General features: G+C 43.8%; 1 protein-coding gene across 2 annotated transcripts; it reads right to left on the bottom strand.

Annotated features, from left to right (window-relative positions):
* Positions 1–31,040: 31,040 nt before the first annotated feature.
* Positions 31,041–212,797, bottom strand: VSTM2B (V-set and transmembrane domain containing 2B). Of its 2 annotated transcripts, none has more exons than XM_086946449.1 (5): positions 212,178–212,797; positions 211,263–211,447; positions 204,822–204,854; positions 188,033–188,405; positions 31,041–31,308 (listed from the first exon to the last, which is right to left on the bottom strand). In XM_086946449.1, exons 1-5 carry the CDS (start codon positions 212,248–212,250, stop codon positions 31,226–31,228), a joined length of 747 nt encoding a protein of 248 aa, XP_086802575.1. In that variant the 5' UTR covers positions 212,251–212,797; the 3' UTR covers positions 31,041–31,225. The 2 variants fall into 2 exon arrangements, with proteins under 2 accessions (XP_086802575.1, XP_086802574.1); XM_086946448.1 differs by having other exon boundaries at positions 31,081–31,314; positions 212,178–212,377.
* Between the last annotated feature and the right edge of the window lie 75,561 nt (positions 212,798–288,358).

Consider the following 288,358-nt stretch of genomic DNA (forward strand, 5'->3'; position numbering starts at 1 on the left):
CGTTTATCCATGTGTGTATACAGAGTATGCATAAGCGTGTTGCATATGCGTTTACAGATACTGAGATATAGTACTGCTATTTGTAATAAAAAGGATATTCATTCTATTTAAGAAAAACACATTAATATGAGATGAGGTTTGCTTCTCTCTTTAATGTAAGTTGTGGATCTATATGTATGTGTGGAACACGGTTATCGAGATGTGGGCATAATGAATCAATTTTTATAGCAGATTCATATTTGTTTCATTGCCACCTTTCCATCTCTATGGGTATTGTACACTTGTGAACCTTAGTGTGGCCATTTTGTCTAAATAATTTTCTTTGGTTTCAGGGATGGACTATGACGTTCATCTACCTTGATACTTGGAATGATCTTCCCTACCTTGCAATGAATGGGTTCATTCTTCTTGGTTTTAATGGGAATGGGTTCTGGAAACCCTTCTCTTCTGGAGTTATTGGGACAGGTTTCCTTAAGGAATGTCTTTATTGATGTAGAGAATGCGGGGGCATATTACCAACAACTAGCGATATTTATCACTAAATGGGCTTAGCGAGTTTTTTTTTATCGCCAAGCATCGGCGGATATTATCGCAGAGATAACGCGCTATTAGCAACGTTTATCTATAAAGGGATAAAATATCCGTCGATAGCGGCGAAATGAGTGAATATCGCTGAGAATACAGCGATATTCACGCATTAACGCCAATAGGGTCTTAGCCATAATATCCACCTCCCACTGGATATAATGGCTAAGAACTGGTCTGAGCAGGCGTTAGCTTTTGGAGATATTCGCGCTTAGAGTGAATATTTCCATCGCTACGCCTGTGTTGATAATAGGCAATAGCGATGTTAGCGACTGTTTTTAGTCGCTAACAGGTTGGGCAAGCCCACTTTGCATGTCATTAGTGATAAATAATGCTGACATGCAAAGCGAGCCCCAAACCGCTCGCTATCACCTAAAAGCTGTCACTAACTGATGTTAGCAACAGCTTGCTAATAGGGCGATGAAATTATCGCCGCTTAGCGGCCGAAAACGGCTGCTAAAGCGGCAATAATTTCATTTTGATCGCCTTGATAATATGCCCTGCGGGATTCATGGCATTCGCTTTGCCTTTGGCCCTTCTAGTCCAAGGGCTCACTTACCCCCTGAGGGTTAAATACTATTGTCTGACTGTTGTTAGACTTCTGACAAGGTATTATTCTGGACCGCATGAGGCTTAGGTTTTTCTGTGCCTGCTAGGTTTGTTTCTTATTTACGTTGTTTGTGATTATTGCCACTGTTTTTATAAGGAGCCATGCCCTTTTTGATCTAATTCCTACATATGTTTAATCCGTGGTTAATTTTGACCAGATGGTTCTTTTTTGAACTTTTGTAGAGTTAGTTCACAGACCCTCCTTTGGATGGGTATAGCTGTGGTATTTAATTCAAAAGTCAAGGAATATGCATCTAGATGTCTCTATCATGAGGGAATACAGGAGCTGGGGCCGCCGACTCAGAGGTGAGGGCTGGCCGCGCTTCGAACACATTGGCGGCTGTGGAGATTGGGAAAGCTTCGGATCGGGGGAATCGGGAGAACAAAGTGAAGGAAGGTCGGGCACAGTTCGCAAAAATTTAGAGCTGACAGTGGTGGATGGGGGGTGCAGTGCAGATATTTTGGGTCAAACACAAGCACACCGACTCACTGAAGAAGATATCTCCCTTTCACTAATTTATCAATCCATAATGTCTCACCGTACTGAAACAAGGGAAGAAAGTCAGAGAATGCAAAATATTTGTAGAAAGCTACAGAATTCAGTTTGTAGAATGTTGAAGTCTCATGCTGACTTTATTTCTCGAATCAATGAGGCTGAAACCCGAATTTCTAATCTGGAAGATGATTTAGCTCAGCAAAAGACTGTGACTGCCTCCTTTCAAGCAGGATGACAGAGCCTGGAAATTGGTGGACATCGAAATTCGAGCACGGAGGAACAACTTACGTATTCTTCAGATTTCAGAGGGGAAGGAAGGACATGATTCTCGACGCTATATTGTGGAACTATTTAAAAAGGCTTTTCCTGAACTTTCTAAATGGGATTGAGACCGTGAAATTGAAAGGGCGCATCGTTTCCCCTTTACTAGACGTACTTCCTCCAGTGCTGAATCTTCAAATGAAAGACCTAGAGCTTTTCTTATTTCACTCAATAGCTTTTTGGCACGTGAAGAGGTTTTTCAGTTGGCTCGTACTTATAAAAAAAGATCTGGGGGAGATTTTGAATTCTTTGTACAACCTGATTTCTGCAGATTCACAGTTGAACTCCGGTGGCAATTGCGTGAATTGATTGCTCAATTTCAAGTCAAGGGAGCTCAGTGCTATATGCTGAATCCAGCAAAATTGAAAGTAGTTTACAAAGGTCGCACATATTTTTTTACTAATGAGGGTTTCGCTAAAGAGTTCCTGAAATCTATCTAATGGAAGGGTAATGTTGAGCCTGTGGTTGCAACAGAGTTTCATGTTGTGTAACACAGGGGTATGTGTATATTGACATATATCAGTTCTTTTTGTTTTTTTCTTTTTTGCAGTTTGGAAGATGCACATGAATATGAATAAGTTGCAGAGTCGTGGGGGTAGGCAAGAGGGTATACACTTGTCTGCATCTACAGGACAATAAGTCCTAAAGCCTTGTTTCAGAGAGTGTGGAGGGGAGGGATCCCTCAGGGTGGGAGAGGGGGTGAAGGTGGTGGGTCACAAGGGTGGGGAAAAAAGGGTAAAAATTCCACAGTTATTCGAGAAATAAATAAAGTGAATTTTTGGCAAGCACAAGAACATTTGCAAATGTTCAGTGTTAATTTGTATTATAAGACAGAATTGACAGAAAGGTTATTGATGAATTATTATGGCATCTAAGGGGGTAAAAATATGCACTTTAATGTCTCTGGGTTAAATAATTGGAGTAAAAGGAATCACGTTACAGAGAGTTACGTAATACGCAGCCTGATGTGGTCTGTCTTCAAGAGACGCATATACCTTGGGCACAAAGGGCTTTTCTCGAAACTTTGGGATACACACTGGCAGTGGCTTCACAGCAATTGTCTATGATTAGAGGATTGGCAATTCTAATTAAGGATAATAGGGTTACAATGGGCAGGTGTTTAGCGGATAAAAGTGGTAGATGGGTCATTGCAGAATGTAGTTTTGGGGGGGCTAAATATACAGTTTGTGTTATATATAGATCCAATTTGGACGATGCCTCCATTTTCGAAGAGCTAAATATTGAATTAGCATTATGGGAGGCACGGCTGATCTTATGTGGGACATGAATATTAATCTAATAAATTTAGACTTACAGAGAGGACCCGGGGATAATATGGGCGTAAACCAATGGTGTTTAAAGCCTTGTATAATCTTGTAAATGATTATAGATTGATTGACGTGTGGAGTAACTTAAACCCGACAGACCCGTGGTTTACCTATTATTCTTATCCTCACAAAAAGTTTGCATGTCTGGATTATTATTTTGTATCTGCTTTTCTAAGGGGTGATGTCACAATTCAGATTTTACCGAAGATCACGTCTGATCATTCTCCGATTATAATTGACACTAAATGTTACTACTCAGTATTTGCCTATGAGGACATTTTAATGTGATCGGAAACTCTGTCTGAATGAAAATTTTACAGAACATATGTCTAGGTGGATTAGTGAGTTCTTCATTAATAACAGAAATTCGGTTAATTGTGCTACAGTTTGGGACTCATTCAAGGCATGCTTCAGAGGTGAGGTTAAGCTTTGTATTCCGACAAAACTGGAGGAAAAAAGCGGAGATACAGGACCTATACGAAAAGCTTAAGCACGCTGAGGTTAAGTTAATTCAGGGGGTTAGAGCAAGGGCAACTAACATTTCAGCGTTAGAAGAGGACACCGAACAGGTAAAGGCTGAAATACAAGGGATCTAGAACACTGAAAATGCCTGCAAATACTTGGCAAATAAAAAACAAATGCATGAATATGGGGAAGCTGTAGGCCGCTGTTTGGCATGGCGGTTATGCAGAAAGGTAGCTATGAGGCGTATTAAGGCTTTAAAAGATAAGGATGGGTTACTTTGTCAGGAACCTAAAGGGATCTTATCGATCTTGCATCAATTTTACTCAGATTTATGTACTCAACAAGAACAAGATCACAGTCATTTTATTAATCTACTTGATGGAGCCATGACACATTTAGACCCCAGTGATATGGCACTGTTAGATGAGTCTATCTCAATGGAAGAGGTAGAAGTCGCTGTCAATGGCCTGGCTATGGGAAAGGCTGATAGACTGCCCACAGAGATTTATATGTTTTTTTAAATTTAATTAAAACTGACATGTTGAACACATTCAGGGCTGCACAGGAGGGATGTGCCCCGAAATCTTGGGCAGAGGCTACTATTATAGTGTTCAATAAAAAGGGTAAAGACCCGGAACTGGTTGGTTCATACCGGCCAATATCTTATTGAATTGTGATAGTAAAATGTATTCCAAGATATTGGCCACTCGCATGTCTAGAGTTATTGGCTCTCTGGTTTCCTGGTCCCAACACGGGTTTATTACAGGACGTAATACAACTTTACACATTAATAAGGTAGTGACATTGTTCGATATCGCACATGTTGAGAAGCGGGATCTGGGCTTAATCCTATTAGATGCAGAAAAAGTGTTTGATCGTGTGGAGTGGGCATACCTATGGGAATTAATGCGTCACTTGGGTTTTGGTGAACGTTTCCTCAGAGCCCTCCAGGTCTTATACACTTCACTGGTCGCTAAAATTGCTGCTATGGGATTATCATCAGAGACTGTGAACATTACTAGGGGCACTCGACAAGGGTGCCCCTGCTCACCATTGTTGTTCGCATTGTACATCAATCCATTTATTGAGCAATTGGGTAACAATGTTTTGATAAACCCTTTTTGGTATATAATACCCCATATTCGGTATTTGCGTACGCAGATGACGTTGCGATAGCTACCTCGGATCCCTACTTGGCACTTCAAGAGATAGAACGGCTGGCTACAATTTTTAGTCAAGCTTCAGGTTACAAATTAAATGCAGCTAAAACGTAAGTGTTTATTAATTTTAGAAACGGTTATTATGGATGATGTTCGAATCTAAAAAGAAGTGATATACTTGGGCATTAAAATTTGATAATTTATGCAGGAAATAGTAGAGGTCAATTGGGTTACGTTAGTACATAATATTCAGGATTCATTAGCTAAATGGTCACGACTTCAACTTACATTAATTGGTAGAAGGCAAGCAATGTTATTAAGATGAATGTATTAGCTAAGGTATTATATCTGTTTAGAGCGGTTCCATTAGAATTTACCACACCCCAACTACAACATTTACAGTCTATTTGTTCTATATTCTTGTGGGCACCTGGTAAACCGAGAAGGGCTATGCGATTTCTGACTCTTCCAAGTGATCGTGGGAGATTAGCCATTCCTGATTTTGCCTTGTATTTTTACACATGTTTTTTGTTAAGAATGCGGATACTTTTGACTGGAGAAGACATAGGTAATAAGGCGGAGGCCTCTTCAATCTTTCAAATGTTGTTAGGACCAGAAGCCCGACAATGTTTATTTAAAGAAATAGATGGAAGCTATTTTAAACGGACAAGGTTTAAAGTGTTAATAGCGGCTTTCAATGTTTGGAAAAGAATACGAAAGTTATGTCAAATGGAGAAATTATCTTGGTATACCCCGACTAATGCTATAAAACTTCTACCCTCTATTTTTTGGGATGGTGTTGCTGCTGGGTGGCGGGTCAGAGGCATTGTTCAACTGGGAGATTTTGTAGGTACAGATGGTTATTTAATATCTTTTGCAGATATGTCTTGATTGTATAATTTGTCAAAAGTCACAATTCTTTAAATATTTGCAAATTCGTGATTTTGTGTTACGGAAAAAAATTACATTGACTCCACATCTAGTTGTAAAGGCCATTCAACGACAAGCAAAAATTGGCGAGGTATACCAGTTATTATTATCACATAGAAAAGATGACTTAGAGAAATATGCTGGTAAATGGTCTGAAGTTTTGAGGGCTGATAACTTATCTTTGAAAGAAGCTATTTCAATGTCAAGGGAATAATTACTTTCTGCCAATTTGCGGGTGCAATGTTACAAAATGTTTTTTAATTTGTACTATACACCGGCACGTTTGTCTAAATGGAGAACTGGACAAGATGGGAAATATTTTCGATGTGGAGGGGATAACGCTGATATGTTACATATTTTCTTTAGTTGTGGTCATTTGGTGAATTTTATTGTTAATATAGAACAGTTTTTAAGTAGAATCTTTGGGATGCCGATTGTTATAACCGCCACAATTTTGCTTCAGGGCCTGGGGCCGCAATTAGTGATGGGTGCCCCCAGATTCAAACATCGATACCTGGTTTTTATCGCTATGACTGTAGCAAGGTTGTGCTTTCCGGCAGATTGGCTTCAACCCGAAGCTCCATCTTTTGAACGCTGGAGGACAAAGATGTATAACTTATTCAATCTTCAGTTTAGTTTATATTCAGTCAAAGGGGTTAAGAAACGCAAAATTGGTATCGGAATATGGGGATTGTTTGCCGAGCATATGCATGTTTGAAGTGATATAAACGGATATTTTTATTGTTTGTTGTTAATATACTGTGGAGTAAAAAAAATAAAAAATAGATGTCTCTATCAGATGAACAAGTTACTTACCTTTGGAAACGTTTTATCTGGTAAAGACAAAGTCTAGATGCAGAATCCTTAACACCCTGCCCATCCTCCCTGCTCTGCGATTGCCTTGTAGTGTAAGTGTTATACCCTTTTCAGTACTGGCTTTATATACCAGTAATCACTGATTCACTTAATTGTGTAATTCAATGTTCCGTTTGGTCTTACTTCTTAAATCTTGACTTGGTATTGCCATACCTTTCATTTCCATTTGCTTCATCACATTATTGGATCTTTCCTAATGGGCCTTTAATGAGTAATATAATACCATTTATTTTCACTTTCTAATCTTGTTTGAAAGATATATTGATCTTTTTTTTGGTGCACTGTTTTCACAGCCAGCTTCTATGGTGGTTCCATGTTTTAGGACAGAAGGCGTCACAGAAGAAACTGACATCCACACGCCGGAGGGGACTTAAATGACTCCACTAACGTCACAACTGGAGTCAACAACTTCTCAGAGTTGTGAGGCGCCATACACCAGTGTGCAAAGGGACTGCTAAAAAGTTTCCAGATCTAGTCTGGCACTTGGGGAGAATTCTAAAGTTAAGGAATCTGTGGTTCAACTGTCTCTACCAGATAATATGTTACCGAAGGTAAGTCCCTTGTTTTTATTTCATGATATCCCTATTGCTGATCGTAGAGGAAGAAGGAGTACTAAAGAAAATGTATGGGGAAAGTTCTGGTAGCTATCACTACAGATGTTCAATAATATGTAGAGTCAGTCGTGTTGAATCTGTGCTTAGAGTAAGTGAATTGTCAATGTAAGGCCAGCCTACTAATGATCCCAGATGTACCAACTAAAACTCGGAGGGCCTGATTCACAGAATGAACTTAAGACTCAATCCTAAACTTACTACTATTTTGGTATTCACAGAATGCACTTACTACTTTTGGCATTCACAGATGAATTTAAGACTCAATCCAAAACTTACTACTATTTTGGTATTCACAGAATGCACTTACTACTTTTGGTATTCACAGAAGTTAGGATTTTGTCTTAAGTTTGTCTTAAGACAGACTTAAGAAAGACTTAAGTTAAGATTTTTTCTTAAGTCTGTCTTAAGTCTGTCTTAAGTCTGTCTTAAGTTTGTCTTAAGACAAACTTAAGACAAAATCCTAACTTCTGTGAATACCAAAAGTAGTAAGTGCATTCTGTGAATGCCAAAAGTAGTAAGTGCGTTCTGTGAATACCAAAATAGTAGAAAGTTTAGGATTCAGTCTTAAGTTCGTTATGTGAATCGGACCCTGGCTCTTTATGTAATCTGACTTTCTAGTGGACTTTCGGTTCCACTGCTATAATAGTCATTGCAGACTCATTTACTAAGACTGCTAATTTTTCAGCTTTCACCAAAGTTACAAGTGCCATAAAAATGGCACAACCTACCCCCTTAAAACTATTTTGAAGTTACAAGGTGTATCAATTGAAAATATTTTTGTCTGAGGTATGCACTATATAGTAAAGTTCTTGGCCTATTTATGTAAACTATGGGAATACAATGAGCCTTACCTTCAGGATTCCATCCGCGATCTAATGGGCAGATAGATTAAATAGTTATCTCACAGAATATTATGTTTTTATTGCTTATCAAGGTAACCACAAATTTCTTCTTCCTAGATTTGAATTTGCATATGATAATTATAAACACTCTTCTACTATTTAGGTCATTTTTTTCAATTATGGATTCATCTATGTCCTTTACCTAATACTCTATGCTGGAAAGGTGTATGTGGTGCGCTAGGCAGTCTCTTTGCATACCAGTGCATGAGAAGAGAGCAGAAACAGGAATATTTCATAAATATGGCCCTGTGCTGCATCTCCCCTCGTTGCAACACAGCACATTACAGCACCTTTGGTTGCTGTGCTGAATTGCACCATTTGTTTTGTAATCCATCCCCCACTGTTATTGAGCTCTCATGTGCCATGCTATTCATGTACACCCTTTCACTATTCTGACAATTGATCTAAAGTAATATAAAGTAATATCAATTTCTGTATGTAGACACAGCTAATCAGATACTACCTCTTTCCTTACAGACTCAGCCTTCAAGATTTTATGATTTATAGATCAGAATATTTAACACTTATATGGACATTTTTCTTTATAGAAAGCAACACACTACACGACGCACAATCTATTATAATACTGTTCTGACATTTAAAGTGCATACACACTCACTACAGTTCTACTACACTTCTACTACACTACAGCAATTCTAAAGCACATGCTTATTTTGTTCTGTATATTTGTGCATGTTTTTGTTTGCCTTTTTCATTTAGCCTTGAGAAAGCAAACCTGCACATTGTTGGCCAGAGCAAAACACATGCTTGCATTCTTTTGCCATACAACAAAACAAAAATCATATTCCACTCATCTCATTTAGAAGCTCATGGATTATTTTTAATTTACCTAATGAAAAAGAGAAGTGATTAGTCTAATGTGCTTTAGGTTTACAGTTGACCTCTCTAGGACAGGAGGTCATTCCTGGTTGAGGCTACAGGCACCATTCATTACCTTATAACAAGAGGAGGATGGATTTCTGGAATAGATTACTGTTGCAGTTAAACAGTTCAATACGATTTAGCTTCAGGTGACAGAGAGTGAAATCTATTTTAATGTTTTTACCTCACAGTGCTATAAAGCAGCACGGAAAAGGATCTTCATGTCCCAGGATAGTGGTATGATTTATGGATGTATACAATTTCATTAATTAATTACATTACCCCAGTGCATTCTTGCAGACCCAGGCTCAGTTTAGATGCGCAGAAAAAAAACATAAATGGGCATAATTCTGCGTAAGCCATCTAAAAACACTGGACCCACTTCCCATGTCTGTTAGAGACAAATTATGTTGTGCTTTACTATCTTATCCAATCCACATTGTCCTTTTTTAGGTCGAGCCCAGAGTCAGCGCTCATGTGCTGCACTGCAAGACTTGGTGTAGTGGAGTAGGGAATAGAAGCCCCACCCACTCTCTGCCCATATTTTCCATTGGCTTGTGTCATTGTCCTTCCTAAATGCTGGCTTCTGAATCATAAATAGGCTTGTTAGTCCTTCCTTAGTACTGCCTTGTCTTAATTTGTAACCTTCCATGGCGATTGGCGCTTTTACTTCGGTTGTAACAACGAACCTGTTATTTAGTCTGTGAGCACTATTTTCTTTATCAAGTTTCTCTTACTGCAGGCACAACATGTCCTTGGTGCCTTGTTTATAACCAGCCCTCCCTCCCGTTTTCCGTGCCTTCTTTACCCCCTCCCTCCGTTGTCAATGCCTTCTTTACCCACCACCCTTCCTCATGTTGTCCGTGCCTTCTTTACCCCCAGTGTTATCTGATGCACTTGCTGAAGTTTGCATCATCTCACTAGGCACAGCAATGGTGCCACGAAAATGGAAATTCGCTTGTATTAAACCTTTGCTTGAAAAGGCATTAGTGGACCCTACTAATTTACAGAATTTTAGACCAGTCTCTCTGCTCCTTTGTTGTTCAAAAATTATGGAGACACTAGTCAATCGGCACCTTTCCTGCTACTTGGTACAGAATAACATACTGGACATATCCCAGTCGGGCTTCTGTGCATCTTATAGCACGGAGGCCGCTCTGTTGGAGGTTACTGACACAAGGCTATCCCTGTCATGCTAGTGCTGCTTCATCTGTCGGCTGCCTTTGACACCATCTCTCATTGCATCCTGTTGAAAAGGCTCCAAGAGATTGGTGTCAGAGGGATGGCCCTTATATGGATACAGAACTATCTGTCTGACAGAACACAGAGTGTCCAGTTGGACTCTTTTGTGTCACAAAACCACTTTGGTAGATAAGGGAGTTTAACAAGGCTCAATCTTGAGCCCTACCCTCTTCCATATATATGTGGCCCCCTTAGCCGCCATCATTAGGAATTGTGGTTTTGAAACTATATCTTATGCAGACGACACACAGGGGATAGCCCCCTTTAAAGTCAACCCTTCAGTAACCAAACTTAAATGTATAAACTCAATCAATCAAGGCATTTATAGAGTGCACTACTTACCCGGAGGGTCTCAAGGCGCTTGGGGGGGGTAGGGTGCCGCTACTGCTCGAACAGCCAGGTCTTGAGTTTCTTCCTGAAGGAGAGGTGGTCTTGGGTCAGGCGAAGGTCGGTCGGGAGGGTGTTCCAGGTCTTGGCGGCCAGGTAGGAGAAGGACCTTCCTCCTGTTGTCGCTCTTCAGATGCGGGGGACGGCGGCGAGGGCGTGGTTGGTCGATCGGAGGTGGCGTTTGGGAGCGTAGAAGTTGAGGCGGTTGTTGAGGTAGCTCGGGCCTTGGTCGTGTAGGGCTTTGTGCGCGTGGGTGAGGAGACGGAAGGTGATTCTCTTGTTGACGGGGAGCCAGTGCAGGTCTCTCAGATGTCCGGAGATGTGGCTGCGCCGGGGGATGTCGAGGATGAATCTGGCTGAGGCGTTCTGGATCCGCTGGAGTCTCTTCTGGAGCTTGGCGGTGGTACCGGCGTAGGGGGCGTTGCCGTATTCCAGTCGGCTGGTGACGAGGGCCTGGGTGACCGTCTTCCTGGTCTCGGTGGGGATCCACCGGAAGATCTTCCGTAGCATGCGCAGGATGGTAAAACAGGACGCGGAGACGGCGTTGACTTGTCTGGTCATGGAGAGGGAGGAGTCCAGGATGAAGCCCAGGTTGCGTGCGTGGTCTGTCGGTTTGGGTGCGGTGCCCAGGGCGGGGGGCCACCAGGAGTCGTCCCAGGCGGAGGGCGAGGAGCCCAGGATGAGGACTTCCGTCTTGTCTGAGTTCAGTTTCAGGCGGCTGGTCGTCATCCACTCGGCTACGTCTTTCATCCATTCCTGGAGGTTGTTTCTGGTGGCGGTGGGGTCGTTGGTCAGGGAGAGGATCAGCTGGGTGTCATCGGCGTAGGAGATGATGTTGAGGTTGTGTTGGCGTGCGATGGCCGCAAGGGGGCTCATGTAGACGTTGAAGAGGGTGGGGCTGAGCGAGAAGCCCTGAGGAACGCCGCAGATGACTTCCGTGGCTGCAGATCTGAACGGTGGTAGGGGGACTCTCTGTGTCCTTCCAGCGAGGAAGGAGATGATCCACTCCAGTGCCTTCTCCTGGATTCCGATGTTGCTGAGGCGCTGCACTAGGGTGCGGTGGCAGACAGTGTCGAACGCCGCGGAGAGGTCTAGGAGGATGAGGGCCGCTGTTTCACCGTTGTCCAGCAGGGCTCGGATGTCATCGGTGGCAGCGATGAGGGCGGTCTCAGTGCTGTGGTTGGCTCGGAAGCCAGACTGTGAGGGGTCGAGGGATCCATTTGTCTCGAGGAAGGTGGCCAGCTGCTTGTTGACGGTCTTCTCGATGACTTTGGCTGGGAACGGGAGGAGCGAGATGAGGCGGTAATTCTTGAGTTCGGTGGGGTCCGCTGTTGGTTTCTTTAGTAGAGCGCTGAGTTTGGCGTGCTCCCAGCTCTCAGGGAAGGTGGCGGTGTCAAAGGAGGTGTTGATGATGTCCCGCAGGTGGGGTGCGATGACAGCGTCGGCCTTGTTGAAGACGTGGAGGGGGCAGGGGTCGGTCGGAGATCCGGAGTGGATAGAGTTCATCGTGCAGATGGTGTCTTCTGTGTTGATCTGGGTCCAGGCGCTGAGGGTGGTGGTGGGGGGCATTGGTGCGGTCGTTGGGAGCGTTGTTTGTGGGCTGAAGCTGTTGTGTATGTCAGCGATCTTGTTGTGGAAGTAGGAGGCGAGGGTGTTGCATGGGTCTTGCGACTGGGTGATGTCGTTGTTTCCGGCGTTGGGGTTGGAGAGCTCTTTCACGATGTTGAAAAGTTCCTTGCAGTTGTGTGCGTTGTTGTCCAGCCGGTCCTTGAATGCTGTTTTCTTGGTGGTGTGGATCAGTTGATGGTGCTTCCGGGTGGCGAGCTTGAGGGTGGTCATGTTGTCCGGTGTTGGCTCCCTTCTCCAGGCTTTCTCGAGGGCTCGGCAGTTCTTCTTGGAGCTCTTGAGTTCGTCGGTGAACCATGGGGCCTTCTTGCTGCCGGGTCTGCTAGGCGGGGTCCTCAGTGGGGCGAGGTCGTCTGCGCAGTTGCTGATCCACTTCGTGAGGTTGTCGGCGGCCTGGCTGGGGTTCGCTGAGCTGGCGGGAGGGTGCTGGCTCAGGGAAGCGGCGAGCTGGTCTGCTGTGATCTTGTTCCAGCTTCTTCGAGCAACCTGTTGCTGGTGGTGGTGGATCGTGGATCTTCTGAAAGTGAAGTGGACGCAGCTGTGGTCCGTCCAGTGGAGTCCAGTGGCGTGGCTGAAGATGATGTCCTTGCTGGATGAGAAGACAGCGTCGAGTGTGTGTCTGGCGAGGTGGGTGGGGGTGGTCACCAGCTGCTTGAGTCTGAGGTTGGCGACCAGTATAGCAAGCTGGATGAAGAAGAATTTCTTCCAACTCAACTCCCCTAAAACAGGGATTTTACTGTTTGGCAAGGCAAAGGAGCTATGGACCCCTGATTGGTGGCCAGCAGAATTAGGAGAATCTCCTTCTCCTAGAGGATTGGCTAAGAATCTGGGCATCAAAATTGACAACAAATTATCCATGGAAGAGCAGGTGAAGACCGTGTCTGGTACGTGTTTTGGTACCATGAGGATATTCAGAAAGATCTTTCCGCGGTTCCTGTTAAATGCCAGAAAGACTCAATTCAATTCAATTCGTGAAGCTTTATTCAGAGCATATAAAAGACCATAAAAGCACATATTAAAAAATACATAAAACAGCAGTGTATAAAAAGAATATCATGAAATACAGGCCAAGTACATTAAAATATCATGCCTTTTCGCACACTGATAGACTTGTTTAAAAACACAGCAGTATAAAAACAAATATCATCCGATTTCATATTAAAGATAAGACTCATTGCCTCATCAACTGTACGTACCCCATATTTAACAAACATAGGTTTTAAATACGTAATATGAAAGTTCATGTACAGTGTGCATATTAATAGAAAGTGCAAGGTGCTCTGTTTAGATATGCTGTCACACAAACATGGACCTTTGGGATGTTGCTTAAAGTTAGGTAGAGCCACCAGGTGATGTACTATTCCAAACCTTAGTCTGGTTAGGACAAACTTGTGGGTTTGCCTAGTCACCAAGGCTAGGTAAGGTGGAAAACCTTCAGTGAGGGAATATCTACTGAAAAATGTAACAGTTAGCATGGATCCACTGGCAAAAGCTCTCTTCCTTGCCAAATTATCCATACATTTTGCTTTCAGCTCGGCTTTTGGTATCGTCAAAGCAGCCTTAGGGTCAATTAGAACATTAAGATTAAATATTTGCAGAAAACAATCAGCGACATATTTTATCCAGGGGATTTTCCTGTACATGTCCAATGAAAGACAATCCTCAATTATAGATCTATTAAGGGACTTTTCGTTGTGGAGCCATATAGAGTGCCATAGCATAAGTGGTCTTAAAGACAATAGATCAGTCGGAAAATTGATGTCTGATTCCCGATGGATCAGTATAGGGGTGGCAGAGGTGGGTAAACACAGGAGCTTTTTTAAGAAGGAATTTTCCTTCAACTGTAATTTATGGTCATAGCTGTAACCCCAAATAGCCGCCCCATACAGTGCGATAGTGGCACATCTAGCTTGATAAATTTGCAACATGTCCCTGGTTCGCCTGTCCCCAATTTTTGCTGCAAATCTGAAGATACCATGTTCGCTTTTTGCCATTTTATTGCTAATATTGTTAAATTCATTGGTCCATTTTCTATCATTAGAGAAAGTGATTCCGAGGTAACAAAATGAATCAACTGGTTGCACCTTGTTACCTTCGATAAAAAAGGCTTTAGATTTATAGTTGGCCCCATAAGTCAAAGTATGCGTTTTTTCCTCATTGATGAGCAGTTTCCTGTCCTTAATGAACAAAGAAAATCTATCCATCAAGCGTTGGAGACCCAGATGAGTTCTGGAAAGGAGCACGGCGTCGTCAGCATATAATAACACCGGTAAGGATACGCCTTTTAACCTAGGGGCATCAGCTTGGGCACTCTTTAGAATTTCATCAATTTTATTAATGAATAAAATAAACAATAGCGGGGCTAAAACACAGCCTTGTCTAATGCCGCGTCGAACGCTGAATTTGGGGGTACATTCTCCCTTGGTTCCATAGCGCACACAGGTTTGCAGCTTTTGGTACAGCCTGGCAAGGAAGAAGATTATACCCTCAGGGGCTCCCATCCGTAACAAGATAGGCCATAAAATGGCGTGATCAACCATATCAATGGCGCTGCTAAGATCAGCAAAACATAAATATAATGCACCGCCTTTCGCTTCAACGTATTTACCAATTATAAGGTCAAGATTTAGACACTGGTCTAGTGTACCCCGTCCCTTCCTAAATCCATACTGGCTATCGGCCAGGATGCCCTTTTCATCAACCCACTCTTCGAGCCTGGCCAACATGACACGGCTCATGATTTTTATAGAGGAGTCAAGGAGGGAAATGAGCCGATAGTTTTTTACATCTGACCTACTGCCCATCTTGAAGATCGGGATAATAATAGATTCCCCCCAGGTTTTTGGAGCGTCCAGACATGCAGCTGTGTTGAAAACATTAGCAAGGCGAGGGATCCAGATCTCTGGGACAGTTTTATAAACATCAATAGGACCCCCATCGGGTCCCTGGGCTTTCCCCCCCTTGCTAGCACGTATTCCAAGTTCAACCTCGGCAACAGTAATATCCAGAAGGAGTACAGGCCAACTGCATGGGGTAGTAACTGGGCCACATTCAGAGCCAAAAATATTTGAAAAATGTGTAACCCAGGAATCACTAGGGACATTAGAGGTTAATTCCAGTATGTTATCCTCTTTGAGAAAGGGGGAATTAACCGTAGCCCAGAATAATGTATTATTGTGTAACTCTGCAGCTTGGTTAAGAGAGTCCCATGCTTCCTGCTGTAAGTCACCCCTCCTATTTTTCAAGGCATACTTATATTCGGCTCTTAGTTTAGTTATTAAAGTAGTATCTCCAGGTTTTTTGGCAAGTGCATGTTTCAGCTCTGTTAGTAACTTGGTACACGTGTGGTCAAACCAACCTAATGCATTTCTCCACTTGTCTCTTATTGGTCTAGTGAACCTGGCATCAATGGATACATTTATGTTTTTAAAAGCTGTTAAGACCTGTTCACAGTCAGTATTATTTTCAAGGATAAGGGTAATATGTAACAGACATTCAGAGAAAATAGAGCCTATTAATTCATTAGCTCTTTCCACTATCCATCTGACTCTAACACCGTTCGGTCTGTGAGGTTCCACATAAGTGACAGTATGACCCACGGCTACGGGACTCTCACTCCATAGAGAACATTCTAGGATGATATAATTGTGATCGCTCAAAGATGTAACTTCGATCCTAGGGGCTGCACAATAAGAACTAATGCTGGAGGAAACAATTACATGATCGATTACTGAGCTAGTCCTCCAGTTTTTAAAAGTGGGAATGGCCTGCCTGTTTACATCTTTAGCAAAATCCAGGATTTCTAGGTCATTACTGCTAATAAATTTATACAGCATTTCTCCATAGCAGTTATGCCTAAAATGGAGATCTTCACATCCGGCATTATTCACAACCCCAAATGCTTTCTGAGATGACAATTCACATAATGAAATATTAAAATCACCCACCCAGATATAATCAAAGAAAACATTAGATTGGTCAATTAGATTATCAATAGTGCTAGCTAAGTTTTTAACTATAGACGTCTTACTATCATCAAAAATGTTGTTGTAGTAATTGATTAGGAGAACATTTCGGCCTTGGTCATTACGAAGCCATAGAATCTGTACATGTGACCCCACAGTCAGGTATTTTAAAACCTTGATCCGCCTATTGATAGAGACCAAGATCAAAAGGCCCCCTTTGGCTCTCCCCGACGTAGAACTTTGTGCCAGCAAATTGTAGGATACAAACCCCTCAAAATTGAGCTCCTCCCTACTCCATGTTTCCTAGAAACAGAGTATGTCGTGGGTATTAATAAAATCCTTCCAACCCAGGACATCCTGCTTAGATTTTAGTCCGGCGACGTTCCAGCTGACAATCGATATACCCTTATGTGCCCTGACGCTTGAAATATTCAGATGGATAGTACCCACTACATCATCCCCTTTATTTGAATTCCCAGCTATAGTGAAACTAGTGCCACTGGTCAGGTGTTGGCCCTCCACCATGATCATATCAGGGTTAGAAAGCATTTCACTCTGATTGAACACCTGGACAATTGCGGGCACACATAAAGCGGGTTAATCTACCTGGGCGAGTCAGTCATTAGAGTCCAAAGAGCTTAAGGCTTGGAATCTATTTTGCGTGGAGACCCCGTACACCGGGTAGTGGGTGGGTGGGAAATTTCTGTTTCCATTATTATGCGGGGGTATTTTAGCTAAATGGCTATAGAAAAAGCCAAGTGGGCAAACACATATACTATCTTCGCTGGGGATTAAAGAGGCTGCCCTTAACAAAGCTGTTGCCACATGCTGGGGGTGTTTAAAATTAACAATTACACAATCACCCCTGCACGTCTTACTAGATGAACCGATCCAGTCTACCCTTCTGGTAGTTAAAATTTGATCGTAGTAGGTAGTAGGAAATCTGCAGTGATTGTGCAGCCATGAAACAGTTTTATTTTTCAAAGAATCATGAGATTCCTGATGGGGCCGGGTAGAATCTTTCTCGAATGGTGGAACATTAGTTAGAATGACCACATATGGTGCACAATCTGGGGGAAGATTAATAGGGCGTTTTCTCCTTGTTTCTATAGCTCCAGCTGGATTCGCTGGTACCTCTACTGCAGCATCTTGCTTATTCTGACTGGTGGTGGGCGGTGGGAGAGAAGGTGGGGGGGCGGATGTAACAGCATCTTTTACTAATCTTACCCCGTTTGGTTGTTTAGGAACTGCTTTGGTGGGTATTAAACCCTTATCGACAGGCCTATACTTTTCAACCAGAGCAATGTGGGTATCAAGGAGACCTCCTAGTCTGATTACTTCGGTTGACATCTGGTCTAATTTAGCCACAAAGGGTTTGATAATCTTATCAACCTTAGCATCTATAATACTAATTAAAAGATCAAATTGTTCCGTATTCATTATTGTTGTACCATTCCTGGATGTTGATTCCACGTCCCCTACAGTACTTTTGGGTAAAGTGTCCTTTATTTGCGGGTACGATTTCCCCTCCGGTTAGTAGGTGCTTTTCTACATGCTCTCAGCGCTCTAGGTGGTGAAGAGCACTGGGCAGGGGGCACACTTAGGACATCAGGAATATCCTGGGTATCTACTTGGGTATCTACTTGTTGGACATTCGTTTCCGTCGAGATATCAGGGTTATCGGGTTCAGGATAGTCATCTATTTGCAAAACAGCATGTGAATTGGGCAGTGTTGGACATTTGGTTGGGGAGCACTCCTTACCTAACGAAATCGTTCGCTCCTTATTGATTTTACTAACCACTTTCACCAAATAATTGTCCATAGTAGCCAACAACTGGGGGGGTTTTAGTAGCCTTCTGTTTAGACAATATAAAAGTTAATGCAAGTAGAAAACCCACAACACGTGTAAATAGAATTAAAAAACAAAAGCTTTCATGAATTTGAAATTTGAAGTTCTGGTAGGATTAAGCCAGCAAGTAAGTCACCCTTAATTAATTAAAAACAGTCATGGGGCTCAGTATAGTCAAATGTCTCACTTTGGTCCATAGGTCGCCTCTTCTGCAGCAGCCAAGGGGTGAGGCCCAGCCCAGCCTCGTTCAGCCCCGGACTGCCACAGACTGCCCCCCCTTTGCCCGGGCTTAGCCCAGCGACACCCGTGCGCGTCCCGCTACGCGGAAGAAGCCTCCAAAGTTTAAGCGCCTCCGGGCGAGCGAAATTTGTGGCAGTGGGCGGGGTTGGTCCCCCCCCCACTGCGGCCACGGGATGTTACTAGCGGCGGCAGGGAGACCAGCAGCGTCGGGTACCCAGGAACGACTGGAGCAGCGTAGCAGGTAGGTCCGTGGCCCTGCTCCGTTCAAAATCACCGCCCTGCTGTTATAGCAGCCTGGGAGCTGTGGTCTCCCCCACTGCGGCCGCGGGATGTTGCTAGCCGTGGCAGGGAGACCAGCAGCGTCGGGCACCCAGGAACGACTGGAGTAGTGTAGCAGATAGGTCCGGGGCCCAGCTCCGTTCAAAATCACCCCTGCTCCTTAGAAGGAGCCTCCAAAGTTTAAGTGCATCCGGGCGCGCAAAATTAGTGGCAGTGGGCGGGGTTGCCGCACAGCAGCCTGGGAGCTGTGGTCCCCCCCACTGCGGCCGCGGGATGTTACTAGCGGCGGCAGGGAGACCAACAGCATTGGGCACCCAGGAAAGACTGGAGCAGCGTAGCAGGTAGGTCCGTGGCCCTGCTTCAAAAAAACAGGAGCGCCAGACTGGAGCTAATATACTTCTATTTATACCCTTTGTAAACTTTCACAGTTCAGCTGTTTTCTTCAGCCCCCCACAGCGTTATATAAAGAGCTCAAGCAGACAGGATGGCATATTTAAGAGTCCCACGCACCAAATAAGAAGAAAAGGGAACAAAAATGCGCTGCAGTCTCTTGAGTATTTCCTTCTTTCCTTTCCTTTTTCCTCCCTTCTTTTCCCCGGTACCTGGCTGAGCAGAGCACTATTCAGAGCGTAATGGCCATCTGTTTACAGTCAGCTCTGACCTCACCTTTCAGTCGCAAACGGAGTGATTTCCTTGGCGATTTTCTGCTTATGCTGAAGTATTCTTAGCTTCACTTGTCAGCGAGCGCAAGAAGCTGTCAGGAAGCTGCCTAGCCTCATAGCGACTGGCGGGCACTGGCGGGCATTCGCAGGTCGCTTATTCCCGATGCTGCTCGCGTTCTCAGCGTCCTCTACTCTCCGCCATTACCGCTTCGTCTCCACAGCGGGCTTTCCGTCCGGGGGCGGGGTCTCGCACACCTGAGTGCCTTAGTCATTTATTAGAGGACTGGCTGTAGCTGACATAGCATCTTTTGGCCTCTAGAGGGAGACTCTTATCCAGTCACTCTTAGTTAGTCGACTGGATTATGGCAACTCGTTGTTGGTGGGTGTAAAAGAGGACTTGGCGGCTAAACTTCAAGTGGTTCAAAACACGGCAGCCTGCCTTGCCCTCAACAAGCCTGCTCGAACTTCCTCTTTACCTCTCCTGCATCAACTGCACTGGCTCCCCATTAGAAAACGAGCCATATTTATGCTGTTATGTATGGTTTTCAAGGCCCTCCAGGGTATGGAGCCAGCATACCTGACAAAATAAATCGAACTGTATCAATCCGTACGACAGCTTTGATCCAGCAACCGCAACCTGCTCTGTATTCGGAGAATAAGGAAGGCCAAAATGGGTGGGTGTGCTTTTTCTTATCTGGCACCCAGTCATTGGAACTCTCTCCCCGATGAGCTCCGCGCCTGTTCCAATTTCTTTCAATTTGAGAAACTGCTTAAAACCAAGCTTTTTTAATCTGGTCCCTACTGTTAATAGGTTGTTCTCTTCTCAGGCACCGAGAGATCCCCCTGGGGATGATTCGCCGCGCCTTACAAATGACCAAAATAAATAAAATAAATAAACATTCCCACCCATTGTCTGTGCCTTCTTTAAGCCCCCACCCTGTCTCCCTCCCATTGTCCGTGGTGCCTTCATTACCCCTGCCCTCCCTCCTGTTGTCCCTGATGCCTACCATACCCCTGCCTTCACTCCCGTTGTACGTGGTGCACACCTATTGGCTATGCCAATGCTTTTTTATTTATTTATATGCTAAATAAAAGGTGGCTGTGCGTCTTGTTGCGTGCAGCTCAGCCAACTGTTGTTTTTTTATGACATGCAAAATAATGGTGCCACTTGTCTCGTTGCGCGTGGCTCACCCAACTCTTTTTCATTTTATTTTTAATTGCAAGCTAAATAATGGCGGCCACGCGCAATGAGATGCATGGCTCATCCAACTCGAAACAAGCATTTGCAATGCAATAGGTCGCACATTTACGTGAGTTTGAGCAATTGGCATTAGAAATAACAATGCCTTTTATTTATGTTTTAGTTTGTTTTTAGAACATAAATAAAAGGCATTGTCATTTACAATGCCAATAGCTTAAACTTGTGTAAATGCAAGGCAAATTGCATTGCAAATGCTTGTTTTTCTTTAGTAGCTGTATTCTAGGTGGCCATCCTTAGCAAAAACCCATGGCTGCCCCCATTATACTTCTTCAAAGGATCTATCCCAGGCTCCCCAACTACAGCAAGATTTGTATTACTGGGCAGGATAGCGCTTGAGTATCTGCAGCGCCTGGAAGGGCCATCAGTGTACTTTGTCTTGGCCACTTACCTCTGGGCAGCATGGAAACAGAGAAAAGAACTTAGCCTTGTTGAAAAGGAATGAGTGTAGAGAGAAATGGGCTTCTCTTAAGATTATTGGGTAGATGATTTAATAGAGATATATAATTCTATTTGTTGTATGTATCCGATTTTTAAATGTACCGCACATAAAGTATTAACCAGATTACATGGGCCTTTACCAAAGCTGTTATTTTGTATTCTTTTAACAGGATTGATCTGTAAGTATTTTGGAAGTTGCAGTCCGCTACTGTATGAATTCCAAATGAGTCAGACAGAAGTAATTGTTATGAGTATTTGTTTTTAACCTTGAATGTATTTAAATCGTTTTTTTAAGGTAATCGAAAGTACTGTACAACTTTTATATATTGATGATTGTTAGATCTGGGGGTCTCTAGTTGGCAATGGCTATCACCTTTGTCCAAATAGGGACCCTTACTTCTAAGTCAGGATAAGGGGATTACACTCCTTAAACCATCAACGCTTATGGTTTTCCCCTCCTGCGCTGAAGAATGTGTAAATCCCATTATTCATGACGAGCTGAGCTCGTCATGAGTGTACGAGAGGTGTACCTCATGACGAGCTGAGCTCGTCATGAGCATCGAAGGGGTTAATAACGCCTGCTCACCTCCCTTGGTAGCTTGGCACGAGCAGACAGTCTTATCTCAGAGGCAGAGTGTTAAGCATTTATGAATATACACAGTAATACAATGAGAACACTACAGATGGACACAACACATGTTTTATAAAAATAAGTATTCTTTATATAGACTTAAACAAAAGACCACAAACGACAAAAATACACAATACTACACTTAAGATTACTTAAAAGAAGATTAAAGTCTCTTAGTTCAAGTTGTTGGTCAATGCAACAAAGTTCTCAACAAAGTACCTGGATGCGTAACGCAAGGTGAACAAAAGGCTTGCAAAAGGGGAGATGCGTTGGTTCCGTGACCCTGGGGAAAATTTGCGTCCTTCCTCAATGCTTGCGCAGAGTAGGGGACTCGTCGTAAGCCTTACCGGTGCGGAGGTGATGCGTAGATTCTTGGCCTGCAGGCCCGTTGCGGTGCACAAGATGGCGCCTTGATGCGATGCGATGATCCGGTTGCGATGCGAGAAGATGGCGCCCTTGATGTGGCGATGCGATGACAATGCGATGACGCCCGGGCAGCCTTGCGATGACTTTGTACTCTGGAGCCGCGTCAGGCCCTACGACGTGCTTCTCCGGTGATGTGATGGCTCTCTCGATGGTGTCAGGCTTCTCTGGTGATGCGACAGCAGGCAGCTTCGATGAACACACGCTTCCAGAAGATGCGACGAAGGCTCGCTTCTCCGGCGTTGTGATGATTTCAGCTGCGGCAGCGACACGCTCCTTCTCGATGCGTTTCCTGCTCCCAGCGGCACGCAAGTGTGTGGAGTCAGAATTCCCAGCAAGGAAATTCAGGAGGGAGCTGGAGGTGAAGTCTTTTGGCCCTGAGACTTCAGCAGGAGGCAAGCACAGTTCAAGCCCTTGGAGAATATTCTGTAGATGAAAGTCCTTACAAAGTTCCTTCTCCTTTCCCTTGGCAATGAAGCAACCACTGCAGGCCAACCCAGCAAACAGCACACTGGCAGAGGGGAAGTCCAAACTCCTGCAGCTTGCTTGGTTCTTCTCCTTGGCAGAAAGGTTTCTTGTTCCAGAAGTGATCTAATTTCTTGGGATCAGGGTCCCAATATTTATACCCCAAAATCATTTGTTCTCTGAAGGCAGGGAGGCCTCTGCCTAGTCCAACCCAGTTCCTGAGAACTTTGTTTACATGACTCTTTTCTTCCTTTCACTGTGCAGAGCAGAGACATCAGCCGCCTCACAGTAGGTGGAGCCAGCACAGGGGTGGGAAGATACAGCTCTGGAGCACTATGTTGACATGATTCCTCCTCTCCTTTCACTGTGCATGACATCAGACAAGCCACAGGGGGTGGAGCCAGCATTGTTGAGGGAAGGACCAGCCCTAATCAGGTCCCAGGTGCAACTCCTCCATCCTATCTAGATGCAGATCTCTCTATTCACCACTGGGCTGGACCAGCCTGTCTCCTGGAATTCCCCAGCCCTGTCACACACAAACCCAGACAAGGAATACACAACCCAGCAGAGGCAGGCTCAAATGGTTAGGCAAGCAAATACCTGCTTTCTAAAAGTGGTATTTGCAAACACAGAATATTGAAATAAACTTTAATAAAAGGTGTACTTTATTATTCTGAGTTCAGGCATACTAAATACGAATTTCTACCATGTTCCCTGAGTCAGTTAGGATTAGAAGAATGTAATAATCTAACTGCCCATTCTAACCTATGAGAACAGGTAGCCTTCAATAGTGAAAAAAGAAAATGGCTTTAATTCACTATTAGAACATGCTTTACGCATCAGAGCATGTCCTACCTTATACTTACAATGCACCCGCCCTTAGGCCTACCATGGGGGGTCTAGTATGAAGCAAAGGGAAGGTTTAGGGACTGGTAAGTGGGTGCACTTGGCCAAGTCGACATGGCAGTGCTAGACTGCACACAGGCCTTGCAATGCCAGGCCTGAGACACACTTTACAAGCTGCTTCTGTGGGTGGCAACACCAGTGCTGCAAGCCCACCAGCATCATTTGATTTACAAGCCCTGGGCACACATGGTGCACTTTACTAGGGGCTGACAGATAAATCAAATAACCAAATCATGGAATCCAATCAGTATATCAATTTAACATGGGGAGCACTTGCACTGTGGAACTGGTTAGCAGTGGCACAGTGCCCAAAGCATAAATCCAGCAAAAACATATTAAAACAGAGGAGGCAATCCGTCAAAAATGGAAGGGAGACTCACGCCAATGATGTCAGTTCTAACAATGATATATGTATTTATAGAACCTTGTGACACATGCCCTTCCATGCAATGGAAATATTGCAAAATAAAGTCCAAAGAAAGAAAGGGCAAAATTCTGCAATTGTGTCTTATACAAACATGATCTGCGGACATTTACACAAGCAGTTTGAACCTAAGTTTAAGGTTATGGGTAGTAGCAGGTTGCACCAGAGGCAAACACATTTTACCCAGGGATTAAGACATCTTTTTATAGTTTCATGTGCTAAAGTGCGTTCTTGTAGCACCTATTAATGTGGATTTTCTGCTCTACTGACATGCCCCAGCAGTGGTTAGTGCAGATGTAAAGGTATGAAGAAGAAGCAAAGCTATCATTTGTAGATTTCAAGTTTTTTAAAAACTGTATATACAGCAGACACATAGATTCTGTAGACACAGTCATTGACTAAATTATATTGGAGGGACAGGAACTGCTGGATTGCCTCTCTCCCTCCAATTCTCAGCCAGTAGTCTGAGGGCTCAGGCTTAAGTCTTTATTTGTTTTCTTGTAACGATGAATGGCCAAATTGTGATTATTATTTTCTTTTTTACCTCGAAGGCATTGTCAACAGATTTACTGCATATATTTCTATGCCTTTTTGTTGCCACGGATGTCAAAAGAAGATTGAAACTGGATAGTATATGAAATCAAAAGAGGAACATTGCATATCACCAAGGGGCAGATTTTATCACTGGAAATGTACTTCTGTAGAGACACTTTTATGTCTGCCTCAAAGTTTTGAAATATATAAAATTCACATGTAATCTCACATATTCCTGAAAATCTGTACCAGTACTAGTATTCCATGAATACTCACATGCCTAAAAGTTATGAACATAAAATTTAAACCAGGTGTAAATTTGTTTTTCCTCATAGAATACAATGTTCTTTCTGGAGAAGACGCGTTATCGAATACTCCACTGAACATGGGGGCTCCCCACCCCATTCTCACCCTGGAAATGCTCTCCTAAGCTTGGCAAAAATACATTTGCATGTTTCCAAAGTGGAAACTACCACCAAGGGATATTTTTTTTATGTTTACCTATCTTTTCAGATAGACACACCTATGATTACCCAACAATACGGTCATAACATTTAAGTTACGGTGGTGGATTTCCTCTTTCAGAATTGCATTTGATCAGGGTAAAATTCGACTAATTTACCCTTTCAAATAACTTTTTACACACCTGTTTTGAACTTAGGTGGACAAAATGCCCTGTAAATCAAGCCCTGAATACAGAATAGCTTTCTCTGTTAAAGATTCGTGAAAAACTCTAAAGTTGGCCAACAATAAGGTTCATGCTTGTTATGACCTGTAATAAAAAATAGACCCTGTATAGAAAAATTAACCATATTATATGCTCCTTCTAAGAGTAAATCACAGGCAAAGACCAGCATCTTCTCTTAGATTGTACCATTCTAAAGATGCTTCTGAAAGTTTGTTTCTACTGTGACATTGGCCCCAAGTCTATTCAAGGGGTATAATTTTCTGGTTACAGCTCCCCATCGTTGATTGGGTCAGGATAAACTGTGAGTTTTCAGTAAAAGAAACACTGGCAAATGATGGTGAAATGGCCTGTTGCTTCTGCTTTTAACTTAAAACCTTTTTCACATAACTATGGAAAATATATGAAAATCAAGATTTTAAACAATTTGAGATATGGAGCAATATGCGTTTTATGTTAATTGACAAACAAATGCTATTCACAGCCTACTCATAATGATGATCAATTTGTTGGATGGTGCATTTGACCAGAGTCTATCTTGACCACATGGAAACACATAGGAGCCCAGTCAATCTTTGTAGACCACCAAGTTTCTGTCTGAGAAGCAATTCTCCCACAAGGTTCATCGGATCTGTTAACATCCTGCTATTTGGAGACTCTTTCCATTGAAAAGGGTCTTCTCTGGCCTGGCAGGCTGTGCACCTGCATCTCCAGTGTATAGTGGTGTAGCAAGTGGGAGGCGTTCGCCCCGGTCAGTATGAGTTTTGGGGGCGGCGTCCTCTCTCTGCTCTTATCTCAGCCGTTGGGGGCAGGAAACGCAGGACCGCCACAGATGGCCAAAAGTCTAGCTACGCCATTGCCATCATACTAGCAAGTATTGGAAACTGCAAGAATTAACAAAATTTGATCCAAGGTATGACTAGTTCCATTATCATTTCCTCTATGTAAAATTTACTTTGCGGGCCATAACCAGCATTCACACACTAGTGACATCTGTTCTGGCCAAATTTGCACTTACTAGCCATATATATGGTGTTGGTACACTTTATGAAGAAACTTAGGATAACATTATTGTTTGGGACATTTTTCACATTGGGAGATGTAAGCCCCACTTAAAGGAAGGTAAAAAAAAGTAAGTTTATTTGCATAGTTAATAAAAACCATTGCAATACAAAACATCAAGTCAAAACAATTCTGCAATACGATATTAAAAAGATAAAAAAACAAGATTAAGGAAGGTGTAAATATCTGCATACAGAGCACAAAGATCTGCATGCTCAAAACCAATCTGAAAACTTAATGGTCCAGAGTAAGAGCTTATTCTGTGGCATGCCAATTGGTTAGAAACCATGGGGCTAGATGTAGGTAATTTTATTTTACCACTTCTTAAATACCGAATTTTACCGATTCGGTATTTAAGAAGTGCTAAAATAGAGTGGGGGGGGGGTGTAGGTATTACAGAATCGGTAAATACCGAATCTTACCGAATGCCCATTGATTCCTATGGGCTTCAATGCCCATAGGAATCAATGGGCATTACCGAATCGGTCAATACCGAATCTTAACGATTCAGTATTTACCGATTCTATAAATACCGATTCGGTAATGCCCATTGATTCCTATGGGCATTGAAGCCCATAGGAATCAATGGGCATTACCGAATCGGTATTTACCGATTCCAGCAAGGGTGCAGGGGGTGTCACTTTAACACCCTCTAGCACCCCAAATACAGGCATGTGTGCCATATGGCACACAGACATGCCCTAAGGGCATGTCTGTCTGTCACATGGCATGCACACCTGGATTCGGTATTTTACCACCCAATTGGATTGGGTGGTAAAATACAGAATCTGAAAGGCCTTTGGGACTCAGAAGAGTCCCACCTACATCTGGAAGTTACCGAATCGATAAAAATACTGATTCGGTATTTTACGGATTTGGTAAATTTACCGAATCGGTAAAATTTGCCCCCTACATCCCAAAAAACCATTTACCGGTCAGTAACGGCCTAAATCGGCCGTTACCGGCCGGTAAATGGCCACCTACATCAGGCCCCATGTGTTTATACACATTTTAATTTAAAATATGGAACAGCTTTTAGGCATTTTACAGATGAGTGAGTTTTGGGTATCTGTTGCCTCTACCACTACTCCTACTACTAATGTTGAAAAGCTACTTTAATTAGTATCTGTGGGGAGCATGCAATTTCCTTATGAAACTTAATGAGTCTGAAATTAGGAACTCTAAATCTGATGTACTAATGATAATTTGCAAACCGGCCTGTGAAACTTGCACTCCCACTGATTTGCCATCAGTCCTTCATTATAAATTGCGGCTGATATACACTTTGTCAAATGGATACTCTTAGAGTGTAGCAAATACTCCTGCTTGATGAATATTTAGGCTACATTTTGTGACCCTCTATGAATGACTGAGAATGTGGGGATGAAAGCCTGCAAAGTACAGCATAAATCCACCCCAAAATTCACATTCCCTTCATGTCCACAATTTTTTAAAGGAACCTGTGTCCTTTAAAGGGACACTATCTGCCCTAAGAAAACTGGTGACATGTAGGGAGGTTTTCAAGGGAGTATTGAGTGATCCCCTCAACCACTATCTTCTCCTACTGAGGCTGCCAGACATGATTCCCAAAGAAGAACCTGTCCCATGGGAACGGCTTTCCCTTTGCAAATCTTTTACTACTCCAACTTGTGGGTTGGTAACTAGTTTCTGAATGCAATTGCAACTAAAAATTAGAAGGGGACAACCATTTGATAGGTCTTCCTAATTGCGATTTGGAAAGAATCGTAGGACCACTTTTGCTAGTTCTAAAGACTACTCCGACTCACAGAAGGGCCTGAGTACATCACAAAACACTCTCTTGTAGTTTCAAAGTTGGTGATTTTGCAAATTGTGGGGTATGCAACTGCAGAAGTGTTGCACAAATCAGATTTCACGTCCCTTACTTTTGGGCCAGGGGAAATGAAGTGATTTTCAAGGGGGTAGGATGCCAAAACGTATGCTGCAGCGGAAGTTGGTAAGATAGCCTGACAAGTTATGCGCTGGCTATTAACATCTGGGCCTGGGGTGAGATGTCGGCAAGAAGGTTAAACCTGAGCCCTTTTATATTGTTAGAGTAGCACTTACAGCACCTACAAATTGGATTTGTAAAAGAAATAGCATTTACACAGCATTTACTACCCCTGGCGAGGCGTCAAATCGCTTTAACCGCATCCCTGCGGCGGTTATTTTTCCGCTACTCGGCTTTTTTCTAAAAGCCGCGTTAGATGACGAGCTCAGCTCGTCATCCGCACACGCCCCCCGTGGGTGATGACGAGCTGAGCTCGTCATCAGCATCGAAGGGGTTAAACCAGGCTGCATGTGGCAAGAGCTGTGGTATTACACAATAACTTGCAGGGAATAAGGATGGACATTCTGTAACCAATGCAAGAATAGGCTATTTAAATACTCAGGGAGTAGTAAGTCAAGCAGCCTAAATTTGTAACGCTTAAATCAAGGATGAAAAGAGCAAGGGTCAATTAGCATGACCTCAACCATTTAAGTCATGATTGTGGTATTCTGGAGATGGACAAAGAACAAACAAAAGAAGCTTCGGACCTGTGAAGGGCTTCCAACCCAGAAGCAAGGACTTTACATTAAAAAGAGTTTAACTTTCATGACATGTAGTTCTTTTCAGTTCACGTTGTTGTTGTCTTTTTGTCAAGGAAAGATCTATTTCAATGAAGGAGATCATCATTTTTTAGCCTTTCTATCTCGGTGAATTTACTTGTAACATAAAAAATCTAGTTTGGATCTAGAGAGATTACACTTGTTTTAGCTTTTCTATCTCGGTGCATTTAATTAAGACATAACAATTCTGGTGTGGATCTAGAGAGAAGTTAATTCTACTTCTTTGACGTGAATGAGGAATAAGTGAAAAACAACATTTTACAAAGAAAACTGTACCTACTTCCTACTGTTTCCCCCCAGAATGTTGCAAAATGCATTTGAGGTGGATCGAAATCAACACAGTACGTAAAACAAAAAAACACAAAATAGTAGGCAAAGTGTTCCTTTCCCACCTTTTGTCACTTTTTTCGACTACTGTGCCATCTCAATTAGACGTGTTAACCCCAAATTTACACTGCATATTCTCTTGCAAGAAATCTTAAATTTTGTCGTCATATAAAATGTTTGTGAAAAGAAAACATTTGCCATTACATTCAGAGGGCTGTGTTCTTTTACGGATGAAAGAAAAATTCTAATATGCATGAAGCCTACAAGCTTACTAACCTCAAAATGTTATATTATTCTAAACAATACTTTGGAAAATGTTTTATGATCCACGTTGCAAATTAAAAATCATTAGACAGAAAGAGGACTCCACAAACTTGGAATGCACAGGGCAATAGAAAAAAAAAATTAAATGATTTTGTCCATTTATCAAGATTTTATAACATCATGTCAATTTTAAAACTTGCTCCACTGTGGCAAATCCCTGCTTACAAAATGTTAGTAGATCTGGATTTTCATCAAAACCGGAAAGTCGTGGGTGGGTGCATGGGAAAGCCCCTGTACCACTCAGGGTATGCGCCCCCTTGATGCGGAGTACTGCAAACTAGCACATAGCGCTACTTTGCTTTACTTTAGGAAACTTTTGAATGGAAATCATGATTTGTATTGGAAAGTTAATCCCACCACAACACTTTGCACTGGGTTTGTGTCACTTTTTTTTGTCACGCAAACCCAGCGCAAAGTGTTAATAAATCTGGGCCTAAGTGTACAGTGAAAAAGACAGTCAAGTATACCTTCATGCAGTCTTCTGACTACATGGAGACCTGAGTCATTTTTGAAAGATATAGTGCAAGGTTTGAGTATCACTGTTATTCATGTCCGTTTCTTGGCCACACCCCTTCTCGAAACCCCCACAAATTATTATCAAAATGCTTCTTTTTGCGTAATCAACTCATTTAAATATTTAAATTCTCTGAATCTCCATTGCAGCACTACTACAATAGGAGAGACATGCTCCTACATATCGCTAACAATGGTCACCAGTGGTGTAGGCGATACAAGGTAAGTGGTTTTATGTATTTACTTTAATCTTTCCCTTCGTATGTCGCACTTTACTAACCCCCACCATACCCTGCCCCCATCCTCACCGCCCCACAGCGTTAGTTGTGCGAGCCACCACTGGTGGTCAAATGTGGATGAGAGCAACTATCACAGGTGTAATAAATAGCACAATTCGCTCTTTCCTGCCTAACCTTAGAAGCTACACCAGTTTGGATGCACAAGGGTGCCAGCTATCAGCAATGCAGTGAGATTCCTACATAGAAACTTTAAGCCAACATTCTTTGCCCAGAATAGCGTGATGAAGACTCCTAAATACTTCTTTGAAAATGCAAACAAACTTTTTTTCAAAACCTTTTTTATTCAACTGTTATTCGGCAATATACAATACAGTTTATAAACAATTGTCTTACCTTGTTTCCAATCTTTATTTAAAAAATAAATATTATTGACAATGAATTATGGTAAGGTGTGCCTTTTTTAATTAAAAACATGTCTTGAAAAGAAATAATTTAATTAAAAAAAAATTGGGGAGAGGAGATCAAAAAACTGAAACAAAAAAACCTACAAAAAATATTTCTCTTTCATGGAAAGTTTTTGACGCCGTCTCTTTACTTGTGTTCCATAGGTTACTGCTCGACAGTTCGTGCAAAAAATAAAGATAGACAGGACACTCAAATGAGTCTGGAGGGCTTAAAAGGCAAAAAATCATAGTGCGGTACATCCAGCACAGTTTGAATAATATTACTTTGAAAGGAGATGCATTTTAATTATGTTTCTTCGTGAGTCACCTCTGCAAAAATATTGTTTTTTTTCTCCTTGTAGAATTTTTCATGCTGCTGTCAGTCTTTCCCTGTTCACCATCAAAACTGTAGTTTTAGCAAGGTTTACGTTGCAGGTTTTTGTTGGTTTGGTTGGTCGATTGGCGAGTTGCTTGGATAAGGAGATTCGAGATGAAAAAGTCCATCAGTGATTTACTATTAACTGTACAAGATTATGGAGTATTAAAAGCAACAGGTAGAGCAGGCGGTCACTGGCACTGGTCGCTCCTGTACCTAGGACACAAAAGGAGATTATGAGAGGTTGTTTTCCACAAACACTGTACACACTGATTCACTTTTACCATTTTTGCCAATTGTTATTGCTTGGTTTTAGAAATAAAGTGTGAAATATGATTATAGGTAGTCTAGTATAATATTTAAGATGATTTGGTGATGAAAAAAACAAAATCACTCGTAGCGATTCTAACTTTACATTTTCTTGGTCAAAATTGTACTTTCGTTCAGTATCAGACTGTCCCTACTTCAGATAGTAGTGAAGCACTGCAAAGTTACTGCTACTCCATTTTGAAGCTTCAAAAATGAGTTATGTGCAAACTAAAATAACCACAGGATTTTTTTTTCAGTTTTATATAGCACAAACTTTACTTGAAGGTATTGAAGCACTTAACATGAGCACCAGGAATATTACACAAGGACAGAAGCATTTTTTGTTTTGTAGGCATAGTGAGTGTAGTGATTTGCCCAAAATCACAGGATCTTGAGCCTGTGCCGAAACTCAAACCTGATTTTCCATTTCCACAGTCGGCAGCTCTGTCGGTTACGCAACATCTCAACAAGTGTGAGGGACACAGAATGTCCATGGCAGCTCTAGACTAAAAAAACTCTTTATATTCCTGCATAGAAGGGCTCTCAGAAAGCCAAAATTTTGCTATTAGTGTATCCCAGCCTACCCTGCTGAACAACTGGTAGAATGAAACATTGTCCATGTGGGTCTTACTTTCTCCCCACCCACTCATCGACTGAGCACTGGTAGTAAAATTGAAAAATGTACATCGTCTAAAAAGCTTCCAGCCAAAGGACACATTAGGCCAACATATTAGATGTACTATGTGAGGCTAGAAACTCCAATCTTGATAACTTTGTACCTATGTTGAAAAAACATGGCAGAAAATACTTTTTTATAACTTAGGTTGTAATTGCTAAAAAGTATATTGTTACTAGTTAGTGCTGAATTCACTGCAGAATGTACATAAACTCCAAAAATAAGTTTAACATTAACGTGATGCACAAATTTAATTATTTTTGACCTTGTTGGACTTGGCCCTTTTTGCAGGGTCATCCCTAATCTTTTTGCCTTTCTCCAAGCCTTTTTTCTGACATGGTGTTGGTGGTTGTAGGACTCTGGGCACTTTAGCACTGCTGTCCAGTTTAAAGTGTGTGCACTCTCTTTGATCAATGTGGTAAGATTGGTCTATACCTATTTGGTATATTTAAGGTACATCTCAGTCCCTTGTAAAGTGGTATCTCAGATATCCAGGGCTGGTAAATTAAATGCTACTGTTGGGCTTACAGCGCTGATTGCGCCACCCACCAAAGTAGCCTTGCAAGCCTATCTCAGGCCTCTGCCATTGCAGAGCCTGTGCATGTAGTGTGACTGCCGCTGTGACGTGGCACCTAAAGTGTGTGCCATGTCTGTGACCCCCCTTTTACTGCATGTCAGTCAACCCTAAGGTAGGCCCTAGCTAGCCCTATGGGCAGGGTGCATTATAGGTAAAAGATAGGATATGTACCTTAAGTGTGTGACATGTCCTGGTAGTGACAAACAGCCATTTTTGGTTTCTCACTACTGTGGGGCTGCCCTCCATATGAATGCATTGGGTATTCCCTGATAAGTGTTTCAGTGGTAATTCCTGATATGAGAGGCACAGCGTGGTCAAGTTTGGTATATTTGGCAAAGTGATAATAAATGCTGCGCAATGGTGTGCGCAGATTTATTTTAACTATTTTAGAAATGCCACTTTTAAAATTTGGCATTTTTGTGTGCTACGTGTCTGCCTGCCTGATGTGAATTGCATGCCCGGCTTTTGAGTGACTGGGGCTGGTGAGGTGTGTGTGGCTCCAGGAGGGGCAGGGTGAGTCAGCCATAGGCTGAATGGGACATCTGAATTTGGAGTGGTGGGAGGAGAAGTCCTGTGCTCCCTGAATAGGATTGTGCCTGCCCTAGTGAATGCTGCTCCACCCCCCTCTGGTGTGTCTGATGGCAGAGACCCCATCTCCCAAAGAAGGGTGTGAGCACTGTAAACAGAGTGCTCCAGCACCAGTTCTAGCTGGTCCCCCCCAAGTCCTCTGCTCTACAGACAAAGGAAAATGTGGCATGAATGTAGGGGCTATGACCTCATATTTCTTGTGTTGTTTCTGACTTTGCTGGGGGCTAGGAGGAACCGCCACAAGGGCTTGCCTCCCTGCTGAAGGGGCCTGTGCGCTGGCCTCCCTGGGCCCAACTATCTTTTATCTCTGCCTGCTTTCTAGCGCCTCGGGAGCGCTATATTTTAACTGCCCATGAGAAGGAGAATGCTGGGGCCCAGCAGCACGAGGCTGCGACACGCTGCGAGGGATTCACGGTGTGGGGATTCCCCAGTGTTGTGAGGAAAAGCAAGAGCCCACCCCGCATTGCTGGTCATCTGGCGGGAGACCACCCCGCATTTGAATTTATTTTATTGGCGGGAGTCCATCCCGCATTTTGCCGCTTTCTGCGGGAGCCTACCCCGCATTGTGGTTACTTTACAGCGGGAGCCTACCCCATTCTTGTGCGATCGTGCATGCGGGTGCCCACCTCACGTCTGCCTTGAGTCTGGCAGGTGCCCACTCCGCATGGCAAAGAGAGGAGAAGAGAAATCACTGCAGAGAAGAGGAGAAGCCACTCGGAAGCCAGGAGCCCATGCCTGGTTGTGGGCGGGGCTGAGCTTATTACAGCGCGGCCAGAGAGGAAGTCAGGCAACGCGGTGCCAGACGTGTGAGGTTCCGTAATTCTGAACCCGTTACATAAAGGTCGTCGTATCGTGACGATTTTGGTAACAGCGAACTGCAAATGACCAGTGCGGTATGTACGAGTGTTTTCGCCATGTTCGATTGATGGATTCACTGTGTATTCAGGGATTTCGTTCCGAACCTTCGGGTTCCATTTTGTGTACGGCAGTCATTTTGTGGTTGCCCTCACATAGGCCGATGACTACGGCCGAACGAGTCCTTGGGACACGTACACCTTTAGCTGACTTCTGTGTGACCTGAGTGAACTGACTCCATTGCCCGAAGCTAAACTTTTTGAACCAGTTCCTTGTTCGGCAGCTGGTCAAGATAGAGATCAAAGAGTAGGACATTGCTGAGTTTATGGTACACGCACACACCCTTCTATATTGCTTCTCATCTGTTTCTGTTCCTTCTTTTATGGCCTATTTATGGTTTGGGTTGAGGTCTTTTACTATGGGTTTGTCCGGCCTGTCTGAGCAAGAATGTTAGGCCTTCCCGTGTAATTGATGGTGGGCTGGACAACTGAAAAGTGGGTTTGTCGTTATGTGATACCTTTTGCAATGCCATTTGTGATTGGATAGTTTGTAAATAATTGGTGCTAGTCAAGAATGTGATTTTTGGCATAAAAGACGATGTCTCACTCTACTAAATTGTGCAGTCTCTGACGAACCACCCATGTCGTGCTTCGTAGACTTCTGTTCCTGGTTGCAGCCAATAAATTTGATCTTTGACGTGACCGAGAAGTATCCTGTGTCTCTGTATGCCAAGACAGGTGAACTCGAAGACATCAGGCGTTTCCCCTGGCGCCGCTGGGTTCTAAAACCCGGTTCTTCAGTTGGCGCCCATTGTGGGGCGACTTCAGCAGTACCGGTCCAAGCCTGAAGATCGTGAGGAGCTTTGTGTGAAAATTCTGGAGGAAGGCCTACCACTTCATCGACCCCTGTATGTCGTTGTGGTCCGAAAGTCTTTGCTGTGAGGTTCCCCGCTTTCCGACGGCTACAAACGACTGCTGCCCGACTGTCGCCCTGTCTTGGACCCTTTTGATGATTATTAAAGCGAGACGATAGACGGGTCTTCTAGTGACGTCATCGATATTTCAGTTAAGTATGAGTGGAGCGTCTACCAGTCCTTAGTTTTTGGGTATCCCCTTGGGATCTTTGATTTGGAACTTGCAAGCTCCAAAGCCGAGGGACTCGTGTATTGCGAGACTATCGTATACGATATTCCCTTGAAGTTTGAAGCTAGACTAGTGAGCGAAGATGCCTGGTCTTAGCAGACTTGGAAAGATATTTTGTTGTGGTTGTAATAGGGATTCCCGATTGGAGGATTCGTGTCCGGTGCCTCCGATTGGAACTCCAACCTATGAGCTCTATTTAAAGCATGGCGTGGGCCCCATCACGTATAATGAAGTGTGGGTCCGCTACACTAGGAAGGATGGTGTCCTAAAGTGGCCCCAATATGGTAGTTATGACACGGAGATTCTAGATAATCTAGAAGTTAAACTCTTTAAGAAGAAAGCCCGGCCGGCGATGTTTGAATCTTTCCACCTTTGGCAAAAGGTAGCCACACAGAAAGAAATTAAATTAGCGAAGAAAAATAAAAGATAGAAAGGTATCTCGATAATGCAGGCTGCTATACAGTTTAAAGATAACGAAGAAGAACAAGCGAGTGAGCAGTTGCACAGGCAACGTAAAATGGCGATTGATAAATGTTATCCAGCTTTGCCACCTCATCAGCAAGGTGCAACGAAGGAACTTGAGAAAGATCCTTTGATGTCACATTTGTTCAGTTCGCCACCCCCTTATGTGCAGAGTGCTACAGCACCTCCGCAACCTTTAGTTGCGCAACCTCCAGTTGCTTTGCCCCCTGTTATTGCATAGCCGCCAACTCCTCTTCAGTTGGCTCCTATTCCTCTAGTGCAGCCTTCTCAAGGGCCGCCAACTTTGCTACCTGCTCCGTCTCCAATTCCTACAACTTTGTCTCCTGTTCTTGCTACTTCTTCTGCTACTGTTCCTACATTGGTTTCCTCACAGTCTGCTTTGTCTCCTGTCCTTCTGTCAACTTCTCCTTCTGTTCGACAGAGAATGACTGATACTGTCACTGGTCTTTTGTCTCCTTTCCTTGGGTCATTGAGTATGACCCCTGTTTCAGCGCGTAAACAGTTGCGTAGCCAAATGCCGAAGAGCGGGCAGTATTGGATCATTTAGCGCGTAAATGGGTTACTAATTCTTCAAGATATGATTTAGAGTCTGTTATGGATGCCTTCCGTCATTGGGAAGCACCGAAGCAGAGGTATGTTTTTGACATGATGTGTACTTTCCTTCATGAAGAATGGGAAGATGGTGATTTGGGACAGACTCCGTCTGAGTTGTTCCGTGTACAGTCCGAGTTTGCGAAAGGTACGCTTGTGGGTCTCGTTGTTGAAAGAGCAGTTGCAACACTGCTTTCATTTAGGAGCGAGTCTCCTTCTCAGCCGTTGTTTGAGCATGATTCTTCTGTTAGGAGAACAGTGCGGCAATACCCAATGAGAGAGGTTCCTTCCGTATGAAAAGAAGCAGTGCCTGCTGGTACGAATAATAATCCGCCAGGTGTGCCGGCTCATTTTCAGCGTGTTTGGGTACATGTTCCGTGGAAGCGAGCTGAAGTTTTGGCCCTTAAGCAGACTTTGCCTGATCCTTGTAAAAATCCTGCAGGGTACTATAAGGAATTATCACAGACTGCAGACTCATGTGTTATGAATCTAGCTGACATAGACATGTTGTTTGGAAATGTAGTTCCACAGCCTTTATGGGGATTGGTTCGTCATATGGATCATGCGCAAGAGTTAGGTGATACATGGAATAATATTGGTGCCGCGGATGGCCGACAAGTTGGTGGTACTAAACCTGAGCCTTTAGTTGCAGAACTTCCTGGTAGGATCATTACTTACATGAAGACTTTAATGCCTGCTATGCGAGTAAACTGGGACAAGTTGTCTGCATGTAAGCAGAAGAAAGACGAAAGTGTGTCTGATTTCTTCACTAGGTTTGAAGAGACGTTTATAGACCATAGTGGTCAAGACATGAGTACGGAAGGTGGTCAACGGTTGTTTGTTGATAAGTTTGTGCATAACTTGCTTCCCGAGTTGTGTACTAAGTTGAAGGATTCAGAGAGTTCTTGGGCTGTTTCTTCGTCAGCACAGATATTGGCTACTGCACAGTACTATGAAAATAGAGATAAGGATGAGAAAGATAGAGCTGACAAGAAGACTAAAGATTTGAAGACGAAGGTTCTTTTGCAGCAAGCGTATCCCCCTCGCAATAATCAGCGTGATTATCAGCAACCTCAGCAGTTTCAGAGAAACTCGCAATGGTTCGAGTCTTCTCAACCGCGTTTTCCTGTAGGCCCTAATCAGTGTGCATATTGTAAAGAAGAGGGTCATTTCAAGAATAGTTGCCCAGTTCTGTTACAATGCGCGAATGGTGCTTCTGGTGTGAGAGGTTGAGGTGTTCAGCCATCTCCTAGAGGTAGGGGACGTGGTGTGTTCCCCCAGAATGCGCGTTCCTTTCCTCCACAGAATTCGATGATTTGCATTGATCAGCAGAATGGTGCGTCTGGTAGGACGAATCAGTACTATGCTGACGACTACTATGTCGAAGGTGAGAATGTGGACAGTAATGATTGCTAGGACAGCCATAGACAAAGAGAGGGAGTTTTGTCAGTTCCAGTAGATCAGAATGGACCTTATGTTGAAGTGATTACATCAGGTGTGTCAGAGCCTTTTCTGTTGGATACTGGTGCTGCGAAGAGTTCTATTATGCACTCTAAACTCCCTGGCGCACCTTTGTCTGGCTTGACGAATGTTTCCGTAGGGTTTTCTGGCGCCCCAGTTAGTAATCCGATTTCTAGTCCTTTGTCTCTTTCTGTTGGACCTTGTGAATTCGAAGCACCCCTTATTCTGACGACAGGTTGTGGTGAGAATTTGTTGGGATTGGATCTGTTGAAAAGATTGTATGCGATGCTACATTGTTCTCCTTTAGGAGTACAACTTACATTAGGTAAGAGAGTGATCTCTCCGATGTATGCGCGCCGGAGTCGATCGACCGGGGCGCGGGGCAGGACATCCTGGACCTAATGACATAGCTCAGGTAACTAACAGGGCGTACTCTCAACAGAGAATCCAATTTGCTCGCGCAACTCTACTAGAAATTGGTAAGACCCCTATTAAATCATGTTGGCACTCCGCGGACCCTAATGCGCTACCGCCACAATGTACTATATGTAATCATCTTTTTCCTACTGTCCAGAACTGCAATTCCCATGTGCCTAACCTAAAATTGATGTTATTAAACTGTAGATCCATGGTAAAACATAAACTGGAACTACGTGACCTACTGCAGGAACAAGACTTCGATATTCTGTTCCTTACTGAAACTTGGCTAGAGGAATCCTCATCCCCCGATATACTAGAGACAGTTCCTTTGAATTACAGCCTACTGAGAATCGACAGACCCAAACAACGGGGTGGAGGACTTGCACTGATTTTCAAAAAGGAATTGGAATGCACCCTCACTAATAAAGCCATCATTAATAGTGAAAGCGGAACATTCTCTATAAAAGTGAATCCGTCAATGACCATCACTGGTCTTCTCATCTACCGCCCCCCTGGCAATGCTACCCCTTTCTGTAACCAGCTCATAGAAACAGCCACGCAACTAGCCATAAAATATAACAACTTTATGATTTTAGGTGACCTGAATCTTCATTTCGAAGACATTAATGCTAAAGAAGCCCAATTACTTAAGACAGCTCTTAACGCACTGGGAATAACACTGCTCTCTACCTTTCCCACACATCAACATGGTCACCTTCTTAACCCTGTTTTTGCCACCTGGGAAGGTATCGAAATGCATCCCCCGGTCCCAATAATCTGGTCTGACCACCACATAATTACTTTCAACATACCTATTAATAAGACTAAGAATAGTGTGAACAAACCCCTGTACACTAAGCGTCGTAACTGGAAAAATTATACACCTGAACGCTTGATCAGCGAATTAAAAATTCACCCCCCGCCCACAGGACAGTCCCTACAAGACACCTGGAACAATTATGAACTATAGTTGAGTAAGGCATTAGACAAAATCGCCCCATGGACTTCCAAACCCCCAGTCAGGAGAACAAAATCTGAACCTTGGTTCTCAGAAAAATTAAAATTAGCTAAAGCCCGCTGCAAAGCGATCGAAAGAAAATGGAGAAAAAACTATTCTGCTGAACTTAAGGAAACCTACAAACTGGAACTAAAATCATACCAGAGATTAATAAGAGAGGAAAAAAGTCTCTTCTATCAGAGCAGAATCAAAGAAGCCACCAATCCAACGAAAGAACTATTCCGGATTTATAAGGAACTTACAGATACCTCTAGTTTGGATACCCAGGACACATATTCAAACGACTTATGCGAACAAATAGCGGATTTCTTTGTCAATAAAGTTGAGAAAATTCACGCTACTTTTCCCATTCCCTCTACATCAGGAAAGGAAACGCCCCCCATTCAAAAAACCATCCTCACCCAATTTAACACACCTGACAAAGAAACCCTGACCAGCATAATTAATAGTATCCATTCTGGTTCCCCTAATGATGTGTGTCCTCTAGAAAAAAGCAAAGACATCATGGACCATACTCTTATGGATCAAATAAGTCAGATGATAACCCTCTCTTTTAAAGAATGCTATGTTCCGGAGGCTTGGAAAACAGCTCAAGTCATCTCTCTCAAAAAAAAACCAACATCCCGGTTACCCAATTTCAAAATCTTAGGCCGATCTCCCTCTTGCCTCAATGTGCCAAGATAATTGAGAAAGTAGTCAACAAACAACTTATGGCTTTTTTAGAATCAGAAAACGTACTCCACCCTACTCAATCAGGCTTTAGATCTAACTATTCCACGGAATCAGCTGTTTTGTATTCCACGGAATGCATCCGCAAGATGGTGGACGAGGGTGAGACAGCAGCGTTGGTCATGCTAGATTTAAGCGCAGCTTTTGATACTGTGCTTCATGCCACGCTGGTGTCCCGACTTTCAGACATCGGAGTGAAAGACCATGCTTTGGCGTGGATTAAATCTTTTCTTACCAAAAGATCTTTCCAGATACATTGCCCACCCTTTAAATCATCTTCTCGAGACATGAGCTATGGGGTTCCACAGGGCTCTAGTTTGAGCCCCACATTGTTCAATATCTATATGGAGCCCCTGGCTCAGGTCGTAGAGAACTTTGGGGTGGGCATTGTCAGCTACGCCGATGACACCCAGCTCATGTTTAAGATCACTCCAGATACCGAGAAATATGCCTCCAACTTCTCGGATTGCATGGCTGCTGTCGCCATGTGGATGGATAACAACTGCCTCCGGCTAAATGGAGATAAAACAGAGGTGTTGGTGGTAGGGAATAAAACCTCATTATGGTCCCAGGCGTGGTGGCCCACAACACTGGGCGATTTTCCTCGCCCTGTTGAAAAGGTAAAAAATCTAGGGATTATGATCGACTCTGATCTGTCAGGAAAATCCCAAGTCAACAAAATAATAGGCAAATGCATCGGAACGCTAAGAATTCTTAGAAAAATCATCGATCTCATCCCTACTGAAGATAGAAAAACCATCGTACATGCACTTCTAACACCTCATTTGGACTATGGTAATGTTCTCCTATTAGGACTGAACCAAAAACATCTTCACCAGCTTCAATGCTTACAAAATGCGGCCACTCGCATGGTACTGGGCCTTCCCAGAAGAACATCTTCCAAGGCGGCCTTGTCCAAATTGCACTGGCTCCCTGTTAGGGAAAGAATCACATTCAAGAGCCTCTGCTACGCCCACAAGATTGCCCATAACAAAGGTCCCACCTATCTCAGAGATCTTCTGACTATCCACCGCCCAACCAGAGACCTCAGATCCTCTGGAATGTCACAATTCAAACTCCCCCGTGTCCACAGAGCGAAAATAGGCGGCCGCTCTTTTCGCTACCTTGGAGTAAAACATTGGAATGCACTACCTGTTCATTTAAGAATGGAACCCTCAGAGACTCTTTTCAGAGCTAAACTTAAAACCCACCTTTTTCCCCAATAATTCGGTCTGATCTCTGACCGCTCCTTCTCTATCCTCTGTGAGTTCTGTTGGCAGTCAGCGCGGGGATACACAGTTGTGCAGCCATGCGCTTTATAAATGTTCTATTATTATTATTATTATTATTATTTGTCGAAAGATCGACTTCCGGCAGAATTGTCTTCTCTCCCTGATACTCTTTGGGCTACTGGTCCTAATGATGTGGGTCTTTTGGAGATCCCGCCATATGTTGTGACGTTGAAAGCGAATGCTAGACTGCCACGTATTCCCCAATATAGGATTTCTAGTGATGGTGAAAGAGCGTTGCTAGCGATCATCTATGATCTGATTGAGAAAAGTGTGATTGAAGAAACAAGAGGTAATGTGTGCAAAAGTCCGGTTTTGCCTGTTTTGAAACGTACTGATTCTTCGCAACCGCCTGTATATAGGTTTGTGATCGATCTTCGCGAGGTGAATAAGATTGTTGTGCCACAGTTTCCTGTTGTGCCAGATATTACTGCCTTGTTAACTCGGATTCCACTTCTGCTACCTGGTTTTCGGTGATTGATTTGAAGAATGCTTTCTTCAGCATCCCGATTGCCGAGGAGAGTAGAGATATTTTTGGCTTCTCTTTAGGAGGTCGAAGTTTCCAGTTCAAGCGCGCTCCTCAAGGCTATTGTGAGAGTCCATCCATCTATAATCGTCAAAAGAGGAGGGAGAAAGATCAGTTGATCAGACGGGCACCAATTACCACCCAAAGAGAGGGAGGAAGGTCCAGTGTCAGCTTGTGCCCGTGTAAGTTACACGTTAAACAAAGGAGGGTGCTGAACTGTTCCTAAAGAAGATTAAACAGACTGGCTTGACCGAAGGTGTGTATGTTACACCTTTGGGCATCCATTATGTTGGACGTGTTTGCCTCACACACCCGGAAGGGTGTCATGCTTCATCATAGGCGTTGCTCCTCGTCGGGGAGACGGTGCAATCCCCGACGGGCTCACCTCAGAGAGGGGCTCTTTGGCGGAGATCTTTTTGTCCAAAAGCCTATTGGTGAAGTGCGGGTATGTGGGTCAGGGCAATCAGTATCCTGAAGGGAAGAGTGATTTAAAATGTAGCAGGGGGTGCCGGGAACCACTTTATTCTGGGGGTCCCCCTACTGCAGTTAAAAAGTGGAGTTAGCTCGCTGGGTGACGGCAGGTTAGGTAGCGTAACCCTGAACGAGACTAAAGTGAGGGTTGGTCAACATGTTTCTCGCATGGGAAGTTCCCGCGATTCGTCAGGACCTAGTGAAGGTGAAATTTAAAAAAGAAGAAAAGAAACCATGCTAGTGTCATGTAACTCGTGTGATTTACCTCAGGGGATAATCCTATGTCTAAACAATAGAGAAAATAAGGAACATGGTTAAACATATATAACATTCTCTTGTAAAGGTATCAACGGTCACAGCCAAGACAACAACAAAGTGCAGTGAAGTGGCGGTAGTGTGTGGATATTCACACGACCAAAACATGCCAGTGTTGTCGTCGGGTGTAGTGTATGGTGAACACTCTGCCACACATTGTATGTGACTAGTGTGGTGTGGATTAAAACCAGTGTTTAATAAAAATCGCAGCAGCAATCACAAGGAGAGTATCGTGACTATAGAGGAGTGGGTGCCAACAGTGGTAGTGCAAAGATGTTGACTCACCTAAAGGTCTTGGACTAATCGCCACCTGAGTAGTCGGCGGGTCGGTACAACAGGGTTTTGCCTATAGTAATGGCTGAGGGAGGGGAAGGAATTGTTAGGTTGGGATGGTATAAGTAAAGAACCCCCTGGTAGAGGTTATGTTGACTCCGGCATTAAGTGTTGCCTGGTAGAGGATAGGAGGGGATTGTCTTACCTCAAGTTACCCGTGTCCGTGCGAAGTCACCTACCCATCACCGCCGAGCTCGAATAGGTAAAGACGCTCGGGGGCGTGTACTATTTATAGGTGACCTCGTCATAGGGAGGCGCCAGTCGACGCCCACTATGTGGATCACGTGTTATCTGGTGAGGTAATGGCAGCCATTGTTAAGTGGTGGTAAATAGAGTTGAACCATGTAGACCGACTTTGATAGGTCCGTAATATTACGGGTACGTGGTGGAGGCAGGAAAAAATCACAGGAATTGGTATAAGGAATGTAATGTGCAGTATCGACATTAAAGGGTAATGCAGACCAAATGGTAAATGGGACAGACAGTGGCTAGTTTATAGCGAGTGCCAGGGAATATCTTCATTGAGTCCTTGTTTATCTGTGGAGAGGCGGTGGACCCATCTTTGTTCTTTACGGAACAGTGCATTCTTGGGGCAGTTAGGACTGGATTCAAGAACCACCCACCGGATAGAGTCCGCGTTGTGGTTGTTTTCCACATAATGTTTGCACATTTTGGTGTGTGTTTTCTTACACCGGAAATTGCTGCGGTGTTCAGTGATTCGTGTTTTGATTGGGCGAGTTGTCATCCCAATGTATTGGAGACCGCATGGGCATGTTAGCATATATATGCAGTTGGTGGTATTGCAATTAGTGTGGCCTCGGATTTCCCACTTAAAGGTTTCAGAAAGTTGTATTGTTTTTTGGGCTGTGGTGTATTTACATACCCCGCAGGATCCGCATGGGTAGTGGCCGGTGACCGGAGGTAAATTCCAGAGCATATACATGGTTGCCCCCTGATTTCTCGGGCACATGTTATGTCTCGTTCCTGTTGCCTCCTACGTATACAGCTGCGGCAGATTACCACAAGATGAGAGTTGTTAGAGGTGTCTTCAGGTGTCTTCAGTAAGGAAGATACTGCAGGACAAGAATTGGGAGATTTCTTGAAGGGTTTTCTGCCGTTTTGGGGACCTATGTGAAATGCGGAATTAAGCTTGTTTAAAAGATTATTAATGGAATGTTTATAATCATTCATTCACAGTTACCCCTGACGAAGGGCAAAAGAATTGCCCGAAATGCATTGGGTCATGAATAAAGATATACTGCTTCGAACTACTTTTTGCGTTGGATTCGTATATACAAAGAAGCCTGGATGGGCACAAGTTAATACGTCAAGTTTCCTAAAATGCGATATGTTGAATATGTGGATTAAATATAAAGAGAAGAAGACAAAGATGACAAACTTTTGGAAAATAACTGGATGAATATAGAATAAGGACAAATGGATTACAATGAGTTGGATCTAGTATCCTCTAACTGCAGTGCGTCTGGGTGTGGAGCGTGATTTTCACGCTCCCCATTTGTTGATATGTTTATATTTGCAGGAGGGCATTGCGTAACCCAGTTTGCACGCAATTGTTTAAGCATGAAAAGTGATGGACTTCAATGGTATATGCTGACAAATGCAGGTGTGCACTCCACCTCATTCATTGTTAAAATTTACTGCCCTATGTTGGAGTTGCACCCGATGAATTAAACAGTTTATTAAAGATAGTTTTGAGTAAATGTTTGCCGTATGGGAGAGACCACATATCATTTAACAGCAAGTTCGGAACAGTGTGTGATTAAGGAGGCAACGTGAAATAAGATACGCATTTAAGCTTTAGTAACATAAGTAAATAGTTGATGTCATCTTACACAAAAAGATTTTGATCGTTTTACGTATTGCTTGCACAATTCTTGTGAAAATTGCATTATGGATAAAGTAGTTTTTATACTGTGGTAAATGAGGGTTCAAAGGAAGTACACGTGAGAGGGTGGAGTCTAATGAGTTTAATTTGGGTAGAGAACGCGGGAACATCGTAATGAAGTAATCGACAATCTCCGATGAACTCGGCGGAATGAGGAAAAGAAATATGTGAGCAGGTATGCCTGATGGCTAGATTAAGTTTACCTGATAGAACTTGTACTTTGTAGACTATTCAGAATTACGAAGTGTATATATATTTTTTGAAATAAGCTATCGGCGTGTAAAGAGTAAGGAACACGAACATGGAAGGTAGTATAAACGGGAGGCTGTGAAGCGTGAGCCGAATCGGCGTTTCATAAAAAGGAGCACGAACGCGGGAAACTGTGCAACGTGAGAAAGTCGAGATAAAGGGCTAGTGTTCTCCCCATTAGATATGCACTGAACATGATTTAGGGATGAAAGAGGCACGGGTGTTGAGTTGAAATATGACTTTACTTGTACTGTTGGTTTTTATATATATTTTTTAACAGAGAGTGGGTTGAGATAGAAAGGATGGATAGCATACAAATGCACTTGTGTAATTAATTAACGTAACGTGTGTGTAAGAACTATATACAAAATTCATGATTTGTGAAATGCGGAATTAAGCTTGTTTAAAAGATTATTAATGGAATGTTTATAATCATTCATTCACAGTTACCCCTGACGAAGGGCAAAAGAATTGCCCGAAATGCATTGGGTCATGAATAAAGATATACTGCTTCGAACTACTTTTTGCGTTGGATTCGTATATACAAAGAAGCCTGGATAGGCACAAGTTAATACGTCAAGTTTCCAAAAACGCGATATGTTGAATATGTGGATTAAATATAAAGAGAAGAAGACAAAGATGACAAACTTTTGGAAAATAACTGGATGAATATAGAATAAGGACAAATGGATTACAATGAGTTGGATCTAGTATCCTCTAACTGCAGTGCGTCTGGGTGTGGAGCGTGATTTTCACGCTCCCCATTTGTTGATATGTTTATATTTGCAGGAGGGCATTGCGTAACCCAGTTCGCACGCGATTGTTTAAGCATGAAAAGTGATGGACTTCAATGGTATATGCTGACAAATGCAGGTGTGCACTCCACCTCATTCATTGACCTATGGTTAACAGCAGGAACATACGGCAATTGACGAGAGTGGTTGAGTCCACCGTGGTTGAGACTGCCGGTGCCCTTAGTTACTTGACTGCTGAGCTGTAGTCGGATCGCCTTATGACTCTTCAGAACAGAGTTGCGTTAGATGTCATACTTGCAGATAGAGGAGGGGTATTTAAATTGATTCAATCGAGCTGCTGCGTTTTCATTCCAGACAACGCTCCGACGGTGTACCAAGCCATTTCCAAGCTGCATAAGATCTCCGAGTCTATACATGTGGAAGAAGGAGATTGGTTGTTAATGGGATGGTTTAGGGGATTGTTATCCACTTGGGGATGGAAGATTCTGATGATCATTGGGATGGTGTTAGCCATTCTTTTCCTGTTCTGTCTTTGTGTACAGTGTGCTCCTGCTATATGTGGCATTTGTGCTACTTCGTGTGCGAGGAGACCTGTCCAGAGAGAGCTACTAAGTAATAGGATGATGCTACAGCAACATCTTGATGATCTGATGAATATAGACCTGGATTCAGACTGACGTTAGTTTGGGTTATTGCCTATGTAAGGGCAAAAGGAGGGTCTGAGGTTCCATAATTCTGAAACCGTTTCATAAAGGTCGTCGTATCGTGACGATTTTGGTAACAGCGAAACGCAAATGACGAGTGCGGTATGTACGAGTGTTTTCGTCATGTTCGATTGATGGATTCACTGTGTATTCAGGGATTTCGTTCCGAACCTTCGGGCTCCAATTTGTGTACGGCAGCTATTTTGTGGTTGCCCTCACATAGGCCGATGACTACGGCCGAGCGAGTCCTTGGGACACGTACACCTTTAGCTGACTTCTGTGTGACCTGAGTGAACTGACTCCATTGCCCGAAGCTAAACTTGTTGAGCCAGTTCCTTGTTCAGCAGCTGGTCAAGATAGAGATCAAAGAGCAGGACATTGCTGAGTTTATGGTACACGCACACACCCTTCTATCTTGCGTCTCATCTGTTTCTGTTCCTTCTTTTACGGCCTATGTATGGTTTGGGTTGAGGTCTTTTATTATGGGTTTGTCCGGCCTGTCCGAGCAAGAATGTTGGGCCTTCCCGTGTAATTGATGGTGGGCTGGACAACTGAAAATTGGGTTTGTCGTTATGTGATACCTTTTGCAATGTCATTTGTGATTGGATAGTTTGTAAATAATTGATGCTAGTCAGGAATGTGATTTTTGGCATAAAAGACGATGTCTCGCTCTACTAAATTGTGCAGTCTCTGACGAATCACCGTGTCGTGCTTCGTAGACTTCTGTTCCTGGTTACAGCCAATAAATTTGATCTTTGACGTCACCGAGAAGTATCCCGTGTCTCTGTATGCCAAGACAGGTGAACTCGAAGACATCGGGCGTTTCCCCTGGCGCCGCTGGGTTCTAAAACCCGGTTCTTCACGTGGGGCGGGGCTTCACAGAGTCCTGAAGTCACAACGTACCTCAACGGGGCTCCTGCATCAATGGAGAGAGCCCTGCATGCTGCCCAGCCTGCCCGCTGACAAGGAGAAGAACCCGGTGAGCGGAGGCTCTTTGTAGGCATGGCGGGAGTCAGCAGCGGCCCAGAGGAGACCAGCGAGTCCCCAGAAGAAGCTCAGGTGAGTGGTGAAGTTAAGAGAGGTCCCCAGAGCGGACCTATCGCAGCAAATTGTCGGTGCCCAGAGATTGTAATGCAGAATTCCACCAGAGAGCCCGGTGAGTGGGGCTCAGTTGTTACCCTGTTGGGGCGGCGTGTTGGGGCACATTGTTGGTGTCCGCCATCCATGGCCACTCTGTGGGCCCTGTGAGTGCCCGTGTGGCTTTCACAGCTGCACTGATTTACTTATCTGAGCTGATGGTTCTGACGGTGGCCCGATTGGCTGGTCCTGTATATAATCCCCTGCGAATATTGCCTAGTGCCGATCAGCCACATCAAGTTTCCGATCGCGAGCGTGGAAAATAAACATCCCAGCGAGATTCTCAACATGGGGAGGTCAGGTTTCTCATTGCGAGTGGTCGCGTATGCTCGCGACCGCTCGCGATGAGTAACTAGCACTCCACGTTGAGAAAGCTGCCGCTTGAGTACAAATCTACTTGAGCTGCAGAAAACGACCCCTTGCACTGTGCAAGATGCCGTTTGCAATGTTTGCACAGTGCGGACAAGCAGCCAGCACTGTGCAATCAGTGCGAACAGCATTTTCCCTACCACACTACGCAGTTCGTGTAGCTTGCGTAGTGCGAAGTGCCCTTCACGTAGCTACTCGTAGATACATGTAGAGCTACTACGCAAACTATGCCCAGGGTTACATAAAGTCCACGTTTTCTGAGACCAATTGATAATATCCCTACTCCAGATAAAGCAGTGCACTCTCCAAGCGAATCCACTGTATTCAACATTGAAATCACGTCCCACGTAGAGCGTACCTGTTTGACATCAAGTCCGCAGAAACGCAGTCTGAAGTCCTCCATCAAACTTTTTCAATTTCCCAGTAAAACCAGAAAAATATAATCAACAACTGCTAAACTCCAGCATGCAGCCCTTTGTTGGCCCTTTAACACTGAAAACACTTCTTCAATAAACAATGCTAAAAATACACGAATACCTGGAGCTAATGCATTATCATGTAGAGAAGCCAAGGCCAACAGAGGCAAAGTTGAGTATCAATCACAGGACCAACATCGAAAGGAATGCCAATGTATTTCAAGCAGTACAAGTGCAAATCCTTCCAAAATGACAAGACGACCTTGAGGGTGGATAGTCAGGCACTCTGTGGCAGTGCTGGACTGGCTGTAATGGGCATCATGCCTTTGTTTAGTCGGCTGGAAGCGTGGGGGTCGGTGTTGGAGCGTTGGGAGCCGGTTTTGTTACTGGGGGCCGGTTTTGCAGCGATGCTGCAATATTGGCCCGAGCAAAAAAAAGCAGCAGTGCTGTGGGCCAGTTTTATTATGCAACAGTGCTTGACGCATGCCCCCCCACCCCACCCGGATGGGAGCCGGTCCGATAAAATTGCCAGGCCTGCCTTGGGTTCCCAGTCCGGCCTTGCTCTCCAGGAAATGTATTTATTTACTTAGAAATGCTGTACATAGGGGTGTGAGAAGGGGGCGTGGAGACTGGACATAATTCCCTAGGCCCATCCTTTCTCCGGGCCCCACGGCTGTGCTTCAAAATCTGAAAGAGACACGTTAGTGATAGATTCCTTACCTTAGAATATCCCCAGGCGTCAGACTGGATCCGGAAAATTTTGCGTAGCAGTACCCTTGCGCGTCGGTAGGCGTCGTCTGCGGCTCCGCGTCCATCGTCGGTGTCGTGGGCGCCGTGATGACGTTGTCGGAGTACTTAGACGCCGCCTCCGCGTGCTGACGTCAGTTCTTCTTTTTTCCGCGCCAGCAAGCGCAGATCTGGAAAAAGCAGTTCCCTGGTCATTTTTTGGATCTTTTGATCTATTTCGAAGTCTTCACGACTCCGACGGTGCCATTAGGGATGCCCGGCTTCAAGCACTGCGACGAGTGCGACCGCCTCATGTCGATTACGGATCCGCACCGCCTGTGCCTGACGTGTTTGGGCGTCGACCATGACGACGAGGCCTGCACCGACTGTCGGGCCCTCTCGAGGAAGGCCAGGCGGGAGCGGTCCCGCAGGCGACTCGAGATCCGCCAGTTGGCCCCGCGCCGTGTGAGGTCCCGGTCCCGGTCCCACGGGAGGTCGAGGGACAGGTCGCGGGGGCGGAGCCGTCACAGCTCCGGGAGTCGGCGCCACTCCTCCGGGTCCAAGTCGTCAGGTAAGAAGCATAAGAAGTCGAAGAGACATCATCGCTCTTCCGACTCCCCCCGACGCTCGCGCGATGCGGCCGGGGGTTCGGGTGACACCGCCCACGCGGCTCCTCATGAGTCGCGGGCGCCGCGTTCGGCTCCATACCCCCCGGTCCCTGGGCTGAACGCGACGCCGGAGGAGATAGAGCGCTTCCTCATGGCCATGAGGTCCCTTTCTTCTCCGACGGGTTCCACGGCGCCTTCGGGCCCAGCGAACCCGTCTGGGGGCCCTAGTGGGTCGGGGGCTGCGACCCCGACGCCGTCGGGTGCTTCGGCCTCGACGCCTCCGGCGTCTTCGGCGCCGGCGCCGCAGGGCTCCACGATCTCGACGCCGCCGCTGCCCTTGGGCTCGGCGCCGCAGGGTTCTGCGGTCCCGGCGTCGTCGGTGCCTTCGGGCCCGATGCCGCAGGGTGCCGTTCGGCCCTCGTCGGGCGTTGGATCGTCCCCGGTGGACCTTACGACCCCCCCGGGGTCGGTCCGTGTGGTGTCCCCTCTGGCGTCGGCCTCGGCCGGCGCCGTCCCCATTGCCTCCTCTCTATGGGTTCCGGCGTCGGGACGGAGCCTGTCGGCGCCGATCTCGACGCCGGTCGGGGAGTTCCATCCCTATGACCCATCCTCATTCACTTACGACCCTGAGTCTCAGGAGATGGGGGAAGAGGAGGATTGGGAGGGGTCTGAGGACCCTCTGGCACGGGAATGTCAGTCTAACATGGACTGGACAGGAGACCTTGGGGAGGCCAAAGGCCTGGACACCTCTCCAGACCCTGGATTCGTCTCTCCTCCTTCCGTGGCTTCGGAGGAGGGCGCGACATATAGTGTGGTGTTGATGAGGGCTGCTAAGGCGTTGGACCTTGAGCTCCCCGTCGCGGCCGTGAGGACTAACCTCCTCACTGAGGTCCTTAAGCCGCAGTCATGCTCCATGGAGCCTATGCTGCCGTTTAATGAGGCCTTGTCGGACGTTCTTTTGGGCACTTGGTCCAGGCCCGCTACAGGTTCGCCTGTAGATAGGAACGTGGCCAGACGCCACCGCCCGGCTCCGGGTGACCCATGTTTCCTGTCCACCCACCCCACCCCCGAGAGTCTGGTTATCCAGGCCTCTAACTCCCAGACTGCCTTCCCGACGGCTCCCCCTGACCGGGAATCCAAGAGGTACGAGGCCTTTGGCAAAAAGGTATTCTCGTCCCTTAGCTTAGGACTGCGGTCTTCCAACACCGCATGCCTCTTGGGCCGTTACACCCATTCTATATGGGAAACGGTGGTGGAGTTGCTGCCAGAGTGTCCGTTGGAGGTACGGGCCAAACTCGGCCAAGCCCTAGTGGAGGGCCGGGACGCAGCGAAATATTCGATCAGGTGCGGACTGGATACAACTGACTCGCTGGGCAGAGCGATGGCTATGACGGTGGCGATTAGACGCCACGCCTGGCTCAGGTCCGCCAACTTCTCGGCTGATGTCCAGAATACACTCATGGACATGCCGTTCGATGGCCGTCGCCTCTTTGGCGACAAGGCAGACCACGCGCTTGAGCGCTTTAAGGACTCCAGGGCTACGGCCAAGTCCTTGGGCCTCTCGGCCCCGCGCCAGCAAGTGGGTGCCTTTCGCTCCTTTCGTGGCCACGGAAGGGGCGTCCCCACGCGTGCCGCCAGCCACTCGCCGCAAACTGTCGTCCAGCGCGGCGGCGGCCGTGGAAACCGCCGTGGAGGCGGTCGGGGAGGCAAGCGGAACCAGTCCACACCTGCCCCCGCAGCATCCGCCTCTAAACCGTCCTAGTCCGTGCTTTTCGGCCCATGTGACGCCAGTGGGGGGCAGGGTTCGCCATCACCACTCTCACTGGCGCACAGTCACTTCGGACAGGTGGGTGCTGCAGATCGTCCGAAGGGGCTACTCCCTCCCCTTCGAGACGACCCCTCAAGCCATGCCACCGCAACACCGCCGCGTATCGGGGGATCATTTGCGGCTCCTGCAGGAGGAAGTTTCGGCCCTCTTGGCCAAGGGGGCCATCGAGCGCGTTCCTGGGCCAGAAGTAGGTCGTGGTTGCTACTCCCACTACTTCCTGGTACCCAAGAAGGGCAAAGGGGGCCTACGCCCTATCTTGGATCTGAGGAACGTCAACGGCTTCCTCCGGAAGGAGAAGTTCAAAATGCTGACACTGGCTCAGGTCTTGGCTGCCCTAGACCCAGGAGACTGGATGGTAGCGTTGGACTTGCAGGATGCGTATTTCCACATCCCCGTCCTGCCGGCCCACCGGCGTTACCTGCGGTTCACGGTAGGCCTCGAGCACTTTCAGTTTACCGTGCTCCCCTTCGGCCTTACCAGCGCCCCACGGGTGTTCACGAAAGTGATGGCGGTGGTCGCAGCTCACCTGCGCAGGTTGGGGGTTTCAGTCTTCCCCTACCTAGTCGACTGGTTGTTGAAGGCGGGCTCGCCCCAGGCAGTCGTCAGCCACCTCCAGACTACGGCGGATCTCCTGCACAGGCTGGGATTTTCCATCAATGTGCCGAAGTCACACCAGTGCCCCTCTCAGAAGCTCCTTTTCATCGGAGCGGTTCTCGACTCGGCGCAGTTTCGGGTTTACCCGCCCGAACAGCGAGTCCGGGATATTCAGGCCCTGATTCCGATCTTCAGGCCGTTATCCCGGGTTTCGGTCAGGCTGACGCTGCGGCTTCTGGGGCTGATGGCCTCCTGCATCCTTCTGGTGCATCACGCACGGTGGCGGATGCGGGCTCTGCAGTGGGACCTGAAGTTTCAGTGGGCCCAGCACCGGGGCAACCTTTCCGACCATGTCCTGATCTCGGAGGGCACTGTGAGACAGCTGCAGTGGTGGCTCACGGACCGCGATTGGGTCAACGGCAGATCCCTCTCCCTTCCCCAACCGGAGCACGTAGTTGTGACGGACGCGTCCCTCCAGGGCTGGGGAGGCCACTTGAGAGAGGCGGAGATCAGAGGACTCTGGTCTCCGGCGGAGTCCCGGCTCCATATCAACCTGTTGGAGCTGCGGGCGATTCGTCTGGCACTGAAAGCATTCCTCCCGTCTGTCCGAGGGAGTGCAGTGCAGGTGTTCACGGACAACACCACCGCCATGTGGTACTGCAACAAACAGGGCGGGGTGGGGTCGTGGACCCTATGCCAGGAGGCTCTGCGCCTCTGGCAATGGCTGGAACATCAGGGCGTGACTCTGGTGGTTCAACACCTGGCAGGTTCTCTGAACGCCAGGGCGGACGAACTCAGCCGTCGGTGCTCGATGGATCACGAATGGCGTCTGAACTCGGAGGTGGCGCAAGGCCTCTTTCTGCGATGGGGAGTGCCTTGGTTAGATCTATTCGCCACCGAAGAGAACGCGCAATGTCATTGGTTCTGCGGGTTGGAATTTCCAAGGCGGCACTCGCTCGGAGACGCCTTTCGTCGCGAGTGGAGCTGCGGTCTGTTGTACGCCTTTCCGCCTATACCTCTTCTGCCCAGAGTGCTGAAGAAGATCAAGCGCGACCGGGCACAAGTCATCCTTGTGGCTCCGGACTGGGCACGAAGGTACTGGTATCCCGAGCTACTCAGTATGTCAGTCGATCCCCCGGTTTGTCTGCCTCTTCAGGAGGACCTTCTGTCGCAGCAGCAGGGGACGGTCCTCCACCCGAACCTGTCCAGTCTCCACCTCCATGCATGGAGATTGAGCGGCGACAGTTGAGGCCATTTGACTTGCCTCCTGAAGTTTGCAACATCATTCTGGCAGCCAGGCGTCTCTCCACAAAGACGGTATACGCCTGCAGGTGGAACAGATTTGTGGCATGGTGCACAGCAAAGGCTGTGGATCCTCTCAATGCCCCTCTCTCTGAGATTCTTCTCTTCCTTCTTTCTCTTGCCCAGCAGGGCTCTGCTCTGGGCACTATCAAGGGCTATCTTTCGGCTCTTTCAGCCTTTCTGAGGCTGCGTGGCCAACCTTCTTTGTTCAAGTCCCCTATAGTAAACAGATTTCTGAAAGGCATCACTCATACCTTTCCTCCTGTTCCTTTCGTGATGCCTCAATGGGACTTGAACCTGGTTCTAACATTTCTGATGTGCGCTCCCTTTGAGCCACTTCATAACTGTCCACTTCGCCTTCTTTCTTTGAAGACTGCATTCCTGGTAGCCATCACCTCTGCCAGGAGAGTGAGTGAGCTCCAGGCCCTCTCTTGTAAGCCTCCTTTCCTTTCAGTCCATCCGGACAAGGTTGTTTTGAGGACTAGGCCCTCCTTCTTGCCTATGGTGGTCACGGCCTTCCACATGGGGCAGTCCATCACATTGCCCACCTTCTTTCCGCCTCCGCACACCTCGAGAGAGGAGGAGAGGCTCCACCGTCTGGACCCAAAACGTGCGCTCTCGTTCTATCTGGATCGCACACGCCAGTTCCGGGTGGATGATCAACTCTTTGTTGGGTACGCAGGCGCTAAGAAAGGGAAAGCGGTGCACAAGAGGACCATCTCTCGATGGATTATCATGTGCATCCAAGCGTGTTACTCCTTGGCTAAGAAGGAACCACCTGTTGGGCTGCGGGCTCATTCCACTCGAGCCACGGCCACTACAACTGCCTTGGGCCGAGGTGTGCCCTTGCAGGACATTTGCCAGGCAGCTACGTGGGCCTCGTTGCACACGTTTGCTAGGCACTACTGCCTGGACAGTCAAGTCCGGAGAGACGGCTACTTTGGCCGCTCCGTTCTCCAGGACTTTCTGGTGTAAATATTGGTTTGCAGACCCACCACCACGGGGATGGTATTGCTGGGGTATCTATTCTAAGGTAAGGAATCTATCACTAACGTGTCTCTTTCAGATGCACAAGTTACTACTTGTGTAACGATATATCTGTAAGAGACATTAGTTAGTGATAGATTCCTTACCGACCCACCCATCCTCCCCGTTCTGCGAACCGATATCTAGGGTTAAGGTCATCCCCTTTCAGGGCCCTAGTTTCTTGGCACCAGTGTCGGTTTTTGTCATGGCTCTGCGCTTCTGGCGCGGAAAAGCTGTGGCTAAGAACTGACGTCAGCACGCGGAGGCGGCGTCTAAGTACTCCGACGACGTCATCACGGCGCCCACGACGCCGACGACGGACGCGGAGCCGCAGACGACGCCTACCGACGCGCAAGGGTACTGCTACGCAAAATTTTCCGGATCCAGTCTGACGCCTGGGGATATTCTAAGGTAAGGAATCTATCACTAACTAATGTCTCTTACAGATATATCGTTACACAAGTAGTAACTTGTGCATCTAGCATTAGATCTTGGCCCAAGCCTGTCCTGTTTATTCATTACATCCATTACATTCATTACATCTTACATGGCTAAAATCAACAGATGGTATCAGAGGCTGTACCTGCCATCTTTTCTCTTTCCCTAGGTAAAAGTTTTAACTTAGGAAAGAAAGGGTGTCCATGACGTGGTGTTCAGCGTGATCTTTGTTACCAGGGTCCTGCAAAATCGTTTGTCTTGCTTGGCATAGTAGCTGCTACATCTGGCTTAAGCAGCAATCACTTAGGATGGGAGCATAAGAAGGAGGTTATGCCATGGATCAGTGATGGATATTTATAGACATGGCAGCACACATAACAGGCTTGATAAAAGTTAAATTTGGTTTGTTGTTAACAACTATATTTAAAACGCTACCGAATTTCTGCAAAAAGAATGTGGTAAACATAGAATATGAATGCATTCTGCAAGACGGGAATTATTTGAGGAAAAATTCTCTGAGATGTGTGCCAGGCTCAAACCCAGCCGGAATCACCCCCTGACCATTTCGTCTGTCATCACCACCCCTGGCGACGCCGCTGCAGGCGTCGTGCACTGATAGCTTGCTGGCTCCATGCAGAGGTTTGCTGATCAGCCTCTGTGCATTATGCATAAGGAGGGCTTCTAGTGCGTAAACAAAGCAATTAAAAACTACACAAAAAGAGAAGAGATCTATCATTATAGTCGATGCACACACTCCTCATCAGGAAAGGCGCGCGCGGCAGTGAGAAACGCGCCGCGCATGCAGACAGGAGTGTGGGCGGCAACGCGCAATCATTTCCTCACAGAGGCGCCTGATCAGGAACAGCTGCAGCCGAATGACACCAACAAATCATCCGCAGTCAATAATTAATAATTAATTGAAATGTGGCAGAGCTCATCTGCAGATGGAGAAGATTAAGAGAAACTAGGAGGCTAATTGTGTTCAATGCAAGGAAAAAGGAAAATGAGAAAGAAGTTTTCGAGCAGGAAGAACTAATGTTCGAAGTCGCCTTAAACACACAAAAATGACAGATTCTCAGAACAATCCTGCCTCGAGGCTGTCTCTTTTTAAATGTAAAAGTTTTGAAGTTTCTCCTTTTTCCCCCAGAAGAATCTATTAATTTTGAACAACTACACGCCCTCGCTGTAAGTAGGGCTGGAGTTTTCATAGAGTAAGTATTAATGCAGTGTTCATTACTGATACCTCGTATATCAGTCATTTTGCCGCGCAGAAATACTGTGGCATTCCAAGTAGAGCCATGGAAGTCCCCTAATAAAAGTGGAGGTACTCTGGGTGGGAATGATAGATTCTACTCCAGTTTCCCGCCCTGGTTTTAGCGAGTGAAAATGTCTGTAAGTGGCCTTTTCGGCAATTAAGGTCCCGTGTGTTCCTCTATTCATAGATTGTCCTAGTTTTTGGACTTCTGTTCCTGCTGTCAAGTGTGGACCATATACAACAACGTCCAAAAGAGATATCACTTTAGAATAGTATAGTCAATCATAGAATATAGTCAATACATCACAAGGCAATTCATGAAAGAAGAAATGACCATGTGAACAAATGAATAACATGTGAATTTATGTAAATAAAGTTCAACTAGAGTACACAGTTAAAAGATATATAATCATAAGTCACAGAAGGGCTCAGTGTTAAAAGTGAACACATGGTTTCAGTGCTAAAAATATGTACAGCCCAATATGTGATCAGAAAAGATAAAAGGGCGACAGACTAGGCAGAAGGAATTTGAAGAGTGTTCAATTGTTTAAGTCCATGTAGTTCAAATTTTGCACTCTGCATTTATGGACATTCAATAGGTATTTGTTGCCATATATGTCAAAGATTTTCCAAACCAGGTAAAAACTATAGGGTCATTATCAGGACGAGGTAAGGCATAAAGAACGCTGGAGGTGTCTATCAAATTTAGACTCCAAATCAGGACAATACATAGGGCAGTGGAGAAGTGTGGCTCAATGGTTAGAGCGGCAGACCCTGATGCAGAGGTCTAGCCCGGGACCAGGGTTCAATGCCTCGGCGGGTCTTGGGCTCAAAAATTCCACGGACCTGATAATTCTCGCCTCGGTGCTATTCCAATCATGGAGTCCTACTCTGCAACTCTGGGCAATAGCTTTCTTAATCTCCACAACGGCCCCCACAACGCTAAGGATGCCTGGCTTTCACCTTGGGGGTGCCCAGGAGAGGACGCCTCACAGGGAAAGCCAGGACGGGTTCCACAGCGGTATTCGTACAAGCGCCTTGAGACGCTTGCGGGTGAGTAGTGCGCTATACAAGTATCAATTTACAATTTTTTTTTTTACAATTTACATAATGCATATAGGCACAGACTGCAGAGAATTGGAAAACCAAAAACTGTCCCAATTCACAGTGCAAATGGTGCAGGAAAGGAGTAAATCAGTCAGAGGCCCAAATTGCTGGGGTAAGGACAGCCCCACGTGGGAGTAAAGAGTGAACCACTAACACATCCACTGTCAATGGGGAAAAACAAGAAGTGAAAAACGTGGTGGGAAGCAAATCGGAAGCACATCGGTAAGTATACGCTATGCAATGGCACAAGGACTCAAGAATAAATTCAAATGCTGAGGGTGCCTAGATCACCCAAGGTATACGCTGGCAGTAAGTCCAGTGCCAGATGTACACTATTGCAACAGACTAACCTGGGTCACACTTAGGGGCACAGCTATTGTACTTATTAATTTTCTGAATGTAAATTTACAGAGCAATGCGAACCCAAGTAAAGTGTTTCAGAGACAGGAAAAATGTGAAGGAACATGGGTTACAATACCTATCAACATTTTGATAATTGGTTTAGCAAGACAGCATGCCTGCCAAGCCAAAGCTTGTGCAAACTCTCGCTTGGGCTACACATTTTGAGGCTTGCATGGACCAATGCCGTCTCTCACGCTTGATGCTGATGTGAGCAGGCTTGTGCTCGATGCCTTCCCTGCTCAAATTGAGGAGAACATACAACATATGATCCAAACTTGTCCATATATGATGCTATCTACAGAATCAAGACTGTGTCGCTATACGGTCACCCTTTATAAAAGCCACTTCTGTTTTTTTCTCTTGAAAAAACTAACTCTATGTTTTATGAAACGAATGCCAAAGTAACATTGTAAAAATGCCAAATGGAACACACGTGGCTCACTAATTAACTACAGGTTGAAAAATAATACATTTACGATATCCTGGCGTCAATAGAGTACTTATTCAGAGTGGAAGTTGTCTTACTGCAGGAGTCCTCGTTTGAAACACTGTACTCACAAAAAGAGCTTTTTAGTATGTTCCAGGATTTCATGGCACTAGCAGCTTTGACATTTTTAGCAACTCATGTTCAAGAAAGTCTTAACTGTCTAACAGAATGCTTGAATTTAAAAACTGTAAAGATCTAGAACTCTAGCGCAAATGCTACCAGATTTCTTGATACCTGGGTGCATGAGTTAAAGATAATTACCATAATCAGCAAGTTGACAGCTCTGTGTTTCTGTAGGTAATAGTAAACGCTAAAGCTGCTCTTTGGAAATCTGTCTGACCACTATTTTAAAGGAACCCTTTTGAACTTCAGATGTTATTACATAGACTTAATCTTCATCACTATGGCAGGCTTTGTCCTCTGCAACTTAAAAACATCACACAGATCTAATTTCACCCATCCTGCAGAAACTTTCATTGCATTCAAGTGTTCCAGCTAACTACAGGGACATTTCCAATCTGGAGCCCCCTTTGAGTTGGATTCAAATCGAAGAAATGTATATAATCATGATGGTTTCCAGTTTGAATGACCTATGATAAGAGGCTAAGAATGTACAGAATACGCCTTAGTTCATGACCGTTGATACAGTTGAACATGAGATTATGGCCAACCATTTATTAAGTGCTGACATTAGGGCCTCAGCTGTGGGTCATTGTTGATCTTCTTTGACAGATCTTCCCTACAGTCACTGCTCCCTTTCCATTGACCTTTAGGTTAAATTTTAGTATAGTACCATAATGATCTTCTCTAATGCCCTTCATTTTCAAACTGTAACTGTAACCTTTGATTCTTTCTTTGGCATAACTGTTTGGTTGTTTTCTTTTCCAGGACCACCATTTACATTTATTTTTAATCGTTGGTGTGTAAAGTCACATCACTTTCTTAGTTGACAACCAAGTCATGTCTGAGGCAATACTTCATTATTTTCAAGGGTAGTGGTTCAGTAGCATGTAGTGGAGTGAAACGTAGGATATTCTTAAGAGAGATGAAAAGAGATCTTTTCTTAGAGGAATAACAATGATTGGAGCAGTAGGAACAACTTTGTGAATTTTTGATATGTTTCAGCTTCAGCTTTGGTTGTATTGGAAACAGTTGTATATAAGCCCCAATTCTCTGTTCAGATGGGAGAACCATTGCTAAGGCATCAAATTGTGCTCAGTTGTGCCTCTGTGCGTTGTTTGAGTAGTGCCACTTTTAAAACTATCATCCTGTCGCTCCACAGAATACTACTGACCCACTAGCCTTGATAATGGAAAGTGTGCTGTGAAACATGTCTTTGCTGTCAATGAAGAAATTGCTGTGACTTTATACAGAACTGAATAAAAATAGATGAGAATGGTTGTCATGGAAAAGAAAACAAGAATTTTACTCTTTACCATCACTGTTTGGGAACTCCCCTATTTTAATTTTATAACCGCTAGGTATATATTTAACTTTCATATTATGATGGTTGTACTACACACTGCCAGAAAACTGTTTCTGTAACTAATATGTCAAGGAGGTATCTGTTTGAGGTGGGTGCTACCACTTCAGGGACACATTTAAGACAAAAAAACGTATCCTTATGACTTTGTTCTCCACATTGATCTCTACCCTAGGAAAACTGGACAACTATGAGTCGGCCATCAGCCCCTAGATTTGTATCAGTGAATTAAAACTGAATCTGGTGAAAACCAAAATTCTAGTTAATGGTCCTCAACCTCATCTCAAAGACTTATTTAAATAAGTAGGCTGATTTAATCAAGACTCAAAACTGAGGGTGATATGCAGTGTGAGCTTGTCTACAGAATTCGGCATATGGGTTCAAGGGCCCTGGAAATAGTTTCCTGGATTCATTCACCATCATTAATAGTCAATGCTACAACATGTGCATTTATGAATGGTGACACAGATACTAATGAAATAATGCTTTCGTTCTAAGGGAGATCCAATTCCGTAGTCAACAGGAATGTTGAAATTCTGACATACATGTGCCAACAGAATGTTAGGAGGCAAGTCAACCTAGTGAGAACAACTGCTGTGCAATTGTTCATTTTTATTCTGCTGTTCTGTGTAAATGTTGAATTCCTGTATATATAATACAGCATCCAAATACCACACTACTACTGCATGCCTTTTTAGATCTTAAAATTGTCAGGATTTGAATGCCGGTCTGGACAATGTGTAGACTGGAGAGCTTCAGTTTTGACTCTCTTCGTCCGCCAGGGATAAATGTGACCCCTTCTAGTAGCCATGATGCAGCAGACACTAGGTAGTAAATAGCAGATAGCGCCTTTTGAAAGGGGCCCCAGATGGATGAAAATGCACCTAGGGCAAAAAATATCCAGGTGACAGCAAGACTATGTTAACAGGGAGACCAGGGCAAGACAACATGGAAAAGGAAGCAAAAAATCCAGGGTGATGGACTGGAAGCGCAGGAAACCAAAAACTCTTGAAAAGACAATGTCTCCTGGACGGGAATTGGGAGCGAGGAAACACGCCTAACACTAAGAAGCATTGCGATGCAAGGAGGAAAGGACTAGCTCCTTTATTTACCTTGGAAACAGGAAATCGCATCAAAAACAGGTGCCACCATTTTAGATTGGGAGAGACTGGTTAGTGAAGAAAAGCTGTGCATCTTATCTTGGACAGGATGGGTTCTTGTAAAGGAAATTCTGAGTCCAATAATTCCCCATGAATGAAGAGATGCTGATGGCCTGTCCCAGGCAAGGCACCCCCAGAGGAATAAATGCCAATGTTGGACATCATAATGGCAGGCCTCAGCCTAAAGGTAAGGTTAGATAATGAGCGCTGTGGCCCACCAGCTCTCCCTAACTCTGACCTGCTCTTGTTCCACAGTGCGGTTCCGGCCATCTGAGGTGGTCTCAAGAAGCCACGTTGGACTGGATGCCAGCGGCAGAACAAATATTCTCAATTCCAAATATTTTTTTCTTCAGAACTGCCCGTCCGCAAGCTCATGGCTCTCAGAGGATGGGACAACATTTCACCAGGTCAATAATCATAGCACTGGATTCTTGTCCTATTCTAGTCATGCAGAGGATTTACTTTAAGACCCTGGCTATGACCCACTGGATCTTCATTGGCAGGCTCCCATCATTTCTGTTATATAAAACAATGTACATCATCAGTACAGCTTCTTTCGAAAGCCATCACAGACATTTTGCCTTCCTGATCCCAGAACAGCGAAGCACCCTCCCTTTTGCAATAAAATAGGCATTACAAAATTACATTACATAACATGATATGACCTAACAAAAGTTTGGGTTCGGCCCAGATGCTGGGCTTATTCTCTATCCTGTATTCTTTGGTCATTATATTTTGTCAATCAAATAAACCTTACACAGCTCATTTGAATGGTTTGGTCAAATAAAAGCTTCCCTGCGCCCCTGTCGAGCAATAGAATTCCAGATGCTCTGGCCCCATACCCCAATAAACATGCTGCTTTGCCATTTATACTTGAATGTTGACTAGTGAAATTGTATGAATGTTTGCCCACCATTGCTTTCTAAATTATGCTTATTGCTTTTCCTTTGTCTGAATGTTTCAAGAATCCCATCTGCATGATGCAGACTACATCTATTTCAAATCTGAACACATCGAGAGCTACTGGAATCCTTTTAGCAGACTAGTTTTTAAAAAAAAATCCAGACTCACTCTTGAAACACATTCAAACTTGTAGATAAGGAACTTGGCACAAGAGTGTTGATAACGTTACAGTAGTCTAGCCATACAATGACCAGGTCTCTTATAGCTCAATGGTTGCCTTGAAGGAATACTTGAAAACTGCACTTATTCGAAATAAAAGGTTAGATTATTTTTGCACTTGGGTATATCTATATATTTTAGTGACACACAGATAGGCTCACATTTTTGTCTTATGCAAAGATCTCAGCGTTAGTAGTGTTAAGTCAGAGGAAATTCGACTTCTTCAGTCTGAGCTGTGCCCTCACCCCGTGCACCTTGCCTGCTGGCCCGCCGACCTTCGCCTGGTTTCCCCACCTTCCAAACCTGGGATAGCACCACATTCCCACCGTTCTTCTCCCACACCGCACCACCTACCCACCCCCACCCTGAATTCCCCCCCCCCCTTGTTTCTTCCCCCATACAGCACCCCCTCATAAAAAGTGTAATTAAAATGCAGAAGCTTCCACACAGTATCCGTTTTGCAGCTCGGCGAACAAGAGTGCAACAATGTCTCCTCTTTAGCACACCACCTCACTTTCCACCCCGCCACCACATAAAAGCAGTTTTCCAGCGCTTTCTTTGGCCAAACACCCCTGGATGCCCATGTTGCACCATTTATATTCGGTGGCTTCCCAAGAGGATAAGAAATATAGGTAAAAAGAATTCCAGTTATCCATAGAAGTGCAAAAGAAACAGAAGCAAATAGAAAACTATATATATTTCTAGCATGAACATATGTGCCTGGCGCTTCAGTCTATGTTCTGAAACTCCCTCCTCTAGTGTTTACATTAGTCTGCAAATCTCATCTGAAAAAATTACATGAATGGCGATCTTGGGTAGGCTGGGGCAGCATCAGCAACATCTGCTTTGCCCCGGGGTGGCGAAGTGAGCTAAAGAAGGATGATGGATTCAACCCAGATCTGTGACCTAGGGCGAGTGTCTGAAAAGTCTTAGCACTTCGTCCATCACCTCCTTGTGTTTTCTTTGCGCCGAAGTGCTGCAACACTTCTGTTGTTGGTGCATGTGGTCTCATGAAGGCAACGAAAGGAAGCAAATATGGCTCTACTTCCTACAAACAAAGGCTGGTTAGTGGCTCAGAGGTCACCCATGTGATTTTGTTGATTGATTAAAGGGGGTGTGATTTCTAATTTCATTTTTATTCCTCATGACAGCAAAGCCTCAAAAATACAATTCGTATTTTATGGAAATCATCTTCTCTTCGTGGACTGACATCTGGACGTATTGGGGAAAACATGTGGAATTCAATGCTTTCCTTTCCAAAGCTTTGGGGCATCTAGAGTCATTTAACTTGCTAAAAATGCTTGAAACCGTGAGAGACTATTTTCATGTGTGCCTGACAGCTTCACCCCTGCATTACACAATGTCCTATCAGTGTTTAATTATATCCTTTTGCTTAACATCTCATTTCAGTCTGTTACGCAGACATGGTTTCATGTCTGGATAATGTGGAAATCTACCGTTGTATTGAATGTGTATTACTAACATTGAAAAAATCATTAGAAGCTTCTATATTATTCCACAAAGATCAAAGCACAAGACAGGATAGCTTATCTTACTCTTTGGCATCTTTGAAGAGCTACTAGTGAAATACGTAAGGGCTAAGATAGACCTTCGCTATCATATGACAGATAATAGAAAAGGAATATTTAGCTTTGGGTCACAGGAAAAAATTAAAAAGGAAATAATTATGCTTAATCTGCCTTGAGAATATGAAATTCGAGTTATTACTTGCATGGCTGGGGTCAGAGTTATTGACAACCGTGCTAACTATAACTTGGAAATCTCACTGAGTCTCTGGTTTTAATTTGTATCCTTAACAGTACTTTAACTGTGTCTATTTGATTGAATTTATGAGTTTTTACAAGCATATGTTAAGGTGCTATAAGCAAAGCTAACCATTACTTCATCTTAAATTTGTTTTTTAAGTGGATATCTGGGCTATTTTGATCATACACTATACCGGCTTTTATGAAAATACACCCTGCCTACTATGCATGGCCTCACCTAAGGCCATGCCCTGCGCCCAACTATCAACGGGCAACCAAACGCTGGTGCACATGACCTTTCATCCTGCGCAACAGGGGTTGGCAGCAGAGCCTGACCATGGCCAGCCTGTGCATCCAACCTGCTGTTGGCAGCCTGGCCTTCAGACATGTACTCCATCAACCCGTCGGCAAACTCCCACTGTGCGTGGCCTTCATGTAGCCAAGCAGAGGCGAACCTCACACCTATGTTTATTTTTAAAGGTTGGTGGACCACAGTTGACCACAGTTTTTGTTTGCCAATCTGCACACACTTTTAAGCCCTTTTGGACCTCCTGAAGGGACCCTCTGGGTCTTCAAACAAGGGGCCACAAGTCTGTGTTGGATCACAGAACTTGAGCCAGGGTTTGTGGACCTTGTCCGTAAAGCTGTATTTGTGTTGGCGAACAGCATGAACAAATTGACTTAATTGCTCTTTTATTTTAATGTATGCGTGCCCTTTAGCACCCCCTCCTTTTTTTTCTGGACGGTGTGACCAAGCTCTGCATTAGGTAACGGCAACCCCAAAAGATATTTCACTCTGTCTGAAATCCAATCAGAAGCTTATATGTGGACCTGCCTTGAAGTTCACGGCCAGAAATGGATAGCGAGTAAAAAAAGGTCCTTCAGCCATATGATTAAAATATTTTTACATTTGGACAGCAGATGGTTCGCAAATTATTCACTGACAAATGGCCCAGATCTCTCTAACTTTTAACCCTTTCAAGTTTACCCTAGAACATTAAAAAAAATTAACTTCTCAAATAAGACTAAATAGAATTCCACCAAACTAAGCAAAGTAAGCTCCTTGAGTAAAGGTCTACCTTCATGCTAAGGCAGCATTTATAATGTTCTGAGAACAAAGATTTCTTATTTGAGTTAAAATGGAAATGTCACTTTTTGACCCCTCCCCTTCCCACGCCCTGACAGATCCAGACAAAGCTTGCCATGCCAAGGGCCAACTTGTCAAACCACACTAAAGTTATTAAGAAAACAGGAAAGCTGTTTCAATGGAAACTTTGATTTACTATAACTCAAGAGTCATTGTCTCCAACTCAGTAAGAAATAGACATGAGTCTGCAAAAACACATGTAAATGGAGATCTTGGCTCATTGGAATTTAGCACTAAAAATGCTCCCATCAGCATATCAGAGCAAATTTCTCACCTTCCGAAGAATATGCGACATCTGACTACTGATATTGTGATTTTTTATTTTACCATCGCATTCACCATGGTGATTCATGAGTTACACCCCACACAACGAGCCATTCTCAAAATCAGAAGTAAACAGAGAAGATGGATATATGACTTTCTAAATAAGTCTTCTGCTGGTTCGTGGAAATAGAAGACAGACCAAATTCATAAACACCCAGTGATATACAAATATTCACAAACACAAAATTGATTTATACATTCAAAATCTAAGCTTGACCGCCAATGAAAGTAGATATACATGATTATCTATATTCCAAACAAATATATCTACAATCATCTTAACAATTCACGTTGTATATAATGAATTATAAAGTCACTGTATACATGTATAAATGTAAAAGGTTAATTTTCCTTTCAAAAGTTTCAAACATAGCAGCCAGAGTTGTTTTCTTAGCTATTCCTTTGATATAAAAGGTCCAAAAATATAGCAGTCTGACATTTTGTTTTGTGAATACAGGCCATTCTGGCATTTGAAGAAAAATGTGATACTAAACACAAATTTGAAATCCAAACTAGTAGTTTATCAGGGAAAGAGTGAAGTCTATTTTTCATAGGTATACAGCCATTTCTTCCCCTATTTGAAAACATATCAAGTAACAAGAATCAAAAAAGAGGATTATATAATAGAACTTGACCTTTATTAGTTGCATTCCCCTGTCCCTCTGTCACATCATCCATTCTTATATAGTCTAATGTGCACTGGGTGCTGTCTTGGTTTCCACTCACTCTCACTCTTCCAGTGTGGAATGCCTGTCTTCTCTTCCTGATGGACAGTGCCTAGAAGAAGTGGAAGTGATGGGGCAAGGATTTGCAAATAAGCAACTTGCTCGGATATAATCCTCTCATAAAACCTTTTAATAAATTATTATATAATGACGTTTGAAATACTAATTTGACACAATATTTTTACACTTATTAGAAAAGGGGAAAGCTTGCCTATGTGTTTTACTAACAAGTAACCCGAGTGCAACTAAAGATGTCTGCTAACGCGGGAAAAGAACTATGCATGCGTCAACTGCATGACATCTTAACACTTGAAGGGAAAGCTTTGCTTCTGCGCAATGACAGTTAAAATGGCCATTTCAGAACTTACATGCTAAGCATCTGCTCTGCTGAAACGAAATTGTGCTGTATACTAAGTGCTCATGCATAAATAGTCTTTATAATTACATGGGATTAGAGTAGAGATAAGTGGTAAACAGTGAAATCATTTTATTTGAATATGACATCTTTTCTTTTTGACTTCTCCGTTAGTTTGTATTTGGGCCTGAAAGAGAGCTAAGGGCTGACACCCATGTGACACCTATCCGCATGCGCAGTAGAGACAACTCCAGAGTCATGAGCTCAAGTCTTGGAACCCGATCAAGGACACCCTTTCTGCATGTCCTGGGAACCAGCTGGTCATCCTCAAAAGTCAATGGACAACTGTACATACTGTATACATTGTTGATAATGCATTATTAACATGGGTGGGAAATAATGCTTGGGCGAAACAAATTAATGGGCGGGATCATGAGACAAAGGTCTTAAGAAAAAGTATTAAACTTAGCATGTTGCGATGATCACCCCCTCGACTTGTCCAATCAGAATTAGGAGTTTCATAAGGTTGAAACATTTAGGGGTGGTAAATGCCATTAAGAAGGTATAATTTAGAATCAGAGAGGGGTGAGATGCAGGCGTCAAATCCAGAAGAGAATACCTGTCCTGTCCTATTCTTGTCCTGAACCTATCAGCTGAATTTCTTAGGGGTCCACAACTCTCGGCCAGAGGGGTCTGATCTCGCACCATCCTAGGTAAATATAATCTCTGTATTGTGTCAATATGCATTTTCTCTCTATCCTCTCTTCCTGAGGTGCTTGTCATTAAATTAATAGTTTTCATTTGATCGAATTCTATCTCTTCAGAAGGATGGAGTTACCACTGTAATTTGTCTTTGATTCTCATAGTAAAACTTAGATTACATTTTAAAACTTGTCCGAGCCTGTGGTTATTTTAATATCAGAACAGATAAAATGCTTCATTGTCATAATTGCTAAATATAATCAACTAAAATAGATCCATTTGTAAGAAAGGGCTTAGTAGTAAATAAGCTCAAGACTGAGAGGCAAACGGAAATATAGAATTACCCCTAAATTTTATCCCCAGCTGGGTTTCATCGACCAGGTAATGAGTGAGTGTGGTTTATGGGCCTGAATGAGTATTTAGTGAATTTTGTCCGCCGGTTGGTGACCCGCTGGATCAGAAGGAGGGCTTAACATTACAAATGCCAATAGGCTATTTTCCTGCCCCCAAAAACCCAGTAACAGCTTACGAGATTCAACAAGCCTGACCATTTTGCTATCTGTACAACGTGGTTTCCTTGCAATACACGGAGCTTTTTCCAAGAAATCCAAAAAAAACCCAAGACACTCATTAGGCCGCTACCGAGCAGGGCACACTGAATGCCTAGATTGGTGACGTATCCTCTTACATCTCTATAGATAAGGGAGGAGCTAGGCACACTAGTGCATGAAAAAAAGAAATAGGAGGGGGCCTAATTCACAAAAGTAAACTTACATTTTGTCTAAATTTGCAATTTTTTGCACTTCACAAAGCAATTTCACGAGTAGTATTTTACAACTCTCTATCTTTTTATGTGCAGTCTCCACCGCAAGTACGCACACTGTGCACTCATAAAAATACTACCAGTAAAATTCCTTTATGAATCATAAAAAATCACAAACTTACTCAAAAGTGGAAGATCCCCTTTGTGGATTAGGCCCTGGGTGTTTTCTTTGCAAGGTCTGGATATACTTCAGTACTCATAAGTAATTGGATGAGTAAGAGGTGAGAAAAATATTTCTATGTATATTTCCAAGTTAATTTCAACACATAAACGATCATTGCAGTCAGTGTGCAAGCACTTTGGCCAAACCACGACTCATCCTTTTTCATTTAATCACGGTGGCCGTGAAAGAAATGAAAACACGACCAGTTTATTGCTAGAAAAGAAACCATAACCTCTTTAGTAAAGGTTCTTTGTTAGCAAGCAAGCATTCCAGATGCCTACACACAACAGGTCACCTACTCAACTAAATATAGCTCTAATTGCTGTTTTTTCACACTTGTGACCAGAATACCTAAATATTTGGTTCCTGCTACCGCAGGCTGTTATTATACGATGACTTGTTCCACAAAAATAATTTAGATCTCTAAATGGAAAGTATAGCTTTGAATACAAATGTTGAACAATACCACCTGGATTGCAGACTTCTGCAGAAAAAAAGTACAAGTACACAGTGCTAAGTTTAAAGCCAAATGAAACTCAAGGACATAATACATCTAACAAAATAGATCCCTTAATCCATTCACTGAAATAAAAAATGCACCTGAATAAACAACTTTGGTCACAGCTATACCGCTGATGGTATGAACATAGTATTACATATCTGTACATTTTTAAATAAGTAATTTCATCATAAAGAAATGGAAGTCTGGGGCGTCTAAGTGGAATCTGTCACAAAATAAATCTTCTACTAATACCTACAAACAACAGAATGTCCATCACCCGACCAGACCTCAAATCATTGTTCCTAAGACATGGATGGTGTACTGTCAGTTTTAACATGCAGCCCCTGAAATATAATGGCAGTCACAGCCGGTGCTACATAGGATGACAGATGTCATATGAGTTAAATGCTCACTGTTGCAACATACAGCGAGTGACCTGAAGAGCACAAATTCACATCTCAGCAAGACTGACTCAGTATTTTGGGGTTTGTAAACTGAGTACCACTGAATATATTAGCATTTGTTGTATACAGTGCATAGAAACAGGAAAAGTGAGGTATGACATACAAGAAAACACCTTATTATTATTACTACAGGAATACTAACTAGCTGCTGCAAGCAAACGAAGCAATAAATGTCACTAGGGCCTTATTTACAATAGTTTAAAACACAGCAGGTCTTCCTGCTGCGGTGCTGGGCAACAAAAGAAAAGGGCAGGAATATGCTGTATCTACAAGATACATGCAAAAAGAACAGTTGATGGAGAGAATGCAGAACAATGTCATACATTCACCCCAATACAGAGATCTGGGCTTAAATCCATCTTTTTTTGCACTCCACACTACGCCACTGGAGTCAAGCTATCCTGGCTGAAGACGGCTGATAGCCAGAACCGGTCCTAGGATGCTTGATTCCGGTCCAGGAAAGGCATGGCTTGGCAGTTTCGGGCTGGACTGTTCCCATGAGGCACAGGGTCAAGACTGATTTGCATATGGCCATGTCTGAACTGGGGTGGCTTGGTGAGCAAAATAACAATGGATTAAACCCAGATCTGTGACTCGGGGTGAATGTTTTGCCATAGTGCAACATTCCGTCCATCATCTTGTGTGTTTTACTCTTCACCCTACGTGGGAAGGGTATGCCCAGGCGTGGGTCCCATGCTCACTATGCCACTGGAGTCAAGCTATCCTGGCTGAAGATGGCTGATAGCCAGCAACCGGTCCTAGGATGCTTGATTCCGGTCCAGGGATGACATGGCTTGGCAGTTCGGGCTGGACTGTTCCCATGAGGCACAGGGTCAAGACTGATTTGCATATGGCCATGTCTGAACTGGGGTGGCTTGGTGAGCAAAATAACAATGGATTAAACCCAGATCTGTGACAGGGGGTGAATGTTTTGCCATTGTTCAACATTCAGTTCATCAACTTGTGTGTTTTGCTGTTCACCCTATGTGGGAAGTGTATGCCCAGACGTGGGTCCCGTGCTCACTACGCCACTGGAGTCAAGCTATCCTGGCTGAAGATGGCTGATAGCCAGAAACCATCCTAGGATGCTTGATTCCGATCCAGGGAAGACATGGCTTGGCAGTTAGGGCTGGACTGTTCCCATGAGGCACAGGGTCAAGACTGATTTGCATATGGCCATTGTTGAACTGGGGTGGTTTGGTGAGCAAAATAACAATAGATTACACCCAGATCTTTGACTGGGGGTGAATGTTTTGCCATTGTGCAACATTCTGTCCATCATCTTGTGCGTTTTGCTGTTTACCCTATGTGGAAAGGGTATGCCCAGACGTGGGTCCCGTGCTCACTACGCCACTGGAGTCAAGCTATCCTGGCTGAAGACGGCTGATAGCCAGAACCGGTCCTAGGATGCTTGATTACGGTCCAGGAAAGGCATGGCTCGGCAGTTTCGGGCTGGACTGTTCCCATGAGGCACAGGGTCAAGACTGATTTGCATATGGCCATGTCTGAACTGGGGTGGCTTGGTGAGCAAAATACCAATGGATTAAACCCAGATCTGTGACTGGGGGTGAATGTTTTTGCCATTGTGCAACATTCCGTCCATCATCTTGTGTGTTTTGCTGTTTACCCTATGTGGGAAGGGTATGCCCAGACATGGGTCCCGTGCTCACTACGCCACTGGAGTCAAGCTATCCTTGGTGAAGACGGCTGATAGCCAGAAACCGGTCCTAGGATTCTTGATTCCGGTCCAGGGAAGACATGGCTTGGCAGTTCGGGCTGGAATGTTCCCATGAGGCACAGGGTCAAGACTGATTTGCATATGGCCATGTCTGAACTGGGGTGGCTTGGTGAGCAAAATAACAATGGATTAAACCCAGATCTGTGACTGGGGGTGAATGTTTTGCCATTGTGCAACATTCCGTCCATCATCTTGTGTGTTTTGCTGTATCTACAAGATACAGCGCATTCCTGTCCTTTTGCTCTGCACTGGCATACAATGGGCTGCCATGCGCCAACACAGGTATTCTTGAGCTATGGTGCAAGTGTGTCTGCGTTGTAGGGGTGATTATTTTTGTGGAGGAAGGTTTTCCTTCCTGCATAAAAACAATCATTAGAGGTGTTTTCCTCTTTCTATGTGTGCTGCAGAATGCAGCACACATAGAAAAAGGAAAAACAAGTGCCGCCCTTACACTTCCCCTGGGGAGGCGTAGGAATCTGATGCATTCCCAGGTTTACAAAACGCATTAAATCTGGGAATGCAACAGGTTGCATGGCTGTTGCATGGGAACACCAAAGGAACACCCCATGCAGAGTAATGCATGCAAGGGGGCCTTATTTATAAGGCTATGAAAAGCCATGCAGGGTGGCTTTAGGTGGCCTTGTAAATATGGGCAGGCACTCGGCGCCACCGGGGCGTCAAAAAAATTGACGTACCGGCGTGACGCAATGGGCTTGTCAATAAGGCCCTCTGTTTCAAGGAGGGTGTAGAGCTGCAGGCTGTAACTTTTCCAAGGGTGTCACAAATGTCTTCTATCAGCCTTGCTGTCAAATCTGAAGAACTATAACTTGAAAGATTAGAGGGACTATTAATAAATGCAATTTTGAAGTGCATAAATTAGTAATACTTTACGTACTCTAAATTACAACTCACAAACCTTCATCCAGAGACATCCATCTCCTGCTGTCCCATCCATTTGGTAGGAAGATCTCTACACACATAAGTATAGGTTTTAGTAGTAAATGTGAGCGGGACAAGGCGGAGTTGTGGGAAAATGGGTAGTAATTACTATAAAATGGGTCGGGTGTTGAGAAATTAAAGGGAGGATTAGAGAAGGACACGCCCACATAAAAACCCAAAAATGACTGAAACAATTGCATTTCACAAAATACACACCGACATTTACATATATAGTGCTACTGACAAAACAGCATCAAATAACTCCCCTCCCAAGAAAACATAACAAATAAATCAAATTAAATAACGTATTCAATTTTATTTAAATGTATTTTATTTGTATTTCTATACATGTTTTAGATTAAACACATCTTAAATGTTTACTAGACATAATTCATTTTAGAAAAAATATATGGTAAATGTCAATATTTAGATTTACAAATAAATCACAAATCTAACAATACGTAACTTGCAGCAATGCCTGTGACAAATTCAATAGAATTTAAATAAAAATAGGTTTTCATAATATGTTACGTTTTAGTGTGGGTATGTTGTCCTTTGTTAATGTGGTACTTTTAAGTAAATAGGAGTTAAGGAACTGTGTTCAAATTTTTGTTATTTAGGATTATAATATTGAAAAAAATCCTTAAGATTCCCTAATACATTCTATAGGGCAATCTGCAGGGGCAGAGATCTCCACAAACAGGCAGAAAGTTACTAAAAGTAACTTTACTGTCATAAAATTAGTTGTTAGGGTCTCCATTTCCTCATTTTACTCCTAAGTCTAAATCTAGGTACACATTTCCTCAAAGAAATGGTGAAATTTATTCATGAGGATCCCAACACTTAGGTGTAGGTGTAGAGCTACACAATTGGATAGCTCCTCATGCAAACTTAACCTTATAGGTAGGGCCTTATGTATCTAAGTCATTTTGTTTCTCTCTTCTTTTTTTGCCATATGACTTTTTCAAAAGACAAGATATAAACATATTTTTGACAAAGATGTAAAAACACGAATGAAGAAGGCATATAGCATAGAGTTAAGAAAATAAAAGCACAGAACTACTGTGCAATCCACTAACTGTCATTGCTTGTGTAACGGAAAGGGAAGAGAGGAAAATTACCAGCTCAGCTGAGACATTTATTAAGTACGTTTTGCAAATGGACCCCACTTTTCACATCCATCTTCAGGACTTGCACACATCTCAAAGGTACCACTATTTCATGGCAGATGAGCCACCATGTTTTTTGTCTCCCTGAGGCTGTTCTTGTTTTATATTGAGGAGCAGTCCCTGGGATAAAGCCCACTACCATACCCTACATTTGCATGGTCTACTTACTGTATGAAAGACAGTGTGGTCAGTCTTGTCTTAAACTAGTGGTGAACTAATGAAATAAATGGTATATTCCTGTAATAGGAAACATTTTTGTTCATGCTATGTAGACACCCTGTAATTGTAGTTAGACCATGCAAGGTTTGTTACTCTCTATAGTTCTGCCACTCTTTATTCTTTTATCATGCGCCATATCCTTCCAGCATTCATCTACAATAACTTCTTTTGAAGGCATCTCCCCCCATTGGCTTCTCTCTCTCACTTCGATAGCTACATTCTGCTACAAGGCGTAAAGCTGGAGCCTGCTGGGAAATTACCAGTTTGTTTTTTCAAGCTTTTCCCTCTATTCTCCCTATGATGTTTTTAAGATTATTTTTTTAGCACTATAGGCCATTATAGCGTCAGCAGCTGTGCAGTTAACTGAAAAAAGCTGTTCAGAATATTGGACACCCTTGAATTTTTCATTAGTTGCTGGCTTTGCCTCTGTTTCCTTTGTGAGTTTTTTCTTATCTAAGCCCTTCTCTTCATTTCCTTCAGGCTGTTAGAGTTCTTGCTAGACAAAGCTTTGACATGTCTGCTTCCAGAAAGTATTGAGTTCCTAGAACAGTTCTCCATTTGAAGGGAAGTTTCCACTGATCTAAACCTCAGGCACCAAACGTGACTACTTTTGAGTAGGTCTTTCTTTTCATCCAAGTCCCAACTAAAAACCAATATGCACAAGTTTTTCTCAGTCAGTGCTTTCCATGGACTTGCAAACTATCCCACAGGATGCTAGTATAACTGTTGGGCCAACTGGCAGGTAGTCAAAACAGTTATATCAAATTTTATATGGTGTTCTATATTTTATTTTTCTCCTCATTTTAGTAGCATTTAGCTAATACCGTTGTTTACTATTTTTAGGGATGTGGCTTCGACTCATCATTCTTTTTTTCTTAAATGTATTTCATATTTTGTTACCAGTCCTTGCATGCAGCACTTCTCTCATTGTAGATTGAACTCATAGCACTGTACAATAGAGTGAAATCTTTGCCTTTCATATGTGGAGCCTATCTGGCAGGGATGTTGTAGGAGCTCATCTAAAGCATTTATTTAATTCGTTATTCACTCTCTCATTGTAGATTGAACTCATAGCACTGTACAATAGAGTGAAATCTTTGCCTTTCATATGCGGAGTATGTCTGGCCAGGATGTTTTGGGAGTTCATCTGAAGCATTCATTTAACCCCTTGCATGCGGCCGCGATTCTGCGCCTGTGCGGCAAAATCGCGAGTGGGCGGGTTTATGACGGCCCCCAGCCGTCATCAGCACACGAGCGCCGTAGTGCATGACGGCTGAGGGCCATCATCAGCATGCAAGGGGTTAATTCTTTATCCACTCTCTCCGTCAATGTCCTTCTAAACATTGGCCTCAGTGTTTACAAGAAGGAGTGACATCTTAGTTACAGTAGAAGCAGGTATGATTGATTTCATGCCTGGAGCAGTTTACTATACAGTGGTAGGGGATTAGTTGTTCAAATTATTACATTCATTCCTGAAGCACCGGTCTATCTATGCATCCAAACTCTGTATTGGGTAGTGCTACATTTCCGGTTGGTTATATACAAGGCTTAAAGGCATTGACCCACGCACTGTGACAGAAGCAGTGAGTGACCGGAATGAAAGTCTATGTGCGCTTTGTGTCTAGAGGATGTAATCTCTTTTGTCACACTGATGAATTCAAAACTCTGAATTGACCAGTGGGGACAGGGGTCTGCTGCAGATTTGTTTCCTGCATACTAATCAAACAGAAGCCTTTCAATTCTGGAGACAGAACTCAGAGTGGTGTTAGGCCTCCAAACCTCTCAAAAAGCCTGGGGTGCAGTGATTAATTTGAGCCGGTCATTTCCGTTGCTCAGCATCACTGAATCATCATCAACAGTGGCACTTTAATGAGCACCAGTTAAGGACACATTAATTTATAAGGAAATTAAGTGATTTGCCCAGATTCACAGGATGTTGAGCCGACACCGAGGCTTGAATCGTGTTCCTCAGCTCTGCAGTCGGCAGCTCTGGCCATTATGCCACACCCACCCCCCCCTTTTCAAGGTTAGTAGTTGGTTCTGTTTTAAGCAGTGCTAATGGGAGAATTCTGCGGGCGCACGCAGCCTCCTGGCGAGAGCCCCAGCACTTATGTTTTTTTTTTTAATTAACCACCTCTGAGGTGTGGTATGCTGATGAGATTCTATAGGGTCTTGCATATGTTCACAGTTTTGGAATCTCATTTTAAGGGGCAAGACAACAACTTTTTTTAAGTGTGTCTACATTATCAAAAAGGTGTCCTGATGATAGAGCCAGTGACCAAACTTCTCTCTGAAAGCCATCTTAACAGGGTGGTGGAATGCTGTGGAGGGCAAAGAGGAGCTGCACTGCTTGTTTGTGGAAGTTTTGTTAGTACCCTCACTTAAGTTAGCTCTCATTAGTTTTTCTTTTTTTAAAGAGCTCTAGAAGTCTGAACTTGTAAACATTGACATTATTTCTATTAATGATTTATATCAAGTGCAGTCTCTCGTTTGTCTCTAATCCTTCTCTCTCACTTCCCTGACACCTAAGCCTGCCACTCGTTTCCCTCTTTGGCAACTATTTAATTTTTATGACTCCCCTAGGATTAAAGTGAATGTATCAATATGCAATTGTCTTTGGTTAACTCTTTCTAAACTGCACTGACTTTATTATTGCTCATCCTGAAATGTATGAGTCTCTCGGTAGCACAAGGGTAAAAAATCCCAGAATTAAATTTCCCTATGCAACAGATTTTCATTCTCATAATACATGGGTGTTTTTTTTTCCCTGTGAAAAATTACTTTAGCAAAACATGCATCAATCTCTAACTCATTAGTCCATGATTGGATGTGAGGAAATGCAAAATCCAATAATATATGTGCTTCCATATTGTCAAATGAATGTAGATAAACTTCAAAATCTAGTCTGCTCGTCTCGTGTCTCTCGGTGCTCGCGGCTCTTCCGCCTTCAGCACGATTATCGTTTAAGAAAGCTTTGGAATCTCATCTATTCAAAATTGCCTCTCCTTGCCTGATTCTTTTTTGATACCATTTTATTAATGTTATTAATTCTACGGTTCTTTAAATTTCAGTTCATTTTAAATGTAACCGTGGTTTTAATATCTGTCCTTTTTTCCACTCTTGTGCGACTTATTATGTTCCTTTTAATTTCGGTACGACGCACTGCTACCTCTGGTTTGAAGTGCAATTTAACAATCTTTCAAATAAATAGAACAAAATAGTCTTGGCTTTCCACCTTTGCAACCTTGACTGGAAACAACATGCTCATGTTGTGGTTCGGTAATAAACGCAGGTAAAATAACAAATAAAATGCATTTCATGTTCTGTGCAATTGTTTGTTGTAAGAGGTGATCTAATTCTTGGATGAATCAGAAAGATTGTACTTCTGTTTGGTAAGAACTCCCTGGTCTGTACACCTAGGTTGCATTTTCTTAATGTAGATGTGTAACGAATAAATTAAGCATATAAATTATTAATATATGAAAATAATTAAGGGCAAATAAAATAATGCACATATATAAACAGACAATGAACCATTATGTAAAAACATGTATTCAGTCCTTAAATATTTAATTTCTGCAGTGGCCTGTCATCTCGTGTCAGGCTTCTAATTTACATCATTTTCTGAAAACAGCCAGTGGCCAAAGCATGGCTGGCAATTCTATTTTTGCACATAATAATGTCCATGATGAGCAGGTTGCATATTTTGCTTATTCAGTTCTCAGGATTTACATCAATTTTCCATACTCTTATGGGGTTTTTTGCAATCATTAAACTTAGAAATCTTTCAATGCCATTGAAAAATACATATCTTTACCAAGAGCTTTTCTGTCAGAGTAAGACAAATTATACAGACAAAAGGAAAATTCATTACATAAAATTATCTTTTAGCTTAGTTGTGTTTTCAGATCTCCACAATCATACTAGACTGACAACTACCATGGCAGGATCCTTCTTTCCGACCCAAAAATCTAGAATCAACAGAAAACCCAGACACCACTGGTACAACGAAAGATGTTGAAAGGCCAAAACAGCTTTGATCTCTGCTATCAAGTCCAAGGATAGACCATTGATTAAAATCAATAGAGTCGCCTATCGAAACAATATTGGTGAGGCGGAAAAAGGGTGGGAACGCGATAAGTGGGATACTCTGAGAAGCTCCTTGGGCGCCCATGATATGAGGACTTTTTGGAACATGGTAAATACGGGCAGTTCTGAAGGGAAATCGTCGGTAGAACCAAATCTAGAGGCAGATGTGTGGTAGGACCATTTTGAGTCCCTCTATTCAAGGGTAGAGATAGAGGACGGCACAGCAGATAATGAACGTTGCCCCCCACAGGCCAACTGTCCCGAAGCCCATACGATTAGCTATAAGGAGAAAAAAGATATCCCGATGATAACACTCGAAGAGGTTACTGGAGCACTGAGCAAAATAGCACCAGCAAAAGACCCAGGGCTAGACATGATACCCAGGGATCTGTTTTGTAGCGAACCTACCAACTGGGTACCATATTTTTGGACTCTATTTAATGTCGTCTTGCAAGGTATGGCAATCCCCGCTACCTGGGCTGGTGTGGAAATCATACCAGTTTATTCAAAGGGTTCTCTTTTGCTTCCCACAAATTCCAGGCCCATAAGCCTCATTGATATTACTAAAATAAAATGTGCATGTGTGCTGTTGGGTTGCCTACAGAGCTGAATGGAGGAGCACAATGTTCTCAGCCCATTTCAAGCAGGGTTTAGAGAAAAATATTATTCCACATTGGATCAGATTTTTAGGCTACAATTATTACACTGGTAGACCGTGTGTATTGAGGGTGGAAGCCTCTATTTAATATTTGTGGACCTAAAATCTGCATTCGATTTGGTGCCAAAAGATAAGTTGTGGGCAACCCTACTAGAGATGGGGCTCCTGGTGTATTTGTGCCAAATTCCAAGGCAGTTACACAAAGGAAATTTCACACAAATAAGGCTTGGTAAACACGGGGAACTTACCACACCCATCCCTGTAGATAGACGTGTCCGTCAGATATGTGTTCTTGCCCTGACCCTTTTGTGTTTATTTATAAATGGGTTAGGTGAATTTTTAAATGCAGAAAAGGATACATATGCACCTAAGTTGGCGACCCGTAAAATCCTGGCCATGATGTTTGCCGACAATACCCTGTTACTTTCAAAAACTCCTATGGGTATACAGAGGGTTCTCAATAAATTTGATGTCTTCTGTAAGGAAAGGGGGGTTGAGATTCACCTACAAAAAACAAAATTTATGGTGTTTAACTCAGGCAACAGCACCCGACCAAACCCATGTTTGGACTGCAAACCCCTAGAGAGGGTGTTTGTCTTTGAGTAACTTGGCATTATGATTACAGAAAAAATGGACTGGAGGCCACAAATAAAAAAAAACAGTTTGAAGCTAGCCCAGACAACGGGGGCCTGACTAAGGTATTTTGAAATTCTAGCCATAAACCTGTGGGCCTGGTACTAGAAATATACAAGGCTCAAGCAAGAAGTGCTGCTTTATATGGGGCAAAATATGGGGACACTGCCATTCTGACAGTCTTAAAATAGCTGAAAAAACCTTTGGCAGGCAATTATTTAGCCTTCCTCGCAGCTCCCCTCCCTTACCACTTTGATTAGATTTGGGGGTCAGGTCAATTGCAGAAGAAGCTACTCTCAGACCTCTCTTATTTTGGCGGCGTTTGTAGGTCACTCCAGAACTGGTTGAGTATAGGGAAGAACTAAGGGGTCGATTACGATGGCGGACGGACTTTGTCCGCCCGCCATCGCATTGGCAAAAGTGACCGACCGCAATAGGTTTGGCGGTCCCGCAATACCAATCACGATGCACCCGCCACACTGGTGGACGCATTCGGTATTTTTACATTGCGGCGAACAGTGCTGCAAGTAGCATGCGCCGCAATGTAAAAATACATGTTGTGCATTTGAGTGTACAAAGTGACAGGCACCCTGCGGTGCCTGCCACCTTGTACATGGAAATGCAGGGGGGGTACCATAGGTACTCCACGTGCAGCCCCAACCCCCATCCCCCGGGGGCACGCAACGGGCCCCTGAAGGCATTCTTTGCCTGTCTTTTTGCAGCGGGATCTCTGCAGAAAAAGACAGGCATCGTAATGCCCACGGCGGTGCCTGCACGGCACCGCTGTCATTGCCCCATTGTACCGTGTCCCGCAAGGTGGCCGGAAAAAGACCACCTTGCAGGACCACAGCGGACGGTCTTTCCGTCTGCCGTGGTACCATTCCCATTCCCAGTGCCATCCTAATTTGGCGGTTGCAAAATTCAGGTTGATGGCGATCCACCCGCCATCGTAATTGGCCCCTAAGACAGGTGTTGAGTATACCCGGGGCGGGAAGTCTACCATGGCTGGCCCTTATCCGGAAAACCTTTTGACCATGGGATGGGGAAATTTGTGGGATAGTTCGGAAATAACATGCCCTACAGTGTCAAGGAAGGAGCAAAAGGATTGTTACTGGGAGAACAAATTGGCTCAACTACAGGGGAGCCATTCAATAGGAAAGCTTACTGTAGAATTTCTGGAAATCAAAGAGCAGTACAGGTTAGAGTCGGTACTGGATGACATCAAGTCGATTGCCGCAAGGAAGCTATATTTACAATTCGGGCACGGGGCACTGCCACTGCGCGCTTTTGCGAACAAATGGGCGGGCCTACAACCTCTGTGTTGCCCGGCCTGTAACAATGCAGCAGAGACAGAATACCATGTGTTTTTTTCTGCCTTGGGTATAAGAAAGCGAGAAAATGATGGTTGATCCAGAAATGCAGAAACTTGGGAACCATGCATTGCTCAGAGACTTTTAGGATATTGAAATATGTCGCAAGCCTCCCTATAGCATTCTCAGTAGCAGGCTTTTTATTCTCCATGTGGTGCACACGTAGAGTATTCTTGAAGTTGACCCCTAAAGTCACTGGTTAATCCTTGGTACACTCTTTTTCTTTTTTAAGGGCCTTTGGATGTCCTTTTATCTGGAGGTATCTTTTATGAGTTTTTTTATCACCTTGTTGATGTATTTTTAACTTGTGTATAGTGTACTAGTGCGTAGGACTGTCAACAATTAGAATTGTGGTCCATGGGTGTATGATAATGCTTACAGCTTTTTAAATTGACAGATACAAGCACTTTACAAAAAATTGCCAGAATGGCTGACCTGTGAGATAGAGCATGGGCTTATTAAGTCTAACATTGTAATGTGTACACACATACTGCACAAGCACTTTAATGGAGCTAGTGAATTTGGACTGATTGTAATATAGATTGTTTGCAGGTTACACTTGTGTGTTATATATACAATGCCGTATGACAAATGTATTTATTTTTATTGTTTTAACCCTTTGGTGCTCATGACGGCTCCACGCCGTCATGAGTCACGGTAGGCGTGTGCTCATGACGGCGTGGAGCCGTCATGTGGCCCCCGCTCCTCTAACGCAGCACTAATTCCCTGCCTGTGCGTGCATAGTAATGAGTGGACGTGGTTATGACGGAAGCACGCTGTTATGAGCACACGCTGCCCGTGAGGCATGATGGCATGAAGCCGTCATGAGCGCCAAAGCGCCACGCCCACCCCTAACCCCCCCGTGCCGCGGTGGAATTCACGGCACAGGGAAGGGCTTAACCGTGAATCAAATGAAATGTATGTTATCGTGTATATGCTTTTATGGTCCAACTGACCGAAATAAAGTTATAGATGATGATGGTGATAATAGTTAACAATTCTCAGCTATTTCATCCTTAATCCGGAGAAAAGCATCAACAATCCTAAAATTGTAGGATCCTAAATGTTTGAAAAATGATATTGAGTTTATTTTCCTTTATATTGTTATAAGTGCTTGGGTTGTTCTTAGCATCTTATTTGTGAACAAAGTCTTAGCAGAATTTTATGTGATATGCTGTCACCAAAACTTCAGACAAGGCTCATTTTAAAGTATTCTGACTTCAGACTGTCTGTTACTATTTCGCAGCATGTTTCTCTCCTCATTTCATTTGCATCTAAATGTTGAAAAACTCAAACTCTGACAGCTTCAGAGACTGGCAATCTTTGATGTATCCAAGGTTTTTCAGGTCTTAATCAGCTTTACCAGAGTAAAATTGTCAGCATAAAATTGTACTTTCATTTCCGAAGCAGTTTTTATTTAAGCTATTTTATCACTTGCAAACAGTCCTTGAAATTAATTGTTTTATTTATTTATTCATAGGGTTTTGCATAGCACATACCATCCTAAGAAAAACAGCAAAGGCAAAGAATGATTTTTTTCTGCAAAGGGAATTCATTTTAAGAATACATCTACACAAGATGATCTTAAACAGTATATTAGTGAACACAGACCATACTGACAGAACACAGGGCATGCAGAATAGTAAGGCTGACGTAAGGGCATAAGGAATGTATAGAAGGCATAAAGCAGATTGAAAAGCCTGTCAGCAAAATGGGGAAGGATGTGTGAGACAGAAACGTGGAACAAAGCTACTGCAACAAGGAGAGAACAAAAACTAGGGAAAGTAAATGCAACAGGGTTAATATTACGGAGGTGTCCCAGATCTTAACTTTAAATAAAACAAGTGCAATGACCCTAGTTTTGCCTAGGTGCCACTGCATGTGCAATCCCACTTGCTTTCCTCCTCCTCCACCCAAGTTCCTTGATTCTCGCTTTTTAGATTGTATGCTTTCCAATGTCAGGTCTTTGTTGAAGCATGCGACCGAGCTCTGGGATCTGTTTTTTTCGTCTTTATTTGAAGTCGGTGTTCTCACTGGAACCCGGCAGAGCCCTATCTCTCTTCCAGGTATTGCACTGGCTCATCAGGACAACTACCCGATACTCAGACTGGATAGAGGAGATAGAGCAAGGGGTGGTATTGCTCTTGTTTTTGACACGCTTAAACATTCAATTATTGATACACTACATGCGGGCTGGGCAGAGATTTATATCTTGAAGTTTGAATCGTCTTTCCAATAATGTTCGAAAGGAACCCTTTTGTATCGTCCTCCATGGCCCAAACAAAACTTCAATCAGGGCCTCCCAGAATATATTGCAGTGCATATCCTCTCATTCCAACTCTTTCTTGTACTTTGATATTTTAATTTTCAGGAGGAGGATTTCTCTAATGCGGTGGTTGCTCAACTGACTTCAGACCTAACTGCTCTTGGTCTATTTCAGAAAGTTAAGGGCCCTACTCACTCGACAGGACATACTATGGACTTAGTCTACAGAAACTTCAAATTATTGAACTGAAATCCTCTTCAGCCACTCCTATGGATGGACCATTTTCTAATCCGGTGCCATATTCCTAAGGAATTAAGGTCAGGATAAATGTTGCAAGCCATTGAAAGCACATCTAGACCATGGAGCAAACTCACCTCTAAGGCCTTCACTATAGAGTAGAAGGCTTCTGACATGGCAATGGTAGAAGATGTGGACCAAGCGCTATCACAATACCACGGTGATGTTTCTCAGATACTTAAGGTTCACATGATCAATGGTACACGCCCAACTTATGATTGGAGAAAGCCTTGTGGAAAAAGCTGGAGAGACCATGGAGCAGGACACATTCCCCAGTAGACAAGGAGGCCTATAGGGCAGTATGACCAGCTTACCATGGTAACATTAAAAGAGCTCAGAAATATCATATTTCTAGCCAAATTAACCAAGTGGCTAATTCATTGAAAGAGCTTTTTAAACTACTTACCGCCTTTGCACTTGTTTACAAGATAATCTCGTGTCACAAGCTCTCTGTGACTCCCTTGCTAGCCATTTGGAGTATGAAATCAGTGTAATCCACCACAATCTTCCCACCACAAATGACCAGGCCTGTGAGGTGGCCTACTTAATGATTCCTCAGCTGATTTGCACTGCTAATTTCGGCAAGTTTAACAAATTTACATTAGAGGACATTCAGAAAGCACTCATCAGATCTAAATCAAGGTCGCCCTTGGATATCCTGTCCAATCAACTTGCTCCCGACATATGTTCTATATTCAGCCTCTCTGTTAATATAGGCAAGATCCCATTGGCTTGAAAAGAGGCCAGGTTAGCTGATAGAAGAAGGCAAACCTGTTCCCCCTGATTCCCGGCAAAGGTCATCGAGAAAATCGTCAACATGCAACTGGCCCGCCACCTCGAAGACAACAACATCTTGGACCCATCCGAGTCTGGATTCAGACGAAACCACAGCACTGAGACCTCATCGCCACCACAGACGACATCAAGTGCCAACTAGACAACAGCGAAACATCAGCCCTCATCCTCCTGGACCTGTCAGCCGCCTTCGGCATGGTCTACCATTGCACTCTAAAGACATGCCTCCTAGAAGCCGGAATCCAAGAGAAGGCTCTTGACTGGACCACCCCCTTTCTCTCCGGCAGAACCTAGAGCGTCCGCCTCCCACCCTTCCTATCCGAAGCCACCGACATCATCTGTGGCGTCCCCCAGGGCTCATCCCTCAGCCCAATGCTTTTCAACGTCTACATGGCCCCCCTCGCACAAGTCCCCCGCTATCACGACCTCAACATCATCTCCAACACTGACAACGCCCAGCTCATCCTCTCCCTCACCAAGGACCCGCACACCAAAACCAACCTCCACGAGGGAATGAAGGCCGTCGCCGATTAAATGAGGAGCAGCCGTCTGAAGCTGAACTCGGACAAGACGGAGGTCCTCATCCTCGGACCCACCTCCTCAGCCTGGGACGACTCCTGGTGACCAACCACACTGGGAACAGCACTAACAGCACTAACACCAACTGACCATGCACGCAATCTAGGATTCATACTTCACTCCTCCCTCTCCATGTCTAAGCAGGTCAACGCCGTCTCCTCCTCCTGCTACAACACCCTCAGCATGCTCCGCAGGATGTACAAGTGGATCCCAACCGAAACAACAAGAACGGTAACACAGACCTTCGTCAGCAGCAGACTGGACTACGGCAACGCACTCTACGCAGGAATCCCAGCCAAACACCTACGATGACTACACGCATCTAAAACGCCTCCGCCCGACTGATCATCAACATCCCCCACCAAAGTCACATAACCCCCCCACCTGAGAGACCTACACTGGCTCCCCGTTGACAAGAGGATCACCATCAAGCTCCTCACCCACGCACACAAAGCACTCCACAACGCCGGACCAGCCTACCTGAACAGCAGTCTCAGCTTCCACACCACCACCCGCCAGCTCCGCTCCGCCAGCCTCGCCCTCTCCGCTGTCCCCCGCATCCAACGAACGACCTCCGGCAGCAGATCCTTCTCCTACCTCGCCTCCAAGACCTGGAACACCCTCCCTACCCACATACGGCAGACCCAAGACCTACTTGCCTTCAGAAGACTCCTCAAGACCTGGCTCTTCGAGCAGTAGCAGCACCCCCCTCCCCTCAGTGCCTTGGGACCCTCACCGGTAAGTAGCGCACTTTACAAGTACTCTGATTGATTGATTGATTGAATGATCCTTACGAATTATTGCCAAATGTTACTGCTCCCCTTATTGGGTAAGCTGTTAGAAGGTCAAATTAACAGCCAACCCACCGAATACCTTGAGGTCAACAAGATCTTAGACCCATCAAAATTTAGGTTTGCCGCTCTCATAGTATAAAGTCAGCCCTGGTAGCTGTGACTGACTATATCAGATGCTCCCTTGATGCTAACATTCCTTCCATCTTTGTGCTGTTCTATTTACCTCCAGCATTTGATTCTGTCTCTCATCCCAGCCTGATCCATAGGCTGCAGGAGATGAGAGTCCAGGGCTTGGCATTACAGTGGCTTACAGACTTTCTTTCCAATCATACCCAAACTATTTCTATGGGTTCTTATAAATCCTGAATTTGCCATTGGACAAGGCAGTGCCACATGGCTCCTGTATTAGCCCTACCTTATTTACCATTTACCAATGATACACAGTTAATTATCTCCTGGGATGAAAATCTGGGCAAAACTAAAAGAACGTTTTGCAGCCTGGATGATAGCAATTGCTGATTGGATGACCGCTAACTGCTTTTGGTTGAAATGCTGGCAAAACTGTAGCCATGCTGTTTGGTAGGGCCCAGCAGCTTTGATACTCCGATTGGTGGCCTTCGGAACTTGGCATAGCTCCACATCCCAAACGAGTGTGCAAAAATCTGGGTCGCTAATTGGATCAAACTCTCTCCAGGAAGGAGCAGGTTTCAAATATGATTGGCACATGCTTCTGCAGAATGGGCCTGTTGAGGAGAGTTTTTACCCCCTCCCTCCCACTGTGAGGCGAACCCTAGTTCAGGTGTTTGTCAACAGCCGTTTGGACCATGGCAATGCGCTTCGGACCTCAGCAAATGAGAAGTTGCTTTCTAAACTCCATGTTGTGCTAAACATCGCTGCCCATCTCATCTGCAATTCTCCAACTGGGACTGCTTCTTTCTGCTCTTCTGCATGCTCTGCATTGGCTAACAGTCCAAAAAAGGATTATCTTAAAAATCTGTAGTCTGACACATCATTCTTTACTTGGAAAAGGTCCCAGCTATCTATTAACCAGACTCGCTCATTACTGCCCTCCTAGACTGCTGTGATCTACTGACAAAGCGTTGTTGACTGTCCCACGTGTCAGAAGGATCCATATAGGAGGCACAGCCATGTCATATCTTGGCCCTCTGTATTGGAATAGGTTACCTCTGCACATTCATATGTCATCTACAATTTAGAAAACTATTGAAGACAGTGTTTTTTTAGAACAGTAATTCGTTGCTTGGAATGTGCTTCTGGCCAGGTGCCGAGATACCCTTCTCGGCGTGATGTGTGTGCTGTATAAATTATATTAACATAACATAACTGATAAATTCCAGAGTTGCTGAATACCACAACTGCCTAGTCTTAATTCCACCTTATGACTCTTTATTTCACCACCCTCCAGTGCATGCCTCTTTTTTTTACCTATTCCTTCTGTTTTCACTGTCTTTCTGACTCTTCCTCCTTTGTTCTCCCTATTTTGCTATTGACTCAGTTGTTCTGAGTTAAAGTCTGAAGATGAGTCCTGGTCCCCAAAAATAAGTGGCAATGCTTATTACCTATGCCAATTAAGGACCAGGCTGACCTGATTCCCGCTATTCATAGGCAGGAAAAACATAGGAGGTGGCTGTGGATGAGGTCACCAGGGACTCTTTAAATTGAAAATTCTGAATATAGGGTGAGCTTCGTTGTGAAGAAAGAATCTTAAAGATGGAGGACTTCACAATGATTTTCAATCACTTCAATTATACTTGTATCTCAAGATGTACACTTTTAGATACAGAATGTAAAATAAGTGATGATCCTAAAGAGAGTGTTTCTAAAAGGTACTTTGAAAATGCACATGCACCATTATTTTAATGTCCCTTTTGACTGTCATGCATCAACACGTCTCAGGATCATTTTCTACCTGTCAGTGAAGTGACAACAAAAAGAAAGTGAGGTACATTAAACTCACTACTGATGAGCTCCAGACAACGCATCATTTTTATTGCTATTTCTATCCTGTGTTGAAAATAAAGAACAATTCAGCTTTGTTGGAAGCTGAATCGCAGACTGTTGGATTAGTGTCTGAGATATGCATTCCCTACTGGCAGTTTCCCTTTTATGAATAATCGACTGCTGTTCACCTGCCCTTAATAACCATTTCTTGAGCTGAGTAATCACCAGGCAGTCCAATTGAGCTTCCACTGTACACAAGCAGAATGTACAAATACCATCCCCTGTCCTGTTACCAGACATTGAAAGATTGACTTAAAGTATCATACTAACTGTATGGTATAGTATTTGCTGGAAATTATGCCAATGGTTTAAGTAAAGCCATAGCAAACAGGAAGCCCCTATTAACGCTTGTTTTAACCCCCTTTCCCATGCACGACCACGATAATGGAGATAACCTTCTAGATATACACACTCCTATAATATATTGGCATGGTAGTTTATAAAGCTCGCATGACATGAAGTGGTTTCCATTAATCTTCGCTCTAGGTGCGATTTATTTAGCTTTCCTAGAGCTATTACATAGAAGACTATTCCACAAAAAGTGGAATGCACACCAGTGACTGTATTACACTAAATGTCAAAGGGCTGGCTTAGGTGTATAAACTGCTTTCTGTGCCCTTGGGGTGCTTTGGCAGTGCAGAAGGGGCTGCAGACTTCTCCCTGGCCCCTTTTGTAATACCGATTACACCAGCACTACATATGTGCAGGCACAATTTTAAGGGGGTATTCCTTCATTTGAATGGGACATGTCCCACAAAAAAGAGGAAATGCTTTACAATTGTGCCTTCACTGTGTTATAGACATGGGAGCAGAGGCAAAGAGGCCATCAAAGGCATACTGATTGTTCACCACGTTGAGATAGTGCACAGTCAGTGCATCCCCGGAAGGTGTCCCTTGATAAGGGAGTAATTGGGTGTCATGGACCCCTATATATACACCATGGCCGGTGGCTGCAGTCACTCACCAATTCCAAATCCTATGTAATTTGCAGGCCGGTGTTGTAGCTTCCAAAGTGTAAGGCCGGCTGCTTCAAACCGCTGGTGCGCATCCCACTAATGCTGTGCCCCCTGGGGCAGGCACAAGTTTGCATCTTCACTAGAAACAGCAAATTTAATGTACTAAAGTGAAGTATCCAGTTGCTCCGGGGCACAGACTGAGGCAGTGCACCCTATGCATAATACAGCCCCAGCTATACTCATTTTACCTACTCACTATTAAAACCAGATGGCACTGCTGTTTCATTCTCAAAGAGCACGCATGCCTAAGTTGTCAACAACAGTTGTCCATTTTGTTACCAAACTCTGACTTTCCTTCTCCTCAAAGGGTCATTATTGGCCTTCCTAATACAGCATAAAAGGCAGTCACTGGTATGTTTACCAAGAGCTAAGCCACCCACGTTGTAGCGAAATTGCCCTTGCCCATGCTTTTAAGATACACCGCACACAATTCCACCTTAGCCAAATGTATACTGTAGGAGATTTTTATTACTTTGGTGCAAATTTAAATTGCTGGTTTATTAGACTTGGCAATAATATTTTGCCTGCAAACTCACATACCTCCTATCTCATAATGAAAAGGAGTCATATTTCAAAGTATCACAAATTCATGCCTACAATGTAAAGTACCTGATACTAATGCAGTAGCTGGAAGTGGACTGCCTGGAATACCTGGATTTCTATTTATTGGGAAAAGAACAGTGACAGGAACATGAAACATGACTTTTCACCCTCTGTTCCCTAAACCTAGACTACCAGGCCATTGTTTACAATTAGTTGTTCATTGGCCCCATCATAGGAAGTGTCGGTTCACAGGAATGAGAACAGCACACCACAGAAGATGAGCAGCTAGCGAGGTAGAGGATGCTGCAACATCATTCATCTCCTAGAACTCACTGACCGTTGATTATCAGTAATCTGGCTGACTCCGCATTCGGCAAGACAACAGCATTAGTCATCACTTTCACAAAGCCGGATGACTGCTCAGATCTAGGACCATGGGAAGACTTAAGCAGGATTGGAAAATTAATAGAAACAAAAGCGTCAGATAACATACAATTAAATTGACAGCTTTTCTGTAGATAAAGAGCATTCTTAAACTGGAATTTGGAAAGATTTTAAGAGGTACTTTGAAGCTTGATGCCTCATTTTTGTATCCCTATAGATAGGAAGGGTTGAAAGAAATTGTAAAGGTCCATTACTATGATGTTTTATGGCTGAAGTAGATATATGACGTTTTTAAACCCTTTTCTTTTTTTGATTGCTTTGCATTGAGTATTTTGCAATGTTTATTGTTTTAATTGACTAATAAACAATATATAGATAGATAGGATAGAGTAGTCACCACAGGGGTGCACCAATCTTTAAGAGATAGGATCCAAAATGGCAACGGGGTCACCTTTGTCCAGTGGGCTCATTTCGATTATTGATAAAGACTAGTCTGGAATTTTCTAAAGCAAAGCTACAGTCCAACAAGATAATTCATAATCCCATAAAAGAATGCCACATCAAAATGCTGTCATCGCAGAAATATGGTAGTGGCACGTATACATCTGTGCTATAAAAATTGACACCAGAATAATATGCAGCATAGGCTCAGTAAAAGACAAGACAAAAGTGGGTAATAACTACTTTTTCAATCTTGCAAGCCATCATTAGTTTAGGCTGTCCACTGGGCAGTCAGGCTCGCCCTCGAGTCCTGAGGAATGGGGAACATCCTTTACAACGCAACTTTTACCACGCAGTACCTATACGACGCAACTTTTACAACGCAAACCATTACAACGCATTGCGCTGGGGGGCGCTCTAGGATAGGGAATACGTTTAATTTACTATCCAACACCTTCCCTAGTGTCCACGGGTACTGGAGTTGGAATAGTAAATTAAACTATTCACTATCCAGCACCCTTTTACATTATGCGTTGTAAAGGCATGCGTGGTAAAAGCATGCGTTGTAATGTCATACATCCCTGAGAAATCCATAAAAACTCCCTGCTGCTTTAAAAATAAAAAGTAAATGCACATTGTTTAGAATGCATGTGTGAGTAAACGAACTGAATGTAACAGAAAGTGTGATGACTCATTGTAGTTTTGAGATACAAAATAATCCCTCATGCATTGCAAAGAAAGCACTTCCTAGGAGGTGGAATGATGCACCAAAAAGCCACGACCATCAGGTGAGAGATGCTTATTCCTCTGAAACCTATTGCATATATATTTTTTAAAAGAATAGTGACAATGGCTATGGCAGGCAGTACAAGGTCACAAGCCAGACCTAATTACTATATGACTCTAAAGGGATCACTCCCCAATATCTGTGCAAGTAAAAGTATAAACTATTCCTACTTGTACTATAAAGATCTGAACTAAACATATATAATTACTATTCCTATATAAAATGCAACTCCACTATGATGTGATGTGGAGTTAAGTTTAGATAAATGTAGTTCATTGTCATGTAGTGTTCCTTCTATGTCTATGAAGGAACACTACATGACAATGAACTACATTTATCTAACCCAAGGCACCTCAATTTTCTGGCACCTTAAACAAAACCACACTGAAAACCTCAATAGGTTCAAAACAACCTGAAGCAAGAAAAAAGCCAACTCGAAAGCACAAGTATGCATGAATAAACTTTCTCTCAAAATCACCCTACAAAACACTACTTCAAATTATAGCAGTAAGCCAAATAGAATAGTAAAATATCATATTTCAAAATAAAGAGGCCTACAGCTCCAATAGGTCCAGCGGCAGTTCATCCGATAACGTGGCGGAGCGTCGCCCCACTGCTTTTGAACAGTGAAAAATGAAAAAAAATGATAATATCAAAGGTTATTATCATTTTATTTTTCCTCCATTGTCCCTTACTTCCTGCAGCTAAGCGGAGGGTGGAGCGTTCCATTCCGGCACGTTGACACAGCAACAAGAGGAGTGGTGGTGCTGCTTGCTTTAAGTGTGCATAACAGTTTGGCCGGCCATGAAAGGCTGGCCAAACACTCATGCACACTTCGATCTCTCCACCGAGCTGTGCTTTACAGCCAGGTGGAGAACAAGCACAGGGTCATAGACCCTTAGTGAGCGCCTACCTACGGTGCTCACACCAATCAGGGTGCAGCTCTCATGCTGGGGAAAACCAGCATGAGAGCAGCGTCTGGATTGGTGTAGAGGACCCTGTGGCATGCAGGGAGTTGAGGTTGAGGAGCAGAGGCCAGAAGAGCCCTGCCGCTGGAGAATGCAGGCAAGCATTATTATTTTTAATTAATTTCTCTCTGTGCACCAAAGGCAGTGACCCCAGTGCTAACTCTCCTCCCCCACGCTGTCCCATAACTTAAATGCTATAGCAGCCACCACTGCCATGCTCATCATTGGGGTTTTTAGTCCAAAGACAGCAAATCATCTTATAGGCTGAAGGTACTGTGAACCTTTTTAGCTGAAAGATCCTAACATAATGAAAGACAAGTTGTTAATCTTTGGGAAAAGTTTCTGTTGAGATACCTCCTACAGTGTCTAAGAGATAAGCATCTTTGGCCGGCTAGAGTCAAGATTTTGCCAGTGTTCTGCAGCAATGAGAAAAATGTTTCATGGACAGGTAATGCAAAGAGAGACCCATTGTTGCTGTTCTGTGGGCACAGGAGATCTGCATAGTGGAAGAGATGTTCTGTCATGTTGGTTTTGGGCAGAGAGGCCCACTCTGGGATTGTGTGTGGTAAAACACACATCAAGTAGCACAAAAGTGAAAAAAGTCATCCTTGGGAACTTTTATTAAATTGGTTAGGAGTGGCAAAGAGCTTCCCTCACCCACAGGCTGGCACTGGGCATAAAGGCGGCATCCCAAGTACTGTCCTGAGAACACTGCTAGATCCAAGGAAGAGTAGGAAGAGGTCTGCCGTGCTGTCTGAATAACTCAGATGTCTGGGCCTGCTTCATTTGTACTCAAGACCCCAGAAGTAACTCCAAGGCTCGGAAAACTGACCTCATGTTTTAGCTACAGGGACCCAACAAGCTTCAAGAAGCCTTTTATCAACAGTTCCAGCTGACCAGTTCCAATTGGACCTGCCCTGGACCCTTCTGCTAACTTCTTCTGAGCAAGACTCCCAAGTGCTGTCACTAAGGTTCTATACCATTGGATGGTGTCAAAGTGTACTCCTTCTCAAAACCTGAGACTTAAAAACATTCTGTGTACATTTTCCCTGCTAAACTTTGTGCCTGGAGAACCTTCGGGAGTCTGTGTTCAACTGGCACAGCCGATCCAATGAGGGTGCATCATCGCTGACCCTGAATGACATCCTGCTATGTTCTCTGCTTAATGTTAGAATCGATTGAAGCTGAAGCTGCTTTGTCTCCATTGCAAACACAAGGAGATGATCGACGGAGGGCTGAACATTTTCAGACACTCCCAGTCACAGACCAGGGTTGAATCCATCATCGTTCTTTAGCTCACTTCGCCACCCCAGTTCAAATCAGTCTGGACCCTATTCCTCATGGGAACATCCCTGCCTGAACTGCCAAGCCAGGTCTTCTCTGGACCAGAAATAAGCATCCTGGGAATAGTTTTGGGATAACACTCCTTATCAGCCAGGCAAGCTTGAATCCAGTGGCAAAGTGAGCAGGGGACCAAAGTCTAGGCATACCCTGCAAACTTATAGCGAACAAAGCAAACACAAAGAGATGATGGACGGAGCCCTGAAACTTTTCAGACACTCACCCCCCTCACAGATCTGGTTTGAATCCATCATCGTTCTTTAACTCACTTCGCCACCCAGTTCACACCCAGTCATATGCAAATCAGTCTTGACCCTGTTCCTCATGAGAACAGTCTGGCCCTAACTGCCAAGCTAGGTCTTCCCTGGACCAGAAACAAGAATCCTGGGACCTGTTTCGGGGTAACATCTGTTCATTTGGCTTTGACTCAATTGAGCAGTTCCCTTGAGGCCACTGTCGACGAGGACCCGCTCAATGGTGGAGACCGCTAGAGAATGAAATCTTGAACTCTCCAGTTTGAGATTTTCTGCAAAAATCAGTGGTCCTGTTGAGGCTTCATCCCAACACCTGAGTTAGTTGACTTTGAGCCCACTCTCACTGACACCAGATCAGTTCTTTCACCTGCGGCTGTCGATGTTGAGAGGTAACTTTTCCACCAGGATGATCCTGGTCCTTGTAATTGACCCATTCTCCATTGCGGTCAGCCTTAAAAAATACCCTTCTCCTGGTCCCATGCAACCCGATGCTTGCGGTTGGCCCTTATGCTTTTTGGCACCATTTTTGAGTACTCCATAGATACTTTACACATTGTCTCTAAGTTAAGGCTGTCTGCCATCGTAGATAGAAAGGGATTTTTTTGCTTTATAGCAATAAATATCGTAAATTGAAAATGTTTGTTTAAATGTTACCTTTGGCCAATGAACAATTGTGAAGTCTATTTGAATCATAACTACGATTCTTTTTAAATCAATCACACTGCGACATACACTCAGGCAGCGTGATTGATTCCAGTCCCATCTCTACTGAGACTTCATAAACAGGAAGGGGACGGCCTCTCGCAAGTACTGGGGGCAGAGTCAGCACAGGACACAGAGACCTGTACACGCGGGTAAGAATGGCGGCAGCGCGTTATTTTATGTAACATTACAACTCTATACCCGAGCGTGCATACATCGAGTTTGACTCCGCGCTCTTTATTCCCCTTAGCTGGGGCACACTACCCACGCACCCTGAGGAAGCAACCCAACTCTGCTTATCAGGTAACTTTCTCCTGCATGTGAAACCGAGTGCCTCAGAACAGATTCAAATGCGCACCCGATTGACTTTGGGAATAAATGGATTAACCTCTCTATTAATAATACGCTTCTTTACTACCTGTAATGAGGACATAGCTGTACTATTATCATTCCTGTCTCTTACACGAGGCTGGCTTTAGTTCTGTGAGCACATTAAAATGAACCTTGCCCCCTCGACTCAGTGAGACTTTAACAAGAATTTTTACATACTCATGTGCATTCAATCGTGAATTAATACATTTAGCGATTCATAGATAGGGTTTGCATATTTGTTTGCTTGATGTTTATAACTTCTTGCATAACAACATTTCCATAAAAACTCACTCCATTCAGCAAGGACCTACTGTACCTCTGTGACCCTCTGTCCTGAGTGCTAAAAATGTGATGCACGTCTTTCTCTCTTAAAATAGAGAACATTTTCAGTGCTATATAGTACTTACTATCATAATAAGGATGTTTGTACTTTTGTTTTCTTTTGTTTCTTGCAGGAACCTATAATTTGAGTTCAATCAAGTGTTGAGAGTGTACACACTTTTATGAATACTACACAAATGGTGTAAGTACTTACCTGTTATCTTGTTTGTCCTGATGAATGCTCTACAGACCCGGCTGGGCCAGAAAGAGCAGAAACATGTCGACCGTTTTCTTATAGATAAAAGGAGATCTAGTAACTCGATTTACCAAAGTATCCATGCCACTTTTTAACAAACACCAACTCTCCTTTTATATTAAAGTTTCTTCTGGAGAGATTCTGTTTTTTATCTCACAAGAACAATCATTTCACTTTGACTTTTTTCTTGCGCCTTCCCTCTGGGGGTGTCCTTTATTCTCTAGACATTCTACTCAGACCAGAGGTTGCCTCAGGTTGAGGCTGGCATATAGCACGCAATTGGGCGCCCGATGACTATGCCATAACGCTGATAATGGGCGGATAATAGATATACACCGCAAATAATATCAAAGCGTTTATGAGGGTGCACCATCACAACCAATGGTTATGAAGCTACAAGTGTCCATTCTCTTTTCTGATTAAACTGACTACTCGAATGGGGAACTGAATGGACCTCTCTCTCCTCCTCCCTACTGATTGATCACTTGTGTGCTCCATGCCACAGATGCAAGGTGGTTGAGCTCAGGTTAATTTAGTGGTACTTACCGACAAGGATTGTAGTTAAAATTTTTGAGGGGGTACTCACCTCCCTCAACTAATACCCTACATTCCTACATCTAGTGTATGCTTATCTTTCCCCACCATTACATTTAAGTATATTCAAGGCACATTCCAGAGGGTGGGTTTAGTGGAATTTTTAATATTGGCCTATCCATAGCTTCACCTCATCTGTTGCTGCTCCTTTGGCAGCCCTTTTCATTTTACAAGGGAAATTTGTTTATAATAGGGATGGCTAGAATTTATTTGTCGTGGTTTGCATATTTTCGTTTTTTAGATTTTAGTTTAATTAAATTCTTATTTCTATTTACATTATAATTCTCAACATTGCAAAAGTTTTTCGGGGCTGTTTTTTGTATTTTGTTCATTATTTAATTGTGTTGCTCATCTCTTCTGGAATAGAACAGGTAAGGGTGAGTTTATGGAAGACAGACCTTTATCTCCTTCATGTACGACTACCACAACCTTATTTTAGTAAAATCTTTGGACCCCACATGCAACTATTCCCTCTTACCTTGCTGCTGAAGGCTAGGATAAAGCATCACAACAGCATCTGTGATCACTAGTGTCACTTCTGACTATTGTGAGAAAGTAGATATACTGGGCTCCTAAAGATACAGGGCCATATTTATGGCAAGTCACACAGTGCAACACAACAAGTCAACTTGGTACGCTGCACTGTGTGACCAGGAAAGGCTAGGAATGCACTGTATTCCAGTCAATACTGCACATTCCTTCCTGTTTGCTGGCACTTGCGCCCTTTTGGCTGCATAGTGCCAATGCAGGCAACCTTGCACATTAGTGCAGGGGTGTCTGGGTCACAGGCAGGATTGGTTTTGTGACGAACGGGGCACCTTCCTGCACAAAAACAGTCCACTGAGACTTTTTTCTCTTTCTATGTGTGCTGCAGGATGCAGAACACATAGAAAGGGGAAAACATCAAGGAGAAATAAACATTTTTCACATGGTTACACCTCACCTAGGAATCTGTAGGTTTTTGCAACATTCCCAGGTGTACCTCTTCTGGTAAATCTGTGAACGCTTCAAAATTCATGGATGTTGCATGGGAACACCCCCGATTTGCACTGCGTTGCATTGCCTGAGATTTATGAAGCCACTCAGGGCCACGCAAAGTGGCCTTGTATGCCTTCATAAATCTAATTTTTAATTTGTGCCACTCTTGCACCACATTGCTTGGTGCAAGAGCAATGCAAAAGGGCTTCTAAATTTGCCCCTCATGTCTTTGCTGTTGATTTAAAGGGAAATCACAGAAACATACAATGAATCCATGGTGTTATCCATAAATTTGGCATTGATATTCGAACCATGCTAAGCTTATAGATCTCAGGACACAGTCATAAGTGAATGTAACTGTTTTATGCTTTGTGTAGAGATGTTCAGACAGACATAAATAAACAGCTGTATACCCATTTTCTGTCAGAATGTAATTTGTTGTTTTCAGACAAGGGGCCACTCAAGGCTAAAATATACAGCTGAATATATAACAGCCTTTTCTCCCTCACAAAGTCCGTGCTGCATAAAGTGACAGGCTATGTGAGGAACAAAAAATCCGAATCTCAAAGTTTCAGATTGAAATTGCAAGTTACAAATGTGTTTGCAGCTCAAAAGTCAACATTGTAATTCCTTAGGATTTACAAGAATAAGGGAATAACGCAGGGTGTGCTTCTATTTGTTGGGAATTGCAAGGAAATGTATAAATGGCTTGCGACATCTCTGACAAGGTTACAGGCTTACACTGTCACTCAGTTATTTGGTAATTGCAGTGTTTATGAGGGACAATTTCCACTCTGTTTTCTCTTTTTCAGTGTACACGCAATGGTATCGTTTCCTCTGATGGCACAAGGGTTGCAGCACAACATTTTTAGGAATATGAATGTCTAGGTGACTGCCTGTTTCATTCGCAGTCCCCTAATTAATGTATATGCAGCTGGTCGCGAGGATTTGCTGAAGGGATACAGCCTCATGAATATTGATGAGGCAGGATATTTGCAACCAGCCTCTCTGTGAAATTCCAGATTTGACGCATCACATAGAAATGGCAAGTTCACATAATCAACGCTGGACAAACACTGTACTGTGATGCTGCGATGTCAATAAGATAGGGTAAAGGTACCTTCAAGGGATTTTGTTCGTATTATTTATAACTTAAAGCAAATAGCACGAATTTTGAGACTCAAAGTAATTTCGGTCAATCGTGCAAATATGCAACAGTGACTACTTATTGAAATTCAAACAGTCACACTTGGTGATCTAAGCATAAAGAGCAAGAGCAGAACGGGTGTATATGAAATATTTGTATTTAATACGTTTCAAGAGATTAAAAAAGTGTACACAATCAGTATCAACAATGTTACAAGAAGTATATGTTAAAACAATGAATTGAACACTTCTTTGGAACAATTGTCTAAGCTTTTCTCCCTATTCGCAATTACTATATTGAATTCAATAGATGTCAATAATACATTTGGTTCCTGATTTCTGACTGAAGCTCATTCGCAACTGTTGTGTTTTGACTTGCTTTGAGTGTTGGTGTAACAGGCCCTTGCTGAGAAGGTTAGGTTTGCTAACACTGAGCCATTCACATAAAACATATGGTCTATGTATGAGTCAGGGGTCTCTGGGAACACGGGATGATCTCCTGTACTGAGTCTCTCATTCACTGGATATGATTTTTGACACTGACCTTGAGATGAACTCTTGGAGAGGATTGAATCAGTGATAGTAACTCACCCACATTAACATTAACAAGGGGTACCCAGATCTTGCAGCTAAATGAAATGCATGCTACCCTTGCTTGCCGTTTGATACTCCTGGCATTTCCCTTTCTCCCTTTGGGCCTGGGGTTCGTGAAGGAAGAAGCAGGAACTGAAATGTAAGTGTTAACTGTGTAGTTTTGACCTATTCACCCCACTGAGCTCAACAGCAGCAAATAGAAGGGTCTTTAAGGTTTAAGAGTGGAACAAGGTGTAAGCCATGTGATGTACTCAGAGTGTCAAAGAGTGCATGATTTCACTTATGCCACCCTTGGAAGTTTGGTGAGCCAATGTCTATGTTCACATTAAGGATACAATTAGTGACAGATGGGTCATTTGTTTGAAGACTATACTGTGTGGCACTGGGTTTCTCATGTAAGAGTTTGATCTCTGACACAGACTCCCTCATGGGAAGAACATGATATCTGATGCCCAGATTCTTGTCAGAAGGAAGGGCAGATGCACTAAAACCATTTCCCATGTAAAATAAATGGTTTCTGATACTGGGCTTCTGATAGAAAGGTAAGATCTAATAAGGGTCTCTATGCATAGTATATGGTCACATAGGTCGAGTAATCAATTAGAAGTGAAGGAACACTACTTGTAGGCCTCATTAATGCAGTACAGCATATTTAGCAGTGGGCAACAATCAAGTAGATATGTATTTGCTATTTGTAGGTAAGCTCTAGATAGGAAAGTGATTGCAGAAATGAAACCTCAGCAGTGCAGTCCATTCACAGATTGACATCTGCAAAAGTGCTTTTTGAAACAGGATGTATGAAACAGACGTGGAAAGATATGGATAAACAGGATTAGTTTGTGTCATTTGCTTAACCGATGTTGGCACATGACCAGCTAGTTTTAAAATGTTTGAATGCAAATTCTAAGCAAGCACATTAGGGACTGATGTATCGATTGGGGATGGGAAACTTTGTCACAAATGCGATAGCTAACACATCCACCATATTAAAATTGCCATAGGATATAGTGCTTGCAATGCAGTGGATATATTTGTCACATTTTTGATGGTGTATCCTATCTTCCAAACTGTAAATCAGGCCATTAGTGTGAAAGTTATCTTCTAATCTTCCTCAATAGACATAGAATTTCATATGGGAATTTGAAGAGCACATGTGTAGTCTATCTGAGGTGGGAATTGAGAGATTATTGAGGCACTGATGTGCAGCTTTGAACAAAAAGGGAAAGCTTGAATGTAATTGCTCCCTTTTCAAAGTATTGCATTATTATCTTAGTCATGAACTGAAGAAAAGTATATGTAGATTAATGTAGTCAAGTTCAGTGTCTTTTTTTTGGTTATTGACCGTTAGTTTTTTGTATTATTAGAGGACCTATGTATAACTCCACTTTAATCTTTGTTTTTTCCTTTTTTTGAATATTTTTTTTATTGAAGGTAAAGTGCAAAATACAGATTAAACCGTTGAATAGACACAGATAGAGCATTAATACCAAACACATATATAAAATGACATAAATAAATTATTCCAAATAAATAGATGTTCAATTCATGATATGGGACTGAAATTCAATCAAAGCAATTATATACAGATAAAAATACTAAATTCGAGTCATATTCTGATCATATACTGATTCTGGCTTCTCTCCATTTCAAAATAGGCGCCAAAGACGTCTTCCCATCTCTCGTTTTTTAACTCCTTTAACTTCATACAGACAGGACTCAATATTGTGAATACCCAGGAGTCTCGATAGCCACATCTGAAAGGAGAGCGCAATTACATCTTTCCAGCCAGCTGAAATCAGTATTCGCATGACAGCTACTGACATAAAGACCAGGGCTTCCTCATCCTCTTCAAGACCCAATTTTGAGTCTGTGCCAATTAATACCAGTGTCGGGGATAGATCGATCTTGTGACCTAGCAGCCCCTCCCAGAATTTCGTTATCTCATCCTTAAGAGGGCCCAACCTGTCACATGTGACAAACATATGTATTATGTCCGCTTGAGGTGAGCCACATCTAGGGCAACAATCATCCGGTCTAACACCCCACTCGAATTATTTAGCCGGGGTATGATACAGCTTAAATACTGTCTTATAATGCTGAGCCTGTAGATTAGAGGCCCGAAAGAGCTTTTTATTCAATTCAATAGAAAGATCAAGATTGACATCGGGATTGTTCAATTTACTAGCCCAACCCCTCTCCATTTTCTCAATGTCATCCTGAATCTTATGTACCCGTAGGTTATATATTATTTTAATCTTTCTACACCCTCTGTCCAATACCTCAAGAACAGAAATATCTATTTTGGGCTTTAATTTAGGTCTTAGGCCCCGTAGAGTACGGGCTATTTGTTCATATAGGAACAAATGAGTGGCTGGGATGCCATACAGCTTTTGCATATGCTCAAACCCTATGATCTTATCCCCCTCCATTACATTTTCAATAGTCTTAACCCCCATACGCTTCCATTCTGAAGATTCCTATCTGATCTCAGTTGTGGTACCAGACATGAGTTTGCCAGAAGGAGATATGAATTTACTTTTGGGGCTTTAAAATGTTTCAGAATAGCTTTCCATACAGACCAGGCCCCTAATAAAGTCTTAAAGCGTGCCTTTTTATAAAGCCTGCGCTCAACTTCACGGAGCAGGAGACCAGTGGCGTTTCTCCCCAGCAACATTTCGTATAATGGGGGTGGTCCTTGAGTCCCAGAGTTTAAATTCCCCTCAACAGAATTGGCATCGGTTTGAAGCAAAGTGGACATTTGAATTAGAAGGCAAGACCAGTGGTACAATCTGAGATTTGGGAGTGCCATACCACCCCTATCCCTTGGCAGTGACATAAAATTAGTAGAGCGTCTGATCTTGCCATAATGCCAAATAAACTTTATAAAGACTGATTCCAGTTTGTTCATTATTTTATCATCTATAAGAAAGGGAATAGCCCTGAAGAGGTACAAGACTTTGGGGAACATTACCATTTTTATAGCATTAACCCTGCCGACCAGAGAGAGATGCAATACATCAATTATTTTCAATTCTGTCTCTATATTTTTGATCAATGGGAGATAATTCTCTTCTACTATTCTTTCAACCGAGGCATTCATTTTAACCCCTAAATAAACCACGGAGTCCACAAATCTGGAATCAGATTTTACAATGTTTTTTGATCAAATTATTTGAGTTTTGGATTCATTTAAGAGGTACCCAGAGCCCAGTCCAAAAGTCTTCACCATCTGTACCAAGACCGGTAATGTCTGTTGGGGGTTCGTTGTAATTATAGCCAGATCGTCGGCATACGCTAGTAGTTTGTTAGCATGTCCGTTAAAAATCACAGGGGGGATATTTGGGTTCTCTAATATTTTCTGGATGAGGGGATCATTATATAAAGAAAAAAGGATAGGAGAGCAGGGGCAACCCTGACGTGCCCCTCTCTTTATAGAGAATATACTTGACTTTTCCCCCATAGCCATGACTCTCGCAATCGGGTCCACATACATGGCTCTGAGTGCCCTCACCATACACTTTCATTATAAAGGCTTCTCCTAATAGTTATTGTTATTTTCCTCAGGCTTCCTTTTACGGACTTTGCTCTATTTTTTGTGATAGTAAGGTATCATATTTTTACTTGTATAGGTTGTTACAGACATTGCATTTGTTATTTGTTTTCAGAGCATTTTCAATGAGAGGACCTCTCCGTTTATTTAACGGGCGAGGGCAGCTAACAGCTACGCCACCAAACTGGGCATGAGGGAGGGGATCATGAATATAGAGAGAAAAAGATCTGGACGAATGTGAGACATCATGTCATATCGCATGACTACAAGTGCAGTAATGAAATGCATGGAAAGTGAAGAAAGGTTGCAAGCAAGACCTTGCTATCTAACTGCGCTATAATTTAAATGGGGAATGCTGTGTCTCTTTTCAAGCCACTGGAGCTTCGCAGAGTGAGGGATTAGCTGGCGTTATGCAAAGCGAGGCATTCTCTCTTCTATTGCCAGCCCTTAGCGTGACCTTTCAGGAACAATTCGACCTCTTTATATTTAAAATAACGAGTCCATATTTTTACACTGACGTGAACACTCCAGATAATCCCCTGTAACGAAAGCCCAGCAATAATCTTTTTCTTCAAATCCCATTAGGCTGTGACTTTGAGTTTAATATTCATTTAAATGTTACAGATAATCCTCCATCTGGGCAGACAATATTTATCGAGCATGCTGTGTTACAGGAGGATAACGCTGGATTGGTTTTCGGGTGAAAGCTCAGATCTTTCCGGTGATACGTGGAGCCATTTTGTTGATGTTCATTAAATGTCGACGCAAACTGTTATTTGATGACATGCTCCACCTTACATTCAATTTCACTCCGAGATTGGATCAGTGGCACAGAGCTATGGGCAACGCTGGAACTGAATATGTGAATATCAGTAAGAAATAGCATATTTACAAACCGTGGAACGGTATTTTTTCATTACAGCACAAAACTGTCCTTTAGCACTGGTTTCACCTGAACTGCGGTCTACCATCATACATCATGTTGGGGTTGGTTATGAACAGCAGGCAGAACCACCTCAATACGCCTAAAGGATTGTGGGGGTGGAAGCCATTCGCATTCCCCTCAAAGCCTTCCTGAGGTTAGTTTGTGAAGGAACCCACCCACTCAAAGGCGGCTGCTGCCAATCCAAACTGGGGGGGATGGGGGGTGCAGCAAAGGAAAAAATAATTTTCAAAATATGTACACTTACTTTTCGCTGCAGGCCGCTGCTTTTCGCTGCAGGCCGCTGCCTCCGCGCCTCTCTGCTCCTCTGCTCCCGGCACTGCAATCCCCATGAGCATAGGCTCCCAGACTCCCCACGCAATCCCAAAGCTGCTCTCATGCTATTTCCCAGCATGAGAAAAGCCCTGGGAATAAGCAGCGTGGGCCTGTTTCATGCTCCAGCAGGGACTGGGAGCCTGTGCTCTTGAGCACTGCTGATATCTCCAAGGAACAGCCTGGAGATATCCAAGTGTGCATGTCGGTTTGGCCGTCCTAAGACGGCCCCCCAAAACAACATGCGCACTTTCAGTGCCTACCACTCCTCGTCCCCCTGCAGCTGCAACATTGCCTCACCGTGCCCTAGACTCTGTGGACCGGAAGTGAAAAATAAAATGGTAATAAAATTGTTTTATTGACATTCTATTTTTCTTCTGTCTGCTGCCTTTCAGCAGTGGGGCGATGCTCCTCCGTCATTGCGGAAGAGCAGCCCTTGAACCCATTAGTGTTTTTCAGAAACACCTCAGACTGCACAGTATTTTTACACACTGCAAAATTAGGCACAATTGCAGTAGGGAGGGCAGGAGGCATAAAGCCAAGGCGGGGAGGCACATATATGCTAGTTAAATGAGATGAAGCCTGAGTGATGAAAGTGAAAATAAAGGAAAAAGGCTTCGAAAGGGAAAGGAAAAGCAATAGATTAGAGAGTGACAAGATACTGGACAGGCAGAGGAGCAGAGTCAAAACAGGCATGGGCGAGGTAGGAGGTCCCAATAGAGCTGTAGTTTAAAAACAATAACGTTGGAGTGGGCCCATACTGAATCAGCAGCACTGCTATGGAAGACACTGTTCCTGCCAGAACAGGATCCCCTACATCTAAATGGGAATATCTGTGGGTTGAACAAAAGACAGGGTATGACCTTTATGACATTTTTATCAGAACCCCGTCTCAATGGTAAAACGGACACTTTTGTAACAGAACTAGTAACAAAAGTATAGATTACTATACCAGTACAATGGGTAAATTTAAACCGGGGAGAATGTAAAGTCTACCTGTATAGTGTCGTCAATGAAGTTAAAATCAACGTACATTAGTAAGGATATGTTGGAAAATCATGAAGGGACCAGAGGGATGAGTGAAATGTAACAAAAACACCTGATTACAAAAACAAACGATACACTGTGAAATCAAGCTCCCAGGACATTGCCAACATTTGAGGCCACAAACAATAAAATTGCAGACAAAAAGAAAACACATTTTGAGATATTTGTGCAACAGACACACAATGTGCCTTTCACAATAATACTGTGGCCCTGTCAGAAACTCAGCACCGTACTGTAGGGTAGCTGGAAAGAGGGATGTCTGATGCCAGAAAAAGGGCTGATTTCAATTTAAAATTTGCACTCTCCCTGGCGGCACCATCCTCATGTCTCTTCCCAGCGTGAAATATATTCTGCTGGTCGGAGCTGTTATTGTTGCGCCATTCACCCACCTCACATTTTAATGTAGGGTGGGTGGTACTACTACCTAATTACTCCCTGCGGCAGTATGTATTTCACGCAGCTCTGTCTATGGGGATAGACAGTAGCGAGCAAGAAAAGGTGACAGGTGTTCGGGAAGAGCACACGGCATGGAAGGAGGCTGGAAAAAAGGTGACTGGAGGGGAGGAAAAGAGTTAGAAAGCAAATGAGGGGCTGAGGTAAGTACCACAAATGGCACATGTGCAGAAAGAGAAGCACCAGGGGTGGGTGGCGAGACCAAAACAAGCGATGGAGGGCGGAGCATATGAGTGTGGGGGGCGGGGGTAGTAGAAAGGACTTCCAAAGGAAGCCGGGACGACCACATGCCTGCTGTGTTCCGGTCTCCAGAAGTCATTTTCTCCTAGTTGTAACGGGCAGGTAGTTAAATTGGTTTGAGTTTTGTGTAGGCCGGCTATTCCTCCAGCAAACTCATAGTGGCTTCATGCGCTGCACAGAGCAGTAGAGAGAGTGGCACCACCTCTTTCGTGCCCACTCCTTTTACTGACACATGTCCAAGTGAGAACATGTGTTCAGGAGCATTACCTGTAACTTTAAACATCCATTCTAATGAATGAATGAATACTTTATTGTTCAGTTAATCAAAACTTACAATATAGCACCATTAAATCACCATATAACACAGCAACAATAAATAGCATTTAAAGAAATCTTTAAATAGTTAAAAAAAAACCTTCAGAATACATTCAAAGCTTCAATGTAAGAGCTAATTAAAAGGGCACCGATCTACAGGTATTTCATTTCATCGATCTTATTGCACTTATTTAGCCCCATTATGCCTGGGGTATCCTACTAACACTATTGTTGGTTAAACCACAAATTGATTTGTGCAAAATAGTCAATGAAGTGCAGCGTGCCTTTGATGGAACCCTGCATCATCCTGATACTAAATAATAATCATAGTGAAAACCATCACATTTAGTGCCATCAATCGTACGCCAAAGCTAATTATAAGGTCACCAATCTACAGCTTTTACATATCATAAGCCTTACTGCCCTTGTTTACTTCTAGTCAGTCTAGAGTATGCTTCTGACACTGTTGATGGTTACTCAACAATTTAACTTGTGTAAGATAATCAATAAAGCGTGACGTGCCTTTGATGTAATCATTTCTCATCGTAATACTATATATTGATCATAGTTAAAACCCTCATATTTAATCACACATCAAGAAAATCTATTGTGTTGCGCCTCATACAGCCTACATGTGCCCCTATCAAAGGTTATTACGCCTTGCACTTTGCAAGTTTACCATCAGCAATGGACATGTAAATGTATTGCGATTTATATAGCGCACGTATCACCCGAAGGCATCAAGGCGCTTGCTTAGGGAACCCGTCCTGGTATTCCCTTGTGAGATACCCCGGCAGGGTATCCGCAAGGTGAAAGCCAGGCATCCCGCCGCGAGGGGCCGTTGTGGAGATTAAGCAAGCTATTGCCCAGAGTCGCAGAGTGTGAACCTGTGAATCGAGTAGGCACCGGAGCGAGAATAGCCGAGTCCATGGACATTTTAGGACTCAAGACCCTGCCGAGCCAGGAATTGAACCCTGGTCCCGGGCTGACCTCTGCTTCCAGGTCTGCCTCCTCTAACCAGTGAGCCACACTTCTCCACAATGTATTTTAAACATTTTCTGCAGAATATCAGGTCTTACCCTTGAAGACAAGCTCTAGGGCCACATGCATCAAGGTATTTAGGAGTCGCAAACAATGCGATTCGGTAAAATCGGCCGTTTGCGATTCCTAAATATCTTTTTAGTACGCATCAAACATTTTTGGAAAAATTGCTATTTTTTGCGAATTCCAAAAGTGCGATTGCTTTTAAGGAATCGCAAATTTGCGATTCCTTAAAAGCAATGTATGATTGCTTTTGAAATTGCGAATTCGCAATTAGGGGGTGCAAATTACCACGAGGGTGAACCTCGTGGTAATTTGCGAAAAAGCTTTAAAATGCACAAAATTGCATTTTAAACACTGTAATGTTACAGACACACATGTCCTTAGGACATGTGTGTGTGTAACATGCACTTAAAAATGCATTTCAGGGGTGCAGGGGGGGGTCATTTGGATCCCCCCTGCACCCATGGAATGCATTAACATTTTGCGAATCGCTAATAGAAATTCGCAAAATGTCAATGCCTTCCCATTGATTCCAATGGGCCTTTTGGCCCATAGGAATCAATGGGAATTGCGAAATCGCAATTTAGAATTCGTATAATATTTGCGATTCGGTAAAAATTGCGATTTTTACAGAATCGCAAATATTATGCGATTTTAATCTTGCTTCCCATTTTGCGATTCCTTATTTGCGATTCCCTAAAATTTGCAAATAAGGAATCGCAAAACCTTACAATGATGCAGGTGGCCCTAACTGCTTGCCAACATGTGTGTATGATGTTCCGGTTAAAAAACGTTCTCAACAATCTGTTACGCTGTTCCGTTAGGGCTGGGCAGCAGCAGACAATATGACAAATGTCTTCTCTATAACAATTACAGGCACGGCATGACATTTCTTTAGTCTGCCTCTTCCAAGCTGGTGAATTAAAGCGAACTAGAAAGTTTCCAAGCCAGAATAACAGAAGCTTTAATTTTGGATTTAATCCATTAAAGCCTCCTAGGTATGTCTAAAATTTTAAGGGGCCATACCTAGGGATGACCATCCATGCATAGGGTCTATTTGTTAACACATCTCTATTCCTTTCTCAGATTGCATTTAATAGAGTCATTAATGGAATTCGCAAAAAGGTTTAATCTTTGATGGATAAATTCCAGAGTTCCTCTGTCGTAAAAGTGGATAACGGCAATTTATAATATTCATGTGCTGGGGAATTAATTTCTAGGGTCACCTATTGCCTCCCACACAATTGCACTAAGCATACATCTTGTATAATGTTTTACTTTATAACAAATTTTTAAATATGCTCCAAGGCGACTTATATTTTGTCTCCTGAGGCCAAACTCTAAACGGAATGCTTGGCAGCAGTGAATTGATTCTTTGTCCTGTGCTAAAGCCCTGAAATTTGCAATTATCTTCTTAAAATTGTTTCTTTTAGTTGGTTATCTGGAGAATATGGGGCAGTTGGAATAAGGATTTGATAGAATTTTCATTAGAAGCCTCGTGTTTTTGACTTTGCTCTAATACTTGAAAGAAACCATTTCTCCATAGAAACAATAGTGCATCTCATATTTGGCACCTAAAGGGCAAATGTAAGTGGCTGCTCAAATCGAGGCTCATACCTACTAGCACACTATATTTCACCAACTCTGGCCAACTTTTGCTACTGTTGTAGATTCGACCCACCCCTCTTTAACCTTTCTCCATTCTATATAATCTGTTCAACTGACCAGCTATAGAGGGTGACACTTGCCTTGCGGGAGGTCACCCACTCATCTGCCAGCAATCTTTTTCACCCACCTTGCTGCAACAGACTCTAGACAAAGTTCAGGCACTGAACAAAAACACCTTTGAACAATCTGCCTGTTAATAACAGTATATTTTTATATACCGCGCTTCATGCACTGTTTACCCACTTTGTTTAAATGTAGTAATCCCAAAAGATGAGGAGTAAAATAATGGCATAGTATGGTGAGCAAAAGAAAGACAGGAGTCTTCCACCAAAGTCAACAGTGCCACCTGCCATACTTCTTCATAAGGTTGAGATGTCTTTGTCTCTCTAAGAGTATTTATTGACCGCAGGCATATACCCAACTGTTAGAACTGGGGGTCTCTAGTTGGCAGAGGTGGGTACCACTGTCCAAATAGGGACCCTTGCTTCTAGTCAGGACAAGGAGATAACCCTCTCAGATAACCCCTGCTCGCCCTCAAGGTAGCTTGGCCTGAGCAGTCTAGGCTAACCAGAGGCAATGCGTTAAGTATTTGTACCAACACTCACAGTAACACAGTGAAAACACCACAGACTGATTCCACAACAGTTTAGGAAAATAAAGATATTTATTCTAAACTACACAAGACCAAAACGGCAAAAATCCAACATACACAGTTCAAGGATATGGTTTCAAAAGAGTTCTTCAGGTTGTAATCAAAGTTCTTTAAGTTGCGTTAAAATAATCCACAGATGCGTGAAAAGTTCACAGTTGCGTCACGTTTACTCACAGTACCTTTTAGATGCAACAAAGTTCCACAAGCAGGAAGCTGGTGCGGTGGAAACAAGCGATGCGTTACTCCTGAGACCCTGGGGAGGCGATGCGACAGCCCCGCTGCAGCAGCGGGCGTGTTGCGACGAATCCGGTCTGTATGGGGAGGAAGGCCGCTTGCGTGGATTCCGGTGCGTAGGTTCCGTAGGAAGTCTGTTCTCGCAAAGGCACGATGCAATGATCTCGTAGGGGCTGCGACGATCTCCGGGGCGACGATGCGCGATCCAGCGGTGATCCTCTCTCTCGCAGCTCCTCGATGCGATGGTTCTGCGACGGTGCTCGCAGCGACGTGATGCGGTCCGCAAGCAAGCGGTGCGGCGATCTCACCCAGCGACGACAGGCTCTGCGACGACACTCGCAGCGATGTTCGATTCTCCCGCACCGGTCTGGTGCGTCCCGCAAACGAAGGATGCGACGGCTCCGGCAGCGGCGTCAGGCACTGCGCCGATCTCGACCTTCGTAGCGGCGGGAAACTTCTCGCACTGTCGGGGATGCGCTCCGCAAGCGAGCGATGCGACACTTTTCAGCTTCACAAGTTCTCAGCTTAGTCTCAAGCTTCCCAGCTCAGATTCAACCTCCAGAGGCCCCACAACTGGATCAAGCACTCTAGGAAGGACAGAACTCTCTCAGCAGAGTTCAGGGAGACTGGGGGTGAAGTCCTTTTGTTCCTGGGACTTCAAAACAGGGAGCCAGCTCTTCTCAGGCCCTTGGAGATTCCTTCAAGACAGGGGACACAGCTCACAGCAAAGTCCTTCCCCTCTCCTTGGCAGCAAAGCAACAGCAGGTCAGTCCAGCAGAGCAACAGCAGGACAGTCTTCCTTCTTCAGAGTCAGCTTTCTCCTTGGCAGAGGTTCCTTCTTGATTTCCAGGATGATCTAATTTTCTGTTGTCAGGGGTCCTGTACTTATACCCCTAAAGTCTTTGTTCTCTCTGTGCATGTGGGCCCTGAGCCCGGTCTGAACCAGTTCTGGGTGGATCCTGAGCACTTTGTTTTGCTGGCTGCATCTTTCCTTTCAGAGTGAGGGGCAGGGTCCTCAGCCGCCCAGCAGGAGGTGGAGCCAGCATTGTGGCAGGCAGGCACAGCCCTATTCAGCCCAGGTGCTAACTCCTCCCACCACTCAGGTTGCAATTGCTTCATTCAGCCTAGTGCTGACTCATCCAGCCTCTGGGGGAATTCCCCAGCCCCTGTCACTCACAAACCAGACAGTCAATACACAAACAGGCCCAGGCACACAGAAGGGTCAGACAAGAGAACAGCAACTTTCTAAAAGTGCTGTTCTCAAACACAGGATTTAAAAACCACCTTTTCTAAAAGATGTATTATTAAATTCTGAGTTCAGGGATACTAGATACTTATGTCCTATCTTGTTCCTATGGGAAGAAATGCTGTTAACCACTGTAGCCAGCATCCCCCATGTTAACCTATGGAGCAAGATAGCCTTACAATAGTGAAAAACGAAAATGGCTGTGATTCACTACCAGAGCATGGTACCTGCACTAGTACATGCTCTACCTTTCACATACACTGCACCCTGCCCAGGGGGGTACCTTGGGCCTTCCATAGGGGTGACTGATGTGCACGAAAAGGGAAGGGTTAGGCCTGGTCAGTGGGGACACTGACCAGGAGGACATGGCAGTTCTAAACTGCCCATAGGCGCTGCAGAGGCAGGCCTGAGACACCATTTTAGAGCTACTCCTGTGGGTGGCACAATCAGTGCTGCAGGCCCACTAGAGCATTTGTCATCACCAGCCCTGGCACACCCAGTGCACTTTACTAGGGACTTCATGGTAATACAAATATGCCAAACATGTATATCCAATCAGAATAACAATTTACATAGGGAGCACTTACACTCTGGCACTGGTCAGCAGTGGCAGAGTGTCCAAAGCATCTAAACCAGCAAAAACGAAATCCAGCACAGCATCAAAAATACAGGAGGCAGAGGCAAAAAGATGGGGGTAATCACGCCAAAGATGCCAGGTCTAACACGTGTCCCCTCCAGCTGAAAGTGGGGAGAACTACCCACCCTCTTGGGAGTTCTCTTCACTAAGGCGGAAAAACCTGGACAGACCATCAGCGTTGGCGTGTTCTGTACCAGGGCGGTGTTCCACCGTAAAGTCCATTCCCTGTAGGGAGATGGACCACCTCAACAGTTTTGGATTTTCACCCCTCATGTGCATTAACCACCTGAGGGGCCTGTGGTCGGTCTGAACACGAAAGTGAGTCCCAAACAGGTAGGGCCTCAACTTTTTCAGAGCCCAGACCACAGCAAAAGCCTCCCTTTCAATCGCACTCCACTTCTGTTCCCTGGGGAGTAGCCTCCGACTAATGAAAGCTACTGGCTGGTCTCCATTCTCCTCAGTGGCTTGTGAGAGTACTGCTCCCACACCATGCTCTGAAGCGTCCGTCTGAACTATGAACTCACTGGAAAAGTCAGGTGCCTTGAGCACCGGTGCTGTGCACATCGCAGTCTTCAGGGCCTCAAAAGCAGTTTGGCAGGCGTCGGTCCAGTCAACTCTTTTGGGCAACTTCTTGGAAGTGAGTTCTGTCAAGGGGGCGACAATGGTGCCATATCCCTTGACAAACCGTCTGTAATACCCGGTGAGTCCTAAAAAGGCTCTCACCTCTGTCTGGGTCTTGGGGGGCTCCCAAGCCAGAATGGTATCAATCTTTGCCTGTAGGGGCGCCACCTGGCCGCTCCCCACCTGGTGTCCCAAATACACCACAGATCCCTGCCCTATCTGGCACTTACTGGCCTTGATAGTGAGGCCTGCCTTCTGCAGAGCCTTCAACACTTCGCAGAGGTGTTGCAAGTGTTCTTCCCACGTGGAGCTGAACACAGCAATGTCATCCAGGTATGCGGCGCTGAATTCCTCCAGCCCGGACAGTACCTGGTTAACCAGTCTCTGGAACGTGGCAGGGGCATTCTTCAACCCAAAGGGCATGACACGGAACTGGAAGTGCCCCTCTGGCGTTGAGAATGCTGACCTCTCTTTGGCCCCCTCAGTTAAGGCAATCTGCCAGTACCCCGAAGTCAAATCGAACGTACTGAGGTACTTGGCAGCTCCCAACCGATCCACGAGCTCATCAGCTCTGGGGATAGGGTGTGCGTCAGTCTTCGTGACCGCATTGAGCCCACGGTAGTCCACGCAGAACCGGAGTTCTGGCGGGCCACCGGGGGTAGCAGCTTTCTTGGGGACCAAGACCACTGGGCTAGCCCAGGGGCTGCTGGAGGGCTCAATCACCCCTAGCGCCAACATCTTGGAAACCTCTTCCTTGATGCTGGCCCTGACCTTGTCAGCTACCCTGTAAAATTTTTGCTTCACAGGCAGACTGTCTCCAGTGTCCACGTCATGGACGCACCAGTTGGTGACTCCTGGGGTCAGGGAGAACAGAGAGGAGAACTGACCCAACACTTGGCGACAGTCGCTCTGCTGTTCTGGGGTCAGGGTGGGCGAGAGGACCACACCATCCACTGACCCATCGTGCTCCTTAACTGCCAGGAGGTCAGGGAGAGGATCACTATCCTCTTCCATTCCTGCATCTGTAGCCATGAGCATGGTTACTTCAGACCTCTCAAAGTGTGGTTTGAGGCGGTTCACGTGCAAAACTCTCAGGGGCTGCCTGGGAGTCTTCAGGTTAACCAGGTAGGTTACCTCACTCTTCCTTTCCACCACCTCGTATGGCCCAGACCACTTGTCCTGGAGCGCGCAAGGCTCCACTGGCGCCATTACCCACACCTTCTGCCCAGGTTGAAATTCGACCAGAGTGGTATTCTGGTCGTACCATCTCTTCATTTCTTCCTGGCTTGCTTCCAGGTTCGCCTGAGCGAGTTTCCTGAAGCGTTGTGTCTGGTTGCGGATGGCCAGCACATAGCTGAATACATCCTGGGGGGTTTTCCCACGGGACTTTTCCCAACCCTCCTTCACCAGCGAGAGAGGTCCTCTGACAGGGTGGCCATACAGGAGTTCAAAGGGACTGAACCCTAAGGACTTCTGAGGCACCTCCCTGTAGGCAAACAAAAGGCATGGTAACAAGACGTCCCACTTACGTCTCATGGGCTCCGCTAGGCCCATAATCATACCTTTCAGGGTCCGGTTGAACCTTTCAACCAACCCGTTTCCTTGAGGGTGGTAAGGAGTGGTGAACTTATAAGTTACCCCACACTCCTCCCACAGAGACTTCATGTACCTAGAGATGAAGTTGGTACCCCGGTCGGAGACCACCTCTCTGGGGAACCCCACACGGGAAAAGATCCCCATCAATGCACGGCCCACCACGGGTGCTGTGATTGTCCTGAGAGGGACTGCTTCCGGGTACCGGGTGGCATGGTCCACCAAGACCAGGATGAACCTGTTGCCTAAGGCTGTCTTGGGGTCCAGGGGCCCTACGATATCTATGCCCACCCGCTCGAAAGGGGTGCTCACCACTGGGAAGGGTTGAAGGGGAGCCTTCAACTTCATTCCAGTCTTGCCACTAGCTTGACAGGTTTGGCAAGATCTGCAAAAGGAACCGACGTGCTTCCTCATCTGGGGCCAGTGGAAGTGGGTGACAAGCCGGTTCAGGGTCTTGTCTTGCCCCAGATGTCCTGCGAGAGGCACGTCATGAGCCAGACCCATTAGGAAGTTTCTGAAGCGCTCGGGTACCACCAGCACACGGGCTGCACCGGGCTCAGCAAACTTAGGCTCGCTATAAAGTAGGTCACCTTCCCAGTAAACATAGTGATCTTTGACTGCTCCACCTGCTGCCTGATCTACAGCCTGTTGCCGCAGACCAATGAGGGAAGGGCATTCCTTCTGCTCCCTGCAGAACTCCTCCCTGGAGGGACCACCTTCTTGCTGCCAATGGGTCAGCTCAGGTAGGTCTCCCAGTTCGGCCACCTGTTCCCCTGTAGGTTCCAGGGCATCCCCCTCAGGTTCTGCTTCCTCCTGGACCGTGGGAACGGCTGGGGCTGGTTTCCCGCGCCCTCTGCCTCTTCCTCTCCTGGCAGGTCTCTGGGCCACTGTTTCAGGCTCCAGTTCTGCTGATTCACCCTTACTGGCTGCCATAGCACGCGTGGTCACACAGATCCACGCAGGCAGACCCAACATCTCCAAGTGAGTTCTGCGTTCTATGTCTTTCCATGGAGAACTCTCCAGGTCGTTGCCTAACAGACAGTCCACAGGCAAGGCATCACTGACAACTACCTCCAAAAGACCAGAGACTCCTCCCCATTCAAAGGAAACCTTTGCTAACTTGCAGAGGCGCACTGAGCTGTCAGCGGCGACTACAGGGCGGAGTACACCAGGGATGATTTGCTCGTCAGACACCCACTGACACCTCACGGATGTCACACTGGCTCCGGTGTCTCTCAGAGCCTCAACCTCCCTCCCATTGATGGTCACCTTCTGCCCATATTTCTTAGTGTTAGAGGGCAGTAAGGTTTCCTGGACCACCTCTTGGTCTCCTAGCGAGACAAGGGTCATAACTGCTAGCTCTCCCCAGTCACTAGAAACCAAATCCCCACCCAAAGCTACACTAGCTAACGCGGGGGCGGGAGCACCAGTGGGTGCGGGCTTCTTTTTGGGACATTTCGGAGCAATATGGCCCACCTCGTTGCAGTGATAGCAGGTAGGGGGACCCTGGTTATTTCTCTTGTCCCGCCTACCCTTAGAGGGCCATGGCTGTTTAGGCTTGGGGGTTTGGGAATCCTTTTCCGGGGAACTACTTTGGGGCCCTTGCGAGAACTCCTTTTGGTTACCCTTGTCCCCCCCACTCTTCTGCTGGGGACCCTGCCCACCTTTGGCTGTGGTACCCACAATTCCTTTGTGGACCCTGGTACTGGTCCAGCGGTCCGCCTCCTTAGCAAGCTCAATGGGGTCGGTCAGCTTGCTGTCTAAAAGATGCTGGCGCAGCTCTGGAACACAAAGACTACTCAAGTGCTCCCAACTGATTAAATGCAACAACCCCTTCAAATCAGTTACTTTACTGCCCTTCATCCAACCGTCCAGTGCACGCGAGTACCCATTCACACACTCCATCCAAGTCTCAGACTCTTTCTTCTTGGAGTTTCTAAACTGCAGTCTGTACTGCTCTGGAGTAAGGCCATACCTGAGACATAAGGCCTCCTTCATATTGGGGTAGGTCATGGCACCTGTCAACTCTAAAGGCTCTAGAGCACTCCTCCCAGACGCCTCAAAATGTTTCCACAGGCCCGCCCCCCAATACTTGTCAGGCACATCATTCATCTTCAATGCAATTTCATACGAAGTGAACCAGGCATAAATATCCTCACTCCTATGGTAATTCTGTACCAGGTCTTTGGGAATATATACTTTACCCCCATGCACTGGCTGCGCGCTGCCACCATTAGAACTGGCATCCACCTCCTTATTTTTCAGATCCAGCTCTTTTATTCTCAATTCATGAGCCAAAAGCAATTTCTTTTCCTCTAAGGCGCGGGCCTCTCTCTTGTCTTCCGCTGCCCTTTCTTTCTCCAATTCCAATTGCCTCAGTTTCATTTTCATGACTTCCAAGTCATATTCTCTTATTCTTTGATTTTCCTGTAACTCTTCTGGGGTGAGGCCCCTACCGGAGTGGTTGCTGCCAGCTCCTGAGCCTACTCTGCCCACTGGCAGATCTGTGCTTTGAAAAGCATTTTCTACATCCACATCATCTTCCTCTCGTGCCTCCCAATGGGCTCTCAAGATTCTCTGTAGCTCCTCCTTTCTGTAGGTGCTTTTTATGGGGCACTCAAACTCAAGGCAGAATTTCTTCAGTTGCTCAACTCTGTATGAACACAAATCTTCAATGCAAAACTCTAATTCTGCTTCTGCCTTCTCACTGGGTGCCTTCCCATTCTGAGACATGATGCTTTTCGAAGAGTTACTCAACAACAGAATTCAAAAACTCAAAAACCAGTAGTATGCGGTGGCGTAATGGTCTGCACTCACTAGTGATGTACACCAATTACTGTGGGTCAAGTACAAATACAAGTTCAAATCCCACCGCCTGACCACCAATGTTAGAACTGGGGGTCTCTAGTTGGCAGAGGTGGGTACCACTGTCCAAATAGGGACCCTTGCTTCTAGTCAGGACAAGGAGATAACCCTCTCAGATAACCCCTGCTCGCCCTCAAGGTAGCTTGGCCTGAGCAGTCTAGGCTAACCAGAGGCAATGCGTTAAGTATTTGTACCAACACTCACAGTAACACAGTGAAAACACCACAGACTGATTCCACAACAGTTTAGGAAAATAAAGATATTTATTCTAAACTACACAAGACCAAAACGGCAAAAATCCAACATACACAGTTCAAGGATATGGTTTCAAAAGAGTTCTTCAGGTTGTAATCAAAGTTCTTTAAGTTGCGTTAAAATAATCCACAGATGCGTGAAAAGTTCACAGTTGCGTCACGTTTACTCACAGTACCTTTTAGATGCAACAAAGTTCCACAAGCAGGAAGCTGGTGCGGTGGAAACAAGCGATGCGTCACTCCTGAGACCCTGGGGAGGCGATGCGACAGCCCCGCTGCAGCAGCGGGCGTGTTGCGACGAATCCGGTCTGTATGGGGAGGAAGGCCGCTTGCGTGGATTCCGGTGCGTAGGTTCCGTAGGAAGTCTGTTCTCGCAAAGGCACGATGCGATGATCTCGTAGGGGCTGCGACGATCTCCGGGGCGACGATGCGCGATCCAGCGGTGATCCTCTCTCTCGCAGCTCCTCGATGCGATGGTTCTGCGACGGTGCTCGCAGCGACGTGATGCGGTCCGCAAGCAAGCGGTGCGGCGATCTCACCCAGCGACGACAGGCTCTGCGACGACACTCGCAGCGATGTTCGATTCTCCCGCACCGGTCTGGTGCGTCCCGCAAACGAAGGATGCGACGGCTCCGGCAGCGGCGTCAGGCACTGCGCCGATCTCGACCTTCGTAGCGGCGGGAAACTTCTCGCACTGTCGGGGATGCGCTCCGCAAGCGAGCGATGCGACACTTTTCAGCTTCACAAGTTCTCAGCTTAGTCTCAAGCTTCCCAGCTCAGATTCAACCTCCAGAGGCCCCACAACTGGATCAAGCACTCTAGGAAGGACAGAACTCTCTCAGCAGAGTTCAGGGAGACTGGGGGTGAAGTCCTTTTGTTCCTGGGACTTCAAAACAGGGAGCCAGCTCTTCTCAGGCCCTTGGAGATTCCTTCAAGACAGGGGACACAGCTCACAGCAAAGTCCTTCCCCTCTCCTTGGCAGCAAAGCAACAGCAGGTCAGTCCAGCAGAGCAACAGCAGGACAGTCTTCCTTCTTCAGAGTCAGCTTTCTCCTTGGCAGAGGTTCCTTCTTGATTTCCAGGATGATCTAATTTTCTGTTGTCAGGGGTCCTGTACTTATACCCCTAAAGTCTTTGTTCTCTCTGTGCATGTGGGCCCTGAGCCCGGTCTGAACCAGTTCTGGGTGGATCCTGAGCACTTTGTTTTGCTGGCTGCATCTTTCCTTTCAGAGTGAGGGGCAGGGTCCTCAGCCGCCCAGCAGGAGGTGGAGCCAGCATTGTGGCAGGCAGGCACAGCCCTATTCAGCCCAGGTGCTAACTCCTCCCACCACTCAGGTTGCAATTGCTTCATTCAGCCTAGTGCTGACTCATCCAGCCTCTGGGGGAATTCCCCAGCCCCTGTCACTCACAAACCAGACAGTCAATACACAAACAGGCCCAGGCACACAGAAGGGTCAGACAAGAGAACAGCAACTTTCTAAAAGTGCTGTTCTCAAACACAGGATTTAAAAACCACCTTTTCTAAAAGATGTATTATTAAATTCTGAGTTCAGGGATACTAGATACTTATGTCCTATCTTGTTCCTATGGGAAGAAATGCTGTTAACCACTGTAGCCAGCATCCCCCATGTTAACCTATGGAGCAAGATAGCCTTACAATAGTGAAAAACGAAAATGGCTGTGATTCACTACCAGAGCATGGTACCTGCACTAGTACATGCTCTACCTTTCACATACACTGCACCCTGCCCAGGGGGGTACCTTGGGCCTTCCATAGGGGTGACTGATGTGCACGAAAAGGGAAGGGTTAGGCCTGGTCAGTGGGGACACTGACCAGGAGGACATGGCAGTTCTAAACTGCCCATAGGCGCTGCAGTGGCAGGCCTGAGACACCATTTTAGAGCTACTCCTGTGGGTGGCACAATCAGTGCTGCAGGCCCACTAGAGCATTTGTCATCACCAGCCCTGGCACACCCAGTGCACTTTACTAGGGACTTCATGGTAATACAAATATGCCAAACATGTATATCCAATCAGAATAACAATTTACATAGGGAGCACTTACACTCTGGCACTGGTCAGCAGTGGCAGAGTGTCCAAAGCATCTAAACCAGCAAAAACGAAATCCAGCACAGCATCAAAAATACAGGAGGCAGAGGCAAAAAGATGGGGGTAATCACGCCAAAGATGCCAGGTCTAACACCAACGAATGAGGTTTCTTGGCGCAATTAATAAATCAACACATATATATATGTTGGGGCTGGTGCAGACATTTCCAGTGCACTTTAAAAAGGTTTTATGAGCAAGGGACTTGTGACCAAGGGAAGATTTACGGTTATTCTTTTACAAGTAATGCTTCTGTGGTCTCTACATATAGAAGACAGGGACATAACTATTTTAGAAAAACACTTTGGGGTCCGACCAAAAGTACTTCCTCCTTCAGGTGGCTGAAGAGGGTCTGAAAATAGGATCCATAAGGCATTTAAAGAGGCGCATGTTGGCTTCAATGCTGTCCTGCCATGCCTGGGCATTGGATCACTGGACCTGAGTCACTACCGAGGTCATTTTAGATTCAGAGGCGTCAAGGACCAGAATATGATTTTCCATTTCAATGAAAAACACCAGGATTTAGCCAGATAAATGCATTGTTGCAATGTAAACAATGAAGATTACAAGAGGACTAATGTAACGCATTAGCTCAAGGTCCCACAACATTTGCTTTAGTTGGACGTCAGTGCAGGTCTGAGCCCATTAAATATCAAAATATTGATAGCGCATTGTCATCAATGAAAGGTAGTCAGGGGTGGAAGCTGCCATACTGACTTGCCCTTGTTAAAGGCATGGATACCAATGAGAAGTAGCAAGCCTCTGGCTTGCCTTTCGACACCCGTGTCACTGTCCCTTCTACCTTTGGTCTCAGGGGTCATGATGGCTCTGACAGGAACAAAATGTCAACAGGTGTTACGAGGGGGGGTCGGAACGGGATGAAGAAGGGGCAATGGTGGACTGGTGGAACCAGACACCACTATCTTCACCTCTTGTTTCCCTGCAGTCGGATGACTGGACCTCATCATCCTGCGGTATGACGTCCATCAGGCAGTAGGATACAGTGACCCCTTTAACTGGGATTGCCCGGAGGAGGTGGACACTCCCCAACCCAGTGATGTCATCCCACTCAGGCCAATAAGGGGTTGGAGTTCCCCACCGGTGGTGTGTGGCTACACCGGTGAGGAGAAAGTGGAAGTTTTGGAAGATACCAAGAACGAGGAGAGAGGACGCGTACCTAGAGAGGATTGGAGCCGTGTTGTCGTACCATCCGTTCGGAGAGAAGATTTGAGCCATGCTGTTATACCACCGGATACCCCGGAAGAGCCAGAAGGCCAACAGCACCGTTCTTCGCCCAGTCACGCTCCAGGAGGAGCATGGCTCACCCAGGTATGAGCGCATCTTGCGGGTTGGGTCGGGAGGAGGGAGAACCCTGCGAAATAGCCTGGGCTCCCTTTTAACGTTAAAACCTGTGTGTGCCCTTCCCCTTGCACTCTCAATCCAGTCCTATCGCCATGTACCCACACTATTATAATAGAAGTGACTGACGAGTGTTCTCCTCACACCCTTTCCCCTTAAGGACTACGCTATTACCCAGCACTAACAACCCCTCTTTCCTTCCTTTCATGAGACAGAGCTGAAGTAATTCCCCATCAGACAACTTCAGGACGGGAGATCGACGAAGAGCCTGAAGAAGAGAGTCTTCCTTAACAAAGGAATAAAGAGCTTTGAGTGGACTATTGACCTGTAATCCTGGCTTTCTATAGAAGGCGCGTATTAGGGAAAATAAAACCTTTGCTACCTCGAGTTAGTGTACGTGTTCCTTATTCCGTCCCGCAACAACTTGACTGTTAGAGCTGAGTTTATCTTCTGTAGTTTCTGCGCCTTGCCTTTTCCCCTACTTTATTAGCAGGTGGCGGGTGACTATAACATGCACAATATAATGCATGACAATAATGTTACCTCGAGTACATTGACCTATAATTTTATTGTAACATAAGTATATATTTACTATATTCTAAATTCCACTTCTACCCATCTCCCAAGCAAATAATGGGTTGAGTTCAGAATATTAAATATTTCTCCACCATACAATGTAGTGGTAGGTCGATGTAGTGGATGCAGTATTTAAGTAAGTAGATGTTAACAACCTCAATATAGTGTAACGCAACCTATCAGCAGTAAATAGGAGGTTATTGGCAAATTAAGTGGGGCGAAGGGTCAGCTCTGCCACGTCCTATCCGTTCAAAAGGTGCTTGATGTCACTTTTCATTAAACTTTGTATTTTGGTGTATGACTGGCATGGTCACAATGGTAATTAGTCAGTACCGTAAAGGTTACAATGCCTTAGCCTACATTTTTAGCACTATATATAAATTGACGGATGATGATTTTATTAGACAACATTGGTTTGCATGGAGGCTTCTGTACATTGATTCATACAGATGTCTGCTGATTGCAGCTGGATTGAACACGCGCCTGCACGCGCATGATGTGGAAGTAATCTGGTGGAGACTTGGGGACACAGACAAGCTAGGAGCATGATTAATTGCTTACACAGTCTAGTAAATTATTATAATTTCGCTTTAGGAAAATATTATTGCAGATAAAACAGAGTACTTAGAGCTGGCCGGTCTGTCAGAATGGCTGAGCACTAGTGCGAGAAACAGTAATAAAAAACACAGAACATTTGTCAGTTATTGGATCACACGTGGCCATAAGGTAGCTCGTTAATTTTTGGGGATCACAACAAGTCAAGAATGAGGCCGGCAAATGATGGATACTATGTAAATATTATACTGAAAAACTAGTAATCTGATTTAACCCCTCCCCTGCTGGTGACGGAACCACTCCGTCATCAGCCGCGGTCGCGCTGTGCTGATGACGGAGCGGTTCCGTCACGGCCCGCTCGGCACGCCTGCACGGCGCGGATTCCGCGCCTGCGCTGAGCGTTCCATTGAGCGGGCAGGGCCGAGACGGAACCGCTCCATCATGAGCACAGCGCAACCGCGGCTGGTGATGGAGCGGTTCCGTCACCAGCATTGGCGCGCCGCGTTGCCCATCGCCCCCTTAGCACTGCGGCGGAATAGCCGCCGCAGTGAAGGGGTTAAATGTATGCTTCAGTGAGCTGGGTTCAATCTGCAGTGTACAAATTTGGACATTGTCATGGTGGATATTCCCATTCCCAGATTTCGTAGGGAAAAAAACTGAGTTCTATTTAGTAGATTAATAATAGCAAATGTATATGCATGTGTAAAGATACTTTTGTGTTTGCAGGATGAAATCCAAAATAACAGCATTATTAATAAGTATAATAATAAATAATGATAACTTGTTATGCGCTGCATTTTTTGCCCATGTCTGCCATTTCTTCAAACCGTAAATAACATTTGTTCCAAGTTCACAGTTTACTGGTTGTCAATGTACTGACCTCAAATAGGAGGGCTGAGTTTCTGAGAATAAAACTTAATGCAAATCATAAAAAATGCCACTATTGAGTGTTAGCATATTTAACAGTCTTGACAGTGGCAACTAAGTTTGTCTGAGGTTTAAAATACTTTCCTCGCTTTTCCCTACATAGTATGTGCATTAACATGCATAGAGTGAGAAATTGAGTTGTTGGTTGAGTGGGGGTGGCCCCTGCTCAAGGAACAGCTAGAATCCTGGTCAAGGGCAAACCACAAAAGTCACTAAATTAACATATGCTTAACCCTCCGGTAGCTTGACACAAAAGCAGTCATGCTTAACTTAAAGGCAATGTGTAAAGTATTTATGTAGCACAAAAACAGTAATTTAGTCAAAAACACAACACAAGAAAAATCCCACACCAATTTTGAAAAATTGATGAAGATTTAATAAATTATTTGAGACCCAAACGACAAACATCCAATAAGTAGAACGGGAGATATGCAATTTCATAGTTTTAAGTAAAAATAAAGCCTGGAAGCACAAAACACCAACTGTGGGTATCTGGTCCTGCCAGATCGAGACAAAGTCACAAGTTCAGGCTGACCATGATGGAGCACGGACCTCATATAGAGACCATGTTAAACCCCCTGAACAAAGTACCTTAAATCCTTGTTACGGAGCATTGCCAGATGCTGTGTTGAGGATGTGTCACACAGCGCTGGTTCCAAAGAGCTGCAAGGCTGTGATGCGGAGTCCTGTGTCATCGTCAAGGATGCTGTCGATAAGGGGCTTGCAAAGCGAAGTTTTGGAGCGAAGATGCATTGCACACCAGCGGTTCTGTAGAAGCTGTGGGAATGCAATGGGGAGTCCTGCTTTGTCGACAAGGATGCTGATGGTAAGGAGCTTGCGTTGTGAAGGTCTGCATCGAGGATACATCATTTTGCAGCAATGGTTCCACGGAGTATGCGGGCTGCTATGCGAGGTCTGGTGTCGAGGATGTATCACAACGAGGCGCTCCAGAAGTAGAGATGCAAGGAGATGCATCATGCTGCATAGGTTCTGCCCACAGGACCACAGCTGGACTAACATAGGACCTTCAGGCCCACTTCCAACGGTGCAGGAATTAAATGGCACCACTTTGATGGGGGGCAAAACTCACAGCAGACTGAGTCCAGGTGCTGGATTCAAGGTGGTTGGAGTATTTCCTTTCCCTGCGGCTCTGATCAGGAGGCTAGCCAACTAGGCCCTGGAGTCACTCCGGTGGTCCAATACTTTCACTCAAACAGCAGGGCAACAGAGTAGCCGTCCATTTTGCAAAGTCGCACAGCAGCCCTTCTGTGTCTTCCACAGGTCCAGAGGTGTACCAAAGAGTTGGGTCTGAGGGTTTATTATTTAAACAAACTATCCACTTTGAAGGAGGGGAAGTTTCTAGAGAATTCCATTTGAAGTCCTGGAAGTTTGCTGCCTGCCCTGACTCCAAACTGGCGCATGAAAAATTCAGTGGTGAAAATTCCTTTGTGTGAAGGCAGGACACAACCTATTCAGTTGCAAGTGGATCTGTGCCCAGCCCTCTCCCCCCCTCCCCCAATATGCCAGTTGGTAACCCTTTAAGGCACAACTAATCTTTGTATTGAATGGCTGCTTGGGAGGAATACACAAAGGCCAACTGACAGCTACACCCACTCATGTGGCACAGGAACAGGCTCTGGGCACTAAATAGTTAGGGCAGGGGATGGGCAATTTTCTAATTATAGAAAGGGAGCAAACCCTGCCTCAAGATATAAAGGCCCTAGCTATGGGGTCCAAACTGATATATATGGAGGGGTGATTAACCAAGGGGTTGACGGCACATAGCAGAATCACATGGTCGAATCAAGAGAACTCAACACCTTCATTTTATGAAAATATATTTTTTTTAATTTTTATTATTGTTTTATAGTACAAAAATTACTCTTATAGTGGGGCAAAATAGATATTAGGCATGATGTATCACAGGTGCATATAAAAACAGATAAATTTGAAGACAAAACTTTCACAACAGTTCATCCTACCCAGTAACAGCCTCAATTCACAAGCACATACTCATTCATTTCAACCCTACTTACACTCTCACTCTTAGTTACATACACCAATCACTCTCTCATTCATTCTACTTTCCCTTGCATTTATAACACATAGGTGATCATGTCGGGATGTTCATCCGGGTAGTTGATTTTTAGCTACAGGTCCTGGTGTTATGCGGGCAATAGCTGTGTTCCAGGGGACATACGCCGACGCGCGTTTCGGTGACCGGCCAATGAGGCCGCACCTTCGTCAGGGCAAGGGGCAGTATACTGGGGCGGGCACAAGGGTAAAAAACTCTGGTTCTTTATTCGGTTCTGCTGTTTAGGGGAGGCGAGCGTCAAAGGACCCCGTCAAGTACATCAGCGTCTCCGCTGTGATAGTTTCGTGGAACTGAATGTTTGCTGAAAATTTATAGTTAGGTTCCTATTCATATAATGTGGTCTTCAACCTGGTCACTGAAAGGTAGCTCACGACAGCAGTTTGATCGCCGAAGGGCCTTTCAAACTTTTTGGCGGAGTAGGAACTCTTGGAAATCACAGATATTCAGAGGGGGCGTAAGGGTATATGGATCCAATAGGTGCCTATATGCCTCTATATAGGCGGGAGGACGTCTTGATGCCGGGCTCGTTCTAGTTCAATTTCCCTGCTGTTTACACGGCCGTTTTCAACAGGCGCCGACTGCTAACGCGCCTTGTTTCCGGACATCTGTCTCCTCACAGAGGGGTTCCGCCGACTTAGTCCGTCGACCAATTTGAGAGAAGCCAAATTTTCTAACAGTGGTATTTAGAAAATTGTAACTTAAAATCTAACTTTACCATTAAAGAGGATTTTTAAATCAAGTTTATCAGAAACCGAACCTGCTCCCAAGTACGTTTTCACTTATTAAATGTAATATGGGAACCCAATTTTATCCTATGGAGACGTAGGCCCTCTAGTAGTGAAAAACAAATGTAAGCATTTTTCACTACCAGGACATGTAAAATAAAAAAGTACATGTCAAATTTTTTAAATACACCAAACCCTACCCTATGGCCTGTTTAGGGCTTACTCTAGAAGTGACATATGTATCGAAAAGGAAGGTTTAGGCCTAGCAAAATGTTTATCTTTCCCAGTTGAATTGGCAGTTTAAAACTTCACAGACATGCTGCAAAGTTTAAAAGGCTACTTAAGTGGGCAGCACAATCCGTGCTGCATGCTCACTACTAGCATTTAATTTACAGGTCCTGTTACATGCAGTAACACTTTTCTAGGCACTTACAAGTACATGAAATGTTCCAATTGGATGCAAGCCAGTTTAACCATATTTAAAAGAGAGCACACAAACACTTTAGCATTAGTTATCAGGAGTAAAGTGTGCGGAGTCCTAAAAGCAAAAAAAAACTGGTTCTGAAAACTGGAGGGTGAAGGCAAATGTTTGGGGATGACCCTGCAGAAAGAGCCAAGTCCAACACATACCAACAAAATATAGTCATTTTTGTGTATCAGTAAGAATTTGAACTTTATAAGCAGTCTGAATTTAGGCAGGTTGTAGACATTATTTGAATCTATGTATAAAAGGGGAAACTGCATATCGCAAGAAACTTAGATGGCACACACAAAACATCTGTAACTTCAGATGAGGCACCAATAGAAGTCATAAAGATGCCCAATAATCAACTGGATTGAGCTATACCGATAGAGATTCATATTAATCAAAAGCTGGTTAACCAAACACTAAAGACAATTAGAAGTGACCAGTCCAGGACCAAATGACCTTCCAGGATATTCATTTTAGTCAGAAACTAGTTTCTGGAGTAAATACCTAGCACCTTTGTATCAGGCCTCTTTTACACATGCTCAGATGACAGATTCATGGTGCGGATTCATTCTGCATCCAATACACAAGCAGAGGGTCCATGAAGGTCACGACAAACTATCAGCTGATAGCTTTACTTGATATAGATGCAAAGGCATATGCAATTAGACTCTGAAGAGATCGAGAAACCTGGACAGAGAAAATAAAGCTGATTCGCCACTATCAAACTGATTTGAGGCATAAAGCCTCAACTGTAGACAACATTGTTGCCATATCATGCTTGGCCAACCGCATGAAGAAACCTTTTCAACCACTGCTCTAAATCTGTTTTGTAGACTACTCAGCAGCATTAGATGGGGTGCATTGTAGAATTTTATGGAAGAAACTGGCTGAGTGGGAAATTCCCCATAATCTATTTGATGCAATGATAGCACTTTGCACACACATGTGCCTTTTTCTCTGCGCTGGTGACCTTTTGGTAGCCTTGCGCAAACGCAGGCACTCTTGCACTATGGTGCAAGGATGCCTGCACTCCATGCAGGATTATTTTTTGTGCAGGAAGGTACACAGACGCATTTTCCTCTTTCTTTGTGTGCTGCAGAAAGAGAAAGTACCAAGGATAAATAAGGGTATTTCTCCTTGTTACACCTGTCCTGGGAAGGTGCATCTTTTTGGTGCATTTCGAAGTTTACCAGCTCTGGTAATTCTAGGAATGTATCTAACATCCAACACCCACACAATGCCAATGGAATGTCTTCCATAGGCAGAGTAAGGCAACACATCAATTTGTGCTTGCCTTGCATTTTTAATTTTTTATTAATTTATGCATTTTTATATAGTGCGTACTTTACCCAAAGGTGTCAGGACGCTTTACAATAGAACCAGTTACATTACATAAGGACTTCAGAGAACATGAATTGCATATAAGATACAAAACAGATACATGCGTCTAAACACAAAAAGAAAAATATTAGAATGGTGTGTACGAGAGATGTGCAATTTAAACTAACAATGTAGATATATTCTGCCAGCATTGGTGGAAAGTGAGCACAAAAAATATTGGCGGGAACGGAGCGCAAAGAATATGGAACTAGCATAATGATATTATATAGCATAGCATTATGATATACACAGGCAAAAGTGGAATGATAGTATACGATGGAAGTACGATGATCCATTTTCAGACAGACAGTGGACCTAAACACATGGCAGTACCTTTGTCTGCTGCCATCAGGGACTGTGCCTGGAGCACCTAAATTACTCGGATTGTGTCCTGGCTCGGACCCAGGAGCCTCAGGTGGTTGAGTGCAAGATGCCCCAGCAGGCTCAAGTCACGTTGCTGCAGTCCCTTCGCACTCTACCACATGAGAACCATAGCCTCCCCACCTCCCCAACAACAGGTTGCATGGTTTAATAAATCTAACGAGGTTTATGGCTCTCTTGCACCATGTTGCGTGGTGCAAGAGCAATGTAAACCACCTCGTAAATAGTCTCCTCAGTCACTCCCATGTTCTTAGTATATGTGAGTACAGTAGAGTGACTAAAATGGAAATAAAGGGTGTAAAGAAAGACGGAAAGAACAAAAGATCAGTGATTATTTTGAAACCCTTTGACATATATTAAAAAAAACTTCTGACAGTACACATGAAGCCGGCAAACCCCTGTGGATGAGCATGAAATGTGCAATTATTATTAATAAGGAAATGAATACCACCTAGTCAAAATGAGCTATATTAATGCATGCTCACTACTAGCATTTAATTTACAGGTCCTGTTACATGCAGTAACACTTTTCTAGGCACTTACAAGTACATGAAATGTTCCAATTGGATGCAAGCCAGTTTAACCATATTTAAAAGAGAGCACACAAACACTTTAGCATTAGTTATCAGGAGTAAAGTGTGCGGAGTCCTAAAAGCAAAAAAAAACTGGTTCTGAAAACTGGAGGGTGAAGGCAAATGTTTGGGGATGACCCTGCAGAAAGAGCCAAGTCCAACACATACCAACAAAATATAGTCATTTTTGTGTATCAGTAAGAATTTGAACTTTATAAGCAGTCTGAATTTAGGCAGGTTGTAGACATTATTTGAATCTATGTATAAAAGGGGAAACTGCATATCGCAAGAAACTTAGATGGCACACACAAAACATCTGTAACTTCAGATGAGGCACCAATAGAAGTCATAAAGATGCCCAATAATCAACTGGATTGAGCTATACCGATAGAGATTCATATTAATCAAAAGCTGGTTAACCAAACACTAAAGACAATTAGAAGTGACCAGTCCAGGACCAAATGACCTTCCAGGATATTCATTTTAGTCAGAAACTAGTTTCTGGAGTAAATACCTAGCACCTTTGTATCAGGCCTCTTTTACACATGCTCAGATGACAGATTCATGGTGCGGATTCATTCATCCCCACCTCCCCAACAACAGGTTGCATGGTTTAATAAATCTAACGAGGTTTATGGCTCTCTTGCACCATGTTGCGTGGTGCAAGAGCAATGTAAACCACCTCGTAAATAGTCTCCTCAGTCACTCCCATGTTCTTAGTATATGTGAGTACAGTAGAGTGACTAAAATGGAAATAAAGGGTGTAAAGAAAGACGGAAAGAACAAAAGATCAGTGATTATTTTGAAACCCTTTGACATATATTAAAAAAAACTTCTGACAGTACACATGAAGCCGGCAAACCCCTGTGGATGAGCATGAAATGTGCAATTATTATTAATAAGGAAATGAATACCACCTAGTCAAAATGAGCTATATTAATGATTTCCTTAATTATACAAACTGGCATCTATAACTCAACAATAGATTAACATATATTACCAAAACACACCTATCTTCAGTATATACTGGATTTTCCGGCGTATAGGACGACTTTTTAACCCCTTAAAATGTTCTGGAAAGTCAGGGGTCGTCTTATACGCCGGGTGCCAAATTTGACGGTATGTTTTTATGCATTTTTACATAGCGCGGACTTCACCCGAAGGTGTCAGACCGCTTCTCAATAGGAAATGGTGCAGTTTAGGGAACTCAAACACAAGAACAAACGTGCGGACTTCACCCGAAGGTGTCAGACCGCTTCTCAATAGGAAATGGTGCAGCTTAGGGAACTTAAACACAAGAACGAACGTGCAGACTTCACTCGAAGGTGTCAGACCGCTTCTCAATAGGAAATGGTGCAGCTTAGGGAAATCAAACACAAGAACGAACGTTACGTAGGCGATGGTGGCACTGTGGAAGTATCGAAACAGAACAACACGATATCAGCCCCTCGCCAGGCACTGTGGAAGTATCAAAAGCAAACCCACTGAAAGCGGTCTTGAAAGAGGGAAATAAATTACAGTTACAGTTACAGTTCGTTTTTTGGCATCTACAGAGAAATTACTATCTCCTCTCGCTTAGATACCAAAGATACCTACTCCACGGAGATATGCGACCAGATAGCTGATTTCTTCGTGGAGAACGTAGAAAAAATTCATGCCACCTTCTCTAGCAGTACCAGGACAGATAAAAACAAGGTAGATAAACCAGATCCCCTCTCCCACAAATCTCTTTTTACCAACTTCAGGACCCCCAATAAACAAGAATTAATGAAAATCATAAACAGCATCTGCTCAGGCTCCCCCATGGACGCTTGTCCACCAGAACAGTATAAAGCAGTCATGGAAAACCTACTACTGGATCAAATACGCAACATGATTACTCTATCATTCCAAGAAGGTCATGTTCCGAAAAACTGGAAATCTGCCCAGGTAATACCATTGAAAAAGAAACCTAACATTCCCATTACTCAACTTCAAAACTTAAGGCCAATCTCGCTTCTCCCTTTCTGTGCCAAAATCATAGAAAAAGTTGCCAATCTCCAACTTATGGAGTTTTTAGAGAAAGAATCGCTCCTCCACCCTTCTCAGTCAGGGTTCCGATCGGGACATTCAACCGAATCAGCGGTTCTATATTCTACCGAACAGATTCGGAAGATAGTGGATGAGGGAGAGACAGCAGCGTTGGTCCTCTTGGACTTGAGTGCAGCGTTTGACACAGTGCTGCACTCAACGCTGCTGTCTCGACTCTCAGACATGGGAGTAAAAGGCCCAGCTCTTACCTGGTTCCAGTCCTACCTCACTGACAGAACTTTCCAACTTCACTGCCCACCCTTTAAGTCATCTCCTCGCAATGTGAGCCATGGGGTTCCACAGGGCTCTAGCCTGAGCCCTACTCTATTCAATATATACATGGAGCCCCTGGCACACATTGCGGAGGAATTTGGGGTGGGCATTGTCAGTTATGCCGACGACACCCAGTTGGTGTTCAAAATAACGCCAGACAATAGAGACTCAGCTGCCAACTTCTCTAACTGTATGCTATCAATAGCGACATGGATGAACACCAACTGCCTCTGTCTAAACGGAGATAAAACTGAGGTATTGATAGTACGGAAAAATACCTCTGTTTGGTCACAAGCTTGGTGGCCGAACGAACTAGGAGAACTACCACTGCCTGTGGAGACAGTAAAAAATCTCGGAGTCATGCTTGACGCCGACCTCTCTGGCAAAGCCCAGGTGAACAAAATTACAAGCAAATGCTATGGCACCTTAAAGGTACTTCGTAAAGTACTCGATCTTCTGCCGACCGAAGCGAGAAAAACCATTGTCCATGCATTAATATCCCCTCACTTGGACTATGGCAATGTTCTCCTACTCGGTGTAAATCAAAAGGGGCTGCACCAGCTGCAATGCATTCAGAACTCTGCAGCACGTCTGGTGCTCGGTCTCCCTCGAAGATCATCTACTAAACATGCGCTAGCCAAGCTTCACTGGCTCCCTATCAAAGAGAGAATAATATTCAAGACTCTTTGCTATGCACACCGCATTGCTCAAAACAAAGGCCCTGGCTATCTGAGAGATCTTATTACCATTCATAGGCCGATCAGAGACCTAAGATCGTCGGGCAGGAAGCTATTTAAAATCCCCCGCATTACAAAAGCCAAGATGGGTGGAAAGTCTTTCCGCTACCTGGCCAGCAAATTCTGGAATGCTCTGCCTATCCACCTGCGGATGGAGCCATCTGAAGTGAGTTTTAGAGCTAAACTTAAAACTCACTTATTTCCCAGATACTAAACCTTAGCTCCCTGGGTTCGTGCTCTTTTGATGGGTTAGCATTTGTAGTCAGCGCGGGGACACACAGTCTTGTGCAGCCAGGCGCTTAATAAATGCTTATTATTATTATTATTATTACGGTACCGGTAATCTGCCAAAAACATCGAATTTTCCTTAATGCATCCAGCAGCATATCCACCCTTTTTATTGTTCTCGAGACACAGGGGAAATCATCTGGCTCCATCACAGGCTATGCTAATGAACAGAAGTACGGTAATTTGACCAGAACTGATGGCAATCAACTACGGGCTACGGTAGCCAACGCAGAACAGCTTAGGGAACTCAAACACAAGAACAAACGTTACGTAGGCGATGGTGGCACTGTGCAAGTATTGAAACAGAACAACACGATATCAGCCCCTCTCCAGCCAGAGGCAACAGTGCGGCCAATACTGCACGATTGCTCTAAAGACAGGGCACTCAAACACTGTGCCAGTATCGAAAGCAAACAAATGACGCCGTGAGTCCTAACTAGACTGCAGATGCACACGCGCCTCCAACTGCTTGCACATCCCCAGGCAGACGAGGCAGCAGGACGAGGCAGCAGGACGTCCGAAAATATAACGGGCAGCGCTGAAGCACCTAAGATGGCGGCCCCCACTGTGTTGTACGTCTGACACGCGCTCCTCCACATGTGCTGATCTCTCTCTCCTTCCATAAATCTCACGCTCATCGGAAGGAGAGGAGCGTTGGACTGCGCTGGAAGTGGGGGTAGTCTTATACGGCGAGTATAGCACGAAACCTACATTTTATCAAGAAAAGTAGGGGGTCGTCTTATACGCCGGGTCGTCTTATACCCCGGAAAATATGGTATTCAGGAATAGAAGTAAAGCTGTTACATTCATGGTACAAATATAAAAATAAAGAGTTTGTGGTACTACCATCAGGGCTGGCTTCGGGCGGTGCAACTGGTGCAGCAGCACCTGTCACTGAACTATATTTTGAAAAAACATATGGGTTTAAAAGAACCTGCTGCAGTGTTTCTTGTATGTCCAGTACTTTTCAGACAACAATCCAAATGTCAAGAAAACTCTGGTGATTAATGTTTCTGCTGGAGAGAGATAGAGATTTGTCTAGTGTCAGTTCTATCTCTCACAAAGTAGTGCAGAGGGTTAGTATGCCTGCTACAAAGAACATGTACCATGCAGATCACAGAACTGTCTTTTATGTGGATCGCTCAATGGGTTACTGCTCTCGTCACAGACATTGTTTTGTTACGTACAGTTCATAAGTTACAATGCTAATATAGCACAGTGACCTATGAACTGTCATCAAAGAGCTGCATGCAAACTGCATGGTACATGTTAGAATGTTATGATTGTTTCTTCAAGTCTTTCACTTTCGTAAAGCTGCTAAAAAGATGTAGTTTGGGGAGAAATATTTTCTTATTAGGAAAGCCAACCCAAACCACTGTGGTACAATTTAACCCCTTGCATGCGGCGTAAATTTTCGAGCTGTGCGGGCATTTTAATTAGTGGGCGGAATTCGGACAGCCGGGCGCCGTCCTCCGCAAACGCAGACTGTGACACGTGATGGCTGCCGGATGTCATGAGCATGCAAGGGGTTAAATCTTGAGTCTGTGCTTTTCCAGACCAAACATTTTTAAAATATACTTCCTCCAACTATGGATGGCGTGTTATACCTGCACTGTGTAATCCTAAATGTTTTATTGAACATTTCCTATTGACTAATTTACCATTGATTATATTTGATTCATTGTCTCCGTATAATTGTGTGATGTAAAGTGTCCTGACAGTCTACACACTTATGAGTAGGGCTATAAAACAAATGACGTACATGTGAGAGGGGTTATGGAATGATAAGGGGCACTGTTGGAGAATGGTAGTGAGGCAATCTGTGGGGAAGGAGGTCCCTAGGTGCCAAAAAAGATTATCACACAGGGCGCCATAAGGTTTAAAGCCAACACTGTAAAGCAATGCTCCTAAAATTGCACACTACGGGTACCTCACACCAGCCAAAATGAGTGCATGAGCTTTTAGACTGGCTACACAAATGTTAGGACACAGTAGGGATCGAGAAGCTAACGGCAGTGGCAATGCAGTGTCTTCTCCTTTTTGACAAAATGTGGCAACCCTGCCTTACATACCTGTCTGCCAAGTTTCGGGAGCTGTCATGCTCCAGCTACCTAGGAGTCCTGTGAATATTACCAGCAGTTGCGCCCAAAAAATACCACATTACCTGACTGCACCTCCTAGCCTTCACTGCCCCATCTCTCCCACCTTTCTCTGTCCTTTCTAGATCTTTCTCTCTTGTTAACATTCTTTAAATGACTCCACTATGTCTATGCCTACAATGTTCCCATATCCTAATACTTACCCCACCACCGGCCACCGGACGTAGGTGGGAAGTATTGTATTGAGTTTAATTTGAAATAATAAGAACAGATCCAAATCCTAAAGCCAACCCTCACTACAATCATTCCTAAGACCAAAGAGAGACAGAAATTGAATAATCAAGTCATAAAAGGGTGAAAGTTTACGCACTTATTTTTGCAAAAGAAATGGAATAATTGCACTCAAGTTGAGGGATTTGATTACGCATGTACAAGTGGAATAGGAGACATGACAAACAAAAAATAGAAAGATTTCATAGAAAAACAATAATTGGATTATGGAAGATCTGATCACTGCTCTAGTGGTCTACTCAGGGAATAAGTACACATTCTGCTCAAATCCCAAAATGCTCTAAAAACCTCACCCAGCACCAGATGCACCATATAGAAGCACAATATAACTTATCAAAAAGAGAGAACACAAATGATTGGGTAGATAAATACTTTGTTTTCGGGATTCATAGAAAAGTGCGTATTCACCAAAGGAAAATGTAACTAAAGGTAGAAAAATATCTGGGATTCATCAGCAAAGTTAATGAACTTGAAATCAGTGCTTATTTGAGCCTGTGGTTTCCGCAGCGAGCACCGGTACATAATCATCAACATTGGCGATGATAAACACCAATTTTTTTTATGGTAGGCACGGGTAGATTAAGAGATTTGCCCAGAATCACAGGTTGTTGAGCTGGTGCCGAGACTCAAACCTGGTTTCCCAACACCGAAGTCGACAGCTCTGGCCATTAGGCCATATCATCTCCCCACTATCATGTTGGTGGGATGTAGTTGGTTCGGTTTTAGGCAGCGCCAACAGGAAAAAAGGGCTGGTGGAAGCTGTCTCCTGATGAGAGCCCCAGCACTTTTTTTCTTTTAAAAATTAACCACTGCTTCAAATCAAATGAGCCAAAAAGTACACTGATGCAAGAAGGGAAGAGAGACAGAATACATGACTACCATGCATTGAACAGGGGGACGCACCTGTGAAGGGATGAAGGAATATAAGACAACTATTAATGAAACTATTTTAGAAAGGAATGAGACCAAATAAACATAATTGTGGCATTTGTCAGTCTTATTTGGAGGGAACAACTGGACCAGCCTTAAAGAAAGTAAGAAAAAAATTTCATTTGATGTAAGTGTTAAAGAAGATAAAAATATATGAGAGAAAATAAGAATATTTAGAGGATAAGGAAAGGAATTAGGAGGAAAGAAAGAATGATAAGAGTGTCAAATAGAAGAAATCTCACACAAACAAAACCAACCAAAGGTAAAAAAAAAAAAAAAAAATTAGAGAATTAGACAGTTAAAAAACCCTCTGTCTTTACACAGATAAAGGTCAATTACGATTGTGCTCTCCCCAGTCAGAAAGGGGTTGCATATTCGTAATGTACTTTTTTCTGTGTCATCTCATAATATTTTCTCTCAAGTTCTTAATCACAAAGGAGATACATCTGCTCTTTTATATTAAAATGTCTTGCTTTACATTTTACATTGTGTATGCTTTTGATTTCAGTCACTCATTTACTCTCACAGTCCAAAAATATAGCCAAGCTACTGCATATATATGGGTATATCTCACAAAAACCCATTAATACAATTCTGCAGATACATATCTATTCAGCCACAAGACTGTTCTACATAACTAATCAAACTGTTGTAATTAAAAATATACCTTCTTTGAAGGAAGGGGTCAGGTAGCCAGTTCATGTAGATTAACAAGCTGTAGGCTTATTGAAGAAGTTATAGCTTAGGTTACATAGTAAATACCCCCACCCGTACCAGCATCCTTACTGCTCAGCCACTCTCTCAGAGTATCTATGGAGAGGATGCATTACAACTAACACCAGGTTATAGCAGATCTGATCTCCTTCCCTTAGAAAATAAAAAGAATGTAATAGAACTGATGGAAACACAACTGAGCCGTAAAAGACTCTGGCTTAGTTAACCCTTTAAGTGCTGCCGTCGGCCAACGGTCGTCACGAGCACTACCTTGCCAGTGCTGCGCACGACCGTTGGCCGACGGGTCCGCGCCCGTTATTCAAACGTTCAGAACTGGGCGCTGAACGTTCAACGCTCCTAAGGTGTTAAATCCCAAACATTATTGAGACAGTGGTCAAATCAGACCCTGTCAACACACGAACCAAAAGCACTCCTGTACACAGGTGTCACACATTCCATCCAGCCATACCCTTTATCACTCGCCCTCTGCTGTGCAGCACTCTCGCCACACCAGGGACATACAGTCAACTCACCCTCTGCTGCACACAATTTGGCAGGACCAGGTAAATGCATAGCAGGACCAGTGGAATACAAACACAGTCTACTGCACACAAATGACACTATATGTCTACACTCATCCCCTACTGCACACTCTTGCAGGACCAGGTAAACACATGGCAGACCTCTACTGCCCACACTATTTAAAAACAAACTACATGCCCCCCTTATACTGCATGCTCTTGTATGCTTGAGGACTAGCACTACACGTTCACTCCCTACTCCATTCTTATTGCTAGACAGGGAACTAAACACTCACCATCTACTGCATAAACTTGCAGGACCAGGGATAATTGCACAGTAACATGCCTTTTACTGTGCACCTTTGCAGCAGTAAGGTTACATTTCCCCCCAAAGTAATTTGCTATTGTGCCTGCAAACAGAACATGACACATGCTACACTCGATGCCAAGACCCCTCAGCATCCGTGCACTCTATAAAGACTTTACTTACTTACTTACATTTCATACACTTACCTTCTAAAGCATACTCTTGTAGGACCAGGAACTTTCATGACACACACCCTTTACTGCATACTCCTGCAGGACCAGGGTCATAAATGGCACAACACAATGCATGCTCACACATGTAAAAAAAGAAATTCTGACTATAATTCCAAATCAGAGGAAAATGAGCAAAAAGGCATAAACCAACAGAAATTTCATGTAAAGAACTCAGCACGCTGCACATGTTATCTGGCAGCAACACTCCTCTCCGGTGAGCGACATCTCACCTGAACATCCATATAGTACGCTCTCTATAGATACAAAATCACAGAGTATTGGCATGAAACCAGTGTGTTAGTCTCTCCACTACTTCACTGTTTACTTAAATGGTCACTGGCACTGCCAAGGCCTAATCTTCTTCAATTAGGAATCACATCCACTCTAAATCAACTTCAAAAGCCCCAGGATGCGCCACTCAACTCTACATAATGTTTCCGTACATTGTCCTCACATCAAACAGCTCTTTTTACATTTCCCCACATCAATCTGCACCTCAAGTGCACTTTACACTGAATACCTTGTGGGCGAGCCAGAATGCTGAAGGATGATAAAAAAGGCTCTTATGTCCAGTTAGATACTTAGTGACTGCATGTTACTCAGCAGCAAACTTGCGTCTCACAACGTGGCTCCAATATCCCATAATTCGCCCCTCTAATACCCTGTTATGACTGCCCTTAAGAATGTAACTCGCAGTGCAGTCTTTTCGACCAGTACGCCTTAACCACTTCCTGGTGTCTCAAACAATGATGTATTCAAGCAGTGTTCTAACAATGCTGCTGACATGCTGCACAAGCATTCCCCAAATGGTTCCAAAGGAACTGCTGGTCAAATTCTAGACCTTAAGTGATGTGGGTTGTCACGACTGCACAGCGCATGCTCGCGGCCTTCCAGAATGGCATGCAACATCCTTGCACTTGGAAACCTTGGTAGCAGTGCGTGATAGAGTAACAGCATGGCTCAGCTCTTAGCAACGCTTTTCTTCATAACATGTTTGTAACATGCATGCACCTCCTTTGACAACGTGCTTCACATGCCAATACCGATGAACCTGGCGTGGCTCGATAGGAGCAGTTGACCCGCGCATCTGAATGCTCATGTCCCCAATTATTTAGTATGAGGTGGGGGCTCAATCAGGCATTCAATGTTAATCACAGTGGGAGCAGGCGCTCAATCATCTATATCTTGGCCCTTCAAGAGCATTAACTCATTCACTGCAAGCACACACCTGTCTTCACTTGTTGCTGTTCCACTCCCCACATTATGTCTTGCCAGAATGATAAAATGTTGTATAAACCAACTCCCACACTGTTGGCACAGGTTACATGATCATCAGGCACGCTCCAGATGCGTACTTTGGTCAACCACCCTTTCACTTCCATTGACCGCAAGCTCTCTGGTGGAAAAGACACTGGTGGAGGTTTTAGGGCATTTCTCTTTTCTTCTCAAGACTGCAATCTCTCTTCCTTTTTGTTTCCATGTGTAGGCTCCCCAATCTGCCTCTTCTTCTTTTTCCACACCAGCATCTACTACACGTGGGTTTGTATCCCATCCTCAAAGCCAATTCTGTAATTAAAGGATACCCTATTCGAAGGCAGAAGTCACGTGCCCAGGTGTAGGTTTATTGAAGAAGTTATAGCTTAGGTTACAAGTTACGTAGTACATACCTCCACCAGGAGCAGCATCCTCACTACTCATCCCACTCTCTCTAACAGACTCTCCACCAGGCACTCATCAACATTGCATGACATTACACACCGGCTGAGCAGCAGGGAACAGAGAATCTATGGAGGGGATGGATTACATCTTCGAGCATGTTATAACACAAACACTTTTAATATGGCAAAGATATCATTTAGTTTGTGACACTCCACCCCATAAACTAAAAATGATATTTACACTCATTAATGGTAACTGAAGAATTGTTGGGTCAAATGATCCCCAAAATTACATAGATCCATTAACCAAACTTTGAGATTGCACTGCTTGCTTGGTAAAAGAAACTATGAAGGCAGTACAAATGGCACTTATGGCCACAGTGATAGTGAACCCCGAGGAAGAGAAAAGATATTCCTAATAGTACGAGTGCGTACCTGGTCTTAAAGGAGAGTGTTCATAAATAACCAGTTGATTTGGGGATCAATTTAGGCGGAAGATACGTTATTTAGGATTTTGTCTTGTTATGTTTTTGCATTGTAGCCTGCTGCAGAATTGAGGCAATGAGCGACGAATAAAAAGAAAAGAAAGCTCATGCTGTGGTATTGGAGAGTGTGAGGAATGTTGATGCTTGCTGTTGGTTTGAGACTGTGGAGTAACTTGCAGGAAGGACCTGATCCACTTGTTGATGTGTACATATTAATTTGAATCTGGTATTCACCATATTTTAACACACAATTTTATCAGATGAGCAATTAGTAAATGCTATTTAATAATAAAAAAAATTATAGCTGGACAAATGGCTGTGGATAAGGAATTTGAATAATTCACACTAATCTCTTTGTATATTTCTTTGTCTTTCATTGATCTGGTTTTTGACTGGCTTATAAGCCGGTCCAGACTGGTCGTAGTGGGCATTGGTCGTTTTCCTGGTAGGCTGGAAGGGTGGGGGCTAGTTTTGCAGCAGTGGGAGTCCTTTTATTTTATTACTGGGGATCCGGTTTTGCAGCGGTGCTGCAATATCGGACACAAGTACCATAAGCAGCAGTGCTTCGCCCTTGCACTCCGCCCCCACACCCGGGGCACGTCCTATCAATGGCTGGGCTGCTTTGGCTTCCCTGTGCGGCCGTGCTTATACATTTAATAGAACTGCACCCATGACCTTGAACTCTTGTGCACAAAGCATTGAGAATAAAACAAATTAATTGCAGTTTTTAGAACATTGGTCTATGGTTCACAGAGAAGATCTCACGCATTACATTTTCTGATTCGTACTAATATACAAAAAATTCCCCACATGTTAATCAGTTCCTATGAAATTTGACACACACATTATAAATCTAACAGTCAAATGAAAAGCTAGTGCATATTTTTACTGGATGTACACATCCTCACATACATGATTTCCACCATAACCTTTTAATTGCTAACTTAAAAGAAGTGTTGTAATAATATAGGGGCATATTATGAAGGACCAGTGATAAAATTATCGCCGTTTTATTGGCAGGAAACTGCCGATAAAACAGCAATAATGGGCTTGTAATATGCCCTTGTTAATTCCCATAGAAGCTCATGTTCTTGTGTTAACATGGGCTTCTATGGGAATTAACAAGGGCGTATTATCAAGCCCATTATCGCCATTTTATCGGCAGTTTCCTGGCGATAATTTTAACACCGGTCTTTGATAATATGCCCCATAATACTTATTACACTGCCTTTTGACTTATCTTATGACTTATTGGCTCCTTATTCCGACGCTCGCTGTCTTGCTTCCCCTCAGTGTTAGTTCGAATTCAGCCTCCCTGGGCACTGGAAAGAGTGAGGTGGAGGATTTCGTTTATTAGGCTAGTTTACAATAATGTCAATCACCCATCAGGCATATGGGAAAGGATTTCCAAAAAGCGCCGGTAAAAAGAATGGGAGGCAATGCTCATTCATTTAGATAGAGTTTCCAGTTCATGATGATATTGACTTGCATGGTTGGCAGCAAAGAAATCCAGAACGGGTTGCTCAATATAAAATGATAAACAAGGTCACCCAACAAACGTAGTCTAATGCATTATGCTCATTTGGCACCTCATTTTCTGACTGAAGTGCTACATATTATAGAGAAAAGTTAACCACCCTCATCATGCCTTGTCCTCTACAACCCAGGCCCGTCACTGCTTTGAATAATTAAGAGGATGTCGAGATAAATTATTTGGTTAAGAAGCTACCTTGAATGATCTAGATGTGAACCAACCTAACAGTGTCTGCAGTTGCAGGGAAGACGTGTTTTAGAAGATTAATCTTTAAGAAGCAGTTCTTGAACACTGAGTCAATTTTAGGTGCAATGACATATCTAAATCTGTCATGGATGTGAGACATTTTAATCATTACTCTCAAGGTAGTGTTAATTTAGGTATTTGTATGGGACTTGTACACCTGATAGGCTTCTTGATGGATGCAACACAGAAGCCAGACATAAAAAAACAGAAGTTATACTTCGGGAACAACTATGTCTTCCAATCCTGCCTGAAAGTTGGCTGTTTTTTCTGAAAAGTAAAAAGATAACAGGAATATCACTGAAGAGAGCAGGAGCATAAGGGAAGGCACTACTGAATTTCATTTGGATTTTGGCTGGTCTGTTCCAGTTGGCACAGTGGAGCCTAATAGGTCAGATGAGAAATAGAAAAACATTGCTTTTTCAGGAGTCAAATGAACTCCCGAAGGTTGGGGGAGATGTACGATATGTCTTGCGTTATGATGCAAGACCGATTGTCGCCTTGTCAGTCAAGTTAGTGCTGCGAGATCAAGCATGATGGCACCCCACCATAAATGGTATTGTTGTAGTCTAGTGATGCTAAAAAAGTGTGGGTGAGAACATACACCTGATTGGTCTACAACAGAAAAGACAGAAATTCAAAGTATTTTTAACGATTGAAGAAGCCAATGCTTATTACCACACACCTTCCCTCCCCACACCCAACCAAAGGTGAGGCTAAATAGGAACAATAGGGAAGTGAAGACCAAGACTCTCAGGGATAGGACACAAAATACAGGGTACAGAAAAAAACAACAACATTAACTACTGTAACACCGAAGGAGAAAAGGTCCTGCTTGAGGCCAAGGAAAAATGTTTGTATTGCCACTAACTATGATTAATACTATCTTTCAGATATTGAAGCTTCTTTAGTTCTCTGATATATGCTTGTTTACCCAAAACAACAGCATCTCTGGACTCACATCGAGAGGTGCAAGGATTACATGTACTCATCGCTGGCAGACTAGAGTACAGTTCACCCTTGTTCTTGGTGCCTTCTTCCTCTTCCACTCTGACATGCTTCTAGGCTCTGCACAAATTTCATATCCTTCTGTCGTCAGTCTTTATACCAACATTGAACAACTTCACCTGCTGCTGTCGCTTCATAAATATAGACAATTCTTGTCCAAAGAAGTGAAAGCTCACCTCCCTCTCATGCAACATGGGAGGTGTTGGTGCCCATTCCAGTTTTCAGCTCCTTTCCAGTGAGAGAAAGCACACCACACCACTAAGCCAGATCCTTACAATTGCCCCTCCACAGAACTACCTTTCGATAAAGCCCCCCAAGATTCCATTTCATTACACATCCCTTCACATGGAATGCTGCTTAGAGCAAACACAAATGCCAGAAGTTCATTGCATGTGGTCGGGAACTCGGGCTTTAAATTTGATGTGGACCATTCTCTTATTCCAGAGACAAAATCAATAGTGATCTTTTCTCCAGGGAGTTTTCCATGTGAAGGTTCTATAAATGAATGGAATCAATTGAGACTTCATGGGAAGGGGAGGTCTATGGGTGGCAGTCACAAGGCTTTGGCCGGGAGTTTTTATTTAACTAGAGTTGCTCTCTTTTTCTCCCCTGAATTGTCATGCTGTCCCACAGATCCCTCACCGGCGCACAATTGGTCAGGCTAGGGTGTGGTATTTCAAATTTAAAGGCTGCCACTAATCATCACACGCACCGTGTTACCTGCAGGACCGGCTTTAGGGCAGTGTGACTGGTGCATCTGCACTGGGAACTGACCTGGTTGGGGGGCAATGACCTGGGGGGGGGGGGGCTGTGTTTTGCAATAACCTACGATTTAATAGCATCTGCCGCAGTGTTCCTTGTGCGACCAGCTTTCAGGCAGCAATAAAGATTTCATGATAACTTTTGTGATTGATGTTCACACAGAGGGTTAATATGCCTCCTGTAAAGAACAGTTCTGTATTTTATGTGGATAGCTGAGTGGATTAGTAAAGCTAGTCTTCACCAGCTCATCAAAACAAATTAAATGCATGTGAGATAGGGGCTATGGAAAGATGAGAGGCACGTTTGCTGGGTGGCAGTGAGAGAATGCCCAAGAAGGAGGTCATGGGGAGGGGGCGCTAAAAAAGATTGTTGCACCAGACATCACCCGGGCTACAGCCAGCCCTGGTTACCAGTGCTCACATTGTACCAGTGCACACTATTGCAGACCAGAGCTATCATGACCTTTACAACTGCGCTGTATCTATCATGAAAGGCTGGAGTCAGCACAGTGCTATGACTCAAACTCTGACCTCTAAAAATTAAAATTGTTTTTGGGGGAAGTGTCTGTATGAGAAGAATCCAGAGCTTTGCTCCAAATTAAAAGAACATTCATTTTGGCAGTGCTCATGTGAAGCGGGTTCCCGTGCAATCAGCTGCACACAACACGAAATTGGGTATTGCCAGTAGTAAGCAGATATGTGTGCATGTCATCTGCATAACTTCTAGGTGTTTATGATGTACAGCTGGGGAAATGAGGTCATTGTAACTTTTTATCTTAGGAACTCTGCATAAAACGGGTGTGCATTTTGGCTAGAAAAAGAAGGCTGAACACACAAAAATACAACAGATAGCTATAAGATAGAAAACATATTGGTCCTCTGAGGAATGTAAAGGTTTACAAAATGGCTGCTCCTTTTACAAATGCGTAGATACAATGGGCACACATGCACGAGTGCCATCACGTACTAACAGTATCAGTCCTCGTGCTTGCTCTGCAGTTAACAAAACATAAAAGCTTCAGTATTAACAACTCCTATCTATGTCCTAAAGCATGTCACAAAGAGGTCTCCTCCAAACTTCATACGCACTTGTATTTACAAACGTTTATTGCATCATTTCTTCTATGAAAGCGGCATTTGCACTGGTGAGATGCCTTCAAAAGAAAGGGTGACCCATTTTCATGGACGATGGTTAAAGATGTACACCTTTATTTCATCATAGTTTTGCATTTCAGTACTGGAATGTAATGTAGACTGAGCAGGATGTGGAAAATAGACAGTTGTTGGATAGAAGTGGTACATATTCTCCAATTAATTAATGTACGTAGACTTTGATAACACATGCAAATGTGATCCAAAGAAATGTTGAAGTAAGTGCCTTCCCAGGATTGGTAAGGAGGCAGGGCTTTCAATTGAGGAGATATATTCGACACGAAGAAAGAAGATTGAAAGCAATGGCTTGTGTACCTTTCTGTCAGACATACTTCAGTTAAAATTCAGATAAATGGCAAATCCACTTAAGTATGAATGTTGAAAATGGATTACGCCTGAACATATAGAATTTTCCGAGATTTCCATCTATATTCCTGTTGGATTTTGTGAATGACAAACATGTGTGACCCTAGTCAAATCATAAAAGAAAATCTATGATTCGCAGATTTATGCATTTTTTGTTCTGTTTTGGCTCCAAATAGATGTTTAAAGACCTGTAGACTTTTTTGGGAAAGTGCCAAGTTCGTTTTAGATCCTAGGACTGGCATACCCAATATGGAAACCTAGACACTAGACTGTGTCTCTTCCCAAGAAGTGATATGCCGAACCCAGAGCAGCTTATACACAAGCTGTTGGATTGCCAAAAGTACTTGAAGCGGAGCACTTCTACTACAGCATCTGTTACATTGAGGATTGGAAAGTTGAGGAGTGCTAATTTCTGATAAACTCACTTAGGGCATGGGCTGAACTCACTTAGGGCATGGGCTGATGAAAACTCTATAATTCCTCCGAATCAAACAGGTTTCACAATAAACACCGGTACCTCAGTCAATCTCATGACCCTTTCATGCTTGATTGACCAAGCGAAATTCTGCTCTTGTTCAATTTATATGGGGTTTATTGACTACCAAGCGGCTTTTGACAATGTCAACAGAAGTAAACTCTGGCAGAAGTTGTCCAGACTTAACATCCCAGAGGCCCTCCTAAGAGCCATACAACTCCTACACCAGGACACATGGGTTAGAATTAAGATCGGCGACGGCTCAAGACTGTCTCGCCCGATTCCGACGGAAAAAGGCCTCAAACAGGGTTGTGTCTTGGCCCCGACACTTTTTAACCTATTCTTAGCTGACCTCCCTGAAGCTCTGAAGGTCAACTCCCACACTCCCAAACTATCAGGCTTGCCTCTGACAAATCTATTATATGCTGATGATGTGGTACTGTTAAGTAAAACAAAGATCGGAATGCAAAGACTTCTGGATGCTATTTCCGACTATTCAAACGACAATGAGCTTCGCATCAACAACAGGAAGACGAAAATTTTAGCGGTGCACTCAAGGAAAGTTAAGAAACTGTCTTGGGCTTTGAACAATGAAAGCATTGTCGAATCAAATTGCCAAAGGTACCTTGGAGTCACTTTCAACAACAATGGATAATACAAATCCCACCTAGAAGAGCAAAAAAGGAAGGGTACGGCACTCGCTTTTGCAATCGGACTAATTCAAAAGAAACTACAAGGCCCTACTCTTGCACCCACACTACAGGTGGCTCAGGCAAAAATCATTCCTACCTTAACTTACGGCAGCGAAGCTTTAAAAGGATTGGACAGTGACCATCTGGATAAAATAATTACTAAGATCTACAGGTCTGTGTTCAAATTACCAAACCATACATCACCGGCACAAATTAAGTTGGAACTTGGCATCTGCAAACAACGATTGGCCAGAGCCATGTCTTTCCTTGTGTGCTGTCACAAACTGAGGTTATCAAAGGAGGGAAGTTTAGGATACCATTTGTGGGCCAGCATTGATAACAACTCATGGCGAGCAGGACATGAATACTGGTCAAAAGGCTTAAAAACCCTGTGCCTAAATGACCTCTGGAACTTGCACGCTAGTCAGATGGAATTTTAAAGGCTAGCGAAAATCAGCACCAAACAATTATCAATAGTGGAAGACAAAGCCAGCCTTGCAAAATGAAGTCATGGGTGGATGACCCTTCAATCCTATGCCTTGCTAATTCCACAGCCGTACCTTACTATATCGTTTAGTGCTCGGATGAAACTAAGTTTTTTAAAACTGAGACTGGATCTTCTCTACTGGACAATACCGTAAAAACTAAAGAGGTCTCCCATTTCTATAATTTAATCCTAGAGGAAATAGATGGAGTATTCCATCTTCCAGATCAACTTTGGGGTTCTCTTCTGCCGACATTAAATATAAACGAACTATGGGAGATATCCTGTACTGTGCTATGGGATATTGTCAAACCAGCTTGGCTGCGAAGAAACCACTTTTCTACCCTTCACAGGGCGTACTATTCCCCTCAAAGGCTGTCAAAATTTACATCTGGTATACCAGTAGCTTGCCCACGGTGTGGTCTAGTTGCTGCTTCTGACGCTCATATGTTTTATGATTGCCCTCATCTATCGTCTTACTGGCAATCAATTAGTAACAAATTAACATCTTCTATAGGCATCACTGTGAATATAGACTTAGGACTGGCAATTTTTGGAATACAGGATAAAAAACGCACCGCAAATAGCAATCTTGTGTTCTATTCAATGTTGGTAGCCCGACGTGAGATTTGTAAGCGTTGGAAAGAGGCCTCCCCCCGACACTACAAGATTGGAGCTCATCTATGCTCTCTATATCAAAACTAGATCTCTCAAGAGGAGGAAATCCAGAAAGAAGAGCCATGTCGTACTCCTTTTTGCTTATTCATATCTGACCTCTATAATTAAGGTCAATCTTTGGTTTAAGCAGTGGTGTAATTTGGCTAATGGCAAGCTCCGTCCTAAGAGTATATAAAGGTCTGTGACTAAGGATGAAATTAACTTGTCTGTAGGGTCTTGGCACTCCTTCATAATCATTGACCCCTACCAGTCCTGCACTGTGACAGCAAGTCTTTCTCCAGGTCACACCTTTTTTGAGCCCAAGGTACTTATGGGCCAGCCATGGTTGAGATGAGGAACAAAAAAAAAAAAAACTGAGACTGGGAGTTATTAACCTGTTGACTCATTGGCCAAAATGGAAAAGAGAACATGGAAAAGTTCAATGCCGACTTTGTGGGACCCACAAAGAAGATATCATACACATCATATGCCTGTGCCCTGTACTATTGACAGAGAGACGGGCCCTACTCAAGCATCATTGGAATAGAAACATGATTAGAAGCTGTAGAGCAGCAGTTTTGGCCTGTTTCGACCATAGGAACCCTAAATTAAATGGTGCCCTAGTAAGATTCATGGAGCGCGCTGCAAAAAAACTTACTGAGCTGCCCAGAGTTTGCGACCCCCATTGGAATAATGCTGCCAAATTTTACTTGCTGTTGCTGGCTTTTTATGAATATGACTTTTTAAATGGAAATATCATTTGTTATCATCTATACATACTGACTTTTAATGAATTTAATATTCTAAATGCAACCTTGAACCTTTTAAATGTATTGTACTTGCAATGGTTTATTTTTAAATCAGGCAATAAAGATTATTATTATTGAACTGATAAATCAGGGCCGGCCTTAGGCATGTGCAAGCTGTGCACCTGCACAGGGCCACCAAACCCCAGGGGCCACCACACCAATATATATCCTTAGTATAATAATCCTCAGAGGATGGATACATATTTGCGTGGTGGCCCCTGGCCGGGATTTGGCGGCCTCCGGCTCTGTTCCACTTCCAAACACCTTCCTGAGCTCCGGGGGGAGGGGGTTGGGCTCCGCATGGACCCCCTCTTCCGGGGCCCCCTACCTACGCTCCCTGCCCAGGGCCACCATGAGCCTAGAGCCGCCCCTGGATAAATGTTGGCATAATCTACAGTATAACTGTACAACTGGTGCATAACGGTTGATGATGCACCATACAAGAATTCCTGCTTTTGTGTTCCTTTGTTTCCGACGGCGCTTCCCCTCTCTTTTGCTTAAATGAGATGCAGATGGTATTGAGACCACTATCATATAGCTAAGTGCTATAGATCATTGTAATTGTGTTTCTGACACCTGATGCTGAAGCATGCACACATAGGAGGAGGAAGAGCTATGGCTCATGGTCCGAGGTCGAACAGACAGACAATCCTGCGACCCCTGTTCTGGATCCTCACCTCAGGGACACAGCAACGAGCCCATTAGCCTGCAAAGCCTCTGCTCAGCCTGATCCCGCCCGATTCAAGCGAACTTCTGGTTTGCCCCCGGTCTGCCCTGGGTCACAAGGGGTGGCTGAGAGGCAGAAGGCAGCCCATCAAGGCCTCAGGAGCGGCCGGGTAATGGCCTTTGGGAAGCCTGGAGCGTAGTGCAGCAAGAGTGGTGACAGAGGTGAGAAAGCAGGAGCGAGGTGGCAGTGTGCAGCAGTGTGTAAGGATTAAGCGGGGCAGGAGAGAAGCAACGCCAGCTAGGCCCATTGAACTTCTTGGACCAACAATTCCATTATGCCTAGCCTGGTGTTGTGGGAAAAATAACTTTTCCAGCACTCCCTCAGCACCAATTCAGAAGGCACAGTAGGCCCCTAATGTCCACCAAGCACAGCCCTTACTTAGCCCCCGCTGCTCCTCGTTTGAGGTGACCGTGCTTCAAATTCCACTCAAGCTTGCCCAACACTGACTGTAAGTCAAGGTATTATCAGGAAACCCGCCCCACTTCAACCCAATCTCAAACTGTAATTTATTCCAGAATACCACACACAGGACCCTCATGACAGCATGAACAAGGGTAGCAGCCTGCGTTTAATGACAGCCATTCTGGAGCTCAGCTATACAGCATCATCAGGTGCCTCATCCGAGGGGCGCACAAGATTCTGAGCCTACATTGGCAATGTGTGTCTCTCCGGGCCATACACAAAAGCTCATGTCAAATGAAAAAGTTTTTAACTGATGGGGTATTAAACTTAGTGTCTTCAAAGAAACAGGCTACCATGCAGTTCTTATAAAGCAGCAGCCCGTGCCAATTGTGCCTGAACAAGAAACATATTCCATCCTAGGTCGCACCTTTTCAGGACCAGAGGGCAGCAGATGGAGTCACATGACATATCTAGGGCAGACTGGAGCTGGCTGCCCTCAATCTTGTACCATAGATGCCTTCTCTTCTCTCTCTATAGTCCTGTAATATTTGTGGCATTGCTCAGAAAGAGAGGTTCATGGATCTCCTTGATTTTTGGAGTGAATTTGAAATCATTGCCCTACAGGAAACTTGGTCCATCACAGAGCACCTCATCACTGGCTTCTTTGAATTCAATAAATCGGCCTCTAAAGAACATAAGAACGTCAGTTCGAGAGTAAGCCTCTCCCTGTACAGAGTTTTGTCTGAATCCAAAAAGATGCAAGAACACTGGCTATAACAGTTAAACTGCGAAATTGGAGATCTAACCACTCACTCTGGCTAGTTAATAGATACATCAAACCTTCTTTGAGGGAAAAAAGGTCAAAATTGATCCACCTCATGTCAGTTAAATGCGGACTGTTAAGGGATCATTCCTTAACGGACTGTATCATAAAGAGTGATATGAATCTTTTCCAAGATAACCACGAGGAAGCCTCAGAGTTGCCCTTTGAATGTGTGTGGAACTTCATAGAACAAATTAGGCTTAAAGGAAAGTCACAAAATATGTTGGGAGAACTGGTCGTTAACCAGCTCATTACCCCGTGTATTGAAGTCTTAAAGGGAAGGTTTCCGCAGGACGCTACACCAAGTTGGACCAGGTCAGGTGGAAAAAACACAGTGCTACCCTGTTAACACCATTTGAAATGTGGAAATGATCCATTTAGTGGACAGTTACTGCAAAGCTCCATCCACTGAGAGCGACCATAACCCCCAAGTTATAAAAGTAAACACTTACTTTGTAGAATACACGACGGCCAGCGTAATCAGTAAGGGTGCTTTGACTGATAACCTTAGATGACTAAAGTGGAGGGACGACTTGCAAGGCAAAATTTTGGCTGAATGTGTTAAAATTGCAAGTGGAGTCACCACTGAAAATACATCTTCAATTTCTTGAGTGGAACAATTTAACTCCTGTTCTGCTAGTGACATTTCCAAATGCAAGGACAGTTAACACACATCCTCCTATGTGTTCCGAACTGTTCCCCCAATGCCATGATCGTAAGCTCAAAGAAGGCCCTGAACACCGCTTTGAGCGCAGCTCGCAACGATCCAGGCAATAAAGAGTGAGTGACATAGCTCAAGTTGGTGCAGAAACCCCTCAAGCAAGCATTTTGGGGTGAGAAAACAAGACACAATGATCAGTTATGGATGAGAGTCTTGCAAAAGAGTAAAAATAGCAACTCAAAGAAATTTTGAGTCTTAATAAACCTGCAAGTGAATGGTCCAGGACGAACTGGCATTGCTAATGTCTTCGAATCAGACTGGTCAATCTTTGTGGCAACACATTTCATGTCTAATAACCCTGTATAAAGCTCAGACTGTCACGCCATTCAACAAGGAAAAATGCTCTGCCCGAAAAGCATCCCGGAGGCTGTCAGTCCTGCTAGTCAAGGTGCCACTGATTGCTTTACTCCTTCTACTGAAGACCTGCCTTCCCTGACAAGCCAGTTGAATTTGATCTTGGCAAAGGCCTGATCTGAAGGGGATCCCAGGCCAAATGGTTTTCCCCAGGTCCTTTCAAAGCATGACATTCCCTTCTGGCCTGGCAATCTCATGCCGCTATTTGATTACAGTCTAAGAACACTCTGATACAGATAAAATACTCTAAGTGTGGCACCATTATTCAACCAATTTTCAAGAGTGGTTCTAAATCTGACCCTTGCAATTACAGGCTGATAGTGCTTCTGGGCAATGAAGCAAACCGCTTTGCTAGCCTACTCCTGGAGGACTTACATCAATGGGCCAAGTTGATGGGCTTAATCCAGATGTACCAAACAGAGTTTGTTGGGGAGTCTGGCACCTCAACAAATCTGTAAGCAATCTCTATATTACAAGAAAGGGCGATAATATTTTGGACCGCGCTGCACTGCCACTTTGTGGACTTCAGGGCAGTGTTGGACTATATCCCAAGGAGGGGGGCCTGTAGTCAAAGTTAAAGCGTTGAGGCATCCAGCTGATACTTCTCAAGGCCATTATACAATTGCACACTGATTCATTGGTTCATGTCAAATTGGGTGATTGTACATATGTGTCAAGGAAAATTGATACCTCACGGTGGTAAGGCATGGGTGCTGCTGGCCCCTCTGCTCTTTAACTTGTACATTTCTGGATTGTCCAGCGTTCTTGACAACAAACCTCCCACAAGATCGAAGGTAAACAAATCATTCATTTATTGTACTTGGATGACTTAGTGCTGTTTAGTTATATGAGAATGGATTGCTGCGCTTAAAAAATATATTGCACTTTTATTCCAGTGACAAACACCTGGAAGTGAATCTATGGGAAACCAAGATTCTAACTCTTGGCAGGAAAATCAACAAGGTGGGCTACTGGTTCCTCAATGGCAATAGGGTTTCGAAGGAGCAGACAAATACTTAGGTGTCACAACTGAAGCAAGGTGCTCTTTTGTCTGGTATATGGAGACTGTGGAAACCATGGCCTTGGCCTTCCTGTTATCTTTTTCAAAACTGTCAAGACCACTGTGGAGGATGAGCCTTGTCCCACTTCTAAAGGTTATGAGTGCAAAAACCAGTCCATCCCTGGTTTATGGCTGTGAAATTCTGTGGGGGAGAGACGGCAGGCGGGAACAACCTTTACAACGCAACTTTTACAACGTACTACCATTACAACAAAACTTTTACAACGCAACATCCATTACAACGCATGCATTTACAACGCATCCATTACAACGCATGACACTACAACGCACACCACTACAACGCATGCCATTACAACGCAGTCTTTACAACGCATACCATTACAACGCATAGCATTAAAACACATAGTACCCTTACACTATCCAACGCTTACCCTACTGTTGCACCCCCTGGAGTTAGAATAGTAATTTTTACCCCTACAATATCCAACACTTACCCTACTGTTGCACCCCCTGGAGTTAGAATAGTAATTTTAACCCCTACACTACCCAACACTTACCCTACTGTTGCACCCCCTGGAGTTAGAATAGTAATTTTTACCCCTACACTATCCAATACTTACCTTACATGCAATGTAATGTTATGCGTTGTAATGGTATGCATTGTAAATGTAATATGCGTTGTAGTGGAATGCGTTGTAAAGGTAGTTTCAAAGTATTTGTTGTAATGGTATGCGTTGTAATGGTGTGCGTTGTAATGGATGTTGCGGTGTAAAAAATGCGTTGTAAAGGTAGGTGTTGTAAAAGTATGCGTTGTAGCGTCATACATCCCTGGTAGGCTACTAAAAAAGCTGGTTACTAAGATCTACAAGGTCGCTCTCCTACTCCCTGGATCTTCATCGGCCAATCAAGTCCTACTGGAATTTGGCCTTCTTGACCAGTGGCTAGCAAGGGCAGGAGCAATTTTAAACCTTTGTCGCAAACCGGTTTGCTAGGAGAGAAAGTTTGGAAGCCCTACTGTGGGGTGAGATTCAAGCAGGTGGTTCCAATCAACCTCACTCTGTGAACTTTGAGGCCTGTTGTAGCCTCCTGAATGCCAGAGAGCTGTGGGCCACACATGTAAGTCAAAACGGCTTTAAGAAAATTATCAAAAGGCAAGTACATGTTCTCTCACGTCAGGCTGACATGTATGATCTAGTGAAGTGCAATCATGCTTGGACTGTCATTAATACCTATCAGCTAGTGCATTACCAAGCCTATCTCGCCTATACATATTCAAAATACAGCAAAAACGAAGTTCATGGCCCTCAGGCTTGGTGAATGGCCATTTCAGAAACACCTGGCCAGGTGGTGACGACCTTCAGAATCCACATTGTGCAGGGGCTGCACTTTTTATGAAGAATCTCTTCATCACATTGTGTGCAGCTGCCCTGCCATGGTAGAGGAGCGAAAAGCACTCCTAAGACTGGAATGGAATAAACTAGGAATGACAAGGTGACGGCAGGCAATTATTCATGCCGTCAACCCCAACAATACCCTTCCTGAAGATTCGGCTGGTTACATTTGCAGCCCTAGAGGCCAAGAAGTTAAGCTGGGGACAACATCTGGTGTAGCTCCAGCCATCCGTTCAACCACACACCTAGCCCTCCCGCCAGCACAACATTATGTCTTGGCAAACCACTCCAGTCAGCTGTCTTAAGGCTAAGGACTTGCTTTTCTTGAGCTTTGCTCACAATAGAGCTCGACTATAAAAACCTGTGCTGCGAATGCACTTAATGCTCCATATAATTAATGAACCCTCTTAAGCAGCTTGAGAAGCAAAGACTTAGCCCCCTTAGGGAACATCAAGCTTTGCTGCTTTTCTACATATTGCAGTTTGCCAGTTTTTTGGCGTAATTGTTGGTACCAGCACATCAACAGTAGCATTATGTAACACTGATGCCAGGTCCTGGTAGGACATATTAGGCTTTGTGCCCAATTCCTGCTGATAAAAGATTGCTGCCTTTTTTCAAACTGTACCTTGCACATTCTTTCTTAGTCATCAGAGCAGCTGTCAGTTCCAGTGGCTCTGACAAAATGCAAAATGTTAGTAAGTCATGTTACGTGTATTTTTTTTAATCTTGTTTTTATGACAATTGTCTATTATGGTTTATCATCAAATGTATTAATGCCTTGTACATCATTTAATATGTAATTATTTTTAATATTGATTATGCTTTTCAGATTGTAATGGTTTTAAGTAACCTAACAATAGGCATGAGGTGTCCAAACAATGCACTGCATCCTTGCTATATGATTGTAGGTTCAGGTGTGCTGCCAGCACTCAAACCACCAAGGGCAGCCCACCATCACTGGGCATGGCTAAAGGTTGTACTGGGCATGGCTAAAGGTTGTACACAATGAGGATTGGCTGTGGGGCCGCTTATTTAATTTTTAAGGGTATCTAAACTCTATGGGAGAGCCAAAAAAGAATACAAGACCTCTTGCCTCTTGCCATGGGTTAGCATGAACCCTGAACTGGGTTCTGGACCTTGGGAGTTGCACTCTGGGTCTAAAACACAGCCATGGGATCCAACTTACTTGTTGTAAAACATGCAATCTTTTAACAACCAGGGAGTCCCATTCAATCCCCTGATCTGCTTCCTTATGGCTTCTTCATTTTTATTTTGTATTATGCAGGAGTTGAATAATGGTGGCTGTAACATCTCAAGTTCTGGCCTGCCAATCACACAGCCTTGGGTTCACAGACCAGGTTTGATTCTGTGGACTCAAAATGAACAATAAGAGAAAAAGACTTCAGATCTAGGTACTTTGGGCCTGGTTACAAGTTCCATAGGATATAATCAGGCTATCTTGTTTTAGGTTTAAACCTATAATAATTGATAAAACCCCACTGACAGGAAAATAGCCCTAACCAGTGTAAACATATAAACATTGAAAAAAACATGCACAACCACAAATTACAGACCATTCAAAGAAAGGAGAGTGAAAGAGCCTTTTTTATTTCTTCCTGAAGGGGCCAATACAATGTAACTTTTCTATAGAAGGTAGCAGCAAGAAAGACTGGGCTAACATTATTCTGCTTGAATTTTATTTTTTAGGGATGTCACTAAAATATTGTTTCTTCTTCCTTTTGCTTTTTCAGTTTTGTGGTCTTTGTCTAAAGATGCAGGGTTTAGAGGCATGTTTTAGGTCTTGTTTAATTATTTAATACACTGTAGAGAATAAGGAAATATCAAACTCATATTTGATATTATGGCTACATTTGATTCTTTCACTGATAGTTAAAATGGTTGGTTTCATTAGAATCTTTCACAATATGTATCATCACATTTACCCACAGAGAATGAATAAACCCCCTTGATACATCAGCCCCCTTTTCAAGTGAGTCAGTATTGACAGTAGGTGAATTGCCAAACACCCCGGGCTTTAAACATTCAGTGCAAGGTGTAGTGACAGGTATATGTGAAAAGAGTGCAGTCACCAAGCATCTGGGATAGTGGTGAAAACATGACACCAGACATTTGGAAAACATGGACCACAGTGTCACTTGGAATACTGCTGCAAATAGTTCTTACCAAGTTCAACAAAGATTGGATTGATATTGTCTGTATTTGTGAACGCCCAAAATATATAATCCAAAATATAGACAGGCCTGAATATCGACTCCAAAATATAGATAGGACAGAATATTGAATCACCAAAAAATAGTTAGTCAGAATATCGAAATTGGGGTAGGCAATATCGATTTCCATATTATCGAATTTAAAATATCGATTTCCATAATATCGAAACAAAAATTGTGTTATGTATGGTAGTATATGTGTTACAATTATGTATTATTTTTGTAATGTATGTTTAACTTTTTTAAAGTAATGAATGTTATATAATTTAATTTTTTCTCAATTTAATTCCGTAGCGGGTTGTGGATTTATAGGGGAATAGGGTGGGAAGTACTTTAATTATAGTAAATTAAATATTAATTTGTATTTATATGTATTGATAAATAATTGATTGATAAGTTAGTATTACTTGGTAATTAATTTTTATTAATTGGTAATTAATTTCTATTAATTGATAATTAAATGTTATTAATTGATTAATTGATAAATATGTTAATTGTAATATGTATTATTTGGAGTGGGTTTTGGGTTTATAGGGAAATAGGGTGGAAAGTAATTTAATTGTAATAAAGTAAATATTTGTTTTTATGTATATGAATTGATAACTAATTGCTTGATAATTAATTATTAATTGGTAATTAATTGTTATTAATTGGTAATACATTTGTATTAATTGGTAATTAATTTTTATTACTTGATTAATTTATAATAATGTTACTTGTATTTTTTATTATTTGGAGTGGGTTGTGGATTTATAGGGGAATAGGGTGGGAAGTAATTGAATTGTAATAAAGTAAATATTCATTTTTATTTATTTGTATTGATAATTAATTGATCAATAATTATTAATTGGTAATTAATTGGTAATTAATTTTTTAATTTGTAATTACTTTTTATTAATTGGTAAATCTTTTTAATTATTTTTTATTGGTATTGATAATGAATGTAATCTTATTTTAATATTAAATCATTACTTTCCCTACTGTTGCACTCACTGGAGTGGGAATAGTAATGTTTACCCTCCCACTATTCAACACTTTCCCTACTGTTGCACTCACCTGAGTGGGAATAGTAATTTTTACCCTCCCGCTATCCAACGCTTTCCCTACTGTTGCACTTTTTGGAGTGGGAATAATAATTTTTACCCCTATGCTATCCAATGTTTTCCCTACTGTTGCACTCACTGGAGTGGGAATAGTAATTTGTACCCCTACGCTATCCAATGCTTTCCCTACTGTTGCACTCACTGGAGTGGGAATAGTAATTTTTACCCTCCGCTATCCAACACTTTCCCTACTGTTGCACTCTTTGGAGTGGGAATAGTAATTTTTACCTCTACGCTATCCAACGCTTTCCCTACTGTTGCATTCACTGGAGTGGGAATAGTAATGTTTACCCTCTCACTATTCAACACAATCTCTACTGTTTTTTACATTACATTTAATATTTTTACATTGTAAGCTTTTTTTACAATATTGTAAGTATGTTTTATTTTATTGTTTTTAATATGTAATTACTTTTATGTTATTTTTAATACATTAAAAAAATTCGATATTTTAGCTAACTATATTTTGACAATCTATATTTTGTAGATAGGGATTCTATATTCTGTACTTTGATATTTTGGAGTCGATATTTTGGGCATTCTATATTGTGTCCCTTGATATTTAGTCACTGAACCGTTTGTATTTGCCATGATGCAACTTATTTAAATGAAAGAGTGAGTGATGACCTGTCAAAATCGATACCTGAGCTGAAGGGTTTCCCAGTAAGAGATCCTTGCCACTTGCAAGAAGGTTTGCTGAAAACATCTTTACAATCCTCAGAGTTAATAACGAATGCTACTGACTTTTTAGTCCATTCTGTTGCACTGTTTTGTTATTATTTCTCATTTTGTGCTTCGGTGGCATCAAAGAAAGAGTCATCCCAACTGTTCCATTTAGCTGATGGTTCTCATTCCTAGAGGTTGTGTATGCTATATTATCCATGTGGCAACCGTTTAAAAAATGTTGCTGAGTGATGATGCCAAAAGTAAGAAATGTGAGGATCTTTGGTTGCATATTGATAGTGATGCCAAAAAAGTACACTCTACTGCATTCTTAGATTTTTGCAGGAAAACATGACTGCTGCAGTGGACAAAATAAAACATCTAGAGTCTGAAAACATGCTTGTCTATCACGTGTTCAGCATAATTGGTGTAGATGTGAAACATCTCCTTGAGAGTAGGCTGGGTGACACATTTAGTGACTTTGGCACTGTAACATGTTACATGGTAGAGTGTTTACCCTTTGGTAAGCAAAGAAATGTTTTGGGGCAAGTCAGGATATTTTATTTACAATGTATGAGAAATGGCTTGCAATGATGCATAGAGATGTCCCTTCCCCAACCATGGCATTTGAAGTCAATGAAGCCTCACTGTGGTACTCTGTACAAGTTCTAGATCCCTTCCATAATAGGGCATTTTCTCTGGACCTTCAAACCACTTCAATAATCTGAGGGCATATGCGCCCATTTCAATGCATTTGTTGCAGAACCTGTCACAGAGAGTCACAATCTTCAGGTGCACCAGTATTGGCATGGAAAGCTATGTCAGTGGTCAGACTTTGCAAATTGTGTACTGGCTTTTGGGCATTGCCCATCTCAAGTGCCAATGTTGGAAGGGCCTTTTCACAGATAAGAGTTTACATGGGTACAAAAAAGTGAGCAAGCATGACCAAAGACTCACTGAAGAAGTATTGTATGATGTACTACAATAAATTTGATTTGTAAAAATGTATTTGGACCTTATATGCACTGTGTGGACACTGTCTATATACCACGCACTATCAGTGCATAAAGCAAGCAATAATAAAAGCAAAACGATTCATAAACACTGTAAAACCACTGTTTCTGCTGTTTTTAATGTCGCACAAATGTGCATAAAGGTATTGAAATCACTTGAAAATACTGAAAAAACCCCACCAGAATATACCAAAAATCGAAACTGAAAACAAGAAAGCCTAGACATAATGAAATTGTGATACGGTTAAGGTGGAGGGTATATAAGTCATGTTTGTGATGGAGTAACCCAGTCTACCAAACTCGTAATCAGGACTTTTGTTTTTACCTTAGGGTCAGTAAAACCAGATTCCTGGACTTTGGGCTAACTGTCCAAATATCTCTGAACTGATTGACAGGTCACATGAATTTCAGGCCCTTCTGAGACACTGTTTTAAAACTAATTTCTCAAAAACTACTTGAGTGAAGTTCTAATTTGACCTAATTCCAGTAAGCTGCTTTTTCTGAAGTTGAGAGCAATGATTCACACTGGAGTTAAAAAGGGAATTTTCCTCCCTTCTTTTCGTCTATTTTTTGCACTCGGCTTAATAGATATGCATGAAACTTGCAATGCCAAACTCAAATCGGTTGAGTTTTTCTTGTAAAGTTACGTACAGAGTTGTCAAACGGCAACAATGTTTTTTAATGAAACCATACATTTACTCTAAATTTACCTTGCTAGGTGCTTTGAGCATGTATTCCAGTGTGTATTGTTCATGGAAGGCCATGTGGTCATGAAGCCTGCATTCATGCTAGTCAGGGTTCACTAGCCTCCAAATCCTGATTAAGTGACTCACACCCAGCATATGACTGGTAAAACCAGGGACTATATCTCCAGTTTCTTCCCCAGGAGCAAGGATCTGCCCAAGAAAGGAGTGAGAAATACAACTAGGGGGGTATGCCCAAATGCCCCTCCTATACCTTGGCAGGAAACATCACAGATGTGCAAAAAAAAGTATGGAGGGATCAATCTCTCTTTTATTTTCATATAAGGCACCATCAATTACCCTGACATTTTCAATATTTTACGATTATAAATATTAATGATTCCGTTAGATACACATATCATTCAGCGGGACTCTGGTACTAAAATCAAATGCTCATGGCAAAAACATCAAACATAATATCTATAAGACAAACACAAATACATAATAATCAGACACAAATCATTTTCACAACATCAATACAATACATATACACAATATATACAACCTATACAAACCCCTAATTTATACATATACTAATGTACACTCCTTACTCTGAGTGATACATTCTGAGGTAGTCCTCTTAGCGCCAGAGGTATCACATCTCTCTATTATTTACTTGTGTGCGCTATACTCTAAAGCCAAATTCATAATTCATTTGACTCCTCATTTATCTGTTGACGCGGTCGCGTTTCAGTCCACAGTTTCTTTTGGCTTTTTCAGGACAAGGGTACAAAATATCTGTAGTCTTATCCAAACTCTCAGCCACAAGGAGAGTCCTATTCACCAGGGGTATACGCTCCCCATATTGTACAGATCCATACTTCAAATCATCACCTTAAATAGTTAAGTTTGCCGTGTTAGAAGACAGTAGTAGCCCTCCGGTCACCGGCCTTTTCTTCACTTGTTCTTTTCTACCTACCGTAAGGGTCCACTCACAGAGAGAACAATCCTCACTTGTTCCGCCATGCTGTGTGAGAAGGGAGTGAGATCAGTGGTACCACAAGCAGAAATGTGTACATGTATGAGTTAAGTGTTACTGTGAAACACAGTGGAGAGTGGGCGGCGGGTTTTGTCATTTCAAAACCTGGGAAATCCAGGTTTGTGCCAATGAATTCAGCATTTCTTCTAAATACACAAGCTGGATGTAGTTGCAGTAGCATACAGATCATCAACTACTTTAGAGTATTAATCTTAGATTCGAAAGAAAATTATGAAGAAGCAATAGCCATCACAAAATATGAATGTTTCCGAGGCATGATGGTATCTCGATAATTGACTATACCTTCCATTTGAGCAGGGGCTTTGGAGAAAACATTTTTTGAATAGGGGTCTACCAACTTCCTACTAGGATTTGTATTGTATTGTATTGTATTGTATGTTGGATTTATATAGCGCTTCTCACCCAGGGGTCTCTAAGCGCTTGCCTTGGGAACCCGTCCTGGCTTTTCACTGTGAGATAGCCCCTACAGGGCATCCCCAAGGTGAAAGCCAGGCATCAAGCCGCGAGGGGCTGTTGTGGAGATTAAGCAAGCTTAATGCCCAGAGTTGCAGAGTGTGAACCCCTGATTAGGTCAGGCACCGAAGCGAGAATTATCGAGTCCGTGGACATTTGAGCTCAAGACCCTGCCGCGTCGGGAATTGAACCCTGGTCCCGGGTCTGACCTCTGCTTCAGGGTCTGCCTGCTCTAACCAGTGAGCCACACTTCTCCACATTTCTGAAACAGTGGTGCCAATCATGAATTTATTGCCATCTTCTGTGATACTTATTAAAGTCATTAATCAATAGTATATGCATCTTCCTTTATGTGATGCTTTCACCCTGGACCTCTCTATGATATCACTTTTGCCCCAAAATATTTGTAGCTATTTGTAGCTAACTCCTTCTTTCACCAGGGAATGTTTTCTTGCAAACTTCAATGCCCACCCTTGTCAAATAATTATTTTGTAGTGTGTTCATGCTGCTCTTTTTTTAGAAACATGTAGTACATTCCTTAGGTAATATCATAGTAAACACAAATAAATAAGGGAAAGAAGTAATAATTATACAGAGTTCTATCCTTTTAAGTCACCAGTTTAGAGAAGAAGTAAGTTCAACAGTGAGCCTCTGATTTTAGCTATCTGACAGTCCAGTTCATGGGCTGCAGTGACTTCAGTCCACCATTCATTGTGCTCAGACGCGTTTGCAGATTTTTGGTTGTTTTGTAATCATTAGACTATGAATAACCATTCCATAAAAATAAATAAATCTTCTGTATTGCTCTCTAATAAAATCATGTTGGAGGTGAGATTGAATGCAGAGGACTGTATAAGTTCGATCCTACGTGATATTAAGGTCCAAACTTCGTTCAATTTGGGAAACTTAACAAACATGCGTACGCTATCTGAGGTCTCATTCGAACAATGTGGGCAATGGTACATTGATTTAAACCACTTACTAAGTTTAAATGGTGTAACATAACATTTGAACAGAGTGAAATATACTTGGCTACATAGCCAAGCTGGACTGATAATTTTACAAAAATGTATAAGAATATGAGTAAAACCCTGACTTGTTATTTCTTCTAATTCTAAGGACCGTTCGTTTGCCCTGAGTAAAAAGCTATCACTTTGAAATTTCATTTGGCAAGCATATAATTCAGAGCTAGATAACTGATTGGGGCTAAAGAACATCTTCATAAAATCATGTTGAATTAAAGGCAGTGCAGGCTTGTAATCACTGTAAGAGAAGCAGGTTCTCTTTAGTATATATTTAAAGAATGCATTACCATGCAAGGAAATCTCATTTTGTAGGTCTAAAAGGGATTTTGGCCTGTTATTATCTAACAAATCCTTCAAATTAGTAATTCGAGATGAATGCCATGTCGCAAAACATTGGGATATGAAACCTTCTGGAAGTCCAGGTTATTTAATTGAGCACATGCATGCACATCTGTGACTGATAAAGATTTTTTCTATTGTGCTAAATCTTATTAAAATTCCTTATAGTTGTTAATCTAACCTTCCTAAAAAATGTAATATTGCCCATATGTGTTACTACATTGCATGGGCTACTGTTCTTAACCCCTTCGACGCTCGTGACGAGCTCAGCTCGTCATGAGTTACGGTTCTTGTACGCTCATGACGAGCTGAGCTCGTCATGCAACGCGGGTTTTTTGGGGGATTATATCCGCTCTCTTCCAAGAGTCGGGGATCAGAGCTCCCAAAAGCTATTGCATTCCTCAAGCTGTTAACCTATGGGTCCCAAACTGACAAATTGTGGCGTAAATGTTCTTCAGGAATTTTGTCTGGATACAGTGCCTTCTCCAGTTTAATTACGGCAATAGCTGCCTCAGCTTCCTTGAGTAAAAAGTGTATATTTAGGGAGGTGGGATCTAGGACAGGGTATGGGAGCACGTTGTGGTTGTCAGGAGCGTAGTCATACAATTTGGTGAAATGATCCACCCAGACTCCCGGGTTCAAGTAGCAGTCAATCTGTGTCTCAGAATTCATGCTCCCATGAGCAATGATATTCCAGAAGAGCCTGTTATTATAAGTCCTTGAAGCTACAACTAAGTCGGTCCGACTATAATCATTCCACTTGGGCCGTGCTGATCTTAGTGTCTTATACAGGTCTCTTGCTGCACAGACCTCAAAAGGGGTTTTGGTTTTCAGTGCAACTACCAGAGCTTTGCCGGACTATAGTCCTTTGTGCACCATGGGTTGGTATCATTGCTGAGGGCCCTGGGAGTAGGGTGTTTCCTTGTGGTGGATTTTGTCAAAATCATTTTTAAAGAATCCACCAGCTTGGTGTGGATATTGATTATTGGGAGCTCAGAGGTCGTGGGAAGGGTAGGTGTGGGAAAAGTAATTACAAATAGAATATAGATCTATATCATGGTCTGCAGTTTCCCCAGGATTGAAGGCCGTTTAATGGACCGACGGTAATTCCATAGTGTTGGCATTATGGTTGATGTAGCAGGGGCACCATGGGTATTTATTCGACATCCTGAGAGTTTGATATGTAAACTGCTTCTTATTATTTTTCAATTCCCACTATGCCATTCATTCTTAGATCAGTTAATGTATCTTGTATAAAAATATTTGTGCTGTTTGAAGATAAATAAAAGTTAACGAGGGAACCCTGCAAATTAATTCTGAGTGAGGCTCCAGCTGCAAAAAATACCAGGATGGATATAGCTTTAAATTTCAGTATCAAGGTCCTCATTTAACTTTGTCTAGAAGCAGTTTCCCACGCAAGGACTTTTAAAATAGAGAATGAATATTCTTCCTGGATAGTGAATCTTCGATGTTCCTTAGCGATTGTAAGGATTCTTTCCTTCATATTGAAATTCTAAAAGTTGACAATTATAGTGTGAGTCTTACTCCCTAGCATTGAGGGATCTGGTGGTACTCTAAACGCTCTTGAAATGGACAAGAAGGAATATGTTCCTTGTTTAGCAGCTACCTTATCTCAAGTACATGAACAGAGATTAGCCTGGCAGCCCAGTCAATTATGTTTGCATTTTTGTCCTCTGTGCCAACAGATACTCCAACAATCCTAAGGTTGGATTGTCATGTTCAGTTTTCCAAATCTTCACCTTTACATGCAAGAGATTTTATTTCATTTTCAAAAGATTCATGTTTCTCTTGAAACTGTATAAATGTGCTCTCTAGGAACAACATTTTTATTGCTGTAGCTTTCCTTCTTTCCATAAATGCAGACAGTTGTTCCTCTATAAAGAGAATCTTCTAAGTTAAGCTTACAAATTTCACAGACTGGGACACTTGATTGGTTTTGATCTGATGGGCCTCTTTTAAAACAGCTCTAAACATACTTTTTGTGGTGGAAAAAGTAGGGGAGCCAGTGGAATTCTCTTCTGATTCCTCTGCACTTAAAGTGTATCCAGGCTCATTAAAGTAAGAGCCCTGGAAAGTGCTGACACTATAAACCTTGTGCCAGGCCAAAACCTTCCTTTTTGAGACTTATAAGTCACCCTTAAGGTAGTCTGTAAAACGTCCATAGCATAGGGGTAATTGTATTTGAAAGGTAGGACATGTGACTTTAAGTTTTACATGTCCTTATAGTGAAAAACACTTCAATTCATTTTCCACTACTGTAAGACATGCCTCTCCCACTGGCTAACACTGGGTTACCTTTTTGTAATTTAATAAGTGCTAATTTTTGTTTGGGAGCAGATAGAAATATGTTAATTTAATATGTGCTAACTTTGGATTGGGAGCAGATAGAAAGATGCTGAGTTGACTCAAATTAATTGTCATTTAAAATCCTTCTTAATGTTACAATTGGATTTTAAATCAAAATTCTGAAAATGCCACTTTTGAGAAAGTTAGAATTTTCGTGTACCAACCATTTGAGCTTTCTGCCAGTACCCTGGATTTAATGACTGTGAACGCTTCTGCTGTTGTGGTTTGTGTATTCTTCCCAGACAGTGACAAAAAGGGGACTAAATGTTGACAAGATAGGTGAGGTGAAGCTGCGCCCTTTGTCACCTACACTAAAAAGGGCTTGCCTCTAGCACACATGAAGGACCCAGACACCAGCCCAATGTTACCTCAGACTTCTTGGAGCCTTGACAAGGGAAGACCTTTCTAGAACAAGATGTGGAAGTAGACCAGGGTGTTTCCCCACACACAAAGGCTGGAACCAGGTATAAATATTGTACTTCCTGAGCCACTCATCACTACACTCCTGGACATTACAGATGAAGGACTGCCCTGCCACCTGAGGACTTCCCTGCTGCTACCAGAGGGCTGCCTTGCTGTCTAAGAAGGAAGATTGGACCTGCTTACCTTCATCCTAGGCTAACCTAAGTGACTCCAAGGATCAGCTGGCTGACTTGTTCAAGCTACAATGACAGAACAAACTCCAGAGGCCTCCTTGCAACTGCCCAACTGACCAATGGCAATTAGACCTGCAACTGGACGTGCCTGAGCTCTTCTCCTGGCCTCTGCCTAGAGTGAGTCCTGATTCCCAGGAAGTGCCACCCGGACCCTGGACCCTTGGCTGACTTCAAGGTACTCCTCCCTGAATAACTGTGGGTTCAACCAGAACTTCCACAATGCAACACGACCAGGCCTGGGTGTAGTTTGCATAGTCTTGCTACGCGGAACTCCGCAAAGTGACAAAAAAACTCTGCAGAGTTCCGCAAGTGGCAGAGTGCAGTGCGAACTGCCGTTCACGCTGGTCTTCCTGCCACTTGGGTAGAAATTCTTCCCAAGCGGCTGCTAGCACTCGCGAACTTACCATTCACGAGCGTGAGCAGGGAAAAATCTCTGCTGCACTACACGGAGTGAAGTTTTCTGCACTCTGTGAGCTCTGCGGAGCGCAGAGTGCAGAAAACTCCACAAATCCCACCGACAGAGCAGAGTTCACCACCCAGGTCTAAACACAACTTGATGCAGGACCCTCCGTAGTGGCCACGCGCAGCTCCTGATTGGCAGCATCATCAGAACCAACGCAGTGCAAAGAAACTCAACACTGAATGCTGCATCACAGCCCCTCACATGTCCTGATTGACAGCCTCATCGAACTGACGCAACATGACACAACTGGACACAGGACATTGCATTGCAGCCCTTGCACCTCCTTATCAGAACCAATGCTCTGGTACAACTCACATCTAGGACATATGTTTTTTGTGTGTTATGTTTTCCCTATATTACTTTGTTGTGCTGCATAAATTCTTTCCATTTTGCCTCTAAGCTAAGCTTCAATGCTTTTGTGCCAAGCTAATGAGGGTTGACTACGGGTTAATTTAGTGAGTTTTGTGGTTCACCCTGACAATGGTTGTAGTTGTTGCCTGAATGCGGCTTTCTCCACCCTCAATCAATAACCTGATTTCTTATATTTATTAACTTATTACATTTGAATTGTGACATCATATTGCCTGCTGCCAGCAGCCAAGGGGAAAGACAGGACACAATACATAACTGAAGCTGTCATTTAAGCAGCAAAAACAAAACCTTCCCTTTCCTTCTTCTCTGTTTTTCTAGATCAACAGTAATCAGCAGAATGAAGATGTTATTGACAGCATGTAGATTTCGCACATTTTAGATAATTGAAGGAAAAATAGAATTTTTCTGCATGTCTCTACACATTCTAAGCTACAGCTTTTTTAAATTTAATTGTATTTATATTTAACTGATTCTAATATCTTTTTGCAACAAATATCTAGCAGCTTTCGGGTGTTTAATTTTACACTACAGATTCTGCTTTTATTTTTCATGTCTGTAAACATCCTATCACTTTCATACTGAAGAGAAAGACACCAAGGATTTAAGCTACTTGCTGGAACAGTAATGGTGAGACCATGAATAAGGAATAAAGCACCCCCTGATGTGCATTATAATGATAATGCAAACCATCTCCGAGTTCCATGATTATATAAAGGGACTTAGCCTTCGACCTCGTTCCTCCTCATAGTCACAAAACTCTGTGTAGACTTGCAACACTCTTATAGCATACATCGAGGGCACTTTATCTCAGAGATAATAAATGAGAGCCTGCAATCCCCATATAAAAGTCGTTTAATTATTACAGGTGACTTGTGATTTCTCTAATCACCTGTAATGAACAAATGATCTAGCTGCTCTACTTCAATAATAAGTTAATAAGCTATTACAGTTGAATTCTGATGTCACAATGCCTGCTGCTACGGTAAAAGGCAGGTCAGAGAGCACAATTAAAGCTACAATTTAAACAGTTAAAATTAATCCTGGCCTTTCCTTCTTCTGATCTGTTTTCCAAATGAAGAATGATGAGCAGAAAGCAAATATTTATAGCAACATGTTCAATTTTTTGCTGCTTTTGGTAATTATAGGAAATGTTAAATGCATGTTTACACACATTCTGAGCTAGAACTATTTTTTTTAAAACATCTGACTTACATTAAACTGATTCTAATATATTTTTGCAACAAATATCTAACTGAGTTCACTTTTTCGTACTAGATTGCTTGTGTTTCCAAGCATCCTAAATATTTCATAAGAAAGAACAACACACTAACAAATGAAGTAATTTGTGGGAGGGTAATGTTGCAGCCATGTATTATGAGGAATAAACTACCCCAACCATATTTAAGGATTTAGCAAGACACCTTGGAGTTCCAATACCTTGCTAAGGAAATAGTCCTTTAGGTTTATTCTTCTATATGGTTGCGAAACTCCTCCTTGACTTGCAATAACCGTTTAATGTATGGCTGGGGCAACTTTATCCCATATGTCACTTATGTCCTAGTCATCATAAAGTTTAGTTTCTTTTGGTTTTAAAAGAAGTAAGAGTACAATAGACATACATTGAAAATCCTACTATGAAACCTAGTACAAGTTGTTTAATAATTGCCAAAATATTGAAAAGACGGAAGCAAAGACCCCAGTAAAAACTCAGTCCTGATTCTTTAAGAATTACTCTAAAAAAAAGCAAGCTGCCCAAAATTAGGAATTGATCCAGGGTTGCATACTTTACGACACCCCATAATTACCAGGAATGGTCAAATTCGCACAGCTCGTAATGCCTATGCGAACGTGTTTCCGCATACACTGTAGAAATTAGAAACCCTCATAAACGATAATTTAACGATGTTAAGAAAAAATGGTAAGAAAAAAAGAAAGATATTCTTTCACTGTTGCCTCCCATTCTTCTGGTGTGTGCAATAAATTAATGCAGTTAATTCTCAAACATATCTTAGAGGAACATAAAATTATAGTGCTCATTAAAAGAGTGGAATTAAACTATTTATTAAAAATGTATAAAACAGAGGATTGATTGCCTACTAATCCTTTGCTTTCTCTAATGTTTATACTTCATGTAGTCTTATGCACATCCATTTTGCCTAGGGGCTCATATTCTCAACAGAAAGTTTAAAGTTCTTAGAAAAACAAACAAGGCTCATCCTCCTACAAAAAAAACACACTAAGAACTAAACACACGTGTGTATGCTCCGTGTGTTTAATTTAATTCATGCCAGTAACCACTGCAGTAATTATAAACAGGTAACAAAGCAAGAAAGAAAATGTTAGTACATTGAACTCTCAGCATGCTCAGTAGAGACTCTTGTGCTGTGTATCATCAGGTTTGGGCGATTTCCAAATATTTGAGATGAGAATTCCAAAAACAGCTCTGACATGCTGTGAACAAAATTAAACTGATGCCAAAATCTTGCAAATTAAGGCACGAAAGGAAAACAACATCGACTACTGGCTATTAATTCAGACTGAATCACGAGGGCATAAAGAACTTGTCAGAATCAGGATTTAACCTGCCACAGCCACAGTTTCCAACAAAAATGACCCTGAAATTCGTCCCTGAGAGGGTGCTCTAACAGACATTTGCTCAGAACAGCACCTCTCGAAATAATGGTTTAATAGAAACTGATATATATTGTTTGTTTGACGCGTGCACACCTAGATTTCAATTAAGTTCAATGCTCCAATAGTTAATTCGAAGGGTGCTCCTCTGGTATCGCCCTCCACCCGTTAGGCGAATGAGAACAAATGTGATCTGTGTAATGAACAGAGGAGGATTATTTCCTAAACATTGGTGTGCCCTATGGGATGATATCAGTTCTTAACTGACCACGCTTATCTCACAATAATAGAAACTGAGCCACAGCAAACTATACAGTGGGCTTTCCAGCATGACTGGACTGAGCCGGACTGGGCAGACTGGGCATGGGCGTTTCTCCTGGAGGCTGTAAGGGAAGGGGCAGTTTTTTAGCGGTGGAGGACGGTTTCCTTACTGTAGGCCAGTTTTGCAGTGGTGCTACAATATCAGCCCCCAGTAACCAAAAGTATCAAGCAAGCGTTTCCATCCTCCCGGGGCCAGGCAGTGCTTCTCCAGGGGCTGGTCGTAGAAAATTGCAAGGGCTGCTTTGTGTTCCTAGTCCGACCCTGGACTGGAAACATTGGTCTTCAGTCTAAAAAGGCTGTAACTGATGATACAACATTTCAAATACATCTATTGTTAACAATAGAGAGAAAGGAAGACATATTTGAGTAAATCCTAGAGCGTTCCTGAAGTTCAATTACATTGATTACCTGTTTAGAAGAGATACTTCATTAGTTAAAAGATTAGTTAAACAAACATAACATATATCTAAATACCGTGTTATTTTCATGAACATAAGCATGTTATTTTCATGTAGAAAACCAGTTTCATGTTATTTTCAGGTAGAAACACCATTCTCAGAAACATGCAATACTTTATAATAACTACAGAAAGTCACTCACTTCACCCGACTGGGGGGGGGGGGGGGTTATACCCTCTTTAAACTGTAGACAGCAATCATAGAGGGTCTTAAAAGCAGCCCCTCTGTATTTCACTGAATGCCTGCCCTGGGGGCAACACATGTTTGTGACTGCCCTGGTGGCAGCGCATTCATTGTAATAGGGTGCAGCGCCCCCATTTGCAAAATGGCGCACCTTTGAACAGATGCACCTGACAGAAACAGATCAGTACAGGCTTTCCATAATAAATCCTTGTTGTGACATCACTAATTCACGGTCAGAATGATCTTCGTTTTGCCGCCCTTTGCCTCGTCTGAACCTGTCCTAGCTATGAAGCTCAGTTCCATTAATTCCCTTGACATACTGCCAACCAAGATATTTCCACAATACAAATCTCTCACGCTGATATGAATGCCCTTCTCGGTGCCCCTTGCATGAACCAGGGTTTAAGTCTTGCATCAGTTTTTCTAATATCCTCTTCTTCAATTTCTTTCCTTACCTCCCATTCCACTGCATCTCCAAGAACAGAACTGACATTGTTTCACACTGTCAGTCAGATACTGGGAGGGATAAAGTATTAATAGCCAGTGCACTGTATGCAATCTGTATTGTATTCGGGCACCAGTGAATGGAATTCAATTTAATTTATGTATTAACTGTTCAATTAATTAATATTATTACAGTAAAAAAAATCTATTAAAATAAAAAAAAAACATACAACAATTTCACCTCAGACCCCTGCCCATGCCCCAGTCCTTTAGTGCCATTGTCGTTGTGGGGGCTTACGTTCCTCAATTCATTAGTGCACTTTCTCAAATTTTTATTTTAGAAATAGTTTAAATCTAGGGCAGAAGAAAAATTATAAAAATAGACTTTGGGTAAGGGTATTAATCCTTCGGGCACCACTGCGGGCCCTAATGCACTCAGGTAATGGGTCCTGGGGAAGGACATCGTCCCACAAATCATGCACTGTCCTACATGGCCAGTGTTACAAGTCCACGAAAGGAACACACCTTGATCCCATCAAGCTGCACAGCCAAACATCATTTGAATCAAAAACATCAAGTTTATGAATATACTTTTTGTATTTTACTCCTTTTTCCTTTTTTGCCTTTTCATCCATTATTCTTGTCTGTTTTTTTTATTCATTTTACTACATCTCTGTTCAACATTCAAAGCAGGAGTGAACAATGGGTTCCACATGCCATGTTTTATTTTCAACGACCCAATGCATTTCGCGAAACCTTTTTCCCTTCATCAGGGGCATCTATAAGTACAAACATATGTATGTGTTTGGCCAGTGTGCCATGCATGCAGCAGGCAGGCTCTATCTCCAGCTGAAACCTCTCCTGATATCAATGAATAAATGTAGTTCTCTACACTCGTGGTAGATAAATAGATGGAATGTGAGAGGGTTGTGCAATTTGTGTGGTAACATCCCAATTTGAAATTTGATTTTAATTATCTTAGTTATAATTATCCAAGTTGCTTCAACCATTGCTACAGGTTAACCATGTTAAACCTTAGCTGCTCAGGAATGTGTAATCATACTATTGTGCTATGTTGAAAAACCTGATAATGATATAAAGAGAGACTGCATGTGAAACTAGTCAATCTATTTCCACACTATGTGAGAGGCTCCTACTTCTTGTTATTTCAATGGTGTAAGGTATGCATTTGAAGAGGATGTTGATGGAGAAATACCCCAAACTGGGCCCACTGTTTAATCAGAGCTTTGATCCACCGTACGATTATCTGAGTCATATGTAAGTCTCATAGATCTAAAATTACACCACACTGCCTAGTAAGGCAAATAGTAGACATGTGGGACACCTAGTGGTTGAGTTACCTGCTGCCTAGTTGGGAGGTACCTCTTACAGCTATCCTGAAGTGGGATGGTCTGAATCAAATTCCAAAACACAGACAGAATGAAAAACTACTTGAAAACGGATTTTACCAGCTGACATACACTCCTGTGAAATCCAAGGTGGAATGGAGTCAGCCTCTGCGCAAAGATTTGCCAACCCTGCAGAGTCTAAAGGCCACAATGTTGACTGAGTCAAGACGAATCATCTAGGCAGCCAGGTACACTTGCCAGTGTAGCTTTGGTTTTTAACACGGCCCAGCTGCACATTTCTGAGTTGAATTTTACATTTTGAAAGGTTAGTGAATATTTCTCCTAATTTCTGTCAAAACGTCATTTCCCCATGTTACCTAAGGTATAGTGACATTTTTTATGCTTCACTCAGTAAGCACTGAAACTGAATCGTGTTCTCCTTAGCCATTTTCAAGCAGGCTTTCGCACTAGGGTATCAATTATCAACCAGGCTTTTTGAATCGTGTCCTCTTTTCGCAAACAAAATTGAGACTATTCCTAGTGCAATAAACCTTAAAAATTAAAGTCCTTATCTTGAAATATGGTCTTTTACACACAGTGCCTAAGCTGTCTATCCCAGGGAAGAAGCCATATTTGTTTGTCTTGACCCTGTCTCGCTTGAACAATTTGATGAGTTCATATTCAATGTTCCAGCTCATCACAGGATATCTGACTTGTATTTTTAAGATCCAAGCACTAACTATGAAACTCTAGAATGGTATGAATCTCTCCTTGCAGTTGGAGTGGTTGCCAGTGAACTACAGATCTCAAGTGTTACCCGCTCTTTAAAAAACTATCCACAGACTCTGGAGATTTAGCACCTGAATTACCATCGGCCCTTCGCCAACAAGTTGTTGGAAAGGGGTGCAATAACTCAACTCCAACCATGCATCAAAGGAATTGATATCATGGGTCCTGTCCATGCCGAGTTGAAGCAGCTCAAGAATACAGTGCCTCTGGTCGCAACCATAGGGAAGATTACATTAGAAGATTGATTGTGATGTTGGTGGAGCATATTGTAATAGGTTTTTTGGCTGCTTGTGACGCCGTTCGCTGTGCAGCACTCCTTACATGACTTCACCTGGCTGTGATCTGTGAGCAGGCACTGGTCTCGATTTGCTCCTTTCTGTTGGAGAGAACTAGGACAGTAGCACTGCCCTTATTTAAATCACTAGAGCAGAGACTGATGTGCAAATTCCCACACAAGAGAGAATCTCTGTCAGCATTTATGTGGTGACACTACTAAATACATTTTTACTGGGATATCATTCAATATTTTTTAGATTGACGTCTAACGCAGTAGAGAGCTGCAATTTACAGCATGCCTATCAGACATTGATAAATGAAAGTGTAAGAACCCTTTAAAGATGTCTCCAACTAAAACCCAAGTCATAGGCACCTGAATACCCTCAGGGGTGATAAGCTGTGCCATACAAATCTACATAACATAACATAACATAACATAACATAACATAACATAACATAGGTGCCTTGACTATGCCAAAGTGAATAGTTTTCTGGAACTGAGGGTGTCTGTCCTACATCAATTTTATAGTTAGGAACATAAGAGTGAAAACTGCTGGTGAGCTGTCACTGGAGTCACACATCGACAGTGTGGTAAGAGCTATGTGGGCCAGATGTACAATCATTCAGAATGCCGATTATCTCTGAATCGCAATTAGGAAATTGATATTCTTACTGTATGAAGTACTTTTATTCCCAAATTGCAATTTCTAGAGGGTTGCAAATCAACATACCTCATGAATAATAATTGGTTGTATGTCGGAACAACGAGTTCCCCAACCTTGACTTCCCTAACAACGAGGTCGCAACCACAACCTTGTCTAAACCACAATATCTTTTTACCACACATTCCTTTACCACGATCTTTCATGGTAAAGGAATGTGTGTTAAAAAAAGGCTTTCCAACTAGTACCCCGATCCTCCACTTCTTAAAAACAAATCTCCCCACTCTAAAAGTGAACACGATCAACCACACACCCTGCAAACGAATCTCAAAGCCTCCCAACCCCTGTATATTAACCCCAAACACACCACCTTCTAAAAACTAATTCCCCCACTCTAAAAATAAACATGATTACCCTCAAACCCTAATAACTAAAACCCAAACCCTAAAATCTAACCCAAAACCTCCCACCGCCTAAAAATAAACCTCTCTTACCTTTTCCGCTGTGATGCTCCTCCAGACTCGAGATGGGAGGAAAGGTCAGTAGACAAAATTGCGCAGCGGCTGTCGGTTTCTGCTTTGTACAGTATTAGGACCAGCCATGGAGGTCGGATGTAGCAGGGTGATCTGTTTCCTACATGCCAGAGTGAGTAGCTTGGGACCGGCCCAAAGGACACTATGTGGGGTGAGGTTCTTTTGTACTGACTGCTTTGAGAAGGTGACCGCAGCTTGGGACTAAGATGAGACGATGGTCCTCGGTCGAGGGTGACACAGTGACGGAAACAATAGGTGGGGCTCACATGGTGACAGTGTAGTGGGAGTCAAACAGGGTCAGTGCAGTGAAGTTGAGATTTGGTTAGTGCAGGAGGGTCACAAGGAGACTGTGATGTGGTACTCACGTGGGTCAGTATAAATGGGGGTCGGTGCAAGGGAGCTCTCAATTGACGGCACAGTGGGGCTCAACGGTGGGCAAAGCCGGACGCTTCACATGAGGCAGAGTAGTCGGGGCAGTGCGGAGGTTTACACAAAACAGGAAAGTTCACCAGAGACAGCAGGGAGGGCTCAAACGAGATCATTGCTGATAAGTTCACATGACGGAGCATCCTGAACAACGACGCAAGCCGAACTCCGCGCTGCCCGAACACTAGACCGAACCAGCCTTAACAACGCTCATGCATGGTTAAGGCTGAGTTGTTGTTCAGGAAAGTCGTTGTTCGGCTTGCGTGACTCCGGAACTCGTTGTTCCAGAGTCGTTGTTCAGGATGTCTCCCATATTAATGAGGTTGTTTGCAATTTGAGACCCATTAGGAATCGCAGCCATAAAGGGATGTGGCCTACTTCGGTCTTCATACCACCATGCTTTTTAGTAAACCAATTTTTTTTTTAAGCAACCTGCTTTCCTTAAAGAAAAATGGGATGAGTTTAAAAAGAAAAAAAAATACTTTGAAGTGGGACCACTGCTTGCTCTTAAAAAACATTTTTACTAACATTCTCAACTGAAGGGGATCCACAGGGGACCCCTTTTCCACAATGGGTTACCACCACTTTTAAACTGGTGGTAAAGTATTGCTGTTTTGCAACCGGAATTCACTCGCAAAATAGTAATACATACCAACCAATTCGGTATCTGGAAGGGACGCCGAAAACACGCTCATTCCAAATTCCAAATCATAAATACAAATTACTGAATCGCATTTTGTACACTTGAGAAAGCATTTTTACGGTTGCAAATGGTCCGAATCGGACAGTTTGCGACATTAACAAGCAACGGGAAAATGGGAAATAGGTAATGAAGCAGGGGAGACAAAAGTATAATGCTGCTTTAAAAAAAAAAATAACAAAATCCTGGAAAAAGCAAACACTCATAGGGAATGCAAGTTTAAGTAAAGCATGTGAAATTAATCCAGGAACCAAAACGCGTAATTTCTTATTATTCGGAAATCAATGATTGTTTTTGCTCAAAAGGTTAAGGACATGACTACAGAGCCCAGAAGGGACCTGTTTCAATGTCCATTGCTTATATCCTTCCAAAAACATAAGCAGTATGGTTTAAAAAGACAACATCCTTGAACACACAGCAGCGGTACACATTTTATAAATTAAATAAGGAAAACAGCTGACAAGGATCACATGAAACATTTTCCACTCTATGTATCAACCAGGTATTGCAGTACCTCCAGGAATGGTGCACTTCCTCACCCAGGGAAAACAATGTTGCTCAAAGAAAGATGAGAAATGAAAGTAGCGCTTCATTGGCAAATTCTGTAAAGTGGTGCTAATGTGTTTGGGTGTGAATAAAACCAATCTGACCATTTTGCGACCACCCTGTCTTGATTTATTTATATTTGTATTTATTTTTCGTATTTTGAACCTTTTTTCCCTCTCTCTGTCCCGAGGCTGTACTTTGAAATAGAAAACTGTCAGAAAAAGACTACATTTACAGCTAAAGTGTTTCTTTCTTTTTTGGATCCATTTCACAGGGGAACAAATAAAGGAAAGGAGAGGAAAGAGAGAGGAAAAGCTGTTTGTTAAAGTCACGGTTTTCAGCAAGTGTGGCGGAGCAGGACAGACACAAAAAGAGAGGGAATAAGAGGAAGAAAGAGAGACGGGGGCAGCTGTCAGTGGTAGAGCAGGAGGAGTGAACACTGTAGGGAGATGTGTGGTGTGAGATGAGTGTGGTGAATGGGAGGGAGGCGGGTTCATTATATTTAGAAGGGGGCCCTACATCGTGGTGAGGCAGATAAATACATGCAACTGGTTGGATTTATTGTGAGTGGACCAAAGATGTGCATTGTGACCAAGCATATACAAATAAATAAAACATTCTTGCTCGTCCAAAACTTGAAGCGTGACATCCATAAAGTGGGTGCCATGCTGATACACAAGCTGGGGCAAAGCAAAAAAAAAGAGTGTGAAAAAAGGAACATACATAAAAGAAGATTAAGACCACACATAACAGGGACAGTCAGTTGGAAGGATCTGAAACACCAAAAGACGGGACTAGTTAAGCATATCCACCAAATAAAACCAGCCATTTAGGAAGGGCACTAACAGGAGCCAATAGAAAACATGGGAGGTGGATGAAGCACATATTCTGGATACAGCATGCCTTGCAGTACAGTACGTTCGCAACCTAGGCTAGATCAAAAATGCTTTGTACATCTGTTTCCATATACTCCTACTTGATAACAATGGAGAAAGCACTTCACCTCTTGAGCTGTGTGCAGAGAGCACAGACCATTTCACCTTTTATTCTAAGAACGCTAAACTGTTTCACCTACTGAGGCTTGTATAAATGCCATCCTTTTCAACTGCAGCATTTGCAGAATGCCTTAGCATGGTTGCTGAAATGGCACAAGTGATTGACTCTCTTGTCTTTGCCAAGCCACACTTGCCCTGCTACACATTCAAGGAAAAGTTGATATTAAAAACTTCAACCAAGTGCCCTGGACCATTAATGTAAAGGTTCCGCTGTCCCTTTAAACAAACATCTCTAGTGTACCTTCCAGCGCCCTGTGTTCCACACATGCCTATAAAAGTTAATATGAATACGCGATGATGGTCTGATGATGTATTGACAAAGTTCCCTTTCACTTGATCTCTGGAGAACAGAGGCCTATTAGAAATCCAGATTACTCAAAGTTCCTATATTCCCAATCCCTGCTTGATTCTAGCTTTTACTGTCAACCTGAAGCATGCATTGCATTGAAGTCTCTTCGGACCAATTATTTGTACTGAATGCACTGTATAAAACCCTAATAATACAACATTACACAACTAACACAACATAACATAAAATAGAATGACATCACATAATATATATATATATTCCGCAGTGCCGTTTTGCTTTTTTGAGGAGGTTGGGAGGGATGTAATCTTTATGTGAGCTAAAGTAAAATTATCTTCTTATCCCCTCTCTCTTCCTCCAAGTGTCCTGCTTTGTATGCAGCACTCTTACTCAATGCCCTCCCACCCATCCATTACCCACTTTACATTTCACTTCACTTACTCCTCGCTATCCTCCCACCTACACCAGGCAAAATAGCCCAAATCTTTGATTTCCCTGCAGAGCAACAACCTCTGAACTTGACAGAAATACTTTTGCAGTTGGTCCCCTGTGTCATTTTCCTGTTGCCATGGAGCAGAAATGTTGTCCTTCAAAAATAACAGATGGATTTAATAACTATCAGACTCCTTATGTTTTATTAGTAACATTGTGAACAATTCCGAGGCTGGGAGACGCAACCCAACAGCAGTATCGAACCACAAAAGTGAACGATGGGTGAACTGGGATCTGGATGCCACCAGACCTCCACGCAAGACTTGTAGCCAAAGCTGCCTCTTACACTTTACGACAAATAAATATCCTTTTTGTACCACTTCTCACCCCACCATCTTAGTTTGCTTTCACGTCCTTCCTGTTTCTTTGCTTGTAATTCCACGCCATGCATTGTCATCATCTTTTTTACAGGTAACTCTAACTACTACCTACTAATTCTAAATAACCAAAGTCAATGCCCTGCAATGAATGTTAATGTAAAACTGCATAGACAGCTCAAACACGCCCTATACTTTATGTTAGGTGATGATTGAATGACTAGCACTGTGCACCACTCAGGTTTTTCAAAGCATTATCTCTGTAGGCTATGAGGACATGTCCAGCTCTTATCACATAACTCACCAAGTGCCACAGAACAGGCAAATCTCACAAATATGAACAATCCAGCGCCATTGTCACACATGCACCAATGACTGAATCTGAATCTGAACTCCATAGGCGCCACACACAAAGGTCAGGGGTGCTGTGGGGGTCCTTACCCAGACAAACAAACAGACGTGCCTGCAACAGAGTAGAGGCTGCGTACTTTAGTACGCGTTTTTCTATGCTCCCTTCTGTTTGGTGGCTTGTTTTACTGGTGTGTTGTATTTGTTTATGTCAATCGTTTAGATTTGTATTACATCAAGTTCCCCCTTATACGTGTATAAAGAGAGGTTGGGTTTCCTTGTGGTACTGAGTCCATGTCCTATAATCTCTCCATCTGTGTCTATGACATCATCATAATGTCTATTATTGCATAAATGTATATCATATTTAAACAGTTTAAAAACAAATCAGAAAAACAAAAAAATCCAATGCTCGATAAACACAGTTTGTTTAAAATTATTTTTAAAAAACTGAAAAAGAGAAATAGATCAGTGCTTGTCCTTCCAGGCTTCTTTTTGACACTGTATGCCCATTGTTTCCATGCCCTGGTAAAGAAGTGTGGCAAAGCACAAACTACAGCAGGGAACCTTATGACCACAATATCAGCACTATAACTGGCACCCTGGACACCCTCTGCCCATCAAGATAGGTAGAGTCAAGCCTGTTGTAAGCTCTCAAAGGTCACAATAGAATAAAATGGGTCACTGTCTCCATGGGCGTATGTGGGGGGAAAAAGAGGGGGGGGCTCTTGCCCCCTCCCCCCCTGGATTTTTCACTTGCCCATTAAAAAGAATTCAAGAATATGCTGCCGGTATAATACCAGCAGTGCAATCTTGAAATGTTTTTAATTATGCCCCCTCCTGCAAAAATGTCTGCTGATGCCCATGACTGACTCCTCACTGGTTCAATCGAAGAAGCATCTATGAGATATGTGATCAACACACTCACCTTCTAAAATCCCACTAAAGACCTCAGGGGATATTAAGCAAGTTACAATCTCACCGAGAGACTGTAGATTTCAGACAAAGGAATTCATACCTCCTAAGTGTTTATTTCCGTCAGTCAACTGCTTATTTACTCAATCCAGCGGTGTCAATCTTTCATATTTCTATTCTTTATAGGCTCCTTTCACCCTTGTAACATCAGACATCCTTCTTACGTCAATAATTTACAAAGGGTGTGACCTTTCAACATGTACTGAGAGTGGCTCCCGAAGATACTTCAGCAAGAGCAGCCTGGCACCATTTTCCATTTGACTTACCTCACTCACTGCTACCAGAATGAGGAGTGCTCAAACTTAGCCCTCAACATTATTTTAAAAGGAGTTGTTTAATGTCCCCTTTTCTTACTGGTAATCTTCATTACCCGGATTAAGGCCCTCCTTGTCCCAGTCATGTCTCCTCTTTTCTTCCCTCTTTTGTTGTGTCTGGTCTTGTTACTGGCAGGCATTGAGGCGGTGAGAGGGGCCTTTATTATATGACTTTTTTTTAAATGCCAGCATCTTAGAGTGCATGTTGGAAGGGGGTCCCAACTTAAATTGTAATGACTGGGATGAGGAGGACCTATGAGGGGGTAAGGGATGCATGGTCCATCAAAGGAGTGATCCCGAGCTTGGCACTCTAAGCAGCCAGTAAAGTGTCTGTAGATAATCCTATGTGTCTGTCTAAAAACGTATTCTCTGTGGAGAGATGGATACCTGTAGCCCAACAGCTCCACTGCCTGTATACAAGTAGCAACAAACAAGGGTTGATCAGCTTCCCATGCCCCTTTTACAACCACCCCTACAAATGTGCTGCTTCCAAAGAAGAACCCTCCCATTTCTTGTAGTAATTGACTACCACCCTTTACAAACGCCCAGGCTCTGCAAACATGACCCTTTCTTAACCATAAATAGCAACAGACTTCTGATGAGCGACCACCAGAAAATTTTCACCAAACATCTTCTTTTCCCCAGACTGCCATTGTTGTCTTAGTAACACTGATCTGAATATGTTTCACAGGGCAGTAGCTCTTTGCAGTGCCTGAAGGCTACTTAAAGGCCGTAGGTCCCCTTAATTTGCAAACTTTGTCATCCACAAAAAGGAGCATGGGACCGCCACTACCACTATATTTCGAGTGTCCTTTGCAGATACTTGCAGTATTCTTAAATTATCAATCAAACATACGATGAAGATCAAGAGAGAGAAAATGACCCCTTGCTAGGGCTGCTTGTGCAATTGGACATCCAGCATTGCCTGACCCTTTAAACCAAATATTATCTTTGCTAGTCTTTACAATTATAGGGTTCTTGCTACCTCAAACCATCTGTGCACCAAGCAGTACCACAACAACCCATCATCAATTGAGTCAAATGACTGGCAGACTGCCATAAAAGCCAAATATTGTGAGACTTTTTCAAGATTACATTTTTGCAATCAAGTACAACATGAAAGAATGCTCTATTATCCTAATAACTTCTCTAAAATATGCTTAACGGTGTGTTGAGCTTTCCCTCTCATCAACCCACTCCTCCATTTTGGCTATGACCTTAGCACGTAACTTGGAATGAGAATTCAACATCGATATAACCCTAGAGTATGCTGGATCTTACCTTTTTCACTTCTTGAAAATGTGGATAATTAAGGTCTCACTTCAATAGGGGGGATTGTACATTTGTCAGGGAATATCTTGTTCCAGTTTCAGGAGAATCCATGAATATTCTGACACTGACCATTAACACAGGCCCATTAATAACATAATATTATTTAACTGCTCTCATCCCATGTCAAAGATAACATGTAAACTTCACATACTCAGCTTCATCCCAACCCTCTTGGTTTTAGGGTTAAAATGATCTTTCATTAAAGTCTCCGATTTTAATGGTGTCAAATACACACTTCTTGGGTCCTATGCTAATCTCTCCCAGAAGAGCCTCCTGCTTGCTGATGGGCTGTAAAGTACCTTTTAGATTAAGTCCAAATTTTACAGACTTTAACAACATTGATGTACCTTCTTAGTATTTATTAGTCTAACACACAGATTAAAGTCCCTCAGGAGCTGTTCCTTTTTGGAAGGCAATAAAATTGATACTGGGTTTTGCAACCCAGCCCCAGCATGGCCTCTACCTTCTCTTGACAACATGTATACAAAAAGTCTGGAAACCATCCACCCTTAAAGGCACCGAAGTTATATCTCATTCAACTAGAGTACATCATAGATGGTGATGAATTGGAATTTGTTGAGCATGTGGCTACACAAAAGAATGTCCTGGCACTTTGCAGTGTGTAAGGGAGAGAAGAGAAAGCAGTGTAGGCTATTAAGGAAAAAGTCAGGTTTTAAGTTTTTTTCCTAAAACATCTCTCAGCTTCCATTTGGTGAAGTTCCAAGGAGAGTTTATTTCAGCCTACCGGCACCAGTAGGAAAAAAAGGACCACTCTCAGGATTTAATGAGATGGACCCTTTGGAACCGTGCCCATGTAATTATTTGTGAAACACAGGTTTCTCTAAGGATTATAGAACCACTGTAATCCTAACTGGAACTTCGAGGAAGTGCAAACATTTATGTGCCATATGCAGAATCCCAAAACACATGCCTATTACTGTATTGAGTAGGTTATGAAGACATGTTTGTCAAATTGGAACCACAAGTTTCTTGTCTATTTGAGCTCGCATATTGGGTGGGGAAACTCCTTTCAGTCAGTGAACTCCCAGGTTAAGATTAAAATTGTGTTCGAACCTGAGAATCTCAGTCTTTTCAGAATTGCGCTTAAATTGCTTCAGATTCATCCAACAACAGACGGCAGATATTCAGGGTTCGATAGCATCCAACTTCATTGGCTCACATTTCCTAAAGGAAAAGACACTCTGAGTGTCATCAGCGTATAAGATTATCTTAGCCCCAAAAGACTCACCCAAGTCAGCAAAGCGAGTCATATAAATATTGAACTTTGTGAGGCTAAGGACCGAGCCATGAGGTACCCCTTCTTAGACACTTCTGCTGCCCGAAGAATAAGGAGGTAGCTAAACGTCTTGAACCGTGTCTTCAAGGAAGGATTCCAGCCACTTCAGGACTGTGCCAAATGCTGCTGACAAGTCCAACAATACCAGCACAGCTTTTCTGCCTGCGTTTATGTGCAACACGCAAATTGGGCAACATCCAAAAGGGCAGTCTCCGTACTGTACTTTGGCCAACAACCGGACCGACTGCAGTGCAATAGCTTATTTGTCTCAATATAATTAGAAAGCGGTCAATTTACAAACTTTTCCAACAATTTAAATGGCACAGGCAATAAGGAGATAGGCATATAATTGGGCCTCAATCGGAAGAGGTAGAATTTTAGCCTGCTTCCAGCAGGATGGAACTGTAGGCGTAGACAAGGACTTCTTTATCAGGGAGTTCATGATAGGGTTAATGGCGTCTACTCCCAGAGCTAGAAGAGAGGGAGGGCAGGGATCAGAAAGGGGATCCTGAGTTAAGATTTAAAATAGCCACACTAGAATCTTCCAGCGGGATAGAATTAAACTCCGAAAACCAGCAGGACGCGGTGTTAGAGTGCAGAGTTGGAGCATCCACTTCCAGTGTCTGAGTTGTAGTTCAACTATTCTGGATTTTCTGTATTTTGTTGCAAATGAAAGAGGTCAGTTGTTCACACCACTTAGCCGAAGTGTCCTTGTTTCTATTGCATTCTTTATAATGATATAGTCCTGATAAGTTCTATGAAGAAAGAATTTTATGAAGGAAGAGTCTAGCTGCCTGTCTATGTTGCAATTTGTTCATATATTTTATGCGAAATATCACTGCATAGCAATACATGAAATATAAATGGGCTATACCTCAATAGCAGTAGTTAATGCTATGAACAGGCTTAAATTCACAAGCCAGATATGCTTGATGTGGAAATAAAAAAAGAATGGGTGCTCTGAAAACTACAATTTGAACTAACGTGGCTTTGTTACCTGATCAGAAAACTGTGTGAACCTACTGCTTTGTTCAAAATGCTTTAGTTGGCCGTTTAGTTGGTCCTTTTACAACCAGTGAAGTCAAAAGTACATCAAGAAAATGGCAGATCAGAGATGAAACCCAGGAAGAACAAAGTGTGGAGGGAGCTCAGTATGGAGTTTTCTCTGGAACCTTCGGGATCTGCTATGTGGGTTTGTGTAATGGCACCACTCGTGTTTGACCCAATTGTATGACATATGTCTGGTGTTCATCATCAACCCATGGGGGGAAGGAGCCATTGGAAGGGATGTAAGAAGAGTGTGGTCCTTTGGAGTGTGAGTACCTTTCAGGTGCGGACGGCATTCATCGCTGGCAGGGTTTAATTTAATAATAAATAAAAAACGTACCTGTCCGCCGGCCGAGTCCCGCGTTTTTCTGCTGCCTGCTCTTGCTCTCCTGCCTCCTGCAGAAACAGGAAACAGGCAGCCTCCCTCCCCTCCCCTAAGCCAATCACAACGCTGCCATGACAGTGTGATGATTGGTGGCGACACCCAGCCAGGGGCATACGGGGAGGCAATGTTGTCCATGTAGGCTGCAGAGCAGCCTAAATGGAGAAAGGGCAGAGTGTGCATGACTGGTTTGGGCGGTCCCAGAGGGCCAACCAAACAATCATCGCGCCCTGAGGAGTGGGCACCCCACTCATCCCTTGCTCGCAGAGCAACCCCGCCCACCAGCAAATAAACATAAAATGCTAATAATGGGATGTTATTACCATTTTATGTTTCTGCTTCTCACACTGCGAGAAAGCAGTGGGGCGACGCTCCTCCACCCTGGTGGAGTAGCCGCCCCTGGACTACCTTTGTCTGTGAATGTGCCCCCAGTACTTCATAGCGCTGTTGTAATCATTAATACCTATAACGGATTCGTTCTGGGGAGTGAACCTTCTGTTGCATGCTTCATCACTTTTCACCCTACTCCCTAACTAACATAGACAACTAATTTGATTTCTTTTTTGTGTGGTTTTTCGACCCAAACCCCGTTGACGAGTGGGAAGATGAGATGTTATGAATAGGGCTCCCGGTTTTCCATTTTTACGGATTTTTACATATAAATACAGACTGAAATGCATATTTCCTTTGTCTGTATTTATATTTAGAACGTCAAAATACTAGAAAATGTTGCCACGCTGCCGTCGGGTATTTTGCTACCATTTTTCCAAATAAACAATTCTGCTGTCCGTGTAAAATTCAGCTCTTTAAGTTTTGTTTTGGTGTTTAAGCCACTGAGCACAGGGGGGTCCTGAAGACACTGCCCTCAGTCTGGTAAGAAGGGGTGAAAAAAACAACAAAGCCTCAATCCCTAGTGAATTGTCCTTTTAAAGACCTGTTAAGTACTCGTGTGCGGCTGGCGGTCAGTCACACTTTGAGATCTGTTTATCGGCATGTGGCTAAATGTGTGTCTTTTTGGCTGAAAGTGCTCCTGAAGCTATATTGTACACGACCCCGCACGCGTAGATCCCCACAGGCACAATATACATCTAGTGAAGGGCTAAAAGAGAGATATGTGCTTGTCCAGTGACTGTGAAATGGTTAAGAGGGACATGGAACCAAAATGAAAGACGACGGTCGTACCACAGCACCTTTGGGCTGGCAACGGGACAGGAGCCACTTTTGAAAATCAAGCCCTCAAAATGCGGACTGTTTTTCACTACTCACCTCCCTGGTATGCTATACCTCCACTGGCGATGTTTTGTTGTTATGGTTACCACCCATTAGCAGCATTCATCTACTTGTAACTCCGAGGCCCTTCGCTCCTGTAAGGAGCGCGAGAGATAGCTAACAGATGCATCAGCTTCGCCCGCCTGTCTCTTCTGTACTTCATATGCTGAAAGGATGGACTGATGATTCCAGTAAGTTACATGTATGCTTTTCAAATACACATTCCTTGATTGCCCACCTCGCTGGAATGTTACCTCATGTTGGTCATGTATTTAGTCGGATAATGGTATTTATTCAATCGGCAGTATGGGATGTGAAACTACGTACTATGTACGCTCTGCTCAATAAAAAGATGGAGATCATTTCTGAGGTCATTGAGTTCGCAAACTTGTTTTGCGATACGGGTTGTGACCCAGCAACGGCGCCACATCTTTTATAGTGGCTGGAATAAGTGAAGCAAACCTTTTCTAAAAACGGTGGTTAAAATTTAGTGTCTGCACAGGCTTTTCAGTTTTCTTTTTTTCATGCGATGATGGTCACTGCAGAAGTCAACATGTTGTACTTAAGAAATTGAAAATGTAAGTAAAATCCAAGAAAGGTGGTGGTAACTATGTGACTTCAGTAAGCAAAGTTTTAGGACTTGCAAATTTGTAGTGGTTAGAACTTCCAGTGTCGCACTGTTCCCAACTTGAGCACTGTGCCACCTAGTGACGACACTGCTTCAAATGGCTATTTAACCAAAGTGTACCTGTAACGATAAATGCATGCACATTACTGATGTGTTCCTTTCCGTGTCAGCAGCTTCTCTTAGATAGTCTGTGTGCTTACATTGGCGCTAGACCTTTCTGAAACGGTGACGGAGTAAGTATGATCCTAATTCACAGATGCGTTGGAATGCAATGTGTGATCAAGCAAGTCTTCTTTTTAGGTGCTCAAGCTTCAGCTGCCATGTACGTACTAGCTTACTTCTGTTGGGTTGGTGGCAACAAGGACTAGAACCTAAATACTTATGTTGGCTGTCTTGGTTATAGCTAGCCAAGACAAATCAATGTTCTACTTCCTTATAGGCAAGACTGGCTCTTCCTTGGTTGAGAAGAAGGCTGCCAAGGGTCTAAGTGAAGTGTCCCATTGTCTCACTGTAGTGCATAGGCAGATTGAGGCAATGCTCTTATGCAGATCTTCTCCTTAACAACACTCAAACACTTGAAGCATTAGATGGCACCGGCCTAGCCAATTTGTTTCCTTGTCAGGCAGTGGCGTCACTGGGGTTGGTGTCACCCGGTGCGGGTAACTCATGGTGTCACCCCCTCACGACTTACCGCATGGACTACCTCTGTCGGAAATGTACGGTGCTAGGTACTGTCTTACTCCCTCTAGCTCCCTCTTTCTGTCTAGCTCCCTCTCTCTGTCTTACTCCCTCTAGCTCCCTCTCTCTCTGTCTTACTCCCTCTAGCTCCCTCCCTCTCTGCCTTACGCCCTCTAGCTCCCTCTCTCTCTGTCTTACTCCCTCTAGCTCCCTCTCTCTGTCTTGCTCCCTCTAGCTCCCTCTCTCCCTCTCTTACTCCTTCTAGCTCCCTCTCTCTGTCTTACTCCCTCTTGCTCCCTCTCTCTCTGTCTTACTCCCTCTAGCTCCCTCTCTCTGTCTTACTCTCTCTAGCTCCCACTCTCTCTCTTACTCCCTCTAGCTCCCGCTCTCTCTCTTACTCCCTCTAGCTCCCTCTCTCTCTCTTACTCCCTCTAGCTCCCTCTCTCTCTGTCTTGCTCCCTCTAGCTCCCTCTCTCTGCCTTACTCCCTCTAGCTTCCTCTCTCTCTGTCTTACTCCCTCTAGCCCCCTCTTTCTTACTCCCTCTAGCTCCCTCTCTCTCTCTCTTACTCCCTCTAGCCCCTCCTCTCTCTGTCTTGCTCCCTATAGCTCCCTCTCTCTCTGTCTTATTCCCTCTAGCTCCCTCTCTCTTACTCCCTGTAGCTCCCTCTCTGTCTTGCTCCCTCTAGCTCCCTCTCTATCTGTCTTGCTCCGCCTAGCTCCCTCTCTCTCTGTCTTACTCCCTCTAGCTCCCTCTCTCTCCGGTTTGGTCCCTCTAGCTCCCTCTCGCTGTCTTGCTCCCTCTAGCTCCCTCTCTCTCTCTTACTCCCTCTAGCTCCCTCTCTCTCTGTCTTGCTCGCTCTAGCTCCCTGTAGCTCCCTCTCTCTCTATCTTACTCCCTCTAGCTCCCTCTCTCTGTCTAGCTCCCTCTCTCGCTGTCTTATTCTCTCTAGCTCCCTCTCTCTCTCTGTCTTACTCCCTCTAGCTCCCTCTCTCTGTCTAGCTCCCTCTAGCTCCCTCTCTCTTGCTCCCTCTAGCTCCCTCTGTCTCCCTCTCTCTCGGCCTTACTCCCTCTAGCTCCCTCTCTCTCTGTCTTACTCCCTCTAGCTCCCTCTCTCTCTGTCGTACTCCCTCTAGCTCCCTCTCTCTCTGTCGTACTCCCTCTAGCTCCTCGCTCTGTCTTCCACCCTCTAGCTCCCTCTCTCTCTCTTACTCTCTCTAGCTCCCTCTCTCTCTGTCTTACTCCCTTTCGCTCCCTCTCTCTCTCTCTCTCTTACTCCCTCTAGCTCCCTCTCTCTGTCTAGCTCCCTCTCTCTGTCTTGCTCCCTCTAGCCCCCTCTGACTCCCTCTCTCTCTGTCTTACTCCCTCTAGCTCCCTCTCTCTGTCTAGCTCCCTCTAGCTCCCTCTCTCTCTGTCTTACTCCCTCTAGCTCCCTCTCTCTCTCTTACTCCCTCTAGCTCCCTCTCTCTCTGTCTTGCTCGCTCTAGCTCCCTGTAGCTCCCTCTCTCTCTATCTTACTCCCTCTAGCTCCCTCTCTCTGTCTAGCTCCCTCTCTCGCTGTCTTATTCTCTCTAGCTCCCTCTCTCTCTCTGTCTTACTCCCTCTAGCTCACTCTCTCTGTCTAGCTCCCTCTAGCTCCCTCTCTCTTGCTCCCTCTAGCTCCCTCTGTCTCCCTCTCTCTCGGTCTTACTCCCTCTAGCTCCCCCTCTCTCTCTCTTACTCCCTCTAGCTCCCTCTCTCTCTGTCTTACTCCCTTTTGCTCCCTCTCTCTCTCTCTCTTACTCCCTCTAGCTCCCTCTCTCTGTCTAGCTCCCTCTCTCTGTCTTGCTCGTTCTAGCCCTCTCTGACTCCCTCTCTCTCTGTCTTAATCCCTCTAGCTCCCTCTCTCTGTCTAGCTCCCTCTAGCTCCCTCTCTCTCTGTCTTACTCCCTCTAGCTCCCTCTCTCTGTCTAGCTCCCTCGAGCTCCCTCTCTCTCTGTCTTACTCCCTCTAGCTCCCTCTGTCTCTGTCTAGCTCCCTCTCTCTCTCTTTCTTACTCCCTCTAGCTCCCTCTGTCTCCCTCTCTCTCTGTCTTACTCCCTCTAGCTCCCTCTCTCTCTGTCTTACTCCCTCTAGCGCCCTCTCTCTCTGTCTTGCTCCCTCTACCTCCATCTCTCTTATTCCCTCTAGCTCCCTCTCTCTCTGTCTTGCTCCCTCTCTCTCTGTCTTGCTCCCTCTAGCTCCCTCTCTCTCTATCATACTCCCTTTAGCTCCCTCTCTCTGTCTAGCTCCCTCTCTCTCTCTGTCTTTCCCACTCTAGCTCCCTCTCTCTCTGTCTTTCTCACTCTAACTCTCTCTCTCGCTGTCTTCTTACCCCCTCTAGCTCCCTCTCTCTCGCACATTAAATCCCAGGGGGGGGGGGGGGGGAGGAAGGGGGCTGGACCCCCCGCCCCCCTCCTTTTACACTCTCTGCCGCTTTCATGTGGTTTCTCTTTTAAAGCTTTTCAAGATGCAAAAAGAAATCTGTGTACAAGGCACCAGCGAGTTTGTAGACGTGAGAATGTTACGATATGTAACAGCTAAAGTAAAAGCTAATTTCCAAGCGGTTAATACCCCGCCCCCCCCCCCTCTTTAGCGCTGTGTCTTTTTCCATATAAATGGCGGGGGCCCCTCATTACTACAATTTTCAAACTTTATCTAATGAGAACATTTTAATTCGAATAGGTGAGAAAATATCTCGGTTCGCTTTTGTTTTTAAAGTGGATCGAGTCTCTCCGAGGCCTTCGGGTGCGGTGCAGGGGGTGCCATGTACAGAGGCCTGCTGGGGGGGGCGGGGGGCGCAACCAGATGGTGTCACCCCCATGTGAGGGTGTCACCCGGTGCGGTCCGCACCCCCCGCACCCCCCTAGTGACGCCACTGTTGTCAGGTTCTACAGGGCAGGCAGTGGTACTGGAGACTCTGGTTCCAGACTTCTTTGACTGCCAACTATTTCTAACAGTCCACTCTAGTGCTGCGCACTCTCTGTTGGTAGACCATGATCACAGAGACCTATGTGGTGCATGAAATGTAATAGCAAGGGCTGTTGCAGCGCGGGTAGGGGTTGGTGCAGCCCGGGGTAAGGGTCGCATTATATAGGCCCAGCATTTTTTGTTAGAAGCCCCCGGGTTACCAAACAACAAAGGCTCTACTGTTATGCTTCCACCTCACGCGTCTCTCTCCACCATACACTTCCTGACCTTTTTTTTAAAACCAATTTTTTATTCGTGTTCTGGTACAATATAGCCTATATTGTACTAGAAAAAAAATAAAATTGTCAATTTAAATAAATGTGGAAAAATACTAGCTGTAGCGTCGTCTTTTGCTTGTTGGAAAAAAAATGTGCATAAATACAGAAAAAATGCCCAAAAAATAAATATGGATAAATACAGACAGAAACGACAAAAAAGTGTATACCTTAAAACCGGGAACCTTAATTATGAATAAATAACTCTCCACATATATGTTTCGAATATTTAATTTGTTCTGCGCTTCTGCTCCCGATGTGACCATATGGTACACCGGCTCAGTTATTTTTTCTTCTTTTCCGAAACACAATGATGGCACTACGATCAAATAATATTTTCATATTTTCTAAAGGTATATTTTCCGGTTTGTGGAAAAACTTAAAAAGTTTGGAACACACATTTTTCCAAATGCTAGTTCAAAGGGAGATTAGATGTCACATAATATATTTGCTGACCAACATTACACAATTTCTCTCTCTCACACTTTAGAAAAAGATTTTAAGGTTCAAGGGGCAGATTCTTCACTGGTGGGTGGTACTACAAACATTGTCTCAGGCTTGTTCTGGCCACCAAGTACTGCACAGTAGTTCCTAAAATTAAACTAGCATGACATGCTAATGAGTTAGGGTTCATGTCTGAAGTTACACTTTCTTGTCTTTACTTCAGTTTAAAAAAATATATAACCTACATAAGGTTCTTCAATGCTGTTAAATTAGGGCTCGTTGTAAGCGACCCCACGAGCACCCCTTTACGTATAACATACATGCCTCATTGGAACACTTGAATTGGTTGCTGCCTTTTGGAAGAAGGACTACAGCATCCTGTTAACTTCCAGCAGAATACCGTCTGCTTCCGGGTTACTTAGACCTCTTACAAGCATTTCCAAATTAGCAGAATGGCTCGAGTGAGGGACAAGGAGGACATTTTAAATAGGGTTTCTCCTAAGGTCTTCAGTATGTCTGAAGATAAAAAGTGGATAATTACAGGTTTCAGGTTCAAGAGTACACAGCTTGTATAATAATACAGGACTGAAAATTCCCTGCCATACACCTATAAAACAGAACAAGGAATTTGTGTCCAATCAATGTGATTTATATTTTCTGTGCTCTTGTACGCTGGTGGCAGGTCTGGATTCAAGGGGCCGACAAGACCTCAACCACCATATTGCAGTGCGGGTGCAAGGACACCTCTCTGCAACTGAGCATGATGTCTCCTTGACTGCAATTTTGATGGCTCTCTTCTTGAGGCATGTTGAAGCCTGTCTCTAAATGTGACAAGCTGTGCGAAGCTGGAGATCTCATGTGGCTCTGGTTCACCAGAGACGTGGACACCTATTTCTCTCGGTGTGTACTTTTTCTGATGCGCAAAATGTAGCACTATATCCCAAAGTGCATTCATGTCCAAATCGAGAAGAATCGCTACCACGCAAGTAACTGACCCAGATTTAGAATTGTATCTTCACATATTTGATTGAAACGAGTAAAAATTGCCTTTCACACAAAGCAACAATGGGCTGTGTCATGATTTGATGCGTAGAAACAAAGCCGGGCGCCTGTTTTTAATCCACAGGACTGTGTACAGCTCAGCGCTTAATTTGTGCTGGTGTTTCTGGCGCTCAGCACCAGACCTTAATTGTCAACACTGGCTCTAGTGGCAGTCCACCACACGGTGGCACTGTCTTTTTAAAATTTTGAGATGAGTACAACAGCCCTGTTTAGTAACTCATCACATTGGAAATTAATAATACTAGCCTCTTATGCCATTACTATAGCTGGGTGTGGCCTTAAATAGTCTGATTTGTCACACTTGTGGGAGTGTGACGGGTAGGTGCTTTGATGGTACAGTCATTGGCAGCGCTGGCGGGGTGTGGGGTGGTACATTCTACAATGACCTTCCAAAAATAACCCTTGCACTGTATTTTTTACAAATTAGACACTCGTACAGCTAATTCTGAGCGTTTCCGACCAATGCTGTCTGCAGTTCAAACACTAAACTAGGAGCATACGTCATAATTTACAGCGACAGCACCCAGTGGAAGTAAGGCGTCAATTAATCAGTTGCAATGTTTAGAAATTGGCTACATGTTACGAAATAAAGAAACAACACAGTGTTAAACTAAGAAGAGTGCTTGTCAATTTGTTGCAAATTTCGATATTCGTGGACTCAAATATTTGGTCTTTTCACCACGCCTTGATTAGAGGAGAGGAGATACATTTCTGAAATAGGCAAGGCAAAGATGCTATGCGGAAAAAACGACACATTGGTGCTCCCAGAATCTGTGCTGCCTCTGCATTACCCAAATGTTGCCAGCAGATGGCGATGCAACACTGCGTTCTGAACTCACCTGATCCTTGCTGATGCCGCAGGATGGCTGACTTTCCTGGTGCAGGGGAAGCGGAGGAGGCGGCGGCAGCCGTGCCAGAGGCGTCTCTCGGAGGAGCGGGTCGCTTCCCGTCCCTCCCAGGCTCCGGGGTGGCTCTAGCGCCTCCGCTGGCTCGGCGTGGCCCGCTGCTCTGGATGTGCGAGACGGCCTCGGCGGCCTGCATGTCCGGCGGGGAGAAGCGGCCGAGCACCCGCAGCATGGCCTGCGCCTTGTGCTCCTGCGTCTCGTCGTCGCTGTAGTCCGCCACCCGGCACTCGTACACTCCCTCATCCTGCCGCCGCACCCCCGAGAGCCGCAGCCGGTGGGAGATGTCATTGCCCTGGACGCGCACCGTCTGCAGAGACATGGGTTGTGTTATTTCTTCGTTCATGTTGTTACAGCCAAGCGCGAAAACTTATCACAGACCTTCATGCCACAGGCCTTGTTACCATGTGCTTCAGTCACACTCACTGCTCTATTTAGGGCCACTGGAATTATGCGGCAGGTGAGGCCCAGAATATGCGGCAGGGTTGAGTAAATTATGCGGCGTAAGGCGGAATATTTTGTGATTGTATCACCACTTTACTTACTCATTTTTGTACGTTAACACTTTATGGACATGGGTTGCAACTCATTAATATCAGGTGAATATCCGCATATAGCCATAAGCTACAGAAAGGTGACCAGTCAACCTTCGCAAAGGGCATTCAACTGCGCTGCAACACGCATTGCTGCATTTTTAGTAACTTTTGAGCGGTTTGAGCAAGAAGCATTTTTTTTTAAATCTGCGGATTGTGCAGCAGGTGAGGGATTATGTGGCAAATCCATAATTAAGGAGAAAATGTTTCAGCCGCACCATCGCATAATTCCAGGCCCTGGCTTTACTGCTAGTACTGGATTCATCAAAATGTCAACCTCTATCACCCCATTCAAGATGCAAAAAACTAAGATATTTCCGCACTGGGACACTCACAACATTTAATACCACACTCACACAGCGTTGTTCCTAGGCACACTCCTCCAACTGCCGCCTTCCAACTTCTCAGAAGACTTGTTTATTTTTTTTAGAACACTCCAATCTCACAAGGAAGCCCTAGAGGCCTCATGTCTCACTCCTCACGCGTGAGAGTCACTGTCAAATGGTGGGCTAACCTCTCACAGCAGCCTAAATGTATCTATCACCTGGTGTGAACGGCTTGAACCTGCCCTCGAAGTGCGGCTCTGTTCAGAGCCTGGAAGCTGGGGAGGATCAGGAACAGATCCCACCACAGGGATGAGCTGCTTTGGCTATATCAGGCGCTTCTACTACTTTTGAGTCACTAATACTTTTAAGCCCTCTGAAAGGACTGATCCTATAGTGTTATGATCCTCGAATAAAGCATGATCCAGCTATATTATAGAAAGTTCAAGCAAACCTTAAGGTAATAACCATAACTGCCGACCAGTGCTTCTCCCAAGACTAGATTTCAACCAAAACATTGTTCCATATCACATACAGTGCACCACTGCGGCCGATCCGGTTTAAAGCGGTCTCAAATCAACATTCATGCACACAGACAGGCACAAACTGAGAATTTTGCACTACCATTGAAATTGCATTTATATCTCGATTACTGCTTCTGATGAAGTGTTGAGTCTTTGTAAATGGCGCTTTGCAACGGCCGTCTGTGCAAATGTCCAATTGCCGTGCAGTATTGAGAAATTGCATGTAACAAGGGCAAATCAGACCCCTTCAACGAGTGCAGCTTATGTGACATAAGCTCTTAAAAGCAAACACGGTCCCTGCACTTCATGGATGTGAAAGCTACCCTTAACATGAGAAGCAAGGTCTGGGAAACTCGGTGGACCATTCAAAACAATGAAGGGTGCCTAACCACCTAACCATTTACATGAAAATCTCAGCAGATAGTGCTTCGAGAGTCTGCTATAACCAGGTGGGAGAGGTAGCCAAGTAGTGGCCTTAGGCAAGCAAGGGAAATGGGTCCACTTGCCCCTTGTTCAGCAGTAAAATACAGCCAGAATTGGGTTACAGTGCACATTTACACTCCTGGGCATCAGTGCCACTACACCTGCTGCACTGTTGACAGCTAAGGCCCCGCATCCATGAACTCCAACCTGAAGGTCTATAGCGGTTTGAGACAAATGTGTGGTCCCTGTTCACTGAAGTTTCTCTGTGCGGATGTGTGACTTTGGCCTGACTTTCCAGGATTAAGACAAGCCTAGTCATTGAAAAAAGCTTTGTGAATTGTGCCAGGTGTGGCTGGGATCTCCCAATGCAGCCTGCCCATCACCACCGTGAATGATGCATCCCTTAAGCAACACACAGGAGCCATAAAGGTTTTTCCATTGAGCGTTTGCCTAATTTTTTTCAATACGGTACAGTTAATCGCCACCATAGGAAACGCCTGTTCCAGATTGATCTTAGTATGTTATCAGTGTAGTGAGCAGAAGGGCCTCACAGTTGACGTGGAGAAATTTAGCATCCTAGTAATCAGGAAAAAAATCCCTGATACAACCAGCATATGGAAAAGTCACCTTGTGGAGCAGGCTAGCACGTAAGACTACTTGGGATTCAGGAGAGCAAATCAGTAGAGTCGATGAATCACAATGCAAATGTGGTGACGAATTGACACAGCTAGCCAGAGGCAAAGTGAGATTCACCGTATGTAAAGGCCATGTGGGCACTGAAAGTAATTACTTTTATAGCCGCCTTAGCGGGCTATACTGGCTATCAAAAGCCAGTCCCATCGTTAAAGGTCCGAGCGAAGGCCTTTAATGGCCAGTATAGCCCAGCTACTGTGGACTATAAGGCTATTAAAACATTCCAAAACCAAAGGCGAATATGGACGGAGTGTTGAATATTGCAAGCACTCACCTCCAGTCAACTGATCTGGGTTTAATCCATCATCTTTCTTTAGCTCACTCTGCCACCCCAGTCCAGACCTGGCCATACGCAAATCAGTCTGACCCTGTGCCTCATGGGAACAGTCCAGCCCGAACTGCCAAGCCAAGTCTTCCCTGGACCGGAAACAAGCATCCTGGGACCTGTTTCTGGCTAACTGCTAGCCATAATGCTATCATGAACTATAAAGGCCAGGAAATGCACCCCCCATATTCGTGTTACTCCGCCATCTTTGTGCAAGGCGCCAGGAAGTGGCTCCGCTAAACACTTAACCCAAGTATGAAGACAACAAGCTAAATCCCTTGACTTAGGAATCCATCACCCAACCTGCCAGTACGCAGTTGCAGATTCCAGTGAAAGGACTGCTGACCATGATCTGTAAACCCATGTGACCTTAAACCAAAGAGAGGTCAACATGTAGACATGCAATGAAGGTGGATTATGGTTCTTCCACTACAACAAACACAAAATGGCATCTCATAGACTTTTCCATTTCCCCATATTAATGCAGCATTCGAGTATGTAGAAAAGGAGAATTGTTTTCTCACCATATATGACCCATCAGAAAAGACATTCTCCGTAACACTAACCGTGCCGGAGGCTGCAGAAAAGGTGCAAACAATATTAACACCATCGAGAAGGCCCCAGAAAAGACCAGCACTCTATTTGTACCAATCTCACCTGAACACCACGAAAGGACTAATATTATTAACATATATAAGTAATGGGGTCCTGCAATGCTTGTTTATAAAAGTCTCTAATTTCCTTATTCCAGGTGACTTGTGACGTCTCTAGTAACCTCTAATAAAGAAATGACTTAGCCTCTCAACTGTAATAACTTATTATAGCTGCGTTCTGAGTGACAATGCTTGCTACCGAAGCCAGCAGCCAACTAGAAAGGCAGGCCAAGTAGCAGAATTAAAACTGCTGTTTAAATTGCAAAAGCGAAAACTGTCGTTTCCTTCTGCTCTGTTTTTCTGGTGAGCAGTGATCAGCAGAATAAAGACATTTATGGCAACACATTTATTTTGTGCATGCCATAGGCAATTCTAGAAAAGATAGCATCGCTCTGCCTGTTTCTACACATTCTGCACTACAGCATTTTTAATCTGACTTGTATTAAATTGATCCTAATATCTATCTGCTTTTTGTTGTGTTTAATTTTGCACTACATGTTCTACTTGTATTCTTTACTTTTACAAACATCTTGCCTCTTTCATATGAAAGAACTGCACATCTAGGATGTATGCGTCTTGTGGGAAGTGTAATGGAGTGACCATACATTATAATGAATAAAGTCTCCACTGCCATACATTATAAGAATTTTGCAAATCATCTCAGGGTGCTAGGACCTTATTCAGGAACATGGGTATCAATTTTCACCATGTCTTTTCACAGCATAACCATTCAATTGCTGGACCCACCTGGTAATACCTGACCTATCCTCCCAAGTCGTTCACGCCCTTGCAGCCCACTCTGTCCCGTCTTCGACTTTATCCATCTTACTTCTGTGCATAACACATCCATGAACTGCAATCCCCACCACATGCCGTTAAATTGTAATTACAGCTCCTGATCAATTTCTAACATAGGAATCCCCCGCTAATTTCTCCAAATCTACATTCGCCCCCGCTGCAGCCTCCACATACCGTCACCATATTGTAATTATGCATAATTTTTCTGAAATTTTGACCACTTAAAAGAGGGTAAATGATGTGAACTTCACACACCCCTACCTAAAGTAATTGTCACCTTTGTGGCTGCCTTCACCCCCTACTTTTCAGACTCATTGTAGTATCTCACTCTGTTGCCTTGCAGCCTAGATCGTGCTTGCAAATATTGTACGTGCTTGGGTAGGATGACAGGCTGCAAGTACTGTATAATGCAGACATCTGGGCCACAAATGCAGTTGAAGAACAGGTTTTTGTTTTTGATCATGGCGGCTTCCATCTTTTTTACACAGTTTCATGTACTGTGCATTAGAAATGTCAAGACCTTTGCAGTGTGCGAACACTGTTATTACAGTCATCAAATCATGAGTACGATAAAGATACAGTCAGTCGAAATTGACGTCCACATGAAGTTGTTGTTGTTATTTTAATTGTTTTGTAAAGCTCCACTGTTAGCCACAAAGATGTCTTTGTGCTGTGTGTGGACAAGCTTTGAGGTAAGGTGCCTTGGACAAGTGGCTCGAGCAGGTGTGGGCTTACTGCAGCGATCTGCTTGCTGGGCGCAGGCAACGGATATATGTGAAAATGAGAATTGATCTCTTTTGGTATTCAGAGCATGCTGAGGAAATGGTCCCAGAGTGAAATCTCCATTCAAAGGGGCTTCCTGTTTTTTTGTAAACTCTGATGTTTTCCACCAGCTGCTCTGGTGGCACTGTCAACATGGTTTACAAAGGAATGGTATAGCTTAAAGGGCTGAAAAACACAAAATTGGGGAGGGTCAAGGGGACTATATTTATAGACTATCCAAACTCAATACCCCTAATCAAACTACAGTGAACAAAAAGAGTTGGAGGGTCTGTAAGCTAGGTCGCTGAGTCTAATAGGTCCTTATTCAAGCATCCCTTTTGGATTGCACTAAATCAGACCTAGTGGTCACATGACACGGGTATATAGTAGATATCCTATCAGCCCACCCATTTGGCGGAGCATCGTCATGTAGGACGTCTGACCAGGGTGGTAAATCTAGGCCCAGGTGAATCCACGTCACTGCAACTCCACCGCAGCCTACCTGAAAATAAAAGACGTCCTTGCCTTTGAGCCCTACCTGGACCTAATTACAATTTCTGCTGACCGGGCACTCTATATTAAATTTAGAGTAGGCACCCTACCCTTTGGAGACCTGCTCTCAAGATGGAACACGCCCGCGCAGGCATCACCACATTGCGCCCTATGCACAACTAGGCCCGAAACTGTGGCTCATTTCTTTTTTGAGTGCCCTGACTACATCCGCCCAAGAAGACATTGGCTCAAACCTCTCTGTAGACAATTGGGAACTCGCCGGTATATGGTGGCTTTACGGATTTTATTAACTGACACATCCTCCCCCATAGTTTGTGGCGTGTCTAAATTTTTTAAATGGGCATGGTTGATCCGCTTAAAAAGACTGTATTTAATTCATTTTTAATTAACTTATTTGTTGTACAATTAGAAATATTTTATCCGACCTGTTCTTAATTTGTGCAGTATTTTATGATGTGCTGTTTTATATATTTTTGTTATGCTTTTATGATATTTGCATATCGAAATAAAGCTATCAACCAACCAACCAACTACAATATTTCTTTCAAAAAACCCTTTTAGTCTAATACAAGTCACTAGTCCGTGGGAATTTGTCTGTTTCCCTTTCAAATATTGGTAGGTTTGCATAAATTCTCACACACCTCAACACTGAATAAATAGTAAATATTTGTTTGTTAATCAATAGGAACCATAAACATTAAACATACGCAGTTGAAGGCACAATACTAAATACAAATTGGGAGAAGAATAGTCAATCATAAACAATCAATATGCAAAAATGCAAATTGGCTAGTTCTAATGTTACCAGCATGTGCAAAATAGTGTGCAAAGTGCAACCATGCAGATCTTCTTTCTTCTTTGGTCAGTAGCCAGAAAGCGAAGCCAAATGGCCCTAATTCTGTCTAGCATCCCATAGAGGACTATGCAAGTGTAAAATTATGTAAAAAGTGCAGAAATGCTAATATTTGATATTTGACGCTGGCGGCAGAAGCCTATGCTGTGTGCAAAATTGCACAACACTTGTGACAATGCTAACATTTGATCAAAAGAACAGTTGGAAAAAGTCGGGCTGATAGCCAACCTGGCGGGATAGGAACCTGAAAGGTTACATTGTCCCTAGCAGCTCACCATAATGTAAGTGAATTTCAAGGGTTCTTATCAGGGGCCTTTTTCAATGTCCATTTTGACCCCTCCTGAATCTGAGGATCTGCTAAGGAAAGGATTTGAAGATGTCCAAGAACTATACCACTCGAACGTTAAGCATTGTATTCCTTGGATCTAATGACTCAATTAGAGCAGATCTACAAGGCCTGATCCCTAATGCATTAAATTCTTTTTTCAACATGCTTCTCCACTGTTAGCCCAGAGCAGGGCAGATACAGATATACCGATGACATGCTGTAGTGTTTCAACTGCCTGATGGCATAAACGGCCTTTCTGATACCCCTTTGACCATCTTTCCTCCACTTTGGGAAAAGTCTAGGGTTGGAATGTTACCAAATCTCAATGACGGTGATTTCTGTTTAATCTTCAGGGGGTTGGTGGCTTCCAGGAGGGGTGGTTCTCTTTGGACATCGTAAGATTTCAATACCAGGCACCCATGGAACTGCTTAGCCACTTTGTTTTGATAGTCCACCCAACTTTGCAATTTGATGGATTTATTTACTACACTTCTGAAAGCTTGGCCGGTTCTCTTAAGGTTCCATAGGTCACCCACCTGGACCTTTTCGATTCTTTTTGAAGTACTTTTTATATTCACCATTCCTTCTTTGAAGGATAACTTCAGAACAGGCTAGATTAGCCAGTGAACGCTGGGCGACTGACCGGATTTGTGGCTGCACTTAAACACTTGGGGGGCGGGGGGGGCAATGCTGCTGTCATTAGTCCATGCGCATATGATCCACGGCAGTTTAGTAATCTCTGCTATAGTAGTAGCAGGTCTTCTACATACAAGATATTTGGCAGTAGTTGTCCACCAAGCCTCAGGGCATTAGATACATGGCCATCTAATTCCTAGGAGAGGTCTGCAATATATAAGTTAAATAGAAGGGGTGTTATAACACAAACTTGTTTTAGTCCAGTTGATGTTTTCACTTCCTTGGACAGATGGGTACCAACCCCGCTCTTAGCCTTATCCCTTGTGTCCCAATATAGCAGCCGGATGGCCCTGAAGATGTTGGGCGGGGTTCTCCACTGTTGGAGTTTTGCCCATAACCTGCTGCGCATGACACAGTCGATGCTGCCTTAAAGTCAACAAAGCACATGTAAAAGAGGGTCTTTGCTCTACGGAGGATCAGCCCCAGTGCTTAAATATTTGTTATTGTGCCTTGGCTTTTTGTAAACCCGGTTTGGTTGAATGGGAGTGTGCTAGTGTCTGATGCCCAAGCTTCCAGGTCATGGAGTAGCAATATAGAGTAATATTTAAGGTATGTGTCCAATAGTGCGTTTAAGCGGTAGTTGCTGGTGAGGATGCAGCACCTTCCTTAAAGATGGGGTAAATGGTCCCGCGTTTCCAACTTCCGGTGGTGACTCCTTTTGTCAAAGTAGAGTTAAACATTGTGGCTAGAAAGATGGCCCGTATCGAAGTCAAGACATTGAAAAACAATTGTGGTATCTCATTTGGACCTGGGGCGCATCAGACTGAGATGTTTTATTGATCTTGGTTATCTCCGCGGGTGTATATGATGCAGATTCCAAGGACCCCGCTGTCCCCCTGTAGCCGATGTAGAGCAGTTTGCATCATAGGTAACTTCTTTGAAGTGTAGCTTCAAATGTTCGCCCCACTCACTCTCGCTTATATCTGCATTGTGGGCTACCCTTGAGCCTTTTTCATTGTTGGTGATGAGTTTCCAGAATTTTTGGGAGTCAGTTGACTTTGAGGCATATAATAGTTGGGCACACAGCACTTCCTGTTTGGATCTTTTGAAGGCCCATACCTCCCATGTCAATAATCTTCTCTCATTAGGCAGACTCTTTAGTAGGTTCTCTTCTAAAGGGGTTTGTCTGTCAGAGTTGCCTTATCAGTCTTCCTACCAAGGCTCTTCTCAGGTAAACCGATTGTGGCATGTCTATACTTTTACAGCGCCTGAGTTGTGCTCCCTTATTCACTCCACTGGCACGATGTTTATTTGTCAGTTACCCTACAAATGCCTCCTATACTGATATCAGGTTGGTAGCCCTCTGCTGCCAAATTCTCAAAGATGAACATCGCCTCCCCTCCCTGATCCTTGACAGAGCTTGAGTTCCACTTTGGGCGTTTCAGGTTTTCTGTATCCGTGTCTCCCAGTAGAGCTGTTGCAACCTTGTGCTTACGCAAAAAGGTTCCTATCATGATTACCTGCAGATGATGCTCACGCTCCTCCTAGTGGTGTATATTCTAAAATCCCGCAATTGGTTGTATAATGGAAGGTTCACCAATGTGTAGCCTTAAAAGGAGAGCGACTTGCCCGATGCTCTCTAGTCTATGCTGGAGGGATATAGACTGGCTTGTGACCATTCAAGGCAGACAGGCCAGTTAGCTCACACACCTTGACTGTTTTTTCTCCAATCTTGACTTTTCGATTATCATGTGGTCTACTCTGGACTGGCAGGGGCCCAACTACCTCTGTGTGCTCCTCATTTGGATAGTGAAATAGATTGAGTTTAAAATCTCCTGAGACTAGACAGTATGGTGGATGACACATATTTTTTAGATGAAGAATGTGTGTGGCAAGCTTATCTGCAGTTGCAGTCTTCCTCTTAGGGTTAACATACACATTAATGAAGACCAGGGATTCTTCTGAGTACTTGGCCTAACCATCCATACACAGGACCAGGGGCATGGTTTGTCCGTATTGAGTTCTGTGATCTCTGCAGACAGGTCGGTGTTAATGTACATTGAAAGGCGCCTTTTGCCCTCCCAAAGAAGCTGCTTTTCTCAGACAGCTTTTTGAATTCTACATATTCAATGGGTGGGATACTAGCTTGGGCCCAGATCTGCTGAATCATTATTATATCGAATGTGCCTAGGTAGTGTACGATGGCAGGGTCTTCAATCCTATGTTCCAGGAGTAAAATAATTAGGTGTCCCAGTCAGAGACGAGCTGCTGGGCTGCTGTTCAATCTTTGCGGGTTGCTGCTTGGGATAGAGGGCTGTGGGCAACCACCTCCTGCTGTACTGGAGTTTGTGCTTTGTTGAGATTCTTCACAGCACACCCCAACTGGAGAAATATGAACTCTGAGCAGACCTGCTAATCTGACACAGCTCAAGTGAAACCCATTTGTAGTCTCAAAATAGGATTTCTTTGTAGTTACAGTTCCCTCCCCTCATTGTAAAAGGTCCTCTGTGTCCGTGGAGTTCCAATTCAGAACATACATTACTGACTCACAACAAGAAAGTTAAATCAGTTATCGAAAACTATTGGAGATTGGTTGGGCACTTATGTTTTTTTTTTAAATAAAACTACCTTTATTTCTCAAATTAAGAACTGTGGCTTCCTCAGTCAGATAAGCTTTGGTTTTTGGGCGTGTTTTGTTTTAGTTTCTCGTGCCTTTCTACAAAACCCTGTTGTGCACATGCTACTACAGAGAATGCCACAGTTTGGAAGTATTTTAAAGTTATGCAATTACAGTGTTTATTTACATAATCCATAATAAATACAGGATATTATTAATGTATATTGTTTATAACTATCTACATAGTTGTGTGCCTGTACATTAAGAGGCTGGTATGGAATACATGACTACCACACACGTTCGAGTTAAATAATTCCTTTGTGGCTATTGTTACGTATTTCCTATAATAAAGGTGTGTAAATGTGTCCAGAGGGAGACCAGAAGTAGGATTTTAAACTGGCCTGTCATTAGTGTTTTATTAGACAGAGGAGTAATCCGTGTTTGGAGAGGCTAAACAGAAGACACTTTATAGTGCTGAAAAAAATTCGAAGTGGTGTCTATCACACCTGTGGGTCACACATACCCTATAGGGGACTTGATAGCATGTGCCCCGGTCCCAACACCTTTTATTCAGACAAACAATGGTTATCAGCTACAATGGAGTCTCTTTTGTGTAAATTCTGGACAAGCATTTCACTTGGAGGCCCTGACTTTGTATGAAGATGTGCTCGTTGTTTCCTATTGGTATTCAAATATTTTGATTAATTTTGTCTGGTGGGTACTTTTTTCCAGTGGGCATTGCCCCATAGGTTGGTGCGGTTCCTAACAAAGTTGTACATTGCTGTATACAGGTGACCTGTGCAGTATAGATAACTAGTTAGCTGGTTCTGGGTTAGCTAAAGCAGAAGGGGCCCTAAGGCGTCCCTCTCTTGGTCACCATATATTTTCCCCTCTCTTGGTCACCACTGAGTCACTCCTCCAAAGATCGCCACTCTACCCCTCTCTCTAGTCACTCATCCATTGTTCACTACAAAGTTCTTCCTTCAGGGGTCACCACTTAGCCTCTTCTCGATATGATGCCTCAGTCTCTGCTCCACGTCATCACAAAGTCCCTCCTCCTGGGCCACCTCCCAGTTCCTCCTCCATGGTAGATGATGTGACTTACTAACAGATGTACACAGGTGTTGCGCTAATTAGTCCAGCCCTGTACGCAAGCACTGCCCTTCTGAGGAGGATTCTCTAGAGCAGGGGTCTTCAAACTAGGGTGATCCCAAGGGGGGCGCCAAGCTGTTGCCAAGAAAACACACAGTGCTGATAACAGTGCTTTGTTTTCTGCAGGAAAAGATGTGCGGCAGTGAGCCGCTCTGTAATGGGCGATCACAGACATCTTTTGTCATTTTTATCCTGGCTGAGAAAAGGTGTGGAAATGGAAGGGGCTCCAAAATATTCTTCAAAACCTCCTCCCACATTTCTAATAATCACACTGTGGATATGTTTACACGTTAGCAAGGCCTGTTTGACCAGAATGGTATGTTTGGCAACCTTGTATTTATTTGATTGCATTTTTAAAAGGTTAACAGATCTTAACTGCATTGTATAAATAAGTCTAGACATATTCAAACATTGCCAGTATGATAGAATAATTGTGAAAAAAAGTTGAGGGGGGGGAGCCCCAGTGATTTTATTTTCTTCTAGGGGGGGGGGGGCACAGCATTGAAACTTTTGAAGATCACTGCTCTAGAGGCATGCTATTTTTAGTTTAGACAGACTGTCCAACAAATGGTCTGTTTTTAGTATTGCTGGGAACATATTGCATTTTTTCTCTTGTAGCATCATGCTAGCGTTCGTGTGCGGCGTCCTAAGTTGACCTGAGTGGGATACATGAATGTTGCATTGAAAGAGTGGAAGCAATAATCAACATTTAAACATGTGTAACAAATGCATTTCGTAGGGGCGTACTTTTTCTAAACCCTCTTCTCTTTCTCTTTTAAAGCAATGCTCCACAAATGGGCGGTTGAGTTGTATACAGTTGCATTGGAATTTGGAGGCGAGTGCTTGCGCTTATCACTCTATTTTACTAGGTGAGGGGTAGGCTGAGGGCTAACTTCTGGGTCAGAGGAACCTTCCGCCTTTGGTAATGTGGCAGAGGAGCCCTGGCCCTGAGCTAGTCTAACGTGGTGGTTTTGATGCATTTAAAGAGGCCTCTACAGTTCTGTGAAGACCACAGCGATGAACTCTGACCTCCAGCATGGATGGGCTTCATACCACCAGTGCAGTCTCTGCGGCTCGGGGTTTTTATGTCACTCTCTCATGATGTGCTGTGCTCATTTGGACAGAATGAGAGAACACGAGCACCCCCATCGCAGCGTGGGCCGTGCGGCATCCTTATACCAGTCCACAACAATCACCTCTAAGATGTCCTTTCATAACAGAGCTCAGAACGAAAGCCCAAGCCGCTTTGTTCTGTTGCTTCCACCATTATCAACATGGCTTCAGTTCATAAATAGACAGGTGCAGAGCGCCCTCTTGCTTTTGCCTGTACACATAAACACTCACTGTAAACATGCCTGCACTAATGCTTATTTGATCCAGGACCCTAACGCAAAATGGTGGACCACCCTGCAGAATGCAACGAGGGCCCCCTGACTCTCGCATATCCCACAGATAATCATTAATCTTGACCTCGTTAGCGTCCCGTGAAAGATTAGGGGCCCCTGAAGGTATGGGGGCCCCACGTGTCACAGAAGCTTTAGTTAAACCCCTGGTTTGATCTGCTCCTGGTTGCCACGCTCTACGGTAATAGTTGCGTATGACGAATGAGACACGTAGATGACGTCAGCAGGCGTGTACACCTCTTCAGCAAAAGAGCGACTGTTCATTTCCTCTGCTCTGCTTCTGTCTGTGATGAATATGTCGGGGCCTTTCCTCTATTAATCGATTTTTGTCTTTTTCATTTTTACTTTGCTTTTAAAGGCACGTTTCCATCGCGAGTGAATGTATGTTATTGACAGGTAAACAATTATGTCATTTTTCTTGTTCTAGAAAAATACTTCTTCCCTGCGGCTTTCGCGTGGGTTTATTTTATTATTTATGTACCGTTTTAGTGCAAACATTTTGCCAGAGGGCTGTGCATAGGTCTGACGTCATCGAATGTGTCTGCAGGATTTGAAAGTGTGCGGGCCTACAAGCAAGAATCTAGTCGGTTAATGCCGTTCACCACCAAGCTGCAGTAATTATATTCGGTGTTATAACCTCAATACGGGCAGATTCTATAAAAGACTCCATCCTTTGATAATCGCATTACCTTCCCGCGATCTGTAAAAATGTCAGTACTTTGATTAATTCTGCAGAGATTTAAACCCTTGTGCTCAAGTTCTTGACAAATACCTTTGTTTAGTGTGTGCACACAGGAAAAAAACACCGTGGCATGAGGCATACACGTGCGCTTCCATATATATATTTGCATAATGTGGAGGCGACAGCATGGCTCGCTCCAGACTTCGCCTCTCCAGAGTCATGGCGCGCCACGCAATCAGAAAGGGTCATAAAGAGAATATTGCACTCTGTATATCTGCAGATGTAAAATATAAGTAGGGGGGCGCACAAAAATCCACCCATTCTCTTCTAAGAAACATCCGTCGTGCACGTTCAGTGTGAGTCGGAATGTTCCGCAGAGAGAGCCATAAAAATCCTGCGTTTTCTCTCCTGGCCAGAAACCTACCTCCGCCCATTAATTTGCCTATCCTGACAAGGAACCCGGCCTGGCTCCTGCTGCAGCGCCGTGAATTAGTGCGGGATATTAACCAGGGCCGTAAATCCCCGGATGCTGGCGGGATTTCTATGCGCGGGTGGGATTTATATTAGGTCAAGCCACAAATGGAATTCAAAAGCGACCAATCGTGAATTGCTTTAATAGACAGAGGAGTGTTCCTTGTTCGCACAATCATGCGAACCATGTTTGTTCCCTTAGGCGGGGGTGAACGGGGGCTCCCCCTCCGTGAAATAAGGCCCAGGACTCGGGGTGAAGAGCTGGCCAGCTGCGGCGCTCGGTATTGTTTTCCCCGGGTCCTTCTCCTCGTCTTAGTCCTTACTCTAAACCACGTATACCACATTTTCTTTTAAACACGTTCAGTCTGTTTAAAGCAGATGAGATAAAACCGAGGCAGTTCCGTTCTCGCTATAAACAGCACCCCTGGCACTGTGTATGTGTGTGTGTGTCGGGGGGGGGGGGGGGGGGGCAGTACCTTCTTGATGTTTATTTGTCATGTGAATGGGAAACATAAACCACAATTAAATGATGTGGTTGCACGTACCCACAGCTAAGATATTTCACTGCACAACAAACAGCGCCTAGATCTGCCGTCTGCCACCTGCGCCTGTCGATTAGTTTATGTCTCCAGATAGGACCAATAGCGTGACGTAAAAGGATGCCCCCCCCCCTTCGGAATGGGAAGGAGGGCCCTTTAGCTTTCCCTAGCGCCCATATATGCATTAGTCTTGAGCTAAATGGGATCGGAAGGGATGAGGGGGCTCTGAAGGGTTGGGGGTGGGGTGGGGGGGGGGGGGGCTCTGAAGGGTTGAGGGGCCCCGAAGCGTTGGTGGCGCCTGAGGGGTTGAGGGGGCCCTGAAGGGTTAAGGCGCCTGAGGGTTGGTGGTTCCGTTGCACCGCATATGGCCGCATTAAACCCTTGGGATTCATCTAATTATTTAACCAGCTAACTTTCCCTGCTGCCCACCCGCCCAAAACATATATAGGATACCCATCCGATCATCCTGTCCCTACTCCGACACAGTACAACCCCAAAACATACAAACACAGTTGCCGCCGCTGTCTCAATAGGCACTATTCTAGCAATGTGCAGCCAATGGGTCATGGACCCTAGTGTAAGAGAGAAAATTGACCCCCCCTCCCCCCCAACACCCGGCGTCTGTTTGAATTATAAAGCACAGCAATAAGCAGGATTTACTGAGCCCCCGGTGCCACTGCACCCGCTGCACCACCGGGAGCTGCGCCCCTGCTCCCGGCGTACCTGATGTTGTTGTTGTTGTTTTTTACTTCCGTTGCCCCTCTGGAGGAACTGGCATAGGCATCTGCCTGCGTGGCCTATGCTGTATTTATCCATCACCCGTCTATCCAACCACAGCCTGACACCCCCCTACATCCCCCTCCCTACTTCTTCCCGGCTGCTGCAGAGGCAGATTATTTCGAGACAGATGGCTTCAGAAGGCCATGTTCAACCCGCCAAAATGAGGCTATGACCCTAACGTGGAACCGCCGAGGGGGGCTTTTACTTTCTGTGTATGATACCGCATTGAACCGGACAGCCCTAATGCAGAGAGAATTTCAACGACATATGTGTGTCAGTCAGTCAATCGGTGTGGATGAGGGCAGGAGATCATTCTTGATCCCTCGGAGCTCTCTCTTGAGGACACAAGGGCTCCGTGACCTGCCCTGAGTGAAGCTGTTCAACAGAAAGTGGTCTTGTGGGGCATACTGTGGCTTGCAGGCACCTGCTCTGAGGTTCGACGGTAAAAGGGCGGGAAAATCGGAGAGATGCCAGGCCTCGACAGAGACCTTATGTACGACACGTCACGCTGTCTCTGTGGCCATGGGAGCTGCGAAGTAACCGTGATACTGCACTCTCTACTGGTGCATGGAACAGCGACCTCTGTTTGTTCTACTTCCTCAACAGAGCTCATTGTTGTTCGGTTTCCTTAGCCCGTTTCCCACACAGGTATGCGGCCGTGCGCATGGCTTGCTCGGCCTCAGTACATAAAGAATGTTCCCAGCGCAGGCTCGGGGACCTGTATTTTTCAAGTCGCTGCACGTAGCGAGACAAACAAGGTTCATACACACATTTTCAAAGTGAAAATCCCCTCTACAAGTGGATGAATCTCCGTGACTGCTGTACACGAGTGACCCCTCGAGACTGGCCTGATAACCCCCTTCCCTCGGATTTATTCCCTCGAATTGTATTTTTCTTAAGGTCATTACACCTCGTATTAGAAATATACGTAAAAATACGTGGAGCTGCGCCATGCCTGTTTAGATGTTGACCCTTAGATGCCCTCTGAAAGCTACGGCCCTGTAGTGGCCTCTCAGACACGAGCCCTGCCCTGCTGTAAACTCCTCCGTTTCATACCGATGCCAAGCATACTGCCCACACACAAACAGGGCCGGCTTTAGCGCTGGTGGTGCCCGTTGCGACCATTTTTTTGCCCCCCACCCCATAGAACCTCCTCGTCAGATTCCCTCACTACTACCCCCATAAAAGCCTCCCTCATCTCTCCATAGCCTCCCCTCTCACTTACATTTCATTTGTTATAAAGCGCTGATAAAAAATGGCTTCACCAATCCACTCAGCTATCCACATACAATAAAGATCTGTTCTTTGCAGCAGGCATATTAACCCCCTGAGCTGCTTTATGGTGAGTCAAAACTGCCACTAGACAAAACTCCGTTCCCTCTCTCTCCAACAGGAACATTAATTACACGAGCGATCACGACATTTTTATTGCAGCCTGAAAGCTGGAAGCACAAGGAGCTCTGCAACAGGTGCTTTTAAATCCTACCGTACTGCTACGCCCGCCCACCAGAGGTCGGTGCCCCCCTACGGATCAGCGCCCAGCGCAGCCGCACTGGTCACACCACCCTAAAGCCGGCCCTACACACAAGAACACCCCGCTGCGCCGCCGCTGATGCCAACATTTTGCATGCACATGACGAACACTGTGCAAAACTTACACTGATTTTCGTTGCATCCTTACTTCCTGTTGCCTGAAAAACAATGTACAGACTTGATTAGACTCACAAGAAAAGGCTGCCTGGCGGGGGCTGGGGACACGGGGGACAGTCGTGTCGTCGTGTGACTGCCCGTCACGTTAGCGTTCGTCCTGGGGGAGAGGGGGTGGGGGGGATGGTTAGTATACTAGGGGTTAATGCACAAGATTGGCGGGTATGTCCTTTTTTGAGTCGTAACACCCAACGACACGGACTGAAGTGTTGTGTGTTTTTTTTGGGGGGAGGGGGTTGGGGTCAAAGTGTTGGGGGGTATAGCAGTTCAGGCTGTGAAGAAAGCTGTAGCTGAAAATGCTGCTAAAATGTCTGTGTTGAGGCCAAGGGAAGTCCGTGGGAATTCATAACGCAAATGTACCACCACCTTGCGGAGGGTTCATTGCGGCCATTGATTGGTAACACACGTGTCTGTTTCAAGGTACCCGTAGGGATCACAGCGATCCACGCCAAACTTGTGGCACGTGCGTGTCCGTGGCCGGCAGTGCCCACCGGCCACCAGCAGGGAGGAGTTATGGCTGCCAGGGTTACTACCGCTGCAGCCTGGCTGGGGTTTTTGCCGTCTCCACTGCGGAGCTCTCACCCGCTGTAAGGATTTGGCAGAGATAGTCTGAGAGACAATCCCCACCCCAATTTTTCTTGAGTCAGAGATGGTCTGAGGGATCCCTACGTCAGAATGTGAGGAGTCCCTTGTCCCCGAGGCTCTAAAAAGATGGACTGGGGAATCCCCTCCTACAGAGAGTCGTTAAGGGGGGGGGGCTCTCTGAGTGCTACATCTGAGATAAACTGAGGAGACCCCTCTCTCTCTCAGGGTCTGCCAGTGATGGCCCGAGAAGCCCCCTCTCACGAAGGGTCTCTTGAAGACGGCCTGGTGGGCCCCCTCTCTCTGAGGGGCTGTCGGTAATGCACCGAGGAGCCCCCTTTATAGGAGGCTGCACCACTGATTGCATGCGGAGACCCCGCTGTCTCTATCACAGATGGTCTTAGAAGCCCCCTCTCTCGGAGACTAGGGGAGGTGCGGTCCAATGAGGCCCCCTCTTTGATGCTAATTAAGAGGCAATCCGAGGAGCCCTGCTCGCTAGAGCTCTGTCACAAATGCAACTATGGCCCCGCCTCCCTCCCCGGGAGCTGCGTCACCGATGGAGTGGGGAGCAGGCCCCTCTTACCGAGGCTCTGAGAGAGATGGTCTGAGGACCCCCCCCCCCCCCCCCCCCCATGAGCTGCGTCACAGATAGAGTGGGGAGCAGGCCCCTCTTCCTGAGGCTCTGTCACATTTAAATACACTTCGGACCCCCTCCCCGTGAGCTGCGTCACAGATGGAGCAGGCCCCTCTGCCTGAGGCTCTGTCACAGATGGTCTCCGGGGCCCTGTCACTAAGGCTCTGGTGATGAGTGGGCCTTCTTCGGGCCATTCCGAAGTCTCAGTCACAGATGGACTGAGGAGCCTCTACTTTACAAGGCTGTCCACAGAAGGACTGGGGAGACCACTGTCAGCTGTTCTGAGGCACCACCACTCAGCGAGGCTCTGTCAGGGATTGTTTGAGGAGACCCCCTCTTTGTGAGATGGTGGCAGAGATAATCTGAGGAGCTCGATTTGTGATCGTCTGTCAGTCATGACCTAAGGAGCACCTTGCACTGAGGCGCTGTCACAGGCGGTCTGAGGCACCCCCTCTCCCCGAGGCTCTGTCACAGATGATCTGAGACCCCCTTCTCTTTGAGGCGCTGTCACAGATGGCCATAGGCGCTCCCTCTCCCTGAGTCTCTGTCACTGATGGTCTGAGGCATTTCCTCTCCCTGAGTCTCTGTCACTGATGGCCTGAGGCAGTTCCTCTCCCTGAGGCTCTGTCACTGATGGTCTGAGGCGCCCCATCTCCCTGAGTCTCTGTCTCTGATGGTCTGAGGCACTCCCTCTCCCTGAGGCTCGGTCACCGATGGTCAGAGATGCGCCCTGAGGCTCTGTCACATATGATTTGAGGCGCTCCCTCTCCCCGAGGCTCTTTCACCGATGGTCAGAGATGCGCCCTGAGGCTCTGTCACAGATGGTTTGAGGCAGAGGCGCAACTAGAGCCAAATCTCGGGGGGGGGGGGGGGGGGGGGGGGGGGGGGGGCTACGAAAAAATTTCGAGTGGGGGCTGAACCTTTAATCAGTAGGCAGAGTGGAGCTGCAGGGGCTCTTAGAAGGGGTGAAAACAACTGCAAGGCCTAATTAACATTCAAATGGTCTTTTAAAGACCTGTGAAACGTTCGGGTGCTGCTCTGTGTGTGCCCGGGATCTGTCTCATCCCGGGCTGCCACACACGACGGGGGGGGGGGGGGGCGAAGCCCGGTGAGTCCAATGGGTGTTGCGCGCCTTGTCTGAGGCACCCCCTCTTCCTGAGGCTCTGTCAAAGATGGTCTGAGGCTCTCCCTCTCCCTGAGGACTGTCACAGATGGTCTGAGGCTCACCCTCTACCTAGAGCCTGTCACAGATGGTCTGAGACACCCCTTCTCTCTGATGCTCTGTCACAGATGGTCTGAGACACCCCTTCTCTCTGATGCTCTGTCACAGATGGTCTGAGACACCCCTTCTCTCTGATGCTCTGTCACAGATGGTCTGAGGCGCTCCCCTCCATGAGGACTGTCACAGATGGTCTGAGGGCCCCTTCTCTAAGAGGCTGCGCCACTGATGGTCTAAGGCTCTCCCCAGGCACGGCCCGCGCAGGGCGTTATACCAGGGTGGTGACGTCAGGCAGGGGAGGGTCAGGGTGGGTGGTTGTAAAATGCGGGATATGGACCATTAGAGGTAAGTACCGTTAAAAATAAATAAAACTAATTTTGTTGCCCACGCTGCATCGCCAAATGTGATGCAGCGTGGGCAACAAAATTCATTTTTTTTTTCTGTACTTACCTCTAAGGGTCCATATCCCGCATTTTACAACCCCCCCCACCCTGGCCCTCCCCTGCCTGATGTTACCGCCCCAGTATAACGCCCGGCACGAGCCGTGCCTGGCTCTCCCTCTACCTGAGTCTCTGGTACTGATGGTCTGAGGCATCCCCTCTCCCTCAGGGCTCGAGTAAGGGGACCACGCGGGTGGACGGCGTCCCCCCACTTATTTTACTGGTGGAACGCCAACCCCCCTGCCAAACAGCTGGACTAAACTCTTTGGCCTCTTTGGGACGAGGAGCTCGGCACCTTTCGTGACGTCACTTCCTGTTGTGACGTCACTTCCGTTGACAGCGTCCCCCCACTTCTTTTTTTACGACTTGTCCCCTGCTCTCCCTGAGGCCCTAACTCTGATGGTCTGAGGTGCTCCCTCTCCCTGAGGAATGTCACAGTCACAGATGGTCTGAGCTCTCCCTCTTCCTGAGGACTGTCACAGATGGTCTTAGGCCCCCCCCTGTTTCCCGGAAGCTCCGTCACAGACGGATGGTCTGAGGCACTCCCTCTCCCCGAGGCTCTGTCACAGGTGGTCAGAGATGCTCCCTGAGGCTCTGTTACAGATGGTCTGAGGGGCTCCCTCTCCCTGAGGAATGTCACAGATGGTCCGAGCTCTCCCTCTCCCCGAGGCTCTGTCACAGATGGGCTGAGGGGCTGCCTTTCCCGGAGGCTCTGTTACAGATGGGCTGAGGCTTTCCCTCTCCCCGAGGGTATGTCACAGATGGCCAGAGGAGCTCCTTCTCCCTGAGTCTATGTCACTGATGGTCTGAGGGGCCCCCTCTCCCTGTTAATCTGTCACAGATGGTTTTAGGCGTCCCCTCTCCCCGAAGGTCTGTCACAGATGGTCTGATGCACCCCCTCTTGCTGACGATCTGTCACAGATGGTCTGAGGCATTCCCTCTCCCTCAGGGCTCGAGTCAGGGTACCACGCGGGTGAACGGTGTCCCCCCACTTATTTTACCAGGGGGACGCCGCCCCCCCTGCCAAACAGCTGGACTTAACTTTTGGCCTCTCCGGGACGAGGAGCTCGGCACCTTTCGTGACGTCACTTCCTGTTGTGATGTCACTTCCGGTGACAGCGTCCCCCCACTTCTTTTTTTACGACTTGTGCCCTGCTCTCCCTAAGGCTTTGTCACAGATGGTCTGAGGCACTCCCTCTCCCCCAGGCTCTGTCACCTGTGGTCAGAGATGCTCCCTGAGGCTCTGTCACAGATGGTCTGAGGTCCCCCCTTCTCTATGAGGCTGTGTCACAGATGGTCTGAGGTGCTCACTCTCCCTTAGGCTCTGTCACATATAGTCTGAAGCTCTCCCTCTCCATGAGGACTGTCACAGATGGCTTGAGGCGTTCCCTCTCCTGAGGCTCTGTCACAGATGGTCTCAGGCGCCCCGTTTCCCGGAAGCTCTGTCAAAGACGGATATAAACTGCGGAACCCTCTCACCTGGAGGCTGTCTGACCTTGACTCAGCCCCCACTTGAGGCCCTGCCACCGATGGCCAGGTGCACATCGGAGTTGTAGTTTCCGAAGGATCCTGTCCCAGAGGCTTGGTGGCTCCTGCGAGAGCCCACTTGGGCCAAATGCGCCCCCGTCCTCTCTGCATCTGCTCTCAGGGTTCTCTTGGGCACTTGGGGTTTGGGGTAAATGAGTCTGCCAAGGATGCATTAAAGGGGGTGCTTGGGTCTGCCTGGCGAGCACCCGGCCTCCTCTGCTGCAAAGAACCATATTCATATCTTGCAAACCTCGGACACCACACCCATCGCAGGTCTGAGTCTTCTCACCCGGCCAACAGTTGCATAATTAACTGAAAAGAAGTATAGTGTCCTGTTATTTTGAAATATTCTCTGTTTTCTTGGTGCCTCCAGGTCTATGGGATGTCCACAGGCGACAGAAGTGCTGCTGGCAATTTATGTGCTCAAAAACATGTTTTTGTCGCTCTTACTTGGGTTTCAGTGCCAGTTTCGGACTGCGAACACGATCTTCGTGTTGGCTCTTAATTCTGAAGCATCGGATGAGAGCGGGCGGGTTCTTTTCTCCCTCGCCCTGTCTCTCTGTGGAAGGTGGGCCTCCAGTGTGAGAAGCCCACGGGACTGGGCTAGGACTGTGCGCGCCAGTGGCTGTCACTCCTTTGCTGCCAGGGCGCGTGGCAGGATTGTGCGTGGGGTGGTCATGCCCTTGGGCTATTATCCTGAGCTTGATCTTGGGGGCGCTCAGTATAAAACGTGTATTCTTTTTCGGGGTGCTGGTGGTGTGGAAGGCGGAGGATACCTTCTATCTCTGTTAATAGTGTGTCAGGTATTACCTTTTTTCGAGCTGCGTGGCGAGGGGCGTGGCCAGTGGGTCAAGGGCCCCCTGGTCATTGTTCGAACTGTGAAATACAGCAATATCCAAGGTTCAGTGAGCCCCGGTGCCACTGCGCCTGCTGCGCCACTGCCTGGGTCGCCATTAAGGGCGCGCGTTGGTCTTCCTGTTAGGGTGCTCCCTGCCACACAAGGCAGCGCGTGGAGAGTGGTAGGTGAAGCACTTACACCGGAGGAGCGTGCGTGCGCGTATGTGTGTGTTGGGGAGGGGCTTGGTTTTTGCCATTGACAGTCAGTGCCGCTCCAATGTGCCAGAGACAATGTTGCCCTTGCCCTATTCGTGCTGGCAAAGCCGTTTAGAGCCCGACCCGGGCGCGTCTGTTTGTTGGAAGCTGCACGTCCCTCCTGCAATTAAGGACCTGTCTGCATCAATAGTGTGTTTGGGTGGAGGCTCGTTGCCAACAAGTGTACGTGAGGTTTTTTTTGTTGGGGGGGGGGTACCATGTTCCGGCTGCCAGGGCTGTTCACTGGGTATAGGGGCGTTCTCATGCTTCCTGTGTCCCACTGATAGGTAGAGAGGCAAGTGTAAAGGGTCGCTGCCAGGGGCACTGAATGCCATGAGCCTGCGGGACAAGGGATATAACGGTCTTTACGCGCGTATGGGCCCTGTGGTATCTATGTGTGTAGGCGCCTTGTTCCCGCTCAGTGGCTGAGTGTCAGGTGCGTGTGTTGGAGGTGTATTTTATGACGGTACCTAGTTCCCGCTGCCACGGGGCAGAGGTGCGTCCGGAGGCGTGGCGCGTGACACCCTCCCTTCTCCCGGCCCCTGCGTGGGGCTGAGGCCATGAACGTTGCTCCGCTGTCCGGGGACTGAGTGCCAGTGTGTGTGGTTGAAGGGGGAGGGGGGGTACATTGGCAGGGGTACACGGGGTGAGGGACGTGCTGTGGCAGGGCGTGGGGCTATAGTACTTTTCCCCTGATCCAAGACCGTGTTTAGTGCCAGGTGTTAGGGGGCACATTACCTCCTTTCTGCTACCAAGGGCCAGAGTTGGGGTGCCAGGTGTGTGTGTATTTTGTTCTCTTCCCTGGGTTGACTTGGAGTTGTGGGGCCACATTACGTCGTTCCCGATAGTGTGGGGGGGGGGGGGGGAGGGTTTGTGTTGGGGGTGGGGAAGGAGTTACCTTGTTCCTGCTGCCTGGGGCGCTTAGCGCCAGCTCGTGCGCCAGCTCCCGGGCTGGCTCCTTCAGGTACCACCACTGGATCTCCAGGGAGTACGAGCTGGATGCGCTGGCTCGGAAGGCGCAGGGCATCTCAATGTCATCCCCCTCCCTGACGGTCACATCTCTGGGCACCTCGGTGAAGGTGGCTGGGGAGAAGACACAAGGACAGGAGGTTAGCGGGGGCTATAAACACGAGGGCCTCCTACCTAGGGCTAAAGCGTCTCCTCAGAAAAGACGCCGTGTCGAGCAAGGCTCTACGTGCGCTGTGTTCTAACAGCCTCTCTCCCAGGCCCCAACAATACCCCTCTTATGTACCACAGATCGCCGCCCTTCTTTCCACAGACCCGTCCCTTTGCTCCAAGTTCTGCGAACATTGAAGCGGAAACAGGACCATTAAGGTGGGACGTGGACCACGAATGCCACTAAATGTGTATCCCGCCCCGTGCCCTCCACGAGCCAGTGACCAGATGAACATACCAGGGGCAAGGAGTCCACCCAAGACCCTGGCTGGAGGCTGCAGACCCTTCGTGGCTTGTGTGGCGGCCCACGCCACGGTATACATCGTCTCCACACTCCCTCTGGCTTTTCTCTTGGTCAACACACCTGCTCTGGGGGCACCACTCACTCGGGGGTCACTGTGGCACTAGGGTGTTGTGCATTAACCTGGCAGTGTTTATACTGGGTAGTTTTTGATCTCTTCACCCTCTTCCTTGCCCCCCTCCTCCTAAGCAAGGCGTGTGTTTCTTTTGGCTGTTCGCACCTGTTGCGCCCTGGCAATGCCCTCCAACCCTGCGCCCACAGTCCAATCTTTGGGGTGACCCTTGCTCTCTCCAGCCCTCGATGGGTCCCCTATGCCGCCGTGTGACGCGTACTCACCGTGTGCAGGGAAGAGCAGGGGCGCGTGCAGCATCAGGTAACACACGGCGCGGAGCACTCCGCGCCTTTCCATCTCATACGTGGGGCAGCGCAGGTGTGCGGGGCGCAGGAAGATTTCAGCTGGCAAACTCACATCCCGTGGCAGGTGAAAGCAGGGCCGCCCCCCTCAAAAATAACAGCTATCCAGGCGCCGATCCTAACGTTTGTCCACCCAGTGGGAAATCCACAGCTCTCCGACCATGGCAGGAGCCGCTGGTCCTCGAAAAGAATCGCGCACTTGTTCCTCCGGTGAAAGCCGACCCCCGCCACTCACGATTCAACTTCCCCGGGTGGAGTGGGGCGTCTCGCTGCCCGGAAGCTGCAGGTGGGGGAGGTGGCCAAACCCCATTCCCCTGGCGCGCCGGGTCACTTTGGGCTGCTGGTTTGGAGAGACCGCCGGGTCCAGGAATGGACTCCCTTCCTTCACTCCTGACCTGGGTGTGGGTGCTCCCGGCACGGCGCGCTGTGCAGGGCGTCCCCCCTGCAGCCTGGTCCTTCGGTCGGTGGGGAGAGCGCTGCGAAGCAGGTCCTGTGCTCACTGGTGCCTCCAGCCGTCCTCTCTGAGCACCTCCTCAGACTGGGCAGAGAGACTCGCGCGCTTCACATCAGCACAGGCTGCCCCCTCCCTCCTGCGCCGAGGGGTCTGGGCAGCGCACTGTTGAGACTGGCAGTGTGGGAGAAGCGCGGGGAGGGAGCGCAGCGCGCCGTGTGAGGGGGCAGCAGTGCACTGTAAAGCCACACCGACTTTTTGCTATATAATACACATTTCTACTTGAGTGCCCTTACGGGGCATGCAGTGGCAGATATTCCCTTGCAGGACATGCTAGATAACAAATACGCACAGACATCTCCGCCTGCATTACTTTATTTAATGCTGAACCGAGGACGCTCAGGTGGCAGGGCTGCGCTCCGAGAGCTGGCGGTCCTTAAGCCTGGTTCAGTGGCTGCCACAGCTGGTCAGCGCCAGAGAAGCGATGACGACCAGACGGGGTTGAGGCTGGCATGGGCACGCGTGTGGGCACCAGCCTCTGGCGCAGCGGGCGTCGCAAGGGCTTGAGCCTTGGCTGGCTCGCCGCTTCTATTGGCTCGGAGTGAGCTCAGCCACAGAGGGGCCAAAGGATGCCCCCCCCCCTCTCTTACCCAGCGGGGCCGGCCCAGAGCGAGCCGTGCGGGTTAAACCTCAGAAGTGCCTTCGGACGTGCTGAGCATGGCGAGCAGTGGAGGGGGCCGAGGCCAGGCACAGCGGGCACTGCTGGAAGGGGGGAACAGCCGAGGGAGCGGTGCCTTGTGGGGGAGGCCTCGAGGAACGGGGCAGGCACATGGAAAAGGAAGGGCACCCTTGAGGCTGGGGTTTGGGGGACGCAGGTTGGAGAAGCACAGAGGAGGGAAACAGAGCCCACCGGTAGAGGGCAGTCGGCGAATGAAGGAACGAAGGACAGCGCTGGAATGGGGGCGGGGGCTGCTTCAACTCCCCCCCCCCCCTCCCCCCAAGTATGAACGATGGCTGGTGGTTACACGAGCACGTCACTTGTGAGCACTACACTGGACGCTCCTGGATCCGTGAGAAATGTAACCGCCAGCCTTTGCCCGAGCACAAGGGAGGGCGAAGACCAAACCAGACTGACTACCTAGACCTGGTAGAGTGAGAAGGGAGCGGCGACGGCACCAGGCGAAGAGAGGCAGGGCGGGGTGCTCAGGGAAGGAAAAAGCCCATTTGAGTGGACGCCCCCTCTGGGCAGCTCCTTACGCGGGAGCCGAGGGGGCAGTGGTTATTGCGGACGGGGCATCTACACGTCTGGCAGTGGCTTCGGCTGCTTCCTGTATTCACCAGTGAATATTCGCGCCCCCACTGTTTTCCTTGTTGTTTTATATAGCGCGAACTCGACCCGAAGGATTCGGAGCTCTTTTAATGAGCACCAGTTGCATTCCAGAGGGACTCAATCTTTTTTAGGCACTGGAAGACTAAGAGAGTTTCCCAGAATCACAGGATGTTTGAACCTCCTGGTTCCCTAGCTTCAAGGTCGTCCGTCTAGCCGTTAAGCAACACCCCCTCGCTGTTGCTGCATCTTCCTCCAGCAGGATGTGAATGTTCTTTTCGATTTGCCATCTTTGCCCCTTATATCCGACCCGTCAATTTCTCGGTGCTTTAGTCCACCTTTTCTTACCACCCTCCGCTCAATTTAATGTTTGTGTGTCCCTACCCCTCACTTCTCCCCTGCCTCCTTTCTATTTACGTGCCACCTCCTCTCTCCCTTCAGTCCAACGTTCAGTTCGTGTCTCTCTGCCCACCCCATTCAGCCTCGCCTTACCGACCCTCACGCACCTTCTTCACACTATTCATTTCTTTTTCACTTCTCAACATTTCTCTAATTTTCTCCCCTAATTTTTAACGTGCCATCCCCCAATTCTCTTTCCTTCCCCTCCCTTCTTCCCCCCTCTCTGTCGGTACCCGCTGGACTATTGAGACCCGCTGATACTCTGCAATCGGCACGGCTCATGAATATATTGATTGTCGTTTGCGTCTAAATAATGCACATGTAATTCCCTTAAAAATATAAATACTGCACATTTTTTCCTCTAACCATTCGCATGCACAAACAATACTGACATTCACAGTCCGCCTTGTTCCTCTGTATGGTGGTGGAACGCCCCATTGACTTGTGAAGCACTTTGCACCCACGGGTATAGTGGCCTGAATAACAGATGTTTATTGTTACTCAACTCAATAGTGTTCATTTTATCGACCTCAGAAGGATGAAACCGTAAGTGTACCCCCCAGATATGAACCTGTGATCATGAGGTCAACACAAGTCCCTATAGTGGAGCCATTAGACAATAAGCTAAGATCTGGCTTGTAATGCACACCAAGGGGTACTTTCTTCCTTATAACACATGATCATTTAATCACCTTTCCAACAAGCCATTTAAATACTTGGTGTCTTGTTCTTTCATGTTCATTGCAGACCAGAAGAACAAAAGCAGAACTCACTCTGTGAAATTAAATACACCAGAAAGCATTTAGTAATTTTTCCATAAAATAGAATCAGTTTAATGTACATCAGGTTAAATCATGCTGTGGCCCAGATTGTGGTGACTTATGCATAGATTATATATTTTCTGTAGTGACCTATAGCCAGGGCCACTGGAAATATGTGATACTGCGGATGCAGCGTTTTTTGCAAAAATATGGATTTGTAGCATTTAGCACGTTATCCATCATCTGCTGCATAGTCTGCGGATGTAAATATTAAAAAATCGTTTTTAGTTTAAATGGATCAAAAGTTATTGAAATTAATCGCAACAATAGTCTCTACAAACCGGAAGGCCCTTCACAATGGTTGACTGGACATCTTTAAATTGCTTTAGTGTATTCACAACATGCAAGTCGCTACCCCCACTGAGAAGACTCGCAAGGAGAGAGACAATTTAGATTGATTATTGTTTAGCCAAGGCGTAGCCCTTTACTTTTATTCACAGAGCATCAGTGAGAAAAGAGAATCATAGTTAAGCAGTCTTTAAAGATACAAGAATACAGTACATGAGATCAGCAAAAACGATTAAAGAAACCCAGAATGTACAAGCAATAATTACAAGCAATACAACAACTGTCTCCACTTTCCATTAGAGTGTTACACTTCAGAATGCACAGTGCCAGACAGCACCTATTTTTTATCCATCACCCCTGCCCCCAACCAAAGGCATCCTGGGGATTATTGGCAAGCATACTGTAGTGGCAACTTCCCCTCCGTCTAACATAGGAATGGTCAATACCCGCAGTTCCATGCAAACACATACACCACCTAGTGCTCTGTTCCTGTCAGAGTATCCGTCCCTAGGCAAATTCCCCCCAAAAATTAAACTCCAGGCATCCCGGGGTAGGGCAGCATGTTCTGGACCACTAGCAGGTCAGCCCCCACCTCCTGCCAGCCCAGTGCCCACACAAATCAACACCCCTCCATGGGGGTCATCACTGAAAATCAGTCCAACTTTTTGGGTCGCCCCCTTTTTCTGCTGCTAGCAATTCAGCCACACGGTGAAGAGGTCACTAGTGAACACGAACTCCCCCAAGACACCGCTGGAAGGCTTCAGGAATGACCTGAACATTGTGCGAAAGTCAAATGAAGACGCTGAGGGTCTCAGAAGACATCTGTACCCTCAAACTATGGGTGAGTCCTCAATCCCCTAGATACCTCTCCCCATCCACCTGGACGCCTCTCTAAGAGGCTTCAGGTCATATCCCCATCCTTGGGCCCCAAGGGAAGGCAACCGATCATAGCAGGGAACTAGAGTGTAACCATAATTCCTGAGACACTCTGTTGGGCATGGCCGGCCCTTAAAAGCTGCTGCATACTCACCTCCTTGCTCCTTAGCCAGAAATGGCTACTTCGAACGGTCAAGTGTGGCCCCATATGCTTCCATGCAAGGAACCCCCCATCCGAGTTTGCATGTCACCCTGGCCTTGGCTTGATATTACAGTAACGTTATCAGGTGGGGCAAGTTCAAGTTCGGGCATTTATATAGCGCACTACTCAATCAGAGGGTCTCAAGGCGCTTGGGGAAGGGGTTCATTATTTGTCGAATAGCCAGGTTTTAAGTTCTTTTCTGAAGGAGATGTGGTTTTGAGTAAGGCGGAGGTGAGTGGGGAGCATGCATAAGACTTGGGCTAACAACAGCTTGCAACAACAGAACCTCTTAAACTACCGAATAGGGGTACTTACCCGACTGTACCAGATGAATCAGCCGGAGCCCGGATACCCTGTGTTACCCTCTGAAAATCGCTTGGGAGCCCGCGCTCTCACCTTGCTGTTCAGCAGTCCCCAACTTTCACTGTGGTGATAGGCACCCCTTATTGTGCCTGCTTTGAGCCATAGGCTATCACCTGAAAGGCAGCGAATGGAAATGTTAATTGTACTTGGCGCAGATGAAAACAAGCTCTGACTATGAAGAGCGACATACTCACTGACAGGGGATGCCCATCATGTGGGTGATAGCGCTTGGTCTGTTCATAGTTGAGATTCCTGGTTATCGGTCTTGTAGGGGTATAAAAAGGGGGTGATCTCACCACGGTAATGTAACCTATGTTACATAAGTATCCATCAACTAAAATTCCACCCCACTATGCCTCCCCCACAACCCAAGGTGTGGCCTTTTATGCCCATCAACACCCTCAAAACAAGTTCATTGGTAAAGTCAGTCGAGAGGGCAGGTATTCATTGAGCACATAGCAGATGCCCATAGGTAGTACCACCACTGGGTCATGAATATCGATTAAAGCATGAAATGTGCGCCCTGACAAAGGAATTTTTATCATACCTTTGTGGTACTTTCCGAAACGCGCGTCAGCGCTTTTCTCTTGTTTGTGTTTTTGTATGGTATATCTGTGAACTGTTTATTCTTGTTCTTTGTAATGTCTGATGTTCTCTACTGTTTTGTAATTGAAAGTGTTTTGGATTTATTGTATGTGTTTTATGTATTTGTTTTTTGGTTGCTGGATATATAGTGTGTATGTCTATTTTTGAATACTGTGAACTGTGGGCTGGATTTGTTGTGTTTCATGAATATTTGTGCAAAGTTTATATGATTATAATGAAATGTGATGCATTATGTGCATTTTCATGAATTAATTTATCTATTTGTTCTGTCTGACTCTTTTTAAAGAAAGTAATAAAATATTGATGATAATAAATAAATAAATAAATAAAAAGTCAGTTGAGCTTTTCTGTGGGTGAACTTTTCAATATACTGGAGCTTTTGCCCTTTGCTTAATTAAGTTGGGGACATTTTCTGATGTTCTTTAGTTATCTTCTCCACTTTCTCCTCAACCTAGAGGGATACAAAGCGATCAAACTAAAATTCCAGGGCACCACATAGCGCACCATTCCTGCCAGGGTAACTGAACACAGGGGCCATACCCAAAGTTCCAAACCAGACATTGTGGGACCATCAGCAGGTCAGCCCCCCTCCCGCTTACCCGGTGCTTACACAAATGCCAACGTGTAACCCCTCCCCAGGGCTTCACCTAGGGGAATCCATGCAACATTACAAAAAGGCACTTGATGGGCAGGTTGTTCCAACTGCTCCACATCTCTCCAATCCAGAGGGATACCAATTGCAAACCCAGGGACCGCATAGTGCACTGGCCCTGTCAGGGTACCTGAACACGGGTGCAGCCCCAAAAGTTGTAAACCAGACATTGCAGGGTAGGACAGGAGAGTCCAGGAACACCAGAAGGTCAGCCCCGCCAACCCGGTCCCCACACAAATACCACTGTGCAAGATCACCCCAGGCTTCACCCAGAGCAGTCCATGCACCATTACAAAAAGGCCCTTGATAGGCAGCTTGTGCTAACTGTTTCACGTCTCTCCATCCCAGAGGGATACCAATCGAAAATCCTGGGATCGCATAGTGCACTGGCCTTGTTGGGATACCTGACCACAGTTGTAAACTAGAAATAGAAGGGTAGGGCAAGACAATCCTGAACCACCAGCAGGTCAGCACCCCGTCAACCCGGTGCCCACACCAATACCATGGTGCAACATCACCCAGGCTTCACCCAGGGGAGTTTATGCATGATTGCAAGCAGGCTTTTGATAGGCAGCTTGTGCCCAATTCTTCTCATCCAAATCATCTCAAATATCGAGTAAAAAATATCGTTTACTAAAATATAGTTTGTAAAAATATCGACTTTAGTAAAAACAATGATAAATTAAAATAATATGAAACATTATTTACTAAAATATACTTAAAAATACTTAAATTAACTTATAATAATTAAATAATTAATGAAAGATATAAAAACATTTTTTACAATCATATTTCTTAAAACATATATATATAGTAACATAATATAATTAAAAAAATGTTCAATATTATTACCATAGGATAGCGGAAGTGTAAAATTACTATTCCCACTCCAGAGAGTGCAACAGTAGGGAAAGCGTTGAATACCGTAGGAGTAAAAATTACTATTCCCACTCCAGAGAGTGCAACAGTAAGGAAAGCGTTGGATAGCGTAGGAGTAAAAATTACTATTCCCACTCCAGAGAGTGCAACAGTAAGGAAAGCGTTGGATAGCGTAGGGGTAAAAATTACTATTCCCACTCCAGACAGTGCAACAGTAGAGAAAGCGTTGGATAGCGTAGGGTTAAAATAACTATTCCCACTCCAAAGAGTGCAACATTAGGGAAAGCGTTGCATAGCGTAGGGGTAAAAATTACTATTCCCACTCCAAAGAGTGCAACAAATACCAATAAATAAATTTACATATTTAATTAATTATAAATACATTACTTCCCACCCTACTCCCTTATAAACCCACAACCGCCACAAAAATAAAATAAATTAAATTAACATAATTATCAATTAATCAATTAAATAAAATTAATTGGCAATTAAAATGTAATTAATTACAAAATAAACATTATTTAACAATTTATTATAAACAAATAGCAATAAATAAATTTACATATTTAATTAATTATAATTAAATTACTTCCCACCCTATTGCCCTATAAACCCACAACCCGCTACAAAAATTACATGAATTTAATTAACATAATTATCAATTAATCAATTAAATAATATTAATTGGTAATTAAAATGTAGTTACAAAATAAAAATGAATGAACAATTATTTATAAACAAATACCAATAAATAAATTTACATATTTATTTAATTATAATTAAATTACTTCCCACCCTATTCCCCTATAAACCCACAACCCGCTACAAAAATTACATCAATTAAATTAAAATATTTATCAATTAATCAATTAAATAAAATTAATTGGCAATTAAAATGTAATTAATTACAAAATAAAAATTAATTAACAATTAATTATAAACAAATACCAATAAATACATTTACACATTTAATTAGATATAATTAAATTACTTCCCACCCTATTCCCCTATAAACCCACAACCTGCTACAGAATTAAATTACGCAAAATTTAAATAACATTAAATTCATTAATTTAAATACATTATAACATAAATAAACACTTTTAACACATAAAATACACTATAAAAAATTCGATATTATTAAATTTTCGATATTTTTAATAACCTTTATCATGTACTTCGATATTTTGACTATCTATATTTTAAATTTCGATATTAAATTACTTACCTTCAAAACAATATTTTTGATGTCTGTATTCTGTCCATTCGATATTCTGTCCAGCCTATATTTTGAACGCAATATTATGTCCATTCGATATTTTGTAGTCGATATTTTGTCTGTTTGCCACCACGGGGCCAGTTAGATGCATATAAGCCAACTGAAGCCCTCACTGGCCCTCTTGGAACATTAAAATTATGTATGCAGTGCAATAGGCCCCTAGACTAACTCAAACTGTTTGAAAAATTAGCCTTATGGAGAATGTGGGCATCGATCCTGTTATCCCTCGCACGCCACCATCGAGCTAATTGCCGGCCCCTGCGAGAAAAGTTAATTTCCAGATTTAAACGCTGCTGGGCCTAAATCAATAACATTTGGCATTTGTCAGGCTGAACCTTGCACAAAGAGCAGGCGTTAGGCACTGCCTTTAATATTTGGGATTGATGCCCATGACCCCCCTGCATCAGGGGAGAACTGAGATTCCAGCCTTAGCTCACCAGAGTTCTGAGCACACGTTATAACATGTCAGCATGTATGGTCCACCATAAGATGCAATGCATGAGTGTGGATATATGGAGAGTATTGGAGTGGCCAAACAACAATCCAAGGTTTGGCCCACTAAAATGTCAATATGACACAACAGAGGAAATAGCGAGGTGAAAATTGATTTGAAATGTTCTCCCCATAAAAATAAAATGGTGAGCGATGAATTTGTATTCATCCCCCTGCATATCATATGTTAAAGGCACTAATTTGGGTGGAGTGTGGGTAGTAAACTTGAATGTTCCGCTCATCATGCAGCCATGGGGACCTGAAACCTAGAGAGTATTTGCATATGTTGACAGTAGGGTATAGCTATGCTCGAATTAACCAGGATTCCAGTGACTGCAGAATAGGCTGTAACACCTCCATGTTGCGGTATTAGTCAACTGCACGATGCATTCTGGGACTTGAAGCTTTAAACTTGGGGCCCCATTACGATGGCGGGCAGACTTTGTCCACCCGCCACGTAACGGAAAACAGGACTGACCGCCAGAGGTGCGGCGGTACCGCGGTGCCAATTAAGATGTAACCGCCACCCTGGCAGTCGCATCCCGCATCATTAACACTGCGGCGGGCGGTGCTGTAAGCAGCACCCGCCGTAATGTAAATGTTTCATGTTGTGCATTGGCATGCACAACGTGACAGGCCCCGCGTGGTGTGCATGCCAATGAAGGGAGGTACCATGGGTAACCCCAAGTGCACCCCCCACACCCCCAACACCCCGGGGGCCCGCAATGGGCCTCCAAAGCCAAATACTGTGCATGGAAAGGCATTGAGCCGCCTACATTACAATGTGGCGGGTGGTGCGTGCCAGGCACCGCCACCATATTATAGCCCAGATCCGCACGGCAGGCAATCGTAACGATTGCCTGCCTGCGGAGAAGTGCCAGGCGGTCTTTCCGTCCGCCGCTGTACCCCCGCCATTGTAATATGGCAGAGGGTAAATGGCTGGCGGGCAGGGAACGATTTCAGGTGGACCGCCTGACATCATAATGACCCCCTATGTTTGGATTAACCAGGTTAGACATCGTAATTGACTCGATTGAATATGAGAATCTAATGTCCTCTTTTATGAAGTCCATTTAATATGGCAATATCATATTTTAACCAGTGACATATTTTATGGTAGAGCTAGGTGCAATGTATTTTCAAGACACGTAGTCCATTAAAGTGTCCGATTGAAACATGTTGTGGCTGATGATGCAGGCTGTGTGGGTAGCAACTGAAAGTGCTAAATCATTCAACAGTGTATGCACACCAACTGTATGGATCTCACAAGCCAGCTGTCATTTGTATTGATAATAGCACGCCTGACAGTAGCAGCACTGTATAAGTCAAATAAGATGGGAGAGGCTTCTCCAAAATGATTATGATGACCGTGAGGCCTAAGTAGGGCTATTGAATTATGTGATTCTGCAGCCAAGGCACTTCCAGGTAAACCTGAGTTTGCTGCACTTGCAACCATAATGTTCAGTATAAGGCTAGCTGTCTTAAATCTCCAGGTCCAAAATGTTTTCCAATGTGACAATTTTTGTCAATTTAATCCTTCCTTACCCCTGTGACTATGCCTTGGTAGACCAAAGACAGGATGGGCTGTATACTGGCCTGTTTGACATAAAAATGGCCTCTCCCAAAATTAGCTTAAGGAACTCTCCTGGCGTGTATCAGCCAGACTTGCATCTTGAGATCTACTGGGTTCCTTTGGTGTCAATCTCTGGATATTAAGGACTGAAAAGGGCATCCTTTATACATCAAAACAACAATTGAAACTACAGTTCTGCACAGAATGGACACCCTGCCCCCTTTTTTCTGACAGAAAGTACCCTGTGATAAGGAGGCAATTGCCCTGTAATTCTGGGAATAAGACTAAAAGTGAAGGACGGCGAACAAGATTAATCTGCAAAGCAGCAAGACTCTCGCCTAAAACCATTCCTTGTCCCTGAAGTGCAACTGCGAGACTGTAGAGCGGCCTGAACGCAGAGCAGTTCTGTGCAGCGCTATTACCTCACCTCCCGTTTCAAAGTACTGGAAAATCAACACTTTCCTGAAAATTATTTTAGAGAGTACAGCCTGCTTCCAGACCCATTTGAGGAAGAGCCTTGGGACATGGAACACAAATATACCAACCTAGGGAGCATATTACCAACAACTAGCGATATTTATCGCTAAATGTGCTTTGCAAATATTTTTTTATCGCCAAGCATCCCCGGATATTATCGCAGAGATAACGTGCTATTAGCAACGTTTATCTCTAAAGAGATATAATATCCAGCGTTAGCGGCGAAATACGTGAATATTGCTGGTAATCCAGCGATATTCACGCATTATCGCTAATGAGAACTTAGCCATAATATCCAACTCCCTTCGGATATAATGGCTAAGAACTGGTCTGAGCAGGCGTTCGTTTTTGGAGATATTCGCGATTAGCAGGAATATTTCCATCGCTATGCCTGCCTTGCTAATAGGGGATAGCGACGTTAGCGACTGCTTTCAGTCGCTAACAGGTTGGGTACGCCCACTGTGCATGTCATTAGTGATAAATATCGCTGGCATGCAAAGCGGGCCCCAAACTGCTCGCTATCGCCTACAAGCTGTCGCTAACTGCTGTTAGCCAGAGCTTGCTAATAGGGCGATAGAATTATCGCCGCTTAGCGGCCGAAAACGGCCGCTAAAGCGGCGATAATCACATATCGCCCGCCTTGGTAATATGCCCCCAGGTTTATACAGTGCACCCAAATTGAGAGTGCTGGTCACATCCTTGCATGAACCGATCGCACCAAAACTAGTGATTTACCAACACAAATGTTTAATCGTTTGCCTGTAAGTTTCAACAACCTTTCTTTTCCAAAACATAGTAAAATACAATAGAAATTAGAGATCACTATTATGCTGTGTTTTTTGTTTTTTTTAGGCTGAAGGAAAGTTTTAATAGCTTCTTTTTCACATATAATTGATAAACACAAGCTGTAAATGAGTCACTATCAGCTTTCCTTGGCCTCCATTTTTTCCGTGAGATAGTTGTAAGGGAAGGCAGGCGTCCATGAAGCAAATTAAATAATAATCTTCATACAATTAACAACATAAAAAGTAACCCAGTGCCATCTTCCATAAAAGAACATCACGTTCAATTAAAATTGTAAATATTCAGAAAGAATAAGTATCAGTTCAAGGAAAAAATGAGTCTGCCAGTGAACAAAAGCGAGAGTTGTGCAGCTCTTTCTTTTGCACGTATATACAGCTTAGAATACGTTTGTGGAACTTGGGATTTTTATTTCTTTTTTTATATTAGTTGGCCAGGCACCCCTCCCCTACAAACTAGCAGAGCGACGCCCAATGCACCAGAAGCATGCAGCCCCCAGAAGCATGCACTCTGAGAGGCATGCCACACTAGGGATACCCACCAACTCCAGGTAACGTGGCAAAAAAACAGAGCAGTACACATGCAGGAAGCAGCTTAATTTAAACAAGCAAAACTGTCCCTTACACATGAAGAACCACAGGAACATGCACTAATAACAAGGAATGCCGCACCAGGTGGGCTCACCAACTCCTGGTAGCGCGGTAAAGCAGCAACTAGCAAAGCACCAAATGACTACATTTTTGAACATGAGTACGTCTCTTACCAACAGACCTGCGAAGCAGTACCTGCACTACCAAAGCAACGCTGAGACGCGAACCTGCTTCAGTAGAATGAAAACCAGCGGATCTGACCTCAGCATACTCTCCACAGCTACGCAAAGGCAGTCTCCTCCACCGTGCCCTACCTACATAGCAAGCTCACTTCTACTAATGCGCCTGAAAGCATGCAAGAACCTTCGGGACCTGTCTGATCCTGGACGCTGGATGCTGGTGCGCAGTGGAAGGGAAAAGAGGCCAAAACCTTGCCTCTTGATGTTTTAAGGGCACCATGCTGGTCGCCTCCCAATGATGTCACCAAGACGCTCTTTGTAGCGAAGCAGAGGAAGGAATCTTTATCTTGGCTCCTGTTCGTGGAGTGACTAATGGCGCTCCTCTGCTCTTTGCAGGGGGTGCCTTTTCTAGACAGTGTTTACTAAGGTCTGATTAGGAGTTTGGCAATCCTGGAGTGGACCGCCAAGCCGCCGCTCATCTCTAGGACCGCCAAACAAGGTCACTGGCCACCCGCCAGATTTCGAGTATTTTTGTAGTCTGACATGCAGTCTTTTGGCGTTCCCATGGCGGTGCCTTGCACAAAAGCACTGCAATGGGAGAGTAAAAGCCCGTTCCTGGCTGCATGGACTGTCAAGTCAATGAACTGCAGAAAATCGGGTGCATGCACACAGGCGGGCACACCATGTGCCATCCTGCAGGGCCCCCTTTGATTCCTCTCAGCCAGAATATTTTAATCTGCTGGTGGTGAGGAAACTCATAATATGCTTGGTGGTGCCGCAGCGACATCGCCCAACATGTTGCAGTCTCAAGACCACCAGGTCATGGTTCTCCAGTGGTTGGAGCGGTTTTACAATGGTCCGACAACCATAATCGTAATATGGCAGTTCGACAACTGCTGGGCATTCCCTGACCGCCACAGTGCCTCCACTACAGGTTAGACGGTCCCATGTACCACTGAACTCCTAGTCAGGCCCTACGTGTAAAAGTGATAAAATAATGAAGTAATACACTCACAAAATCATCTGCTACATTAGGCTGCATAATTTGGCTTTTTATGCTGCATAAGTTAGTCAACCCTGTTGCATCATTTGGTCCTCCCCTGCCTCATAAATCCAGTGGCTCTGCCTATAGCCTTTTGAAAAAAATAACATGTTCCATAAATAATACCTTTTTGTGATCAATTTTCTTTTTAGAAAAAGATATCAGAAAAACAAAAAAAAAGTATTTTTTTCTTGTATAGACTGCACTGTAATTATGCTCTGTGACATGCCGTTCACCCTGGCTGCTGGCTTTGGCAGTAGGCATTGTGACATCAGTACTCAACTACAATAAATAATTATAGTTGAGCAGCTTTATCATTTCTTACATCACGTCACCTGTAATAAGGAGTGCAGGCTTCCATATATTTTATATAGCCATATAATATAGGGATATTTCACGTCACTGAGGAGTTCCATGACCATATAGACAAATGACACGGAAGACAGAGTTCTTTTATAACATTATGGATGTCTGTGATGACTTGCAATATCCTTTTGGAGTATGACAGGAGTACTTTATTCTTTTGTAATACATGGTTACCCAATCACTTTTCCAGAAACCACTTAAATGCTTGGTGCGTAGCTCTTTCATATGAATAAGAGAGCATGTTTGCAAAGATGAAGTATAAAACTAGAACCACTAGTGCAAAATTAAACACATCAAAAAGCGGTTAGATATTTGTTGCCTATAGATATTCATTTTTTTAATACAAGTCAGTGTTTTATAAATAGATAGAGTAAAAACATGCAGAAAGATTCAAACTTTTCTAGAATCACCTAGAGAGTTCAAAAATAAACATGCTGCCTAAATATCTACTTTCTGCTTGTCACTGTAAGCTAGAAAACCAGAGCACCATCTTCAATGTCTTCAGAGATAATGCGTGGGAAAAGTGTTGTGGTATAGTTTCACCTGGGTCTTACCTGTTTGGAGTTTTCAGACAAAATGGAAAGTAAAATATATCACCATACCAGAATATCGAGTCTAAAATATCGTGATATGGAAATATCGTCAGCAAAGAATTTCGATGTCAAGGTAAGTAATATCGATTAAAAAAAATATTGAAGTCATTAATATAATTTGCAAAAATATATTTGTTTAAAATATCGTTTAAAATCATTGTTATGTATTTTAGTATATATTTTAAATGTATATGATGTACTTGTTTTGTAAAATTATTGTTTACGTTTTTTAATGTATTTGATAAATTCTTAGTAGTTACTAAATCTAATTTATTACATTTTGTGTTTTTTAGTTACCTAGCATCTTATGGGGTTATAGGGGTATAGAGTGGGAAGTAATGTAATCATAATAAATTAATGAATATTTGTTATTAAATATTATTTATTTTATTGATATTTCATTATGTTAATTGTGCTATTAATTTTTTTAACTAAATGTTATAAGCAGGTTGTCATGGTTTACAGGGTAAAGGTTGGAAAGTAGTTTATTTTTAATTAGTTAATTATTAGTTGTTAATTAACACCTTGGCTGCTAAGGGTTTTCCCCATCCATGCTGGATCCTCATCCAACCCATTGTTCATGATGAGCTCAGCTCGTCATAAGCACAGCTCCACTGTGCCTCATGACGAGCTCAGCTCGTCATGAGCATGGAAGGGGTTAATTGATAATTGTTAGAACTGGCTATTTCTGGTAGGCTAAGGCTGGCACCAAAGCCAGGCAGAAACCAGCATTCTAGTCAGGGCAAGGGAGTCACACGTACTAAAAAGAACAACCACCTAAGTATCACACAGCACCTAGGGGTATAAACAAGAACACATTACCCATGATGCATGAAACACATTCAGAGGAGGAGTAAAGGAAAACACATGATGCCTAAAAACATTCAGAGGTGTACGGACAACCACCTAAGTATCACACAGCGTTTAGGGGTCTAGGAAAGAACACATTACCCATGATGCATAAATATACATTCAGAGGAGTAGTAAAGGGAAACACATGATGCATAAACCTACACATTCAGCGGTGTTAAGAACAAGGCACATGATGCATCTCAAACACATTCAGAGGTGCAGCGCTAGGAGACACATAACGTCTAAAACATTCAGAGGTGCAGCGCAGGGAAAGAAAGACACATGATGCATAAAAACATTCAGATGTGCCCCAACACAACTCAATAGCTCAAAAACACACAGTAGGCAATTACCATCCTAAACATAGCAGGTAACCACATTGCGCAAAACTTACATAAGCCACCACCTGTGGCAGTCCCTAGGCCAACTGGCCTTGTTGGGGCTAAGACACCCTGTGTCCAAATGTCAGGGCGCGCTGCCATGCAGCACCAGTCCAAGCACAAGCCTAAACGTAGCAGGTGCCCACTACTTGCTGGGCACCTGGGAACACTCACAAGACCTAAACGGTGCAGCTGCCCACTAATTGCTGGGCAGCTGGGAACTTCAAACTGCGACAGGGTCCTCACTGACCCTTAGGCGCAAACTGCGCCCACGCTGGAGCCACACAGGCTCTGAAAGCACTTGTGTTTACGTTGGAGCCACACAGGCTCTGTCACAACATATGCCCCCAACAGTTGGAGTCCCCCCTTTGGGGACTCAAAATCATTAACTGTCCAGGAGGCTCTCTGGGCCCTAAAACAAAGAACTGGCCCCTCGAGTCTCTCGGGACTCGTGCACAAAATGCGGCCGTCGTTGGAGTCCCTCCTGGACTCAAACACAGAAATGCCCCCGGAGTCCTCTCAGGACTCGCGCACACAGATGTGGGCATTGGAGCCTCAGGCTCCGTTGAAACGTCGGGGCGGCCCACTGCCAGCTGGGGCCGCCCTACCTCTACTCTCGCCCCATGTGCCGCTCTCCGCCACCAACAGCAGCCGCACTGAGCCCCCCCCTGTGCACTTCCGAATCACCGGGCTGTCTCCTGGGCGGGGCTCCTCTGGGCGGCGGCCTCTCCGCTGGGCGGCGGCTCTCCTTCGTTTCCCGGGGCTCCCTCAGCACACGGGAGCCCCGCAAGCACCACCAGCCTTCCTTCCTCGTGCCGCGTCCAGCCTTTCCGGTCTCCCTCTCCACACGGGAGACCGGCAACGAACACCAAAGCAGCCCTGCCGTAGGTAGTGAAAGTTAAAAAGTGGCACTATGTGTAAAAATTGGTGCGTTAAAAATACAAACCAAAAGGCTAGGGGATTTACCTCTATTGCGAGGAGCCCAGAAATTTGTATTCAATGTGAACCACGCCCCATAGATTCAGGGGGGGGGGGGTGGGAGCGACAATGGCACACTGTCCGCAACGCTCAGCACCCTCTCGGCACCTAGCTGTCCCCCGCTGGATCCCTAGCCTTTTGGTTTATATTTTTAACGCACCAATTTTTACACATAGTGCCACTTTTTAACTTTCACTACCTACGGCAGGGTAGGCCTTAGCGCGCCTATACCTGTTGAGGTAACACTCGCTTGCTGGCCCTGACGAAAGCCCTGTAAATTCATACACTTAAAGGGCAGAAACATGTTGACCTTCCCCTAACAGGGAAACACCAGTATTTCTTTTGGATAGTTTCCCTGCACATAGTTCTTAATTTTAATATGTCAAGTTGACCAGCGAATAAATGGTTTTTTGGGACAACCGCTGACATTTTTAACCACACCTTTTTCACTCTTCACTCTCATAAAACCTGCTCCGCAGTCTCCTGGCGTCGTAGCACACTGGGGAGGTACTCGATCTCCCTAGTGGACCCGATGATGAAGCATGTCACCACTAGGGTGAGTGAGGGTTTCCTGAAAAAATCACGAATTTTTTCTTGAAAGTTGGTCCAGTCTTTTGACCAACCACAGCTGGCCTCATATTTTTACGTGCTATCTCGATTATATTAACGCCATACTGCCGGACACTCTTCCTTTGTTGATATATCTACTGATTGGGGACTAAGAGTGCCCTTGAACCCTGTCTCTCCCTTTGTTGACTGGGAGCCAGCATTGTGGCAGGCAGGCACAACCCTCTTCACTCCCAGGTGCTATCTCCTCCTACTTCCCTGGCAGCAGATGCAGCCTTTCATCCACGGGCTGACTCAGACAACCTCCTGGGGCTCCCCAGGCCCTGTCACCCTCAAACCAGACAGTCAATCCACAAGCAGGCCCAGGCACTCCTAGACCAGGCTCACCAGCCAATCACATGCCAGACACAAATTACACAAATATGCTAACTTCTAAAAGTGGCATTTCTACACTAGACACAGTCATGCCGCATATATCATTACGCAGCATTCAATCTCACGACTTCGTACATATCAAACTCGACCCTGCACTCCCCACATATCAGGAACTACCATGGGCATACAAATTCCCCATTCATTCCTATGGGAGGGCAGGTCACTCACCACACATACACAGAGAGCTCAAGCACTTTACACTGTACCACAGTGAAAAAGTGCGCAGAGGCCTAAAATCACCAACACCAGGTCACAGAAACAGGCTAGGAAAAAGCAAAAAGTCTCGGGGTGAACCTGCCAAAAGGGCCGGGTCCAACAATAATTATGTTAATTGTTTAATTATATTTTTTAGGTGTGGGTGGTGGAGTTTAGCGGGATAAAGGGTGGGGAGTAAATTAATTTTAATAATTAATAACTAGTTGTTATATACTATTAATTATTTAATTTACAACTAATTATTTTAATTGTGTAATTGATTATTTTTAAGTTTAAACTTAGGTGCGCGTTCTAGGGTTTATAGGGGTACAGAATGGCAAGGTAATTAATTTTAATGAATTTGAATATTGAGGGGCTCATTACGATGTCAGTCTGAGTTGCCTCTGACCGACATCGCCACAGTCTCGCGACCGACCGACCTCTGGTCGGTGGTACCCACACTGCATTTATGATGCGATTACACAAGGAGCGGTAGCAAGCTGCCATTTCTTTGGTGGGAGCTTGTGCTGCAGTCGGAAACCGGTTTCCGACTGCAGCACAAGCTTCCATGAAGAAATGGGAGATTATGTCAATCCCTGCACTCAGGTGCCTGCTTCACAGTGCAGAGATTAAGAGGGGGCACATTAGGTGCCCCCCCCAGACGCCCAGCCAGAGGCAGTGGAGACATGGAGGCCCACCTAAGGGCCCCCAAAGTTGCTTTCCAACTGACTTTTCGTGTCAGAAAGCTTGACATGAAAAGCCGGTCAAAAACCAACATCATAATACCAAAGGCTGAAACGCCGTCTTTAAGGGATTACGTTGTGGTTCCGACTGGCAAATGGGATTCTTGAGTCTGTCAAAAGCTAGCCGAAATGACCGTCCGGTTTACCCTCGGACTGCCTTCATTATAATAACATGCTGTCTAATAACCTGCGGAAGGAGGCTTTCCCACAGACATCATAGTAGGGCCCTTAGTCTTTGATTAATAATATTTATTTAATTGATGATTAATTATGTTAATTGTGAAATTATACTTTGTTTTAGATTTTAGATGTGGGTTTCAGGTTTTGTAATGGTATGAGGCGTGAAGTAAATGAATCTTAAGCAATGAATAATTTTTTATAATTAATATTAATTATGAATTTTATAAATAATAATGGTAATTGGGTAAATAATTTTCTGTTTAATGTTATGAGTGTTTTGGGTGTTTTGTGGGGGTATATTGCGGAAAGTGCATGAATCAAAGTTAATGAATAACTAATATTTAATTAATTAAATTATTTTGTTGATAACTATTTATAATAATAGTGTAAAAAAAAATTTAAAAAATAAAATATATATATATATATATATATATATATATATATATATATATATATATATACCTATGATTTAGGTGCAGGTTGTGAGTTTTGTGGGTTTGTAGGGTGGGAAGTAACAAAATTAAATTAATGTAATAAATAGTTGTTTGTTAATAAATCATTTAATCATTTCTAAATAAAAATATCTATTTGTATGAAAAATATTTTTGTACTTTATTTATAATAATATCCGTAGGTATTTGTGATATGTGTTTAACATTGTAATATATTTTATTCGTCAAATGTTTTAACATTAAATATTTTTGTATTTTATTTTTTAATATTTTTTTAATTTAGTTTGCTTTTGAAATAATTATATTTTGTTCAAGGAATTTTGTTTGTTTTTAATGTTGCACTGACTGGAGTGGGCATAGTGAATTTTACCCCTCTACAACTCAACACCTCCCCTTCTGTTGTACTGACTGGAGTGGGAATAGTACATTTTACCCCTATGGCATCGAACACTTTCCCTACTGTTGCATTCATAGGAGTGAGAATAGTACATTTTATACTTCCTCAATCCAACACTTTCCCTACTGTTGCACTGGAGTGGGAGTTGTAAATTTTAGCCCTCCACTATCCAACAGTTTCCTTACTGTTGTACTGGTTGGGATGAGTATAGTAAATATTACCTATCCGAAATCCAACACTTTTACTTCTGTTGCATTTATTGGAGGGAGATTTGTACATTACATTTTACCCAGTTGTATTATTTTTGCATTGCATGAAGTATGAGTAGTACATGTGTTTATATATTTACTATATAATAGTTTGGGTAGTTTTGTATACATTATAGTGGGACTAGTATATGATTTAAATTTTAGATTTTATAATGTATTTTATATTTTTATATTTTATATTATGTTTTTGTTTATTTAACATGATCTTTTTTAATTATCAATGTTTTTAATGTATAACTGTTTTTTACTACATTTAAAGATGTTTTTTATTTTGTTAATTTAATTAGAACAGTTAGTTTTTCAAAGTTTCTATGTTAAAGGTGTATGTATATATATATATTTTTATTTGTTATCTTTTAGTATTAATTATTATATATGTGTGTTTAACTTTTTTAAATTGTTTGTTATATTGTTAACATTTATATTAAACCTATTTAAAAATAATAAAATTACTATTTAATATACCTAATAGATACTATTCTATTATATATATATATATATATATATATATATATATATATATATATATTACCTACTGGCGATAGCCAGTAGGTATATATAGTTAGGATTTTTTTCCTATGGGACTTTTGAAAATTCTATGTCTAATAACTTTGGCGTTTGTGGACGGAATCGGCTGAAATTTTCAGGAAAATGGCACATTTTGTTTCTGAGCAGCTCCTGAAAATTTGGGGGGGGTTCGTCAAGGGGGGGCCGAGAAAAAAGGGGGGTCCCAAAACGCGTTTTTCCCATGTTAATTTTCATAGGGCGGTTGGACTCACTTTTAGCCCGAACGGCTGAATGGATTTCCACGAAACTTGGCAAAATTGTAGGGACTGTTAGCCCGATGTGCCTTTGCTAGGTCTCAATATATGTGCTTCAGTGGATTTTGAGAAATTAACGTTTAAATCAAGATATATATCTGTAACAGCGCTCCGGGCAGCGCTCCGGTTCGCGAACTTTTCGCGTATCGGAACTTTGCGAAGCGAAGCTGATTGGCTCTCCGGTGTCTGTCAACATTCTAAACAGTCCGGTGCGGCCGCCATCTTGTCTCTCGGTAGGATCGAGAGACAAGAGGAGGCCAAAACAAAGGGGGAAATGAAGGAAAGGGGGCAAGGTAGACCCCTTCTGACCCCCTAGGATTGATGAGGGGGATATTATAGAGCCACGCCGGGCCCAAAAAAAAAAAAGAAAAAATCAGATTTTTTCGCCGTAGAGACGCGTCTTGGTTCGCGAACCGGGCAGCTAACCGGGCAGCTAACCGGGAAGCTAACCGTCAGTGTAACCCAAAAAAAAAAAAAATCCGATTTTTTCGCCGTAGAGACGCGTCTTGGTTCGCGAACCGGGCAGCTAACCGGGCAGCTAACCGGGAAGCTAACCGTCAGTGTAACCCAAAAAAAAAAAAAAAAATCCGATTTTTTCGCCGTAGAGACGCGTCTTGGTACGCGAACCGGGCAGCTAACCGGGCAGCTAACCGGGAAGCTAACCGGCAGTGTAACGGGAGTCTGAGGAGTAGCTGATTGGCTGTCAATATTGTAAACAGTCCGGAGCGGCCGCCATCTTGTCTCTCGGTAGGATCGAGAGACAAGAGGAGGCCAAAACAAAGGGGGAAATGAAGGAAAGAGGGCAAGGTAGACCCCTTCTGACCCCCTAGGATTTATGAGGGGGATATTATAAAGCCACGTGGGGCCAAAAAAAAACAAACAAAAAAATCCGATTTTTTCGCCGTAGAGACGCGTCTTGGTACGCGAACTGGGCAGCTAACCGGGCAGCTACCGGGAAGCTAATCGGCAGTGTAACGGGAGTCTGAGGAGAAGCTGATTGGCTGTTATCATTGTAAACAGTCTGGAGCGGCCGCCATCTTGTCTCTCTGTGGGATCGAGAGACAAGAGGTGGAAAAAAAAAAGGTGTAAATGAATGAAAGGGGTAAGGCAGACCCCTCCTGAACCCCTAGGATTGATGAGGGGGCTATTAAAGTTCCCTGGGGGGTGAAAAAAAAAAATTGCGATTTTTCGCGGTAAAGGTGCTTCCTGGTACGTTAACCGGGCAGCTAACCGGCAGCGTAACGGGAGTCCGACATATTGTGTTTTTTGAACGTTTGTGATATGTGCACGTGTGGATTTTGTCTAATTAAGGTTAAAAAAATATATATATATCTTTAAGCGTGTTCTGGCGCGCTTACGTTTTGGGTTTGGTTTGCGCTGCAGAGACGATACGTCACGGTTATGCGATGCATCATGAGGCGTCTCACGGGCTACGTGATACGTCACTTAATAAAGAATATATTTTACAGCTATAGATATTAGCTTTTAAAAAACCAATGAAATTCACAGAAAAAACCATAGGTTATAGACCATATATAGTTAGGAATTTGCATTTACAAAACCTTGAAAATTCACTGAAAAAACCATAGGTTATAGACCATATATAGTTAGGGATTAGCATTTAAAAAACCTTATTTTATTTGCACAAAACCATTGAAATTCCATATATAGTTAGTTGCACTAACTATATATCGCGGACCCGCAATCCACTGCTAATGATGTCACATATTACATCATTCATGACATGGTCAGTGACATCACTGATGACATCACTGATGACATCTCAAATGACATCACTGATGACATCACTGATGACAACACCCAGTGACTGTATGTTTCTGTAAAGTTAAAATATGTCTTACATATTGAAGAATGAGTGGATGTATAAGTGTCTGGATGAAGGATTTAGTAGGTGCATGACTGACTGTATGAGAGAATGATTAAATGTGTCTCACTGAGTGCATGGGTTAGTGATTAAAGTGTCTTAATTTGGCAATCAATATTTATGTTCTTCTGTAAACTGCTGCATGTTTAAATCAGTAGCTATATCAGTAACTATATGGGTTATTGAATGGTTGCCCAAGTATTTGTATGGGAGACTGAGTGTGTGTGTGGGTGGCTGGGAGGTGTATAACTCTGTGCATAGATGTGTGAGCGGTTGATTCCCTAGGTGTATGGGTTCAAAAGTGCATGTAGAAACAGCTGTATGGACAGTTGACTGTGTGCATGAGTATATTGGTGAGTGAATGGATATCTCAGTTCTACATGTCAAAGTAAGTACATATGTAAAACACACTCCATGTGAGAGTTGACATATATAAATAACGGAACATAAGAGTCAGTGAATGTGAGAGTGGCTGTATGAATCATTGTGAACTTGTATCAAGGATTGTATAAGAGAGTAAATATGTGTTAGTATATGTTTGAATAAGTAAGGTGTGTATAACTGTATAGTTAAGGAAATGGAGATGTGATTGATTCTTTGCATGACTGAATAGGTGTGTGAGTAACTCCATGGATGTGTGACAGTCTGTGAGTGCCTGTTTACACTGAGTGTATCAAAGGTTATATTAGAGTCTGAAGATGTATTATCACATAAATGATATCATCAGTGATGTAATCAGTAATGTCAAATGAGATGTCAGTGATGTCATCAGTGATGTCATTTGAGATGTCATCAGTGATGTCATCAGTGATGTCATTTGAGATGTCATCAGTGATGTCATCAGTGATGTCACTGACCATGTCATGAATGATGTAATATGTGACATCATTAGCAGTGGATTGCGGGTCCGCGATATATAGTTAGTGCAACTAACTATATATGGAATTTCAATGGTTTTGTGCAAATAAAATAAGGTTTTTTAAATGCTAATCCCTAACTATATATGGTCTATAACCTATGGTTTTTTCAGTGAATTTTCAAGGTTTTGTAAATGCAAATTCCTAACTATATATGGTCTATAACCTATGGTTTTTTCTGTGAATATATATATATATACAATGCTATTTAATACAACAATATTAATGACATCAATATTTTTCTCACCACATTTAGATGCTAGCGAGATAGCAATGTTGGAGAGTACAATTATGATGGAAGAACTAGAAGCAGCGGTTAGCGGCTTAGCGCTAGGGAAGGCCGCAGGACCCGACAAACTCCCTGCTGAGATCTGTAAGCTTTTTTTTAGTTTAACCCTTTCGATGCTGATGACGAGCTCAGCTCGTCATCACCCACGGGTGTCGTGTGCTGATGACGAGCTGAGCTCGTCATGACAACAGCAAAATGGTAATTTGCAGCACAGCGCAAAAATCACCGCAGCAGCGATGCGGTTAATAAAAGAAGACATGTTGAGCACATTTAGAGCTGCACGGGAGGGATATTCCCCTAAATCTTGGGCATAAGCCGCTATTGTGGTTTGTAGCAAAAAGGGTAAAGACTCAGAATTGGTGGGATCTTATAGGCCAATTTCACCATTAAACTGTGATGTTAAATTTACTCGAAGATTTTGGTTACCCGCCTGTCTAAGATTATTAGTTCCCTAGTCTCGCAGAGTCAACATGGCTTTATTCCAGAGCGAGGCACAGTTACGCACGTAAATAAGGTGGTGACGATTTTTGATGTCGTTCATATAGAAAAACGGGAATTAGGTTCAATTTTATTGGACGCAGAAGAGGCGTTTGACCGCGTGGAGTGGGAGTACCTGTGGGAATTGATGTATCACCTAGGTTTTGGGAAACGTTTTGTTACTGCCCTACTGGTTCTCTGGTTGCTAAGATCCTCAATGGGCTTATTATTGGAGACAGTGAACATTACCAGGGGTACAAGGCAAGGGTGCCCCTGCTCACCATTGCTTTTCGTGCTGTACATTAATCCGTTTATTGAGCAGTTAGGTAACAACTCCTTGATTGAACCCTTTGTGGTACATAACATTCCCCATTCGGGGTTTGCATATGCGGACAACATAGCAGTAACCACAACGGATCCTAATTCAGAACTCCAAGAGATTGAGAGGGTCAGATATCATTTTTGGGCAGGTATCTGGTTATAAATTAAATGTCACTAAGACTCAAGTGTTATTTACTGATAAGGTGGTATTGGATGATACTCGAGTTGTAAAAGAAGTAACTTATCTGGCATTAAAATTAGATCATCCATGCTGGGAATAGTTGAGGCTAATTGATCTGTGTTATTACGCAACATTCAGGAATCATTAGATAAGTGGACACGACTATACTTTACATTAATTGGTAGAAGTAATATTATCAAAATTAAAGTTTTACCTAAGGTTTTATATGTGTTTAGAGCCGTACCTTTAGAAGTGACAGAGAATCAACTTTAACATTTGCAGTCCATCTGCTCTAAGTTTCTTTGAGCACCCGGTAAACCCAGGCAGGCAATTAGATTCTTAACGCTGCCATTTGAACGGGGGGATTAGCCATGCCTGATTTTGCTTTGTACTTTTACGCATTTTTTATGTTAAAGATGCGGATCCTATTGACCAGGGAGGATATAGGCAATACTGCAGAGGCTCCTTCCATTTTTCAGATTTTGTTAGGACCAGAGGTACGACAATGTTTATTTAAAGAAATTGATGGCAGCTACTTTAAGCGGACAAGGTTCAAGGTGTTGGAATCCACTTTTAACGTATGGAAAAGAATACATAAATTATATTTATTGGAGAAATTGTCTCAATATACCCCTACGAATGCTGTAAAGCTTCTTCCTCCTATTTTTTGGGATAGAGTTGTACTGGGATGGAGGGCAAAAGGTATTTTGCAATTGGGGGATTTTTTGGGCACAGGTGGTTCCCTTATATCTTATGAAGAGTTGTGTAGCCAGTATAATTTGTCTAAATCCCAATTTTTTTTAATTTCTTCAAGTTCGAGATTTTATTAGTCGGAAAAAAATCACACTGGCACCCAATATAGTTGTTGAGGCCATTAAGCTACAGGTTAAAAATGGGGTGGTTTATACGCTATTATTGTTGCATAGAAGTGATGATCTAGCTAAACATAATGCTAAATGGTCTATGATATTGGGGGTAGACAATATATTTATAAAAGATGCTATTATAAGATCTAGGGAAGTTTTGCTCCCCGCCAATTTGAAAGTGCAATGCTTTAAAACGGTTTTTAATTCGTATTATACGCCGGCTCATATGCTTAAATGGGGGACAGGGCAAGATGGTAAATGTTTGAGGTGTGGGGGGGTTAATGCAGATATTTAGCACATTTTTTTTAGTTGTGGCCAATTGTATAGTCAGTATATAGAAATTTTTGTCTAGGATTATTGGGATCCCGATGGGTATAACACCTGCAATTATGCTTTTGGGTTTGGTGCCTGAACTTGAGATGGGTATCCCTCTGTGTAAACATCGACATTTGATTTTTATAGCTATGACGGTTGCTGCCCGGATCTGCATTGCTGCTGAATGGTTACAAGCTGACCCTCCTCCTTTTGAACGTTGGAGAGCAAATATGTATCATTTATTTAATTTAGAATTAAGTTTGTACTCAGTTAAAGGGGCGAAGAAACTCAAAATGGGTTTAGGTATTTGGGGGTTGTTCGCTGATCATATGAATATATGAATTATTGACAAATGTATGTTTATGTTATTTGAGTTACTATGGAATAAATAAAAAATAAAATAAAAAAAATAAAGTTGGTTTTTATTTTGTTATTTAATTAGAACAGTTTGTTTTTCAAAGATTTTATTTTATAGGTATATGTATATATATGTTTTTTTTATTTGTTATCTTTTAGTATTCATTATTAAATATGTGTGTTTAACTTTTTTAAATTGTTTGTTATATTTGTTAACATTTATTTTAAACCTATTTAAAAAAAATAATTTTACTATTTATATATAATAAACTTTATTCGGATTTTTTTACAAAGATCCATAAAAGCAGTACATAGTAAAAATAAATCTGCAGTGCAAAATAATTACAGATAACTTTAAAAATAGCAAAAGGAATTTCGGTAGTTTATCCAGTACTATTATATTTTAAAGGTTTTTCCTGTGTCCGTATATACATTTCAGAAAATTAAGAACATGATAACATGTGGCTTCAGTATCCAAAAGCTGCAAACTCAACCTGGCTACTCGACATTGTCTAAGACCCCAAGATTTTAAAAGAGTCAGTAACCAAAGTTTGCGATGTTCCTGATAAAATTTACAGAACAGAACAGTATGAAGGGTGGTTTGTCTTGATTTCCCATCGCATGGACATGGGAGTGGATTTGGGTCCCAAACGTTTGGCGTTGGAAAAGCTACCAATTTGTGGAATATGTTCAGTCTGAATCTTATCAGGAGAAATCGGTCAAAGGTGCCAATGTCGAGATTTAAATAGGGCTGCATTAAAAGAGTAGATTGGACCATTATTGCGTGCTGTACCGACTGTTTCCCGGCTTCTGTTTGTAATCTCAGATTACCCAGGTGGTCCAAGGCTCGTGTTTTTAAGTTGTTCTGTGAGAGTTCTCCAATTTTTTCGGGGTTTAAATAGTATTTTTCTATTCCAAGGTCAAAGAGGAAGTTCCGGATATAGGCCAGCCATTTGATTTTTAAAGCGTAGTCCAGGGACATTGCATCTGCCAGTATTGTTTTTGTAAGGTCGTTTTTTTCTGACGCCCAGATACGTCGCCATAAAAGAAGTGGTTGGATTTTCGCAAGATCTTCGATATATGGAACACCCAATTCTAAATGGCAGGCGTAGGTCGAAGAACTTTTGGGGGCTGATAAAAGGAATCTGAAAAAATTGTTTTCTGCAGTTTGCAGAGAGGTAACATCCGTATGGCCCCATAGTCCTGCTCCATATAAAGCTGTAGATTGGCATTTGGCTTTATATATGGTCATCAATTCTCTGGGCGGACGTTTTCCTAATTTTTGTGTAAACGACACCAATGCGGCTAGTGCTCTTTTAAAACAATGTTTTCTGGCTTCTACTGCTGGTTTCCAGGAGAGTTTATTATCTATCATGACTCCCAGATAGCAGTATTCGTTTGTAGAGTCTATTCTTTGGGTGTCAAGATAGATAGATTTTTGCTGTTTTCTCCCAACCCCAGCCTTCATTACGAAAGTCTTTTTTACATTTATATGAAGGTCAAGGGTTCTCATGAACTGCGAATATCTGCTGAGGGATCTTTGGAGTTCACGAGGGGTTTGTGCAAGGAGGACGGCGTCGTCCGCGTAGAGCAGAGCGGGGATCGGGCGATGTTTGGCCAGTGGAAGATCTCGGGCACCCTTCAGGAGCTCTACCTCCAGGTTGTTAGTGTAGAGGGAGAAAAGGAAGGGTGCCAGGACACATCCTTGTCTAACCCCACGCTCTACTCTGAAGGACGCCGTCAGTTCCCCCTTTGTGCCGTAGCGGACTCTTGCGGATGGATTGGAATAGAGTTCCCTTAAAAAGTTCAGGAGTGATGGATCTACCCCCATTTCTGCTAAAAGGGACCATAATTTTGTATGGGAGACACAGTCGAAAGCCGCGGACAAGTCTACGTAGGTCATATAGAGTTTTGCTTTCTTTGCATGCACATATTTTCCAAAAATTACTGATAGATTTAGGGCTTGTTCCACGGTTCCTAGTCCTTTTCTAAATCCGAATTGTAGGTCGGATAGGATGCCTCTCTCTTCCGCCCAATCCTGAAGTCTTTCTAGGATCGCTCTACCTGCTATTTTCCCTAGTGAATCCAGCAAGGAAATTGGGCGGTAGCAGGCAGGGTCCATGCGGTTACCTTTTTTGAATATCGGCACCATGATGGACCTTGTCCATGACTCCAAAATTCCTTTTTTTGCCGTTGCGGTGCAGACCCTTGTTAAGATCGGTGCCCAAAGTTCTGTTTGGTATTTAAAAAAGTCTGCCGGGACTCCATCCGGGCCTGGAGCTTTTCCTTTTTTGGTTGAGTTCAGTGCCAAAAGAATCTCGGGGATTTCGAAATTTATGTCTATAGGGTATGGTAGGAATGTTTTTTCCTCCTCTTCCGTCTCTTGATCAGAGGATGGTTTTTGAAAGATGCTGGTAAAATGTGATACCCAAGCTGCAGCATCTATGGCGGCTTCGATTTTTGGGCACGTGTCGTCTACCAAGAAGGGAGTTCTTATGATTCTCCAGAAGGCTTGAGGGTTTTTTTCTTGTGCACTGGTGTGGAGTTCATGCCAAAGCGCTTGCTTGAGTTCCTCTTTCCTCTTTTTCCTTGTTTTGTAATATTCACTTCTAAGGGTGGCTATAGTGCGAGGGTCCCTTTCATCTTTGTTTAAGGCTAGCTTCAGCTTTGTGTGAGCCTTGGTACACTCTTGGTTGAACCAGCCTTTGAGTCGGGATAGACCGGGTTTTTGTTTTGCTGTAAGTAAAACCTTTAATTTGTCCATAATTTGGGCGAAGTTGTTAAGAAGCTCCTCGTCTTTTGTTGCTATGTCCAAACAAATTTTGATTTGGGGATAGACTGATCTTATTAGCTCTTTAGTAAGTTCTTCTGGGTTGATCCTTCCCCATCTTATTGAATACCCATTTAGTTTATCCATATTGATATTTTCTTGGGTCAGTGCATTGGCTATTGTTACTGGAGAACATTGTTGGTAGTTTAGTAAGACTTCCAGATTTAGTATTGCATGGTCACTTTGGGGATTCGGCTTGACTTCAAAGTTTTTTACTCTTGATTGTAAGGATGTTGATATTAGTATGAAGTCTACCGTGGTTTTATAGCCTCTTCCTAAGTAAGTAGGTGCTAGTGAATTATCTCCATGGTCCAAGGTGTTTACTATCTGGAGATCCAGGTCGGATAGGAGATCATTCATTTGTCTGCCCATTGTTATGCGAAAAATGGGTGAGTGAGAGGCCTTCTTCTGTCACCATGCCAGGACATTTTCTTTTTGGTTGGGTACAGGCGTGAAGGTTGAAGTCACCTGCCCATATTATTGTTGCCGGGCCTCTTTCTCCTTGTTTCATTCTGAGGGTGGTTAGTTTTTCGTGGAGATGGGTCAGGACTCCCTGAAAGTCTAGTTCATCCAGGTTGTTATAAAAATTAATGATAACCATTGACTCTTTTTTCGGGAAGAAGAGACCAAGGATCTGCAAATTAGAGTCCAGTTCTGTGACCTTTATTTTGGTGTTTTGGATAGTATTGGCTACGTAGATACACAGGCCTCCTTTTGGTCTACCTATCTGTCCCGGCTTTGCGAGAGAGGAGTACGTCTTGTAACCCTGTAGGTGGTGTTCTTGTAATGACCATGTCTCCTGTATGCATATTATTTGGTGGTTATGCGTGTGATGCATAATTGTCCCATCCTCTATTTTTGTCCTTAATCCTGCGATGTTCCACGAGATCAGGCTCAGGATTGTTGGACTATCCCTTGAGCTTTTTACTATTTTTGGTTCGTTAAAGATCGCTGGGGCTGGAGGGATCTCTGGGTCTAGAGGGACTAATGGAGAGACCGTGGGTTCCGATGGGTCTGTGTGAATTTGGGGGTGTTCTTGTAGCTGTGGTAGTCAGTCAACGCACTCTAAGGCGCTATACCTATTTGCTAAATGAAGGTCGTTCCAGCCATCCCAACATGTGGGATCCCTGTGCTTTCTCCAGTGATCCTGGCCACTCCATTCGTCTCTTTCTCTGCCTCGATGATTAAGGCCTAGTGGGTTGAATGGGGGGAGCCGTCCTTGCCGCGGCTGCTGCCATTGGTGAATATTGTGTTGCGTGGATTGATGGGGTTGCCACCACTGTTGGGAAGTGTGGTGTAAGTATTGAGGAGGGTGAGCAGGTGGTTGGGTAACGAGATGTAGAGGTTGAGGAAATTGGGGAGGTGGTTGCCACTGGAAGATTGATTGTTGTGGTACTTGTGGAAACCGTGGCGTGTGTGGGGGCTGCTGGTATTGATACGTATTGTATTCTGAGGGATTTATGGGCCCGGTGTTTAATGGGAAGGCGGGACAGGGAAAATTTTTCCTTGAGGATGGGGGTAGGAAATAGGACAAGGGGAGGGGATTTATTTGGGTGGCGGGTCCACTGTTGGGTGAGTTACAGATATAGTTAGATGCCCCTATCTCCCTAAATTTGATGCTGATGACGTCCCCCGCTATGGACTTTGTGCTTCTGCCGACCCAATCTCCTCTACGTACGGAGAAGATATCGCCCCTGATGTGAGCGGGTAACGGTTTATGGAGTTGGAGCCACTGGGCACATTTATTCCTCAACTCTGCGAAAGTTTCTCTTACACCCTCCTTCAGTGGGGGTACAGCTGTTAGCACCACCACGAAGGGAGAAGCTTCCGGGGGTAAATTGATTATTTTGGGCCGAGACTGCTTGGTCTTAGGTTCTAGTGATTTTTCTCGGAGAGGGGTCTCTACTGGAATGGTGGTGTTTCCATTATTACCTTTTACTTGTCGGTTGTTTGTTTTAGTTTGGCCTACTGGGTCTATTTGTATTGCGGGGGGGAGATCTACCGCGACCGGGGTGTCAGGGGGAGCATCTGAGTTGCTCCCTTTTTTGGCTGGAAGTTGTGTTGCTGACGCCTTTCTAGCTGGTAAAGTATTAGGCTTGGTCGTTATGCCTGTTGTTTGTTTAATACAAGGTGTGTTTTTTTTTGGGAGTATTTCCTTTGCCCCATGCGTTTGTGCGGGGCCATTACCGCTTATCTTACAGCTACATTTCGTGTTGATTAGTGAGGTGAGTCTGTCCAACTTTGATATTAGAGGTTTAATTTGTGCTGAAATTGTGGCTTCGAGGTCTGATTTAAGGTCCATTACCATATTTTCCACCCAGCAGGGGATACCTGCCGAGGAATTTGAGGTGGGCGTGATCAGGTTGTGATTCTTTATTTTTATTTTAGGTTTTTCCTTAATATTTGGCATAGCCTTGGTGAAAGTGGAGGTGTTTTTCCTTGTTTTTGTCGGTTCTAAGGTCGTTACTGGATCAGGTAGTATGGAATTACTAGTGACACTCTGGTCTAATTTTTCAGTTGGTGATTGGCAGGCTTCTAAGTCTGGGGTCGCCTCAAGGTCGACATATGATTGATCGGAATCTGTTTGGGTTACGGATAAATCTACAGAGTTTGGGACAGTCATCGTGGGAACAATAGTTAGTGGTATTGGTAAAGAGCAGTTGTTAGCGACCTGGTGTGCAGGGGAGTTTACGGTGGCAAGTGAACCTAACGAAGAGCGTTTAGCCTGCATGAGGTCCAAGGAGACTCTTTTCTCCAGTAGAATTATGCTCTTATCAATGGTGTCGTTTACCCTGGATATGAAGAGGTCTATGGGACCGGTCACTTGTGTCACCAGTGTAGCTTTCTTAGATGCGCTTCTGGTTTTGGGACGCATCGTGATCGTCAGTGGTATAAGTCAGAAATCGTGGGGAGCTGAGGGAACAAAGTGAAATGCAGGGTGACAGGGCCGGGGCCGTCCTCTGCCGTCCTCGAACGGCCTCAAACGGCCCTGTCTTTGCCCAGTCTTCGCCCTTGCTGCGTCCCGCGCTGCGGGAGTAAGATATTGTTAAGTAGGGGGCGTAAAGGGCAGGGGGCGGGGCCAGCAGGGAGAGCGGACCGGAAGCTATACGTCGGTCTTGCAGGGACTTCTGGGAAATGAAGTCCCCGCACGCTCGCAGCCCCGCTGGTGCCTCGCGCCTCTCACCGCCTTTCCGCTGTTCTCCGGTGTTGCTGCTCCTCCTAGCTGTTGCTTTGCTTCCTGCGCCCAGTGACGAGGCGGCACCCGCGGAGCGGGTGCGGCGAGAAATGGGCTTGGAGAGGAGGGCTGGAGGTCTGCTGCGCTGTTGAGCCTCTGTAATTTGCCCAGGTACGTCCGTTTGGTTAGTAAGCGTCCCGCTCGCTAAAGGGCAGGAACGCTTTTAAATATCTTTGATGGGCGGGGGGCGGGGCCAGCAGGGAGAGCGGACCGGAAGCTATACGTCGGTCTTGCAGGGACTTCTGGGAAATGAAGTCCCCGCACGCTCGCAGCCCCGCTGGTGCCTCGCGCCTCTCACCGCCTTTCCGCTGTTCTCCGGTGTTGCTGCTCCTCCCAGCTGTTGCTTTGCTTCCTGCGCCCAGTGACGAGGCGGCACCCGCGGAGCGGGTGCGGCGAGAAATGGGCTTGGAGAGGAGGGCTGGAGGTCTGCTGCGCTGTTGAGCCTCTGTAATTTGCCCAGGTACGTCCGTTTGGTTAGTAAGCGTCCCGCTCGCTAAAGGGCAGGAACGCTTTTAAATATCTTTGATGGGCGGGGGGCGGGGCCAGCAGGGAGAGCGGACCGGAAGCTATACGTCGGTCTTGCAGGGACTTCTGGGAAATGAAGTCCCCGCACGCTCGCAGCCCCGCTGGTGCCTCGCGCCTCTCACCGCCTTTCCGCTGTTCTCCGGTGTTGCTGCTCCTCCCAGCTGTTGCTTTGCTTCCTGCGCCCAGTGACGAGGCGGCACCCGCGGAGCGGGTGCGGCGAGAAATGGGCTTGGAGAGGAGGGCTGGAGGTCTGCTGCGCTGTTGAGCCTCTGTAATTTGCCCAGGTACGTCCGTTTGGTTAGTAAGCGTCCCGCTCGCTAAAGGGCAGGAACGCTTTTAAATATCTTTGATGGGCGGGGGGCGGGGCCAGCAGGGAGAGCGGACCGGAAGCTATACGTCGGTCTTGCAGGGACTTCTGGGAAATGAAGTCCCCGCACGCTCGCAGCCCCGCTGGTGCCTCGCGCCTCTCACCGCCTTTCCGCTGTTCTCCGGTGTTGCTGCTCCTCCCAGCTGTTGCTTTGCTTCCTGCGCCCAGTGACGAGGCGGCACCCGCGGAGCGGGTGCGGCGAGAAATGGGCTTGGAGAGGAGGGCTGGAGGTCTGCTGCGCTGTTGAGCCTCTGTAATTTGCCCAGGTACGTCCGTTTGGTTAGTAAGCGTCCCGCTCGCTAAAGGGCAGGAACGCTTTTAAATATCTTTGATGGGCGGGGGGCGGGGCCAGCAGGGAGAGCGGACCGGAAGCTATACGTCGGTCTTGCAGGGACTTCTGGGAAATGAAGTCCCCGCACGCTCGCAGCCCCGCTGGTGCCTCGCGCCTCTCACCGCCTTTCCGCTGTTCTCCGGTGTTGCTGCTCCTCCCAGCTGTTGCTTTGCTTCCTGCGCCCAGTGACGAGGCGGCACCCGCGGAGCGGGTGCGGCGAGAAATGGGCTTGGAGAGGAGGGCTGGAGGTCTGCTGCGCTGTTGAGCCTCTGTAATTTGCCCAGGTACGTCCGTTTGGTTAGTAAGCGTCCCGCTCGCTAAAGGGCAGGAACGCTTTTAAATATCTTTGATGGGCGGGGGGCGGGGCCAGCAGGGAGAGCGGACCGGAAGCTATACGTCGGTCTTGCAGGGACTTCTGGGAAATGAAGTCCCCGCACGCTCGCAGCCCCGCTGGTGCCTCGCGCCTCTCACCGCCTTTCCGCTGTTCTCCGGTGTTGCTGCTCCTCCCAGCTGTTGCTTTGCTTCCTGCGCCCAGTGACAAGGCGGCACCCGCGGAGCGGGTGCGGCGAGAAATGGGCTTGGAGAGGAGGGCTGGAGGTCTGCTGCGCTGTTGAGCCTCTGTAATTTGCCCAGGTACGTCCGTTTGGTTAGTAAGCGTCCCCTTTACTATTTAAAATACTTAATAGCTACTATTTTATTTTATATATATATATATATATGGACGCTCGCGTGTAGAGACACAGCCACACTCGCGGGGAGAAACTTGAACTCGCCTATCTTGCCACAGCATGCTTGAATAGCTGAGGAGCTCAAGAGAAAGTGATTCAGTCCCATTTCGCCGTGGAATTCCTGACGCGTTTCGAAGGCTCCCGCCTTCTCTTCAGAGGATTTGGCGAACTGATGATGGGAATGCAGGTACCAGCCCTGGTAATAATCATGGCACGCCCCTAGTGGGCAGTCCAAATGTCCCAGTGCCTGATGGGACTGGTAGTCCTGTTTAGTCTTGGCGCCCCATCTGTGGATCAAGGCGGACGAGTGGTCTCCCCTCGCCAACCAGGCAACCTCACGGTAGTGGAGTAGCAGACGGATATATGCCCGTCAGACTAGCAAGCTGGATGCTTACCCTAGTCGGCTCCTACCCTGAGGCTGCTTGGCGGTGCTCAGCGTGTGTGCAGGGACACTGCTCGCTCGTTTTCCATCATGGCGCTGCTGCACTCTTCTGGCGGGTGCGGTAAAGGATGGTGATGGTTCCATCCACATATGGACGCTCGCGTGTAGAGACACAGCCACACTCGCGGGGAGAAACTTGAACTCGCCTATCTTGCCACAGCATGCTTGAATAGCTGAGGAGCTCAAGAGAAAGTGATTCAGTCCCATTTCGCCGTGGAATTCCTGACGCGTTTCGAAGGCTCCCGCCTTCTCTTCAGAGGATTTGGCGAACTGATGATGGGAATGCAGGTACCAGCCCTGGTAATAATCATGGCACGCCCCTAGTGGGCAGTCCAAATGTCCCAGTGCCTGATGGGACTGGTAGTCCTGTTTAGTCTTGGCGCCCCATCTGTGGATCAAGGCGGACGAGTGGTCTCCCCTCGCCAACCAGGCAACCTCACGGTAGTGGAGTAGCAGACGGATATATGCCCGTCAGACTAGCAAGCTGGATGCTTACCCTAGTCGGCTCCTACCCTGAGGCTGCTTGGCAGTGCTCAGCGTGTGTGCAGGGACACTGCTCGCTCGTTTTCCATCATGGCGCTGCTGCACTCTTCTGGCGGGTGCGGTAAAGGATGGTGATGGTTCCATCCACATATGGACGCTCGCGTGTAGAGACACAGCCACACTCGCGGGGAGAAACTTGAACTCGCCTATCTTGCCACAGCATGCTTGAATAGCTGAGGAGCTCAAGAGAAAGTGATTCAGTCCCATTTCGCCGTGGAATTCCTGACGCGTTTCGAAGGCTCCCGCCTTCTCTTCAGAGGATTTGGCGAACTGATGATGGGAATGCAGGTACCAGCCCTGGTAATAATCATGGCACGCCCCTAGTGGGCAGTCCAATTTGCCCAGGTACGTCCGTTTGGTTAGTAAGCGTCCCGCTCGCTAAAGGGCAGGAACGCTTTTAAATATCTTTGATGGGCGGGGGGCGGGGCCAGCAGGGAGAGCGGACCGGAAGCTATACGTCGGTCTTGCAGGGACTTCTGGGAAATGAAGTCCCCGCACGCTCGCAGCCCCGCTGGTGCCTCGCGCCTCTCACCGCCTTTCCGCTGTTCTCCGGTGTTGCTGCTCCTCCCAGCTGTTGCTTTGCTTCCTGCGCCCAGTGACGAGGCGGCACCCGCGGAGCGGGTGCGGCGAGAAATGGGCTTGGAGAGGAGGGCTGGAGGTCTGCTGCGCTGTTGAGCCTCTGTAATTTGCCCAGGTACGTCCGTTTGGTTAGTAAGTGTCCCCTTTACTATTTAAAATACTTAATAGCTACTATTTTATTTTATATATATATATATATATATATATATATATATATATATATATATATATATATATATAAACAACGCTATTTAATACAACAATATTAATGACATCAATATTTTGTCTCTCAATATTTTTGTACTTACCATTATAAGTATAGGATGAAGATGTTTTTGACATCGATATTTTGGGCACAATATTTTTATATGCTAATATTTTGAGGGTCAATACTGTGTCAGTGAACCCCTGTTTGTAGAATCCTATAACTGAGAATCATCACAGGGCCATTAAGATGTCAGAGTACAGCCATGTCACTTGGCTTCACTTAATTGTTACTTCTTTAAAGACTTGCCATTTCTTTCTGCTTTTGAGTGTGGTGATATTGCACCGCCTTAGAGTATGTGGCTGATGCTCCTTTGTGACCCAGTGGGGAGGTCTGCCCTAATGTAAATTTTGTCCAGTGTTTGTTCAAATTTCATTAGTGTTTGAGGGTGGAGACATGTTTTGGAAGAATGGGGAGGACAACATTTAACAGTCAGTCAGGGAGGACTGGTGGATGGGCTGGATGTGAGGAAATGGTGGCAAGACTTTGAAAGTGGCGTAATACATTGTATGTGTGTGTGTGTGTGAAGGCGAAGCTGTCTCTTGTAAATGTGACGGGGTTAGCCGGTGACCTGACAATAAATGTGCACAAGCAGTTCTGTCTCTAGACACTTGCTTTTAATTTATTGTTAATGTTACCTTTAGTGTGGCTGTCTGGGAAATTTTGACTGTGGTGAAGGGGAAAGTGTCTACTGACTTAGGTTTCAGGATAGGGGCCCTGGAGCCATCCAGGAGAATACAGGGGTGTTGTGTGAGTGTGATGGGAAAGAGATGTGCTGGCAGCCCCATTCTAGGGGGAGATGGAAGACCCTGCAGCATCTTGGTTTCAGATTGGGGAGGGTTGCGAAAAATGTGGGCCTGCTTGAGTATTTCCATGTGGTTCAAGGTTAGAGAACATTGCAACTTTTGCATTCCTTCATGTTATCTTATAGGATATTTATACAACGCACACTCACCATAAGGTCTCTTGGCTCTAAGGTAACCAGAGGCATGTTGGAATAGCCAGGTTTTTAGAAGTTTACTAAAGCTTGCATAGTTAGAAGATGATCTAATATCGGGAGGGAGAGAATTCCAGGTATAAGCAGCCTGGAAAAACAAACTGGCCCCCGAGTCTTTTCTTCTTAAATCTTGGCACCAAAAGTAAGTTGTGGTGGGTCGATCTTAAGCAGCGATTGGGAGTGTAGCGCTGGATTCTGGAGGACACAAAAGCAGGACTTTTGCCACGGAGAGCCTTGAAAACAGTACTAGCTGTTTTTAAATGGTTCTCTGAGCTACTGTGAGCCAATGAAGCTTTTTAATTAGAGGCTTAATGTGGCAGTATCGGGGCTGACGGAAGACCAACCGAGCTGCCTGATTTTGGACTAATTGCATCTTTTTGTGGAGGCCAGTGGGAAGTCCCAGGAAAAGTGCATTGGCATAGTCCATCTGAGAGATCACCATGGCAATAAGGATTTGGGTGACAGCTTCCTCCGTGAAGTATCTCCTAATTTTCCTGATAGCACATTCCTTGCAATACTGGTACATTTTGTAGCATGCTGAACAAAACGGATTATGCGACGGCCCAGAGTTGCTTTTCCTGCCAACACATCCTCAGTGACAGGCATTATATATTGTTGCTGCCTTTTAAAGATTTTGGTCACCGCTAAAAATAACCCCTGGCTCCAATTCGCCCAATGGCTGTAAATTAACCTTTGGCCGTGGTGGTATAAAGTCAGAGCCCTTTTCCTGCTGCTGCTCGGTGCTGGCTGCCCATTTCTCATCACTGACCTTTCCAAATGTAATTTATTTGCCCCGTCTTTGTTAATGTGTTTTTCAGATAATGTGTTTTCAGGTCACAATAAAGTTATTGCATCTTGAGTTAAGGCAGAACATTTTTTGACAAATCCGACTTATGTGTTATGTGCATGTCATATTTCAGTAGATATTTTAATTTACTGTCTCAGATGTTCCCCTTTCTTTTTTTCTGTGAATTTTTCTTTCTTATAGAAGAGGGCGAGCTGAGCCAATTTATAACAATAAAAGGTCGGTTGCTCGAGCACAGATCTCTTCTCAGTGACCCCGTTAATGTAGTGCTCGGAGCAAATTGAACTTGTTCTAGGCGCTCTTGTGAGCTTAAGGTGTGAAATGGCATTCATGAAAAGCTCATAATTTGCGTCTGGCCTCATATCTTCATGGTGACCTTCAGCAAGTTTTAGTTTTTTTTGTTAACAGAACACTGGACTATGGGATATTTGCAATTTTCATTCTCCCTTGTTGTTTAGACCTACACGGCCAGCATGCAGAGTGCAAAAGCAGAAAATACTCATGAATAGGGCGAGTGTGCAAATGCAAAGGTTCATCATTGAGAGATTTGTGCTCTGCTGCACCTGTACAGCTATGGGATAAGGTGGTCTGGCCTCCTTTAGTCAATGTGGTGCTGTTACAACTGCTGACAAATTTCCCCATGCATGGCAATTATATTAAATATGGTTGTATGAGATAACAACACAGAAAAATTCTCCACATGCCATTACCACACATTTGCTCCCCGGCATTTTTTTATAACAGATATGATTTTACAATGTATGCCTTTACCGTGCATTGTTTAAATATACACACACACACACACACAACACATATATATATATATATATAAATAAATATATATATATATATATATAAATATATATATATATATATATATATATATATATATATATATATATATATATATATATATATATAATAAATCCACAGTGTGCTTCAAAGCAACACGCGCACTCGGTAGTAAAGATGCTTAGGTTTCTTTATTCTCAGACAACGTTACGCGTTTCGACACCAAAGTGTGTCTTGGTCACACGTTGTGCCCAAGGCACACTTTGGTGTCGAAACGCGTAACGAAGCAAACCACATTCACTGGATGATGTCATCAGTGATGTCATCAGTGATGTCATTTGAGATGTCATCAGTGATGTCACTGACCATGTCATGAATGATGTAATATGTGACATCATCATCAGTGGATTGCGGGTGCGCGAAATATAGTTAGTACATCTAACTATATAGGAGCAATTTCATTGGTTTTGTATGAGTGAAATGTCCAGCTAACTATAACACCCCTAAAACTTATAGTTTTTTGAGTAAATTTTTAAGGTTTTTAAAATGCTAATTCCTAACTATATAAGGCCTGAAACCTATGTTTTTTTCAGTGAATTTCAAAGGTTTTTTAAATATTAATTCCTAACTATATAAGGCCTGCAACCTATGTTTTCTTCAGTGAATTTGCAAGGTTTTTAAAATGCTAGTTCCTAACTATATAAGGCCTGAAACCTGTGTTTTTTTCAGTGAATTTCAAAGGTTTTTTTAATGCTAATTCCTAACTATATAAGACCTGAAAGCCCACCAGGAATCTCCAGTATGCGCCAGGGGACTGCATTGCAGAGAGGTGTAATGAAGCCACGCCCCTTTTTACACCTCTCTGCAATGCAGCCCCGGGGCGTGTTTGCAGAGGGGGGACTAATTCTCCTTGCATACTGGGGGTCCCTGGGGCCAACTAGCCCACCTTGAACCTGCAGTATGCGCCAGGGGGCTGCATTGCAGAGAGGTGTAATGAGGCCACACCCTTTTATACACCTCTCTGCAACGCAGCCCGTGCATGTTTGAAGAGGAGGAACTAATTCCCCTTGCATACTGGGGGCCCCTGGGGGCAAACTAGCCCACCTGGAACCTGCAGTATGCGCCAGGGGGCCGCATTGCAGAGAGGTGTAATGGGGCCACACCCTTTTTTACACCTCTCTGCAACGCAGCCCCCTGGCGCGTTTGCAGAGGGGGAACTAATCCCCTTGCATACTGGGGGTCCCTGGGGGCCAACTAGCCCACCAGGAGCCTCCAGTATGCGCCAGGGGGCTGCATTGCAGAGAGGTGTAATGAGGCCACACCCTTTTTTACACCTCTCTGCAACGCAGCCCCCGTGCAGGTTTGAAGAGGGGGAGCTAATTCCCCTTGCATACTGGGGGTCCCTGGGGGCCAAATAGCCCACCAGGAGCCTCCAGTATGCGCCAGGGGTCTGTGTTGCTTTGCCCCGGAGGGTGGCGGTCCCCGGGGCAGTGTGGGGGGGACTGGGCACCACCCATACTTCTTTATCACTATGCCCCGTGATTTGGTCCCCCTGGGGGGTAATTAAAAAAAAACATACTGGGTTTAAAAAAAATAAAAAAATTGGCTTTGGGGGTCTTTGTGGGACCACCTTAACAGGCCTAGGGGGTCAGGGTGTTTCTACCCTGTCCCCTTTTTGTGTTCTACACATTTATTTTTCTGCTTTCTTGTGCCTCAGTCTAATGAGCACAAGATGGCTGCCAACACTTCCTGCTTTGGAGTGTTGACAGCCAATAAGCATGCAGCTTTCTCGGTACGCGCACCCCGCGATTTTTTGATTTTTTTTTTTGCCTTGGGGGGTCCTAGTGGGACCCCCTGAGCAGGCCTAGGGGGTCAGGGTGCTTCTACCCTGCCCCCTTTTTGAGTTCTACACATTTGTTTTTCTGCTTTCTTCTGCCTCAGTCTACCGAGGCACAAGATGGCTGCCAACAATTTCTGTTTTGGAGTGTTGACAGACATTGGCAGCCAATCAGCATGCAGCTTGCGCACGCGAAGGTCCACGCACGTATAAATAAATATATATATATATATTATAGTTAGCTGGACATTTTACTCATACAAAACCATTGAACTTTCCCCGTTATAGTTAGTTGTACTATATTACATCATTCATGACATGGTCAGTGACATCACTGATGACATCACTGATGACATCATCCAGTGAATGTGGTTTGCTTTGATATTTAACCCCTTCGGTGCTCATGACGAGCTCAGCTCGTCATGAGGTACACCTCTTGTGTACTCATGACGAGCTGAGCTCGTCATGACCACACCCATTAACATTATGGCCCAGCACAGGAGAGGGATATCTCAAAGCAGCCAAGGTGTTAAATATGTATTATAAATACATTACTTTGCATTGAAGAATGAGTGGATATATAAATATAAATGAGTGGATGGTGGATTTAGTAACAGTGTAATTGATTGTTTCCTTGACTAATTTGTAGAGTCTCACTATATATAATGTGTAGTTACTAAACTGTGTGAAAGTCTTTATTGCTTTGTCTTAATTGCTATGTTAAAGACTATATTTGTTATTGGTTTCCTAACTGAGTATTTATATGGGTAAATGAATGTCTATGTGGTTTGGTGGGGGGGGGGGTGTGATTGCCAAAAAATGTGTGAATAGTTCATTCAGTAGGTATATGAGGTTAAGACTACAGGTTATAACAGTTGCTTCAGTGAGTGTATATGTTTATGGGTGTGGTGGTGATGAAATATTTCTCTCAATGGTACATCTCCATTAAACTTGAAAAAAGTTGAAAAAAGGCAGTGTATGTGACAGTTATATCTAATTAAGTGTGCCTAAGACTTAGTGATTGTTTGAGTCACTATATGGATAACTGTGTACTTGTAATAGTGATTTTATAACACACTAAGTGTGAGTTACTATCTATATAAATAGATGAAGTGGTGTTTTTATAAGTGTGTAGGTGAGTAAATGTAAGTATAATCAATTGTTTGCATACGTCAGAAGGATGTATTTATAAGTGAATACAATGTGTGCTGGTGTGTAATGTTGAAATAGGCGTATAAGTATATTTGATAGTGTTCTGTTGATTATTCACTGCATATAACACTGAATCTATAAGTAAGTGATTAGATGTGTGTATAGTTCTATGAATAACTGAGTGGGTGTTTAGAAATTTCTATTGGTGTGTCAATAGTTTCAAATATGGCACTTTCTATTTTACAGTGAGTGATGAAAGATTATACTAGTGTGTGATGAGGTGTATTTGATTGTCACATGGATGATGTCATCAGTGATGACATTTGAGATGTCATCAGTGATGCCATCAGTGATGTCACTGACCATGTCATGAATGATGCACTTTTTGTGACGTTCCGGTGGCGCAGAAGACTGAGTGATATTATCAGGCAGGATAAGCCCCTTTTGTGGAGTAATCTTGCCTGATAAATATCAGTCCCTTTAACGCAGTGTCCTGCGTTAAAGGGGTGTGCAATGGGTGTTGCTGGGGGCGTTCCCAGCAGCATCCATGGTCTTGAGTAATTTATAGCATCCTCAAAGTCAGTCTTTCAATAACTCCAAAGTATAGGACATGATAATCCAAATCCAAATGTTTCTCAAGAAAAGTCATAAATCGTATCCGTGGGTCATATCTGCCCAAACGCCGATATTCCGAACGATTGAAAATGACTTTTCTTGAGAAACATTTGGATTTGGATTATCATGTCCTATACTTTGGAATTTTTGAAAGACTAACTTTGAGGATGCTATAAATTACTCAAGTCTGCCCGAATTGTGTGGGTAAAATTGATACCTAGTCACTTTGAATAAGAATGTACTTACATCTCGTCTAACATTTGGAAGAAATATCTAGTTATATAACAACAGGATACCGACATAACTTGAAGGAAATAAGAACGCACTGAAGAAGTTCTGTTGTACAGATCGAAACGCGTCGGCTGGCTGTGGTACATAAACTTAAGGAAAATAAAAGCATTTGAATATACACCAAGATTCAGCGCTTCAATAAGGACTCTAAGTGATATGATTTGATTAGACTTGTTGTGCAAGTGGTGCTGTGCCAAACTTTGGAATATTCTCCACTTCTCTGTACTACTCACTCTCTACTACTCCACTACTCTCTAATACTCACTCTCTACTACTCATTCTCTACTACTCATTCTCTACTACTCTCTACTACTCACTCCCTACTACTCACTATCTACTACTCACTATCTACTACTCTCTACTACTCACTCTCTACTACTCTCTACTCTCTACTACTCACTCTCTACTACTCTCTCTCAACTACTCTCTCTCTACTACTCACTCTTTACTACTCACTCTCTACTACTCTACTACTCATTCTCTACTACTCTCTCTCTCTACTACTCACTACTACTCACTCTCTACTACTCACTCTACTACTCAGTCTCTACTACTCTCTACTACTCACTCTCTAATATTCTCTCTCTTCTACTCTCTACTACTTGCTCTCTACTACTCACTCTCTACTACTCTCTACTACTCACTCTCTACTACTCTCTCTACTACTCACTCTACTACTCACGCTCTACTACTCTCTACTATTCTCTCTCTCTGCTACTCACTCTCTACTACTCACTCTCTACTACTCTCTACTACTCACTCTCTACTACTCTACTACTCACTCTTTACTACTCTCTACTACTCACTCTCTACTGCTCTCTACTACTCACTCTACTACTTACTCTCTACTACTCTCTACTACTCACTCTCTACTACTCACTCTCTACTACTCTCTACTACTCACTCTCTGCTACTCTCTCTACTGCTCTCTACTACTCTCTACTACTCACTCTCTACTCTCTATTACTCACTCTCTACTCTCTACCTCTCTCTACTAGTCTCTACCTCTCTACCTCTACCTCTCTACCTCTCCCTACACGCACACATATACAAATATATATATGCATATATATGCATATGCATTTATATATATGTATGTGTGTATATATATATATGCATACATATATAAACATATAATCTGCAGATCTATATAAATACAAATATAAATACATGCATATATATACATATAGGCATACATATGCATGTTATTTACATGAAAGTTTGAAAAACACTAATAAAAGTAAAGCTAAAAAGCTACCTCATTACAAACAGAATGGCTTTAACTTAAACGAGGGCGAGATCTATTGCATTTTCAATGCTTGTTTACTTTGGTTCCACCAAGAAGGCATTCAGATGTGTCACACAAATTCTGAATGTTAGCACTCTAGTTGCTCATTAGATCACTGTAGTAAAGCTACTGCTCACAAGGGAAGTCTGCTGCTGGTATTTAAAGTGCATGTTTCAGTCTGCATGTCCGAATTTTTTCATGAAAGAGAAGAGGATTTGAGAAGTCACTCAAAATGTGCCCTAATTTTTCTTTCTGCAGCACTAATCATACTTTCTATGCCAAAATGAACCCCCTCATTTTGTTCCTTTTTAAATTAAATGTTTTCAGACTAACCACTTCATTCCAATCAAGATGGCTTCTGGTGTGCCATACTTTTGTCATAAGTAAGACTGTTAGCGCTCTAGTTGTTCTTTAGAACACTCTGGGACATTCTGTCATTGGGCTATACTTGGGCTACATCTGGGCGATATTTGGGCTATATTTGGGCTCCTTTGTCTCTGGTGGCCATCTTGGTAGACTGCATGTAAGAATTTTTTAATGAAATAGAAGAGGATTTGAAAAGTCACTCAAAATGTGCCCTAATTTTTCTTTCTGCAGCACTAATCATACTTTCTATGGCAAAACATACCCCCTCATTTTGTTCCTTTTTAAATTAAATGTTTTAAGAGTTACCACTTTAATCCAATCAAGATGGCTTCAGGTGTGCCATACCTTTGTAATAAGTAGGACTGTTAGCGCTCTAGTTGTTCTTTAGAACACTCTAGGAGGCTGCAGTAGAACACAAAGGAATCAACTGACAGTCTCTGCCCTTGTTGGATGTACATGTTTTACTGAGAATGTCAGACTTCATTCTCACATGACTGAGAAAGATAATGTGAATTTACAGAAAATATGCTTTCAGTTTAGCTTATAGATCCCCTTCCAAACCACTGTGGGAAAAGCATTAGATAATAGTTTTCTTTCAAACATGATTCATAATATCCCAGCAGAAGGCTTTTTCACATGGTAAAATCACCTTAGAACACACCACAATTCCTAAAATGAGTATGGTACCATCAACAAATGATTTATAATGTAACTAAAGTCTTAAAACCTTCTATTAACTGCAATGCTTTTTATTGAGGTGCTATCATGTATATTGGTCCCAAGATGGCTGCAAACACTTCTTGGATGAAGTGCTGACAGCCAATCAATTCTCACGATGAGATGTGTGGTTAGGCTTCGCCCAGATATATATATATTTTTCAAATTCGATTTTCTCAAAAACTACTGGAGGGATTTACACCATTTAAACAAAAGGCACTTCTGCGTACCAGTCCCTACAATTTTGCCTAGTTTGGTGTAATTCCATTCAGCGGTTCAGGCTGTAGCCGTGTCTAAACGTCCTATGGAAATTAACATGGGGAAAACACGTTTTGGGACCCCCCTTTTTTCTCAGCTCCCGCTTGACGAATCCCCCCAAAACTTTCAGGGAAGGAGCAAACCTGAGCTGGCCAAAATTTTGGAAAATTGCACGCAAATTCTTCAATCGACGGTAAAGTTATTCCAAATAGAATGTTGCAGATTTCCTATGGAATCAAGGTCCTAACTCTATATAACTACTGGCGACCGCCAGTAGGTAATATATATATATATATATATATATACCAAGTTTATTTATTTATGTTTTGGAACTCGTGAGAGGTCCACATAAAATTTACATACACAATAACACTCCAATATTATACAAAAAGAGAAATTTACACACATGATTAATACAAATCTAAAAAGCATTTAAAAAAGTTAAAGATTCTAGAACAAAATATTTCATTAGGGGGTGAAAGAATGGCATCAGAAAAGGCACCAGCAGATAAGATTCTGAGTTCTAAACAAATTGGTCTCACCCATTTGCGGCGGGATTTTGTCAAAGCCGGACATATAAATAAGACATGGGTGAGATCTTGAATCGAACCATTGCACAAGGTACATTTGTTAGAGGAACCATTCCACTTAGCTAAAAGATTATTCAGTGGTAACATATCTTGCCTTAATAAGAACCAAAAACGGCGAATGCCATGTGGGAGATTCCAGGTAGTGTAGAGTTGCATAGTTTTAAGACTAAGGGAATTAATAACGGGCAAATCGCCTTTCTTTGTCCTTAACTGATCTCTATCCAACGAGAAACTTAGCTTCCATGTTGCAAATTTTAAGGAAGCTTTTAACTGATAAAGGGAAAGAGAAAAAAGGGTAGATTCCTCCAATTGCAATAACATGACCGCCTTTCTGAAGTTTTTTACAATTGGAGAAAACTCCTTTAAAGGACCTAGTAATTCCTTTTGGATAAGATGTCTTAATGAGGATGGATCACATTTGGCTAGATGAAAGATCCATCTCACAATTCCGGCTAACCCCTGAACCCAACTACTTCTCATGCCATACTCAAGCCTGAGAGAGGCTACAGGGCAGGCGGTATTAACAGAGGTTAGTTGACGCAGGAGTCTACCTTCAACAGAGTGAAGAAAACCCCAGCTACTCACTTCGATAAGTTCAGTGCCGTAAAGCAGGGAAGCAGGAATTTTTGCACGAAAAGCTTCAAGCAAATAGGGAAAATGCCGTTTTCCTGTGGCTTTCTAAAGTGCATTTAGGCCCTTACCCTGCATCAGAGCCTTACGCCTGTTATTCTCAATATGAGCCTTGTTGCTCATGTTACCACATATTATTTTCCCTAAAAACATATAGGATTTCACAGTTTCTAACTTTTGGCCGCCTATTGACCACGTGAAATTCCCATGAGAATATCTTTTCTTACCAGTCAAACACATAACCTTGCTTTTGGAAATATTAATCTGTAAAAAATGCAACTCTGAAAACACCTGTAATGCATGCAGACGATTTTGTAAGCCTTTCGGAGTCAGATCTAATAACAAAATATCGTCTGCATACATTAAACATGCAATGGCTTTATCTCCCAAAACAGGGGTAATACCACTACTCAGAGACAAAGCTTGAGGAAGATCATACACATATACGCAAAACAATAAGTGGGCCAGTAGGCATCCTTGCTTAAGACCATTGGCAGAGGGGATGGGATGCGACAATCCTCTTTCCCCTCCCATCATTATACGGCACCATGTATCTGTATGGAGATCCTGTATTAAATCCCACAGTATAGGTGGCATGCCTAAGGCTGATAGTTTCCTCCACAGCAGAGGGCGGTCAACTTTATCGAATGCTGTGGAGAAGTCTATGAAGGCTGCATATACTTTTCCCCCCCGGACCGTGATATATTTATCCATAATCACCTGAAGAGCTGTTAGGTTATCCAGGGTACCGTGGCCTTTACGGAAGCCCGTTTGCTCAAGAGGTAATAAGCCGCATTGATCTACCCATTCATTCAATAATCTTAGCAGGCATTTAGCAAAAACTTTGCCAACGGCGTCGATGAGAGCAATCTGGCGATAATTTTGGGGAGAAAGTCGATCGCCCTTCTTAAAAAGGGGGATCAAGATACTCCCTTTCCATGAAGGAAGGACTGACCTGCTTAAAAAGCAGTATGCAAATATGGGATGGAGAATTTTACTCCATTTTAAACTACTCTGCTTTATAACAGAAATAGGCAGCTCGTCTGGGCCCATAGCTCCAGAAGCGCGCATTTCCATTATTGCCTGTTCTATAGACTTTTCAGATGGAGATTCCTCTACGGTCGAGACAGCCGTCTTGAAACTTCCAACGGGAACAGAAACGCCATTACTTGCATAAAGATTTTTTATATGATCAACCCAGGCACATTCCTCAATGGAGATGGGAGTGGGCGTCATCCTTGCGCCACAGCCCCTACCTATTATGGACCAAAATGCTCTCGCTCGGCCATGAAAGGCTGCCTCCCTCAACTGTATCCAAAATTGGTCCTCTCTATCTTTGCGTAATCTGAGTTTCAACCTTTTCCTTCTCCTTTTCAACAGGGCTATATATCGAGCTCTTTCTGGAAGAATATTCAAATATTGATCTCTTACCAATTTATTTATTTCTTTGTTTAACAAACAAAGGGAACTAAAAGAAGGGATTGGGGGCCTATCTCTTTTGGGATATCTAGCTAAAGAGGTCACTTTCATCAATAGATCTGAAAAATGTACAGTTACAGCCCCCTCCCAATTGACCAAATCGGAGATTGCTTCATCAAGGATGCTCTCCAGTCCACTAAGAGCCTTTCTATCCCAATGACATCTCCCTGATGTGCTGCTAAAACTGACCAAATCCTTATTCAGCGACCAACGGTCAGCCAAGGGGGAAGAATGTTTAAAGAGATGACCAACGTAGAATGGTCACTGAAACATGTTTTAGAGATTACCAGATCATTCAATATGACAAAGGAAGAATTAACGGTTATAACATAATCTAATATAGATTCTCCCTGGTATGACTCATGAGTGAAATTTGCCGGGGAGTCAGACGGAAGACGTCCGTTAACCACAATCCCATCCAGATCGAGTACCTCCTCTAAAAGGATTTTCCCTCTTTTATTAGTTTTAATATTCCCGGGCCAGACAGATTGGGGAATGTGCAAGGATTCTTCCCTATATTTATTTCCAAATAAAGACAAACTTGAGTTAGAAACCTTGCAATTGAAATCTCCAACCAAGATTATATGGGCTGAAGGGGTATTCTCACGCACTTTCTTAGCATAGGAAAAAACTTTCTTCAAAATTGGATTGAAATACTCATCAGGAGGAATATACACATTAATCAAAACTAGTGGGGACGGAATTTCCATATAATCAAGGCAAATTAAAGTAACAGCCTGAAACAGGTTACTGGGATCCAAAAAATGTGAAAAATTCCATTTTATCTGATTTGTTAAGCAACAGGCAAAACCCCCTCTTGCGTGGCCTCTTATGGAAGCAGAGGCTTTACCCTCCAGGATAATGTAGTCACTTCCCAACATAAGATTTTCAGTGCGCCATGTCTCTTGGAGACAGATCACACTGGCCCCTGAAGAGAGGAGGAACTCAATTTTTTCAGAGTTGTTCTTTACCCCAGCTACATTCCAAGACAGGATTTTTAAATTACTGCTAAAGATCAGATCGCCTTTCCTGATTCAAAATGGGTTTCTTCGCAAGAACACCAGGCAGCCAATTCCAACGGGAGCTCTCATCTTCGTTTCTGTTATGCACAGAGAGAAGAGGAGGATTGATTTCGGATACACAGCGAATATCCTTAGAGAGGAAGATTTTTATGTCGCTGTAAGCATCAAAACGTTCTTTCCTACCCAGAGCTGATGGAAAAAGGGAGGTGGAAGAGCATAATCCCCTTGGGGAGATCGATAATCCATCCTTTAAGCTGTTCCCCCAAAAAGGGATGACATCAATCCCCTTACTCTGTAATCTCTCAGAACACTGAAGAATTAAATTTACAATGAGTATGGAATGAAATTTAGCCCTCGTTAGAAATCTGCCATCCGTTTTACAAATATAAATCAGATCTATATCCGAAGATTGGATTAATTCCAATTTTTCGGATTCATGGAAACATTTAAGAAGAGCAGCTCTATTCAAAATGCAATCAGCCTCGAACAAGGGGGAAAACTCGAGGATAAATGCATTTATATTTTCCTCTTTTCTAAATACGGAGGTTCTGCTTGTCGTTCTGCTTGTGTCCTCTACATCGACCTTAAAGCCGGAAAATGGCCTAGCCAAGGGGTTAAGAACTGACAGACCCATATCCATGGACCTATCAGTGGCTGCCCCTAGCTGACCTGGCCTAAGTAACTCACTTTTACTCTTGACAACTTGGCATCCATCCTTTGTAACATTAGAACCCGTGGGAACAGAGTTAGAAGAAGGATTAAAGGGCATTTTGGGCGGGGATGGCATTTTTTAATTAGAAATAATAATAATGGGTTCTAGGGATGAAGACTGGGGAGGGTCATGAGATACTTTTGAGACCAATGCCATATCTTTGACACCACTTAGAGGCTCCTCAACCACATCATCTTTGATAGAGGTTTCCTGCTGGATTTCAAAGAAGATTTTCCTCCGTCTATTTTTTTCAAACCTACGAATTAACTTCCTTTTGTTTCTTCCCTTCTTATTTAATTTCCCCATTTTTTCTTTCCCCCCACAAACAGTCGTTCCCAAAACTGCTCTATTTTCCTTGACCTTCTGTTGGTTGAAAATAGCAAAACATTCCTTATCCTGTTTCGCGCTCTGAGTGGACGGGACTTCAACTAAAGAGCAATCATGTTCCACTACACAATTGGAAGCAAGGATATGTATAGGGGAGATCAGCTTTTTATCAACTCTGGGTGATTGGGAAACCTCCAAGGGGACAGGTACACTTTCTAAGAATGTATTATTCAGCCCTTTGTCTTCCGGTAAACAGACATCAGAATTGGAGAGAGGAGCCTTCTCCTTGCAATTGTTTAATAGTACTTTTAAAATTTGAGTTACCGTTTCCAAGACACAATCCGAGCCCCCTACGAATTTCTCTAATAAAGATAAAATAGATGACAACAAGCACTCCAATGAGATCAAAGACTCGGAAATAGGTTTATCAGAACTAACAGGGTTGGAGTCGTCAAGGCCTGTTAAATTTAAAACGGGACTCATTGAAGTACTATTGGCAATAGATTTGTTAGAAGGTGTACTGCTGTAAAGTTGGAGACCAGAAGGAACGAATGTTACCGGAGTCTTTGCCAAAGTGGACAGCCTACTAGGCTTATCGGAAACATACCGTTTATACAGCTCCAAGTCTGTTTCAGAGGGTATGGAATTATTAATCTTATCTTCTCTCTGAGGAGACAAGCTTAATTTGTGATTAGACCCACTGGGGCCAGGTTTGGGAGAAAGCATAGGGGGATTGGAGGGAGTGTCATATACTAAGGCCTGCACACAGTTAATGTTAGGATTATTCACAAGAGTACAGGAGGAATTTGAGGGCAATGAAGCAATGACAGCTACATCATTTGTACAAAGTTTAACCTCTTCATTAGTAATTGACTTAGATGATCTCTCAGGAACATAAAGGACCTTTGCGTGTTGTGTAACTATCCTATCCTGGCAGTTTTCAGCCTTATCAGCCAGGGGCGGGGTTGCCCGAGGCACTTTATTCGAACCCCGTTCCCACAAACTGAATAGTTGACAATTTCCCTTTAAGAGATTTGAGAGACTACCCTTATTTTTAAGAGGGTTAGATTTAGTTTTAGAGCATACTCTGCCCATTAGAATTTTCCCCGACCTTAGTTTCTTTGCAGTCATTGTTAAAATAAGAGCTTTGGAGATCTTAAATACAATAGCACCTCAAAAAGGATTCCAACAAATTAAGTATAATATAACTGCCCTCACGAATAAATCACGAAATCACAAGGTTTAGGGAATAGGCCCAGCTCCAGCCTTCCTCGGCCTCTGAGGAACTCAGAGGGACCGCCCTTTGACCGGGCTTCGTCCGGGTCTCGTCCCGCTCGCGTTCCGCTTCGCGTAAGTCCTTGGCTGCTTATGAGGATTTCTACTCATAAGGGGGCGGAGTCGCTGCGGGAAGAGGCAACAGCTGATTCGAATGCCTCGCAGTCCCGCAGCGGAGATGTGACTAACAAGAGCACTCTGGTCCAGCGAGTGCGGCGCTACTCTCAGCGCTCACCAGCCCCAGCTACAGCACAGCCTGCACTCGCCTCAGTCAATCCTCGAAGAGCTGAGAGCAGCAGGTCAAGTTCCAAACAAAGCGCTAGTCCGTGAGTGGCACCCGCGAAGCGGGTGCCGCGAAAAGTTATGCGCTCAGCTGGTGGGGGGGCGGGGCCGCTGCGGGAAGAGGCAACAGCTGATTCGAATGCCTCGCAGTCCCGCAGCGGAGATGTGACTAACAAGAGCACTCTGGTCCAGCGAGTACGGCGCTACTCTCAGCGCTCACCAGCCCCAGCTACAGCACAGCCTGCACTCGCCTCAGTCAATCCTCGAAGAGCTGAGAGCAGCAGGTCAAGTTCCAAACAAAGCGCTAGTCCGTGAGTGGCACCCGCGAAGCGGGTGCCGCGAAAAGTTATGCGCTCAGCTGGTAGGGGGGCGGGGCCGCTGCGGGAAGAGGCAACAGCTGATTCGAATGCCTCGCAGTCCCGCAGCGGAGATGTGACTAACAAGAGCACTCTGGTCCAGCGAGTGCGGCGCTACTCTCAGCGCTCACCAGCCCCAGCTACAGCACAGCCTGCACTCGCCTCAGTCAATCCTCGAAGAGCTGAGAGCAGCAGGTCAAGTTCCAAACAAAGCGCTAGTCCGTGAGTGGCACCCGCGAAGCGGGTGCCGCGAAAAGTTATGCGCTCAGCTGGTGGGGGGGCGGGGCCGCTGCGGGAAGAGGCAACAGCTGATTCGAATGCCTCGCAGTCCCGCAGCGGAGATGTGACTAACAAGAGCACTCTGGTCCAGCGAGTGCGGCGCTACTCTCAGCGCTCACCAGCCCCAGCTACAGCACAGCCTGCACTCGCCTCAGTCAATCCTCGAAGAGCTGAGAGCAGCAGGTCAAGTTCCAAGCAAAGCGCTAGTCCGTGGCAGTCGCCAGTAGGTATATATAGTTAGGATTTTTTCTGTATGGGATTTTTGAAAATTCTATGTCTAATAACTTTGGCGTTTGTGGACGGAATTGGCTGAAATTTTCAGGAAAATGGAACATTTTGTTTCTGAGCAGCCCCAGACAATTTGGGGGGGGGTTTCATCAAGGGGGGGCCGAGAAAAAAGGGGGGTCCCAAAACGCGTTTTTCCCATGTTAATTTCCATAGGGCGGTTGGCCTCACTTTTAGCTCGAACGGCTGAATGGATTTGCACGAAACTTGGCAAAATTGTAGGGACTGTTAGCCCGATGTGCCTTTGCTAGGTCTCAATATATGTGCTCCAGTGGATTTTGAGTAATTTAGGTTCAAAAAAAGATATATATTTGGGCGGAGCCTAACCACACTTCTGATCTGATTGGCTGTCAGCACTTCATCCAAGAAGTGTTGGCAGCCATCTTGGGACCAATATACATGATAGCACCTCATTAAAAAGCATTGTAGTTAATAGAGGGTTTTAGGACTTTAGTTACATTATAAATCATTTGTTGATGGTACCATACTCGTTTTAGGAATTGTGGTGGGTTCTAAGGTGATTTTACCATGTGAAAAAACCTTCTGCTGTGATATCATGAATATTGTTTGAAAGAAAACTAATATCTCATGATTTTCCCACAGTGGTTTGGAAGGGGATCTATAAGCTAAACTGAAAGCATATTTTCTGTAAATTCACATTATCTTTCTCAGTCATGTGAAAATGAAGTCTGACATTCTCAGTAAAACATGTACATCCAACAAGGACAGAGACTGTCAGTTGATTCCTTTGTGTTCTACTGCAGCCTCCTAGAGTGTTCTAAAGAACAACTAGAGCGCTAACAGTCCTACTTATTACAAAGGTATGGCACACCTGAAGCCATCTTGATTGGAATAAAGTGGTAACTCTTAAAACATTTAATTTAAAAAGAAACAACATGAGGGGGTATATTTTGCCATAGAAAGTATGATTAGTGCTGCAGAATGAAAAATTAGGGCACATTTTGAGTAACTTCTCAAATCCTTTTCTATTTCATTAAAACATTCTGACATGCAGTCTCCCAAAATGGCCACCAGAGACAAAAGAGCCCAAATGTAGCCCAAATATCACCCAGATGTAGCCCAAGTATAGCTCAATGACAGAATGTCCCAGAGTGTTCTAAAGAACAACTAGAGCGCTAACAGTCCTACTTATTACAAATGTATGGCACACCTGAAGCCATCTTGATTGGAATAAAGTGGTAACTCTTAAAACATTTAATTTAAAAAGAAACAACATGAGGGGGTATATTTTGCCATAGAAAGTATGATTAGTGCTGCAGAATGAAAAATTAGGGCACATTTTGAGTGACTTCTCAGATCCTTTTCTATTTCATTAAAACATTCTGACATGCAGTCTCCCAAAATGGCCACCAGAGACAACAGAGCCCAAATGTAGCCCAAATATCACCCAGATGTAGCCCAAGTATAGCCCAATTACAGAATGTCCCAGAGTGTTCTAAAGAACAACTAGAGCGCTAACAGTCCTACTTATTACAAAGGTATAGCACACCTGGAGCCATCGTGATGGGAATAAAGTGGTAACTCTTAAAACATTTAATTTAAAAAGGAACAAAATGAGGGGGTATATTATGCAATAGAAGGTATTATTAGTGCTGCAGAAAGAAAAATTAGGGCACATTTTGAGTGACTTTTCAAATCCTCTTCTATTTCATTAAAAGATTCTGACATGCAGTCTCCCAAAATGGCCACCAGAGACAAAAGAGCCCAAATGTAGCCCAAATATCACCCAGATGTAGCCCAAGTATAGCCCAATGACAGAATGTCCCAGAGTGTTCTAAAGAACAACTAGAGCGCTAACAGTCCTACTTATTACAAAGGTATGGCACACCTGAAGCCATCTTGATTGGAATAAAGTGGTAAGTCTGAAAACACTCAATTAAAAAGGAACAAAATGAGGGGGTTAATTTTGCCATAGAAAGTATGATTAGTGCTTCAGAAAGAAAAATTAGGGATCATTTTGAGTGACTTCTCAAATCCTCTTCTATTTCATTAAAAAACATTCTGACATGCAGACTGAAACATGCACTTTGAATACCAGCAGCAGACGTCCCTGGTGAGCAGTAGCTTTACTACATTGATCTAATGTGCAACTAGAGTGCTAACATTCAGAATTTATGGCAAATGTGTGACACATCTGAATGCCTTCTTGATGGAACCAAAGTAAACAAGCATTGAAAATGCAATAGATCTTGCCCTCGTTTAAGTTAAAGCCATTCTGTTTGTAATGAGGTGGCTTTTTAGCTTTGCTTTTATTAGTGTTTTTCAACTTTCATGTAAATAACATGCATCTGTATGCATATAAGTATATGTATGCATGCATTTATGTTTGTATTTATATAGATATACAGATGATATATGTTTATATATGTATGTATATATATATATATATATTCACTGAAAAAAACATAGGTTATAGACCATATATAGTTAGGAATTAGCATTTATAAAACCTTGAAAATTCACTGAAAAAACCATAGGTTATAGACCATATATAGTTAGGAATTAGCATTTACGAAACCTTGAAAATTCACTGAAAAAACCATAGGTTATAGACCATATATAGTTAGGAATTCGCATTTACAAAACCTTATTTTACTCACACAAAACCATTGAAATTCCATATATAGTTAGTTGCACTAACTATATATCGCGCACCCGCAATCCACTGCTGATGATGTCACATATTACATCATTCATGACATGGTCAGTGACATCACTGATGACATCACTGATGACATCTCAAATGACATCACTGATGACATCACTGATGACAACATCCAGTGACTGTATGTTTCTGTAAAGTTAAAATATGTCTTACATATTGAAGAATGAGTGGATGTATAAGTGTCTGGATGAAGGATTTAGTAGGTGCATGACTGACTGTATGAGTGAGTGATTAAATGTGTCTCACTGAGTGCATGGGTTAGTGACTAAACTGTCTTAATTTGTGCATCATTATGTCTGTTGTTCTGTAAACTGTTGCATGTGTTGATAAGTAGATATATGAGTAACTATATGGGTTATTGATTGGTTGCCCAAGTATTTGTATGGGAGACTGAGTGTGTGTGTGGGTGGCTGGGAGGTGTATGACTCTGTGCATAGATGTGTGAGCAGTTGATTCACTAGATGTATGGTTTCAAAAGTGCATGTGGAAACAGCTGTATGGGCGGTTGACTGTGTGCATGAGTGTATTGGTGAGTGAATGGATATCTCAGTGCTACATGTCAAAGTAAGTACATATGTAAAACATAGTACATGTGAGAGTTGACATATATAAATAACTGTGCATAAGAGCCAGTGAATGTGTGAGTGGCTGTATGGATCATTGTGAACTTGTATCAGGGATTGTATAAGAGAGTAAATATGTGTTAGTATATGTTTGAATAAGTAAAGTTTGTATAACTGTATAGTTGAGGAAATGGAGGTGTGATTGATTCTTTGCATGACTGACTAGGTGTGTGAGTAACTCCATGGATGAGTGACAGTCTGTGAGTGTCTGTTTACACTGATTGTATCTAAGGTTATATTAGAGTCTGAAGAGGTTCATCGTATTATCACATGAATGATATCATCAGTGATGTGATCAGTAATGTCAAATGAGATGTCATCAGTGATGTCATCAGTGATGTCATTTGAGATGTCATCAGTGATGTCATTTGAGATGTCATCAGTGATGTCATCAGTGATGTCACTGACCATGTCATGAATGATGTAATATGTGACATCATCAGCAGTGGATTGCGGGTGCGCGATATATAGTTAGTGCAACTAACTATATATGGAATTTCAATGGTTTTGTGTGAGTAAAATAAGGTTTTGTAAATGCGAATTCCTAACTATATATGGTCTATAACCTATGGTTTTTTCAGTGAATATATATATATATATAATGTATTTGTGGGTGCAAACCCCCCAAGAACCCTGAACATACCTTAAATGCATGGTAAAGCATACGTTGTAAAAGCATATGCATTCTAAAACATACCTTGTAAAAGTACAACGTGGTAAAAACCTAATTGTAAAGGCTGCTTCACATTAAATATATCGTACAGCATGAGGCTATTGAGTGGCTAATTTGAAACATTTATATATCTGTTAATGTGGCTACCAGTTGCCTGGACTTAAAAGCCCCAGTACTTAGACCCTCTTGGGTGAGTGCCCATGCAATATAAAACCCCACTTTTCAGTGGGAACAGACAAATAGAGGAAAGTGAGTAAAGGAGACCCACATCTGCAGGAAGGAAGCCAAGAGCCCTTCACAAAACGTTCCATGAGCCGAGGACACTTTAGGCCTTATTTTGATATTGGTCAGAAAGCCCCTGACCGCTGGTTGGATGCTTTCCGAACGACATGGGAGGTTTATATTCCAACTGCCGAATTAAAATGTTGGCAGTTAGAGTGTAAGCTGGCCGGGGACACCTACTCAGTTCTGAATGGCTCAAGGAGCCCGTCGGATAGTCGGAAACTGCTCCAAATCCCTAATGGGTGGTGCTTCCGCTGTCGGGATTATGATGTCAGTTTCAGACAGCCTTTCCATGTTGGCCTTTTCGACATGGAAAGCCTGTTGGAAAGTGACTTTGGGGGCCCCCAGCTGGGCCCCCTTCCCCCGGCTCTCCAGTTGGGGAGTGAGGTTCCTGCCAAATGGTGCCGGGATTTACACAAACTCCCATTTCTCTATATGAGCTTGTGCTGCTGGCAGTTTCCCCCCACAGCACAAGCTCCCATAGAGAGATGGGAGTTTGCGACCGCACCATGTGCGGTTGTATCCTAATTTGGTGTGCGTAACCACCAACCTATGTTCTGGTGGTTCACACATCAAGATGGTGTCGATCGGAGGCAACTCCGACCACCAGCGTAATGAGCCCTTGTGTGTTTGACCTGTGCCGTAGACTACCTCCCTGCCTGCGTAGTTGCTGTGGTAACGGAATCTTTACAATTAAAATGATTATATATGTCTTTTTCATGTAAACTGATATACATGTGTGAGGGGGCATGATAGCTGGAAGAGCTCTGTTTAGCTCCCTTTTTGAGTGCAGCACATTAATCCATGACCAGAAGCTTTATCTTTCACTTATTCAAATATGGGGTTTGAGAGCATTTTACTAGTCAGAATATAAATATCTGTGTAGGAAAAAAGAAGTGTTTCTTGAAGACTGAGTGCTTGACTTGCAACGACCTCCACCTATAATTGGGAACTACCCATAATCCAGTTCTCTCTTTTGTATATTATATGCATCTCTCCGAGTGGTTTGATTCCAGGTATGATGTATTCTGCAAAAAACTCTCTCTCCTCTGAAGCATCTGGTATAATCATTTCAGTAATTCTTGATGCTGTTTGAAGAAGTTTATTCCTAGAGAAATTGATCTCATCCATCAGCAAGCAGATAATGTCACAACTGACAAGATTATTAATCACAACAAGCCTAGAACCAAATACATACCTAACATTCCATTGTAAGAACAGGTAAAGTCTGAAAGCAACAGTATATAAAAATACCACACATCTCCCTTCCTTAACAATACAACAAAATTGTGAGGATAAACACAAGTTAGTAAAAATTACATTCACTGTATGAATATTTTCCTTTTAAATAAAATCTGAAAGATGCGAAGGACGCTTGGTTATTCTTGAAGATCTTCTAACAATGTTTGAACCACTTCCAGGATTGGATTCACATCTCATGTGGGTAGATCCAGACTTCATGTGAGTAAAAGGAGGAATGTCATTTACTAGATTCTTATTTAGATCATTTTCCAATTTCCCTTTTACCACCACAACTCTATTCAAGTTCCACATGCGATGACCTTGAGTTTGTATGGCATTATTGAACAACTTGATTACCTTGATCGGTTTCATGAATGTTGACACTGAGCTTCCCACTAAACCAGGACGCTTAATCATAACCCAATCTCCAACCTTTACTTCCATTTTCTTTACCACATTCTTAGCATCAAAGTACACTTTCCTTTGTTCAGCATCTTTTTTTGGCACCTCCTCATCATCACATGAGTACAACTTGCATTTAAAAGGATGATTTTCAACGAATTCCACACAGCAAGGAATTGAATTGGCTGATAACAACTAGTTCATTTACTAGATAAAAGTCACTCCATATGTTTTATTTTCCTTTCCTAATGGAATTTTGAGAAATTTTCAAAAGATAATCCTCCACGAATGTTTAAGAAAATGTTGCTATCTACTGAAGATCTCAATATATAAATTTTGAATTCTTTAGTTGTAGATAATGTAAATCCAATGTGTAAATGCAGCATTAAAGTCTCTGCTTGCCAGTTAGTGAGAATATCCAATATAGTTGCAAATAAAGTTAAGAAAGATTAATTCTCGCCAAAACTTGATGTTGAGATCTTCTCTTCATATTGTCTCTGCCGACTACGCAGGTGAAGCATCTGGTATAATAATTACAGTAATTGTTGATGCTGTTTGAAGAAGTTTATTCCAAGAGAAATTGATCTCATCCATCAGCAAGCGGATAATGTCACAACTGACAAAATTAAGAATCACAACAAGCCTAGAACCAAATACATACCTAACATTCCATTGTAAGAATACGTAAAGTCTTAAAGCAACAGTATATACAAATACCACATCCTCCCAATTATGCCGCCTCCACCGGACCACCATTTATATGTAGCTTCATCTAATTTTGGGTGGCCTGGACTGCAGTATGTAGAGTCTTTTGTTTCTTAAGTGATTCTATCAAGCTCTAGGGACATTATTACATGATGAAGTGCTAATGCCACACATTTGAGGTCTTATCTGCAACCTTCAAGTGTTTTGATCAACTTTCCAGCACCAAAATGGGCAAATGGATATCCTGTTTAAGAGCAAGGGTGGGACTTCACACATTGTGCGATCCTGGGGAAATTACTTAATCTTCCTGTGCCTCAAATCCCTTACCACCTGAAACCTGGAATAGATAGAAACCGACTGACCACTTGCTTTATGCATGATAAACATAGTGGGCATTCATATTGTCATGAAAGCATAGATGTGAAGGACGTACAATCACTATAAGTAGCTCAGCAGTAATTCAGAACTCCTGGGAGGTAGCTTTCCTTTGGATTATGTCTTAATTTATGTTTGATACTTTCTTTCCTTGTCTAACATGTTCTCCTCTCCTGCCTCCCTCATCTTTCACTCTCTCTCCATATTTCTCTCCTCCTCGCTTTCTCTCTCTCTCTCTCTTGAAGGCCCCTTCCCTTTGTCTGCTGCAGTTAATCTGGGGGAGCTGAAGAAAGTGACAAATGCACCAGCAGTAGTCCCAGGTTTTCAAAATCAGACCCCAGGGCCTCCAGCCCACCGGGAAATGCCCACAGGAATAACATCTGGTACATCGGTTTTGATAACTCATACAAACTGGGTCAGCTGAGCTGCATACAGGTCTCGGGTTGTTGGTAGTTTCACAATACTCACTTTACATATCTCTTTCAGTTCTTTCACTTGGAGTGCAAATCCTAACAGATTTTCATGTATTTCATTGACTGTTAATAATATTGGTCATCTTCAGTCACGGGTTTTTAATATTGCGTTGTAGGTCCACGAGAAGACTATGAAGATTTGAATATTTGGTTTCTCATGAAAGTACTACATTTTCCCTGAAGAAGTGTTCAGAGGAACTCGAAATGCATTGGAAGTGTCTTTAACAATTGAATGTGTATATTTATGTTAAAACATACATATCTCTTTTAGATGGAATTTGTTATGGTGATGTTTTGTTGAAATGCGAATGAACTGCAATTCGGTATTTTGACATATATTTTGATTCATAATTTTTTGTGATGTTGATTCGAACAATGACGAAATAATCAGAAATATATGATTCACAGACAGCAAAGAGTGTTGAATTTTGCTGAAGACACTTAGGGGCCTATTCGGATGACGGGCGGACAAATCCTAGCGGGGATTGGGACCGCCCGCCATAAGGGTGGGGGTCCCGTGGGGGGTATTAGGATGTGCCCGCCACAGTAGCGGACACATCCTGCATTTTTAGCATTGTGGCGGGCGGTGCTCTCAGCACCGCCCGCCACAATGCTAAAAATGCGTTCAAGCATTTGCATAGACAAAGCGGCAGGCACCGCGCGGTGCCTGCCGCTTTGTCTATACAGATGCAGGGGGGTACCACAGGTACCCCCCATGTGCACCCCCCACCTCTCCTTCACTCTGGGGGCCCACAGGGGGCCCCCAGAGTGAAGACCGCATGCCTTTCGGTGGCGGCATCGCCACCGCGGAAAGGCATCTAAAGCAGACCATCATAATATGGCTGGCGGTGTCTGTTAGACACCGCCATCATATTAAACCTTTTCCGCCCTTTGTCGCAAGGTGACTGGGGCGGAAAAGGGGCGGACGGTCTTTCTGTCCGCCGCGGTCCCCCCGCCATCCTAATATGGTGGGGGGAATTTAGGTGCGGGTCAATCCACCCGCCATCCTAATGGGCCCCTTGGTGTCCAAAGCAGTGCATCACGAAGGCATTGGTCTCTATTGCCTCTCATTGTCTTTTGGGCTAAACCCCTCACACGTGATAGCATGCAAATTTAGTTTTAAGATATACTTCAAATAGTTACACAATAGAGTCAAAGGATTACACTGGTGTGCTGGCCCACCACAATTCTTGTAAAGGAATAACATGCCAGCGAGCCTAGGCCTTTCCTGCCCTCTAACCAGCGTGCCTTTGTTGAATCCCGTGTCATCATGCGAAAGTGATAACATATGCAATTATTTTCTGTGGGGTAATTCAAGCCTACACAAAGAAAACCCAGTCCCTTTAATAGATCTAAAGTATATAAGACAATTGAAAATATGAAGAAACCTGATCAGCCATACACACCTCCAGCATAATTGTAATACCTTATATATGATGACAGAAACATTACTAGACAAACTAGCTTTGCAAAGCCATATGGTTGGACATTTACACGTTCACAAAAACCATAAAAAACATGCCTGCTACAGTGCACTTATAAAAAGGATTGATGGATGAGATAATAGATCAAAATTGGGACAACAGAGACATTTTCTGATGTAAAATAGCCCCTAATTCAATTATGTTATATCAGAATGATGGACCCAAACGATCAATAGAAAGTAGATGAGACTAAAATACTCTTGGTGGTTGATACAATATATGACTGACAATGTCTCAAGCCAGTGACTGAAGGTCTCTGAAGCCAACGAAGCTGAACCAAAGCCTCTTACAGCTTCTATGGAATTTAATATGCTCACTGTGAATGGCACAAGCACTGTAACACGTTAAACCCAATCTCAACAGAGTCACAAGGGAAAGCCCTTTCCTAGGGAAACATGGTTTGTCTCTCATCTAACCCTATAGGTTTAAGCCAAATTTGACGGATGTATGACGGATACAACGCGTACCGTCACAACGCATCCCTTTAGCACGCATCCCTTACAACGCAAGTCGTTACCACGACTTGCGTTGGGGGTGCGGATTTCGAATAGTATAATTTACTATTCTAACACCAGTCCCTGTGGACCCTAGGGAAGGTTTTGGGATAGTAAATTAACTAGTTTTAAACCTTTAGCGCCCTCCAGCGCAAGTCGTGGTAACGACTTGCGTTGTAAGGGATGCGTGCTAAAGGTACTGCTTTGTGAAAACTTCGTGGTAAACGATGTTTACCAAATTTGACAGGCGTCTGCCATGTTTGTTTTGGAAAGCTTCTCACCTTGGATATAGCTACAATGAGTGGAGAATCCTATCAGAGTTTCAGTGCTGAGACCATGTTGGGCTGATCATTGATGCCCTTCTACAAATGTGTCATTGCCTGTATTGATCAATGCCTGTTTGGAAACTGTGGGGACATTCTTTGGGAATATGGCACCTGTGCATTTCCTCTTCAAAGGTACACCTTGTGAACATATGTGAAAAAGTTGCACAGCCATCAATGAATAAGAAATGTAAACTTGCTGCTACAGTTGACTTTTAATCAGTTCATTGTTAAATAGGTAATCTCTGAAATGGCAAACATAAGCCATTACAATTAAAAAAAAGTGGGGGATTGAAGTCCCCTAACATCTTTTGTGTAAAATGTCATGAAATTGCATGACAATGTAAGGAAATTATGGTAAATGATACTTTTATAGTGAAACGGGGGTCGCTGGTATTTCGTCTGACTGTTCAGGCAGGGGTTTAGTTTAACACGTGTAAACAAAAGACACATGAAACACATGCAGGAAACTGGTTTGAGCAGAAAATGGCCCACAGTAAGGCATTTTCTCTGCAACACAGCCTCCCACTTCTTTCTCCCAGGGCTTGTTATTACGACTTGTGTGATCACATAGAAATAGTTATGCAAAAATGTGTAATGTGAAATTTTTGCTAATTGAATGTAACAAGAAATTTAGAAATTTTGCAAATGTCATTTGTATTATCAAAATGTTACCTAAAAATGAAGCCATATAGATTGTTAATTCTCTTCAAGGACTTAAGCAGTGGAATCCATTATGAAGACTGCCTTTGTTCTTAGTCTTCAAGTGAAATCATTCTTCATTTAGTGCTGCCTTTAAGCCTTCAGCATATCCTTATTCCATCTCCTGATTAGGCGGTGGCTATCCTCATTGTCTTGGTAGGCTAGAAGTCTAGCATATTTTCCAGACTAGAAATATCTGGAAAAGTCAACGCTGTGATAGTTGGTATCCTTAGGTAGACATTGTAGCTTCAGATTGACTAAGAAGGGCAGAGAGAATTCAGTCTGTAGTTTGTTTATCTGTATGCATTGTGCCAAGAAGTAGTACATTTTAATCAATGATGGATCTTTGCTAGAGGAAAAAAGGTAAGTAATTGTTAAAGGCTTATTAAATAATTTAACCTGTCCAATATCGCCTTGCTAGTGACAAACAGATTTTCTATGAAGAAAGAGACATGACGATGAACCCCATAACCTGAAAGGAAGCTAGCCATGGTCAAGGGGGTCCAAGAGGATACATTTGAAAATCAGATGCTCAAAAATGAAAGGAGGAAGTCCCAGAAACTCCCCCTATGACACTGGCCTTGGGAGTTCCTAAAACACCTTCCATGGAGTTGAGTGTAGTTAGGAAGAATATAAGTAAATGATATAGGAAATGGGAGCGTTGAGGTAAGCCCTGAAATACCAAAGGCAGACTGACCTCCAAGCCCAAAGAGAAATTGAGTATAAGATGGCCTGAGAGAAGTAGTCCAAGCAGAAGGGGTCAAGCAGCATTTTCATCTGTACTTCTGTAATTACTTGAGGGGAATTGTGAGTCACCTGGCGAGTTGTGGGATTTGAACTCTGGACTTCAGATGTGTTTACTAAACCTGCATGGGGTACTAAGTTCCTCCCATCGCCTGCTATAACCACTTGTCATGAGCAGTGTTTCAAGAGTGTGAATGTTGAGGCCAGTCCTTCTACCTCGCCCTAGAGATCAACTTAACCCCTTGCGCTGGACCAACATTGCTAAAGAAGACCCAGGTGAAAGGGAAAAGGGGGAAGGAGGAAGGAGAGAGAGAGAGAGAGAGAGAGAGAGAAAGAGAGAGAGAGAGAAACATGTATACAGTCTGGTATTCAAAAACCCAGAATGAATTTCTGAAGCACAGTGTCTCAGGCCAAGTTCAAGATATCAAGGTCTCCAGCTAAGGGCGAGCGAAAGTGTTTAATAAAGGGACAATGACATGGAAAAAACATTAGGCATTAGAGTAATAGATGTGGAACTTACCCGGTGCAAGTAGATAGGACACTTAAATTATCCACTGGCGTGTCACATACCCTGCACACAAGCCGAAGATGGAAACTCATGCTGTACTGGGAGAGAAGAGAGAGGCCTAGACAATGAAAAGATTGACTAGAGTTTAATGAAGCAGGAATCCTCAACAAAGGATAAGGGAACTAGAGACTGAAGCTAACTGAATACGGGTTAAAACAAAACAAGTGAAGGATCGTCCAAAGCAAGTGCGAACTATAGCTAAAAAGAGTAACAACAACCATTGTTGCCAGCAAGTGAACTCTGCACATGGCTTAAAATACTTGGTTTGCCACTATTGACCCCAAAGTGCACCTGGATACACTGGTACTCTTGTGGCTGGGGCTGTCCATTTGAGTCTGGTAATAGTAGTCTTTCAAGTGTAAGTGTGTGCCATCTCTTCCTAGCGCCCAGTCTCTTGTGCCTTAGGTGTGTCTTGCAACCTGAGAGTACCCCAGACAACTTCCTCCCACATCTTAGATCTTGACAACAATTTGTGTGGAATTCTTAATATAGTTGAGAGGCATGGACAAATTAAGCTGATGCTAAAAAAGATTCTGATACCTCATACCCCTTTCATGGTACCAAATACTGCAGTTGACCACAGCACTGGAGGAGAGGAGCTTGGACCCTTTTTTGAATTTACATTAGGAGTGCATTATAATCACGCTTAGTCTGAAATCGCATGTATTCTGTGTGACTAATATATAAAAATGGAGAAAGACGAATACACGGTGTTTGAGTATCCACATGATTAATGCAAATCTCATGTGTACTTCAGAGATGTAACTGACAAAACATGTGCATTAATACTTGGTGGGAATAACAATTAAATGTGTTATGCTAGTTTTGTTTAATATTATACTCAAGACACTAATGTTTTACAGGTTTGCAAAATATAACTATTGAAGTATGCTCTGAAAGGATAACTTACTTTATTGTAGCAGGGTGCACAGAGTGTAACCTGAGCATTGTTAATTTAGCCTAACTGTAGGCCTGAAATGCATTCCCACTGTATTTTTCAACTAACATTTGACTTTTTTCCAGCACTTTGGAAAGTTCCATGCATCTTGTGCTCACATTGCAGGTGTACAGGACTTCATTAGTTGAGAAAAGTGTTAGTGTCCTGGTAGATAGAGAGGCAGGGGAAGAAAAAATGCAATAATGAATGTGGGGCGTGTTCTTGTGGGAGAAGGAGGTGGCACCAAGGACGAGCGAAACAATGTCTGAACATTTGGGCAGAGAATGGAAGCAGGAGGATGATGGAATAATGGAAAAACACTTGTAACGTTGTTGAGGTGCCTTAATTCAGCAATTGCTAATGTTGTACTGTAGTTAGGGACAGCTGAAACTTATGCTTTAGGAGGCCTTGAGGTACAGACCTCATCTTTGGCTTTGTGGCTTCATGCTACGTGACCCAGGTTGGAGTACTAATTAGGAAGGCTCCAACGGCTGACACCTTTTTCCCCATCTCTGCCAAAATTTGCTTTAGATTAGGATTTTCACTTGAAGGTAGTGTAGGTACATTTTGGGATTTGTAGGCTTATGCATGGAATTTTAAGGCTTTCCAACATGCATTTATGTCTCCTGATAATGCATGTTGTAGTGATAGTTAGTTGTTTTCTTTTTGTTTTATAGAGTGAATCAGTTCCGGAGATTTGGTTTCATCATGTTTACTCTGTATTTTTGCACCATAATGCTGAGATTAGTGTACATTCATCTATTTCAGAAGTTGAAATACATATACTAATCTGAATGTAGCTGTTGACCTGAGTTCTTACTTAAGTAGTTTGGATTTTGAAATTTAGATATTGTGAAATAAGTTTCCTCTTTATCCCTCATACTGCATAACAAGAACCATGGACCATATTGCTGAGGAGGATGGGTTCCAGCTTTTTTAGCACCAATGGCAGTCCAACATATTCTCTACCTAATATTCAGGTGTTGCATCAATCAAAGTGGAGTAGAGAAATAGCAGAAGTAGCTGAATGGGCTTCCTTGAGTTGAGGCACTTGAAAAACTTGGTTAATCTTCCAGTGACAATGAATTGGTTATCTTAGTGCTGCAGTTGCACTTAACTTAGTTATGGGAAAGCGACCCACAAACTTGGGAACAAATGTGGAGTGTATCCCTGCAATTGATCTGTAATCTATGGATAATAGAGCCTTTTCCCCAATCTTGTATTCAGAACAAGGGGTGTGATGCATATCATCAAAATATTTATCTTACTTAGCCTTCCTTAAATGTTGGAGAGCAATCCTTTGTACCCTACTTATCTCATGTTAGAGAGCATGCACTGATGAAACTATAAAATATTGGTGGCCAAAAATGAGGATTAAACAAAACATAAGAAAAGAAAGCAGTTTATCCTTGTGGTTAGGGGCACTTTAAGAGAACTTCACTATTGGTATCCACTGTGAGCATTGTTATGGATGCTTCATTAAGAAGCATCTTAGATATTATTCTGGGGTCTGATTCAACCTCTCAGTTTGCCCATCAGTCCGAAGATTCTTGATGTTTAATAAATCATCCCCCAGTTTTGGAGTGAGGCTGTCCAGAAGTTAGCAATAATCCGTAACCCTCTGCATGTTATTATAACAGAGGGTCTTTCATGCAGCCTTATTATTTACTTTTGAAAAGGTATGGACAAAAAAGGAGTAATAGGCATCTTGTAAAGGAGAATGAAAAGACCCCTCCTAGGAAAGCAGTCGGCTATCACAAGGAGCACTGTCTTACTTTGATCGGGGTAAATATGTGATCAAATCCAACAGAATTGGTACCAATGTTGTTGAGGGTGGGAAAGGTTGCAATTGTCCTTCTGATTTAATCGAGAAAGATTTAGAAAGGGAGCACTGATTAACACAACAGTCTATTTCTGTTCTAAAAAAACAAGGTTGCCAGAAATGACAGGCAATTAGCTCCCTAGTCTTTCTCATTTTTAAAGAGAATCATCCCCTCTTTAAAATCAGTTGTAGTTCTCTGTAAGGGGTGAGTTATCCAGCTTTGTTTTTAGGGAATCTTTGGAAACCCTTTTTGTCTTATCCATTTGACTAATTAACATTGCAGAAATTGTTGAACCAATTCCTTATCATTTTCTGAGAGAGGACTCTGAGTGGGTGAATTGTCTGGGGTTGAAAACAGTATAGGGTCACCAAAATATCATCAAAATAATACTGTTTCCAAAAATATCTTTTAATTAAGAATAACAAAAATATCACCGCAAAAATATCTAAATTCAACAATATGGAACACATCGTTTAAGATCTCGTTAATCATGTAAAATTATGACAGACCTTTGTTCAGATGGGTTCCCCCCAGTGAAATCATTATTTATTGATCACAAATATATAGGTAATTAACTGCAAGAGTTTGATATGAGCGCAGAGGCGAGTGCACTCCCCGGTTCAGAGTAACGTGTGGGATTAGGCAAGGTTGTGTGATCGCTCCGCTTTTGTTTTCCCTTTGTATCAAAGGTGTTGATGAATGTCGGCAAATGCTGAGCGCTGATGCTCCCAAGATCGGCAATTGCATCAACCCGATCCTGTTGTATGCGGACGATGCAGTATTGCTATCTAGAACCGCAAATGGGCTTCAGTGCTTGATTATACATTTTTCTGAATACACTCACAATAAAACTTAACTTAAAGAAAACATTCACTATGATTTGTGAAAAAGAGAAACAAAAAACTAGGACACACCATGTCAAGAAGGAGCCCATAGCAGAAAAACACTTTCATTTTCGTACCTCGGCCTATTATTCACTGCTAAGGGACACTGGTGAGCACACATTGATTCATGCAAATCAAAATGTTTATAGTCAACAGAGGCCATTTTTAGATTTAAAAAAAAAAAGGGAAATATGCCAATCAGGGAAATGCTGACTCTTCATAGGAGCAAGTGCCTCACAAGGACTTGCTACGGTGCTGTGTTATGGGCAGCGGCTAACCATGCAATGCTCCAGATCCAAGAAAATATTTTATTAAGAAGATTGCTAGCAGTCCCTAACTCAATTCCTTCATACATTGGACATAAGGAATTAGCAGCTCTCCACATTGATGACTTTATTAGTGTAGCAGCTCTCACTGCCTGGTACGGGATCTGGAGTAAAGATGGAGCTAAATTTACTCAGGAAGGATTGCCTTGCCCTTGAGCATAGTAGAAGTATCCAATGGTTGACTTATATCAATACTCTTTTAAATTAGTGCTTAGAGAACGTTGGTTTGAATGATCACATGCAAGTCTTTGGTTAAAGAAAAAAGGATTTGAAAACTGTACTTATAGAAGCAAGAGAATTGCTAAGAGAAATTAACGCAAACTCAAAGCAGATGACCAGGGCTTATTGTGAAGGGCAATTTGTGTTAGGCATATAGCAATATTTACTCCGAGTAACACATTTAAAACAGAGATTCTACCTTACAATACTGAGAATGGGTACTCTTAATTTTCTAATAGCTTACCCAACCATGAGCAAATGGAATGGAAATCTCCCAAGTTGCCCTTGTGACGGAAAATCGCTTCAGTCAACCTTATATTTTATCCTTTTTTGTAACTTTTATAGAGATATTAGGAAGAGTATTTTACAACCCTTATTTCTCAATGGAAAATTGTACTTTTATAAATCCGCTTTTGATTTAATCTGTAGCCTAGAAAATGAGAACGTATGTAACACAGTGGCTGTCTTTGCTCATTTGGCGGTCAAAAGAAGAAAGACTAATTCACATCTTGAGGCTCTAGTTTATGAATGAACCTATGATATATATTGCTTGGTGTCTCTTAGGAAAGTTACACCTTTTTTTTTCTCTCATGATATGATAAAATCCTAACATTAATATTTGCATACCTAAATAGTAACATTTACCTAGATTCTTATGTGTAAATTATCCAATGTATTATTTATCTATGGCACTGATTAATTGATGTATTATGTTGATCCAACTTCAGAAGTTTTTTAAAGCTTCTGTCATGTATTTTTTTAACCAAATAAAACTGTTTAAAAAAATAATGGAACACATAAATATTGAAACAAAAATATTGTCTACTAATCAAATATGTATACAATATCAGAAATATTAAAACATACAATATTGACTACAATAACAGTGCACAAAATGTGCAGAAATATTTCAAATTATAAACGTCTTGTACTGAAATATAATACATATTAAAAATATAAAAAAATAAAGAAATTATACAAAAAACAATAATCATACATTAAAACAGGAAACATAAACGTATGCACAAACCAAGCAATGAAGACTGAAAAATTTGACTCTACATTCATGTTTTCAACTGAAAATAACCTCTTAAGACTAAGACAATGTGAAACACTGATGATGGGTGGTAATTTCAGAATTTGCCCTCCACCATGGACACAGAAATATACCGTACATGGTGAATATCATAACAATAATATGCCCCTTATTTATTCACTGCTCTATAACACATAACCTCTAACTTACAATGAACCTTGAAAACACACTAAAGTAAAAACTAACACCTATTCACCATACAAAAGTATGACAGATAATGATAGAAACAATACTTAAATTATATCCACACACAGCCATACAAGCCTGCTATCACCACTTCAACCAAAGCAATTGAAAGAATGTCCAAAAATCTGCACTTTGTATGGAATATGCAACAAGCCGCCTTTTTGCCTTTGAAATGTAAAAGCTAATAGCCCTGGCATGTGTACCTGTAAGAGACATAGCTAACTACTACAACATGCTAACAGAATCCCTATTTTAGCAATGAAATAAATAAAAACGAAGCCAATAATAGACTACTTTGAAGAGGCTAGAGTTTGCAGACTGCACCATTCTGAATACAGACATCTACCCAAATTCCAAATTCCATAATGGAATGTTTTCAACCCCACCATATCTTAAAAAGCAAAAAACAATGACGAAGTGGAACCAACAATACAGTGGAAGGATGACACAATGGCTTCCAAACCACACTTGTAAGAACCCAACCAAAACTCTACAAAATTTATAGAAGCCCTCCAAAAAAGAACAAAGATACCAATTACCAATACTACAACAATGAGTAAACCAAATCAAATCTAAAATAACTAAACCGACCAGGGAAAAATACGAAATGCTGTAAATCAGTCAGACTCTTTGTAAATAACAAAGAAGTAGACTACCTGGAAATAACTAAGTCACAGTAATAAACCACCTACCTACCAATCTACTTACAAAAATGCAACACAAGCTAGCACCATATAACATAAACATAGGAAGCAGAGGCTAAGATATTGATGAATGCCAAGGACATCGGCGTGTGGCAATGAAGAGACGTCTGTCCAATGTTTCTGCTTTTATTTACTTCTTTTTATTGAGGCCCTGTTGGCGAAGCAATGCAATGCACATCTGATTAATACCACAGTAGAGGGGAGGTCAACAATCAAGCTTTTTGTGGATGAAATAATTGTATATCTTAAAGCCTACAAAAATTATATTCAATGAGTGCTCAACATAATTCGGCAATTTAACACGGTGGGTGGTTATAAGATTAACTACTCAAAATATGAAGTTCTCTTGTTTAGGGCAAAGGAGAGCAATATTCTTCAATATTTGCAACAACAGCTGGTTTGTAATTGTCCAATACTCTACTGGAGAATTTTTGTCACCAAGTTTTGAAGACCTGTTTCATCCTAATTATTATAATATATGGACGCTACTTTCATCATCAATATTTGGACAAGTTTCACTTATAAAAATTTTGATTTTACTTTTAGTTTTGTTTCTTTGTGCTACTGTCCCAATTAAAGTGAATAATTTATATTTCTATGAAGTGGACTCCCTCTTTAGTAAGTTTTTATGGAGGCACAAGCGCCCCAGAACTCACTAGGCAGTATTGTAACTTAATAAGAAGTGGGGCGTGGGGGTAGCATTACCTAAGTTACAGGATTATTTTTTAGCATTGTTTTAAGACAGTATGGTGCTATGATCAAAAAAGCAGAACTAGGCTTGCTGGCATTTTTTAAAACTGCTAATTTACCCAGAAAATTGCTATAAAGTGGTCAATTAAATGATGACTCATAGTAAACAGTTCTTTAGGAAATGGAATAACTCTTTAAGCCATGCATTCTTATTTTCAAAGGAGTATAGAGCCATGGGATTAGTGATTTCAGAATTATTTTCAAAAGATGGAATGTCAAAGTGTTTTGTTTAGTTAACGATTGATTTACTAATAATAGGTTTGACGCTTGAGCTGAGGTTGAATTGAAACTGCAGCCTGGGCAAAGTAATCAATCCCCTTTTTATAGTTTAAAAAAAAGATAAATGTAAAATGGAATGAGGGCTTTCTTACACTGATGAAGTCAATAGTTAAGAATAAATTGTTGCATCTCATTAATTGGAATATCTGCCGGAATGACAAGGGTGCTCAATAATGAATCTGCAACTAGAAAGCTGTATGAGGGGGGATACCCTCTGACTGCAAAGAGACCTGGGTGGTAAATGCAACTCATATGGAAGGCTTTGTGGGTCTACCCAAAACAGCAAGCAGACAGGACCTCTATGGGAGCAGATTTGGGGGCTTTTCGATATATATATAGCAGCCCGTCCCGACGTTGTCTGGGACCAATCATGGCTCAGGGCCCCGCCCGCCCGCCCGCCCTGACGTTGTGTAACCTGCCCACGTCAATGCTCACGTCACTTTTTCCTGCTGTAATGCCCCATTTGGTACCTGCTCACGAGACACATTATTAGGACTTGTTGACTGTTCTCCGCAGAGGGGTGACCCGGGTACTCTGCGTGACGCACAGGCGGTCTCCACTACCTTTTTATATTTTTAATCCCCTCTATTTTCCTTGTGTTGAACGTTACCCTTCCACCTGCCAGTGATTAACATAACAGAACATATTGTCTACATGTGCTTTCTCTTCCTTTCTTTATACATTCTTAGCTTATTATTTAGTTTTTTTTATAAATGCTCTTTTTATTGAGCCTCCTTTGTCTCCTTAATGAAAAAGTGCAAGTAGTTAGCTTCACAGAGTACCTGCTTGCCCCTCAGAAGTTCCTGTACTGTCCTGTCTCTTCCCCGGACAAGAAATTGATTCAATTTCAAAGGAAAGGCCTTTTCTGAACAGCAGACACGCTTTATATTCACTGTGCTCATGGGCCTGATAGCAGTGCTCTGCGCGTTTCACAATTCCATGTTATCAGCACCTTACGCTCTGATCCGAGAAGAACACGGCAGCTGCTCCACTCTGGCGCACACCTGACGATTTAACATGATTTTCAGCGGTTAGAAGCAGTCCATGGCTGCCACAGGTGCTATACAAACAGCCTCTCCCTTAACATAAAACAGCATACCAAGACAATGCAGAGATGGCGTGCTTGTACCTTCCCAGCACTGGTGGCGATGTCCGGACGGCTGCAGCGGGTGGCTGAAAAGATGGCAGTGGTACAGTGGTTGCCATGGAGAAGAAAGCGTAAGAGCTCGCAGTGTTTGCAGCCTTATAAACCCCGGTGCGGGCCCTTTAATAGGAGAGCAAGTGCAGCTCCTCCGATAGGCCCCGGTACCAGCTCTCACTAAATTATTAGAGCCGTACAGTGCAGTGAATATTCAATCTCTGCAGCCCCTCACTGTCTGCCCGCCGATCCTCACCGCCTGTCCACCGGTCATGTCCGCTGCTCCCCTGATCTCCGCCGCTCCTCGTCACTGCTCCTCCCAGCGCTGATCTCTGCCGCTCATGTACACCGCTCCTCGCGTGTGCGGCGCTCCTGATGTCAGCACGCACGTCGCTACTTTGAAGGGACTACTTTTTTTTAACTTATATTTTTTAATAACGTATTTATTTTTAATTTATATAGCCTATGTCCATCTGCACCCCCTGAGGATTACAACGATATATCGGGTGTGTGGATTGGCGCTGTGGTTCCCGAGTTTACCCGCCTCAAAGCCTCAAAGTTCTTCCTTTATAATAGTACTATAGAGATATATATATATATACTAGCAGCCCGCCCCAGCGTTGCCTGGGGCAGAAAGGGGCTGGGGGCAGTACACCTGCTCCTGCCCCGACCCCCTCCCGCACCGACTCCCTCCCGCCCCGACTTACTCCCGCCCCCCTCCCGCCCCGACTCACTCGCGCCCCCCTCCCGCCCCGACTCACTCGCGCTCCGACATTTCCCTTTACTGCTGCCTCCTTCTTGCCTCCCCCTGCATCACACAGTCTCGCACTGAACTTTCCCTTTCCTTACCTGTGTCGCGGCTCCTCACTGCACAGCCGCTCGTCACTGCACCGCCACTCCTCCTTCGTCGTCATCACGCACGTCACGTCACGGTCATCACGCACGTCGTGTCGCGACCAGCGCTAGGTCCCGGCCGGCGCTACTTTCAGGGGACTACTTTGTTTACAAACTTAATTTTTTTTATTTACTTTTAAAAAAAATTTATATAGCCTATGTCCATCTACACACCCTGACATTTTCATAGATGTATCGGGTGTGTAGATTGGCACTGTGGTTCCCGAGTTTACCTGGCCAAAAGGTGCAAGTTCTCTCTTTATTATAGTAGTATAGATATATATATATTAGGCATGCAATAGACCTCACCATCAAAGAAATCAAATTGGACAGTAAAACAGGAAAATCATCTACACCAGCTTAAGATGAAGTCAAAACTGCAATCAATTATCTACATTCTATGCAAACTCAATGGAAAACTGTGCAGTCCAAACACGTTACCGATCAGGAGGATTATAAAAACCAAACTGTTGGCAACTGCAGGGTATGCACAACAAGCGTTCCCAGGCCAAAGGGATGGGATGCAAGAAAAAACCCAGTGACAGGGCTAAAAATGAATTTTTAGACTACCAAAACACACGCACAACAGCCTGAGTTGGCTGAAGTTTCAACAAAAATATGAATGTCTGGGTACACAGGCAAAATACTACTATCAGGTTCTCAAAGTCCCAGTAGGATGAATGAATGAATGAATGAATGAATATAACATTTATAAAGCGCTAACTTTCCCCAAGGGTGTCAAGGTGCTAACAGCAGAAGATACATGTAGGCAAAAAAGGCACATCTAAACCATCCTCTGAGGGAAAAGTCAGGTTTTTAACACCTTTCGAAAAAGAGTGTGTGAACATTGTCCAGCAATTTCGTCAGGAAGGGAGCTCCACAATTTACCCGCAGCCGTTGAGAAGGATCTCCAGCCTCATCTCAGCCATTTGAACCTGGGCACCGTAAGAAGATGCTTACTTGCTGACCTGAGGTTCCTAGTAGAGACATAATGATGAAATAATGCTTTAATGCCGTCAGGCCCCAGGCCATAGTAAGCATTATGCGTGAGGTAGAGGGTTTTGAACATGATCCTATGATCGATTGGAAGCCAGTGCAGACGCAGAAGAGAGACCGAGACTGAATGATGTTTGGACAAACCAGTCACCAGCCTGACTGCAGCGTTCTGCACCAGCTGCAAATGCTGCAGTTGTCCCTTGTTAATGCCCAAATAAAGGGCGTTGCAATAATCTAGTCCGGATAGTATTAAAGCAACGACAACTTGTTTGCGTGCAGCGAGTGAAAGACACTGCGAGATCATCTTTATAATCCTTATAAGCCCGAAACAGGTAGCCACCGTCCTACTGATCTGTAAGTTGAGGGACAAAGAATTGTCCAGCAGGACTCCCAGATTTTTACTATAGGAGACCAGGCCGGGGCAAGCGCCCAAAGACTCGGGCCACCCCTCCCCGTACCAGATGTTCGCCCTGTCCCCAAAAATAAGTACCTGTCTTCTCACCATTCAATTTAAAATCGTTTTTGACCACCCAAGATGATACTGCTTGCATACAGTTTTTAAAATTGCAGGCAGTGTCACTGATGTTATGAGTGATGGACACCATGATCTGCGTGTCATCCGCATTTGAGAACACGTCCAGACCAAAATAATTTACCACCTTTGCTAGAGGGGCAACATAGATATTAAACAATGTAGGGCTCAAGGAAGAGCCTTGCGGCTCACCGCATAGAAGGGGGGTTGGGTCAGAGTAGAAATGCCCGGTTTCACTGTCTGGGTCCACTCACTAAGAAAGGAGGCAAGAAGACTTAGAGTTGAGCCTCAGACACCAATCTCCCTGAGGGGAATGTGCTCAAAGCAATATATGAAGGAAAGGCAAATCCTTGTATTTGCTACATGCAAAAGGCATTGGTGGCACTAAAACCGACAAACCACACTGCCATAAAGAACGCCATTAACAAACAAATTTTCCAACTGTCGAGGGAAGAGGAATACAATATGACCAGATTCAGGGAGAAGAAACATCAGCTAGGCCTAATGGCATCTTACGAGGCAAATAACATACAACCATACCTATACCAAACTCTGGGAAAGAAATGCCTAAAAGAGATTCAGTGGGCCAGGCTGGTGCCCCTGCCAATAAAATTACTAAACCCAGGGTGGAAATCTTTAGCACACATAGTTAAATGTAGGCTTTGCAAGTACAGACCGGAGTCCCAGCTGCACCTCATATGCTGCTGCTCAGCCCTGCTACAACAGCGACACAAGTTACGAAAAACAATGTTCCTGTCAAAAACTGATAGGGACATACACAGAAGCAGTATTAGGCCTATTCTCTAGCACTTCCCCTTCAGACTAGACCAAGTTCTGGAAATATATGACAGAGGCACGGTATCAGCTGAGCGAATTAAAGGGATCCAGGAATAATACAGAAAAGGAAGACTCATTTATTTCAGAGAGCCAGCAGAGGCAGTTGAATACTATTCAATGATTAATGCAGACTTAAAAAAAAACATTTTATAATTGAGCACTGCACTTTGCTGCAGATACTTTTAAAATGGTCGGATTCTCTTAAATGATCAAATTGCACACAGAAGTTCAACTCTGTAATGCCGGCACGTTGCACAATGCACAATGAAAAGAACAAGTGAGGCATGATAAGAAGCTGCAAATCAGAAATGAGTGAAGTTGGGAGTTACAAAGTTCTTTTTTTATATATATAGGTGGCTTACTCAAACTCCTTTATATGTTCTGGTATCAAAA

This window comes from Lissotriton vulgaris, chromosome 12 (genome assembly GCF_964263255.1).
Source record: "Lissotriton vulgaris chromosome 12, aLisVul1.2, whole genome shotgun sequence".
Classification (NCBI taxonomy): Eukaryota; Metazoa; Chordata; class Amphibia; order Caudata; family Salamandridae; genus Lissotriton; species Lissotriton vulgaris.

Bases quoted from the DNA above. Each gene is read 5' to 3' on its own strand.
- VSTM2B (XM_086946448.1), bottom strand. From the start codon at position 212,250: ATGGAAAGGCGCGGAGTGCTCCGCGCCGTGTGTTACCTGATGCTGCAC. The intron at 188,406-204,821 runs GTAAGTTTTGCA...ATGTCTCTGCAG, and splicing joins AGGATGCAACGAAAATCAGT to ACGGTGCGCGTCCAGGGCAA. The intron at 31,315-188,032 runs GTGAGTTCAGAA...TTTGTGTCCTAG, and splicing joins GCGGCATCAGCAAGGATCAG to GTACAGGAGCGACCAGTGCC.